The 276,445-nt window shown below is 38.1% G+C and overlaps 1 protein-coding gene across 2 annotated transcripts; it reads right to left on the bottom strand.

Moving 5' to 3' along the window:
* Positions 1–32,991: 32,991 nt before the first annotated feature.
* Positions 32,992–264,601, bottom strand: DOCK4 (dedicator of cytokinesis 4; the record flags this gene model as incomplete). Of its 2 annotated transcripts, XM_080361118.1 has the most annotated exons (53): positions 32,992–33,417; positions 36,704–36,765; positions 37,716–37,829; positions 40,317–40,389; positions 43,881–43,990; positions 44,208–44,289; positions 44,806–44,926; positions 45,186–45,307; positions 45,662–45,781; positions 47,515–47,598; positions 50,948–51,124; positions 52,806–52,892; positions 54,026–54,192; positions 54,806–54,947; positions 56,869–56,973; positions 58,652–58,738; positions 59,774–59,922; positions 63,496–63,589; positions 67,130–67,190; positions 68,491–68,586; positions 68,757–68,783; positions 74,030–74,115; positions 75,621–75,769; positions 77,895–77,953; positions 78,610–78,710; positions 80,269–80,344; positions 87,893–87,987; positions 94,147–94,245; positions 98,842–98,976; positions 100,816–100,943; positions 107,857–108,049; positions 109,506–109,676; positions 110,730–110,811; positions 111,528–111,628; positions 111,726–111,809; positions 111,915–112,012; positions 117,638–117,794; positions 118,447–118,553; positions 120,111–120,273; positions 121,789–121,913; positions 137,212–137,337; positions 150,959–151,047; positions 152,568–152,700; positions 154,622–154,682; positions 155,281–155,362; positions 170,280–170,431; positions 172,061–172,145; positions 174,255–174,403; positions 177,660–177,756; positions 179,678–179,733; positions 182,060–182,100; positions 183,097–183,180; positions 264,565–264,601. In XM_080361118.1, the coding sequence occupies 53 exons, from the start codon at positions 264,599–264,601 to the stop codon at positions 32,992–32,994; spliced, it is 5,907 nt and encodes a 1,968-aa protein (XP_080217244.1). The 2 variants fall into 2 exon arrangements, with proteins under 2 accessions (XP_080217244.1, XP_080217245.1); XM_080361119.1 differs by lacking the exon at positions 68,757–68,783.
* Positions 264,602–276,445: the final 11,844 nt, after the last annotated feature.

Here is a 276,445-nt window from a genome sequence, read left to right as displayed (position 1 = left end):
TAAAATTCTTTATATATATCAATAGCTTTGCAATGGCAAGATCTGTCTTCTAAAAGACAGGACCACCTTTAGTATTAATATTACTTCTGACATTCACTCTCACAAGGTTTTAAAACTCTCTTAGTTTTTTTATTTGTTTGTTTATGTGGAAATACTTCACCATCATCTATAACTCTTGCTCATAACACAAACTTAACTAGTAAAAGTCTAAATATACTTAATGCTTGTAATTTGATTATATTTTCTCTATGCATATTTCATGAAAACATTTTCAACTTGGGTCAACAGCTTCCACAAAGAATTTGAACTGCATTGTGAAACATAACAAATACTTCATCAATTCAATACAAATGTTAAAATGCCTTACTCTCAGTTTATCGTTTAAGAAATCATTATTGGAATCAATCCATCGAAAGAGACTACTGTCTCCCTCAGCACAGATTTACCTTTAGAATTAGTCCACATAAAAACAGAATCTCTGGAAATCAAGTTTTGTCTACTGTTTAACAAGCTATACAATTTCATGCACCTTAATACCTTTCTCTCAAACCTGCTGATTCTGAACTTTGCCTCTCAAGTTTTCTGGCTGGAATTCTACTCCTCTGCTCTGAGGTCTGGCATTTCTCAGCTGTCCTCCACTCTAAGAGCAATGTCAGCTTCAAAACACAATATTGAGTCCTTGCCCACAAACATATCCACCCTGTTTCTGATGGTCACTCTTTGAGCTGAAAGACATTGCCTGACAGATGTATCACAATACGATTTAGATTTAAAAAAAAAACCAAAAAACAAAAAAACAAAAACCCCACACAAACAAAAAAAACAACCTTTGAGAAATCAGACTAATTTACTCCTTAAATTCCTCATAGTCGAACCTATTTTCATTAATAATAGAGTATGAATGTTCACCCCATCCCCTCTACTAAATCCTTTGACAGATCTTATTATAAAGTTATTGCAAAAGCCCCATGCTGGTATCTACAGAAAAACTGAGTATCTGAAGAAAAGTAATTGGTCAGAGAACCCACAGGAGACCAACCATATGCTCCTGGAACTACAAGCTAATTAAAAGTGACACAGAATCTAGCAACCAGGTTAAAACAGTTAAGACAAAATGCTACATTCTCAATACATCACTTGGCCAAGGCAACACCAGGAGTATTAAGCAGCTGTGGACAAAGCTGCGAGTTGAGGTCCTGCTTCTCTGCTTTTAGATGCATGCAGTATTGCAAGGCACAGTACAAATAAAGATGAGGGAAAAACACCAACAGCATCCCTATCAGCAATCAATTTGCAAACCCAACAAAGCCAACAACAGCTGTTGTACTGAAGGATTACTCTACTTGCCCTGAATTTCTTTCCTTCCTTCCATCCTGATCAAACCACTGGTTTATCTTCCATCCACACTGAGTCGAATCCTTCATTGCATTCTGAAAGTTTCCTGGCTCCCCATCTCCCAAAGCCAAGGACAGCTTTTCCCCAGGACACAAACTCAGCAGGCCTGTAGATTACTCTGCTCTACTGCAGAAGCCTTTCTTCCCAAAAAGATAGTAAACATATACATAAACATTTTAAACAGTTTAAGAACAACTTAAAACCTAACCCATCATTAAGTCCTTTGATATAACAAAACATTTTTAGCACAAGGGTAAGAAGGTACTAAATGTCAGTCTCTCACTGAACAGTCTGCACCAGGTCTATTTCATAAGCTTTCTCCTCCAAAAAACACAGAGCAGCATTTACCATAGGATAAGTATATGCACACGCCGAGTTGCCAGGCAACTGTTGACACACTAGTTCATCATCCAAGTGGCAGCAAATGGAAGGCTGTCCATCACCCTTCCAGCACACGGGGCTTCAAGTTCTCTTGCATTGCCACAGGGGAAGGACTTGAAGACAGGCAGTGGAAAGACAGTTTGCAGCATTATCTTCTACCAGTAACTGCATATGTGAATGGATAATCCTCAACTGATAAACAGTGTGTGATTAAAATGTGCAGTGTTTTCTTATACTTAGGTGGTCTTAGGAGAAAAGAAGGAAAAAAAAGGTAATTATAAGCATTTACTGCAGTCTTAAGAAAGAATTTAGGGTAGTAAAGGGTAGATACAACAAAGATCCTTACAATTAAAAAAGAAAAAAAAGTAAATTTCTGGTTGAAGTATTTGCTTAAAAATAAAAAAAAAAACATTAGATAGCTATCACTCCTAGGGATAATATTTCACTCTTCCACATTCCGTTTTATAACCTCAATGTGCTCGAATTAACTATTTTCTTAGAAAACATATTTCAGAAAACTTGTGAAAACTACTAAAGAAAATATTGCCATACCTTATATTTCAACTTAATACATTTTTGTTATATTATAAATAAAATTTATAATATATTTTTCTAGTTTACATTTATTTTATATTAATATTTTAGGGATATATTATACCTGTTATTTTATGTTTTTCTACATCAAATTAATGAACAGGTTCATTGAAAAAAATGCATAAATCTCACCTGTGTCTGTCATTTGTGTCTGAGAAATTTGATGTCCAACGTTCAAATTGAAGTACACATTTTAGCAAGATTGAAATTAAGTATTTCCAAGTTTCCAATCTACTTTATTTTTAGAATCTGAGGTTACAAAGTTACTTCTAATGCTCCTTTAAACTACACTTTACTTATTTTTTTAAAGATGACCTTCCAGAACAGATAGTCAACTTTTTAACAGCTTTAAATCTAAATATATAGAATCTGAAGAAGTGTTGGACAGTAACAGCCAACAAAAATGTTAAGGACAGGAAGCTAATTATTTCATAGATATATAAAGATACTCTAACAAGTTTGAAAGACATGACATGATTTCTTAATATATAAACAATAAAATATTGTAATCATATATACTACTCAAAAATTGTAATATCAAGTAATAAATCAGTAAGTAACAGTTGGTTCAAGTGCTTTCTAAAAATAAGATGTCTGTGAAGTATCAATGTTTAATGACACTGAGTGGAACTCTCCGGTATGTAAAATTTAAAAGATTTCTAAAGTATATGTAGATTTTAAGAGTACAATATTTCCAGAACAAAATTCTGAAATCCAGTGCTATGCCTGTTTTATGCTGACAGCTAAATATATAGCAGGTTTAAATGTATTTCATTGGAGCAAGCAAAGGATTACTTGCTGAAAAAAATCATTTTACCAGCACATATTTCTGGATCTCTGCCCAGTCAGTGATGCCTTGAATAAAATCAACAAATCACAATACTTAAAAGATGGCACAAAACATTGTAAAAATAATTTAGAGATGCATAACAGCCTTTATAATTTACCATTGGTTTGGGGTGGGGGAAACAACAAAAACAAAAAACAAAAAACACAGAATAATTCAGTAGAACTGACAATCTTCAAAGTAACAACCTTGAAAACTTGTTTGAAATGGCAACACGGACAAGAAAAATCCAAGATCAAAATGCCAGCATATAGTAGGTCAAAGCATTAAGAATTTCACATTGCGAAGCTCAGAGATTAAGGCAGATGGAGCACAGCATTATCCGGACTGAAGTACTTGGTGCACAAAAGGTCCAGGGATTATAATGAGTCTCTCGTGGGTACTACAACATATGGAGCAGAGATGCTATTTAGATAGCTCTCTATGTATAAAATGTTTATTTTTTTCTCCCACTTGCCTGCAGATTAGAAGACACTGTTTATCAAACAGCCTGCAGAAACTCATCAAGGAACATTCAGAAAGCCCCAGGTTACAATATATTTGCAAATCTAGGTACTTAAAAATTACTCACAGAAGTATGACAGGAAAAATAGCTGTAACGACAAGGCATTAGGAGTCATCCACAAAGGAAATAAAATGCCCCTCATGAGCTTCTACAAGAAGACGTGAGGGAATAGGAAGGAGGAAATTACAACCTATGTGAAAAACTACCTAGCCAAGACTGTTAGGTTAGTTTAAAATTACCTATTTGATCTTGTTCAGAAATTAGTAACTATACTGTATACAGTTCCATAACCCACTGAATAACCAACTTGTCTATGAATCGCAATATGCATTTTTCCATAAATCAATGGCGCCACACTAGAGATCAGGTATACATGGTTTGAAAACAAGGAAGACTTTCATAACAGAAAATACCAAAATACATGAATGAGCTCAACTCTATTGCATCCTATGAAACTTAAAATCGAGCACAAAAGCTTCTGTTTTAAGTAGGACTGGTACAACTTGAAGACAAGGTTATACCTGGTCTAAAAATTGTGATGAACAGGATGCTGGTCAGTATTGGAATTTGTGTGATCTTATTAACATGTGCCTTTTCTACAATGTCTTGTGATACAAGGCCAGAGTAAACTACTGTCATGCAGATTTCCCACTTCAGTGGTATATTTCAATAACTTTTATATTACAGTAATTTTTGTAAGGCTACAAGTCCACAGACTTTTTAGTAGGCTAATTTAACTCATATAAATTTATGCAAGTACAGGCTGCTGTGCACAGATATGATGGGATGACTGCCACAAAGGAATCAAAATAGATTAGTCCGTGCAAGTTTTCAGTTAAAAGTAATCAAAACAGATAGGTCTATTTAAACTGTTGTTGGAACTCTCATTTATACTCCAATAAAGACAACTCCATCCTGGTATTATTCCAGGTGCTGAAATTTCTATAGCATTAATGCATCTATACTCTACACACAGGTTTTCCTCACAGTATTCCTCTATCATATTAATCTCCCTGTAGCCCTCGGGCACACAGTCATTAAAGACTACTACTCTATTGCAAGTTTGGAAATGTCACAGATGATGGAAATGAGTGTTGTATTACAGAAGCACCACATCCTAACCTAAGCAGTGTTTTCAGTAACTATGCATGTGTGCTCTGTAATGCTCTGCTGTTCAGTTTCTCCTAGGTTAGTAATTTTGTCCTGATACCCAGACATCTTGCTTGTTCCAAATATAGAGCAGCAATTTTGTTAGCTTAACTCCATTATATGCCACTTCTTATGACTTAGTTTGAATTAAAGCAATTACGATTTCCATGTAATAGCTTCCATCACTATGAAATATGTAGGATTTTTTCAATATACCACAATACAGAAAAGCAACAATAAAAATCCAGTTTTGTAATCTCCTCAGAGCTATAACATACATAGCAATTCCCAGAAGCAGACAAAAATAAATCAACACAATGAACCTTCAGTTTACAAACCACATCAAAACAAAAAAGCTTAAACCACAACAGTGACCTAATCTGTCACAGAATTATTGCTACCAAAAAAAAAAATCAGTTTAATGTGGAACTTATTATTTTTTTAATCTAATATTACTACATCGGATCTATGGATTACTACATGGGATCTATCTCATGTACAAAGGCTCAGTCCACGCGTTGGTTGTGACTGGAAAGAAGTTCATATTGCTTATTCTAACGAATTAGTTGTGTTTCTCAAGGTCATGAATTTTACCCCCATGGAAAACCTTGCATTTCCAAACAAAACATTTCACTCTCCAAATATAAAGCAAAAGCAGAAGAAAATGCAAGTGTAGATGAATGTCACCCTCAGCAACTGAAGTTGTACCTAGTTAAGAAAGGAGAGTAGTCAGCCACCCCTCAGTTATGACAAGTTATTCAAGATCTTGTTTCACACACATAAGCAACCAAGAAAAGGAACAGAAATATGATCACTCTTCTATGGGTACTGCAACACCAAAACAGAGCAGCAATTGTTATGAGATCTTGTCAGAGCCATTAAAACCTCAGATGTAATGCAAATTCTTCAAGTACTATCCCACAGGCGACTGCTGGCAGAGTATCAGTTATTCTAACATAAAAGAAAAAAATAATTGTTTTTATTCATGTTTCTGTGTCTTCAAAGAAACTAATAATCATTCACTTATATCGTGCATAAAGGAGAGTACTAAATTACGTCAATTTTGGAACATATTTAAGTGAACAACATAACAAGTATTTAGCTTCTTGCAACTGACAGTTCTTTGTTGCCTTTCAGCTTAAAGATTCAACACATGCAAAGTAAGTTAATTTTATAAATTGATTTGAAGTGCCCTTTGCAAATAACTACCAGCTACTGTTATGTTTTGGTTTCCAGTAGACTGTGTAAATGAGGTGTTGCTTCTAAACTCAAGAAATGTGTTAATTATATTTACAGTAAACAATAGCATAACCTTTAAATTTTAATTCATTTGCACATTTATGTAGTCAACTCTCTGGATTCTTTCAAGTACCATGAAACTGTCATATTAGTTGTGGATATTCAGAATCAGGTTTATGCAAAAGCAACACAGACAAAATAAACAAACAAACAAACAAACAAACAAATAAATAAATAAAATATATATATACTGTTATAAGCATTCATATAACAGTCAATAAGTGGCCTAAGAATAACAGCATTCAACTCAAAACACAAATTTTGTCAGAAAGAAACTCTAACCTAAAGGAAAATCAAATGAGTAAATACAAGAAAAAACCATCTCAGCTACAAATCTTTCCAGTTTGCAAGCATGAGTTGAGTATATAAGGATGGAATAATACCTGACAACAGTATTTATTATTGCATGAATAAATAATTCCAAAGGAAAGAATAGAGAGAATGTATTTAATATTTGAAAGGTATTTTCCATTTTCAGTGTACTTTACAAAAACAACTAGTTCTCCCACGGCTGCTGTGAAGAAGGCTTTGTGCATACCCACTCAAAACAGGGGAATTAGAACTGACTCCCTGAGACAACATTCCCATGAAACCTAGCAGGAAGATCCGATGAACCAACCACTTACTACCTACTGCCTGTGGCATATTAACAAACTAAATGTACAAACTAATAGACAAAATTGTGCCTTCAAAACATAATGTCCTTTATTTTACCATTCGGGTTTTATCCTTCAACATTAGAGGTCACTGTGGGACTTCCTAAGTGTGCACCTCGTGTACTCAGCAATAACCATTCACCACCATGTTGATTTTGAGTCTGGGATTTGTGACAAAGTTCAACTGCCATATAAATTTCTCAGGTCTAAAGAATCAACAAAAGCACTAAACCCAAATACTCGGAGGAATATGTAACTAATAATTTTATTGAAAAATTAATAGAAAAAGCTTCCATAGCTGTATCATCAAAGGAAAAAGTCATTTTCGTATTTGCAGATTAATTAATTTCTGGCATGAACTGGTAACTTTTTCACAAAGCAAGAGACAGATTATCCAAGGCACCACTCCCCCTCGTGTCTAAGACTCTAAATAATAGTTTAGGAACACAGCAGTTAAAAGACTAAATCCCTTTGACAGAAAGAGCAGCACACTATTTATACAACTCAGTATCTGGTTTGTCCAGCAAGTCAGGACTTGCAGAATACATTCCAGGCAATTACAATCTATATTTTTTTTCTTAATACACAGAGAGAATCATATTTCTTCTTTTTAAAGACTAAAGATTTCAGTTGAAAAACAAACAAAAATCACCAGACTTCTGTAAAACTACAAATGTTCATTCTGCACTGACTGATACTAGTTCTAGACTTAGAACTAGAACTTCTGGGCTTCAGCGTGTCCAATTTTTATGTTATATGAACTCTAAAGTATACGTTTTTCAGCTGAAGTGTGTTCTAGAGTTTCAACAACTCATCTTCAAGTGTGAAAATAAATTATTTTTCAACAGAAATTCTCATGCATAGGAATGAGGATTTGTTTATTCTTGCTGATATTTCAATGAGGATAAGAAACCTCGATTTTTTTTATAAATTAATAGGAAAATGTGTGTTTAAGCCACTATTTAGAACTGCAGCTAAATTTAATTGGTCCAGAAGGATCTTAAAATCATGCAGTGCAGATTGTGTGGAATACAGAGTCATTGTTTTAAAATTATAATATACTATTGAACTAAAAGCAAAGCATAAGGATTCAGGTATTCCAGAAGCAGTTGGAATCTGTGGCACATTGGTCAACTTACAAAGATCTCAACAGAAAATTCCAACTGTAACTACCTGAATCTCAAAATTATTGTTCAGCACAATTCAAATATTATTCTCCAGGATCTGGATACTACCGACTGTAACTCAATGTGTGTGGTTATTTCCCGTCAATTCCAAGAGGAAATTTCTTTTGGTAACCAAGTAAAAGTTACACAGAAGAAGCTGCTATTTTAAAAATAAAAGATTCTTAGAAATCTCCCAGTCACAGTCATTTTAAATGTTACATATTTTTACAAAATCCATATGGATTCAGTTACAGAGCTACACTTGGGGGGGAAGTGTATTTCTAGAAGTCTAATTCTAAAGTCTTGTAATTATTTCATTGAACCTGAAAATACTGGAGAGGTCTTATCTTCCAAGCATATTCTCTTAATAGCTTTCTTCCTAAAGGAACAATGAACAAGTATGTGCCCACGTTTTGAGGGGGAGAAAAAATGAAAATGTGCTGGTACAAGAAAGGTATGCAGAGAGCTGTGGGGCAGCTTTCCCGGTCGTGTCACCGTGTTTGGTACCTCATTGTACTCAATTCCAGTTCATTGGAACAGCAATGACACGATACGGAAACAATCACAATGAAATGGTGACTTATTGTAAGATGTTACGAGGTCAGAGTGCGCTTGGTGTTGTTTTTCTACCTAAGCTTTTCACTGACTTCCAAAAAAAATATTTTTCCTTAAAAAAGGTATGAACCCCTGGTCAGAAAGACCAAGCAGCAGGGACCCCGCAGCGCGACAGGGACCCCGCAGCGCGACAGGGACCCCGCAGCGCGACAGGGACCCCGCAGCACGGCAGGGACGCCGGGGGCCGCTGAGGGACACGGGGCTGCCGGTGCTGCCGGGCAGCGCCACGGGACCGGCCTCGCCACGGCGCGTGGGGCCTCCCGCGGGCGACCCCTGCCGGCCTCTCCCGCCACCGCGCCACACTGGCGCGAGCCCCCGCGCGACCTTCGTCAGTCACCGGGCGGCTCCAGACGCCACCTCTGCAGGCAGCGGGGACGGGGCCCCCGACTCTTCTCTCTCTCCCCGCCCAGAAGAGGCTCCCAGCCCGGCCCGCCCTCCGTCCAGCCCGGCGCGGCCGCTCCCGCGAGAGACTCCCCCTCCCCGCGCCGCCCAACGGCCGCCGGCGGCTCGCGCGGGCGGAGGGAGGGAGGGGCGGGGCAAGCGGGGCGGCACCGAGCGCCTGGCGCGAGCGTGGGCGGGGGCGGTCTCGCGGCCGGGCCTGCCGCGCGGCACGTGTCGCTCCTCCCCCCCACCCCAGCTCCCCGCGCTCCTCCGGCCCGGCCCCGCTCCGTCCTCCCGCGCGCGGCGGCGCCCCCGTGTCCCCGCCTGCTGCCTCGCTCCGCCGCGCGCTGCCCGCCCTGCCCCTCCGCGCGCTGAGCCCGCTCGGCTTCCGTCGCTCCACCCGCCGCCCGCCCGCGGCCGCGCCCGCCGCTCACCCTCCGCTCCCGTCAGCGGGGCCGGGCCGGCAGCGCCTCCGCCGCGCGCGAGTCCTCTGCGGTCACGTGGGGTGACGGCCGGGGCGGCGCTGCTCGCGGCGGCTGCGGCTCCCCCGGAACGGCGGCCCGGGAGCGGAGCGGTGGCCCAGGACAGGCGCCGGCGCGGCGGCTGCGCTGGAACCGTGCGGCAGAGCCGCTGGCGCTGCGGGAGGGAGCACTCGACTGCCGGGGATTGCACCGAGCCCGTAGTTCTGGCTCGCTCTGTGCGGTGGTCCCCTGTCGGCGTGGGCTGACCGTGTGCCTGGTGTCCGGCAGACTAGACCCACTGCAAAAAATACTGATGTGCTTGGTCTGATCTTCATTTTCAAGTCTGTATTTGCAGTTTGTTTAAGAGTCCTGAAAAACGTGAGGCCGTTGGGTGGCAGCAGCCGTGATTCCCTTCAGCGACGTTGGAGATCAAACACACATGGGCTCTAGATTTGTGGTCATTTTTTGCAACTGGATAAAAATAGACCCTTTTGTATATTAGTGTGTAACATTGGGAGATTTTTACATAATATTTTAGTATAAACTTGTTGCATATGTTGTAATCCACACATAAAAATGCAGGATTTTTGTTCAGCCGATGAGTTTCCTGGTGCACACGGATAACTGGCCTGATCACAACCACCTCTGTTGTGCATCAGAAATGACTGTGTTATATTTCTAATCTGACCGTTATGAATGGGGGTTTATTTTGCCTGTAGTGCAGATGGATACACTAGGGCTTGTGATTTCACAGAATGTTTGGTTTTTATCAGCTGCTGCAACAAGGGCAGGTGCGAGTGTAGTCGGAAGCAGGAGGTTTTTCCACATAGCTTATGTACCTTCAAAAGTCAATGGGCGAGTTCATGGCAGAAAAGTCTGTTAAGGGTATTTATGCACATAGAAACTGCCTCTGGCTCGGGGAGTCCCAAACTATAATAACATCTTCATTTTCATCACCCATAATGTAAAAATTTTAACTGTGAAATCTTCACAAAATGTTCAAGAATATTGCTGCAAAACGTACTATACTATCAATTGTAGCATCAGAGGAGAAGCATTTTATGGGAATGTGGCCCGATGTTTCCATGCATTCAAAGCTGATGATATGAAATATTTCCCACTGAAGCTCTTGAGCTGAAACTCTTTTCTGATTAAAGGCATTTGCTGTAAAGCTTTCAAGAACATATGATGGCTTATCAGCCATCTTGGTTTTGAAGTTAAGCGTGTGCCGAACAACTGGCAGGAAATACCCATTCTTATTCTTCATTTATTTGTAGATAAAGTGATACTTAGCAAAGCCGATACTAAAGTTAGCAGCTGCAAATGATGCATTACCAATGTTCACACCATTTTATTTTTATCATTTTTTATAAGTATTCCTAGTGCAGCTGCATTACCACCTAGAAATAGAGAATAGTTTCTTTTGCTTTCAACTCTAACAAATTGCTACTGAAAATGTTTTGCTGCTTCCATGCTTTGATGCATCAGTGGCTGAAATAAAGAAAAAGCATACCCTTTTCACCCTCCTCTTCAATTGCTTTTCATCTGAGAGTACCATTAAAGTGTCCTTGGCAATCCATAAAACTTTTGCACCACAGTATCCATTTAAAAGACTCTCAGCAGATTGCAGCAAGCTTTAGGCTAAAACCACTTTTAATTCATTTTTTTCTAACTTAATTTCATTTTGCATTTTAAGAGTGTGGAAAAATCTGTAGTAGATACCTGAGACCTGCTTTGAGTTAACTAGCATACATTTGCAAATACAACTGTCTGTAGGGTGTTAAAGGCCTGTTTATCTTTCTCTGTATAGCAGAGGAATGAATGTTTGAGTGGTGTTGAGTGTACTGTTCTGAAGTGGTATGTGTTGGAGGAGAATATAGGGCTGCATCTGACAGCCTGAGAGCACAGAAATGGTGCTGTGGCAGAAGGCCGTGGGTGCTGGAGGCCCACAGTCGGGAGCCTGGTTGCTTCCATGGGTATTGCAGGGGAATTCTGCCTATGGTCCATCTGTGGCTTGAAAGGCCTATGGCCAAGGGCAGCAGTAAATGGTGTGGCACAAACAAGGGCCATGAAATCTTAAACCTGCTATTGTGTTGAGGAAAAAAGCGGTCATGGCATCTGCAGCATTTTATTATTACACATCTCCATTTTATTACACAACTAGGCACTTAACCGCTACTAGCTTCTGGGCTCCAATAATGGCTTGTGATAAAGTATTACACACCCATTTTTATGATTTCTTTTCAAATGCGACTTCTTTGCTGCAAGTTTATATTCAGTGGGAGTTATCTACCCACATATATAGAACATAGCTATGTACATATGTGTCAAAATTTCCTGTAAGTCAAGGAGGTAACGGGGGACCATACTGAGCTCTTCTGATATCTAATCAGTATGGATTGGTGAGGTAGGAGTTGTTTGTTTCCTTTGTTACCCCTAGAACTGGCTTTCCCCAACTCCCAGGTCTGGGTGTTTTTAACTGACTACCAGTGACTTGGTTTTGCCCTGGAGTTTCCAGTGGTGTGTTGCACTTCCCCCCACTCCCGTCATACCAAGACTAATCCCCTGCATTGCGTTCTTATAATAAGAGCATAAACATTTCATTCCCACAAGTAACTGCTTATTACCACATATCATGATTATTTCCTACAATTATTTCAAATTACACAAAAGTAAAATATAGGATCATAGAATATCTTGAGTTGGAAGGAGCCCATATGGATGATCAAGTCCTGCTCTTCAGAGTACTACCTAAAACTAAATCATATGACTAAGAGCATTGTCCTGTTGTTACAGGTAAACAAGGTAAAACGGAGTTGCAGGCGTCCTACAGCAAGCTCAGCAAAGACTGACAAGTCCTGAGGATTTGCAAACTCAGTGTGAAGCTCATGTTCTGCTACTAGATATAGCAATACTGTACTTAAATGAGCTAGCAGGCTACATGGTCCTAAATATTCGGAAATGTGAAAGTAACTCAGCCTGATATTGCTTATCACTTGATAGTCTTCAATATATTTAATCAACAGTAACTAGCTTAGCATTCAATTCTTACATGTAGTGTGTAAATCCTTATCTTTAATTGAGGAGTAAAGGTTATAAAGGTTAGTAGCAATAAACAAATGTAGAATATCACTGTAGATTACTAGTTATTAAATAGTCAGCATAAAGCAGACAATAGTTGCTTTGCTATTACATATACCACATTATTTCAGCACTGTCAAATTTAAAGGGTTAAATTTACCTGAGTGGAGTCAGTGTTACTGTGCTGTCCTTTTTCATTACAGAAGCTTATTTCTGCATCATTTCTCCTGTACATGCATTTTAAAGGTGTGTAATTAACTGCTTGCAAGTTGTTAGGCAGTTGATGAAGTGTGAACAGGGCACTGATTTGTTTTCTTTATTTACATGTTTCCCATAATACTCTGATGAGAACAGGATGTTGAAGCTTTTTTAGTCATTGTATCTTTCCTTGCTTATTTCATCAGAGTGGAGCCATATTCAATTCTTCGAATTCTATTAAAATTAGTGTCCAGGGAAACCTTAATAAAAATGTAACAAACAAACAAAACACAACAACCAAGTGTTATGCACACAAGCAGCACTCCTGTCACTAACTCAAAGAACCAGGTTAAGCTTCTGCTTCTGTCTGAACTGTAGCAGTACATCTGACCACTCTCAGATTGTTTAAAAATATTCTGGTTTTGAAAACCAAGACAATTTAGGAACTTTCTGTTGTCCATTACTCCTCTGCCACCCATCCGCTTTTAACCAGAGAGAGTAATACTCTTGCAGGGAGTGAGACAGTGGCTTGGTGGGTATCTGACAGCCAGCTGAGGTCGACCCACCATGGTCCTACTGGCAGCCCCAGTCAGGGGCTGTGGGACTGAGTGCCCCATTTGTGCTCCCATGATAGGCTCTTGCTGCACCACCCAGCTGCCCATGACCACACTTTATCACAGATGCTGTGTCCTCAGGCGTGAAACTGAGCCTCCATGCTCTTTAATATCTCACAGCATGGCTTCCCTAGTTCTCTTTTGCCTTCCTGCCCTCTTTATGGTGAGACCCAAGATCCCCCTTGTAGCCCTCCATAGGAAAGTGGCTTAATGGCTGCTGGCCGAAGTTTGCACCTGCATTAGTAATGAAAAGGCATAGGTACAGACCTGCTGTCTGGAATATGGCCATTCCAGATCCGTACAGATGTGCAGCACAGTGGCTTAAAAAAAAAAAAAAGAAAGGCAGCTTCTGCAGTTTCTGTAACATCCATGTAAGACTGCAAACTAGGTATTTTATGCCAGAAAAGATTGCTGTGGTCAAGATGACACAGCATGCCCAGCTAGCTTGGCAGTGCAGGCAGAGCACAGGTTCTATCCCTGTGTTTTCTGAGGGGGCAGTAATGACCATTGAAATCAGCATCTTGCTGATTGCTGTGGATTATTCATCCTTGCTGAGAGGTCACCCTAACTGGGAGTGCCAGCCACCGGTTCAGAGTACCTGTTTACTTGGATGTTTACCTTGTGGGATAAGCAGGCACTCTCTTTAACCCACACAGAACTGACAGGTCAGAGCGAGGACCGTTATGTTGTTACCTCTGTGCTGCAGGAACGTGCCTTCTCAAGGAGAGAAATGGATGTGACAAGACGTGTGTGTACACAGAGAGAGTTGCTTTCTCTTCCCTCCCTCCTGGGTCAGTGATTGCTGCCACATCTTTCCTGGAACATATTTATTTTCTTTCTCTCTTTCACCTGTCTTCAGTCATTCAGACAAGTTTCTTAACCCTTTAACAGCAGACATCTCCCTCTGTTGCCCTAACAACAAGAGCAGCTCAGCTGCGCAAGGCAGCCAGGGCTGCAGTCTTTCCTTTCTCTTCCCACTGAAAACACTCCCTCACATTTTGTGTTTATATTCTTTACCATCAGCCTAAAATGCATCAGTATGAACTATACCACATGGCCCTGTCTTGCTAGAAGTCCCATACTCAGAGAGAAGAGCTGCCTTCTAAGTCCTCACTGACATGTACACTGCCATCTCTGCTTAATCTTTTTTTCACTACTCAGGCCACAGGAATGGTGATGAGAAAAGGACAGAAGAGAGAACTGATACTATGCATAGTACCTAGCATAAAGGGCAACAGTTGTCCATGTATTAAGCCTCTAAAGTTCCTCAGTGGCTTCTAGCTTTTCCCAGCTTTCCTTCCCATGCACCTCTCCCTACTTCAAAGCTAGATTTTACTGCATGCCCTGAATTCTTGCATCTTTTCTATGCATGTGACTTGAAGATAGTTTTTATCTTATGAGAGGTTATCAGCTTGCTACAAGTTAGATGTCACTGGCTCATGTCTTCATATCTAGGGATGTGTCACAAGCAGGCAATACTTGAACCTCTCGAGCTTTGCTAATAGCAAAGGGAATAACTGAACCAGGTAACTCCTGAAGATCATCAAGACTTTTTTTTTGCAGAGAAAATATCTACATTGCAATATGTATCTTGCAAGCCAAAGTCTTCAGCATCACCAGCTAGAAAATATTTACAGATAAGCACCTCCTGTTCATGGCTGCAAACACAGGTTAAGAACAAGCACACATATTACTGACACACAGACTCTTTTGCTTAGCTCGGATTTTTGCAGTCCCACCGAGTCTAATCAGACCACATGTGTATAAAACTCTTCCAAGGAGCAGGGAGAGCTGCAAAATAATTTGGGCCATAATCTGTGCTAGATGTGTAACAACACTGTGTGACTATAAAAATACACATGGTGATGCATTGCTGGGTCTTATTGTCTTTAAATTCTTGGTCTAGAGTTCAGACTTCAGCTGTTGACCTCTGCCCTCAGTAAGATGCATTATCACACACTGAAAAAGACCCTTCTTTAAAATGATAACTCAAAAAAAAAGAAAATTAAACTAAAAAGGCAGCCCTGTGTACCTTTCTTATGCAAAAATCTTGCTTGTTGTCCTCTTCACACACAGGTCTCTCACTTCACCACCCTCACTGACTGCTGCCAGAGCAGCTACCTTTGGCTGGGGAAACAGCTACTGATAAGGGTATTGCAGATGCTTCCCACAGATGAGACCAGCAAAGTTCATCTTCTGAGAAGATTCCCTTCTAAATTAAGGAGTCTGTATAGGGAATCTGTATATTGCAAGACCTGATACTTGTGCTGTACATGCAAGCTTATCCTGGGAGAGAGTTTGGTCCAGTGGTTAGTCAGCCTGAACTGTTGTGAGGAGCAATGTGAATCACTGCTTCTTGCAGTGATGGAATACAAGTCATGAAAATCACAAAGGACAGCAGATCAGACATCAGGAGCAGTCTTGTGTTTTGGGGTATGGAAGTCGGGGATAGGCTTGAACAAGCTGCTGTTATTCTTTAATGTAGATGATCCCGTGAGGAAAGCATGTGACAAGGCTGATGTAAATTGTGTGCTCTGCTTGGATGAAGGGTCATGGCAGGCAGTTGCTGGGAGCATCTGGTGTCTTTGCGAAGTCCAGGGTTGCTAGTGCAGTGCTGAAGGCCACATTATATTGCTGCTGTTCTAGTTAGCCCATTAAGTTTGGTGAAGGTACTAACATAAGGTTGGAAACATAGAGTATGCTTGATTTCCGTTATGAAGTGTATCAAAGCCATCTATATTACCCCGTCTAGAAATACATTGCACAGACCCTCTCAGCCACCACTCTGAGAAGATCCAAAACCAGATGTGCCAGCTTTCTGCACCTGCTCTCTCTGGTAGCTGCAGTGTCAACACCAAGAGCAGATCCTCTAGAAAGTGCAGATTTCCCTCCTCTGTCAGCCAGGGAATTTGGGGATGCAGGTGCTCTGGGGGAAGGGCAACCTAGTGTTTCATGGAGAGCCTGGCCAGCAGTAGTGATATGCTTGGGCTAAGAGGCAGTCCACAAATGGGGAGCCATGACAGAAGTTTGAGAGCCAAATTCACTGGTATCCTCAAAGTCCAATACCTAAATGTCCTCCTTTCGGTCTCTGTTTTCTTCTCCTGGAAAACAAAGTTTTTATCACACCCCATCCCCACTGGCATACATGACAAATTGCTATTAGTTTGCCTCATTATCAACATCTTCTCGGAAAATCTCATTTGCAAAGCAGGAGTGCCTCTGCCATCATCAAGTGAATGGCACAGGCATCCTTAATTTCCTCTATTTTAATGCAGAACAAGTCGCCAATTTATCCATGTATATCCTGGGCTATACAAGCAGTGATTTGCCCGTGAGGTTGGATGCTTCGTACATGACATCTTTATAGAGCAGAAGGAGTAATGTTCCTGATGGGATCAGGTGGAGCCCTGAGTTACATGTGTTACAGCTGAGCTCTCGTAGTAGACTGGGCATAGGACATCGTGTAGTTAAACCTGAGGCACCATGCACATTGCTTGTGCCACAGTTAATTAAGATTGATGCCATGTATGATAATCAAGGATAACAGAAGAACATGGCAGCCCAAGTCAAGTTGCACAGAGATGTGGGAGCTGTGTTAGCAGATTCGAGCAGATCCAGGGGACCCTGTGGCTTGATCCAGCCAACTGCATAGGAAGGAGGTGCACAGCAGAGTGCTTTTGGGTTTCCATCCTTGCCCTTGCAGCTGCCAGCCAGGATGCCATAGGAGGTGCTCCAAGAACTAATGAGGGTCAGGAGGACTGGAAATTGGCCTCAAGATTGCATTAGAAGTGATGGAGCGGCAGCCACTATATTAAAAAAATAAAAAAGTAATTGTTTTGTTATTTACATTGTTTGTATACAAATAGTTACAAAGTTGTTTTTTTAAAGTAATCATACTGAGCAAGCCAAAGCCAGATCTTTCCCTCAGTGCTAGCCTTCTATCTCTTCAGCTTAAAACAAAAAAATTGTAGGTGATGCCAGCCTTCGGGCTGGCTCTCAAGCAAACAAAAAGTGGTCCATGCCAGTCGAAACATCTAAACTCAAAACTCCACAAAAGCCCCAAGTGAATGGACACTCTTTGATTCATCATCAGGATCTTAAAGTCTGTTCACAAGATTTTGTATTATCATGTCAAATTTTCCATTCTGGTCTATGAAAAGTGGCACTTTTTCCCTCTAAAAAACCCTGCCCTTAATTATACTGCATTAAGTAAAATCAGCATGTGCAATTGCCGTGGTTTAACCCCAGCCGGAAACCAGGAACTGCACACCTGCTCACTCTTCCCCATTCTCTCGAACTGGAAGAGCAAAAGTGAGAAAACTTATGGGTTGAGATAAAATCAGTTTATAACAGGTAAAGCAAAATCTGCACACACAAGCAAAGCAAAACAAGAAATTCATTCATTACTTCCCTTGGGCAGGTTCATGTTCAGTCATCTCCAGGACAGCTGAGCTTCATCACATGTAAGGGTTACTTGGGAGTGATGGCTATAAATGCCATCACCTCCAACTGTCCCCCCTTCCTTTTTCTTTCCCCAACTCTGTTATGCTGAGCATGACATCATATGGTCTGGGATATCCCTTTGGTCAGCTGGGGTCAGCTGTCCCAGCTGTGTCCCCTCCCCGTTCCTTGTGCACTCCCAGCCCACTCACTGGTGGGGTGGTGCGAGGAGCAGAAAAGGCCTTGACTCTGTGTGAGCACTGCTCAGCAGTAACTAAAACATCCCTGTGTTATCAACATTGTTTTCAGCACAAATCCAAACCACAGCCCCGTGCCAGCTACTGTGAAGAAAATTAACTCTGTCCCAGACAAAACCAGCACTGTGGTTTTAAATGAGAGAGTGAGAGCTGAAATGAACGTAAGGGAGCAGGCTGAGAGCAAGGAGACAGAAACTCTGAGCAGCAGAGGCATGAGGAAATTGAACGGAGGCACGTGTGGCCAAATGAATTGAGATGGCAAATAGGAATCTGGAGGAGTTGGTAGGGGACAAGCAAACAGAAATATAATAGAGAGTGTGGGTGAATATGAAAGACAAATGGCAGAAACAAAGAGCCATTTAGAGTAGACAGGCACAATTAAGCTGTGTCATTACAAAATCCTGCTGTGACTGAACTCCTGTGCAGTTACTGAATGGACACGTACCCTGAGTGCAGCACTTCGAAGAGGATGGCAACAGTTTTCCTCTCTTTTGTTTCCGATTCATCCCCTGCTGCCAGTCAGCAGCGGTATATGTGATATCATTGCTCTCTGCGTGAGCGGCAGCATTGCTGGCCATGGACGGTCACAACAGCACAACGCTGGTTAATCTAAACCTTCCTGTGAGCAAACACAAGGCTGGAGGGGCAGCTGTAATTAGTTCCCAGTCAGCAGCATGGCACTGGCAGTGGCAGAATCAAATAATTCTTAAAAGCTTTTCTTTACTAACGCTATGTGGAATGTCATTTATTTTTCCATTTATTGTTAGTTTAGACAACAGAATACATTCTTGACTAATATATTTATAACAAGTACACGACACAATGTTACAGGAGAACAGTGGGTGTCACTGTTAAGAGCAATTGGCATCTCTGTTTGCCTCTATTGAGTATGTATTTCAGAGGCTTTATTACAGGTTGTCAGGTCACCATGTTCTGAGCACATCTCGTTTGCCGAATCAATTTTTACTTCTAATTGTATAGCCTGAGCTGAGTTAAAATGCTTTTTTTTAAATTATACCAGCACCTTCTGAATCCAAAAATCCAAAGTACAGCTAGCTGCACTCTTTCAGAGCTGCATTTCTAAACCTCCCATGGGAAAAATCCCTTCCAAACACATGAAGTTAGAGCCAATAAAGGACTGAGGCATCAAATGCAGAATTGAGATACTTAAATCCAGAGTTACAGTGCAAACCCTACTGCTCAGCTGTTGTATAACCTTGTAGATAATTCCTCATTTGACCTCCAAGTTCTTTGTGAAATCCTGCTTTCCTGCAAGCATACAGCTACAGTTGCTTGTATCTAAATCAAGCCACTGAACAGAGCAGGCTTTTAAATCTGATGTGAATTACCAGAGCATGACTTACACATACCCCAAAGGATCAAGATTCTCAAAAGATATAAATACAGCTACTTGTTTTGAAGTAGCAGCATTTAGTCTACAAGCAGAATGTAGTTAGACAAGTCTATTGGGAAGCGGAATTTTCCTGCTCACTTTTTGGTTTCAGTTTCTGGAGCTCAGGAGTTCCCAGAACTGCTCCATACATCCTAGATGGTATGTACCGTCTGACCATATATACAAGAGAGCCACTAACTGCTGTTGCTAAGATGTAAAAGAAAATGGTGACTTACTCCTGCATTTTGTACAGCTCCTGCTTCATTCAGAGTGCTCAATGCATATCCTAAAATTGCCTGCTAGACCTCAAGAACTGCAGACAAAGTGAATAGTTTCCAAAACCTAATCATGTTGGCATAGAGTTCAGGCACTGAACCACCTTCTCCTGTAAAATTCATGCTGTGGAACTTTGTAGGAGGCAATTCTCAACTTTATAGCCTAAACACATACCTCTGAGGTACATTGTATGTTCTTTGGAAAGAAATGTTGAGCCCTTAGGGACCTTTTTTGTAGAACAGTAATTTTAAGGTTAGTGAGTTTAGGTGTGGGTATCTGAGATGACAATGGTTATATGGCTGAGTGGGTTTTGGTCTCTTGCTGTCTGCTCCCTCAGTATCAACGCACACACACAGACACACGCATAAAACTTCTAGATGTAGATAACCTGGCCATTCATCTGTCTGACCACTTTTGTCCACCCAAACAGACCCCGGTCCATCCATTCTGCATGGACCAGGCAAACAAACTCCTTTGTGCCGACCCTACTCATGCTAGAGGGCAGTAACAGGCAAAGGAGACTTGATGGAATTAAGACTTTGGCTCCCTTTTCACTCTCTGGCTGCTGGTCACACCTGCATACTCAACTGCATTCTTGCATAAACTCATCAGTAATACACACTGTATGTAGTTTCCAAGAGCACGTAAACTAGTCAAATCTAATGCAGCCATCTATTGCTGCACCACATTTCAGTTCCCATCACTCAACCCTGAAGCCACTTTAAGACGTGATGCAACATTTTTCTTTCAATACTGAGAAAGGGTCTCTGCTTTTTGTTGCATAATTGATCATTTTTAAACATTTTCTAAACTATTTTTTTGTGGGGGGCTCTAATCCTTACAATCCTGCATGAGTTACTGAAGCTGTATCTTGCAACAGCCTTGTCAGGAGCTAAAAATATGAAATTTAGTGGTAGAAATTAGCAAAATTACTCTCAAGCTTTTCCCAGATTACAGTTACACAAATGCATATATCCTTTTGCTTGTACAAATCATGGCATTACAATGCAGGGTTTGAGTCTCTCATTAAAATGATAGTATTCACTTCAAACCAGCCACATTTTTAATTTGCTCATTTTTGTATGTTCGCTGTTAAGTTTACAGGTCTCATTTTCTCCCTCAAAGCTCCATTCAGACCTCCAGGAAAGTTTGTACATAATGAAACTCTTAAGGCTTAGCAAAAAAAAAAAAGAAAATATTGGAACTTCATCACAAAAAGATGTTACGGTTTAAGGCAAGGCGGTAGTAAACCCTCTTACCTCCCGCCACCCCTTTTCCTTTAGCTTGGAAAGATGAGGGGGAAGATAAAAGAGAAAGAGGAGAGACTTAGACTTCAAGTTGGAAGGTTTTAAAGAGTTTTACTAATGCTACTAATAAATAGAGAATATATACAAAATATACAAAACCAATCTGCAGTGCTGGATGTGGAGCTGGCGTCACTCAGCAGCAGAGCTGGGTGTGCGGAGCTGGCGGCTCCAGCTGCTGCAGCTCAGGCCCCGGGAGTCACGGGCGGGACTGCACAGCAAACAGGGAACTGGCTGCAGGATGCAGGGCCTGAGGGCTGTGGATCACAGGCAGACAGACAGGGGCCTCTCTACATGCCGGCCATGGGCGAAGAGAGAATGACCCTCGTGATCACCCTCTTATATAGGGGGTATGATAACTATGGGATGGAATACTCAGCTGATCCTTGGTCAGTTCTAATCACCTGTTCCATCCACCCCTCTTCAAACACGCCCCTCTCACAACAGAACATGGGAAAACTTATCAGTCTTTCTTGGCTACTATAGTAATAAATCTAAGCACGAGCTTCTTCAGCATTCCATTGGTCTCTTATCAGCACCAAGTACAGCATCGTAGGAAAAATATGCAGGTTAAAACTCAGAAAAGTACAGCCACCTAGAAGAACTTAGCTGAAAGAAAAAATTGCTAAAAAAGAACTGGTCTTGTTTTTAACAAAACCAGGACAAAATATTGTCATCTGAATATAATTTTTGCTGATAAGCACCTTAGAAAATTGTGTGAACATGTGTTCAATTATGGCCAGTTGAATTCTTCAGCAAACTGGTCTATAAGAAAGTATTTATATCTCTTGCAGGCAAACAAATGTTCAGAGTACATAGGATTGATGTTTGGGGGGGTTGTTGTTGTTTTGTTTGAGGTGGGCTTTTTCATTCCTTTCTGTGTAGTTTGGTGTGAAAAAAAGCATAGGAGGAGGAGCAGTTTTCTGGATTTATGACTGGAGAAGTAAGGGGAAAACTATTTTAATTATTTATTTGGCTCTTGCAAATGGAGACTAAGTACCCTAAAATCTGTAGAACAGCATCCGCATGATGCTGTAATCAAACTTTTGCATTTTTTAATTGCATGCTGCATATCAAAAACCATTTTTGAAGTTCTGATGTGTAACATCACTTGATTTCAAAAGACATTACAGGAATAAAACAACTACGTAGTAATTGCAATTTTATTGCTTCAATTCTCCAGCACATGAGGCATTTCAAGATTAGTCTGTCGGATTATTTCCTTTGAACTGTCTGATTGTAAATGCTTGAAAGAGCTTCCACTTTCACCCTGAGTATGTATAAGATCATATGTACATTTTTCTTACTCCTATTAGATACAATGATCTTCGAGGAAGGAACTGAAAGAAAATTATGTATGTTGAAATCTGCCTACAGCAAGAACATTTTAGTGAGCCAGTCTTGAAATTTAAATACTTTTGTTTCAATTGTACCAAGAATTTCAGTTATGCACAGAAATGAGCAGCTAGTCCCAATTTCATGATGCATAATCCTATGTAAAACTCTTATCAATAAGCCACTAAATTTAAAACAGTCTTTAGTCTGAAGAGACAAACCAACACAAATAGTTTGAGAATACAAACACTGGAAAACTCTGTTGCTTAAATAGTTTTATGATGTCATTCAAATAATAGTAAACTGTCTTCAGCACATCCTCTCAACACCTTCATTATCCACCAGTCTCTGCTATTTATTCCAAACACATTTGGAAAAAAAAAATCACAACCTAGAATCCCATCACAACCTGTTTGTGCAAAAACATCTCCCTTTTGAAGAACTGAAATTTTTTTTAGCCTGAATGTTACCTGCAACACTTTTCTTTGTGTGCTGAGAACTCATACAGCAGAACTTACAGAACTTACAGTGCTTAATAACCTGATCACCCAGGACCAGCCTCCCTTGGGGAGTCAGTATTTCAGTCATTCTGAGCTATATATCCACCTCTTTTCTGGCTCTGCTATGCCATGTTTTCCCACTGGAAGGCATGCATAAGGATGGGAGCATGGCCTTTTGCTTGCATTCAGCTATTCTGACTATGCTGTGGAGAAACATCATTTAATAGGCACTTACTCAAGTGCCGGCAAAGCAGGTAAGGCAGACCACTTATTCTTCCCTTGGCTGCTGTATGACCTTGTCAATATGTTGTTCTCCAGGAGGGGTGCACGGAGTGAGTCACCTACAGAAGATATGAGGAGGAGCCACAGCAATTTGTCTGCTCCAGATACAAGTAAATCCAACTGCAGCAATACCCTTTGCAATGTGCTGCCGATGCACCACAGCCAGACTGAGGATTCAACAGTGAGATAAAAAACCTGTCTGACATTATTAATTAATATCTTTATAGTGCTGCTAAGTGTGTTGTGCAAGGACAGCATGGCACGATGCTTTCTTGCCCGTGAGGTCCTGCCTCGCTGCAAACCCTCACAGGTTACAGAGCACCAGTTTTAAACCGGCCCCTCAAAATAATGACAGGGAGCCAGGCAAAGCTAAGTAGCTGTGGGAGCACTGTGTTCCTTCAGGACTGCAGCGTGGATAAGTCCGTATAAAGTTAATTTATTGTTTGAAACTTGTCAGTATTATGTCAACAATAAATTCATTATATAGTTTTAATAAAGTCTCCTTTATTTTAGAATCATAGTATCATTTTGGTTGGAAGAGACCTTTAAGATCATCAAGCCCAACTATAGCCAAAATCTAACACTATACCATGTCCCTAAGAGCCTCATCTATATATCTTTTAAACACCTCCAGGGACGATGACTCCACCACTTCCCTGGGCAGCCTGTTCCAATGCCTGACAGCCCTTTCTGTGAAGAACTTTTTCCTAATATCCAATCTGAACCTTTCCTGGCACAACTTGAGGCCATTTCCTTTTGCCCTATTACTTGCTACTTGGGAGAAGAGACCAACACCATCCATGCTACAACCTCCTTTCAGGTAGTTGCAGAGAGCCATAGGTCTATTTCAGCTTCCCTTTCTCCAGGCTAAACAGCCCCAGTTCACTCAACTGCTCCTCATCAAACTTGTGCTCCAGACCCTTCACCAGCTTCATCGACCTTCTCTGCACTCTCTCTAGTATTTCAATGTCCTTCTTATGATGATGGGCCCAAAACTGAACACAGGATTCAAGATGGGACCTCACCAGAGCTGAGTACAGGGGAATGATCACTTCCCTAATCCTGCTGGCCACACTATTCCTGATACAAGCCAGGATGCTGTTGGCCTTTTTGGCGACCTGGGCACACTGCTGGCTCATGTTCAGCCAGCTGTCGATCAACACCCCCAGATCCCTCTCTGCCAGGCAGGTTTCCAGCCACTCTTTCCAAGCCTGTAGCACTGCCTGGGGTTGTTGTGACTCAAGTGCAGGACCTGGCACTTGGCCTTGTTGAACAATTGGGCTCAGCCCAATGATCTAGCTCGTCCAGATCCCCGTGTATGGCCTTCCTACCCTCCAGCAGATCAACACTCCCACCCAGCTTGGTGTAATTTGCAAACTTATTGAGGGTGCACTCAATCCCCTCATCCAGACCATTGATAAAGAGATTACACATACTAAACTGGCCCCAGTACTGAGCCCTGGGGAACACCACTCCTGACCAGCTGCCAACTGGACTTGACTTTTGGAAGTTGACTCCTGTCTATGGAATTGTCTTTAGAGAACCAGGTAGAATCAGGGATAAACTTGTTTTCAGAACAAATTCAGGTTAGTCTAGCTGCAATATTTATTAATCTATGTATAATCAGTTTTTCTAGGAAAAAAAAGCGTTACAGCCCTATGCTTCACAACACACAAATTATCAGAGGAAGACTGAAGCAGCAAACTAGCCAGATGTTTTGTCAGCCCAGCAAACCTTCACAAAACAGCTTTCCATTCTGCCAACAGCAGCCACGGCTTTGGTTCCTTTTGTCACCCAACCAAAGCAAGTCATCTCAACAGTTGTAGTTTCCTAATTAGTTTGAGTTACATGATCATAGCTGACATTTTAGCAGCCAGTTCTGGAACAGGTTTATTAATGATGATCAATTATGACCAGGTGGAATTTCTGACAGATTATTATTTTTTTTTTTATTTTTACCTGACAATATATGGTGAGTCTTCAATTAGATAAACACAGTTAATGAGCTGACCCTGCCATCTGCTGTCATTTCTGCTGCTGCTTCCACAGTTTAGTGCCTGCTCAGAGTCTCCCAGGTCAGTCCCTTTCCTCTGGCTCAGTGTAGAATACAAATCTCTGTAATGAGCCAATGCAGTATTGAAGACTTGTCATTCAAGCTGTGCCTGATTTAAAGTAGCAAAACTGCTGAAAGCTTCATTTGCAAGGTAGGCTTGTGATGTCTTCGATATAAATAGAATTGAACCAGAGAAGGCTCACTATAAGGATTTGCAAAATCCACTAAGATTCCCAGTTCTCAAGCTAAATAAATGTATGTTGGTGGGTTTTTTGTTTGCTTGCTTGCCTTTCTTTTTTTCCCCCCCAGACCACAGGAACAGTAATACCAAAAGAGAATGATAAATGGTGATTTTGTTTTAGAATTTGACATTTTAACTGTTTCTGTGTTCTTTGCAGCGCTGTAGCTCATCACAGTTTATCATTCCTACAGTGCACCAAAGCCCACCAGCACCAATGAACAAATGTAAAGGTTGAGAGGATACTTTGAAACCTAGGTGTGATTTCATGATGACGAGTGAAGCTGAGACAGGGGAAGAAGTAAAGATGTGGGAAGGTGCAAAGAGGACAGAGCCAGGTTTTTTTCAGTGGTGCCCAGTGACAGAACCAGAGGCAATGGGCACAACCTGAAACACAGGAAGTTCTCTCTGAACATCAGGAAACATTCCTGCATTGTGAGAGTGACGGAGCACAGCACAGGTTGCTCAAGGAGAGGTTGCAAAGCCTCCATCCTTGGAGATATTCATAACCCGTCTGGATGTGGCCCTGGGCACCTAGCTGAAGATGGCCCTGCTTGAGCATGGGGGGTGGACCAGATGACGTCCAGAGGTCCCTTCTAACAACCATTCTGTGATTTCTTGAAATGATTCTTTGTGCCTTCCACCAGGCAGGTATGAACATGGGGAGAAGAGGAACAGAAAGTAAATACATCTCTTAAGGAAATACATGTGACCGTGTAGCTCTTGGTGTCTGTCCTTTGCCATTCAGACACTTTGGGTGTGTTACAGTTAATGGTGGAGGTGCTTGCAGGCTTGATTTCATTCATGAACACAATGCACTCCCTGGAGCACTGTTGACTCTTTTCTAGGCTTGGGAAGCTATTTTTAATCTACATCCAACCAAGCAGTAAATTCACAATTTAGAATTGGTCTTTACCCTGTGAAGGTTTGGAATCAAGGGTCAGTTAAAGAACTTGTCTGAACGTGACCACCTCTGAGCTAAGAGATCACATAGCACTGACAATAATCTTCACTGTCTTCTTTCTTCTGTCCTTTCCTTTCTCTGCATGACTGAGAAAAGCCCCATCTTCTGCAGGTATAAGAATAACAGCTACATTCAAACCTAGGTGGACACCAGAGAAAGCCACCTCCCAGCATTACCTCACACACAGGGGAAAAACCCAGTTAAGTGTGGGGTAAACATCGAACACTTACCAAAAAGTAGCAAGTATTGCAGAGGTCAAAATAGATCTTTATGACCTGAAAAACAATTCTCTCTCTTTTTCTCCCTGATTGCTCCCTTATAGACCATGTCTGCACCTTCAAAGTAGGAGGTTATGATTTGCTTTGATTTTGCTCGCATATCATCATGCAGCTCAGGTTTTACAGCTATAAAAACTCCACCGAATCATAGCTTTAGGGATATTGACAGGATGTGCTTCAGTTCTGAGACAGAACTCGGAGGGAGGAGGACTGGAAATGCAGGAAAACTCTCCTTGGCAATATAAACCACCTCTGTCCAGCGTGCACAATCTTCCTTTGCTGCACTTAATGGCCTGAGAAGAGGGCGGCACAGTAATATTGGCTGCTTCATCTCCTAATGCACTAGCTGAAAAAAAGAGTTTATTGATGTGTTTTGTTCATTGTAAAGTGTATTGTGGTCATTGTTAGATTTTTATTTCCTTAAGGTGAGACTAAATTCATTAGGTATTGGCTGCTTCCATCCAGCTCCTCTCGGACACATGCCAGTTTCTAACAACATCGATTTGAACCTTTGCACTCATTTTACTGGGTGTTGCATCACATCCTCAGATGTGCTACGGTGCTGTATTTACAAATGTCAACTGAACATCTCAGAACCAAGCATGGTGGTCAGGGTGCAGCAAGCTGGCTGCTCCAGACAGCAGCCCTGCAGTGAGCCCTCCTCTGGTGACAGATGGCAAAAATGAGGGTGGCACAGGAGTTCAGAGTGTGCGGGCAGCTGGTTCTGCAGGGCGCTGGGCTTCGGCTCCACCAGAACGTATTCAAGGTGTAAGGACAAATCATTGCACGAGATACATGCCTTGAACGGGAGCTGACCCAAAGACCAGAGCAATGGTGTCTCCAGTCACCTTAGGCTCAAACTGTAGATTCAACATTTCTTCGCTCCCTGTACAGGAGTAATTTTTGTCTCTCCTTATCCCATGCTCAGCAACCCTCTTACAAATACTGTATCTACCAGGCATTATTTTTTCTGTGAAAAAAAGCATCAGGAAACAAGGCAAAGGATTTCTATTCACAGGGTGTGCTGGGACTGAGTTTCACCCTTTGGCAAAACTTAATCCCTGCAGGACGTTACCTGCACCCCACCTCCTGGTCTTAGTACATTAGTTTAGTCCCCGTCCTTGAGCTGTTGCTGTGTCTGTGAACACAAACTCCTACAGATACTCTACAGGTAGATGTGTCCCCCCCAGCTCTTCTTCTGAAGGCCCTTGTGACCCTCCCCCGGGAGCGCATGTGTGCCTGTGCTGTGGCCACTTTGGGCTGCGCTCCTGAAATATTCCCCATGGTAAAAGGCTGAAGTAGCTCCTCACTGACAGCCTTTCTTCTGAAAAGCAGGAGGAAACACTTCAGGGGAAGTCAGGTCAAGGAAAACCAGCAGCAATAGCAGTCTGTCACAAGCAAGCAAGAATGTAATGCAGAGAATCCATCTGCAAAATAATTTCTAAGGTAATGGAACAAATTGAAATACTCTAGTGAATCTAATACCAATAGCAAATGAATGATGTAAAACATTTAAACATATATCTGAAATTTCAGCAGCTATGAGAGCAGCTGTTTCCTATGAAACTGAAACATGGATTTGCTCCCTAAAATATAGAGAAGTTCACTGCAGAACACACTATCGATTATGCACTATGGTATAAGAAAAAACTGTCTAGCAAAATCAAGGAACTATTTTAAAGAACTTTGGGATTTAGAAACTCTTTGCCCTTGCAACTCATGGCATTCAGACTTCTCTGTCCTCTGGCATCTTTCCTTTGGTAAGCTATAGCAAAAGTGAAAAAAAAACCTCCCCAAATCCTTTGTAGAATTAAAAAAAACCCACCACCATATTTTGTCAGCACTTCTGGCTTCCCTTCTGCCCCCTTCAGCACAACCAGCAGTTAAGCTGGTATAAAATCATGCTACAATAGCTTAAACAAATATATTTGATGCTCCCATTTTGGCTAACATTTCAGTTTCTCCCGCTGTTTTTTCTCCTGTCTGGGTGAATACACATTTGGATTAATTATCCAGCCATCAAGGGCTTTGCCTATTTTTATTTGCCCCCCCCCCCCTTTATTTTTTTTCACCTGCTTTTCCCTTCTTCTGACACAATCTTCCTGAAATAAATACAAACTCACCATCACTCAGAGAGGAACTGTGAGCTGTAACCTTAACACGAATTCAAACCTCGGGAAGTTTGCCCAGCCGTGCCTGGGAGGCTCATGTCATAGGATCTGTCCCCACTGAAGTCTGCAAAGCCATTGGCCTCTCATTACGAGCACATCGAGTTCCTTTATTGAACAATCCAATTTTAAAAAAGATTTAATGATGTTCTTTTTTCAGCAGCCTTATTTTACCACCCAGAAAGTGTCACTCCATCCTGATGCTAAGTGCACCTGAGGTATGCAGCTCTAAACCTTTCATATTCCTAAAGCTTGGATATTTTGCCATTTAATGACAAGATTTTTGGTTAATGTTATCCAAAGCAATTAATCATCAAAGTTTTCTATATGAAATAAATGTGAAAAGCTGAATTAAAATGACAGGGAGAGGATAAACACGTTAAATTAATATGGAAAGAGCTTTCTCCTACAGAATCCAGTTCAAGCTGAGAATCTCAAGGGTTCCAGTGGTGAACATCCTTTTGCACTGGGCTTTGCCCTTCAGCATCTGGCAAGGTTCTACCTGGATCATCAGCATGTTGTGGGACAACCTGGCTACCAACAGAGCTCTGGAGCAAAGAGCTGTGTCTGTCAGCACCTGGGGTTACTGATCCAATGCTGCTACATGCCTCACTGAGCACAGTTACACTCAAAACAAGATGCTTTAATCATTTATACCTCAGGCACTGACTCCTGCCTATTGGTATCTTTCTGCTCAGACACTGCACTTTTTGCAGATGCTGTTGGACAATCTGTGAACAAGAGAACGGTCAGGCAGGAGGGCAAGGTGTCACCTTCATAGAGCCAAAACATAGAATCATAGACTGTCCTGAGTTAGAAGGGACTCACAAGGATCAAGTCCAACTCTTGTCCCTGCATATGACAACCCCACAGTTCACACCATGTGTCTGAGGGTGTTGTCCAGTCTCTTCTTGAACACTGTCAGGCTTGGGGCTGTGACACCTCCCTGGGGAGCCTGTTCCAGGGCTCCACCACCCTCTGGGTGAAGAACCTTTTCCTAATGTCCAGCCTAAACCTCCCTGGCACATCTTTCTGCCATTCCCTCGGGTTCTATTGTTCATTGCCAGAGAGCGATGAGAAGATTGACACATGCAAACGGCCATATCTGCACTACCCTGAAACCTTTACTATTAAGGGTTCACTTCAGCTTTGTGCTTCTTTCAGGACACAGACTGTTAGTTATGATCTGACTTGAGACATCATGATAAGATAGAGAGACATTAGCCCATCATGTAAACAGGTCTGAACTGCATCATTTCAAAGCCAGCCAGCCAAGCCTGCAGTTGCTTCCGTGCCATCCCAGAGGTACCAGCATCTCACATACAATATTTGAATACAAGATCATCCTACCCACTAAACATACATTAGGTAACATTCAAGCTATTGAGTGGTAACAGCAACTTGTTCTTATAGGTCCTCTTATATGAGCTTCTGAATTACTCACGGTCATCCAGAAAGTGATAAAACTACATTTATGAGTAATACATAAAATTCAAATAAGACCTTTATTTACATTAGGTTTTCAAGCGCTGGGTGTTGCAACATACATAACAAAATTTCATACTACATTTTTTTATAGGAAATCAGGTTGAAAAGCTGATCTACAGAATCAATTTGTCAAAATTGGCTAAGCAGAAAATGCATCAGCTTGGTCTTAGAGGTCTCTGTCAATTTTACACTGTCTGCTAACATTCAGACTATCCTGATGTCACAGTTATAAAAACAGAGCGCTCATGCAGGTTAATTTACAGGGAACTCTCCTAGTAAATTTTACATTCTTCACTTGTTCAGAAGAGCATGTCAATAGTCTCCACATTGTCTCACAAAGCCGCTTCACATCCAAATAGGGAGAAAACTAGATCCGTTGGGAGATTTTTAACAGAAAGAAAACTGGATTTAGCAAGACAGGGAGTCAGAACTTTATAATTTGTTTTGTTGCAGAATTAATTTCTCATTCTGTAGAAAATAAGTTGTACTGTAAAGATTAATCAAATCACTTTATTCCATATTAACATTATGCAGCAACCAATATGAATGTCTAGGTAAACAGAAACTTTATGAAATGTTTGGCTGCAAAGCTGACTTCAGTAATGCACGCGAATGATTAAATCATCAATTCTGCTCACTGCCAGAAATAAAAAAGGGCTTTGGGAGCAAATAACACTGATTCATACTGTGCTCAAGTATTAGTCAACAAAATCTATTCAACTATACAAGGGTGAAAAAAAAAATTCAAACAAACCAAAGCAGCTTTGTTATCTTACTTGTGACACCTTATTTAAATCTCAGGCATTGCCTTTTTATACACGCATAAATACGTAGCCTTCTACACCTTTTATGATGTGGTTACAGACACAAAAATGTTATAGTAGAAAGCAAGAGCTAGTTCAAGGAATTTCAGACTTTGAATCAGCAAGATACAAACCTAAAATTCATATGTTCCTTTTCAAGTTAAGAATACTTTCACTAAAACATAAATATTTTAACATATATTAATTTTTCTGACATTCAAAATTGTAAAGTCAATATGGCAGAATTATTGTTAAAAGCACATATTTACAAATATTCTTTTTTTCCATACATAAAGTATTTGGCATAATAATAACAATCTTACTGCATACACAACTGTTTGCTTTTTCACATAATGGTACACTCCTTATTAAAATTTACCAATTATGTACAAAAATACTTGAACATTTATTATAGAAAACCTCTATAACTACCATCAACAGCTTGTAACTGCTGAAGATTTAATTGAGAGAATATAAAAAGTGGTCACTTTCTTCCAGTTAAACTATCAACAAACCAAACACAGCTAAAATCAAGATGAGCTTCCCAACAAAAGAGGGAGAATATTTTTAACAGCATGATTAAAATGCAGTTCACACATCTGTTCCCAAGCACATGTTAAACAGTCAGTAAAAGAGGATACAAAAAATACATACAGAAGGTGCCTTTTTCTTTTCCCTCTCCACATTCCTACGGCTTCCAGAGCTCCTCAGATGCCAGTCACTAAAATACAACCTAAGGCCAAACACCATTCTCCTACATAAAGATGATGGTGATGAACTCAAGCTAAAAAGCAAATCCAAAACCTGACTCCACTGGCACATACACATCCAAAGAGCTGTTCAGAATTTTTGCTAGGTTTTTACATCATTATTAATGACCTTTGCAATTAGCTTTTGAAATATATTGATTGACATCTGGTAATTTGCATTTTTTAAAAAGTGTTTATTTAGTGTATTGCTCTTGGTACTAGTCAGTACTGATTCTTGTACGCAAGTTAAATGAACAATTCATTTGTACCTATTTCATACACAGATTGTGTTTTAGGGTGAACTTTCAAAAAGAGCAGAGAACTTACACTAGCAGACTGCTAGCTTTTCAAAAACAAAACCAAAGCAGGAAAACAGAAACAGAAATCAACCAACAAACTGTTAACTGGAAGAATAAAAGTAAATTGCACCTCAAAAAGAAAAGGATGCGTCAGGTACAGTAAGACACTAATGCAACAAAACCTGACCAAGATTCACCAGAATGATGCTGTAACGCTGAATGAAATGAATGAAACACAGGTATTTTCATAAACCAAGTGTGTGTTTCAAAAACTCCAAACCACATTCTTACAACAGTTCTCTGCAGTATAACTTGCATTATATCCGAGTTTTTCCACAGACATTTGAAATGACCAACCTGTTCATTGGATAAGAGAAACAACTTTCAGCCTACTTGCAGAAACATCCTAGTCTACAGACTACTTTGTTAGAAAGCGTGCATTTATCTCTAGTAGTAAAGATTCAGTCAGTATATTCCATATTTTGTAAGAAGCATTCGGCTAACTCAGATGAGAGCTGTAGGGTTTTAGATTAGATTTTTTAAATAAAAATAAAGTACAAATAAAAGCATTTCTCAGTATTTACCATCGTGAAATTAAAAAAAAATAAATCCTCGCATTCATGCTTCCTATAATATCCGGCAACCTAAATTAGTAATTTCATTTCAAATGTGCAATATAATATTAATAAGCATTTCGAAATTACTCAAAAGAAAAGGTGGGTGAAATATTAAAGTGCCTAACTAAACGCGTTTTACCATGTTTAAAAAATAGTATTTCTTAAACGGTAAAGAACTGGGGCAATTAAATATAAAAGTGGCTTCTCAGAGCTGAGAGACTTTGCGGGGCAGAGGCCTGGGCCGGGGCGCCTGCTCAGTCCTCCTGCTGCTGCTGTTCTCCAGGTTGTTGGGCCGGACCAGCTGCGGCTTGGGCGGCAGCGCCGGCGGGTCGGCCGGCGGGATGGAGAGGCTGTGAGGTAGAGGAACGGGGCGCTTCAAAGTCCGCTCGTACACGCTGTAGGGCGGCGGGGTTTTGCTTTCTTTTCTCACAGGCTCCTCGGAAACGCTGTAGCTTGGGACAGTCACTGTTGTTTCGCTGCCTTGGCTTTCAAAGCCCGACGTCTCTGATGTGCTACATCGGCTGAGCGAAGAGATGCCGCTGCTGTAACTCCCTGACAGCACCGGGGAGTTGGATATGAGCCCCGAGGAATGATACTCCACTGGAGACGGGGTGAATGACTGCACGGACCCCTGCTCGAAAGAAAGCGCAGAAAGATTTACCGGGAGTAAACGAGGGGGAGTGTTTCTGTGCTCAGACTGAAAACACAGATTGTATGATTCTGAGGCTCGATAAATGTAAACGGCTGCATCCTCGTTTAATTAAAATCTAGTAAGAAAACAATAAAAAGCTCATTTCCAGAGTGCCTAGGTGCACCTTACACAGTGCTCATGCCAGTCATTCATGTAAGTGGAAGCAAAACTGTATTTAAATGTTATCTTACTATCATAATACTCTGGAAAAATCTGGAAGCCTTTAAGAAGCACCCTCCGTTTTCCTGGCTTTCAGCGAAATGCAGAACCCCGCACAGCGCCTACCCAGGGGTGTCCTGCCACCTAATGCCAAAGCACAGGACTTGCATCCCAGTCACTGCTGCTACTTCAGTCTCTCATGTTCCAAGTTCATTTTCCAAAGCTTTTCCTCATTGTTTTAGCGCACCGTCATGCAATGAAAAGTGCATGTACATTGTGGCATCATTTCTGAGTGTGCCACAATACCACCGTTGGAGGTGAAGCGCAGAGCGGATGCCAAGCTCAGAGCTGCTGCCGGGCTCCAGCCCCTCTCACTATTGGGAGGCGGCAGCCCGAAGGTGTGATGTGAGGCATCGATGCTGCAGACAGCACCCTGAACCCCGCTTGCTCCACCCTTCCTCTCCCCCATCTCCCAGGCGTTCCTTGGGCACACTGCGCCGCTTGGACAAAACACAAGACATCACTGCGGGCCCCACAGATGAGGGTCCAACAGAGGGCAAAGGTTGCAAATGGCTGCACCAGCAGCCTTGCAGGTCCGTGGGGGAAGGTGAGGGACGGGGAGCTGAGGGCTCAAGCGGCAACAACAGTGCTGACGAAGAATAGTGGGCAAGGACAGTAAAGCCCTACCTAAAAACATTGAGCAGTTCTTTTCTAGTGAAGCAATTTCAACTGAAAACTCCAAAATGTTAGACCATACTTTGCAAGTTGAAAAGTTTCTGCAACATATCTTGATTTTGACTGGAGCCATCTGAGATAATCTAGACTTAAAGGCCTCAAGCACAGGCTAAAAAGGGATGGAGAAATCATGTCAAAGGCAAATTTCTCATCCCAATTCTTGTTAGACTGGTTGGCGCTCAGCTGCTCAGCTTGAGGTGAGAGTGTGAGTCATGCAACAAAGGATGGGGAGGGGAAAAAAGGAGAGGGGCAGGGATGTATAGAGCTGGCTGCACTGACTTTATGCTGTTGAGATAATCTTAGTTATCCATCTAGGACTGGATCCACAGTGGACTGAAAGCAATGGAAAAAAAAAATCTTCATGTACATCATTGGGTTTTGTACTAAGACGGCCTTCTCTGGCAGCACACAACAGTTGGAGCAAAGGCATGAGCCCTTACATGAGCCCTGTATATGGCTAGGGAAAAGCACAGCAAGTTTTATTTAAAGCTCAGTACATGTTGAAGTCATTTCAGACATTGCAAGAAGCCTGTTTAACTACTTGTTTCAAGTTCCATTCCTCTGCATGGGAAGAGCTGCAGCTGTGCTCCTATCCCCACTAGCATCCAGGGTCAAGGTTTTCAAATAAATGATGTAATTGGTTCAAGTTCCAAGAACACTTGACATTCAGATTAAGTGAACACAGATAAGACCTTTGTTTTTGTCATTCAGAACAAGAGCAAATATGTGTAAACCCTGCCTGCTTCAATGTAGGAGCTGAGCAGGAGTAAGCACTTGGTTCCTGACAGCAGTGCAGACTGTTTGTACCAGTAGTGAGTAACAGTCTAGACCCCAAAACAGTCTGGAAATTTACAGATGCTCAAAGTGAGATCCAGCAACTCTCAGAAGTATTCTGGGCCAGCATTCCTCTCCAAAGCAGCAATCCAGACTTTGGCTGTAAAAGGCTTAAATTCTGTCCAGGCCTTCAGAAGAAAATGTTAGGATGAGCTTGAAACACCCCTAAGAATCATTCAGGAACAGAGAGGAGTTGCTCCCCTTTTGTACAATATCCTAATGCTCTGAAGAGCTTCCTAGTAAGCAGTCAGTGTGAAACCTGAGACTGGTGCCCACTTCAGCAGAAGGTACACTATGGTAACAGGAGTACAGGCCACTCTGATGGCCAGCACAAGTGTTCTATGTTGAACCTGGACCATGTGCAGCCACAAATGGAAGTGTTATGGGCACAAGTGATGGCAAACAGGAGACTGGCTGAAGACTTGTGATCAGGGACACCTCAAGGGGAAAGAGGCATTTTTGGGTGCCACTTTCTTCCTCAGGAGATGTGAATCCCTGCAGCATTAGTTAGGCATTGGGTAGCGAAGGGACCAGTTTGGTGGGGCTGCCTCCCTCTGCCCTTGCACCCAAGTGCCTGAAGCATGAGTCATGCTCCTTTCTATTTGCTCTCCTTCCAGGTTGTTGACCTTCATGTTTCTAACTGCAGAATTATCTCACCTTCAGTGAGGTGGTGTAGGCTATCCCTGAGACTAATGTGCAGTCTGTCAGTACTGGGGTTTACCTGGACTATGCAGGCTGTGTGTTTGTGTCCTCCGGTGCTGTGAAAGACACAGATTTCCTGGTCAAGTTATTTAACCAATAAGCTGTATGCAACAAGCAGGTACCAACACATTCAAATATCATGAAACAGAAATGAAAGCTGCTTAGTTTAGCCAGGATCCCCAGTTGCTGTGGGTCTTTAACTGCCAGAGAAGATTCAATGCTTATTCACAGCCTGTATTTGATGTTTGCTATTGTCAGGCTTCAAACTACTTCCAACTTCTTACACAATCCTGTTGGATCATTCTGCAGAGGCAATGGATATTAAAATGACTGAAGCAGTGATTACTCTGTAACACACCCTCTAATCCAACAGCTGTGGACACTAGAAGAGTAAGAGGAATGGGTTACACAATAGGTTCTTCTTAGCTGGCATCTCCCCTTTTGCCACTGTCAGAATTCTGGACCAGGCAGATCATCGGGTATCTCTCACATTTCTTTCTTACACTCTCTTCTGTCCACTGACTCAGGTGAGCTTGATTATCCAGCTAGGTGAGAAGCCTAATATTGAAAGGCTAAGGAGTCTAAAGATTAGATTTCTTGCCTGTAGTTTTGAAAATCTTCAGAGCGGCTGTAATTGTCATGACTTCTTACTCGTGTGATTTTTTTTTTCTTTTGTATAGGCATTTGATAATAAAAGGGAAAAAAATGTAATCCCAAATAATGGCTAATAAACATACACTATCTACCCAGTAACACATGTGACCCACCCCACAAAGACAGTGCAGTAAGACAGTACCTTCATTGGTGATCTGCCAGCAGGAGAAGGGGAAACGGAGGCTATGTGTCTTGCTGGTGATGCTGTAAAGTCAGAAAGGTTTCAGTGCACTCTTGGTATTACAATCTTTGCTAAGAAATCTTTTTAAGTGGATAGGAAATCATTCTGTACACAAGCATTATCTCTGGTTCCCTCTAGGTACTTGCTTGATTGCTGCATGTGGTTTTTGAAAATTTGTTTATTTTACTTCATTCTCAGGATTATCTTGCAGTACAACCAATGAGGTATAAGAATCTTTGACATCCATCTTTTCTGACAATTTTTTTATTTCCTTCCAAATATACAGGATACAAATGAATAGGGTTCAAAACAAGTTAGTGTAATAAATTTTCCCCTCCTCTTTTTCTTCTTAAGAAAGATATTATATTATGTATTTGTATGTCAAATAAGAAAAAAGATAATACATACTGCACTTATATAAAACGCTTCCTTCTAAATATATTGTAAATATGCCTGGACATATTTTGAGGCATGAGTCTAAAAAACAAAAAGCGACTTCACTCCCTTGAGAACAATTATATTTATAGTATCACTTAAGCAGTCTTTCCTTTAAATGGAAATTAATCTTTGGAAAGGAAAATTGGTTACAGTAACAGAACTAATGTACTTCCATGATTGTTGTGTATTTTCTGGCCAGTAAGATTCTTTGTGGTTAATGATCATTCCTGATTGCTAGCCTCAATTATCATAAGATCAAAGATTAAATTTGATCATCCTCCCTAGTACCAGCATGAACTGTCTGAAACTACTCAGTTGTTAACTGAAGGAGCAGAGTATTAGAAACAAAATGCTACAGAGAACATTAATGAGATGAAAATACCTGTGGAGGCAGACCTATAGCCTTCCATGTAAGTAATCAAATAATAGACTAACCTGCCCAAGACGCTAAACATTAATCAGAGTGGAAAGAATCTGAGCACTCAAGTAGATCAGTTTTTTACTGGAGCTTAGCCCAAAACGTCTATTAACTCACCAGTCTGTGCAGGTCTTGGTGGTACAGGAGGAGATATAAGCTTTCCACTTTCTGATGTGTTCCTGGCTTCCTTCCCGCTGTCCAGGCTCCAGCTGCTTGGGGTGGTGTTTACAGCTGGAAGAGAATGAAAAACCTGGCGTAAGTGTCGACACTTCCAGCCCTCTGACTTGCCTTTATCCATAAGGGTAAAAATACACAGAGTGAAAATGTTAAACAACTTAACAAGCATGCCTGAAAAGCTCTCATGATTACATCAGCCTTTGAAAAGCTCTTAAATAATGGCTGTCAATCTTCTGTTTGCCTGATGTATGCATCTGGCCCTCAGGTCAGTTTGGGACTGCAGAGCAGCTGGGAGCATCAACAACAGGAGCAGAGATAGCGCTCTGGTGCACCGCAAACTCAGCCAATAAAGGGAGATAAGCTTGAAGCCTGTTAATATAACCAGTTTATCTTTGCATCAGACTCCTCTTTAAAGGTTTCCAGGCAGAGGGGAGCAGACTGTTCATAAACTGTTTCCATTAACACATTTTATATACAGAAGGCACTAAAGAAAGGAACCCTCCAAATTCCAATCCCCCTGCTTCAGAAGGCTTTCAGTGCTAACCCTCTCTTGTCACTCGCATAGGCTACAAATTCAGCATTCAAAGATGGTGGAAAGAAGGGCACAAAATGGGGGGAGTAAAAAGTAAAAGAAATGAAGGTATCTGGGAAAAAAAAAAAAAAATCAAATGAAAAAATTATTGTGGACTAAGAAGCTGTTTGTAGCCATGGTCGAGCATCTCTCCTTGACCGTGTAAACATCACCTTGACATGTATAAAACTGGCTGTTGCATTTGTCTGACTTTTATCAAATTCCACAACTTCATAATTGAATGATCCCATAAGGCCTGGAACAGCTGCCCTAACAGAACTGAACTGGATTATCTCAGGTTGTCAAGGCACCGCCAGATTGGAAAGAAGTCAGATAGACAGAAAGACAGGGTATTTCACACAGACATGACAAAAACTAACTTAAAGCCCAGATTTTTACTTACGTGTCCTGTGAAAAAGTGGAAAAAAAATGGTTCAAACCTCCTTCCTTCCCCACCCCCCCAAAAAAGCACCAAAACCCAATGGTTTTCCTTCTTGTCTGCTAATTTCATAGTTGTGAGTAAAGAACCACATACAAGGACCCTATGCTCATTTACAAAAATGAAGCAAAAAGCAAAGTACTGTCACTAACTGATGGTATCAATTATTGGTATTATAGCAACACCAAGGGCTCCCAGGAGGACTTGAATCCCACTATACCAGTATATACCAGACTTAATAGAAAAAGTACAAGTACAAATAGTATTTGTTTCATATCTATAACAATATTGTTACAGTATAATTGCACATTAGTTGACCCTGATAACAGAGCACAGAATATCTATTTTCTAAAGGAACATTTTGCCTTTTTATTGCCAAAATATGCAATACAGTGTTTGCTTTTTATTGTGGTTGTCACCTAGCAGTATAGTTTTGCCCTCATTCTAAAAACAGCTTGGCACCAGCTCTGGGTACTTCACATGCCTGAATCTCTTGAAAAGCCATTTTTTTCTTTTAAGTCTTCCAAGCAGTCAGTTCTTTGGACTGCTAAAGTCTCCAGGAAAGAATATTTTATTTTAACAATTCTGTAATGTACTTGGCTGCACAGGCCAGTGGAAAAGTTTAGCCATTATCATGTTGAATTATTTCGTAAGTTTTTCAGCCCTGTGAAAAATTTGGCACTTGAGCTTTCATAAAAAATTTGGACGCAAAAATACTTCAAAAAATCAGCTTATTGACAAAAACCTGATTCCTGGTCAGTTCTTGCTACAGTTTATTCTCAAAATAATTATTTTCAGTACACCTGTTTTACTGTATCCTTTATTCAGGGTACAACAAAGGGCAGCACATACTTAAATGATGGAGCATATTATGCATGTGAAGCACATAATGAAATCTTAGCTCAGGCACTGTGCCAACAACACTGAATTTCCCCATGTGCAAAATTATAAAAGGCAATATTTTGTCCATGGAAATTCACAGGTTTCTCATTTACTCTAATGAAGACCAAACAAAACACAAGAGGAAAACCAAACCAAAACACAAAAACCTCCACCAAACCACAAATTGATCTTTTCCATCAAAGCGTAACCAAAAGCATAGTGACTTAGGTTTGGTAAAAAGGACTTGCAGGTACCAAAATTCATTGCTCTCTCCATCTGTTTACCTTCTCTCTGCCCCAGTCTCCAGCAGTTCATCTCCAGGGTTCACCACCCCATACGTCTCTTGAGGAGCAGCAAGGGCAGCTCTCCCAGGCCACCTGCTGCAACCTGCTGCTCCGTCACCCCCTTCCTCCAAACCTTTGGGCCCTTCTGAGTGCAACACTCAGCTCAAACAACCACCACGTTCCCCCTTTTTTGGCAAAGTGTTTTGAAACTTAGAGTTTTAGCATAATTTATTAGTTAGTTAGAATGTTTGTACACTTGGAGATGACAATATACGCTCCAAAGACTTAGCATTCTACAGGAATATGACAGATTAATTATGTTTTCATTGCTTCCAAGTTTGGTACGGTGCAGAATTTCCACTCACCTTTGTCAGGGCCGGGCAGATTGGAATCACTTCGTGGCAAAGCACCGTCTCCAATATGATTAAACAGCATTCTCTGTAAATTGAGAACAGTATGGTTTATGCATAGCTGCTGTTGTATTTCAGTAGCCTTTAAGAAAACAAATATATTTTTGTTATTATCCCCACCACACAGGTCTGCTTTGGAAGTAGAGTGATAAACATCACCTAAGAACATAAATGGTTTAATAAAAATATATGTATACAAATATGGAGTAGACTAGCTTTCTGAAAACTGTACACACTGGAGTCAGAGGGAGGATTATTATGTACTGAGTTCTGACAGTTACCAGCTCCCTAAAAAACAAAATAAGGCTCATTCCTCAAGTGGTATCTTGATAAATTAGTAAACAAAGGCAGAGATGGATTTGCAATGATTTCATTGCAGAATCAGGATCAGAACAAGGTGTAACACTTGACAATATTCAAGTTATGGCTGTTATCTTAGAAGAGCGTTGTGTATTACTTCCAATCCTGACTTTCTTGGTAGCAGTATTCTCACTTCTCTTGTAGATAACAGCCAATCTATACAGTGTGTTGTCTTTCCTTTTCTGAATATTTTTTTTTTAAAATCACAAGTACATTAAAGAAACAATTTTAAAATTTGACTAGTTATTTCTTTTGGAATAATATAATGCAAAATAATCCGTAGGGCACTAGTTTATCTTGGTAACAGATGTAAACTGCATACAGTTAATCCTACAAGTAATTCAGTTGTACTTTCCAAAGCAAATAAGAACAGATAAACTTTACTTTCCTTTTTTCCCCTTCTGCAAGATCAGACAATCAGTGAAATCCAAATCAAATCAAATCAAATCCTTCTATCTCCTTCTGGTGTTCACAGAGGCCCACGCCGATTCAGCGAGGCACTATGCTGTGGTTCCACAAGATGGCAAACCCAGCTGCAAAGCAATTGTCATGGATCCAACGTTGCAGCTTCGTATTACAAAGTGAGGAACAAATACCTGGCCAATTCAACTTGACTCGAAACGTCTCATAAAGAGAATGCTTTGGTAGACTTTGAGCTACCCCAGGTATGCCTATCAGTGCTGTACTAGAGTCATACTGGATCAGATAATACCCATTTTTTCCTGGAGTTACCATTAAGGCAAGGTGCTGTAACTACAAACATACTCCAATGTGACAGAAAATGTGATTGTATGTTCCTGCCTGGTCTAGATTACATGTTCGCTGCCTAGCGAGTCTGCAGTGCATCAGAATCTGATGGGTAAGTCTGTTTTCTGTTGGGCAGGTAAAGAGCAAAGGCTGAAAAAGCAACTGAAACTGGAGGAGATAAAAAGACAAAAGCTGAATGAAACACAGAGAAACGAGGACATACTAAAATAATGAAATATAAAATCATATGGAAGAACAAGAGCAATCACGGGATGTTTAATGAGACGCAAAAATCCCCCAAAATTGGAAACTCAGAAAGTTCCATTAGGAAGAATAACAGTGCAAAAACTAAGGAGGCTTGTTGGCCAGTCAATGACAGTAGGCACTCCTCTTCAGAGTATGGGAACAGCTGGAGAAACACTGAACAATCGCTCAGACAGAGATCGAAAAGCAAGCACAAATGGTTGTTGACTGAAAACAGCTGTACACAGATAACCTTGAGCATCAATTTCAATGAGAGAAGCGGATGCAGTACTGCTGTGGTCTTGTTCTATGAAGTCCATCAAACTTCCTTAAATGAGGTAGATATAGCCTGAAAGGACTTGATTTAGACTTGAAGTGCAGGAATTTGCCTGTGTATCTCATCTTTTCTGGTTGAAATACTACTGTGAAAACTGCATTCATTAAGCTCTAACAAAGACGTTCATAAGTGGGTGGTCCGTTCCTCATTGACTTAGTAGAAAGCTCCAACCAAGACTGTTGAAGTTAACTGGTGTTAGAATAAAAACAGAAAGGATAAGGAACACTTTGAGTATCTGGATTCTAGTAAGAGTTGTAGTCATCTCTAAGATATCTCCTTACAATTATCTTGAGGATTTCTTTTCCCCTTCTTAATCAGAAAGCAGAGAATCAGATTTTTGTCTCTGATCACAGTCCATTTTTACTGCTCAGGCAATAGAGCAAGAGAAAGAAATTGCACCTTTCCCCAGGAACTTATATCCTCATTTATGGCTACCAGAGCAGAAAGAAACTGTCAGACCTTCTCACCTTTGAAACATACAAGCAAGTTAATTTTTTACTTACCCTCTCTTGGGACACTGAGGGTAGAGACAGATTGGGAGATTTTCCTGCCGGGCGGGTCTCAGAAAGAGTGGAGACTGGGCCTACGAGCTCCTCAGCCTCCCTTATCGAATCTCGGGTAGAGTGGGGGAGAGAAGTCGCGTTCCACTTGGCAAAGCAAGAGTTTGTAGTCTGGGAGCAAAAATGGGATAATTTTTTTTTCTTTGCGGCAAACTGTAAAACCGCTTTGTTTAAAGAACATCTCCTGGTCTTTGCTGTATGTTGGTTTGGCTCTGCTACCACTGAGAAGGTGCCCGGTAGACATATCAGTGAGTAGTTCCCAAAAACTGTCCTTAAGTGTGGCTAAGATTAGTATTACTTCTTAAGCCCTCAGGTAACAGCATTAGGACTTAAACAGAAAAGAGGAAAAAAATAAATGAAGAGCCAATTCAATTACTGAAGAAGCAAGGCACAAGAATACAGCTAAAGAGAAACCAACAAATCATTTCTAAAGTAAAAGATCCTGGACTACCAAGCTGGTTTTTATCAGAGGCAAAACTTTTGGTGGAAAAGAACATTGAGAGGAGGGCCTTTCACACTGTACTTATGTTCCCATCCTTCCCAGCTTCAGCAAGCGGTGCATTGTGTGATGGCACGGATTAAAACAGCAACTGTGTTAAAGGAAGGCATTTTAGGAAAGTAGGTCCATGAAGAGGAACAGATGAAATAAGGATTCAAAATTGGGCAGCTCACCAAGCTCGTTTTGCATTTCAGATAACTCAAAAGATATGGATTTCATACAGACCTAGATAAATGTAATTTTAAGGTAAGTACTCATCTGTTTTTTGGTTTTTTTTTTTATCTGAAGTAACAAAATGCCTATCTTTCTTTTCTGAAACTATACTGAAAAATAGGAATTGCCACACAGAGTGGGTTATTATCTCACAGTGGCTAGGATTAGCTATTTCAGAAGAAATAAAGGGGAGGTCAACATGGACAACTACTGTGATAACAGTTTTTCTTTCTTTTTCCCTAGATTGAACAAACACTGCTGTTTCACACAAGCAGGTTGTGTCATCTGGTAAGTCTTCGCATCTCTCTCTCACTGCAGTGAGTAAATATCAAAAACCAGCTGTAAAGCTAGACAAAGCAAGCAGAAATGTGGTCAAGCACCATGTATTCTATTCATATCTATTTCATGTAAAATATTTTAGAGTATTTGTTTATAAAAGGAAGAAAAACCCTTGCAAATTAACAGCAGTGAGCAGACACTGAATCCGCTCGAAGCTCAACAAGCAGCTTTTTCATTTTCTAAGCTACTTGTGTTGACAGAACTCCCAACACGCTTCCTACCTGCGAGGTTTCCAAAGGAGTGGGGTAGATGGCACTGCAGGGCCTGTCTCTTGGGGACAGGCAAGAGTTCTCTCGGGAATGCTTATGTTTGTCAGACAACAGAGGAGAGGCTGGAATATAAATGTGTCAAGTGATTAAATTCACGCAGTGAAACTCAGACATGTCGATTCTATGCTTATGACAAAGAAATCCGCTGTCCGCAATAATTCACATTACTCAAACAACTGGCTAAATTTGATGTCTGACCAGTGATATCATGCAGAAAATCAGCTCTGTAATGTATCAAGAATCCTTTAATATGGTTTACCACAGGAGATGAGCACTGACCTCTGGCACTGGATGGAGCAGAACTGGTCACATTAGGTGAAGCAGAATGAGTAGAACTCAGGCTTGAGGTAGACGGACTAGGCTGTGTATAGAAGAGAGGCTGTTGTTGCCACATCACACTTACTGGCTTGGAAAATAAAACTTTATAGCATACTTTTGACCAAAAGAAATAACTTCTAATTTGTTAGACAGGTTTCTCAGTATTTCGAAATAGCAAACCAGTATATAAGGGCATTAATGTAACTATAGAAAGATATAGTAAAATGACAAATAAATAGAAATCTTCCTAATGTATTAAAATAATTGCATCACAACTGTGACAACTGGACAAAAATGCCTATGTAAGGTCAGACGATTTTGCATCATAGTGTATTGCTGCTTATTACTTCTGTAAAAAATTCATGCTTGAGGTTAAATAAGAAGAAACAGTTTCATCAAAAACTGTTCTAAGTTAAGGAGGTTAACAGCCCAGTAATAGATTTGTTTTTTAAAAGAAGTATCAGCAATAACGTTGACATTTCCAAATAACAGGAGCATTAATTTAGTAAATTGCCTTGTATGAAAGATTCTGTTTAGTTTGAAGAACAATAATTTGTACCTGCATGTTAAAAACTTCATCAGAGCTTTCCGATTGCCCAGTGATATTGCTGACTTCAGCAGAAGCTTGGGATGACAGGGATGAGGATGAATATCGATTGACAGCTGGGTAACTCAAGGGACTATTATAAGAATAACAAAATACAAAATGGTTAACTCTAGTTGCCAATCATAATTTTTCATGTGAAAATAGGACACGTTTATTAATCTCCACAGTTTAATTTGGATTAGGAGTGAGGGAGAGAGAACGGGAGAGAATATATACATCAGCTATTCAAGATACTTCAGGTGGCCCATACAAGGAGGCACGCACACAACGGAAGTATTTTATGGGTCATTTCCCATAAGAAAAACCTATCAGTTTCTAGTAATATAACTTGCCTGCGTCGTGGTATTACCCTGGCACCGTCAGGGCTCATAGAAACAGGTATGGAATTTCGGCATACGCGAGGACTTCCATTTGGGAAATGAACAGGGCTAGCTTGTACACAGGCAGAAAATTCCTGGCGAGTTGTTAAAAGAAGATTAATTAAAATGTGCATAATATCATTAAGCATTTTGTAAGATACAGATAGTAATCTGAATAGTTATATCTGCACTTTGGCTCAGCTTGATCATTAGCAAGGAAAATAATTTTGCTGAGGATACTTTCCCTTTAGTAAAACGTGCCTATTTTTCTCTGCACTGTATGGAAAGTTTATTAACTTTTCTGTTCGCTTTTTGGTACTGCAAGAATGCTACAAGTTGTAATGTGGACAAACTACCAAAAGATGTCACTATCTGTTGCTTAGAAAAATTAAACAACCCTTACTGCAGCTAAAGGCTCTCCTGGTTTACTCATGCACCTGCTCTCATACCTGTATTCCCAAGCTCGACTTCATCACAAAGAACTGATCCACCAGCTTTTTATGCAATGGCCTCATGTCCTGTGGTACCACCTTCTCGTGCACGGCCAAGCCAAATTCTAGAATCTGGGCCTGCAGAAGAGACAGAAAGAGAGGCAAAATACATTTTTGATCCATTTTCTTTAAGCTTTCATCATCATTTAGGATACTAATAAATAAAAAAATATCCAACAAAATGCACATTGTGTTAAAAGCTTCTATCTAAATCCATGTCAGACCTGTAATCAAACAAGGCCTAAGACCAAAACTAGTGACACATAAGAGGATTTTTGCCTCTTCCCATTTTACTATTCAGCATTCCCAAATATTTAGCCTATGCAAATTCAACTCTGATACAAAAACCACTATGGAAAACATGGTAAAAATCTGGCTAAATGGAGCCGTTCTGAAACCTAAATAAATACTTTTTTTTTTTACAAAAACAGTGACAAAATGTATGAAACAATAGCAATGGCAACATCCCATAGGGTCCCTGTAATGCATTATCAATTAGTCCATGGTTCCCTGTCCTACTCCAACCCCCCAGAGACCTCAGTAAGTGGTGGCTTTATGTATATTATTGATGCAAGGCATGACAGGCTTCAGAATAACAATGCTAAAACTCTAATCTTGCTCAAATTTGCTTACAGACATTTAAAATCCTGAACTGGTTACATGAGGATTGAGATCTAAACTCAAATTTAAAAACAAAATAGCTAGGCCATGCTGTCATATCTTTGGATGGGAGCTACTGGCTGATGTTTTCAGGCAGCCTGTGCGTGGGCCGGCAGCTGCAGCACATCCACCCGCACACCCACCCCCAGCCCTCCTCAGTCCTCGGCTTTTCTGTTAAATCATCTGTGGGTGCCAGACAGCATTAAACTTGGAATTCACGTTTTTGTCATACGAAGTTATGAAGAAAAGGAAACTGCAATGTAAATTACTATACATTATCTAAATGAAAGTGAGCTTGGGGAACCTATTCTGATTTTCTATTGTCCTTCGTCTGCTCTGACCAAAAGATACCACAACGCTGATGAACAATGGAATCTTCATCTTGCCAAATTCCAATACTCTGACCTCTTTATCCCAAGCTCGCAATAAAATTTGAAATTTCAACATGCTGCATAGAACAAAGATAGGTAAATGTCAGTTTAAAAAGCTGAAATCCTTGGTAAGATCATTTGATCAAAATATTTATTTTCAGCACTTCCAAATGGAGACACTTCATATTTGAGGCTGGTAGGTCATCATCTTATAAACAAATGAAAGAATAATACAAAAAATGTATGATGCATAGAATATTCACCTGCTTAACTTAATCACTTGATGTTTATTTTACTGCCTCCCTATTTGGCAATTATTATTTGGTATCTTCCACTGTAATAAGATTTTTGGGTTTGGTTTGGTTTTTTTGTTGTGTGGTTTTTTGTTTTTTTTTTGTTTTGTTTTCTGTTATGCTAAACTTTGCAGTGAAAATATTTGTTCTGTAGTACTGGTAAAATACATCATAAAAATATTTGCTGAGTCCATCAAACATGCAAATATTTGCATATGAGCATCACAAGACAAAAAACTTGCCTCTCATTCAACCTTTAATTAATAGTTGGACGTGATTAAGATGATGATGATGAAAAGGTCTAGGGAAAAAATAATAACGTGACCCAGAAACCTGCTTATATAGGAAGTTACTGTCCATTGGGAATCTAATTCAGATTACTGAACACTGGGAAATTATTAACCTCCGAAATTTTATATTTTATTTTGGGACACTTTGAGCTAGAACAGCTGAGCAGGCTACCTAGTCAGTCTTTTCCCCACTTTACCTGCTCAAGCATCAGCTCTCTCAAGCGCGTGATCTTCTCTCCATCCTCTGGGTGGTTCAAGATGTATTCTTTGACAAAGAACGCCTAAGCAGAATAAAATCATGAAGTAACATAAATGAGTAAAAACACATCACTTTTTTTCCAAACAAGTTTCTTGATGATATTTTTGAAACAAAAGCTCCTTTCTACTGCAAGAGATAACAAATGCTAAATAATTAATTATTCACAATTGCATGGGTGGAGACTATAGGCAAATAAAATGTAGCCACTCTTGAGTGGAGTCTATAGGTTGTTCAATCTCCAGGACAGATCCTGAAAAAAAATTTGGAAACCTGCAAATCAGAGTTAAAACCAAACACAGGTCACCTGAACTAAATATCTCTTCCCATTAATTGTGACACAGGACGCTATTATAGGCCTTGGAGCATTATCTTCTAATTCACTCTTAATATAAACAATATTTTGAAGAACTCACAACGCCTTTGGTGTCAAAAAGCCACACTTTTCACTTCAGGAGCATCTGACCCACATCCAGGTGTGCTCATGAGCTTACCATCACTAATGCTCAAATTGTACCATAGTATCCCAACTTCTTTTTTACCTACCAGCAATGGCCCGGACACAGGACTCCCCTGTTTGTTCACAATCGTGTTTTTCTTAACATGGCACCTACCCTACTCTGCAAGGGGATTATATTTAATTTACAATAATTCTTAACACTACTCCATAAAGAAAATGCCCAGCTGCTCAGTTGATTTTTAGACCTTCTCAAAAATGCATTTGTCAAAAAAAGTGTCTATATGCAAACCTATACATACACATGGTTTTCTGTACATAGAGTTGAGAGGATAATAGTGCCTGCTCTGTGTTTTCCTTTGCACCTGTCTTAGCATTTCTATCACACACTTCTTAAAAGGTTCTCTGTCCAACTTTAGATGTTAAAATCTTTCTTAGGCAGAATCATTAGTAAACAAATGGAGCAGTGGAGCTGGAGTTAAATACACTCATTCCTCTGATTCAGTTCCAAAATTTCATGCTGTGACAACGCATAACAAGGAAGTGCTGAGACCTGTCTAGAAAATGCTGATATTGTAATGAAGAACATTTATTTCACATGGGCCTTTCACTGCAGAGAAGCAGACTTGTAAGAATTCATGTACAAACTGTTGAAGGGAGCCCTCCGATACTCGCTAAGATCCCAAATCCCAAACTAATGCCAGCTGATTTTTTCCCCCCTCAGCTACAAGCTTAATGTTCTTTCAATATCAAGCAGGTGGTGCCCCAGTGGTTTTGAGCCGAGATTTATACAGATCTGTAATGAGTCAGATGTAATAATCTAACTTCAAACAAAATCACCAGTACCTTAGGGAAAAAAAATAATCAGAATTTGACTAAATCCAGTATCTTGGAACCAGTGATTTCCAGTAATTAATCACATAAGTGCCTCTACTCTTCTAGCACACATAAAAAAAATGTAAGTTATAATAAAAATTGCCATTTGAGAGGTGTTAGTGGGCACAAAACACACTCTTCAGCAGCATTTGCAAGAAATTAAAAAAAAAAAAAAATCAGTGGTCCAGTGTACATAGGAAGGTGCTGCGTAATAATTATTACTTCTGTAGATTTTCCTGGAATCTATTCCCATATTGCAACCAGGGACACTTGAAGTACCAGCCAAAGTCCGGAATAATTAGTGATAGCTGCTCTTTAGCCCATCAGGAGTTGAGGAAGGAGGGGTGGAAAGGGGAAATAAAAAAGAAAAAAGAAAAAATAAAGGAGGACAGGATCAAGAATGCAGCAGCTGGCCAAAGGACATTATTTGCCGAGTCTTACGCTTCTTAAATCTTGGAAGCTGCCCAAAGGAAAGGAGAATATCTGTAAAGACATGGTCGTGTTTACCTCTAGGTAACACGCTCCAAGACTGACTGAGTTTTGCACTTTGTACAGGGCAGAAGGAAAAAGGAAGGGAAACCGCTGGACAGAGAAATGCGTTTACAGAGGAGAGGAAAAGGAATGCAGAAGTGGCAAAACAGCAGGAAGACACAGAGAGACTGAAAAAAGGATGAACAAAGAGAATGAAGGTAAAACAAAAAAAAAGGCCACCAACCCAATTCTCACAACTACTGCTATCAGTTTTGCCGTTAACAACACAAACTGGTGAAAAGTCCTGTTTTGGGTATACGGCAAGAGAGAGGGAGAAGACAGAAGGGAATCAAAACATGAGGACTGTCTAGGAGATCAAGAACTGCAGCTAAGAACAAAAATAAGAAAGGAGCAAGCCAGAACCTTTGATATGTTTGTGAAGAATGGAAAGCTATGCAGAGACACCGAGGTAGCTCTGACATGGCTAATTCAAACCAGACATAGCTCTAACATGACTGTATGTCTCAAAGGACTCCCTTCATGGCACTTCCCCATGCTAAAAAGTTTTGTTGTTGTTTAACAGGAGCTGGGAAACACCAACCATGGTACTGCTTTGCTTCAGTCTCACAATTTCCATAATGTATGCATAACATACTCTAATGCTATAGCAGACTCAATTTCTTGTAGTTTAATTTAGATACAGTTTTACCAAATCTTGCAGTATTTGAGACAAGTGGACAGAATGTTATTCAATTGACATTTTCAATGGAAAACGAGTAACCAGCAGACTCAAGTGTTTCATGAGCCTATCAGGAAAAAGAGGAAGATCAAGCTGGGATGAAAGAGATATCCTTCCTTTCTCTGCACTTTCACAATTCCACAGAACTTTGTGGAAATACAGCATCTCAAGCATTTAAGGTTCTCCTAAAGTTATGCAGACCTGATACTAATGAGCAACAATTTTTGGGAACAAATCCAGCATTAGACATTTCTTCATTATATGTATTATTTCCTACTAGATTTTTCCAGAAAATTTCTCTCCTTAAAAACTTGGAGAAAAGAAAGAAGGCTCAAGAAAAATATGACTCTTCAAGATAATAAATATATTGTTAATAATTTTATATATATAAATATATATATATATGCATGTGTATATATATCTTAAAATTTTAATGTCAGCACAAAAGAGTATATTTGTTGGTTGGCTAGAAGTAGCTCCTGACCTAGAAGGGGGAGGAGGAGGGAATATATTATAATAATATAGTTACAATTAACTATTTCATTGAAAGTCCCTAAACAAACCACTTGAGAATTCAAGGTAATTGTGAATCATCTCATCACTGGAGTAAGTTGATGGGACTACCTGCAGCAAAACAGTCATTTCAATAAAGCTATACAAATACAACATCACCTCAACCAAAACTGCAATATAGGTATAAGTAAAACTATAAATGATATTGTGTTTTCTGTCCTCAGTTCATACAGAGGAGCTGCATCTGTATAGAGAAAGAAACCAGTAAGAAACTGTTTTATAACAGATTTTTAATAGACAGAAAATAAAATTGCCTACCTCTTGGTATCTAGCAACTCCACCATTAACTGCTGCATCAATAACCCCATTCAGGCACATTGTGAGAGGGTTAATATTTTGCATCTGTCGAGTCTGACACTGACTAATCAGTGTTCTCAGCTGCTGGTTCTTATTTTCTAAGACTTCAATAGCATTCTCAAGGGGACTCATTTCCACCTGAAAGAGGAGTGAGGAACATTGGAAACATGCTTAATCTTCACTTGAAAGATGAAATATTTTAAAGGTAATTTTTGATTTGTTAAAAGAAAACAATGTTATTCTATGTTCTAGAGTACTGAGGCAGAAGAAGTTCTTCTCACTTGGGCTACACTCCAAGTGTATTCTCTGAGCAATGAGAGAACTGAATTTATCATGTAATTAAGGACGAAAATAAACAACCCTCCCTCTCTTTTAGATTCATTACCTAACCTTGAGAGATACTCAGCCCTTGCTGCAAAACACACTTACTCTTCAGCCTATGGTGGAACTCTTGGACTTCAGGGCTAAACTGTCCTTGGTAACTTCACCTAAACTGGGCTTGAGATCAGGGAGAGCTTCACCATGCGTAAGGGCACAGAGCAGAGCTTAAGTATGGGCAAAACTTGTTCCCTCGCCCAAAGTGAAGTCAACAGCTAGGCATTACGGATGAGGAGCTTAAGTGTAAGCTTTGAGCTAAGATGATAATGAAGTTACAGTCAAGAGCAGCCCTTGAGGGGGACGGGCCTGTCCTCCCTAGGGAGTGAGGAAGCTTTGCCCACAAGTAGCATGAACTGCAGGAGAAACAAAAAGCTAAGTGATGAGAAAAGTGCAGGCCTGCAGCTGCCATCATTTACCAAAGCAAACAAGCACAAACCTGAGTTATGATCTAGCCTACACCCAGGAAAAATTATTACAGTTAACTTTTAGAAATGGTGACCAACATGATAGTAACTTGAGGATCTTCATATTAACCTTATAAGGACTCAGTAAGAGTCAACTAACAACATTTCTCATGTCACACACAATTTTTTGATTTTTACTAAATTCTGTTTTTGATTTTCCACAGGAGAATACGAGGATGGTGAACAAATGAAATTTTATTCCTATTATAAAAGAAAACCACAACAGACTTCTAGAGAAAAGCAGTTGTACAATGGTATCCCTATATTTAAAGGGACTACTGTAAGACAGGCTTTCACAGGAAGGAAAAGTTACAGATCTTATACTGCTGGGCTCAACAACTGACCAATTATTTAGAGATCGTTATATGAGGAACACTTCTCTGAATACATTTGAAACGTATTTAAGGATTTTCTAAGAAATATAACAACAGGGAAGGAGAGGAAATTACACTGTGTCAGTAACAGATTGCTACATTAGACCCAGTTCCTATAGGTTCTGTGTAGGCGTCCTTCCCTGCCCATGCTGAGATCTGGGAACTTAACAGAGCTTTAGGCAGACACTGAGATAGACTCACATGGTGTTCATTATAGTACAGGAACTTGGAGAATGTTTACTTTTTGAGAATACTGAAAGATATGTTAAGCTATAGATATTCTAAGTATTAAACGTTACATCATGCTGAGTTTTAAGAATGTAATTTGCTGACATTAAACGTTGCCTTTGGCTGCCCATTATTCCCAGCCTCTTTTTTCCTCAACTGTTCAAATGAATCATGAGGGTGGTAACTTAATAATACTTTTCAAGACAATAGAAATGAAACCACTCAAAATACTTCGTAAATAATTCTGTTGCAGCCAGCTTAAAAACTTGAGCAAAGAGATTAGGTACGGGTAGTACCTCTTAAAGTAGTTCATCAAATATCATACGGATAAGGAAGTAAACCAACCCACAATACATATTGCAGTCTCATACTCACTACTTCACGTTTTTCCACTTCAAACCAACGAGAGATCCCAGGTAAACTCTGCACCAAGATCAGTGTGGTCCTCTCCACCCACAGACTCTACAATATACAAACCCAATTTATTTCTCAAATTTACCTCTATGTTTTCCTTAAATATTCCCAGTTTTCTTTATTAATACCTTCATTTAAATTACAGTATACATTCAAAAAAAAAAAGTATTAACATCCAAATTTCTACTGAAATGTCTATCTCAGAAGCCCATGGCATTCATTTTCTCCTTACTTTCTAGGACCTACTACTAAGCAATAAGTTCTGCTGATGCTTCACTCTTAAACATATTATTCTATATTATATGTTGTCCCCTAATCTCCAAAAGTCACTCACAACTAAATTAGCATTTTAATATTTCCTTTCTGAGATATCATCTGAGGAGAGGGAGAGTTAAGAATGCATGGCTGACGGGACACTCAAATGTACTACTGTTAAACACTCTGAGGTTCGTAAAATGACAAATCAACACACGGGATAGTGCTCTTTCCTCTAACTTTATAACAAAATTATTATTGAATAATTCTCTTTTTGTGCCTGAATGCCAGAATATATTTTGCATCAGGATGTAGGTGTTTCTATTGGGTAAGAATTAAAATTACACCAGAAGAATGTAAAATGAATTTTCTGTGTGATATTCTTATGAGGAGGAACAGAAGTCCTTTACATATCAGGGAAGGGACTATTCCTCTTCCCTGGGACAGTCTCTAAGTTCTGAGGTAGCTTTTGGTCATGATATCACAGGAACAGAACATTATGCTGCAGTTTAGTCAAAACTCTCCCTCCCTCTAGGAAGCGATAACTTTTGGCAATCCTATCTATACCCCATATTGCCTACTTAACAATGTTTTTCCATCTGCCTTATAAACTTCTCTGGAGGATGCTCTGCTGTCTCCAGTTCTGCCTCCTATATATCACCGATGCAAAAACAAAGGGGTACTTTTTTTCTCTCCTATTTCGACATCCAGTAAGACCTTCCATCTCCCATGTATTTTCCATTTTAAATCAATAAAAATGAGAAGTGAAATAGTCAAACTTGAGCTACTCTCTCCTCTAGAGAATTTGTTATACCACACTCAGTTGAATAACACAACCGTAGACAATGTTTCAATAACACAACTATCCTTGATGTTACAAATAAAGCCATAGGTCTAGTAGCTCAGGAGAGAGCATGGTGCTTTACCTTGAATTCATTTTCCTTGTCCTTGGTCCCTTTGTGAAATGGCCTGTCATACCGGAATCGCCAGATGTGATTTACTTTGTAAAAGCTCTTGATGTTATCGGGAATGCCGTCTCTCTGCAGTACTTCTTGGTTTTCTGGAATTGGAGTCACTGCATAAATCTGCAAATCTATACGTAAAGAGTTAAGGCCATCCTACTTCATTCAAATTAGCAAAACATATTGACTCCTGAAGCATGACAGAAGAAAAACTCTTTAAAAAGTGTGTATCTTGAAACACTCCTAGAATTTTAACAGCTTGGGAGAGGAAACAGATTTTTTGATGATTTGGGATTTCTTTGTACTGTTTTGTTGAAAAATTCATATTTCTTTTTGAAATAGAGCTACTTACATGGAATAGCACATGGAGTAAAGGGATTTAATAAAGTATATTCTCACACACAGTATGTCAATGCTATGCTAATATTACGTTGTATTGTAAGAACTTAAATTCCTGTAACTTAAACTGATCCACTGTTATCACAGTGGTGATAGTTCTACAAGTATTTTTGGCTAAAGTAAGAATCTTAATAACCTGCCAAGGAATTTTCAAATAAAACCAACAATTACAGGAAAAAAATTCCAAACATACTAGAACGACAGGGACAAATTGCAGGGTATTTTCACCTACCATTTATTTCAGTGGATGCACACTGAGAATGAAATTTGCTATAGGTGTACCTACGTTTTTTAAAAATATCAAAGACATAACTGCAGTGTATGGGTTTGTGATTATGTGGATACACTGTGCTTCTGCCTGAAAGATGGTCTCATCTGGCTGATTAGCATGTTGCATAGCAATGGCATGTGGGAACTCATTCAACATTCGCTGCTGGAAGGCCTCCAGCCTTTCATAGTCATGTCCTCGGCAAACAAATTCCTTATTCTGAGCAGAATAAGAAAAAAAAAAAAAAAAAGAGCAAGTTATGTGAAAATAATTGGATATCATTAGATAGATCCAAACATACGCTCTTAAATATAGACTTTCTGGGCATTTTTTACATCATTTTGAAAAGGAAAAATAAGAAACAAAAGGCAGAAATTAAGAAATCTAGAAAGAACAGGTTACTTACAAAAATGAAATTTTACCCGATAAAGTATGTTTTATTCCAAAGCCTGGAAAAATCAAATTATCATACTTAAAGTTTTAATAAAAATCTAAAGGGAGAAATCATTACATTGGATTAAAGGCTGTAACTAACATATCAGATTGTATAAAACATATAACAAAAACATAATGCAACAGACAGTTAAAACAATGAAATGGGCTGAAAGACCTTTCCATGAGGAACTAGGAAACTTTGCTTTAAAGTTACACAATTCTGAAGGAAAACAATACATAAGAAAATGGTAGAATGCCTTTAATTTGCTTGTCAATTATCAGCCTGGTTAATTGAAATTATCCAGTTTTTGCAATGTGAAGTAAAGGAATACTCCTGGCTCCAACGTACTTATTTTCCTGAGATAGTGCAACATGAATAGAGGTGTAACAAACACCCCACACTAAAGATGAGCTGCTGCCTTTCGAGTACCCATTGGAATGAGCCACTGACCATAGGGGTGCTGAGGGCTTCCCATGGCTGTGGGCAGCACTTTCTGGTTTGCTTCTCATTGCATACACATTTGAAATAAGGAAATATCTTAACCATTTTTCTAAAAATGCTGTTAAGTGGATTTCCTTTTAAAATCTGCAGTAGAAAATTCTAAAAAGCCATTATTGATGTGTAATTCCTCTTGAAGGAGGTTTACATAGAAACAGTTGTTGTCTTTACAGTATCTTGACAGCGGAGACAGGAAGTATTGAATTGTGAGAGCCTGGGAATTGCTACAAGAAATCAGCTGCAATAGTGTTATTGTGCAACTACAAATTAAAATGTGAAAGCTTTATTCTGAAGATTTATTCTTTATTGCTTCTATAGCAAACACAGCCAGACATACAAACTGCTTTGCCATATAAAAATTAAACCAACTATGGGAAGTTTTGAGGTGTTCCTTGTTGATGCTGCAAGCATAAACCTCCACTATGTACATTTAACTTGGAAAATACATAAATACTTCCTGGGCAGATGCATAACCAGTAAGAGACCTACAGGTCTGAAAGTATTGCACTATTGTGCAACTTTCCCCAGTACTTTTACTTCATCAGTTGACGTTTAGTAATCTAAACATTAAATCTTTCTAATTAACATTTTTGAATTGGTTTTATCCAGATGTGGAAGAGGGGAACAGGGTAAACAGGACTAACGTTTTCAAGGGCACTTCAGTAACTTCAGAATCCAAGATTCATGTTCAAGAGTAACTTACATATTGTGTCAGTTTTAATACTTTGATAATCAATGCAACTCAGCATGTTGAATTTTTAAGTCATTTAAAAAACCTGGAACTTGGGAAAGCAATTAAATGCTAAATTGCTGATTGTGCCACTGCCAGAGGATGCCTCTTCTAACAGCCTTCTTTTGAGCAGACACCAGCAGAAACAGAACAGGAGAAAGGGAACAAACTACCATGAAAAGAAGGTGTTGGTCTGTGGAATAGTATAGGTGCACAGTTTCCAACATAAACATGAATAGTAAGTTTATGTTGGACTCTGGAATCCTAGCATTTGTCTTTCCTGCCTTTAGACAGGACCTTTTCTTAACTCTGAAAACATGTGGATATTTCATTAATTACCACAAAGAATACCCTGTTTCTCATAGGATGAGAACTTGTATATGGTATGATTGAATTCTCACACTGAGAAAGTGATTATGAACAACAGCATGAATTCCACGATAACTTCATTCTGGGGTTTTTTTCAGTTCACTTACTCTCAAGAAGAATGGGAACTTTTTCCCATAAAATCCAACTCTGAAAAATTCTGGCTCCAAACGCTGTTGATCCATAATTTTATCATACAAAGATGCTTCCATCATCTGGATGAGATTGATAAGAAATGAAATCAGTCTTTTTTGAAAACATATTTTTACCTTAAGTTATCACAAAAGGCAGGACCTTTCAGCACACTGCTCTGGAGTACTGGAAATGCAGTACAGCTCTTAGCAACAGTAAGGACATCCAGAAGTCTCTGAATGCATCAGATTCAATAATTATACCTTTTAATGACCCAAAAGTTTCCAATAATTAAAAAAAAAAAGCTTTAAAATATGAAGTACCTATGTTAAAGGGGTAAGATATTAGATTAATGACAACAGGCATAGTTCTTTAACGAAAAATGGAAGTAACAGAAGCGCAGTTTGAAACATATGACCCAATAATCTGCTTATCATCCAAACACATGGCAGTAATGTGGTCAGTTTAGTCAGCAAAGTCCAATTTCCATATTCAAGAGAGCCGTGTCCAAATCACACCAGAATCCAATGATTTAAGTGTCAAATATGAGTTTCTTCAAAATCTCACAATAGCAATTAACATCATTTTTGATCAATACATCCTGCTTTTATTTCACTCATAACAGACACAAAGTGATCTTAATGTAAAAGTCCCCCTTTTCTGATGATACTTCAGCAAAGCATTCTCTGTTTGTGTGGTTTTAATACTGCGAAAAAAACCCCCAGTATTAGCCCTATTTTAGGTAATGCAGACAGCTATTTAATGCATATATGATATAAATAGCTGCCTAGTTATATTGCTATGGTAAATCCCTGCACCTCCATTTTTGGATTAACATAGGTGGCACAGATACAGTAGAAGGATATTTCCCAACTCAAACACAAAACACATTAAGTACAATTAACTAAACATGCATAAACTAATTATTTTATTCACATGATGATAGTCAGTTTGCTTTTGGTTACAGGATTCTGCCATTGGGATATCTAAATAGAAGATATCTGGAATAAGCAGATCACAGGGAGTAATACCACATAGCTCTGTGTTAAGAATTTTGCATAATGCTATTAAGCAGCTGTGGATTAAGTACACTTCAATCAGTCCTAGCAGCAAGCATCCTACACATACAGAAAATTTAAAAAGGAAGCTGTAATATAAAGTAGAATCCGTCAGACACAGAGGAGAAAAGGAAAGACTGAATAATCTTTAAATACAGTATCAGAAAGAAGGAATGAAGAAAGAAACAACGCTTAAAGTTCTAAGAAAAAATTAGATAGAAAGCAGGAAGACTGTGCCAGGGAAGATTCATTTTGGCTATATGATTTTAAACAGACCCTATTTTTAAGCAGTAAAAGAAAAAAACTGCAAAGGTGTACATTGCTTGTTGTAAGCTGTTTGCTTGCAATTACAACTGCAAAGATAGGCTGCTGCTCCTAGTGAAGGGCTGCATAGAGCACAACCCTTGAGAAACCACCAGAAACCAACAAAAATGAATTTGTAATGTAATTTATCTGCATACACATGCACACAACAGGGGTGCCGTACAGGTACAAACATTACAAGATCATTTCTTTTGCTGTTTTTCTTCAAAAAGCTCACTCCCTTTTTATGATCTTTATTGGAGAAAAAACTCACAAGCTAAAAATTAAGTTTGCAAACCAAACCAAAGGAACATTCCATGGCAAATTTAAGTAATATCTTATAAGCCAAACTAAAAAGCTTTTCAATCTCTGATGGATGAAGAGTACTCAAGTACATTACCCTCATCTTGCTGAGGTTTCTGTAGTCATAGTAGCTCTCATACTGTTCTGCAATTTTCCTGCATAAGATAATGCCATTTTCCCAACACTGCAAGCAAGTAAAAGATGTTCAGTAATTTCAAAGCAACTGTTTGACAATTCATGATTTATTAGTGGTCTGTTCTTTCCATACTAAGTCATACTGTCCATAACTGAAAATACTTGAACATGTTGTCCACTAGACGTACAGACAGCTGCTGGGTAATACTGATAAATTATCTGAAGGATCAAAAAAATATTTAGAAATTTATTTAATACATGATTCTTATATCACTGCACAAGACATAAGTCATTGCGGACATCTCTTTTGATACTACATATGAGACTGATTCAACACAGTATGATTTTTACATTTTAAAATTGTATTCTTAACATATCCTCCCTAATTTTTGTAGACTGGAAAACATTTTATTGCACCATGTAAATTAAACTCTGTAAGCAGATTACAGAATTTTGGGGAAAAAAAAAGAAAAAGATGATCAACATCAGTTTGATTACATTTACTAGATTTACGTGGATATTACACAAAATTGCAATGAACTGCTGGTTTATCAGCAAGGCAAATCATGAAAGTGTATATAAAATTTTAGACTACAGGATAATTACTCTTGCCAAATTCAGAATCAGCATTCTCAGTGGTCACAAGGCCCATTGCTTTTTAGAGATTTTGTAATTGTTATTCTATAAGCTACAACATGATTTAGAAGGTGTAAACATAGTCCTTATAATCCAGACCTCTGAATTTTTTTCCTCACTTGGTCACTGAGTGAATTTCACCAGCTTTATATGTCTAATTTTCACCATCTTTAAAATGTGGAGAAGTTACACTATCTTTTATAAAGTACTTTGACAGCTACAAAGCGACTTGCCACACAAGTGCAAATTATTCTCACATGTAAGTGTGGGATTTCTAGGATACAAACACAGGATTAGAAGAAACCCACTGTGTTTCTAAGTAACTGCTTAATCGGGTGATGATAAACACTTCCCTCTACAGGAGGAAAGACCACAACCCTAGAACTAACATCCTAAACCAAGTAAACTATCCTTTCCAGATCCACACTGTAAAACAGGAGTGTTTTACCTTTCCCCTGTCAAAGTTTTGAATGATGGTCAGATGGAGACACTCTTTGCGTTGCCACTCGGTTTGCATGGGGTAGTTGAGGAATTCTCTGAGGGGCCGATCAGACCACTCCAGCAGCTCATCGTACAGCAGGAGCGTGTAGGCAGCCTCTGCAAGACAAATGATAGCACGGGACTTACGAACACCAAATGAAACAGTCAAACAAAGTACACAGAAACCTGACTGCTCTGGATGAGATGCACCTTTTTAATGAGTAACTGATTTATTTCAAGTATAAGACAGATGGTAGTGCTGATTTTGGACAGAGTTACTATCAACAGCTATAATAAATTCAGCTTGCAATTTTCACATGCTATTTAAAGTGGAGTCACGGGTACAGTTTTCCTGGAGTGTGACAATACAAAGAGGACAGAGAAATTAGAAAACAATTTTCTGCTTAGCCCTAGTGTTCCCTACTGCTAACTCTTAATGACTCTGCTGTCTAAGCAAGGGTACAAGGAGTGGAGGATTAGGAACATCAGTAGAGAAAGAGGAAAGAAGATGGACAGGACTGTGGACACAGTCCAAAAGAGATCAGCACTGGGAGGAAAATGGAGAGGGAGATGTATGCTTAATAGACTTCGTTCTTTCCATAATAGAAATAAATTTCTCATAGCTGAGCCTTAACACTTTACCCTAACAAATAATTCAGAAGTGCACACTTTTACTTTTTTTTTTTTTTTAATTAATATGTATTTTGTTTTGATTTTAGGTTTGGAAGGAATTTACCCTATTGTTGCTCTCTGGTCAGAGAACTGTGCAGTAATCTTTAGATCATGGCTAGTAGAAATTATCTGGGAATGTAAAAATTATGATTATTGTTACTTTGATTTAAAGAATTCCTTGGAAACAGTACACTAAAACTAGTATTAAATAAATCTCTCTATTGCAAAGTCAGTCTTTGGCCAATTATAAAACACCAGAATTACTACTGGTTATGACAATTCAATTTGGCTAACTGTACATATGGATTACTGTTTTCCAAGTTAGTGTTTATAGTCTGTTTTTTCACTCACAGGACCACTTTGCATAAGTGAGTCAGTACAAATATGGACCATGTTCTGGAGATGTGCTGCACTGGAGAAAGAAGTTGCTTACTGGCCTTATTTTAGGGCAGGTTTTATAGGTTATATATATGGCAAAAAATACCTATAAAGTACTAAAGTACTTTTTATGGCCCAGGCAACCACATCCCACTTCTGCCTCTGTCATGTGAGTTCCCATAAGACAGGCAACTTAAACCAAACTCCACAGAGTTTTTCTAACAGTAGTGTTCCTTCTAAGCATCCAGTTTAAGAACCTGTGGATGAAAAACCATCACTGCAGCAGATGCTTGTGGGAGAGTGTGCTTTGAATCCCAGTGTTGTAAAATGCTAAGCATGGTGCAACATGATGCTGCACTGCAATACATATGTGCTAAGGAGACGGGCTGAAGTTGCACAGACAATCTTAATTCTGGCATCACACAATTTTCAGGATGCTTGACTGGTAACAAACTTTGTCATAGTTTCCTGCTACAGTTCGGTGCTCAAAATACACAGCACATCCATATACCAGTTTAAAAAAACCCCATGAAGTTGATAACAACAAATCATTCAAAATCCTAGAGAAAGAAAATGCTAGCAGAGCATAAACACATGTCAGGGATAGATCACTATGACCTTTCCTTTCTAACTTGGCATGCAAGTCCTTCCTTTTAACAGATTTTTGTCTGCCATACCTTTTTTCTTTTTTTAGAAGTTATCATAAATGTATAGAGAAGGTTTCTAAAGCAGGAATGGCCATACTGGACAAAAGGTCCATAGTGTCCCTCTACTGAGCATCCCTATGTCTGGCAGTGGGCAGCATAACAAATAACATATTGGTACCTCTGGGCCAGGTCTGTAAGTACTGGCTGTGCACCAAAACAGTAAGGAGAGATAAACATGGTTGACTCACAGTGTGGGAAATTCAATTTATGCCGGAAAGATTCAGAAAACCAAACATTTCTAAGATGGATAGATACAAAGACAATCTCATTACACTTCTCAGGTGACTGAGGGGACGCAAGAGGAATCAGTGCATTTATGTGCTTCAGCCTCAAGAGAGTTATATTTATAGCTGTAACTGAGTGCTGGGTAAAGAAAGATTTGAAGCTACATTTTATATTAAAAAGGACTCTTTTTTTTTTTTTTTTTTTTTTTTGCTAAGGATTAGTATAAAACAGTCCTGTAAATCATACTATGAAAGGATAGAAAAAGTCGAAAGACTGTCTCTATCCCAGTGCCATGAGTGTGAGACAATCCCTCCTTAACGTTCTCATGGTAAACAAAAAGAATATCAGTTGTGGAATATACCATGGCGAAACACACACAAAAGCACACATGTTAATAAGAAATACACAAGAAACACAACAAAGTCCTGGAGATAAATTTTGAGAAAAATACTGTTTCAAGTACGAATGGATAGCAAAACAATTTAAAAAAAATAGCATTAATATCACCGCTGAAGGTAAACTGGACACATATTAGCAGCCAATGTTTAACAGTAACTCAATATCGCTTCAAGAGTTACTAAGATCTGTTACGCAAAATCAGGAAATGAATAGTTTGGCACAAAATGCAGCTGTGTCAGACACCTCTTGATAATCAAAGCTCTCTTGTGACTCACTACTGCCAGGTCACATGAGGAAATGAAACTCTCTCCTTAATATATTCTGCTATCTAGTTTACACTTCAAACTCATGAACTGCAAAGGGACTGTGGAAAGGATCTTCCCTATGTATAGCAGAAAAGCATAAGGAAATTTGCTGTGGCAGGAGGCACCTGCAGCCTGTTTCTTAATGACCCCCAGCCAACTCATCTCCTTTTAAAAAGGAAAAAATTCTGGAGGGATTCTGAACACATCCAGGTACAATTGCAAACACTGCGGAAAAGATGGAGATACGACAATGTTAGTTAAACATTTTAGCAACCAAAGATTGTTTAATTTAAAGAGATACTGATTTTATTAGGTTGGTATTATTAATGTCTTCTCCAGCAATTATTGATGGCATGTAGTTACCCAAATGAAGTGCACTTTATGTTGTATAAACAACAATCATGTAAATTATCTTCTTATTTCTTAATTTAAAAGAGAATGGCCAGCCCTGGTACTAAATTTGCATTGAAAAATCCTGGACAATAGTACTGCAAACGTGGTACGTGAAGATAGAAAAACACAAGCAAAGTGTTGTACTCGTTACAGGTTTTAGGGTGTCTGTCTAATCGTTAGCAAGTGATATGGGTCTTCCTTTCTTTTATTTTTTTAACGTACAAGCTGTGTTGTGAAACACAGCTGTGTAGAAACACCACACCAAATAGCTAACCAGCAGCATTCCAAAAAAAGTACGCAGGCTTAGATACTACCAAACAGACCCATAAAAACTTCCTCTAAACTTTACTCCTCCTGGGTGAACAATGACTGCATCACATATTTATTGCTAGTGCCTATCGACAGTAAACATTTACATTCAACAGAGCACAACAAGTAGTTGAGTTGTGGGGCTGAAAAAAAGCCATATTTTGAGAGAGATTAATTGTGACGGAAACTCAGCAGTTGCCTGGGTTGGTATGTTGTGCACTGAAGATACAGCTTACAGGTTTGCAAAGGCTGCAAATCACAGATTGGTCCCAAATATCTTTTTCTAGTTTGTACTCAATTACCTGTGAAGTTCTGTGCTTTCAGATGTAGGTCATAGAGCTTATGAATATAGCGAATATACATCTCTTCCTTGTTCAGTTCAGTCTTGTAAAAATTCTGCAATAAAATTTAATTTTTTAATGAAATGTAGTAGTTAATAAATATATAACAGCGGTTAAAAACAAAAGACTTCAAACATGATGCTCTAGAAATACATGCGTAGATTTGAAAGTTTCACATGTACAAAGTTATTACACAGACCTGCAGTAATACAGGAAGAAATAGTAAATGGAATAGTGACTTTTCAGTAGACAAGTCAACATGCTGCTGAATATTGTTTGTTTGGGTTTTTTATTTAAATTCTCATAGAACATGAGGAAGAACATGATAGAACTGAAAGCTGATAGTTCTTTCTTTATATATGCCAATCTACCCAAAAAGTACACCCGTATATACTTACAAAGGCCACTTACCATCTTGCTGAAAGCTGCATGTTGATTTTAAAATATTGACAACAATCTGACTTTTGTATTCATATTTTAACAAATTATTACTGCCTGGTATATCTATTCTTACTTCTGTCATAGCAAAATGCCAGAAGGACTATGGTAGGTTTATGAAGAACTATTCAGTAATTCATAATTCATAATCCTGAATCAAAAATGTGATTTCTTCAGCCCTAACTGATGCTGGGAACTGGTAACTGATGAAAAAATATTGCATTGCATGACTGAATTACACAAAGTTGCAGTCTAAAGTGATATCCAGGACAAAATTTCTACAAGTGGCTAAAGATTTCTGGATGCATAACTGCTATTTGTTGTTACATGGATAAAATATGGAATGGAACATTAAAACTCTTAGTTCAAAACATTTCTAAGCAAGCCCTAAAACAAAGTACAAATAAGTTACAGGGAGAGGAGCACAATCCTATACAGCTGTTCACAAGTATTGCTATACTCACTATGGGCATGCAGCTGGAATCCCCCTGCTAGCCCATACTTAATGCTCAGGTTTAACCTGCCTTAGTTAATAAGAATCTATAGGACAGAAGAATCTAGCACTGTTCCTCATCAGCAGTTAACAATTTTTGTTCTATTATTCAAATCACTTACTATTTTGAACCCTATGCAAGTGGCCAAAATTTTCCCCCTATTGTACAGTATTCTTATGCTGCACTACTGTTTCCTAAACTGAGTTATTATCGAAGACAGAGGTGGAAGAAATATTATGGAAGTATCAAAATAAAAACTTTATAGAGAAAGTATTTTTTTAACTGATTTGAGAAAATGACTACATAATAATAGCTCTGTATTGACATGCTCCCTTTAGGCCACCATCCACCTTTATAATCCAAAGACTTCTCCTTTCCTCCTACAAGGTGCAGATCAGAAACATATGCTCCTCTTTGGAAGAGAAAATGAAAATGTATCTTTTTGTATGTTCTATTTACCTGCCTGAAAAAAACCCCATAATCCATGATATAGAATTGTGAGGAATAAAGCATAAAAATTAAGACAAAATATGGTACTGAACTGCAGTACGAGGCTTCTTGGCTCTTAGCCCTGAGCACTAAAGACTCCAGTACTTGTCACAAATCTGAACTACACAAATCAACTAGTTCTCCTCTGAAGCTCAGCTCTGACAATGTCCAGTGGGTCTGTCAGGCAGACCACTGCCAGACAACCCAGTCACAGCTCAGGAAATACATCATGCTAATAAAGCTGACGTGTGTTTTTTCAATGAACTATTTCAAGACTTAAAATATAACAGATGTAGCGTTCAAAAGGGGACATAGACATTTTTCCTAAGAAAAAAACAGCTTGAAAACAACATTCAAACAGGCAATGTGGACATGTTCTGCTTAAAAGGCATGATGTCATATGCCAGTGTAAAGAACCACAGGAAAATCTCCTCTTTCTAAAAAGATATAATTTTAAATTAATAAAACCTGAAATATCAATTAAATGTCAAACCACAATGAGAACCAGATATGCCTGAGAAAAACTCCTCAGTGAGTTACCAAAAGTTATTTGATATACTCTCAATGCTTTCGTACAGCTCTGTGATGAGAGAGTTATTTCATGAGAAATTCAACTTTTAAATTGGAGTAAGGTGATTCTTATGCATAAGGAACTAACTGCATTAGACACCTCTTAAACCAGCTTTTCCAAACAAGCATTACTAATGTGAAACCTTTCTGCATATTTTGTGACGTGGCATAATTCCAGTTAATTTTACAGCTTGGTTAACTTGGACAGTTCTGTTTCCCAGAAGAACAGTATATACCTCTATAGTAAAGCAATGTAAAAATTCTCTTTTCATGCCAACCGGTCTTCTCATGAAGTCAGAATACCTTCAAACTAGTGGTGAAAAATGAACTAATGCTTCTTCCTCTAACTAACTTTAATAGTATACATTCCTGTAATTTCTCATCGCATGAAACATCTTTTGAGTTGTCAACCAGTTTATCCATCACATGGGAAAGCAAATGTCTTAAAATTCGTGGACTACTTTCGTAATTTGAATTTCATTTTCAAAATTTTGCATTTGTTGTTTTTCTGGTGTGCAAATAGTATTAAAATTTGTCTGAAAATTATTATTAGGATATGAAATCTGCCTTAGCCTGTACAAGTAATTGAAAATCCCATTAAAAACTACTATGGTGTTTTGAGGTTTTTAAATATTTGGATTTTCTTTTTGTGCAAATCTTGGATGATTTGCTAATAATAGTTTCAAAACTCCTTAGTGATAGGATGAAAATAATCCAGGTGCTTTACAGAATTCAAATCATGCCAGAGATTTGGACAGAAAGCCAGCTGCTCTGCAGCTATGTAGTAAACATCATCCCTATTTAGAGAGAACTATTTTCCTACTGAAGAAATCCTTTATTCTCTTATGTATAACTGCTACTTAGAAGTGATACCAAATTGTTTCACTGACGTCAAAAATGCAGAATTACAAGTCAGCTTATTCTGGTTTTTTTCCCTAGCTAAAAATACAGATTTCCAAAACATGCACCATGAAAACAAGAAACTTTCCAAGGTTAACGGAAGTCAACCAACTTGTCAGTGGAAACTGGCCTCAAACCAAAATGTATCTTGTAAGCAAAAATGAAATCTTTTTCATATTACAAATTGGTACTGTTGGTTTGTTGAAATGATGATAACAAGGGAAGAAGAGGTCTTGAGCAGCATTTCTGGCTCTTCTAGGAAGAGAAGAGATAGCCTGCAGTCTTCAGGAGATATCATATACCATATGTCATAAGAACCAACCTGCATCAGTTATCAGGGAAGAAGGGAAACAGGAGAAATCATCTATGTTTTGTTTTGTCTGGAGAAGTTGTTTATTTATTTGCTTTATAAACTCAGAGACTAAATAAACTTTGGTGAAGTTTATCCATCAGGAAGAGACTGAAAACTGAATAAAGCAGTATTAGAAATCTCTCAGAGCCCAACTATAAAATGCTGAGGAAGACTAACTCCCCACTGTATCAATTTCAACCTGAAAAAAAAATCAGGGGTCCTAAGTGCAGAATTATTCTGTCTACATCTACTCAAACTGCATGTAGAAGCAAGGTACCCCCTATTCAAATGTGTGGCTGCGTACTAGAAAATTCTCAACTGAAATAAAAAAGGGAAAAAGTATTATACAAACCAAAAGGCTAACAGTGCAGCCAATCTTCTTGCCATCCACTTCTCCCATTTTCATGCAGTCCCTAAAACAGAAAGTAATGAAAGTCAAAAGGGATGGCATTTATCTTCGCATAGGGAAGAGCACCTCAGAAAACAAAGTGCAGCACAAAGACTTGCGTTGCCAAAGGCAAGAGAATGCTGTGAATGAGGGAATTGAGCAGGGATGAGTCTGCTTTCTTCACCTGAATTCGTTAGAGTTACAGCATTAGCTCCTCCTCTGTGAAAAAAACAGAATGATGCTGACCTCCTCTGTAAAATGCTCCAAGATCCACCAAATCATCCTCAGCAATACTTTATAATTGGTATAATTTATTGTGTGGGGAGGTAACAGGTCTGACCCCCAAGTCAAAAGTTAAAATGGAACCACACAGAGTTTGGTTAAAAAAAAGTTAAAAATAGTGTCAGTATAACCATACTAGAGGCTGACCTCACCATGCAGTCATTAAAAGAAATTTAACATAGTTTTAAAACATTCTTGCATATGTAAGCTAAACAATCATCCCAAATACTCTCATAAGCACCAGTATGCACAATTGTTTTGAAAAATGTTGGATGGAGAGCCCTGGAGATTGTAATCAAATGAATCTGTGAAGGGGAATAGCACTGCCAAGGGTTCTAGAAATTAAGAGCTTGGTCTCTTTGTTGACAAAATTGCTTTTCTTTCAAACTATCAGTGAGGATAGCAAGTGGAGCATGAGGTCTTACTAGTGTACTTCGTGGAACTGGGGGAAAAAACTAACACTTAAGCTCTACAAAGTGCTACAACTGATGGTAATAAGGTTAAGCTGAAACCTAAAGTTCTAGACAAAATTCAATAGGGACTGAGAAAAATCTCTTAGTCTCCCACTCCTGAAAGGGAGAATATGTCTCTTATTTCCCTCTCCTTTGTTCATGTGGTACAGTCAGATGCCAGCTCCTCACCCAGAGATCGTATCTTTGTACACATACTTGCTGTGCTGGCTGACACTACAGCTAAGCATGACTGACACAGTAATAAGAATTTTACATATTCTGTAAAACAACTGTCAGGTGATTAGCATTGAGCTCTGTGTCTTCAGACAAACCTGAGCCACTAACCTACAACCAAAAGTTCCAGTATTCCTTGATAGGAAACTTGTGCAAGCCACTGGATTTTCATACCATGGGGAGGCTACTTGGTTGGTTTTCAGCCAAGCTTGTCTTATTGTCCTCTTGACTGCTGTCAGAGATCCTGAACGTTATAGTTGATGTATCCACACGTAGTCACCACTTGCACAAGATCATATCTACCTCCTAATATTTTGAAGATGACAATCCTACTTATAAATTGCGATAATCACTCACCTGTAGTCCAGTAACCTCTCCATGAGGCGAGTCACAGTGGCGATTAATGAAACGCCACTTTCCCTCCATGTTTCCCGCTCAATTTTCTTCAGCAGACTGAAAAAAAAAAAAGCCAGAACAATTTCACCGTTTATTTTTAACTGTCACTATGACAACCACTCCGCTTTTACCATTACCTTAATACCTTGGCAACATCACATCTTCGACAGTTACGTTTCTTTTACAAACACCCTCCCAAGAAGCACAATTTGCAAACAATGTCTTACCTAGGATAAGGACCAAAAAGTGGAATTCTAGTCCAGGAAGCATTGACAAAACAAATGATTTTCATATTAGCTGCATCAGGTTAAAATATATCCAACACCTAATTTTCAGAATATATTAATATCCCAAAGACTTAACAGAACTCTTACATAAAATACATTAATTTAATGCTGATACTTCAGAAAATGTGGAGTTTAAATATGTACCTAGAAAAGAATATTTTTCAACTCAGCATACCTTCTCAATTGGACCTCAACTTTTTTAACAAAGGTTTTTCCTTCTCTCCCCTCTAATATTTCAGTACGCATGGAAGTTAAGAACGGGGAAGGGATTTTAATAAGATTATTCCCCCTCTACACTTAATGTTTCCTTCTGAGAACTTACTATCATGCACATGTAAAATTCCATTAGCTTAAATCATCATAAGTTTCATTATTAAAAATCATTGTGTTGACTTCCTACACCAATGTGAATGCAGATTACAAATTTGAGTGAAAAGATTTCAAAATGGTGTTGTAAGGGGAGATGTCAGTAAAATTATACTTAATATTTCTTTCTGTTACAGGCCTCTGATTTTCACTGCTTAAGTTTATCAAATAGTAATCATTTGGGGATGGGTTTCCAACATTTCCTCTCTGAGACAGCACAACAAATATTTCTCTACAAAGTTGTGTCACTTTTATGCTTTGCTGCAGGACCTCAGATGGACGACATGTCCACAGAGATATTTTGGCAGTCCACCTGAAAAACACACTCAGGTATGGTTTACTTAGAAGTCTCTGAAAATTGCCACATCCATATACTCAGAGCTTTTCAGAGAGATGTTAATAGCATCTCTGAACCTTCTGCCTGCAGTGGGCAAGCTGTCAGCTCCACTGACCTTCATCTATACTGAGCATGTTCAGTCCCATAAAACTCCCACATTTAAATTTCACCAACCATAGAACAGTGCCCAGTAACTCCTACATGCCAACTGCACTAGCGATACGCTCCAGCTCTGTTCAGCTCCGTACATACACGGAGACGCCGCAGATGCAATTCTCCAAACTAATTTGACCTAAATGAAGCTGTGCTCTGATGAAAGCAAGGAGGAAACACTGATCTTCATTGTGCACCCTTGTATCGGTCTTAGACTTACTACTTTGCTTTAGGAGGCAATCAGATGCCATTCCCCCACATTCAGAGACTGGCAGAGATAGACAACAAGGCCATCCTTAACCAGAAGAGGCTGAAGCACTAACCTGGTATCTCTGCTTTCCATACAGAATACACAGGCTGAATTCTCTTTTAAACCCCTTATGTTCCTTTCAATACAAGTTTTTGTGTCTAACAAGAAATAAGAGTAGAGCCTCTTACATTACTAAGCACTGATTACTGCACTGATTTTTTCTTTCTGCTGCCTTTCAACTTTGTGTTTAACAGGAACATTTCACAGCCTAAATTCATAAAAATAATTACCTACAGTTCCCACAGAAAAACAGCAGAATTACTTCTCTTTTTAAATAGATGGCTTTCATAGGTATTTGACTAATGCACGTTCTTTATAAATGTATTGGCATATTCATTATAAATATACAATTTCTACAAATGGGTTGTATAGATACATTCAAAGTACTTATTTAAACTGACATCAATGACGTCAGTTGAACAATTTTATGACTTGTTTTCTGATGCTTGCCTCCCCCTCTCCACCACAATGCACAGAACAAACACTCAGAATGAAAAAGCTACTCATATATATCTCTTGGCTTCCTCATGGTTATGTCTAGATGGAGTTAAATTCCTTTTACTTACAGGTCCCAAAGCATAGCCAAGATGCTAAGTTCTACAAAGCACTAAGGGGGATAAAGAACACAGAGACACAATGAAAATGCTTCTGCCTTATCCATGCTACTATAGGCTAACATCTGGGCTCACCTGAACAGCTGTTAGTTTTGGTGTTGTTTTTTGTTTGCTTTTTAACCTTGGGTTCCCAAGAATAAGAGAGTGGGGACTCAGAGGATGAGAGCTCTCTAGGGATGAACACCAGATTTAGAACTAGCCCTAGATTCAGGCTAGCCCAACAATGCAATAAGTGGATTTTATATGGCTAAGCCCCAGAACTATCCAGACCACTGACTCACTGGAATCTAATCCTAGAGGTGCCTTAAAATATCTGGATGCCTATTTTGGAGTACAAAGTCCTCCAGCTATAGCCAGAGGTTCCCTCATCTAGTCAGATGGGTCAAAGTCAAACTTTGCTGCAAAAGTTCAAAGAACAGTGAAGAGATACTCAAACCCCATGAAAATATTCAGAAGGGCTCTAAAATACTCAGTCCAGGCAGAGTTTAATGGGCTGGGCAGTGCTGAATTCAGCCATGCAACTGAGGGAAGAAATTAAGGCCGAAGACAGCATATGAGCTGTAGCAGTCATCACTTTTATTCTAACAGCTTCAGGGCTAGAAAAATTGCCCACAAACTAGCAGAGCTCAGTATTAAATGCATAATCAGCTTGAACGTCTGCTCCTTTTTCTTCAAAGAGAAGCCTCGTCGTCAGGCCTCCAATGGAGCTCACTAGCCCAGGTTTTGTGCTTTATTTTGTGTGGTCACCTAACTTCCAAACCTGAAATGGCTTGTGTTAGGCCAGACTGGAATATGGCTACAGAAGTAATAAACAGGCAGCATCCATAGGATTTAGAACAAAGGAGCTACTTGAGTACATCCCTTGGCTTCCAAGGATTTTGTTCCAACTACCAACTGTATAATAAAACAAACTCATTTTCCCCATGCTAATTAACTCTGGAATTCAATTGCCATTTCACAGTGTAAATGTAGATCAGGACACCTTTCATACCACGATTACACTGCATAGCAATTACATCTGGTTTCTCATGATAGCAAAATGTTCACTACTCCATGCTTTGCAGCTCTTCCAATGACAACAGGAGCTAATCACTGAGTGGTCACATTCAAGTCCTTGGAAAGACATTGATTGAAAACAATCAGCAGTCATCTGCCCCCCTGCTTTTGCTATGTCTTTTCATTTGATAAAGATAATTCCATTATAAGCAGTGAATTCTAAGCACATAACATTTTAGGTATGTCCAGGGATGCTTATAATTATCCTTCAAAACAGAAGACACTGAAAGGAAAGATACAGTGTTTGTCTCTGGAAATAAAGCTGATAAGGTGGAAGCTGAGAGATTTAAATCCACTTTCTGATTCAGACAAAATAAACAAAAAGCATGACAAACCCTGAAAGTGTAACACCCACTGCAGTTACTAGAACGTATCTAAAGTAGGTGTGTGCATCCTCTTGGCTCCCAACTGTACCTATCAAAACCAAACCTGCTAAGTTCTTCAGAAAGATCAGGTAATATTGTAGCATTTGCTTTCATTAAAGACTACAAAACCACTGCTTGCTGCAAAACTATATTACTGTCTCACAGCCCTTGGGTACACACCACATCTTCAGCCTGAACAAGTCTGCTTTCGTGCACTGTCTGAAGACACTCTAATATTAGTTAGTTTAAACTACCTATGTAAGAAATAAAAAAAAAGAAATCTCAGGCTAACTGACCCTATCCCTTGCATTTGTCTCCCTTAAACTGTCCATCTGATTTTAATAATTTTCCTTCACATACCCTACAACACTATGTCATCCTCCATTTTAGATTAGTATCTTCTGCAAGCTTTCCTCTTGAGAGGTATTAATATATGGAGTTAACTCAGGCAAAAACATAACTATAAATAATGTTTTTCTTAAGCTGGAAATGAACTTGAGCAGTTGCTCTGAAATTTCCCAGTGAGTTTAAACTTGTTATACCAGAACAGAAACAACAAGTATACTGATGCTGCGAGACATTTTAAAATTGAAATTACTGTGACTATGTCTTCAGCATTTAGATTTATAAAAGGCTCTCACCACTTTTCACTGTATCTTGTTTAACATCCCCCAGTTTAAATCCAACTCAAAACTGTAAAAAAAAGAAATCAGTATCTATGTTTCATACCAATATGCTTTCATATAGAACTTTAAGTTATTTCAGTGACAGACATCCTGATGTATTTTGCACATGAGAATACATGTAGACTTCATTTTATAATCAGAGATTTTCCCCTAATGACTTAATTTCAATGTTAGAATACTGTGTAACTAAAATATTGAAATGATTTTACCTTTTATTATCGTTACTGAGATTATGAAAAATTTCTTGAATAATTACAGGAAAGTTCTGCTTTAGCATACTGTACTATTGTTTACCATTATCCACCCATTTCCATAATACTCTGCCTAATTTCTCTACCCACTTTTGCTTCTGTAAATTATAAATATTTAGGAACTCTATTTTTTTCAACTCAATACAATTACAGATTATTATATGTTTGCTATTCACAGACACTGAGATTTGAATGTTGCTATTTAAGCAAAGACAACAGAGCTAGAACTAATACTAAAGAAGGAGAAATAGGTAAGAAGACATATAAACAAAAAGATCGTGTATTTAACAGTACTAAAGAATACACAGCTTGGAATCCTGAAGATGAACAATACATCTCCTATTAAACACACCAGAAACAAGTTAAATCATCCACTCAGGTGGAACTGAGTTCTGAGGAACAACAGAGAGTTCAGTTAAGTTATTTTGTACCTGTACTCTGTGACAATCCTTATTTCAGTCAATAGGATAACTTATGGGCAGCCTTAGGGACTTCAACATTATTATTATTAGCTTTTCCTATTAGATTTCAGTGATATGTCATTTATTAAAATATACTAAAAGCTTAACAACTAATTTATAAAAAAAACCCAAAATAATAAGAAAGAATATTATCAGAATAAATAAAATCATATCTATCAATCAAGAAATCAACAAGTGACATTACACAGACGAGTACAAGTTTCTGGCAATAGAAGATTACTTACTGAACAGCTTTCTGTTGAAATCTCATGCCTCGTTTTCAAAATGCTCCATTTGAACTGTACCTGGCTATACAATTATGAAGCATTTCTTGCTTTTCTGATTTTAAAATCAGTAGGTAAAGAGAATGTTTTGTGATACAGCAGATTTAGCCTTTCTCAATTATTGCTGTATGCAAGAAATACAGCCAGACTTTACCGATGCCCTACAACACCACTAAATGTTTTATGCCTCAGATTTTTGGGAAAAAAAAAAAAGAAAAAGAAAAAATGAGACTCACAACTGTTTCAAGCATTACTTCTCTACAATGACATTAACATCTGATACAATCATCCAAACTGCAGGAATTAGTGTAAGATAAACATATTACTCACATACTGTTGAAGAGCTCTCGGTATGTTTCGTCACCTTTACCTTCCGACATTAGGCTGTCCAGTTTGTCAATCAGTTTTGCTTCCACCTGCAACATATAAGTGTGGTGTAAACAACTTCTTTTTCCTTTAATGAGATCAGACAAAAATTGAGAGAAGATTTGTTTTTATGTAAGGGACTTTCCTAAATGCAAATCTTAGAATGATTGGTCAATCATGTAAATCTCATAATTCACTTCATCTCTTTGAAGCTGTTATCATTCCCAAGCTTTGTGGGGTTTTCTTTTTTTGGTGTATTTTTTTTCCTTTTTCTTTTTTTTTTTTTTTTTGAGGGAGGGAGCTAATTTAAATTGAGCAACGTGACTTTAAAACTACAGGCTGAGTAGCATTTGCTGCTGCTAAGGCAGCTATCTATTTATGGAGTCAGACAAAAAGCACACAGCCCAAATAAATTGCCTGAATTCTCACTGCAGAGAAAACAACAAAAACCTCATATTTACCAAGCTGTACCCCAGTCTTTATAAATTAATTTTTATAAATGTCTGTACTGTTCAGAACACTTGAGGGCTCAGACTTACTCTCCCAGCCTTCCTTACTTGCTTGTGTATTTGGCTAGAAAACCAATGTACTGCATTTACGTATTAGCTATCGAAGAAACTTGCAGAACATATCTAGTGGCTAATGACTCTTTCAATGCATATTTTAAACTGTATTGATTATAAAAAATACAGAGAGGTGAGGCTACACTGTGTGTTAATATTTCAAACCTCTTTTTTAGCAGTAATATACTAGCAACCACAAATCTAGGGCAAAAACCAAGCTGTTGTCAAGATATTTTATTAGATAATAAATCTACTACAATTTACATTTAAAGTCAAGCTGAAAACACAGAGAAGCAGAATAAGCGGATACTTTCCCTCTCACTCCTTGTTAACATTTCTATGGTGATTTTTAACAATAAGCTTATATATTGATAGTGAAAAGCTACCTACTTAAATCACATGCACTCCTCCGTTCTTAATAGTTTGCTTTGTGTTTCAGATACAGCTCCCACCCTAAGCATTATGATTGCCTGGGTGTAATTCAAATACTTCTGTTTTCCTTCATTTGAAGCAGCAGGAAGGAGGGCACTGAGAAATGGTTTGCAGCAGTCTGAAAGAAGTGAGTGGGAGCTGCAGGAGCAGATGGCACACTTCGTCGTTTCTTCCTAGCCCGCTAAGAAGGTGTTTGAGCAGCAAGAATACTTGGATTCTTAGAGAAGAACATTCCTCAGAAGGACCATCTGATCTTTTTTCATATTAACTGGAAGAGAAGCTAATTGAATCTTATCTAACCAGTAGCCTGTACTGCTGTAAAGTAGAGATGAAAAACACCACAACAAAATCAGCAGATTTTACTCGTTGTCTTCCATTACTAACATGACAGCATTAATTGGAGAATCCTACTACCCCTGCAGAGAGTTAAAAAGGGAAAACCTGGTAATCCTTCTCCAACAGGTCTAATGTTGTGGCTGCGTTCTTCACCCTGAGCCACCAGTGGCTCCTGAAGTGCTTGAATTTCAATCCTGTTTTATAAACATCTTCCCATACAGTACCTGCTTAAAGTTGCCACTTCGCCTTTGCTCCCAGTCCATCATGTCATGGAAAATGGGGATCATTACATTCCTCAGGTCGGGCTGAGGGATCAAAGTCACTTCCAGGAAGGGGCCAATCAATGCTGGAATAAAGTGAAGCTTGTGTTCCCCTAAAATGAAAACAAACACAAACTTGAATGTGAATTGGGTGTCCTGTGAACTATCACACAATTCAAATATCATCTGAAGAATTAAAAAATAGATTATTTTATCTCATGTCCACCACAGCACGGGCTATTTCTCTAAGCCTAGAAAGTGCAGAGAAAAGCTGGAGACAATAGAAGAATATAAGTCCAATATAATTAATCAGATTTCATTATGCAATACTGAGTTCAGAAGTGATAGTGGGTTATTCTGTATCCCAAGTTAGTCTTCCAAAAGGAGAACAAAGAGACAAAAGGACTCTCTGGGCATTTCACTTATTTTTCACAGGTTTGGTTTGGTTTCTAAGCTCTATATTCTTTTGTTTACAAAATGGTTAACTGTCTGATAGTATGTGCTCATCAAAAAGAGGTACTTTAATTTTTACCTATCTTTAGTTTTGTGAGTACAGAAATGGAAGTACATGTTTTGACTGCAGGAAAGGGAAGATGTGACTCAGCTGTTCTCAAAAACAACTTGCTTTAAAATCAGCACTGAAACATCTTCCAATAACTCACCGCATTCTACTTTGCAGAAACCACAAAACTAAGTGCTTGTCAGGAAAGCTGGAAATGGCATACAATGAAGACTGATCATTTAGTTTCAGTTTTCCAGGAGAAAGACTTCTTGTATCTTCAGAATAGGGGGATTATGAATCACCATGCACAGACTTTCCAAGCGGGGAATTCATTTCTGTCCCAGTTTACCTCTGAATATTCCAATGGGCAGTCAGCCCTACCTGCTGCTCTGTTTGGTGCCTGTGTTCGTCCAAAGGAAAACCAGAATTCCCTTTGCTGGAAACATCTTGGGATTCATATCCATATGAAAGCCAGGTGACTGTACAAGGATCAAGGCTTATGATGAACCTTACTGCTAAGGGAACTGTAAAATGCTGACTAGCATAACACCAATTATATGAATTATCCTGACCACAGTACTTAATTTGACAAATTACCAGATGAACTCCATATTGTACCCCACACAACACTATTGAAAGGCATCATGATTCCCTCCTTGCCCACACACTGGGTTTCCGTTCAGCCACAAACAGTGTGAGCGAGGAGATGATGCACACCAAGGTCTTAGCATAGCACACAGGAAGGAGATGAGACCCAGGAGTGGATCCTGGATATACCAGTTTAGAAATATCCATCGTTTAGCCAAATAATTTATACAGATGCCTTAAACCAATACTAAATACTGTAAATAAGTAAAATATGCTACACCACAAATGTTAACAAGATATTAATAAGCAATTATTTCTTATTTTGACTATTTCTCTTTCTAGTCCAGGCTGATCAGAAAGACCATTTTTTTTTTACAATTACGTCTCTTGCTGGGGAAAAGATTTATAGAATTATGATGACAGTATCTCAGTAACCACCAATGGTCTTCATATCTTTAATGAGCCCTTTAATGAATGAACCATAGAATAACTGCAATATAAAGATGACAAATGTAGTGTCCAAATCTTCTACTCAGTTTTGATTTTTCTCCCAAACAACATCTAATTGCATTTCTCTGAGGCTCACACTTTCAAATAGCACATTGCTTATAAATACAAAAATGTTTCTAAGTTTATACCCAAGCATATATTTTTCTCATGTTGTCCAGCGTGTCATTTACACATCAGTCACTAATTTGTTTATGCTTTTATATTTTAGTGCAACTAGGACTTAGGGGAAGATTTGATGCAAATCCAGCATCTCAAGAGAGCTTCAGAATTATGATTTATGCCTGTTCCCTAAACTGTCTGGCAACAGAACTGAAGTTGTGAACATAAGTATATTTTCAGGCATAATAATTCTGCCCAAAAAGAGCAATACTTTCTTTTGTAATTTTCTCTGATGATACACTTTCAGTTTTCTTTGAAGAAACAGGGATAACTCAGATACAGATCCAGGTTTAGAAAGCTGAGTTTAGCTATAGAGAACTGAACTACAGATGACCATGGTTTTACTAAACTTGAATCAAGACTTCATGGGAACTTGGTTATCAATAACTCTTCTATTGCTGGCAAGTGTATTTAATAGGTGAAGAAATAATAATTGTTTTTCATTTTATGAACGACTGATGGGGTGTTTAATTACTTACCTAAATTTTGCCACATGCTGAAGATTTCACATCCCATTGTTACCCGCATGTCACCATACCTGAAATGTATTAAAAAAGTAAAGCAACATAATAAAAAAACACTTAAGAAAATCAAGTCCATATGCCATTCTGTTAAATTGTTAAACGAAGTGTCTCATTTATAGTCCATAAAAGACTACTTTAAAAGTGATGTTTTCTTCCGAGGTTTTGCTCTTTCTATTGTACCCAGCTGCAAGTGGATTCCTAAATCCAGGTTTATTTACAGTATTGTCAGTTCTTTCTAAATGTTACACATCAGTAACAGAGCTGTGATGCAAAAGGTATTTTTTGCAGCAATATACTGTAGTTCTCTGAGAGAAAATAATTTTGCTCTAGCCTAAAGAAATACACTTAATTCATACAGACAACAGTGCAGTGCCTGGCAGGAACACCTGAACCAGTCTGAACCAGCTTATGCACAAACTGCAAATCAGTGTTGGCACTCCTGCAACATGGGTATTTTGCTCCCAAGACCTGAACCAATTTGGGCACTTCTGCAAAGGCGCTACCAGCTCTGAAGACCTACACAAAGGGCCAGAACCAACTTTCACTGTAGTCAGAGGAAACGCCGTTACCACTATCTTTTTGGTTAGACCTTCTTCCAACCCCCCATGTCTTCCATTTTGAGAAGTGCTTGATCTCTTACAGTATTCTAGAAGCTGATAGCAGTACTTACTTTTCTAAAACCTTTTTCTTCTTGGAAGGTGTGAACATCTCCAGTTGCAGACATAACTGGTTTATAAAAATGACAGCAAGAAAAAAGTAGGAATCCCAAATCTACAATAAGCATATGGCATTTGGTTATTTCATTTTCTCAGTACCACCATTTTATGACCACCCAAGATGCAAATTTTCAAATCATATCACTTGTTTCTGTCTCAACTAATAAATTATTCACACCATTTTTGACTAAATTTCTTTGCATCCAAATATATTTTTCACCAACCCCATAATGTTCAGCAGAAATACATCTATTTTACATATTCTACATCTCTTAAATGTAAAGGTTTCAGAGTTGCAAATATTTTTCATCCCTCCAAATCAGAAAACTTTACCTTCTAAATTTGAAAACTTCTTTTTTTTTGTATATTTAAATAGAAGACTACAAAAAGTTATGCCTTTAAGTCCAAAACAAAACAAAAAATTCTGACACCTCAAAAGCAATTACATAATAGAATTGCCATTTTCTGGCCTGTCCTCCTTTGTAATATTACTTGCAAGTCTCTCTTGCTGCAGGCTTCACTGTACAAAACTGAAGCCAGTTTTTTTTAACATATTGCAAAGATAAAAATGTTTTGTGCACATCCTCTCAAATCAGATGTTGAGTCTTCTACTTAGAAGATTTGAAGATAAATTTAAATGTAAATTTCAAATACATTAAAATAGCCATTATTGTAACCCATTTTAGATGCTCCATGGCAAGAAGATGAGGAAGTGTAGGGGGAGCCCTATTCCAGACACTGCAGTTCTGCATGATAGTAATAACATCGCTAAGCAACTTTAAGGAGCACAGATGCTTCATCTACAGGTAGTTCATCTATCAGTTTTAGCCCCTCAACTTGCGGAACTTCATAAAGGATAGGCTTCCTCATGGCCAGTTATGTCAATTACATAGATCTGCATTCCTGCCAGCCTTTCTAACAGGCGTCCACAGCATCCACAACTCCGCTGGAAGTCACCAGGAGCTGGCTGTCTTCTCCAGGAAGGAAATTCTGCACTCTTTATGATGAAGCAATTAGACTAAAGTCTTTTTGTTGGGCAGAATATTTGTTCAGGTTTCCATGGGAATGGCTCTTTTCAGACATGTTCTTAGGTCTTCTCATCTGAATCCTAAAAGCATCATTCTGTAATTCACAGTTTATCATCGATGTCACGTCTCACTGTATGAGGCACGCACTAACATCTTCAACTACATTCACCATGCAGTATCATAGTTTTCCAATTTTAATTATGCAGCAAGTTAATCGGTCTTGAGAGGGATGACAGAAATGCAACCCCATATTTTTGATAAATTTGCATCGATTAAAGCATTGAATAATTTTTCTTTTTGAAATAACTCCAAAATTACAAACAATAAAATTCGTCCCTGAATAAGTAGCCTACTGTAAAGGCTGAAGTAACAAAACGAAAAATAAGAAGAAATTTAGAAAAACCACCGCACTCCTTATTTTTAAGACAGTTCTGCATTGAAGAAAAAATGTATTCTCTGAAATTGCTGATTTAGTATGTGTTCTAGCTGTTTAGATGCTGGAGCTAAGTTTAATAACAAACAACCCAGCCACAGGATAATGTAGCAGCTACTGCATCTATTTTATGTTTGACACGTTTACTCTACCTTGTAATCAAAGTTTTCATTTAAGAAGTTTTTACGAAGGGCATCCGAAAGGTACAAGACGGTAGTAATGATCACACTGGGAAGAAAAGAATAAAAAAGACAGTAGTTTTCATCAAATGCAAATTCATTTTTAGTACTAAGAGCCCAACAATTTTCCAATGAAGAAATAGATGTGGCGTGTATGGTGGCATACTACATTTTAAACATATTAAAGTATCTGAATACTAACAGCACTTATTGACAGAAAACATGCACATTATGAAAAAAAATAGGTGTGATGTAAAGAATGTGTGCTGAAAATAGATGTTCTGTAGAGAACATGACTTTTTTTTCTGCAAATAATGCTGATATCAGATTTAATACACACTTTGTCTTATTAGCACTCGTGTATACAGTTGGGCAATTTGTTTTCAGCTTTCTTGGTACTGAAAATATGTGCATATAGATTATAAATATAAAATATCCAGTAATTACCAATATACAATATTGACAGCCCTCTGGACAATGAGCTTTTTAATGACAACAGATAAATTCAAAACAACATGAGCTCTGCGAGAAAGACCTTCTTCTAAAGATGTCTGTTCTGTATGTGGCAAACAGTCATACATTGCCCTACATTGACAACTGCCTGAATTTTATTAATCGACCTTAGGTAAATATATACAAGCAAAATCCTCTCACAGTGGTTGTCACCAGAGTTCAATGAGTCTTCTCCATTGTAGCAACCAAGTTCAGTACGGAAACAGAATGTGCTTAAATATTACTTAAATATAATTCAATGATTCAACACAAAGCTAACCTCTGCAGCACTTAGGTCTATCAACATATTTAGTCAAACCAAAAATCCATATAAACCATTACATTCTCTTTGAAAGTAGTCAGGAGAGGATGGTTACGGGGGAGGAAAAAGAGAAACATAGAATGATCTTTTCGCTGTCACACTTATGTATCTTACAACAATCAACTGTTTGAAGACCTTCTGAGAAAAAGGTTATATTTACACATTTCATTTAATTACCATCTACCTACTATTAACACATCTAGTAGTTCTTTGAACATGATTCTTGACCTGTATGCTGTTACAATGCTAAAATTTATTTCCCCTTCCATACTTTGGACTTCATTTTTTACTATTTTTGTAATGTATTTAAGACAAAATTTGTTTTATTAAATATAATTCTACTAATATATTAGATATAATAACAGCTATATATATTTTTAAGAGTATAATATTTTTCATCTTCCCAACACTGAAGAATTATACTTTAACCAACCCACCTAGGAAATAAACTGTATTTTTCTTCCAGCATTATCGTCAGTTTTCAAGTTTATAAATACAAAATGGCTAGGTATCATTTAGCCTATTACTAGTCCAAATGTTTGCTTCCATTTCTGTACTTTTAAAATTGCTGTCCCTGCCAAACTTTACCTTCTGATTTGCTGTCTCTGAACACCTGTAAGAGCCAAGTCGGAGACTGTTTTTAGAACACTGCTTGAGTCTTAAGTTTCATTCATTCCTAGTTCAATTTCTGAAACATCATTTTAATACACATTATTTTCTCAACAATTATACTACAGCTTTTCTATCCAAGTCTTGTTCCATTTTTAACACTCATTTGTATAGTTTACTCGACTTTTCCACCAATGGGGAGTTACACTGTGTGTACAGCACACCCAGTTGCAGCAGGTAAGACAAAGTGAAATGGTAACGAACTGTAATATAAGCAAAGCTAAGAATCAAGGTGTGGATAAGAAAGTCCTGTCATTCTTGTTATCATGTATCATTTAATTTACAGACCATATGTTTCACAAAAATTGAAAGTGTTTGCATGTTCCAGGAAGATGTTCTGATAGAAAAGGTCAGTTCATCGGAACTACTGCTATGCAGAATTTCAACCTAAGTCCAAAGTAATAAAACCCTGAAAAATTGTACACAAGCGAAAATTCCATAAGATCTCAAGAACTCCAACCATATTGCCAAGTTTACATTACGTAGTTTTGTTTATGTCTGAGACAATTCCTTTCTTGCCACATTCCATCTGTGGCAGGTGAAACTAAAGAGAAAGACCTGCTTCAATTCTTATGAGAAGATGATTAGAGTAGAAATCTTGGATGCAATTTTAAGAATATCTTCCCAGAATTTTCCTGAGATAACAGAATAACTGTGGTTTAGGCATTTCTTGCGATAGGCAACAGAGTTCAGGTTTTGTAAGCCAAAGATATGATATGGATTAGCTGATAAAATGCATGTCTGTAGAGTGAGAGTGTGTATGTTGTAGATAAAAAACCCTCAAAGCATCAGACTGAACACAGAAAGATGAAGCCACTGTTTTTGATCCACAATCTCTTATTCTGAATCCACAACCAACTGAAGTCAGGTAGGACAGAAAATACTGCTAAGGTTGGGGGTTCTCTGTCCTCTTTTCCTATGAAAAATGTAGGTTCTATTAAAAAAAGCAAAAATGCAGAAAGTAGAGACAGCAGCCAGGACAGATGGACAGCTGCCTGATCCAGCATAATGCTCACATTCCAAGTTGCTTTCCAGCCAACAATTTCCAAACAACAACAACATTTATTTAAAATCCACTTGAGTACCAAACTAGAAAACATGGAGTTTGTGACAAGACTTTTCTTCCTCTTACCGCCTGCCACAGGTTTGCTCAGAACCACTCACTCTTTTACAGGAGAAAAACCTCTGCTTTTGGCTACTAAATTATTCTGGGCTCATATACACAACGCTAACCCAAGGTTCAGTCAGGGCATTTTTGACATTTTGGCTTTTCGATCAAATTTTCACAGCAAATCCTTCTGCAATAACCTGTTTGAAAAAATCAAAGCATTGCTGAGAAGTTCAACAACTGGTTTGCTGCCTGGACTGTACTCCGGCAACCTGGCTTTTACCAGGGCAGCCAATGGTAAAAACCTAAAGCTTCCTTTTGCCATTCTGATATGGACAAAAATATAACATTAGATTCTCAGTTCATCCTTCGCTATTTCAGAATGAAATCTTCCCAAGCACAGAGGTGTTTGAACAGAAAAAAAAAGCTTCTTTTGTATTTCATAAATAAATGAAATAAACCTACAGTCACATGTGCGTAGACACCTATTGTTATATGTATATAAAATTATTCATACATGCATACCTATGAGTATATGTAAGCTTTTTGTGACAGACTGTCAGGTTCAGTTGTTAGCAATGTTTCATATTACATAAAAGCAAGAATGTTGTTAGCAACACTGTGTATTACATAAGAGCAAGAATTTTTGCTCATTGTAGGAGTCTCGGACACCCACACCACAGCAGCTAACGGGATTGTTCAAAGCAGCCATAATGATGAAACTAATGCTAATTCAATATCTTTCTTTACTGCGTATTCCATTTACCTTTTTTAAAAAAATAATGCCTTTCAGTCACTACCGAATTAGATAACCAAAATGATTCTCTTTAAATTCCCTATGTCTGTCAGTAGATACATTCGGAATTTTAGTGTAAGAACATATTATGGTAAATCTTACTTTAAAGATCAGTTATTTTACTATAAATAATAATTTTCATACATCCATTTTGTATGCTTATAAAATTCAAATTGAGAATTGGATGATCCGGCATTTCTACCATTCAATGAAATGCTGAAAGGATAGACATACATAGTTAATATACAGAGATCTTTAAAATTAAAGCTTCTTGCATACCGAGAGTAGTGGAAAATTAGTTCATTGTTCAATAAAACAGAGGCATAGCATGTTAAAAATATCAAACCTTTGCTCAGCAAGTAATAGAAACTCACTTTGCTCTCCAAAAACCTCCTCAATTGTTAATGAAATATGACATAACTGGGAGTTCAGCTGAGTCTTTTAAATGCTCTCAAAAGATGCCAGTCAATTAAAGTATTAGATAAGTGATTCTCTTCCTAACCTTAGGGTAAACTTAGGCAAGTGACCATTCCACAGTGCTTTCCAGTGGAGAGAGACATTATGAAGGTGTTATGCAGTAGCTTTAATTTTAGTCTGGAATTTTTATTATAGAATTTCGGATTCCTCTCTGGAGCTAGGCAACTGATTCAGACATCTTCCTATATTATGTGGTATTCATTTGGAGTTACAAATAGAAGCTTTGCCTATAGGGCCAGCAAGCTAGCTTACCACCTAGTTGATATACAAAGTAAGTTTCTCCCTATAATGAAATAAATCAAAACTGTATTTTCCACAACATATTTAAGAAACGTATTTTATCACTCAGTAGTAACATCCATGTTAGAAATATTAGATAACCATGAGTAAATATTTTGCTTTGCTGAATGTATGCTGATTAGTTCACTACAGATATTACATGTTATGAAGCTTTAAACAGAGTTAATTTCTGTCTCATACCACAACTGCTAGAAGCTAATCACAGAATCGACTGGGTTGGAAAAGACCTCAGAGATCATCAAGTCCAGCCCTTGGTCCAACTCCAGTCCATTTACTAGATCATGGCACTAAGTGCCATGTCCAATCTCAGTTTTAAATTATTATTAAGGATTTTTTTTTGCATGTTCTCCTTCCATCACAGAACAAAATTCAAAAAACATCTATTTCTCTGCTCAGGTGCCAAGTCTGCCTTTTCAAATGTTATTTTATTTCTCAAATTTTGGAAGTCATTCGGTAGTTTTAAAACGCTAGCCATCAATACTTTTTCAGGATGGGCATCTGGATATTCAGAATTATAGATCATGCATGCATCACTGGGAAGTATCTTTATTTCTGGATAGTTACAGATTTGTATTCTTGAGGTCACAATATCTTTTGGTTTTTTGTTTTGGTTGGTTTTTTTTTTATCCCAGCCAGCATCCAAGTATCAGATGCCACATAATTGCTGAAAATACTAGCAATAAGTAATAAAAATCTAGAAGCCAGAAGGCAGCAGTATTTCTAAATATAAATATTGTATATGAAAGAATTATGGCATTTTAAGACCTAAAAAGCTTTCAGGTAATTTAAGTTCTGCATATATAAATAAGAGGGGAAAAAAAGATATTTTTTTTTCCCCTCAGGAAAAGCTTATTACCTGATTATATCCTTGCTAGGACTCATTTCTTCCCTAGGCTCAGACAGGCTAAATCTCTCTTCCTGCAAATACCAGACAGTTTGAATTTTTATATCACTCTAGGGACAGAGAGAAGACTGTGCTGCTGGTGATGCAACTGCAGTGATGGGTGAAGCTTTCAAGACACACACAGCCTTCAGATTGGCTATGGTTTCTCAGGCTGAAGCCCAGACAGCTGAGAAGGTGGCCATCTGACACAGGAAACATGACAGTCATGTCATTCCTGGCAAGCAGAAGTCAGAAAAGATCCAGACTGCTAATAGATTATTTGATTATGCTCTTAAAAAGATGGGATAGGCCTTCTAGTTTTTCCTTTTAGACATGAACGGAGCAAGGAGTTCAAGAAGTTTTGCCTTCAATCCCAAAGAGTCTCAGGTCACTGGAAGTGCTCTGGGTCATCAGTGAAGTTCAGAAGGAATGGTTCACAGGCGCTCCTGTCTGGGGTGCAGGCAGCGCCCCCACTTCTCATCCTGCTTCCAGGCTCTTCCCCTTGCCCTTAAAGATTTTGGGTCGGGACAATTCTAGCAAAGCTACTACTCTGTGGCACTGTGTTTTCGGGGCAGCTGAAGGAAAGTGGCCACTGCAATGGTGGTGGTGGACACAACTGAAGGGAAGGAGGTCCTGTTCAGAAACAGCTCCAGAAAAACTACGGCTCTGCAGCTGAGGAGACTAAAGAAGTGTAGTTTCCTTTCTGCTGCCTCAAAAAGGAACAGAAACTAAGCCACAGAGGTATAACACAGCAACAATGTGTCTTCAGTTCATGCCACACTTTTAAGCACACCTGGCCAACTCCCTGTTTCATAGCAAACCAGCAGTTCCTCCACAAAAGAATGAATGCCTAGCATAGCAATTACTGAGTGCTGAATTGGTAAAGATGTGTTTACATCCCATTTACTGGTAGTAACGCTTATGCAATTGTGTGTTATCTGGTTCAGTTGGCTGATCTGAGTGGCTTCTCATGGCCAGTCCCCACCAGCAGTTACTGTCAGCTTCTGCCTGTCTACTTTGTCTGGCAGAACTGGACACAGAGTCACCTCCTAGTTTGTCAAAAGCAACATGACATGGATTAATAACAGGAGACATGCGATGCTAACTAAAATACTGTTAGAAGTAAACATTCCTTTTGTAGAACTTAGTATCATCATTAGCATATCTGAACACCACCAGCCCGAGAAACACGTGCCAAGGTCGTTCCTTCATCTTAGTTTTGTACATGTCAGCTACTGCAAAGCCATCTGCCAAGCCAGCTGTTTCTGAAATACATAACAATTTCTTACATTATATAGTTAGTCTAAAAGTTCTTATGTTTATCCCTCTTTCCTATGTTTCTCAATTTATTTCTTAAGCATGATTACCAGATGCAGGCTAGTGTCAGCCATATCTTCTTTAATATCATACATAGACTTTAATATCATACATGGAAACAAATGATCACATCCATTCTTTGATTATTAAGATTTATTTTTTTTTTTTCTGGAATTCAAACTTGGCAAGATTAGCAACACTGAGGTAATGAAAAGGAGCAAAAAATGTTGGGTTTTTTTGAGTTATGACAAAGTTTGACAAATACTATGATGTTTGCATATCCATACACATATAACAAATACATACCACAAACACAAGTTTTGCCAAATTTAATTGTAAAAATAATATGGTTACTAGAAATCTGTACAGCATCATGAATTTAAATTCTCCTTGGAGCCAGCAGGCACAACGCAGACTAAAAACCAATTTCCATCAGGCACTCCAATATGTACCATGAAAGTTTCAGTCAGTCCTAAATTCTGGATTCCTAGGCCTGCCCAACACAAACCTCCTCCCCTGCCCACCCTGGCATTTTTGTAGTTGTGTTGATTGTTCAGCTGATCTAAAGCTAAGCCTGGTATTACAGGTGAAATAAAATTCAGTAGTTTCAGACTCACTGTAATGAGTTCTCAGAAATGCTGGGAACTGACTTCTTTAAAAATAAGGCCTGAGCAGAGAAAGAATATTGCAAAGGCAGGTTATATCTCCAAGTATCACTAGGCAAGGCTTAGAGCCCTATGTTACTGTTGCCTGTGCTGTACCTCATTTTCTGATTTGTCATTTTTTTGGTGATTATTCTGACAAGCACTAAATTAACAAACCTGCAAAAACATTGTTAATGATACTACAGCAAATAATTTATTCCTGAGAGCAAACAGAAACTCAGCATTTCAACAAACAGATTTGAAATGAAGTTCTGTTGAGACTTGTCATTTGCTACTTGGAAAACAAAGCTGTTGATACTTAGCATCTTAATTCTGTAAAGTGTTTCAGAGTTTCCAGTTAAATGTGCTTATTGAAATTCAGAATAGAAAAAGGTACAGATTATAGTATGAGTTTGTCATGTAAAGTAAGTCCAGAGATTTTAAATCTGAAATTCAAAAATTATAAACTGCAGCCAGCATTAAAAAAATATATTTTGAGTTTTTATTACATGCATCATATAACTTCATTGATTTTTACCATGATCTTCGCATAGTACCCGTATGTTTAGTAACACTAAAAATGCCTTACTTGTTTGCAACCAAACGCATCACTGTCCAGTCTTTTGGAAACATCTCTGGTCGTATTAGTATCCGAAATACAGTGAAAATCTGCAGCAGAAAATCCTTTGGAAGGAAAAGAAGCAGTCATATGTCTTTGCTACTTTAAAAAGAGCAGTGAGCTTTACAAATGTTTTAATTAGAGACACAAATTCATTACAGAAATAGCAGAATTGCATTTATTTTCAACATAGATACACCTCTGAATGCTTTTATAATTTTTTTTTTTCTCCAAGAAAACTTCAAATAGCTATTTAATTCATTTTTCTTAAAAGGAGGGAAATAATTTAATATGCCACTTGATTGACAGCAATGCATAAATGAAGTGTCAAAGATACATTTGGTTTCCACCCATACACTTCCACAAATGCGATCCTGAGAACAATTTGCAAATCAAAAATGCACTTTACAAACACTACAGAGTTCTGAATATCTCCTTAATCATGCCAGGTTTTCATCACCTTCAAAATTTATTCTAAAAAAGGCATTATTTGGTGGGAGAGACAGTGTAAGGACAATTTTATCATTGGGTTTGCAAAGATCAGTGAATACTATAGTGATGCCCAAGCCCCTGAACTGTTATTGCAGCTGTCTGTATGCAGGTCACTTCACCATTCTGCCTCATTTGCTGAAACTACAAAAATAGTGAACATATGTGAGCCACTTTAAATGTAGAAAGCACTGCTTAAGAGCTTTTAGCATTATCATCTCAGCTCACTAATAAACAACTAAATTAAACTATTCCTTTCAGCACTTTTTTTTGCAGATTTTCTTTTTACAAATAAAACTACCACCAAGATTAACATTTCTAATGGCCCATCTTGATCACGTATAGTGCTGCCAGTAATTTTTTAGTAAGCAAAATGGAGCTTTTCACATAATGAAGAGCATGAGGCAAGTGATATAAGGCGCCTAACTGAAACAGTGTGGTACCTGACCTTGACATGGTTTGTGTTGATTCTGCCCACACCACTTGCAGACAGTTAGCCTAAAACACAGATGAGATGAAGATCCAACCAAAGGATATCAAATAATTTTGAACACCAAAATGTATTCAAGTGCATTTGCTGAAGTGTAGATGACGGGCATTGCAGAACAGATGTCTTTCATTAGAGAATCACTGTAAAGGGGGATGAATGCAGGCGCTGGGAAAGGCAGCTGAGATCCCTGCACCCACCCACCAGGGAGGATTACATAAAAGAGACAACCTGTTTTCTGAACAAGATGCCAAGAAATTCTCTGTATTAAAGAGCATAAACGATACTCATTGCAGATAACATAGAGTTTGGATGCAGGTGATCAGCTTTACAGATAAGTAGCTCTATGAGCAACACCTTCATTCCAGAGTGCTTTCCTATGGCTTTGCACCTTGCAGTTAAATTTCAACATTTCTCCCTGCTCCCCTTTTTCTTTAGGGGTTACTTCCCTTCCCTGTGCTGTAATCCCTGCAGCTCTGTGCCATAATCCCAACACAATGGCAATGCCTGCAATGCTGCTGTATGTCACCTCACAATAACGTCCCAAATTCTCCCATATCCCATTTTTATCCCTCTGTTGTACAGACACCATACATGTTACTGGTGTTGGGGAGCTGACTGACTGGCTGCTGAACTGCGGAGACCAAATGGCTGCTGTTGGGAAATCAGGCAATGGTTTAAGGACTTAAACCCAAGGGCTGCATGAGGTATAAACTTAGCACCTTTGAGATCTATGGGCTGCTGCCAAAGCCTGCCCAAACTTCATCAGTTTGTTCCAAAGTCAGTAAGAGAAGGACATACAGAGACGAAGATCATATATATTTCATTTCTTTGGGTAACTAGGCTAAAAACAGAATGAATCTTCTATTCCAAACAAAATTTAAAACAAAGCAATTGTAGATGCTGGCATTAACTTTTGAATCATCAACACTAGGCTAATTTATTTCCAATTTTAACAGAAAAAATAGAAAATTGTGTCATGAATTTAGTGGTGATATTAGACACAAAATGTGGATTTGAGAAGCTCGAGTAAGACTGAAGATCTCTCTGTTACAGTACATGTTAAAAACACAGGTAAAATGCAGTATAGTTCAAAGCTGAAATATAACTGAAAGAAACAGATAACATAAAAAACTTCAGAAAAACTAGTAAGTTGTAAGATTTTCAAGATACAACTATTAAGCTTCTATTAACAGAATGAATCTATAGCTAATTTTCAAGATTCAGTTCTTGTATGTTTGGTAATACATTTGCCTAGGAATCCATTATAAGCATGACAATAACCAAAGGGTAAAATGCCAGTTGACTAATCTCATTAATGAGCTGGTGTCCTTCATGTGTGAGCACTGCTCAGCAATAATCAGGACCAGTGTTCACTCCCAAGAGATCCACTCCGTGTAGCAACTCCATAAAATGTGTTGATCAGCATTACAATGCCTGGCATTTTGTATTCATTTTTGTTTCATGATCCAAACGTCACAAGACGTTACTACGAAGTACCATTCATCAATTTTGTAACTGCGTTTTGAACTGTTTCCTTTGCATTAAGCTATTGTCTTTCATAGTTGTATCTGCTCTGTTGAACGCATCATCGTGACTTAGTAACAGATTTTAACATTTAAAAACCACTTTTGCCGGCAGTATAAGTGAATTAACATTTGGTTGGTTGAGTACAGATCTGTATCATATGCCTTCTATCTTAAGAGGCAGCAAGGAAATAATTTTGTCCTTTTACATACTCTAAATACCATCTTCTAATATTCCTACCTACTGCAAATAAGCTCTAGTACTATCTCATACCATTTAAACAATATCACAATATCACAGTTCAGTTTCCTCTAGCAGCAATATTTGCTTGATCAAGTTATCTAACTTTGATTAAGCAAGAAGCATGGCCTTCTGAAAGACTGAAAACCATCTATTTATTTAATCAAAAACAGTGGAATAAATAGCACTTGATAGTAGGGTTCAGCATCCACCTTACCCTACTCAAGCTCCGTTAGCTGGAAGAGAGGAATCAGAGAACTAGTAGGGTTTACACCCATCCCTATGAAACACTATCTTTTCCTTCATCAGATCTGTCTTATATATCTATTCTGCCACATTATATAGGGTACACTGCCAGTGGATAAAAACCAGGCCTTCTGGCAGGTGCTTATCTGTTTGTTTTGTCTTCTGTAAATCTATTAATTAAAAACCTCACACATATCAGCCAGAACCACCTTGCTGCAGTCTAAGCAGCACTGTGCTAACATATACTGTTTCTCTCATTTACTTTTCCCACTTCTCTGCTCCTATTTATAACTTCCACCATTACCTTTTGCCATAAATTACATCTGAGCTTTTTTGCGGCAGCAAATATCCGCCTACAAGGACGCCTCTGTTCCATAAATTGCTATAAAATATATTTACTAGAAGATGATGGTATTTGGTGGTAAGCAACAGGAACATATCTTTAAAATAATACTGAAAGATAAAAGGAAGCATTTAAAAATTACTCCCTCATTAAATTCAATGTTCCAGAAAACGAGTGAAGTATAGTCTCTGGTGCTACCACTCAGCCATGAATCCCCTTGTCATCTCTTTCTTACTTCATTTGCATGATTTCAAATAGAACATGCATTTTCTGTCTTCTGCTTTGTATGGAAAAATACTGACTTTCTTAAAGAACTGACTGGAATAAAAATAGTCACCATGTCAATTACTTAAACTAAATATATTTACAAAATAGAGGAAATATTTCCATAAACAACCACTTGTCTAAAGCATCACTCAGATGCATGTCATATAAAAATGAGTACATGCCGTTCCTTTGAAGTCTACGTTTTGCTATCCTGTGATTAACAAGCTGGGGAAACAGCCTTTATTAATTTTGGTAGAGACTGTTTAAAGAAAAAATAATAGGAACTGCAAATAAATTCTGATAGAATGAATGATAACCTTAATTCCCTCTTTACAAGTACTTGCATTAATAAATTTTTGTTTGGAGAAGCGGTTTGCTGGGGGCATTTTTTAATAATGTCAGAAATGTCGTTCAAACAGGCATCCATGCAAGGACTTGACAGAGTCAACTTGAGAATTAGTCTGGAAGAAAGAAGAAATACCTCGTAATATCAGTGCCTAATCACTCAGTATAGATGGTTAATCGTAAACAGAGGTAGCCAAAGCAAAAAAAGCCTAGCAGATAGCTAAGTCCCTTGCAAACCCCATGTCAGATGAGTAACTTGTAATGTGGATCAGGGAAGACTCAATCCATTTCAACATCACTGACCAGGAGGCAAAAAGAGGATTTGAAAATACAGCAAGCTGATGGTAGTTACTACTGAAGCTGAAATCCCAAACGATATACTAGGCACAGGATTAACTATGGCTACTTGTTCAGCCTCTAGAAGTATCTCGGACAACTAAAAAAGTAGAATCACAGATATTTAAACCTCCTGAATCTTCATTTACTCATACTGATGTCATTTACTAAGAAGCATATCTTAAAGCAGTATAAAATGCCAGAGAATTTCCACACTTGGCAAACAAAGCAGAAAGATACAGCGGTAAGTGGCAAGATGGTTTAGCCAGCCTAAGTCACATACAATCACCTCGTGATTAACAGCAGTGTCAGCCTCACACAACCACTCATCTTTCCCCCTTGGTCTCAGTTATACACATTTTAGTGACAGTTGATATTTCCAAGTGAGAGAAGAAAAAAAAAAAATAATGTATTTTTTCATATTCAAAAGACAAGGAATGTTGCATTAATTATGATCAACCTACTGCCACTGAATCAGTGGTGGAGCTGCTGGTGATTTTATGAGATCTGAATGGAAATAAACAAACTCTGGACTTGAGTTCTTAAGACCTCTATTTTGATAGCACTGGCTACAGCTGCTTTCCATATGTCTCTGTATAATAGTAGGCTATGTGTGTAGGGGGAATATAAATGTGTCAAATCAAAAACAATTCAATCATTAATTCTAGAGATTTTTCGTGTTCTAGAAGTAAGAACGTCTGAATAAACTCAACACTGTACTTCATAGATACATCAAACAGAAATCAAGCTTGAAACCTCTAGGAAATACTAAAATCTAAACCTAGGAATACAGACCTGCTCAGCAATCAAACAAAAGCGAAAATACTTTCAGTAAAAAAAGCCTAGGTACCACAACATGTACTAAAAATTGCCTAAGAATAGCAACAATTGTAGGTGAAAATATATGCTGTAATATTAGTAAAAAAATGTCCACCCTATATATCTCCTAGGTAGTACTTTTGATTCATGACAGAGACAACCTCTTAGCAGCATTTGCTATCTTTCAAGCTCAATATGACCATCTGATTACAAACAGAAGGCACTTGTGAATGGTATGTTTTCTTCAGAACAGCTCTAAACAGCTTTTAGGAATTTAAGGAAATCTGAAATTTCACCATGACTGGACTCTCCTTTTCAGGGCAATACTTAAGTTTATCAAACAGTAATTTAAGCGTAACATGTAAAAACATACTATCACATTAGAACATGATTACTCTCCTATCTGGGAACACTGGCTGAAAAATGGGCATAACTCAAAGATTTTTTGTGTGGATCCAATTGGGTACTATGTAAGTTTTCAAATTTGGTATTGTGTAAGTTATGTAAGTCTAGCAGAGTGGAGTCTTAGTGTGTATCTTTATGCAGGTAACTCCATCAATGAAATTGGTAGAAGCTGCCCTGCAAGAGCTCCGCAGCTACTCTCTTCTGTGATCAAACTGGGCAGACAGACATCCTAAGTCTGACAGGTCCTCTGCCAATGAACATGCTGCACAGTTAAGAAAAACTGAGAGCTAGTTGAATGTGCACTTCTCTGGCTTTGTTTTGGCCATGGCCATATATAATGCAATGAATGATTAAATAAATATAATAAATCAAACAAAAAACCAAATGCCTGATAGGAAGAATCAAGCAGAATTGTGTAACCTTAGATGGACACCAACTTTAAAACAGACTTGGAGGCTAAGCTTATCGCTTTCAAGCAATTCTATGTATCCCCTCTGTCCCTACTCTATCTGCTGTCATTGTAGAAGCCACAGGATCCCAGTCCCACTGTAAAAGTGGACCCGAGTACACAGGAAAACCTGTGCAAAAGTTAGCTAATCAGAAAAAACAGACTGCATTTAAATACTGAAGTGTTTCATCAAAGCACAGGAATAAGGAAATAAATGAAACAGAGAAATAAAAAAAGACCTGAACAAGTGGAAAGACAATTCTATTACTCACCCTCAGATCCTCCTTTGTGTTGAAGCTATCAAGAAGCTGTTGATAATGTCTATCAGTCATTTGTCGCAAGAGTGACAACAAACAAGAGACAAATTCCCCCTGTTCAGATAAGCCAAGAATAGAAACATTATAGATTATAACATCTTCTGTAGTTGAGCTTAAACTTCCATCTTATAAGCACTTTAAAAAAATTAACAAATGGACACAAAACAAATTGACAATTAGGCTTAGACTCCATACATTAATTTATCTCTGAATGTCCTACCCATGTAAAGAATTACTTTCCACAAAATGCAACTTACTTGCTTAGCAAAATCTATTTGAAATAGTTCCAGAAGGGCTAAAGCAGTAAAGGTTTGATTTGTGATTTGTTTCCCTTGCATCTGTTTTTAAACAAATTATTTAGATTGATAAAATTACAACCTCTTAGTCAACTCAATTTTGCAATAAATATAAATAAAAATATTTTGCAACAGTTCTGGGAAGGATGCTATCATTTTCCTTTAGGGAAAAAAATAATGGAGTTACCCAACAATTTTTCAAAACATTTTTCAAAAAGAAAACTCATTTATAGGATGGAACAAACTTTGAAAATGTTTTGATCAGAAGTTTCCTTGGACCTACAGAGGAATTTCTTATTAATACATATATTTAGAAGTTGAGCTTAACCATAGGGAAGACCACTCTCTCATTCCTGGATCCCTGCTTCACAGTGTCCCACACTCCAGAAAAGGGACACTTCAGGTAGCAGCTCAGGGACTTAGTGCACTGCTGTGCAGATTCCTCCTGGTCTCTGGAGATGCACATTCACCAGGCTGTTCTTCAGGAACACAAGAGCAGAGAACTGCGCTGGGTATCTCCAGTGAGCAATCAAACGGACAAGATGTTATGGGAAAACAGGTTCTCCCTCGTTCCCTTGCCTGCCTGCTTCTTCACTTTTCAACTGGGAAGAAACACTGAATAGTATTAATCTGCCCCGACGGCAGACAGGATGAGGACAGGGAAGGGTGAAAGGCCTGGATTGCATCCCAGTGCTTAAAAGGAACAGTTCTGATATCTTACAAGCTTGTTAAAAAATCCATAATACACCTCTGGCTTGTATCTACCAGGGTTGGTGAATGAGACTGGGAGAACAGAGAGGTATGATAAAAGTAGTTTTAAATGGTGCCTTTCATTGGTTTGTCAAGTCAAATTTTGGGAAGATTTTTCCCTGTCTTTCACTAAAAACAGAATATAAGATGAAAATGGAGTATGTTTTCACAGGAATGGCTGTTCTGGGTTTTACATTGGAAGGTCTAACTCACTTGTAATTATACCTTGTATACTTGTTGGTATGTGAGGTGACAGCTTCCCCTGGCAACATGGTGATAAAATACTATTTGTCTTGCCCATGTTAAGATTCTACACTGAAATAATGATCCCAAATTAATTACATCCCTGTAAAACCATTGCTTTTTACAGTTCACATAGCATTCTCAAAACAATATCCTCAGGCTACAAAGTCTCTTAATCTTCATGCTCTGGGCATAACCATCAAGGTCACAGCTGCTATCTTGTAAATATTTGAAAATGTATTTGCAACACTATCAGGTCTTCAGAAAACAAAGACTTTCGTCCCTTATCATTATTTTTAAATATGCTTAATTTCATTATATCTAGCCTTTATAGTGCCATTTTGTATAACGTAGGCCCACCTAAACAGGAATAATTTTTTGAGACTTTTTATTCCAGTTTATGAAATCTAAGACCACTTAACTTTGGTTAATTAGCCAAAATAAGCAGAGTAAATAAATAAGGGTGTAAGCTTACCTAATTGCTAGCTTGAGTGTGTATGAACATTTTGAATACTTCCCTTCTTGCTTAAGCATTTTAAGCAGTCCTTTATAGGCACCTTCCTTCTATGTTCCCACATTTGCTTCAACTTATAGTAGTAGATGCTCACCAAGAGGGTGGTGAGGCAGTGGAACAGGTTGCCCAGAGAAGCTCTGGATGCTCCATCCCTTGAAATGCTCAAGGCCAGGTGGGATGGGGCTTTGAGCAACCTTGTCTGGTGGAAGATGTTCCTGCCAGTGGCAGATGTGTTGGAACTAGATGATCTTTAAGATCCCTTCTGATCCAAATCATTCTATGATTCTATGATATTAAAAATCAGAGTCTTTTAGAGAAAGCTGTGCTACTGTAGTTGACAGACAGATTAGCTATAAAAGGGTATCAGCTTTAGCTAATCGTTAACTGACTTCTAAATTTGAGCTTTTAATTCAAATGTAGGTAGCTATACAGGCAGCTGCTTTTTAAAATAACAATGAACATTCAGCTGCATTTGTTGAACTCAGCAGAAAAATGTATGTTGTAAGATTTCTGCCAGTGTTAGCCGCAGACTAACTAGTCAGAGTACATGCGAGTTATGCACAAATGCAAACTCCACACACATAATAACCTTGATAAAATCCATTTAGGATCCAATTCTAGTGTCATAAGTCAAGCCAAGCAGTATATCCAATTCACTTATGTAGAATCCTGTAATAATTTTTTGTGTCTTACTTAAGGAGGGCCATTATTAAAACTCATGGAGCTCACCATTAAACTGTAATTCATTTAGGCTCTGAGGAACTGAACTTCCAAGATCTGAAATTAGTAAAGGTTTGCTTTAATTGGATTGTTTTCTGCTAATTCTTTATATGCAAACTCATTTTTCTTAAGGAAATCCAAAGGTATAAATCACTGACATCCAAAAGCAGAAGTTTCACCAGTACATTAAATTCAGCGTTTGTTAGTGTAGCTTCTGTAACACTGACACTCTGAGGTCATTCCTTTGTGCTCTTTCAGCATCACGTGCAGCTTGGAGGTTACCATCTAACAAGATTCCACACTGCAAATGGAAACGGTACCAAGGTACCAAAACTACTTGTGATGAAAGAAACCGTGCAATCCTAGCAGCACACAGCCTGACGCTGCCTGATTTTATGCTGCTGCTTTGTGCAGAAAAACAGTGACACGTGGGCTCAGAAGATCACACCGAGACTATAGCTGCTGCAAAAACATGGAAGAATTTTATCCAGTGTGCTGCCACGGTACATCTCACAAAGAATATTTTATGATAAATGCAGCTTGAGATAATGGTAACATACTGGAACAGACTCTATTGCTGTACTCATATTGAGTACTTTATCATACTTGCTCTACAAATAGTTCCAAGAATCTGGTTCCGTGTGTTGCCATAAGCCCGTACTGCATGGTGTTTCTACATAAATGTATATAATTGCCTTATGTTGTGCTGTGAGTCACTTCCACATTAAGTATTCTTTGAGAGCCTCCGGTGACAATGACATGGCTTTTCAGATGCATAAAAAGAAAATTATGCATATAAAGAAAATTTTGCAACTTGAAAGCACTTTCAGAGTCTAATTTTTTGATGGTGTGAAAAAATTAGGCTGTCATGTTGTTTTAAGAAAACTTAATCTGCAAGCAAGTGTACATCTCAGAAGAAACCAATAAGTTTGGAGTCTTGCTGTGATAAGAGTCTAATACTACTACCCTGACTTCAGCTTAGATTTTTCTTGTGATGCCCTGATGTACATTCATAATTTTGTAATTTAAAGAAAATAAAACCCGGACTCTAAGACGTATAGTCCTGCTGAATCGCAGTGATTAAAGCATGGTGTTATCTTATTACAGAGCTTGGTCAGTTCCATAAAACTCTGCATATAACGTTTGTTCTCTGTGGGATAACGTAAAGCAAACAAACGAAAACCCAACAACACATTTCTTCCACAGCTGTTTAATGCTTTTGAAATGTTTGATCTCAGAGGAAATTCTGGTTTGAAAGGCAGCCATCTATTCATTAACAAAAACAATCAGTGTGAAAATTGGGCAATTAATTAATTAAGTGTATAGTGAGATGGTAAATCACACAGCATAGTATGTTCTCTGCAGTGTTACCCCCTCACCTCATATTGGGGCCACATCCCTTGCTATATTAGAACTGATTTGCCCTTCAAAAGCAAACATGGTATCTAACTGAAAACAAAGTAAAATAGCACTTCATTTTGTTTCCTTGGTGCTCATCATAGGCTTTTCTGTAAACGCCTGCATTTCGACCTTCTAATTTGCACGAGTTTTTATAGCAGGCTCATCAAAATGTCATTTGTTAATCTTCTAAATCCATCCTCTATGCTCTACTTTGTACAATTGAAATGCAGCTCAAATGTTTAGCCCAGAGAACAATAAAATGCCTTTCAATTAATAAATTTGAATTTGAACAAGTTAGCATCACAGATTCTGCAAACATTTTTAGAGCTGTTTCACCATGTAAAAATATATGCTCTTAGGACATAAAATGCTATCGATTGATACTCTTCCATTTTCAAGAATTCAAATTCAAAGAAAGTTTCAGAAAACTATTAAAGTTGTCTATAAAAGAAACAAGAGGAAATAATTATTGACCTGAAACAGTCTCAAAAGAAATGTTACCTTTTGGGGTTTTTTAGCCATATTTATAAATACATTTAATGAAAAAAAAAATACTATTTCCACTGAAAACGAATAAAATGCAAGAAAAGTTTTCTTTGTTCTCCTCATTCTCTGTTTTATACACAAAATCTTCAAACTGTGAATTGCAACATAAAGACAATATTGTCAGAAACCTATTAGTCGAACCAGTGACAATTGTGAGCTATTTCATTATAAGAAACTTACAGTCACATCTTGAAACTGGAGGCGCATAGCAGAGCCTGATGGTTGTGGTCGGCTGGTGATCTCTAGTATGGTCCTCAACAGAATATCTAGCAGACTGTTTACAATCACATCAATTTCTTCCAGGACAGATTTTTCCTTAAACACAACATAATAATAAATAAGTAATTCCTTAAATACAACATTTCCTTAAATACAACATTTAAGATTTTCAAACAGAATGATGATCACGGGCATATTTTCTTTGATGTCGTTTTAGAAGCAATTATAGTTTTACTATGAATGTTACATTTGAGAAACAAAGACTATTCTCTGCTTAAGAGATTGTTTAATTCTATTGTGTTTGGTTTTGGTTTTGTTTGTTTTTTTTCCTAACAGCTTTCAATTAATTACACCATACTGAAATATAGAGGACTGTTATGGGAACAACTTTGAAGATGTTAGCATTCATGAAATCAGCATAGCTCTATTTTCAATTAATATTTAGAGAAAAGCAGTAAATAATACACAAGAACTTTTCAGGCAAGATTTTCATAGGTAACGTCCATATATTTTCTGGGGAAATTGCCAAGTGGCTTAAATTCCAAAAAGTAGAATTCTGTTTTCACACTTTGAAACTATCACCAGAAACAAGCAGATGGTGCTCAACCTTCAAGACCTGCTTCAGCAGTAAAGACCAGCTACATTGCTTCCCATCAACTGCATAGCACAAACAAATTAGTCATTTATGTAAGCCTACAACTGCCTGTATGCAACATCAATACAAAAGAACCGAAGTGTTCACTGCCAAGAGACCACGAATACCTTAATTACATGCATGAAAACACTTGATGAAGTCAAGTTGTAGCTACTTTTCCTTCTTAATTCAGATGGAAATCTGTTTTCCCTGCTTCAACAATGTTTTCTGTCTCCACTGCAGCAGACAACACAATCTTGATCTGAGTGATTTTACCCACAATTTAAGATGACATTTTTTTTTGCAGAAAGAAACACTTCATAATCAAATGCACACAACCGAACTAAAACTCAGCTGACAAACGGATCATTCATATTTGCTGACATCAAGGTGTAGGAGTGATTTTTTTTGTTTCCTTCCTACACACCCAAAGCATGTGATTTGTAACAAAACTCAAAATTCCTCTGTGACACTCAAGTCTAGTGTCACAGCCATGTTCTATGTCACTTAGTCTAGCATCAAACTGATAACTTTGTTACTTATGAAGGTAGACAGTGTACAGTATATTTAGGAACTATATCAGCCATGAGGACTCATGTACGAACTACTGTTAGAATGCCCAATAACCTTAACTTTCAAAGCTGCCTGACTTGTGCCTTCAACCTCTAAATTATCTTGGTTACCCGAGAAGGAATGAAGTTCTGAAATGAACAAAAATAATATCAAAGTCACCAAGTTACTAATACTCTCAGTGACTTGAAGACTACTAAAAATAGTAGCTGCATATCCTGACCATTGGAGAGCGTTTTATGTAGACATCCACTTGTTTTTGTATACATCTCTGGCACGGTGACTCCAAAGAAAAGATCTCCTGAAGTGAAGACCAGACACGTAAGTCTTTCTCCCAATCTAAAACCACATCTATGTTTTATCATCTATTATTTTATTTCATGACAAGGTATTATACTAATCCAGGAGTGGCTGCAATGAAAATGTTGCTACAGTATCAAAGTTGCAAGCTGCATCCAGATCAAATCACTGATGGAGCAACTTTAATTGCTGACAGTGGTATGACACAAAAAATAGTTATCACTAATACATTACAATGTAAAGCATGCTGGCCTTGATATGTATGTATTTCACTAAGCTCATGAGAAATCAAAATGACATGTTTATGCAGAATCATTACACAGAGAACTCTTTAAAATGGTCTTTGTCAAGGTCCAGTTTGTGTCATAAAATGTCTTTGAATCGTATAAAGAAGTTCAGCACCTTGTGGATGTGACATGGTGTTTACTTACTGAGCTGTTCTTCTTGATGAGGCAAAATATGTTGCTAAGGATACGTGCACACATTATAAGGTCCTTCTGCTCTTGTAGATGCATGTGGAGATGATGTAAAACTACCGGAAGTAGAATATACCGAGAATCTGGAAAAAATGAAAAATTTTATGAGCCGAAGCTTCTCATATAATAATTTCATTTTAATATAGACATAAAATGTGTCTTCAGTCCAAACCAGGATTTCTGATAAGCAGAAGCTTCTACTTGCTTTAACCAACTTTTTTGATCAGTGAAAGCTTTTATTTCATAAACATATCCTAAAGCAAATATTTGAAGAATAAAAAAATATGCTGAAAGTCAGTCTGTTATATCATGGATGGAGAAAAACACTGCTGTGGGGAATATAGCATATGTAACAGAAAATTCTAAGTATTTATTGAACTGTCATGGAAAAAAACTTAGCACCATAATACTTGTATTCAAAATAATGTGAAATTATGCTCTGGTGTTCCCTGCCATGTGACTGGATCCCTTTGCAAGCCAAGGTCACAAAAGACTTAATCTTGAACTTCTGTTATTTACAAGCAGTACTTTCAGATTTCTTTGAGGATTTTCACTTTCCAAATTCCTCACTCCTACAGAGTATGAAAAATTTAGGCTGCTGGTGTCTACACAGAATGATTTGCCTTTCCTCTATTTAATTTTCTAAGCACAGCTCTTTGGTGCTATTTTCAGTCCTGAATTCTCTCAAAATGATGCAAGAACTTCAATAACATGCTACATTTTCTTGCTTCTTTTTCTTATAATTAAGGATTACGCTATACAGGAAGAGCCCAAATACACCTGTGATAACATATTGAACACCTATTTATAACTTGACAAATTGAATGGGCGTTATGCATTTTCATTCTATTGTTTTTACATCTTTTCCATAACTGATAAATGAAATGTATTTGAATCACTTCCTCTGTTAAAATTTTAATGATGATTATACACTAAAGTATCTAAATATATTCCTCTATTTAGTTCCTTTGTTCATGAATGTAACTATTTCCTAAAAATTGAGTTTATCTACCTGGAAAATTACCACTTTAAAATAATTTTGCCAACCAGGTACTGTTTGTGGATTAGTCTAGACACTTTTTTGGCCTCACATATTTCCTATTTTTTCCATGAGGAAGGAAAAGATAGATTTATTCTGACATTTTATTTGCTGAATGCTTCTTTCACTCACTGAAATGCGGCACTAATCTTTTCTTTCTCTATTATTCCCTTGGTTTCATTGTCTAGTTACCTGTATAACACAAATCATACGGACAAGTTGATTCGCACATGCTATTTAAGTATACTCTTGTTTTCATAGTAAGCCTGCTTGATCTTTTTAAATGAGTGTTTCATTCTTATTATTTATTCAGGTGTTTTGCTATATCTTCCTACTGAAGAAAAATATAAAGACAGACTGTATAGCAATAGGCAAAAGGACATCAATGAATCTAAAACCAGTGGTATCAAAACCCCAAACTGGGAAACAAACAGCAACTGTTTGTTTCTTCAAGTGCCTCAGTAGATTTTCATCAGACCTGGTGTGAGAGTTCATATCTGCTTGTAGAACTGCAGCTGGGCAAAAGTGTCTGAACAAAACCAACAAGGCATTTGCTTTTTATCTACCTAATACTCAGAAGTTCAGCAAAGTGTCGTCCCATTAAGTGAGATGTCAAATGTGCGCAGCTGCCATGGACCTGCAAGATCTATAGGGCCGAAAGGAAAGCAGGCAAGAAGACGGCTAATGTGCAGACCTGTGTTTAGGGCAATGCCAGCTTCTGATCCCCACCATGAAATCTGCTTATTGATTACTGATAGGTGAAAATACAGAGCTAATGCCTTCATCCGAATTGAAAAAACAAGACTCTGCTTTACTATAAAATAGACCTAACCTCTGGATTACAGGGGACGACTCTTTTTCCCTGCCTTCTGGTAGGTATTGTATATAGTGAATTCTTCACTACCTGATAAACCACCTTGAAGAGCAGAGATGAAGGGTTCACTACGCAAACCAGCCTGTGGTTCTGTGGCTGGGGCACTCTTGGCAGGCTGGTGATGAGAAGCTGAATGCAGGCTGACAGAGCACTGAACCTGGTCTTCCATTCCCAGGCAAATGCTCAAATCACTACTCAGCTCCACGACTGAGAGCAGTTACAGTAGCTCTTTCACACATTGCTAGCAGGAGCCTTTTCCTCTGGGCCAGAGGTCCTCTGAGGACAGCAGGCTCCATCATGTAGCTACAACTCAAATCCCTCAGCCCAGAAGGTGAGGAGAAAACAGGAGCAGCGCTGTGCCGAGGTGTTTCCTCTTGGTTAACTCTAAGCAGCTTCCTGACGAGCACAAACAGGGTTTGGTACCTTTTCTGTGTACTTTGTGTGCTGCTTATGTGTAAGTGCAGCATTATGAACTCCATTTTGAAGATGAGAGAATCTTCACTTGAGACATTTGACTTGTAAAAAGCCAGCTCTTAGATACGATGTGGCCTGAAGCATCTCTGTCAAAACTGAACATCCTCATTTCACTGTTTCAAGTATGCCATTTTTGCAAAAGCTCCATAAAACGATCAGGAACTTTCTTTTACCGAGACCAAACAGAGTAGCAAAAAGCATCTTACAACGACTTGCAACTGTACATGGGAGGGAACAGTGCCAGTTATTGAATTAACCACCACATATAACACAGCTTCAGATAGACTCCTTGTAAGCCCATAATCTAAATACGTCTCTGTCTTGACCTGTTTAAATGGAAAGATGTACTGATATTACAGCAGAGGAGAGCTGGCATATTCACCTCTGAGTCAGACCAAGGGCTACATGATAAAGTTTGCAGAACATGGTGTACAACATTTGTCTCAGGTCACTCTTTTTCTTAAAAATTGTCAGCTGCAATGTCAGCCACTGTATATAGAAAAATTAATGAGTGCAAGGAATGGTGCAATAATCAGAACTCTCAGTCATCAGTTACTGTCCTCATTTTTCTTCTGTGCAGGAAGCCAAATTAGCTGACTGCTTAAAATGCTAATACTTGCCCTTTACAAATATTATACAGAAAGAGAGGAAAAAAATCATGACATAGAGCTTTTCAAGTACATGCCTGGCATAATTAGAAAGAGAGACTACTCTGGACAATCCTTGTGACTTTCCTATGCAAGCTACGTTACATTTAACATTTAACATACTGCACAAGTTTCCCTCCTTGCTTTTCGGTTAGGGGTAAAGCATAAGCACAGACATACAAAACTTCATTTTTTTTTTTCTAGTGTATTTTAACGAATAATTTCAGTAAGATGATATTAATTTCAATTACTATATCTGAACAGATGGTCAAAACTTCAGAGTGTCTTCAGAATTAGTGTAATGGAACATTTTAAACAAATAGACAGCATTCTCCTTGAACAGTGAGAAACAAGGAAGTTGCTCTTGTTTTTGCTAGTTTTACTTGGACCTATTCAATTTACACTGCCCTGTTTGAAAGAACCACTGGACTTGAAGGTGGCAGAAGAAAATACTTGAGCCAAACAGCTATCACTACAATTCCAAAACCAAACATGTAAGCCTGCTCTGTGAAGGCATGGACATGTCACTGTTCTCAGAACAGTCTGAAAACTTTTGTGAGGAATTGTTTAATATGAAAGAAAAAAATTGCCTGTAGTGCAGAAGGAAAACACAGGTACGGCTGAGAAAGTCCTCCCTTGGTCTACAAAAGAGCCATGGATGAGAAGCATCATTCGCAAGGCTTTTGCAAAATATTTTCTGCTCTCCACTATAGAGGTACTAATAAAGGCTGAATTTTTGTACGCAATATATATACATACATCCCCCGACAGGTGTCTGTGAAGCACATAAGAAACAACTCCAAAGACCACAATATTGCTGTGGAAGACAAATTAAGAAATACTAATTAATCTGAAAAAGGTGTTCGAGTACTTGAAAGCAGTACTATGGATCAATCTGTAAAGCCTTTATGTTTCGAAAAAAAGTAACTCTCTTTTCAAATCTATGTTAATATGTAAATTTTAATGGATTTTAACTAAATTTAATACAGGATTTGTATCAACAGCTTCAATATTGATAGACTTTTTGCATTTTTATAGCAATCAATTCATTTGCAATGATTACTGAGATACATTACCTCAAGTTTTCACAGCTACTGAATTTGTAAGCTCACAGTAGTACACTTAGAGAAAAAAAAATATTGATGTTCTGCTAATTCCTCTTGAATCATGTCAAAAAGGACATGGTTCAAGACGTATTTCTCTGTTGTTGGCCCTAACTCTTCCCAGCAAAACAAACAACTCCTCCCCAAGGCAAGCTATAATAATATCTAATGCATAAAAGGCAACAAACAAGAGCGTTAAACTACTGATGTATTGGAAATGACAAAGGTAGAAAATCTTCTGGATAAAAGCATATGTAGGTCATCAATTTGGCCATTGTACAGTATCAACACGGATGCATCCAAAGTTACACCCAAGATACCAGGAGACTGAAAGAAGGGCCAGGCAAAAAAAATAATACTGCTAGTCTTTATCAGCAGGAAAACTGTCATATGTTTCTTTTTAGACACCCAATGCAGTGTGCTACAAAGATACAGAAGTAAATAGGGAAAAATAGAAGTAAAGGCCTTAACACCCACTAACTTTTCACAGGAGTTAGGCAGATAACTGCTGTCGACACCTTGAAACATCTCTGTAGTTGTTACTTATAGGAAGAGCTGAAGTTTAAAATCATTGAAATAGAAAAAGGTTCTAAGTAAACTTTACCAAAGCCTCAATACAGAGCCATTTGAGACATCCCATCCACACACGAACAGTAAATACAATATATAACCTGCATTCTCTAGAGAGGCAGGTAGAGACCAGATGCATCAAATGCATCTGAAATTGTACGTACCATCTGTGCTTGGATACTTTAAATCAATCCCTGTGTGTCTGATGTTTCTATTTTCAGCAATATACCAAATATCTCTCCCAATTTCAGTGAAAGCCTAGCTTTAGTGCCAGTTGATTTCTGTGGCAGTGGGAGCTAACGTGTTAGTTGTCCAGGCCCTTGCAGCACAAAATGCATAAAACTCGCATGCTAAACTACTTTCAGATGTTTCCAAGAAAGCTCCAGATAACAGAAAATATTATCTAAGGTGTGCACGCCTCATTTTCAGATGTTTGAATAAATAGTTATTTCCTGTGTTCCATCTAGTTCCAATGCGTTAGCTGGCACTGCAGCTTGCAGCATCTTCATCTGGGAGACAGAAATCAATTATTTTCACAGCAGCATGCCACAACTTCACATTAGGATGTACAGTTTACTCTGCTCATTTACATAGCCTTGTGCAATATTTATTTTCTCAAGAGGATTTTAAAAGGAATTCCTTCTAGGGATTGACTGAAGGAAAGTTACTTATATTTTGATATTTCAAGGAGGTAAAACATTAAGGGGAAAAAGATCAAGATGCTGATCTCCACATGACTGAAATTATACATTATAAGTGTTTGCCTCAGCTTCCTACCACAGACATCAGGAGTTTATAGTACTGCCTGATGACTTTCACATAAGTTTACCTGTGGTTTAAGAAATTTATATTCTATTTGTGTATAACCCACACTTCATGTAAAATTTAACATGCAATTTTCATTGCTTTTATAGTCAAACCAACTCATATGACTTCTTAATAATGAAACTGGATTTGAATAAAAACCTCACACTTTTACAAAAGGAAGCAAAGAAAAAAAAAATTGTCATATGGCTGAAAACAGATTTACAGTTCCAGGAAAGCCCCCAAGAGTCTCTTACATAGCATTAAATAACTCTCTTTAATTACATTCATTAATTTGGATTTTCTGGTTCAGCTGACCTAACCGAGATAACGGGAGGAAAATTGAAATTGTGCTACCTGGTCCCTAAGTAGTTTGGAAAAAGAAAAATGTAACTTAAGAGCATGCTTAAGATTGTTTCATGAATATGTCACCATCTACCCAGAGTATCAAAGGTCTGATCAATGAGCTGTAGGGAGAGCTCACTGTTCTGGAAGGGACCTCTGTGGAGGCTCACAAGGGACAGGATGAGCTGTTTTCACAGACAGAATGAAGCAAAGTAGCCAAGATCCAATACTTCTTACCCATTTCTTTGAGCTCACACTTTCAAAGTACAATCACTGAAAGCATTATAAAAAACACTTTCTAAGGTGTCTTCCTTTATTCTGCAGCATCTCAAAATATTTTTGCGTAGCCTCGTGGGTTTTGCAGAGCCTTCATCATTGTAATGTGTTTATCTTGCATGCCTTAGATGATAAAACTTCCTGCTTCTACTGAATTCCATTAGCCAATACCCAAACAGCTCTCAAGAGGGCTTTTGGTGAGTAAATTAACACTTACTAGAATTCTTTAAATCTTTTGTATTTGAATTCTTTTATTTCCAAATGACTTCATCTGAAACTTAATATTTGGTCACTTCTATGGGTTTCACTTAGAACAGAAGAAAAGAATGTCAGGCTCACCACCACACAGCAGTTGTTTCTTCCACATAGCAAATAACTATGCTGTCATGTATTTTATGCACGAGCTACCACTTGCATTTGTGTAGTCTTTTTATGCTACATTAAGAAACAGAGGATTGAAAGTGCTGAATTGGCAAGCGTTATACAAATAAGACTTAATGGATAACTGGCAACATATTTGCTGAACTGCCCCCAAAGGAGGAAAAAAAAAAAGAGGGTCAATTTAGTAAAGCTTTTTCCTTTATAATTACTTAAAAAGTATAAGGCAAACTTCCTTCGCAGACATATTGCCAGCAGTAGATAAAAACAAACCTTTATTTTGAAGACTCTTTGTCTCTAAAACGAAAACCACTGAATTCAACTAATTGTATTCTTGTAAATGAGCAGCTTGCACAGAGCTTCAAGAATTGTTCCTTAGGAAGGAACAACACTCTGAACAACACTATTCCCTTCAGCACCTGCTGACCCGTGTACCAAGCACACAATCTGAGTTCCTTGTCTGCAGGCAGCCCAGGGTAACCTCACCTGGGTTAGTGTACAGGTGACTCTCGACAGTTTTCCCAATACTCTGCAGTTTGACAGCTTGAAGGGACTCATCCCCATGCTTGACTGTTGGCAGGCTGCCCAGAGCATCGTGAACCAAATTTGCCACTTCTCTTACATCGAAGAGCTTCAAAAGTTCAGAGTACACCGATGGGAATGAGCTGAGAAACACAGCCTAGAGGAAAAGGGCAAAAATGGACAGTCATATTGCAGTACAGTTTTGACATTTATAGAATTTAAATAACTAGAGAAATTTTGGTAACAGTACAAAAATGCCTGGTTTTACACTCAAGGTTAGTTAGTAGCTTAAAAATGGTCACATTTTCAGACGAAATATTCTCACATTCATTAACGGGCTTACACTTGTGACTATTTTCCTTTAAGCATTATCTAAAAACTGTTGATTTCTCCCAGGACTAAGCAGAAGTAAAAAGCTCAGCTTAGAAAAAAAATATTTACACTTTACAGGTTCTTCACAATCTATGTGTGAGAGGAAATTTTTAAAAGCATAACAAAAGCCAGCTGATATCAGAAGTAAAAGATTTGAGTGGAGTTGTTTTAGTTTGCTTCAAGAATAATAATACGATGGCCTCCATACATTCAATTTTTAAAATAGTTAACATTTTTATCTTGGAGTGAGACAACACTGGTAGTCTTGGTTCACTTCAACAATCCTAAAAGAGGGTTAGAAAGTCATTGGTGAGTATAATGAATATGGAAACAAAACACTGGGAAATAAAGGAGGATAATGCCAGAGAAAGGAAGCCAGAACTGATATTCCCTTCTTCCTCTGCAAATCCTGCTGATTGAGAAAACCTGCTCATACCTCAGAGGTTCTTCACATTGGTGTAAGAACAGGTGGCATACAAGGTTAAAAACACTGAAGAAGAATTCCAAATGTGGTTGTTTATATCATTTCGCAATTATGTTTTCATTCCACCAGCTTACATGATAAGAGATGGAAGAACCACCTCTCTACTCTGTTCTCTCTGATTTGCCATTGTCTTGGAAGAAAATTTTCTAGAGAGCTTAAGAAATTAATAATTCTTAACAGGTCTTGAACATCTTTGGTTACAGAAACAAGGGAAGAGGACAATATATCTATGAGCTCTAGAAGTTGGTAAATCTATGGCACTGAATGTAAAGAGCTGTCTCCTGTGTGTTTTGCCCCAGCGCTTTAGCACTAGCCAGTTTTAGTAGTCTCAACTGAAATAAAGACAGCAGCTGCCAATTAAAACCCACAGTTCATCAAGACTCAGAAGTTTTCTGTAAAGCATGAAAACTCTTGATAGTCCTTTGTATGGCTCAATTTCTTCAGTTCTAATGTGGTTAAACCAAGTTGTAAAATGGCCAAAAAGATAAATTAGTTTATTTGTACCAAATAATATAATTATTATAATTATAATTCAAATTTCATGTTAGACTTAGGATTATCTTTGCTAAGTATATTTAGAAGTTGCTGGTAGGAAAATTTCACAATATAGGACAAAAAGTATAAGGATGAGCTGAAAATGCCATTTTGCTCTAGGAAAACCACACTTTCTTTCCTAGGCATATAGGAAAGGACATGCACACATTTTCTACATTAGATATGGAGAGTGGCAGTAAGCAAGGCACACTTGAAAACTTACTTGTAGTTGGGATAAAGCACTAGCTCCTTTGCTCTCTTGGGAAAGGAAGAAGCGCACTGACATAAGAAGCTCTTGAATACAGCAGCGAAATTCCTCCTCATTCTGTCCACCAGTGGCAATAGAGAATAACCTTCGAGACTGAACTATATATTTAAAGATATATTCCTGTGCCTACAAATGTCAAAATCAGAGAACTCATTAAAGTGAACCAGCTCATCTTTAAATAGAACACACACAATAATCATATCATTCAAATAATGAGAACTGTCTGAAACAGGACACCATGTTTTTTAATGTTGGCAAATCTTTCTATGAAACACTAACAACATTTCAAAAGCACATACTTGGAAATGCTCTTCGCTTGCATTTCATAATCTCTACAAATCAGGGAACATGTGTTTTGTAATTAATGGCAAACTGCAAAATCTCAACACTGCCCCCCGCCTCATCCCTCGCATGTCTTTGGCTACTGAAACAGATATTGCATAAACATACAGGACAATATGATTGATAGGCTCAAAATTTTGTGCTGTTCTTGGAATTTCTCTGCTGTTTAAAAGTTGTTCTCCTGTCAACTGTTAGACAGATAATTAAAAAAACCCCACAAAACTTAAGTTGCAAAACTGTTGGAATGTAAATTAAAAATACAGCCCTTTGTTATTTGCAAGACACCTAAGTTAACAGCATCACAGAAAAGCACATAAGGGTACCATGCTGATATTTTATTTCCAGACTGCAGCACCTATTCCAAATGGAAATATTGTTTTGTATAACTCAGCCTGACTCCACGCTGGGCTCTGTTGATGGTATAAATTTGGACAAGAGCAACCAAACCTACCTTTTTCAGTAAAATTCCCTGGTGTCAGGACTGAACCACTAAGTCAGCAAGCATGTCTGCCATTTAGATTCAGTTATGCAACAGGTGTTGATACCACCAATAAAATCTACATTTCAATTCTTAGTTCTGACTCCTACCCATGAATATCCCCATTCTGTAAGGAACATAGAGCTCCAGAGATCTGCAGTAGTAAGTTCCATTGATACACTATTGACAAAAAAGAACAATGAATAAACTGACTGCAATTAAAAAGTCTGCAGCTCACCAGTGTTAGTACTACCATTCCATCATTTATACATACACTGCTTGATTTCCTAAGTTAAATCTGTTGGTAATATATGAATACATAATTCAAATACATAATTGCCTTCGACGATTTTTATTACCTTTAGTACTTCCTGAATGTGCTCGTGCAGTTCCACTTCAGTGACTCGATCAATGTGCCACTTCAGTACTTTTATAAGATCTCTAGAATAGCACATCAGAAAGTATTATAACACAGAAGTGGGAGGAGGGTTAACTTCGCATTAAAAATGCAAACCAATAGCTGTCATACGAGAAACACTGACAAAATAAAAAATACATTACGAGATTTCACAAATCACTACAGGCAAAATATCGCACTTGGGTTTCAGTCTGCTGAAAGGCACTTTGTAGATCTCTGTCAAACAGGAAAAAATACCAGCAGTGCATGTGCAGTAGAATGACTCTGACAGGGATACACAAGCTCAGTTAAGCCAGAAGAGCCCCTGCCAGCATAGACTGTCCCTGCTGTTCCATGCATCAGTTTGCAGTCTCCTTAAACTGCACTGGTTTCAATGGAAGCCTAGCTGGCAAATAAATCCTGAGTACAGCAGAGTAAGTGATATTTCTGAGTGCACTGATCTACACAGTGAACACAGTTGCAGCTGGTGATGTTAAGGCTCCTGTGTTTTTCAAAGTAATTCAAATAAAGAAATCCACTGAAGAAAGAGATTTAGAAATGAAGCTAATGTTGGAACATAGGGAGTAACCTTTCTGGTAACTTAAAGTTATTTTACACTTTTTTAACGGCCTAACTCTGGGCACTCATGCAAGCATTGCATTTTATTTCTAATGATACCGTTTAATTTAACCTAATGATTGATTCTGCTTAGTTTACCAATCACTGTCAGCATTCAAATCAGATAAAGTATAGACTTCACCTGTATGCAAGTGCTCCTGCAAAATGACTTTCAATGTAAGTGTCCATTACTGGCTTAAAGTGGTGAAACTTGCTGTCCTGCAGCAAATTTATTATGTGAACCTAAATGTGAGGGGAAAAAGAAAGAATATGTTGGGTTTTGGGTTTTTTTCACTTAGTTCTTAAATAGTGTTAAGCATCATCACAAAATGAAACTTACCAAACAATCAAATACTTTTGATCCATATTTTTGAGAATTTTCATCTAGAATTCCAAATAAAGTGTCTAGTGTGTCTTGAAGAAACTGATTGGAGAGAATAAGAGTTTAAATAATTCAATGGTTATTTTTGTGACATACAAATGCATTATTTCCTTCATATGATCTGAAAGTATAGAAAGGTATACACACCTTCACTATTTCTGAACCATCAATTTCTTTTAATTTTGAAAGGCAACCTGCAATTTTGTCTGGGTGGGTTCTCCATTTCAGAAGGTCAAGCATATCTCCTGCAAAAACAAAATGCAAGATTAAAGTTGGAAGCAAAGCAGCATTTCAGGTTTTAAATTCTACTATTACAGTCCACTCAGCAAAACTTGGCATCATTAAAACAAAAGGAAACATCTCAAGATTTGCCATAATATGACCTGCCCAGCAACAAATTTTCATTTCATCCCATAATTTCTCCATGAATAGAAACATAAACATATGGTACTGGGGCACTAAAATCAGTCTCTTGTGACAAGTCTACCATGTCAGATACTTGTTCAGATACTTGTCAACTGCCATCTTACGAAAAGTAATTATATTGCCGTCTCTCATCCCATTGAAGGATGTGCGTTCCTGAGCCACCATTTGGCAGCTATAAGTAGTCTCCCAATTACCAGGTTGAATACATTTAAAATACTCATCTTCTTATGTCTTTTTTGGAGGAGAAATACAATGCTTCTAAGATCCTGCTTTATTAATAGGCAATACAAACTCTTCTGAGCTAAAACATACCTGAGTATCTTCACACTTCCTCCAGTTTTAGTTAATTCTCTTTAATGTAATTACTATTTTGGTCAAGAAAGCTAACAGACAAGACTACATCATTGTTTCCTATATCATTAGCAATCTCATATGTCTGCTGTAATCACCTGACATATACGTTCTAGAATTTGGATTTATTATTTTTTTTTAGATACAACATATTGGTGGCACAAATACGTTTAATACTGTTCAGCTCCCTGTCTACAGCAGAATCCCCAAGAGACTCCATTAGGGTATGATCCTCCCTTTTGTACCACTAGATTTCATCTAATTTGTACTCTTTTTAATTAATTACTTAAATCAAAGTTACCTTGCTTCACCTAAATTATATGTGACTCTCTCAACTAATAAGCCCTTTCAACTACATATTAGCAGAAAATTTCATTAACAGGCTCTAGTGAAGTAACTCCCATCTCCACCCCCTTTCATCCCTTTAAAACAGAAATCAATCCCAGGCCTAATTCTTCAGACCTAGTAGTATTTTCCTTCTACTCAGGAAGGAAATTCCTTCCACTACAGTGCAATCTGCTAGCTCGCTTTTAGCCTGTTTTTACCAGTTTTAAAATTCTTATGCTAATCTGTATCTTTACTAATTTACCATGTGGTGTGTTATTAAAGTCCAGATGGTTTAGATCTTCTATGTTTCCTCTGAATAATAATAAAAAAAACACCAAAACTTTGAAAAGAAAGATTAAGAAGTTTATTCTGGCATGATATGCCTTTGATAAACTCATCTTATAGCACATTTATTTAACTACATGCCCATTTTTTCATCCATGATTTCTTGTAAATACTTGCATAAAATTCATTGGAGGGTGATGGCCCAGTTAATACAACTGTTCTTTCATCTGCCTTGAATGCAGGTACTATATTTATTACTCTTAGGTCATGTATGGTTGCTTTCAGCTTCAGAGAGGTACTAAAAACCACATGACTATGCAATTGGGTATTTCACGTCCCATACCATTCAATATCCTAAAATAGAGTTTTCCAAACTTAGCTTGGCTTTTCAGCAGTATTCACCTGATCTTGACCCTTGCTGAACTCTGACATGTCGCTGTTATTTTTCTCCCTTTGGTCACTCCAAAGTGACTCAGTCACTCAAGCCCGTAGCACTCCTGTCCAGTTGTATTCAGTAAAAGTCCCACATATTTTTGAACTGTTGAATTAAATAAATCTCAACACTCCTTTACATTTAAGTTTACTACTTCTACTTTTCACTCAGCAAGCTTTTCAAAATTTCTCAAAACCTGGCCATTTGAAGCAGAAAACCTTAACACCGTCCAATCCTTTCAACAGTTTAAGCTGAAACACTGTTTAGTTGATTAGTCCAGCATTGTCTTAGAAGGATCCAGTTCTTCTGAAATGTTCTCAGTACTTATCAAACAAAGAAATAGAAAATTTTCCTCAGTTCAGCAACTATTTGCGTGCTTTCTACCACACACTGTTTTCACATTCAAGTAACTTCTGAGCCTCACTCATCTTTATGTCACTTCTTTGCCAGTTTGCTCCAGGAAAGTTGCTCTCTCCTACAACAAGAAATGAACTAATAATATTAAATAAATCACCTATATTCAAATCTTGCTAAGGTGTTAATGGCGAACACCCTCCATGCTATTCCACTAATATTTTGCTACCTTAATTGGTTTTGGTGGTCACAAATCGTTTTTATCTGTTCATATGTTTCTTCTGTGTTTTGCTTCACGCTGTGCTAGTATGGAATGGTTTGGGTCAAAGACATCCTTGAGTTGCATCAAAGACACATCACAAAGATAAAGGAAAAATGATGGGTTTCTTATCCCTTCTGTCAGAAATTTTCAAGAAACAAGCATTACAAATCCAGTGAACTGCACTTGCCTTTTGGATAATTAAATGGACTTCTAAACTTAAGTTGAGGAGTAGCAAGACTAGCTGAAGCTGTCAGTTCATAGCAGAAAAATACTTCTTTACAGGTTTGCTGGAGGAACTTGGTGCAAAATAGTTGACACTCAATATTAGGGATTTGTTGGGGGATTAAAGAAGAACAAGAAAGCAAATCTAAGACACTCACTTCAAAGCACTTATTTCAAGGGAAACACTAAGGAGGAAAGACATTGCTGAGATAACATTAGTGAATAGCCCAAGCATAAATGACACAAATAGAAAATCTGACATGTGAATCACAAGGGGAAGGGATAGCAATGTGCCATGTATTAAGAGAAATGAGAATATAAAATTGTGCCCCAAAATAGGCTCAGTAGGAAAATTTAGTTTTAGAAAGGGCAAAAAGTTGCTGCTAAATTTTGCTGAAGAAGAAAAACATTTCCAATGCCTTCTCTTAATCATGATCAGATTTGTACATCTGAAATAGGCCACACCTGACCTACCATTCCTACCAAACAAAACACTTCTCAAAGTCTGTAAATTAAATCCAAAGCGCTAGATTTAATGAAAGGTTTAGATTCATGTGTACAAGGAAGTGGTTTGAAATTATCTTTCCATCTCTCTCCTATAAAACCTGAGACATCAGAAATTGGTCTGGTTTAGAACTGCTGCACTTCAAAAGGAAAAATCGGAATTCCAGAACTGGACTCCTCTGCAAACAGGCTGCTACTCTGGTTTCCAACACTCCTTCCAAACTGGGGTCACTCCGGAAAGCTGCCCTGTTAGCTTTCTTTTATTAGTCACCAGTTTGGCCTTTTTTTAAATGTGGATAGATGGATTACACCTCTGCCGCGCAATGGACGTTGCTCTGCTGTTGAACAGCTGCTGGATCGGGATGTGCTGCTCAGTGCTGAGAAATGAGTGGATGCCAATGCACTAAAATATTCTGACTTGCTGGATGGATCCTGAGCTTCTGGCAGGCAGAGATCCCTTCTGTATGTTAAAAAACTAGGGAAGATTGCATTGATAACTAATCAGTAGAATAACACTAGGTTCTCTTGCATGTGTGTTGGGTTTTTTTGGGGGTTTGTTTTGGTTTTGTTTGGGTTTTTTTTAGGATAATGAAATATAATTATCCAGCTAAAATGTAATATATAAAAGCTGGTATACTTTTCTGCTAACATTAACTGATTGACTATCCAGGACTAAAATTAAAGCTAAGGAAAAGCTAACTGGCAGACAGATTAGATAAGGATTTGTTCCTATGAGACATGTTGGCAAACACATAGACTCCCCTGGTTAGAAGGTCTCCGAAAACAGTTTGGAACAAATCCTAGAAAATCCTCCAAAGTACCCAGGGTAAGGAAGCTATGGATCCCAACAACTAGGAGTCAGCCTCCTTCCTTTAGTCCCCATAATTTTAATATGCATGAGAGCTGATGGCATGTGGGAACAATCAATGAGAGAATGACAGCTGAGTAGAATTTCCCAGCCAGCTAGTAAAGCTGTGGCCTGATTCAGTCACACCCTTTACAAGTCTGGGTTTGGGGTCCTTCCCCACCCCATGGCCAGGCCAATAGCATAATTTTCAGTTAATTTCCAGGATGGACATCGTTGTTTGTAGACACAGGAAGATTTCTGAGAACTTCAGAAAAATCTCCAAACTTAAAAACATTAAAAATAATCAGCAATTGTCAAAAATACTAACACAGTTGTTTACTAAAACTGTAAATACACAGATCTTTTTCATCCTGTCTTTTTTAACAAATATGTTACATTCTCTCAGGGATAACTGAAGTAATGCTCACATGACCAAATATCCACATGCTTTGTTCTATGTTCATTTTCTGAGCATGCAATAGATTTTGGCAAATTTTTGTTGAAAAGAATGGGGATTTGGAAACTCACCAAGATGAACTTCCCAAAGAAGATCCTTGGAGAAAATATGAGCCTGTCTATTGAAAATATTTCCACCCTCTGAAGTACTGCTGAAATAATTGTTAACTCTTTCAGAGCTGAAAAGGGGATCAATATTATTCAGATATTCTACACCCTCTCAGAATATGGTTAAAAAAAGAAATTTTATGCCCTATGTCACACATCTATTCACATTAAGTACAAAATAACTCCTGTACTGTGAACAAAAACCAGTATTATAACCCCAGACAACAGTGCAACTATTTATCAGTGAGACACTCAGGTTCCAGACAGCACTTTCATGCATGTGTAAGTACTAGTATATTCATGCGATTTCCTAAATCAAGACTTTTAACTGAAGGAAATTCAGTCTCTGATTGCCTATTATGAACCTTTGGGAAAATCTTTTATTGGCTAACTTTTATTACTTTGAAGCTAATTGCTACGAGAATACAGAATGGATGTGCACAGTGAAACAGACCACTTGCTATTTGCACACAGTTCTATTCTGAACACTTGCTACTACAGGGTGAAAATTAAGGCAATTATTTCAATTTTAAAAGCTGCTCTAGTTGTTGTTGAACAAGTATAATCAATTTGCAAGCAATTAGCAATTTTATAGTCATATATATAAGAAGCGTAAAGACACAGTCATTCACGCAGAAGAGAGAGCTAAGCAAGATCTGTGATAAACACCGCAGAAAAAATAATATCTGTGGGGATACCAAGGAATGGTCAGAACCACATTCAGGCAAATACACAATATTTAGAAATTTGTAGAAAACTGTTTCAGTAACAAACTGTAGTAAATATGGCAAACAAACAAGAACCTTAAGAATTTTATACAGTGCAATGGTAAAGAGCACAAACATGTCTTTCTATCTGCTGCTCCTTATATCGAATATATGAGATTGCTTTTAGTGGTAAATGTGTGTTTGCTTGAAGGAAGAGAAGTGGTGCAACAAAGAAGCACCTAATTAAAACCAAACTGCCAGAGCCTAAAGCCTACAATAAGTATTTCATAAAATTCTACAACAAACAGATAAAGAGATTTTGTAAAGCAGCTGGGTTTTGATAGTTGATTCCAAGAGTGCTGCATTTGATTCCAATATCCTGTTAATCTAAAAAACATTTTTGAAATCAGTGGTTTATCATACTGCATTGGTTTCCATCTGGATATAAAAAAATATGCAGAAAACCAGTTTGTAAAATGGATAGAACATAAGCTATTTTTTAATACATCTCTGCTTGCATGCCATGGAAAAGACCAGCTATCGCATCCATTTGAACTCCTCATGTTTTAAGTAATCAACATATCCTACCATTTTGTGTGAGTTTAGTGGAGCAGAGAAAGGACGTAATCCAGAAGGACTCTTTAGTGGTTTTTACTGCTTGGCTGTTGTTTCCTAGGAAAATTCCCTTTGAAAAGGGGAGTTTGAGGTAGCGACCAGAATCCTGAAGGTTTGTGTTTTCTTCACACTGTGAAAACAAACCAGTTAAAATAACTGTACTGCACAAAGGACCCAATCTCCAAATTATATTATTGTATTATTGTTTCTCTGCCAGAAATTGAAGAATTTTTACTATGCCTGTTGCAAGTTTGGTTTTGGATCATAGCTTCAAATCTGACATTGAAGCCCAAGAAATTTGCACAGGTTATTTCAAATGAATAGCTACAAATGTTAGTGTTAAAATATAAAATTTATCTGGGAGAATATAAAATCCTCTGAACAAAGAGATAACTGTTAAATGTGTTCCACAAAAACTGAATTATCTCTAAAAATGATAATATTGAGTAGATCTGCATAAATCAGCTTGCTTCATTTTCCAGCTTCAGTAATTCAGTAAGAGGGTATCATGGGTTTCACTTTTTGTGTTTTAATTGAACTTACCTTTGTGAAATCCATTATAAATACAATGTAATATAACAGTAAGACTCCGTAAAACCAGTGTGCTGATGCAATTGCAGTTTGTAACAGGAATTAATATTAAACAATCAGCAATGGATATTTTAATGGTGACAAGACTATCACTCATTTGGTAATACAGACTTTCTCAATCTAATGGTTCTGGGCATTTAAAGTGTGCTCCAGAGGAATCATTACAGCTAATGATTACTAATTCAAATTACCTTGTGTACAATAAGTTCATGGGTGCCATCTGGCAGAGTCCTCCCATTTTCCTGCATCAGAGGCACGAAAGAAAAGCCAAACAACTTCTTCTCACCCTTTTCTTTCGCTGAAATACATATGTAAATAGCGGCATTTAAAGTTAATATTATACGTTTTAGACAAAATAAATGGATATAATGCAACATAAGAAATTATACTGGAAGCTATTTGCAGCTAATCAGACTAAGATTATCTTAAATTTCTTTTCAGATTTGCGCATTCTCTCCTGTAATGGTTTCTTTTATCTGACTGCAAACCAGAAAGTGGTATTCTGGAGTGATTTGGTATTTATTAAGAACAAATAATAGAAACCACCAAATACGCAGTCTTAGTAATACATAGAACGCCAGGAAACCCAAATGAATGTGACCTAGCCAGCCCAACACAAAGAGAAAAGGATATTTTTCGTGACAATTCTGCCCTATAGTAGCTTCTACCTACTGGTCTCCATTTCAAGTCAGCCTCGGGCTGCACTGCACTTCTGTTTTCAAATAAGGCACCAGTCTCTGTAGATAAGATTGAAGATGTCACTGTTCCTTACATGAATGTCAGGCAGTAGATAACATTTTCAAACTTGGGTGCCTAAGCTCAAATTCCGAAACTTATCCATCACCTAAATATAAAGCAGACTACAAAACACTGAGAAGGCACAGATTGCACTGAAGTCAATGAGTGCAGATGCTGAAGACTTCTGAAAACCAACCAATCTTTCATCAAATGTGTGTATATATATGACTTTTGAGTCTGGGTTTGGCACAGCTGGTGTGGTATAGGCAATCATAACAAAAATGTCCAATTCATACTGCATGGGAATGTATCATCTATTTGAAACATACCACTGATGTTTTTCCTTTATTACTTCATAGTTTATGAATGAAATCTTAAAAAGAAATCAACGCAAATTTCTTCCCGTATTACCTATTCCTTAACATGTTGTAGTTTGTGTATGCAAAATCTAAATATACTATCATTTACTGTGTGTGCCAATTTCCACAAAGACAATCTAAATAATCAAATCTTGCTACCTCTACATCACCAAAAAAGAGCCAAACAACAGCAGCAATTTTACCCACCTTTCTCCACAAGCTTGATGGCAGTCAACACCATATCTATGAAAACTGTCTTGCACACTTTGGTACACAGAACATGGACCCAGATCTCAGTTTTTACCTCAACATCATCTCTAAAATTGTTCAGAATATTTAGAGAATTTGGGAATTTTATTTTATAAGTAAAAAAAGGCAACACAAAAGTGACGTTAATAGACCTGAAGTATCTACATATGTTTCCCATTGGCTGGATGGCTAAACATGCACTAAGCAACAGGTAAACTTTGGAGAATTCACTAGGTAAATTCTAAATTTACATTTTGAGATTACCTGAAGTTCTGTTTACATTAGCAGCTGCAATGTTGTCTATTTCTATTTAATAAAACTAGACTGATTTCTCCTGGTATTTAGGCTTTACCAAAGCACTGAGCTCCACCAAGTAGAGCTGCAAGCCTGAGCAGCTGTGTCATAAAAGCATCACAGAGAAAAATCTTTTTCCTGAGGTATTATGGAAATTCGTGTGCTGATTGCAGCTGTAACAGAGAGGACGAGCAGAAGTTGCAAACAGCGCTTACTGGAACAGTGCCGGAATTCACAGCGGATGTGTGCTCCTCTGAATTTATCCACAGGGATAGGAAGTTTCAGCAGCTCAGACCATCTGGGACCATTGTTATGATAAAGCACAAAGGAATGGTACTCACTGGCTGGTGGCTCTCCAGAGCCAAATGAGATAAAATCCTAATGAAGAAAAAGTATTGATTAGAGATTAAAGGCAGATTGGTCCACTGGTGAGATGTCATCAAGGACTGTTTTTGCAAGACTATTTAATACTTACATTGTATCATAAATGCCACATGTAGTATCACGCTCAATATCTTAAAACCCCACAAAAATAGTAGCACTTTGTTAACAATTGCTAATTAGAAAAAATTGCAAGAATCATCCCCACTGATGAGCATCTAAGTATTCTATAAGGGGAGCTTGGTGATCAGGAAGGTTTAAGCAACAAATGTGACATGGAGACCCATGACACACGATGGTCCATCCAGTGCTATGCCCAGGCAACAAACTTGAACATCCCAGGCTCAAGATCTTTAGTTCTCTGAAATAAGCCCATAACCCTGCTGTTATCAGTGATATGTCCCAGCATGAAAAAATAAATATATCTGGATTCTTTGATTAGGAAGAAACAGACTGTTGGTTGCTTTTGCAACACCCATGATGGTCTCTCCATAGCAAAGCATGTAAAGGGATTTTTTTAAATCCTGCCTTGAGAATACCTATTAATTCTCTGTGAGACAGGTAAGATGTAGCTTTTCTCCTCATTAATTATAAGGGATCACCTTTGCATCACAGTATCCCTTATTTTTTTTATGTGTACATATATAAAGTATATATATATACACACATAGGTAGATATATTTATATACATATAAAACCATACATACATTGCAGGTCATGCACTTCACATATACACATGCACACACAAAATCTGCACCAGACTGTTTGTGTCAACCTGTCTTCATTTTGCTACCCTACAGCCCTTAACATCACGTAGAGCAAGTGAAAAAAGTACTTTCGAAAAAAAAGAAAATAAAAATGATGCTAAATAGATATGGAAAAGGTTGAATGTGAACAGAAATCTTTTGGTAAAAAAAAAACAAAAACAAAAAAAAACCAAAACAACAAAAACCAAAGCAACTGTGAAACAGTCATCTATTAATAATAAAAATATAAACCAGTGCCTGTTTGTAATGTATCACCAGCAGTATGAAATGAAATAAAATCTGAAGAAGGAACATTAATTTTTTCTTTTTTTGATACATGGTGGTGATTTTTCCATAAAGGATCCTGGATTTATTAAAATCAGACAAAAATTGAAATTATGGAAACACATTCTGTGTAACATGAGGAAATGCATATCTACCATGAAGAATTATTGTAAAATCAAAAATTTCTCCAAAACTTGATCTTGTTTAAACATCTTCCAGCATCTTAATGGCATCATTAGTTATTTGGTGGCAATTGTAGGTGTTTATCTGAATCACTCAACTGATCACAGAAATAAAATCAACATTCATTTTATAAAGGCTTTAAGCAAAATGGAAAAACTTTGAATATCTAGAGACAGCACAAGATGCAACCTTTCCAAAGCAATTTTCTACTTTTCAAACAATGTCACAAAATACGATTTACATCTGAAAAAACGTATCCAAATTAACTACAGTAAGGAAAAACATACAACAAAGATACCTTTAAAATTTGACCACTGCTGTCCACGACATGCATTGTTACTTCCACATTTCTGGCCACACTTTTCCCTCCTTTCTCAAATTCTCCTCTTTCTACAGTGATATATAAATCATTCCTCATTTCACCTATATTAAAAAAAAAAACCACAACAAAAACAAACAAACAAAACCACAAACACACACAAACAAACAAACCAACACAAAGTATGCAAAAGTCAATTCAATTTACTTACATTTTGCTTTTAGTGATTTAGTAGACAGTCTTCCAAACAAGGGATAGTATCACACCCACAATTTATCAGTATTTTCAGACTTTTAATAGTAACAGTTGCTTTTGTAAACCAAGAAAACTCCTTGAAGAACTGATTACAACTTTTTTACACTTAATCTCAGAAGAAAGTGTATTACTCCGAAGAAGCAAAGAACAAGAGGTTGTTGTTCTTTCCATTAGAAAGGCAGGCTTCCCAGATGGCTACCACTCAAATCTGTCTTTCTAATCTAAAAGATCTCAATATATTTTACATTGACAGGGTGTTCATAGTTTTCTAGCAAACGGTTAGCTAGGTTAGCTTGTTTTCTGCTTGATGGAAAGGCTTCAGAGAAATTAAAATCTTCATTAACACAAACTACAAATCCAATACATGCACTTTGTCCAAGTTATGAAATGCTGCTAGCATGTTTAAATTGAAACTCTTGGCACGTTCATACATTAACATGCCTAAGCATTCTCTCAGACCGTAACCAGATCTTCTGGATGAGATCAATGGTAATTTTATTTTTGTTTCAGTTGACAAAAACCACAGAGTTTATAGTCGATGAAAGGAAGAAAGACTGTTTGGCAGTTGGTGGAGCAAAGCTGGTGGTGTCTGGAATGGTGTGGTAGGGAAGCCCCCATTGTATTTGAAGATGCTAAAACTATTTCTAAGAAGTGTAATCTATCTCTGGACAAACATTAATTACTAGACCTGCTTGGAAGCAACTGGGCTTTCGTTATGAAAACTAGAAAAATGAAGGATGGAGCCGCATCATAACTATCAGCATTTTCTAAAACTCTAGTTTCTAGATTTGTCAGAAAAAGACATTAAGAATATCTGCTTTCATCTAGTGAAATACAAGTTTAGCATAATGGGAATATCCTCTTCTAATAAAGCAGATTTTCACTGAGCACTGCTGAAAAGAAACCAAGCATGACAGCTTTGTGTATTTATAGGTGTACCACTTAGAAATCAAATCCGAGATGGATACTTGTACTGCAAGTAAAATTAATTACAAAACATGTAACTGATAAATAATTAGTGTATCTTCAATTTCTGGTGCCATTTTAATGTGCAAGCAGAATGTGACCTGCTTGAGCTTTCAAGGATACTCTCATGTTTCACATTTCTAGCATTTATTTTACCATATGCAACTCTCCAGTGATTTTTAAGAACCAGAAGCAAAGATCTTACTACAGTCTTCTAATATTTTTATAATATTATTCCGTCACTAGATACAAAATAAAGAAATGATGCCTCCAAAGCATAATCTAAACAACTGCAAATCTGCTATTTTATTACCTTATTATCAATTATCTTCTGAAATAACTGTAGACAGAGGATAGAATACAGCTAGAGAGAATGAACAGAAACAAATATCAGGACCAGATGGTATTCATTTAAGAGTTTTGTGTGAAGTTAAGGATGAAAGAGCTGAATTACTAATAAGTGTGTGCAACCATTGAATCAATCTCTGGTTCCCAGTGGGAACCAGGTTCAAAATAAGCAAAAGGTGGTGGTTATTTAGGTAATGGACAGCAAGATTTGTAAAAACAAACAAACCATGAACAAAAACAAACAACTCAAAAACCAACCAAAAATCAACATAACCCAAACCAATGAAAGAAAAAAAAAAAAACCACCCAAAAAACCACCCAAACACCAAAACAACAACAAAACCACAAAAGCAACCTCAAAACCAAACCAAAACCTTTCCAAAGAATGTTGGATGTTGTAAATGTGAGAGATGCGTAAGAGTACAAGGGAAGAATGGATAAGTCATTGAAGGAAGAGGCACTAAAGAATATGAAACAGAGGATCACAAGCAGCTCAGGAAATCCCTTGAGCTGAAAATAGCTGGAGGCTGGGAGAGTGTCAGAGGTAATTACATACACACATAGACACACGTGCAGTTCTTACGCCTCCTTAGGTGTATTTACAGCACGGGGATAGATGGGCCTTTGATCTGACTCAGTGAAGCTATTTGTTTGTGTATTCAAGTCACAAAATAACCCTTAAAACTACTAGATTCTGATTATTTCCACATCAGAGTAAGACTTTATTATAGAAGTTTTAGAAGCTATTAATACTGCAGTATATATGTTGAGTCCTTACTTAGCACAAGCTTCTTCTATGATCAGTTCTAGTTAGTGCTGGCAGTTGGTGACCAAAAAGAGAAGACTTGTTAGAGAACTAATTTTAGCACATAACTTGTAGTTGCATCAATTTCTCTTTAAAGATCAAGTTTAATTCTACGTGCATTTGTGCTACATTCAGCCATTATTTTTATTTATCAGCAAGGACTTATTTCAATTTTCCACAGGGTCTTCACAGAAACATAAGCAAATCACTCAGGGTCTTCACAGAAACATAAGCAAATCACTATTCCCACCACAAATTTCATGACCCAGCCCAGATAAAACTCAGTGAAAGCCACATTTTTTTTCCTTTTTAAACAGAGTAAAACGTACCGGATTTAAATGCAAATGACATGGGAACAGGTTGCCCAGAGAAGCTGTGGATGTCCTGTCAGTCAAAGTGTTAAAGGTCAGGTTGGATGGGGCTTTGGGCAACCTGGTCTAGTAGAAGGTGTCCCTGCCCATAGGGGGCAAGGATGATGATCTTTAAAGGTCCCTTCCAACCCAAACCATTCCGTGATTCTACACAAAAATAAGAAAGCTTTTCCAAAAGAAGTAGTCAGAGCTTCACTGTAGTTCAGCAGGCTTTCACAAACAGTGTCTCTATTCAAGGTTTTTTAAAAAATCCAGATCCATTGAGTTTCACCTTTTTAATTGCCAGGAGAAATCAAATCACAAGGAAAGAAATACAGGGGAGTAGGATGTACTTTCACAAATATTGTCCTGTTCTCTTACAGAACCTTGGCAGAGTTTGCAATCAGTGTCATGAGAGGATAGTTCACAAGAAGTTTGTCCTGATCTACATCCATTCAGGAATCTCTACTTTGTTTTCAATATGTCAGAGCAAATCATGACACATGGGCCATGTTATTGAAAGAAAATGCTAGTTTTTCTCCATTATCATGCAAGGCAAATTAAATCCAAGAGGACACAAAGCCTCTCACACTATATGAGGAATAAGATGATTTATATGGAAATGGATGGAGAAGCAGAAGGGTGATACCTGAAACAGACTGGAAAATTAATCAAAGAGCAGGTAGACTATGTCCTATATATCAAGGGTATACTATGCATCAGGCAGATTTAACAGCAGTTTCCAGTTCTGTAAGTATGTTGCACATCTGACACGTTAATAATTACAAAAATGTAGGTTTTGGGTTAAATTTGGCCTTGCCTCTGGATTTGTACACACACATATTTCACTTTTGATTTTAAAAAGATCACTGCTTGCAACCAAAATGTAAAAATAACCAACTATATTTAACTGGCAGAGTTCAGGTAAGCGTACTGAAATGTTACTAACTTAAAGTCATATTCCTGACAAATCTTTAGCACAATGTTTGTATGAACATATTACAAATGAAAGCTCATGAAATCAAAAAGTCAATGGAGTTGTAAAAATCAGGCACAAAACCTTATCAGAAAATAGCTGACAGTAAAAATGGGAATAAATTTGCTAACTAAATTTCACTCTGGAAAGAAAAAAATGAAACAAAATTATAATAACAACTTCGACAAATATATTAGGATAGAAATTTTCAAAATAATTTCTCTTTCAATATATTTATCTGGAGAGATCTTTAGCACTTTTATTCCTCACTGTAGAAATGCCATTGCTTCAGTCTTCTTTAACAGAAATTCTGTCTCCAAAAAATGAGATTGTCTGTGTAAAACTAAGGACATTCTTTTATGGCCCCTCTTCCAGGAAGAACAATTCCAACTTCCTCGATAAAGTATTCAAACATCAGCCAATTGTTGAATTTATCTATATTCCTTTAACTGATCTTTTTAATTTATGGCAACTGTAATTACATATTTGATTACAAGAACATGCACCACTTTTCTATGAGATCTTTGCCTTAACCGGTATATGAGACAGATAATTCTGACAGATTGTCAGACAGATCTGACAGATCATTTTATTTCTACTTAAACGGGTGACTACAGCTGTAAGTAGCACTGAAAGGCAAAGTCCTACTGAATATCTGAGTTCTGAGGCCAACTTGGTAAGTACAAACGGTATCTTCAGCTTAAGTATCTGCATGACTCAAATCTCTCCTAGGTGTATGCATACTGAGATTTTTACACAGTCTTATACCTCATCAAATGTGAGGAATTTACACTGAAACAAGATGTTAGCACAATGCATGAGATTTTAATTACTGGTTGAAAACATGCCTATAGAATTGAATCTTGATCAGACATGATGAGACTTTTAATATCATGAAAATGCAACATACTTATTCTGGCTTATTTCCATGTTGAGAAATACAAAGTCCACTTGTCTAAGTCCTGTTTCAGTGAAAACACCCAATGGTTATTTTCAGCATGAAGTCTGGTACAGGAATTACCAACTGAAAACTATCGAAAACCATGTTCAACTTTAAGGTGACAAACCTACCTCTCTACCTATAATGAAGCTGTGCGGTGTGAAAGATCCAGCTAATTTGAAAGCATTTCTTTCAAAAGAAAGGGCAGCTCATTTCTGCCTGCTCAGCTCATTTCTGCCTGCTCTTACGGAGCATCCCCATCTCCCGACTCCTGTTGTGACAGTTTCTTTAAGCTTTCTGAATTCACCATGGCTTCTGGACTGTGCAATGAGCCTGTGGATGTCAGTACCCAGTCAGTAACACTGTTAACCATTACAGGGTCAAACCACATTATAAGTCAGCTTTGCCTATAAAAGAACCTGACATACAGTTTTCTGGGTAAGAAAAGACTATAGAATGATGAACCACACAAACTACTTTCATTAAACATGTTTTGTGGAGCTAAACCACCTAGGTCTCCTTGGGTGTGCAGGGCACTTCTAGACACGTGAGTTACGGGCTGTGTGAACAGAAGCTGGACAAAGGCTAATTAAAGAAGCCACGTGCTGCATTTCTGTATTGTCTGAATCACTTCACTGCTTAGAAAGCTGCTTATCTTGGCACAGCTACTTTCTAGCCACTATGCCAATAAAAAATTAGGTTAACATGTTACAGCCAACCATAGGAAAGGCAGAAGGCTGTTGCACATTGGACGTGAGACGATAAACAACAAAGCAGAAAACAACAACAAAAAGTTGGTGTTGGTCCCCATGAGAGTAGGAGGTAATAAGCTTGGAACAGATGGAAGAACTATAAGGATCAAAGAGTATCTAGGGATGCTGTTTGTTCTTACTTCAGACAATAACAGAATGCACTGAAAAAGGGTATCAATGTATTCTGTCCTAATTACAGAAGTGACCCATTAACTCAACACGTTTGCACTACTAAGCACCCTATTATTTCACGTATTGGGCTAATCAAAACCAGATTTTTAAATATTAAAAGTCTGTAGACTGAAGCACTATGAATTGAGGGCTAGAGCTAAACGGGAATTGATAGAATTTAACAAAGAAAAAAAGTAAAGATGTAGTGGTGTGGATGATTATACAGCCTTACCTTTCCTGTGCAGCACAAGTGTTGAGTGCACATTCTGCAGGGACATTTACTCTGGTAAGTGAATTTAATTGTGTGTGAAAGGTGTTGAACTGAAATGCCTTGGTTGCTAAATCAAAACGTGCACAGCACAGCATTGGCAGTACCTGCCTCTTCATGTGGTCCTGCCAATACATGTCAGCTTTAACCTGGCAAAAATGTCTTGAAAGTACTATTTATAGGCTGAGAGAGGAAAAACTCCCAACTTCTTGCCACAGATGTAGGTGCTAACCAGGCACATCACAGCTCAAGGTTTCTGACCTAAGAAACAAAAGTTTTGCGACTCCAACCCAACTAGCAATGAAGTGTGCAAGGGCTGAACGGGAGTGGAGGACAGATCAGCATCAATTACATAAAAAAGGCGATAAGGAGCAGGAGGAAAGGCCAAGTAACATGACAAAACAACCACTGCTGGAGGACATGCTTAGCTAATGGAGATGAGCCCTCCTGAGCCTGCCAACTATAAAAGACAAATGTTAAATAATCAGTAAAGAGATCCGAGAGTAATTTGCAGGTTGGAGATGACAATGCATGCTCAGGGGTCCTATAATCTCCACCACACAGTTTCATTATGGAATGGCTCTGCAGGCTCCCTTTCCTTTGTAGGAGGCAGCATCATCACTATCCAGGACCTGTGTACAAGCACAGGTCTGCAGCTGCTCACAGGATGCACTCCCCTCTATGGGACCTACACCGCACCATCCCACTGAACCTCAGGTAACAGGAGCAACACAGGTAAACCACTCGTAAGGGGAAAGATCAGGACGAGTGTCAGGAGAACATTTGTATGAATATATAGTTTGCTTTTTTATTTTTCTAGAAATATTGGTACCTAACCTAAGTGTCAAAGTAACGATCCTTCATCACAACATTGTTTTTATATGTACATTGAGGAAGCTGTATTCACAATTTCAACACAGATATTACAACAAGACTTTTGTCATATTCCAACCACATTTAGAATTGTGGAATTTCTCATAGCATATTAATATGGAACAAAGTTTTCAAGCTAAAGACAGATGTCAAAGATCAAAGGCAGTTATCTTTGTCAGAAAGCAAAGAGAGTTTAGTTTGCCTGCTATCCTTGAAAAGATTCCTAGTGAAATAAATTCCGATTTGATTGTTTAGTACTGTAACAAAACACAGCGTGATTGTATTTGAACAAGATAGAATCTCTGATAGTTACAGCTTTCAGTGTGCAAATCTAAACTGTCCTGACAGCAGCCACTAATTTAAAAATAATTACACAGAACTCAGTAGGAGCTTTTGTTAGGAACCACTTCTTTGAAAGCTTTGCTCAGAATTATAGGTCCATGAATTGAAAAGGAGCAGAAAACACTATTTTTTTCAGAGAAAGTTCTTGTTCATTTACATTTCTGTAAAATACAAGCTAATGAATTGCTTTGTTTTATACCCTAAACATTACTTGAACAGCTCTTAAAGCAATTTCAGTTGTAGGAACTGAAAATCTCTGGATGTGGCACAGACAAAACAGTGTTATCCAGGATGTAGGATGGTAGGATCTCAAAAAAACCACACAGAAGGTGATTTTAACTTGAGGAGAGAGATAGGGACCCTTAGTCTGCCTTGCTTCTTATCCTTGGAGTCAATCCATGCCATCTGCCTTTTAGCAGCTGGAATGGCCTACGATGTTACTATCCATGCTGATACACTGACAACAATAAGCAAAACTGGAAGATAAAATACAAGGGCAGGAAATCTTCCAGTCCTTTCGTAGTCCAGTGAACTTGGAACAGGGACAGCTAAAATTAAGGTAAGTAAAAGTAACAGAAACACAGGGAATAACACAGAAGAGCTCAATTCAGAAGTGGGTGGCCCTATGTCTAGGTGATAACACCACTGACCAGGAGTATATAGCCTAAGTTTCACCAAGTTATACTACAAGCTGATCATATTTGTGGTAGTCACAACCTGCAGGTTGTAAATACTTGAACTATCAAAATACATGTGATTATTAATATATACACTGCGGGGAAGGAAGGGGAGAAGAGATTAAGTTCTCAAGTATTACAGCAATACTGAACTCTTGCTAATGCCTTTTTGGCAGTTAAGCTTTGATGATTTCATAGAATAATTGAATAATTTGGTTTAGAGGGGTCTTTTAAAGGTCATCTAGTCCAACCACCCTGCAATAAGCAGAGGCATCTTCAACTAGATCAGGTTGTTCAGTTTGGCCTGGAAAGTTTCCAGGGATGGGGCATCTACCACCTCTCTGGGCAACATATTCCAATGTTTTACCATCCTCATCGTAAAAAATTTCTTCATTATATCCAGTCTAAATCTCCTCTCGTTTAGTTTAAAACAATTATCCCTTGTCCTTCCACTACAGGCCCTAATGAAAACTGTATCTCCATCTTTCTTATAAGCCCCCTTTAAGGACTGAATGGCTATAATAAGGTCTCCCCAGAGCCTTCTGCCAGCTGAACAACCTCAACTTCCTCAGTCTGCACTCACAGGAGAGGTGTTCCACCCCTCTGTTTATTTTTGTGGCTTTCTGTGCCCCTCTCCAACAGGTCCATGTTGTTCCTGTACTGAGGGCTCCAGAGCTGGATGCAGTACTGCAGGTGGGTTCTCACCAGAGCAGAGGGGCAGAATCACCTCCCTTGACCTCCTGACCATGCTTTTTTTTATGCAGTCCAAGACAGGATTGGCCTTCTGGGCTGCAAGTGCACATGGCCAGCTTATGTCCAATCTTTCATCCACCAGTAAACCCAGCTCCCTTTCCACAGGGCTGCTGGTAATCCCTTCATCTCCCATCCTTCTCTCTAAATTACGGATATATGGTTTTGATGGATAGATTGTTCAGTGGATAAGGAGTTGGTTGAATGGTCACAGCCTCAGGGTAGTGGTCAACAGCTCCATGTCTGTGGTTGGATAGAGTTGAGTGATGATGAGTGGTGTCTCTCAGGAATCTGTACTGGGACAATTACTGTTCAGTATCTTCATCAGTAACATACACAGTGGGATTAAGTGCACTCTCAGCAGATTTGCAGATGATGCCAAGCTGAGTGGTACAATCAACAAGCCTGAGGGATGGGATGCCATTCAGAGGGACCTTGACAGGCTTGAGAGGTGGGCCCCTGTGAACCTCATGCAAGTTCAACTAGACCAAGTGAAAGGTCCTGCACAGGGGTCAGGGCAATCCAAGCACAAATTCAGGCTGGGCAGAGAATGGACTGAGAGCAGCCCTGAGGAGAAGAACCTGAGAGTGTTGGTTGATGAGAAGCTCAACATGATCTGGCAATGTGTGCTTGCAACCCAGAAATCCAACCATATCCTGGGCTGCATCAAAAGAAGCTTGACTGGTAGGCTGAGGGAGGTGATTCTCCCTCTATACTGCACTCTCGTGAGACCCCAAGCTGGAGTACTGCATCCAGCTCTGGTGCCCCCAACATAAGGAGGACGTGGCTATTTCAGATAGAGGCCAGAGGAGAGCCATAAAGATGCTCAGAGGGCTGGAGCACCTCTCCCGTGAAGAAAGGCTGAGAGACCTGGGGTTGTTCAGCCTGAAGAAGAGAAGGTTCTGGGGAAACCTCATAGAATCCTTCCAGTACCTATAAGGGCCCTACAAGAAAGCCGGAGAGGGATTTTTTTACATTTTAGATTTCTCTATGTTCAGGTTCCTCAGGCGATCTCAAACCTGATCTTTTCTTTCAGTGGGAGGGACTCTGCTCCTCCATTCCTTGCCTTGAGTTCCATTCACTCAAGAGATGTGGGAAGAGAGCTTACCAGTGAAGACTCAGGCAAAAATGTTGTTGAGTACCTCAGTCTTCTTGTCCATTATTACCAGTTTGCCAGTCATGTTCATCAGGGGGATACGTTTTCTTTGACCTTCCTTTTCTGGCTGACATACCTGTAGAAGATTTTCTTACTATTCTTTGCATCCCTTGCCAAGTTCAGCTCCAGCTGTACCTTGGCCTTCTTGAACCCATCTGTACACAACTAGGCAGTGTCCCTTTACTCTTCCCAGGATACCTGTCCCTGCTTCCATTGCTCTGTGACTTTTTTTTCCTCTTCCTTTTAACAATGAGATATAAAGTAAGTTGCTTTGAACAAGCGAAGAATAAAAGATGTATGAGCCTTTTTAAAAGAGAACATTGGCCTGTTGATTTTGTATAGCTACAAAATAAAGATAATATTTTCAACAATTTTGAGACACTATTCATTTTTACAGAGTTAAAGCATACACTTGCTAGTTTGCTAGTGCTCCTTACCTGGTTTATTGAAGAAAAACTTCCAAGTCGTAACTATCCTTGTATACACTTCCCATGCATCACTGCTACTTATTCTACGCGCAAAAGAAAGCTCAGTACTATAAATTGCAGAAGACTTTTCCCTGTTCTCCACTTCCAGATGCTTTAAATTGAGGGAAGTCTAATTAAACTCTGGCTTTTCTTCCCTTTCCATAATGCTCTTTTATTTTTTTTTCAGTTCCTAATGAACCAAGAAAATAAGACAGAGGAGGCAGGAAGGAGAAGGAAACAATAGAGAAGTTCCTTGTACTTGTCTAACCAAGTATGTAGTCATATGTTAGTATCTTTGTTTCCTCCAGTGACTTGCAGAAATGATAATTCCTTTGGTACACAGGATCAAAGCTTTAAAAAAGTATTAAAATAGGATTTGGAAAGTAGAGTATATTCCCTATAGATTACTACAGTTTAATGAAAGGTCAAAATTCAGGGTGTCTTTACTCTACAATATTGCTTGAACATATTTTGTGTAACTGATATATCCAAGCAATACTACTTTCAGAAATTAAAAATACATATTTCTGGATTCTTGGAAATCGGAACAGCAAACAAAGGCAGGTGTTAAATTTAGGCTGCTTTTATTCAATGCAGGATACAGAAGACCAGAAAAAAACTGATACCACTATTTGTGGGAGAAAAATTCTTAAGTGTGTCAGACATGTATTTATTTTCCTAGAATCAACGGCTCTTTACTAAGTCTAAGCTCACTGACATATACAGAAACTTAGCACAATGACAAGAACAGATTCCATAGTTTTCTTGACATTCTTGCCCTCCAGACTCTTATTCAAAGTTTTGGAAGCGGGAATATGCTTCTAGTCAAAATCACATCATTGAAAAATGCATGTTATAACAAGGATAGCATTTGGTGAGATCATTTGTATAAAAATACAAACATGCCAGTTCTAGTTAAAAGCTTCTGAAAACAGACAGTAAGAAAGACTGGAAAGGTGTGCTTGCACACTAAAAGAATAAAAGGCCTTGCAATAATGCATATGAAGGAGTAATGAGTATATTCAGTAGCTTTCTGACAGGATTCTGAGATTAACTGGACAGCTAAAGGACATCTAATGAAGTTAAAAGCTGACAAATGCAAAGCAATGCAGATGTGATGGTAAAAAAAAAAGTTATTTTTCCTAAATTAAGCATATGGAAGCTTAATGTATGAAACTTAAAAGCACTGCAACATCCTGGACAGTTCATTCTATCTGCTGAATGAGCAAAAATTATAAAAAAAAGACAGAATATTGAGAAACAAAACATAACTTTAATTGTTTGACAAATAAGTCGGAAAGTATGAAAATTCCACTACAGAAATTAATCCTGCAGCTTCATATAGAGTATTTAGCTATGTTATTAGTGAAATTATAGCACAGGATTAGAAGATGACCAAAAAATTCAAAGTGAAGGATTACAAGCCAAGAACTTTCCAGTCAGGGCTGACTAGCTCAGTTATAGATACCAGCATTATAGACCCTCTAAGTTCACATACAAGGAAAACAATGGCCAATGTAATATCATTGTACTGACTCACCAATCCTTTAATGTCTTCTAATATCATAAGAGTTTCATAATTTTGATGTACAGGAAGAAATATAAACTCTGATATTAACTCACAGCAAGTGGTGGTCATAAATGTCACCAGTTCAGATCATAAGCTGAAAAGGGTTGTCTATATCTAATTGATATCCAGCTATGAAAATCTGGTGAGGTGTCAGCCAACAGGTAGGTTGTTCATATGCTGCAGTACACTTTATGGACTACAACGTTTGGAGGTGAGCTGCTGTCCTCTATAAGATACAGAGACTTCCAAAATCGTATCTGTAGCTGTTTTAAGTAAGAATTATCTTTTATACTCTAGACATGCTGCATAGAGTAAGTTTGTAGGTAAAGTCCCAGGAAGTAACGGCTGAACCTAACTGAACTGCTTAGTAAAAAAAAGATTCTACAGAAAGGCATGAGATTACTTTATGTGCTAATGTCTCACGCTGAATGGATTCTGGCTTTGATGGTACCAAGGAGCCAAGACAACTACTACCAGTAATAGACTTAGTGCTATTAAGAACAACATAGCTTAAATAAAGAGAACCGGATGCAGTTCTGGTCTGATAAGAACAAGAAAGGAAGATGTGCAACTACATGGATGCTTACCATATGATAGGTAAGAGTCTGTTTACAACTGGCAGCCCTAGTGGGGAGCTACAGCTCCTCCAGTAAGTCCTCATTTAGGCAAACAGCTGTGCTAGAGTTTATTCCAATTCTTAAAACACCAGACAAAATACACTAACGATAAGGTTTCTTTGTGGAATTAGATATCTTCCACAAAAATGCAGAGAAATAGGTAGATACATACGTGCTAGAACACATGAGCATACGCAGCACTAAAGTCCTGCACTGATACAGATGCTGTAAGTTAAATTTGGAAAAGGACTCCATAAGAGTGCACTCAAAACCAGCAAAAAACTGGTAAAAGTATGTATAGAAAAATATAGAAGGCTTTTCACATTCTATCACCTATTATGTACATTAATCTAACTTAAAGTACTGCTTAAGTAGTATATTTGTAAATATTACATGCTAAATTTCATACACTACGTAGTGATGTGGTTGTTTGTCCTTTCAGGAAATGGTGAACAGAAAAATGCAGGGTGTAAGCAGAGTTGCCCTTCGATGTTACACAAAGTTTTCTGAGAGTACAGTGGCTTGTATATCCACAGACTGCCACACTGGGATGCTGGAAAGGAGCTTACTAGTGGTTGCATAGAGTCTGCCCTTAAATCCCAGTTAAATCTAGAAAATGCATGTTGATTAGACTCACAAGGTGACACTTTCACTGCCTTTCCTTTTACTGTCAGCTAGAATAAAGTGAGTTACTTATTTCACAGCCTTTTTGAATAATACGTGCTTTTTTTTTTCCTGGCCATCTACTTCATTTCCTAAAACACTTGGAGTTCTTCATTAAAAAATTCCACAGGTCCTGGAAAGAGCATTTTGTGGCTTCACCCTGTCAGGCTTCAGTGACATAAAAAGTATTGCTCTATAAAAACATGCACGATTATTGTCAACAACATTTTGGTTTGGCATGTATGCTGATCTTAGTTACTTTTAACAGCAAAACCTCAGAACAGAAAAGGACTGATATAATGAAAAATGGAGGTAAGCGTGAGTTTAAATACACCAGAATAGGAGAGGGACTTAAAATATGGCATTTATAGAAGAGACACTGTAGTTTAGCAGCATGAAGTATTTCTTATTGAATAATTCAAGAGAATCTGGTTCAGAACCCTAACCTAAGTGCTAATTAGCCACAGCAACACTTTTACATTCAACAAAAATATAAAATGTCTAATTAATGGCCATTTCCAGTGGCAAAAGATGAAGTTCTCTAATTTATCTCTGAAAAAAAAAAGACTCTAGAAGAGAAATAAAATGAAATGGGAGCTTTAAAAGAAAAAAAGTATTTCAAAGGCTAGGTTCCTGCAGGCATTTCAGTGCCTGGGGCATACTGCTCTGCTTAGCCTTTGGAACTCATCATTGGAAGAGTGGGATGGTTATTTCTCTAGAGGAGAAATCTCTGCTATGACAGTAAACACAGAATAAAAGTTGGACGTTTTCTGAGGTATGTATACGTTTGGACTGAGAAAGCAGCACACCAGAACCCATATATTACTTTAAAAAAATAAAAAGAGACAAACTGAGCCTGTGCAATTCTTTGAAACTCAGTTGAAAAGCTCCTCCAGCAGCTGATTGCACAGTACTATTCTATAACATCTTTTTTACCGTTTATCACATCATGTTATTTCACAACTGGAAAGCAAGTGGATACGAGAGCTATTTATAGAACTTAAAAAATTTGATAACACAGAGCAGAAGGTCACTAAGTCACAGATAAATGAAAAAAGCTTTCTTAATATGAGTTAGTGTGCTGAGTAAAACTGCTTCCACTGTTATCAACCGTATTATCTATAATACAATACTCATTTGATCCAAGTTACAAATCCAACAGTAACATAATAAATAAACCCTAGATTTCCATTGAATGCTTCCACTGAACATAGATATATAATCTACCTTTAAATTAAATGGTACCCAACTCATGCATTTTATTTTTCTAAATCTTGCAGTGATAACAGCAGAGTATTTTCACCATAATACTAAAACTGTTCTATTAATTTATGTTCTTTGCATGTTTTAAGTGATTAATAGTACTAATCAAGAACGCAGAAGGGCAGATGTTTAATTGGCAGTAAGAATACAAGAGTGAATTCTCAGTTGTGAAGTTTCAGGCAGAAGTTCAAGAGAAATACATGCCCATAGCTAAAGCTGAGTCTCATTTCTGAGTTTTAAATGCCTATTTAAGACCTCCTTGATCAGTGAAGTATTGAGGCTTATTTATTCTTGCCTCGGAACCTTGGTTTACATCTGATTTAGGTACACAGGAATGCAAAGACAGATCTTTATAAGAAGGTAGTCTCTGTTAAAAATCTGCAAGTCATGAGGATGATTTGCATCTGAGAGAGTCGAGGCATTGTGCGTGGACTCAGCTGAAACCAAGATATGAGCTCAGCCCTGCAACATTTCTCAGCAACAACACACCACCATTATCATGCCAAACTAGTCTGCCTGCAAGTATCCCTTAAAGAGACATTTGCCTTATAATTTCAAGCATCCCATTAGACTTTTTAAAAATTTCCTTTCAGGAACAGAACCATAGCTATTGCTGAGATGACCTTTCTGTATTTGTTTCTCCCCGTGCACACTGACACAAACTTTCTACCTTCATTAGGATCTGTATCTGCATAATTTGTCATACAGTATAAGAAAAATAAAGCCCCTTACATCCCTATTATTACCCATTTCCAGTATTTGAGACACAAGCCTTGTGAAACCAGAAGCTGTACAGAGTCAGTGAATTTCTGTGAATCCTTATTTAGAAAGCTACCAGCTCCTAAATCCATAATTTTCTGCTGGCTATCCCTTTCTCTGCATAGAGCTCAACAGTCTTGTGTTCAGTCATCTTCCCTTCTATAAAATGGGCTTCCATCTCTCAAAAAAAGGCTGCTATGGCTTTATGCCCTTTTGACACTGATATAGTAACTGTACAATGTGTAATGCAATGGGGCCACTGGGACACAGTTTCCTTCTACCTGGAAAAAAAAAAAACCCTAACATAAAAGTCTCTGGAAAAGTTTAAGAAGTTTTAGAATACAGTATTTATTTGGAAAGCAGCTAAAAACTAAGTAATTTCTCATTAGTTCTTTCTTCTGCTGCTTATTGGGGGATTTTTATTTTAAACTTACCAGGCATGATGATATTGGAAAAACCTAGTTTCCTCGTTATGGATACTCCATGGGTAAACATGGATGTATATTCTCTCCTAATTTGTTCTATGTCTCCATGAAGTAACTGAAGAGAAACTGCCAAACCTGAGAACGAAGAGAAAAACAAGAAAAAAATAAGACATTCAAACAGATTATAGTCCTCACTACTTCTTAAAAACTGTATATACTTGCAAGTATATATGCATTCCTGAGAACTCAGAAAATTCAGAGGAAGTTTAATAATATCGAACCAGCTATTGAGGAAGGTACCAACATCCAGAAATCAATAAGGACTTGAAAACAACTACCCATGAAAAAGCATTAGCAAATTATTACTGATGTGCAGCTGAACTACGATGACATGTCGGACCAAAATTATCTCAATAGAGATGGATTCAGGACTTAATTGGGAAAAAAATTAGAAAAATGTTAATTTAGAGAAACATCAATCAATAATATTTTCTACTAGTTCAATTTTTCACTCACTTCAACACTATTCTGCCTTCATTGGTTTGCAAAAAAATAAGCAAAAACAATGGTTCCTATCTATGGTAGAAACATGTACATCTCATTATAATGTAACACTTAACAAAGTTATACAATTTATTAATCCAAAATCTGAAGAAACACACACTAATAAACCAACATAGCATAATCAATATTTTAACTTACGCACAGTAATTTCCTTAATGACTGAAATTTCCATTTTTTTCAATATTCATCAGATTTAATCAATCATGCTCTTTCCTATGTTCGATAGAAGACACGCAAAATGGAAAGGTGGCAATATAATAATTTTCCAATATTTATTTCTCTAGAACCAAGGAAGAATAACTTCATCTACTACATCTGCAGTATAAAAATAAACTGCAAAGAGTATACTTCATTACAACTGACATTAAAAAAAACAGCGGGCATGCCTTCTGGTTATATCATATATAATCACAGAGGCAAGTGTCAAGATGATACGGCTTGTAAAGATTAATCTTCCCTGACCTTCAACATTACTACAGCTTATCACACGTCAAAGTACAGATCAAGGAGAAGATAAGAGCAAACTCTTCATATGTACCGAACAGTTGGAGATAAACAGACAACTCAGAAGAGTCACAATTAACTTCAGATTAAGCTTAAGTAAATAACATGTACACACAGACTGAACAAGGTCATCAGTCCTTTGGGCTTTGGAAGAAATTTCCCCTACAACCATGTTACTATTTAAGTGAATAAATTTACTTGAAGTTTGACAGTTCTTAAATCAGAGCTTGAAAAACCTGTACTAAGTGCTGCCAGTTCAGGCGACTGCACTAAAGAGATCAGAGATCTAATTAGCATGACAACTTCTATCTTTCTTCTCTTACCTACACTTACATTTTATTGTTTTGGCAACTCCAGAGAATGTGATACTCTGACCAGACTTCCATTCTCTTATGAAAAACAGCTCACGTACACATCTCCAACTGATTACATCAACAAATCTGGTAAGGAAAAGCATTCAGTGAAGTCTATTCTGATTTTAAGGATTGTATTTATGCCACGGATATCAATTACTTTGGTAATGGGAATTTGTTCTGTGGTTACACAGTTAACAACCTTTAGGAAGTAGTGATAATTGTTACTGGTGTGGATGAGAAAAAGGGTAAGAAATCATACAGGTAAAATTCAGAGTGTTAGAGCAGGTGAAAACTTTTTCATTCCTGGATGGGAAAAGTTAGGCTGGGCATAGTTCACCTAAAAATATATTTAGCCCACCTCCAACCTTTTTTCTTTAATATTTTAAGAAATTGTTATACAGACATATGTATGGAATCCTAAAAAAACAGATCACATCAACCACAACAGTGTTAATCAGATATTGTAAACTGCCTGGTGTTGAGTAAAGTTATTGTGTTTTCCAGACAATAAGTTGAAGACCTCAGATCAAACCAGTACTACAGTTTCATTTGAGCAAAAATTTCACAGATTTCCTTGAAGAATTTTGTTTAGCTCAAAAATGAGATAAATGTAAAAAAATCTCATTAATAGCAAAATAGTTTTAAAGTGAGAAATGAGTTGCCTGCCAAGGATTTGAAGCACTTGGTCATGCAAGGCAAGAAAGGTATTAGAGCTCTCTTTTTCCCAGCATTCTTTTCTAGAAAAAGAAGCGTTATCATTTTGTATCCAAAAGCATCAAGAAACTCTGTCAGTCAACACACTTGAAACATGGTTTAGTCATTTTACTTATAGTATAAACACATTTTCGGAATATAAATAGTATGCATCACCCATCTCCTCAGAATAATGAAGAACATTAGACTAAAACCAGCACAGTTACTTAAAAATGCTAAAAGGTTAAACAGTCTACTACAAGATAAAAGAGCAACACTAAATCAGAATGGAAACAGAGCAAAGATGTCCAGGGAAGGCCATCTGAAGACTCTCCAAAACCCAAGGTTTCAGGTTAACAATCTTGCCACTGAAGATCCAGCTTCCAAATGACAAGGGAATTGCCAAGAAGGGAAGCAGAAGATCTTATAAATCTGGTAAAAATGCTGAAGTTAGGAATGCAATGACTTTATAAAATCAATGAAAAGAAGGTGATGCCAAATTAAGTTTGACTGCTCTCTCAAAGCTCCACTACTTTTGCAATTACTGTTACTGAGGTGTGATACCTGAGTTACAAGATAGGCTGCTTGAATTCCCACTCGTGTTACATTCAAGACCTTGTGATGGGCAAAAGGAACACACTGTATATGAAAAGCCAGAAACTTATTTTTAGTCCTAATGAAAGTTGTAACAGTGTAATCAAAGACTTAGGCCATTTACAATGCTATTAACATACGCCAAACAAAATACTGTTAAAATGACATATATACACACACAATCTTTCTAGTACCTATCACTTGCTCACTCTTTCACTGACCTCCTGGGGTCTTAAGGTCAATGGTTTCAACCCGGGAAGGTGGTGTGGGGTGAGCAAGTTCTCAGCATCCCAAGTCCTTTGCGATAAGGAGCAATGTTGCCAGTTTCTTCCTCCTCTCTCTCTAAGCTCCCCTTGGAGTAATTTTTATGTTTGTCTATGTGTTGAACACTTTGTTATTTCTTCACTGGTCTGCAAGTCTGCATTACATCTTAATCCATCATATATAATGTGTTTTATATTTGCCACGTGTCTGTTCTTTGTTTCCCCTAAACTGGTTTTATTCTGTTCTCAAGGTCACACTATGTAATGACCAGTAACTGGCCACTGGTGAGCTGTTCATAGGTCTGGTGACTCCAGCATCCAGTACTTTGAACATCTCAGTTATGGTCATATCTTTACTCTTCTATGTTCCATTTTAGTCTAGGGTTATATATACCTAACTCTACACAGAGTTACTACATGTTGTAACTACCTATCAAATACAAAACTTATATACCAAAGCGTGTTACAACTCACAATTGTATGAAGCTAAGCAGGAGCTAAAATGAAGTAGATATAATTTATTGTTTTGTCCTTAGACATATGATTTTATCAGTTAGAACAAATCTCCAGGCAGGATAAGACAAGTCCACCCAGGCAAAGCCAGATAGGTAGAGGACTGTGTTGTCAGCTAAACACAAAGCCTGTGGCCAGTTACAAGCCACAGCAATCCCACATTTATGGGTCTATAAAAATACAATAAACTTGCCAAAGAAACTAGGCATCCATCATGCCTGAGGAATCACACATTTCAAATAAAAGTCATGGGTTACTTGAAGAAGATGGAACATTTTACAAAGGACTAAATTTTGTATCCTTATAAATCAAGTTACATGACTATTGATAAGACTTAACATCACAGAGCAATTCAGATTTTCAGAAGGTTGCATATTCAGTTGAACAGGGACTTCCTCAGACACACTGCAAAACAAAGTGTAATGAAGAAGCAGCGACTAGTTGAGAGACATCACCTTCCTCACCAAAACATAACCAGAATTTTGCATACTATAATGGCCAGAAAGCCACTGAACTCAATTTACAAGTGATTAAAGCTATCTTTATGGAGAAGAAAGTAAGGGGCGGAGACGAAATGTTACTGGTCCAATTGTAGAAAGGAAGGTTTAATCGCCAGACAGTGAAGAGACAGGGTCAAGGTGGAACAGGCGTCCAAAGACTTTGGTCTGCAGCCAGTCTGGGAGCGATGGAGAAGACACTCAAATAAAAGCAACGCAAACAAAAGAATGCAGATGTTCTTTTTGTATAAGTAGATAAAAAGGTAATTCATTCACATTTCTCCTATGGAAACACGAATACCTTTCTCTGTAATAAAACAAATGTCCTTTAATTTAATTCCACTCTGATAATGTATTTCAACATCAGTTCTTTCTCATCTCATTTCATCCACTAGACAATAAAATGATCATCTGTGGGAAAAAAAACAAAGCTTTCCTGCTGGAACAGCTGTGCACAAACAAAGCAAAGATAACTGCAACATGCCACCATACACTGCATCTGACTGTGGCCGATATGATCATTACTCCATCTACGAGATCCAGAGTCTATCCAAAACTTCATAGCTATGAATTTTTCATTTCTAGAACATTAGAACAATGAAAATGATTATCCAGTCTCTGAAGGACTGGCACATTTTCTTTAATTAGGTACATAGTGTGGCTTTGTCCCCTCAGAAAACATTACAATTACCTCCCTAGTGGTAATTAAAACCTCTTGTGTTAGCCATTATTCTTTATTTACTCCAGTTTTTAAAGTATTACTACACAACTCTGCAGTACTGCAGACAGATCTCCTCTTATTTATTTTGCAAGCACATGACATTTCTCACAATTAAATTCTACCATAGGTCACTGCAGATTATTTTTTAACATTCAGATGAAAGAGAATACCGAAAAATGACAAGTTGCTGAGTCAGCATTTCACATTTTTGTTAGATCGGTCATTTTACCTTTAAACAGCTTTTATACTGCATTATTGATTCCTGCATTTAGTTATGACAAAAGACAACTAACTGTTCATTGCACTTACAGACTGCTTATTTGCATTTGAGCTTCTAGGGGGAGGGGAAAGCATTTACATTTAGCTTCTATCTCTTGGCAGCAGAGAATCCTAGATCATATTGAGAAGAAAATGCCTAGCAGCTGCTCAGGAAGATGACAGGAAAAAGAAAACCCAAAAATATAACTTGGACGGAATACTATTCAGCACTGTTTGTATTTTAAGAAAGGTAATAAAATAAGGCATCTGTCCAAATAAAGCTGCCTAAGGATGTTAAAGTGATCTGAAAGCATACAGGTGTTCCCATTTCTGGTAGTATTTTAAGTGGTCAAATTATCACTGCAAAGATAAAACCAGTAGGTTTCCACAATGTTATTGGCAAACAAATGATTTATTGATTTAATGAGATCTAGGGAAAATAATTGTATAAATCTTGTGCAATTTGGCCACAGCAAAATCTATGTTTTAAATCCCACAAACTACAGTCTGGAAACAGAGAGGAAAAAAAAGGAGAGGTAGATTCAATCCTCACTGGCCTTGTTAAAGACTTGATTGCGATTACTTTGAATTATCAAAGGAAACTACAAACTCTTTCTCTTCTCCTCAGCTTTAAGTTATGGTTTTTCAGCTCAGTAAAAATGCAAGAAAAACAGCCTTTGCAAAATTTTGATGATTTTCTTGGAGCTCATGAATTAAATGAGCTCTTGTACTTAAGGCTTTTGTCAGAACTGCCCTCAAGTGTGGAATGCTGGTTGGTTGGTTGGTTGTTTTTCTTCACGTGAAACATAAACATTTAAATGCAAACGACATTATATATCACAAGAAAACTGACTTGGAATTTCTTCACAGAGGAGGTGGTAGAGCTTCAAGTATTTCTTGACACAATCACCACACAATGAAGGTTAAAGGACCAGAAGGCCAAGTGACTATCTAGTCTAAACTCCTTATACAGACAACAGAGATATGAGCAATAATTTCTCCAGTTCTTACTTTAGTATGCCCACTGATGTCCTTTTTCTATTAACGATACTCACACGTCAATACCCATTTCTGTGCTACATTGTCACATTGTAAGGCGAATTATCTTGCTCCAAAACTTCTAAAATTAATTTTCTACAAACTGATTTATTATGTAGAATATTAGGCATTGCACAAAATACACGATTTTACAATTATAAGCATTTTATTTCTCTTCTAGTACAAATTACAGACAAAAGGTTCCAGGGAAACACCTGTTATTTTCTCCTTCATGAAGTGCATCTTTGCCATGTAAATAGCTTTCACATCATTGTTAGCTACTGGCACTCCAATTGTGTCTTATTTCAAATAAAGAAACAGTAAATGTTTAACTGGGACCTAAAGAGAGTGTTAAAAAAACCAAATCCCCACCACCAGAAAAGCCCAGGTAACATTCATAATGAATTTGTAAACATAACACTTAAAGGAGCTAAGATCATGCATATATATTCTATTATTTATCATTTGAAGGAGTTTTAAGAGTTTTTATTCTTTCGGTAGATAAAGTAAATGAAGAAATCTCACTGCTAAAACATAACCCAACTCTCAGATGGAAATATAAGCCAGCTATTCTCATTATGTAGCCTTAGTTCAGAATTTCTGTGTTTAAGTTGGATGCCATTTCAATCATATGCATAATTGAAGTACTGAGACAAACACCAAGTCATTAGTGTCTACTGGATACAAGATACCCTTGACAGTATGATGACAGCACATTTTTCATTCTTCTCTAGAAACAAGTCCTTTCGCAACACCCAAGTGCATAGTATGAATTTACCTTTATTAGAGCCCTTATGTCCAGCACAGTCTACAAATCACAGTCTATGTAGGACACCTACAGATAACTAGATCAAAAGTCTACCTTGAACTTGATTTTTGAAACCCCTATGGTAAAACCATAACTTTCACAGACAACAATACAAGCTTCAACTGCTGTAAAAATGTACAAAAATACATCTGACTGGTCTGTAAGTCTGCGACCTTTAAGGATTTTTTCATATGTCAAAGTGGTCATTAAGGGCCAGATGATCTTGAACAGCAATTTATGTTCAAAATTCTCTCCATATTTAATCTTTCAGCTTTAGTATTTGTTGATAACAAAAAGGAATGCCTTAATTCATTGTGTACTTAGTGAAGCACATATGAGCACTATTGTTATTTTGAAAGTATTTCAAATAGCAGCCTTCAGTGACATCTAATTCTTAAACACATCAAAATGGAATACACAATCTCCTTGTCACAAAACGTAACAAAGATTAAAACTGACAGGTTAATGAACTGTCACAGAACTAGAGTAATTAAACAAATGTACTTGCTGTTTAAATGTTAGTGATACGTAGACACAAAATGCATTTGAGATATCACTGACACATCTGTGAACCCTGCTCACAAGAAACACAGAATGGTTGGGGCTGGAAGAGACCTCTGGAGATCATCTAGTCCAACCCACCTGCTGAAGCAGGTTCACCCAGAACAGATCACACAGGAATGTGTCCAGGTGGGTTTTGAATGTCTCCAGAGAAGGAGACTCCACAACCTCTCTGGGCAGCCTGTTCCAGTGCTCTGGCACCCTCAAAGAAGTTTCTCCATTGCATTGCTTCTATAAAATAGGAGATACAAAAGCCAAAACAGGTTTTCCACCTGTTTTTTGTTTGTTTGTTTGTTTCTTGCTGTTTGATGGTAACCATAGAGAAAATATATTATTAGAGGGCCAAGAGGCTGTTGAATGCAGGTAAATAGGTCTAAGAAGTCACACCCAAAAACACACCCCAAAGCACACACCAGTGTTTCTATCCAAATGCCACCATTGCCATACTTGTCTCAGAACTTGCATCTTGTCAGATGAGCTCGTGCATTGGGTTGGTTTAACTCATCTTTCCCATCAGACTCTCATACAGCCACTGAGCCAGACTGAGATTTAGTACCAACTGACATGTACGCTGGGGAAAAAACCCCACATATAAGGTAACAATAGCTCCCTAAAACCACAGATGCTTGCTTTATGAAACTTGCTTTTGTCTGGTAAAATGAAAATGATAGCAGTGTCATGAAATCTGCCTTTGAATGAGCAACCTCACTGAACTTCAAAAAAAATTAGATTCCACTTTGAAGTGGATCCCTCTTTGAACTGGTGTTAGACCACATAACCTTCTGAGGATCCTTCTAACCTAACTTACTATATGATTTGATGAATAAGTTTCCCCCATAAGATGACAGTTTTTCCCTCCTTATGACGGGATTCTTGCCAAACATCTGTCAACAACATGGGCTTTGAATCCTCCATGCTTCAATCAGTGCATCATGCAGTTGCCCATTTATTGACCAGTCTACTTCTGTTTGGATGATCCTCTGTTTGCAGGTTTTTGCACAGGTACATGGAAACAAGTCTGAATTTATTACAGGCAGTAAACCATTCATTTGAAAAACCTATTAGTGCATTTTCATCTTTTAAAGAAACAAATTAACAGTTTGTGGCTGACGGACTTAAGACGATCTTTTAAAAATCAAACCACAGCCTGCATTTGTCTTAAAACCAGCCTCTCAATTCAGGTTTTGCCTCTACTATATTTAAAAAAACATGTTCCTGCCAACTACTAGATATAATATAGTAATTTCTTTTTTTTTTCTCTAAATGAGCTAAGCTGTATGCAAGAAGATGTTATTTACCCAGATTTTTCAAGAGCTGTATTTTGACCCCCTATGCAATAGCTAAAAAATTAACCCTGCCACCAAAAGGAAGAGATCATGGCCAAGCCAAGAGCAGCAAGAGAAATCCCACCATTTTGAATGTGTTTCCTCTAAAGCTTAAGGCCCACTCATCAATTAAAATTAATGTATAATTAACAGTGTTTCCAGTGGAGCTGCAAGGTAGGTTTGGCACTGCTACCACAGAATACACCACGTTGCATTCAGTAAACATGCAATTAGGTTACATCACTCTTGTCTAGTTCATCAGAGCATTCCAAAATAATGGCACAGTAAAGACCCTCCCACTACAGTCACTACTTTTGTGCAATCCACACAGGAGTCCAAAACTTGGATTTGGATCCAGGCTAAAACTAAGCTATCCAGTCTTTCTTCTGAAAGGAGGGCGAAGAAAGACAAAGTTGTAGTGCATTTTTCATTTTTTTAAATATGCTTTTAATGATATAACTCATTGGGGAGACTATTCACATGTAACATGAGATCAAGGTTTAAATCTCTCCTCTGTAGGATTTGCTAAGATGACATGAATACAGATCACACTTAGGAAAATCATGTGCTACTTGGCAGGCTTCAGAGGCACTTTCACTTTCCCTATGGTATAATGAATATTTTCTGATTGTATACGAAGTTGAATAGTTGCTGCAGGGAAGTCTGAGAAGCCAAGCGATTAGCATGCTCATCTGGGACACGTGAGACAGACTGAAAATCCTTTTGCAAATCAGAGTCTGAACCAAGACATTTTGTGTCTTTGAAGAATGTCTCAAACACTGTGGTATGTAATGTCTATGCTGAACCCAGTGAATATTTATATATTCCCTGAAATAGCAGGGCTATAAGAGTCACAGCAACCATCTCTAGCATTTTTTTCAGCCTAGCGCTCAGGAAGCAAAATCTAGCGCATCTGTATCCTGACAGTGCAAGTGTCCTGGGTGCACCCAACCACCCACCTCCTTCTCACCTTCAAGCAGTGGTGGAGATGAAAACTACCTGAGCTTTAGGTGCCCACAGAAAAATCTTGTGCCTAAGGAGGTACTCTGAAGATGCTGATGGCTTTGAAGTAGGGACTGCAGTAAGAACCATCACTGCTTAACTTGCTCACAGTCATAAGTGGGCAATTTTTGTGGACAAGAACCCTCTATCTTCAGTGCCCAAAGGACTGCTCCAAATACTAGACATAAAAGACTGTTGCAATTACTAGACATGCTTTACCTCTTTAAGTGCTGTATTAAAAATAACTACGTTTCAACTTTTAAATGCCTAAAGAACTGAAGGAAAAAAAAAAGGTCGTGTCATAGGCAGGGATATGAAGTTGCACATTATAAACCCATATTGAAAATTGGAAAAAAAAAAAAATCCATAACATTGCATAAGTATATACAATTGGAGTTGCATTCTCCATTTCTTATTTATTTTTGTATATAACCATGTTTAATGACAATCAGATTTGGCCTTACCCTCTTGCCCCTTGTCCTAAAATGCACGTCAAACCATTTTAAAAATCAACAAGTTCACTCATGGCACAGTAATTCTGTAGTCAAATGAAGCAGCTATTATATGATCGATAACAGTTTACAAGGCACTTTGTGCATTAGTGCCTGCTTTATTAAAGAGAAAAGCAGCCCACATCCAATACTATTTGTTTATTGTAAACCGAGAAAGGTCCAGAGTATAGTTTCACAGGCAGATCCAAAGAATAAGGTCTTCAACTATGACCCACACTGCAAACCCTACAAGGAGATTTTGGCATTTAGCAGAAGCCCAAGCTTTGACATGAAAGTGATGACTTTGGCTAGGTTTCACTATCTAAAATATACTATATGGGGATAAAGTATGATTTTACATGGTTTGAGATAAGCCAGTAACAGTTTCCTATATCAGTAGTATACATTTCACTAATCTTTGCTCCTGCAGATACAGAAGTAGAAATGTGTTATTTTCCTTGTAAGACTGATATAATGAGGTGTGATCTCTATGCAAGAATATTCATTTTTCCACAGGTTTTTGCATTTTAAAACAAAGTAACTAGCTTCTAATTCTAAGAAAAAACATAGGAAAAATAAAGCCAGCACCTCTCCAGATATTACTGCAATGTAGTTTGCTTAATAATTAGCTTGGGGGTATCAAACTCATTTTTACCGGGGGCCACATCAGCCTCACGGTTGCCTTCAAAGGGACAAATGTAATTTTAGGACTGTATAAATGTAACTGCTCCTACAGTCCTAAAATTACATTTGGCCCTTTGAAGGCAACCGTGAGGCTGATGTGGCCCCCAGTGAAAAAGAATTTAACAACTCTGATGTAGATCTAATAGTAGTCACTCTACAAATACTACAAATTCAACATAAGGAATAACAATGCTACTAAATGCAGCCAAGGCCTTTTTGGCCTTTGCATTAGCGGTTTGATTTCCTACACTGGGCTACCAGGTATCCAGTGAGCTGATACCTGACACCAGCTGCAAAGACTAAAGGTGAATGGGAATTTGATCCACTGCCTGCTACTCTAGTCTTTGTTTTGCTGGAAATTCATGCAGAATATACCTTTCAGTTCCCACTCTAGAAAACAATGGTAGATTATCTGTGAGACTGAGTCCTTCCATTCCTACATCCACTGAGAATAGGAAAGAGGATGAACACCCATCCCCTGCTCCTGTATGGGCTGTATTAACAAGTAAAAGTCATTTGCCTTTATTTGATCTCTTTTAGATATATACTGAGAATAAGATGCAAGAGGATTCTGTACTTAAAAAGTGTCATGAGTTGAAGCACTTTTTTGGGAGGGGGGGTTTGAATGCTATATACAAATGCTATAGTCTGGAAACATATGTTTTACATGTAAGATACTGAAAGTGCATTTTGAGTTCCTTTTTAGTTTTCTCCAGAAAACTTGAAGAGGTTTGGTTGGTTGGTTTGTTTAGTTTATTTTTGTTGTTGCTGTTGTTTGGTTGGTTTTGGTTTGGTTTTGTTTTCCTGAAGAATATTAGAGATTATCTGATAGACTATTTCATAAGTGGGAGATAATTTGTGGAAACTGAAGACTTTGTGTGAAAATCCTCTGAGCTGAAAGAAACTGTATAGGACAGAAAGTGAAGAGGGAACAAGCCTAAAGGATAGACAACAGTTGGAAGAATATTTGCTGTTACTTGTTTACTGTGTTTCCTTTTTTAACTCTTTCTAACATTATGTGAAAAGGGCAAGTACTATGTAAACCAAAAATTCAAGTTTTCCTACATTTGGCTCATACTTACAACAGATCTTAAGAGAGAAAAAAGACCCTTGTCCCTGTAATGCAAGATTTTCTCATTTTTTGACAACTATAAGGCGGCAGACAAGGCTAATAAGGCTTCAGAACCAGACATTCAATACTATTACAGAAAAAGACAGCAAAGGAAAAATAAAAACTAGTGTAACAACAATATTTTCCATGAGGTGTCAGCAGAAGTATCTAAACATATTTCTAAAGCCTTGCAAGTGGCTTTTCAAGCTGTTAAGCAATCAGGGAAGACCAAATTTCACATGTGCAATGTAAACAGCCTTTCATAGTTTATTTTTCAGCTGGTCAGTACTCAAAGTGGCATTACAGCTTGCTTTCTCCTTCCCTCTCCAGCCTCCACATGTGCTACCAGAATTCTGTGCTGCCCTTTTTTCTTCGCTTCCCTCCCCTGACAACAGTTCTCAAAATCTAACTGATCTTCAATTTCTGAGCTTTAGTTTCCAGCCCCTGTAACCTCAAAAAGAAAAGGTCACACATGTCTTTCATGTTGAATATTTGCATAATTAAGAGTATTCAAATTTATCACGTGTCTCCTAGGACAACTGGATATTTAACTGTGAACTCTTATTTCATGAGAATGAAATAGGGTAAGTGATGTATCACAGTGTAAGCAGGCATTGTGTGGACAGTCAGAATGATCAAAGGAATGTTGTTCTTCATTAATGTCTAACATATTTAAGAAGCCAAACATTATACTGACTCAGTAATGTGCTCTTGTATTTTCACAACATGATTTCTGTATCTATTGCCCAATAAGATGTATGACATTCTAAACCTTAAATATATGTATATATGTGGTCAACATTCTATATGTGAAAATAATAGGATTAGAACTGGCTATATTTATAACTTCATTCTTGATAAATAACAAGAGCTTTTATTTGCTTCCTGGTGATCCACTGAAGATTGTTTAACCTACATTTTCAACATAATCATCATGCTTGAAATCAAGTTAAAGAAGCATGAAGTCTACTACATGAAAGGGATTACAATTATAGTACAATCTGGAAAATGAGTTCATATGACATTTTTCTATAGATCTATTTCAACTAAACATTTCACAGGGACAAAACAATATCTGAATACAAGGACAATAGACTCAGAAGTTTCTATTTCAGATTTCATTTCAAGTTTGACTGTGTCCCTGGATGAGAGCATTCAGAAAAAGTTAACAAGTAGGTATTAAAAGACAAACAAAAAAGCAAATTCCACATCTCCTATGGGTCAAACCACGATCTCACAATAACAAAGGTCAGTTGTCTCCCATTTCTTAAGACTCACCCCTGAATTTGTTTTTACGGCAGTTACAGTGACATAAGGCTGACAATGGAGGACTATTGATAAGTTCTTAAATATCAACTCTGCCTCCTGCTCAGCTGGAACACAGAGCTACCAACAGGGATGCACAGCACCCTGGCAGCTCCCAGTTCATTTATTAACTGAAGTGTAATATACGATGTCAACGGCAAATTCTATATCCCTAATGAAAATGTGAAGCAGAAATGTCAGGCAACAGAGATCAATAATTTGATCAGCTCCAACATGAAAGCAGAAATCCACAGCAAATGGTAGCTCCTCAGCACAGACTAAAAGTTTGCATTACATAGTTCCTTGAAGAAAAGTCTGTGACTTTTTTTTTTCTTAAAAGTGCACATGAAAGCAAAATCTATGTGAAAAAATATTTTCATAGACATTAGTCCTTCTGAAATAGAACCACTTCATTTTCAAATTAAGAAAACACTAAGAACACAAAGAGAAATGTGACAACTTACTCACCTGCATTAGAGCCTGTCAAGTTGTAACGTGCATTCAGCTTTTTAATGATATTTTCATGGATCTGATACCAATCACTCTCTGTGTTGCACCTAGAAAAATGATAACTATCTTAACACTGAAACAAGAATGCAAGCTTTTCAGAGCAGCTTCATCGCATATCTCTAAACGAATCATCTTGTTCATGAAACTTATAACACACTAGAAGCTGGTAAAGCCCCATGAAACTGCCTGTCTCAATGGAAAGGCTGAGAGTGCTCTTACCACTTGAGAAAGGCATCATGGAAACACCTGCTTCACGTGCCAAGGGTGGGAGAAAGATATGAGCAATTATGCCCAGGAACTCAGCCGTGACCAAGTTTGTCATTTGTATAGATCGACCCTTCAGCACTAAGCCACACAGAAATCTATCTTGTGACACCCAACAGGAGACACAGGACTCAGAAACAGTCTTAGCAGACAGAAAAATCTGTGCTGTACACTTCAAAGTTATTTAAAACACGATGTGGTCTTCAGGAGGTAGTCAGTGAAAGAGCAAACTACATTTAAAGAGCTGCTTTTCCATAAGGAAAAACTGACCATTGTTCTAAGGTTTGTTTTTCATGGTTTAGACTGGAGTTAGTCTTAGCATCAAATCTGGTTTTGAGTGATATTTCTTCTTCTTCCATTGTTTTTGTTATTAAAAAAAAAGTAGGCAAGAGTGAAAAAAGCATAACAGGCAGACAAATCTAACAATTTGTTAAGCAACAGCAAACACGTACTTTGGTGACCTGGGAGTCTAAATAAGAGCCAGCTCACATGTCCACTGTCACACTAAATAGCTTTTCTGCAGCACTGATTCCAGCAGCTCTAATTCAGCACAGAAGGGTAAGAGGAGAGGAAAAATGCTGTCTGAAAGATTTCTGTGTCTTTAAGATTTGAGAGCTAACCCTGGGAGGGGCAGAATTTCCTCATGTGCACAACAATGTGTCCCAGGTTTACGTAGTTAGAACAGACCACTCCACAAAAATATTCTTACTATAAAGTCAAAGATCAGCAGGAAATTACATGCACTGTGTTGCTACAACTAGAAAATTGAACTTTCTTCCAATTACCATCAGCTAAAATCCACTATATTATCAATCAGTCATTTTAAAATCTATTTTCCATTTTTCATTCTCCAGCACTAACTGCCTTTTACATTTTTGCTATTCCCATTATAGAATTGCTTTATTTCACAAAAAGATAGTCTGCCTGCTTTTTTCTGTAGTTATGAAGTACTTCCACTGTCTGCCTAGACAGTACGGAGCATTTAAACAAGTCTTAAAAGCACTTCATGCAGGCATAAAAAGAGAGCAAGCTCTTATAAGGATGTGGAAAATACACAGAGATCTAAAATGATGCAACCTTTATCTTTAACATTATCCCACTTTATAAACATGCCTGTAGAATTAGCCAAAATTTCCAAACTGTGACAAAAAAAAAAAATTACAACTGAAATTACAAGAGCTACTACACCTTTTTGAACATAACAAGCTACAGCTGTTTACTCACACTGCATTTAACACCACTGCTTCTGTTGCAAACTGACTATAAGATGCTTATAAAAATTAAGAAAAAAAGCATTCCCTACATGTATACTTTTAAAACGAGGTCATCTTTAGAATCTCCTGCCAGCAAATCTGCAATACTGAGGACTGCACAGCCAAAGGGCCGTCTATATTGTACATTGCAGGCATTTTTCTTTTCTCCAGCTCCCATCCGTCCTGCCAAAAAGAAAAAAAACCACACATATTTGATACATAATTCAGGGAACTGTCTCTCATAAAACCACAGAAGAGAGGCAGAGAGGAATCCAGCTTAGTATGGTGACAGGTTTGAGCAGATGATGTCAAGTATATTCATGGCAAATCTGGTCCATCTTGATTCTATGTTAGGATAACAAGTCCACTACATATGTGGTGATCTTGAAAGGTCTCAGAGCAGAGGTTCTGCTCCTCTTCTTATGAATTCCGCTCAAACATCATTTTCTGATAGAAGCAATAGTACACTCATGACATCACCAGATTAAGTTTAGAGGTCAGGCACAGTGCAGTGTTCAACATTTGCTGTCCAATAAGAATTACTACACTGTGGTTGTTGCCACTCAAGATTTATACAAGAGATGTTGTGACTGAGCCTTTCCAATTTAGTAATCAACTGATGCTTCCAAACAGGCAACTAGCTAGCAAGGGGATAATCAACCAGCTGCAGAAAAATCAGGTAGAGATGAAACACAGGAAGGAAAGATGACAAAGGGCAGAAGAACAATTTATGATAAGGGAAGAAAGACGGCAGCCGAGGAAAACAGATTTGAAACAGAATATTTTTCCTAGTCCTTTCTTTTTTATACAAATACAATTGATCCATCTTATAGCTGTGCTCCTGGCATTCGAAACTGCCCTCTTTCTCCCCATTTCATTCAATTGTGCATTGGCAGCTATGTATCTTTCCCACCATGTCTTAATGTCTGACAAGAGAAGTCTATGGTTACAGTCACTGCGGGGCAATGCCTCCTCCAAATATTCCTATGCATCACAGCAGCTAGAAAAGTAATTGTTCATTTTCATACCACGCAGCATATAAATCTTATTTTAACTTTTTAATATTGCAGTGGTTCATTTATAAACTTGACTAAAAATATATTTGAAAACCACACAGTCAGAAAAATTCTACTCCTTATTCTTCTTTAAAGCATTCATTCTTATCAAATACACTTGCATTACAGAGTTTACCACACTTTTCCCCAATCCTTGCCAATGAAACCAAACCACAATATTTTAATGTTCTGTTAAAACACTGAAACAGCATGAAAACGCAAGGAAAAATTATTCCTCAAAGCTGTAAAATAGTGTTTACTTTTTAACAGGTTGTTTCTGAACTTAGCACAAGTTAGAGCCACTACATTTCAAACCAAAATACCTTTCAAAAATAGGAAGAAAACTTATTTAGTACTGCACTGATACAACTATAGAGGCACTTTACAGAGAAAACAATATCTATAAGACAACAGAAACAGACCTGAAGATTGTTGTTTCACATCAGTACAATTCAGAGGATAACTTCTTAAAATAAACACCTAACACAAACGTACACTTTTCTTCTCTTCCACTTTGTTCTAAACGATTTGGTATCTGCTTATAGCATTGTGGATCAAAATTATTATAAGACTTGCTCAACTTGCTTCCATCTCCTCCTTTTAAAGGGTTCAAGGAGAACACAATTAATCTGAACAATTTCAGATATACCAATTAGGTACAATAAATTTCCAGGCAAGTTTTTCTATGAACAAATGTGCTTGAAATTATTCTCTTTGGAACAAGAGTGGACTTTCCAATGACAACTCCATCATCTTAAGACAGTTCATATTTTACACTTCTGTTTTGCTTTATTATAGTAACAAAATGTCCTGCATCTAAACTCAGCAGTACGCTTCAAAAATAAAACAAAACAATGCTGAGAAATCCAAAGCAATTTTTCCATCAAAACCCAGGCATTTCCTTTTCAAAAAAATTATTCAGAGGCCTAGTTAATCTAACAAATCCCAAAGCTAACTCCAAGCAGCTTTCTTTTGTTTACTGTCATATAACAACAATGTTAACAAGTGTAACAAATGCAAGTTATCTACTCACAGATGATTACACCTACCTATTCGGATAATGTGCACAGTGATATAGATGTCCTTCCTGAGTTCACTGCTACCCAAATCCTGCGTGAGATCAGAACCTCATTATTTCTGACTCCTGCTTAAAATGTGACATTCAAAGAGATCTTTACACACTGCTTTCAATGTCCAGTGACAGTGATAAAGGAACAGTGAGTTCATTAATAGAATAGTGACAAATTATGCCTTTAACACTTTAAATTGGTGGTGATGCACTCAAATCAACTGTTCTAAAATATCATGGGTTAGAATATGCTGTAACGCAGTAAAATCAGTGGGAGGACACTCGCTGCATGCCTTAAACAACAGCAAAGCATTTGTGCAATTCCTAATATTCTGAAAGTACAGAGCGTGCTACATAAACAATCTTTTGGGTGTAAAATGCACAAGGAGGAAAATTAACTGGTCCTTGTTGCAGGGGGAAACACTGGCACATACACCCACGTGAAAGTTGAGGAGAGTGTCCACTTATCACCAGAAAACATTCAGCTTGAGTGTTCTAGCAACACACTTTAACCAGCCTTTTAAATTGATGTTCATAACAATGTAAAAACTTAAGAGAGCAGTTGCAAGTGAACCACAGAATAATAATGTAATTCAACTTCTAGTTTTTCAACAAAGATTAAGAATAGGATGAACTCACCACAAAGAGAGAACAGTGTCTTTCAGGCTTTTCTGGACATTTTGGCAAACCATTTCTATTCAGTCTTAAAAAAAATCTTTCACTGTAAGAAAACAAATACGACAGATATGTTGAACAACACTGCAGCAAAATATATTGCATTTTGATCTTATTTCTAGATGTAACCTTCCCCAAGATATAAAAGAATTAAACAATTTATTTCTAAAAGTCTCAACTGTATCAATAAAAAAGAAAAAAGGAGACTAGTGAAGGGTGTTGATTTACTTAATCATCTAAAAAATCACTGAAAGCTCAATACAAAATAGAAGAGTGGTTGTCATTTAGAAGAATGAATTTGAATATCCTGCTACAAAGAGAGGTTCAAGCAATAAAATCCATTTATCCCAGAACTGAAATTAGATGTGTCGCATTTTGGTATTTATTCTTGCTAAACAAATGTCAACATTGCCATGCTTGTATTCAATCAACATTATTTTTCATGGATAGGTAGATGATCTTAAGGGACTTCTTTCCTACTTAACTTTATCAAAATCTCTCACTAGAGTACACCAATTTCAGCATTCTTATAAGAGTCCTGGAAGTTCCAGCACGGCAAACTTCATTTTTGGAATTCTGTTTTGCCACCTACTGTGGGGTGTTAAGTGCTTCAGCTGATATAAGTACTAATAGAGCTAGTAAGCAGATGCAGAGAGTTCTTGTTTGAGAATAGAAGAGGTTATAAGACCACATTGAAAGCAAAACTGCTTTTTGAAACAGTCCTATTTGACAGTAGGTCCATTATGGGTCTCATCTAATCTCTGAGCAAACTAAGCCATTCAGGCACGTTAAGTCTATGAAAAAAGAAACTGCCAATGCTTTGGATAATTTTCTCCAAGATACAGCCTCACAGGAAATGTAATGATAGGACAAGGAAGGCGTAATAATCATATTTCTGCAGGGAGATATGTGGAAGATGGGAAAAGAATTTGCAACTGTTATATATGTTTCTTTTCACTCTTTCACCCCCAGCCAGCTGGCCATTTGAGTCTGGATGCCCTTTTATGCCCAAATCGGAAACAAAATTGCCAAAGTGCAACTAGGTTTTTCTCAGCTGCACCCGCCTCTTCTGCTTATCCCTGAGGCTAAACATGGTTTAGCTCTGCTCTACACCATCCAAAGCTTTTCAAAATACCACTGGAAAATCACTAGGAGTATGCTGGATAAGATTCAACTCAATAGAGACTAATTCAATCTTTATTACAGCAGCATTTGCCTTGTAGAAAATCTGGATTGATCACAGAACGATTCACAGAATCATTCTCATTGAAAGGGACCTGAAAAGGCCTCTAAATCCAACCTACTGCCCAAAGCAGGGTCAGCTGCAGGGCAGATTAGCTTGCTCAGAGCTTTAGCCATTCAGATCTTGAAAACCTTCATGTTATGGAGACCATGCAGCCACTCTGGAAAATCCTTTTCACTAACTGTCCTCATTTTTTTTCCGTATGTCCAGATGGACCTTCTCTTGTTCCAATTTATATCCCTTGTCTCTCGTTATCCCACCATACACCATTGATCCTTTTGTAGGTACAGGCAGGTGACTTAGCTCTCCTCAAAACCACTTCTCCCCCCAAAGCCTCAGCCAGACCTCCCAGGGCAAGAGCTCCAGTCCACAAACAATGTGAGGCCTTCTGCTGAACTCACTTCAGTTCAGTAATACTGATCTTGTACTGGAGGACCCAAAGCTGGCGTGGTCTAACCAACACTGAGCAGAAGGGGATAATCGCTTCCCTTAAGCAACTGGCTATGTTCTTGTTGATGGTGCCCAGAACACTGTTACACTCAAGAGCACATTTCTTAAGAGCTTCATCTGGCGAATACTTTATTCTTTTTGATGTGCCAGCTATCCAGGCTGAACGTACAAACACTAGGACTTTTTCATTGTTATTCTTTGAAAACATTAGTCCAATCCTTAGTATGTAGCTTCTTTATCAGACGGCATAAAAGGCAGAACCTAAGAATAGTAGAGTTGAACTCAAATACCTCAAAGTGCATGAAAAAGCTATTTTCTGAGGAACATTCATGTTTTACGATACAGTCAACTTCTGCAGCTTAGGTCTCCATGGAAACTTTAAAATGGAGTTTTAAAGACTGTTTATGTGAGAATATTTTTACAGAGAAACAAGCTGGTATTTTGCTGTTGATTTAAAAATGGTTTTCAAAATAATTCTGCCCTTTCATTTAGATTTAGCTCATTTGCAATACTGGAAAATACAGTAAAAAAAAAAAGTGCAGAGCTTTGTCTCACACCAAGTTATTGTACATTGAGCAAGAATGATTATATTACCAAAGCAGTTAAAGCTTTAGGACCCCACTATGTTGGGCACCATGCAAAACTGAATAAAGAGAAAAAAGACTCTGTTCCAGCAGTAACAATACAGCTCCTGTGCACTGAAGCCTGCAGTGCCTTGGGGTGCATCAATACAAATTTGGCCAATAAAAGGTGATTCTGAATTTCATCACCTTATCCTCAGTCTGTAGAACTATTTAAAAATAATACATCATCATTTCACTGCATCTTTTGTCTTTGAAGCAACCACTAGACATGTCAAATGGTATCTTTCTTTGAACCAACAAGAAACTGGCTTGCTGTGGATAACCTATCTTCATAGTTTACTTATGAACTGCAAATACTGAATTTAACTGCGAGTGTATTCTGTATTTATAGAAGCTTACATTCTGCAGAAACAAAGGCATATCTTTTGAAAGCTTCCTACTCACTATCCACTATGATATGAAAATTTCAAGCTCTGCTTACACTCACAGACCATGAGATTATGATTCACAACACAAAAGCCAAGGACTCCTGTCATGCCACAAAGAAATGCACCGATCGCAGCAGACATGTAATGGTTATGCAGATCTGATTTCCTCATTTGAATTTGAAATTTTGTTTGACTGAAGCATAGGATGCAGTAGCAATGAAAAAGGCAAACTGAAAACAATAAATAATAAAAAAAATATTAATCCTTGTGCAGTGCTTTGATACTTTTTTTTTTTTTGCTTGAAACATATCACAGCACCAGTTACGGCTCAGATTAAAACAGTTATCTTCCAACATTACCAACAGACTTGCAAGATTATGAGAAAAAATGGCAATGTTATTTCTAAGTACAGAGAGCATGTGCAATTATATAGCATTTCAAAGATTTCTATAGAGACAAACAGGTTAGAAAACGGTTGAGGAAAGCAAACAGCCTTCCTAAAACAAAACAGAGACAGAATCCCCAAGATCTGAAAGCTTGGCTTCAAAGAGCAGCAAAAACTCCAGAGGGTTAAACCCAGGGCTAGTATCTTACTGCACAGCAATCTTCTCAGCAGTCAGTTACATATACGTACATATGGCAAATACACACAGCGGTACCCCAAAGCAGAAATACCTTTCCTTTGTATTAAGATTATTTGATTCTAGTTCAGACTGCGATGAATTTTTTATGAGCACAAATCTCACCACTTAAACATGCTCTACACATTTAAACTCTGCTGTCTTCCCACTGAAAATAAGGAAATAACTAATGCTGGAGAGATTAATTTAAGAAGGTCAACAAGGGATTTTTGTACTGTAACTTCCTATGTATTAGCGAAGCAACAATGTGTTCCAAATCTGCAGGCTTAACGCACACATTTAAAAGAAACATGGCCACAAACTGTTCTATTTTCATAAGTGACCCCCATTTCCTTAGTATTAGCAGGAAAATGTTACCAGTCGCATGTTACCAGTCTAGACAGATTGCTTGTTCTATGATTTATAAACACACTATCAAAAAAGAACCAGACAGATTTATACCACATGGCATATTCTTGTGCTAAAGCTATATCATCAAATAGTTCTCGGTATAGCTTCACTTTCAGACATCTTTATAAATTCTCTCTACCTAAATATAAGTTACAGTGATTTCTAAAGCAAATAATGAGAAACAATAAGAGAACACTGCCACATAATTCACCAGCTCAAGTGTATCACATTCCAGAACACTATTAATGGACGTTCATTAAGAACTTGAATCTGAATTGACTTCATTTACAGCTAAGGGCTCACTGACTTCATAAAACCAAGATCAGATGCAAAATATTACCCTCATACCTAGTGGTGAAATGTAGAGAAACGTAGTACAACATGTCATATGTTAATTAAGATAATAAAGCCTTAAAAATACATTCTTAATCAGAGAAAAACATGACTTAGCAGTACAAGCTGTTCCACAGTAAGTCAGCCCCTGTATTTTAACTCTGTTAGGCACTTATGAATACCATACCTAAATTTCTAACTGTAAAATAAGTAGCAATGAGCAAAGGGGGAGAAAAAAAGGAAGATAGTACTATAAAAATAGATTGCAGTCAATTTTAGATAAAGATCAAAGCATTAACACCGACAAAAATAAATCAAACAGAACGATATTATGACGTTATACTGAAGCTTATCCTCCTGTCTCCTCACCATGCTGACAACATGGAGGATGGAGAAGAAAAACATTTTCTGATGCAGGCTTTATACTTTGAAGCCCAATTTTTATGAACATATCTCATATTGTTTTGGATATTTGCATCTTCATTTTAACTGAGAAGCAGTGTTACACATTTCTTGGAAAGAATAACAAGTTACTTAGGAAACATTAATTTTAACTTCTTTTTCATGAGGTACCACAGGAGCCAAAATATACGGTTTTAAAAGACAGACAGCAGGCTGGATTGTATCAGCAGGTATTTACAACTAAAGAAACAACAAGCACCAGAAGCTGGAGCTCTCAGTAATAGTGAGCTTACTCTGCCACCACAGATCAACATTTTGCAGCACAGCGTTATCAGTGCACAGACCTACAGATACTTTAAGCTGAATTACAGTCTTGATTATTATCCTAGTCACTGACTGAAGTAAGAGCACGGATACAAGCAGATTTGTTGTATCTCTCCCCAAAGATAGAAATTGAACTTGAAGAGAGCAAGAGGAATTGTGTAAAAAATGAAGGGAAACAAAAGCATTTAAGAAAATCCCCTCCCTCCGACACCACCTGGGCTCCTATTTATTCAACACCACTTAGGGGTTTACAAAGAGCAAGTCTGTCTCCTTTTGTGCCCAAACCTTGTGGCAGCAGTAAGTGTGACTGCACCATTTTCTCCATAAGATGATCTGTAAAGCCACCAGAAAATCACTAGTGTTGAATATATGTCATTCATTACCTAAATCTGTCAGAAATATGCCATTTCTGGTGCACATATCCGTATTCTAATACCACATTCCTTTCTGAACATAACCATCTAAGCTCCACCAGCTACAAGACAGGTGACACCCCTTGCAGCGCTTTCATCATGGCAATCAAAAACAATTATTTCTGCTGTTACTTTCCAGTTTTTACAATATGAACAAAGAGGGTTATTTGTTAAAGCACACGAGAGACTTAATGGATACCACAGGTTCCTCTTGCTTGGGTTGGTTAGTTTGCTTTAAAAAAAGCATCTGTGTACACAAGATCAGAGCAAGGATCTACACAAGTTAGCATAACCCTTACTCCAACAACGGCAAGTACATCATGTTTGAGAAAGAATCTTTTAAACAGCAGATAGGTAGGTACGTTTGTTTCACTGAATGTGGGTTTTTGTGAGAGAAACTGAGCTACATTATGAAATACAACTGATTTCTAACATACTCTCAACAACTGGGAATACCATACCTGTACTTGTTGATTTGAGGGCATTTGAAAGACATGATTAAAACCAGGCTCTGTCTTCCCATAAAATATAAAATCAAAACACATCGAAAGCATTTTCTTGCTAAACTACACTTGTGCCTTTTTTTAGAAACTCATTCCTACCATATCTACTTCATTTTACTTATCCACAAATGTGGTTATTTTGCTGCAAATTCACATGCAGCAGCTCCTGTACAAATGCTGAACAGGCCAGTCTGGGCAGTCAGGCCAATGCAAATGAGCTTGTTGAAATGCCAACTCTGCAAAAAATACTTGGAACGCTACCCTGAAGCAAAATGTTATTCTCTTGCTATTCAAGAACGGCCAGTATTTAAAGAGCAATTAATCAAAAATGTCTCATTAATGACAGCAAATTACACGGCACTGCACAAAGTCAGATTAAATGAATGATTAGTAAAAAGTATTATTAAAACATCTAGAGCCTCTTAAAGCCAGGACAAACCCTTTTGATCACCTGGCAACGAAGGGCAATATAAATCTGCAGAAAATACATTTATTACTACTATAAGGCCAAAACGTTCGAGGACGCAGCTGTGCCAAACATTCTTTAATACACATTCTTCCCACTACATAAATCATATCTGCTTATACTATTGAAGAGGATTTAAAACTAAGCAACAAAAAAAAAAATAATTATTTGTGATGACTACATAAAATACAATTTTGCTATTGATATCTGAAAGCTGAAAAAAATTCAAATATTTATAGGTACCAGGGAGAATGAGGACAGAGCTACAGAAATATTTGTAAGATACTAGCTTACTGATTTTGAAGTTTCTCATTGGTCATGGTATGTTCCTGTGAAGAGTTTCTAAATCAAGAACATGAGTTTTCAGGCCAAAACCATAGTCAGATATAAATAAATAAATAAATAAATAAAAATCTTCCTCCTGTAAAGTAACTAGCCAGAATATTCATGGAGTACCTATGAGGCTCAAGTTCTAATGTTCGATTAGTGTATGTTGAATACTTTACGGATTCAGCTAGTAGTTACAGTAAGCATGTAATTTACTTTATTTTCAAAACTCTCTTGTTTTGTAAAATAACAAATGGAAATGCAATTAATAGGGCACACCGAGTGGGCCAGCACTTTAGTGTTCTTACCTCTGATGTGGAGGAACTCCAGAGCAGGCAGTTCAAGTCAGAATTCTCAAGGAAAAAGTATTATTCACTTGAGGCACGTCCTTCACATTTCCAGACTTACTGGGACCAAGAAATAACTTTTTTGTTAATCTCCTCTGATGACTCCTACTCCAGAATTTCTCCTCATCTAGGATCCAAGCAGAGAAGCCCTATGACTTTTACTGCTTCACTACTCATGCCAAGAAAAGGCTGACTGACTATATTCCTGCACGTAGGAATCTTTCTGCTCACATGAATAACTGGAAAAAATGAGGCATGTTTTCTGAAGGGAACCTTTCAAAGTTTCTGGAATTTCAGGCTTCTCTTTTAAGCTACTCTTTATAATCCTGTATTTATTTCCAATTACAATCACATCAAATACATTCTTGTCCATAAGGGCAAATTATCATGTGCTTTGTCTAAAACAAAGCTAATAATGAAACAATTAAGCCTGCTTATTTATTGTGTACATATATATACATATATCAATATAAAGGATGACATAAATTAAAAAAAAATTAGCAACCACATTCACAAATGTACATACCATGCTACTCATCTAAAGAGGTATTTTTGTTCCAAATGTGTAAAGGATTGTTAATAGAGCAGTAACTGCTCTCTTGCCAAAGTGGTCTTTATATTTCATTTGAGGTGTTTCAACCCCCCTGCTAAAGTAAGGGCTACCTACCGAATAAATAGGAAGTAAATAAAACCAGGCTGGTTTTGGTTTACCTTTTCCTAAGGAGGGACAAAAGAGAGTAAAAAGTATCTGATCCAGAACAGATGACTCTTAAAATAAGAGTCTGCTAGGCAGAAAAGCCAAGATGTTTCATCTCTCCTGCACCTATGAGGTATAGTTATATATGCATTGATTTTGTGTAATTTGCTGTGGTACAGTTTTAATACTGTGCAACATGAGATATTTTTGTGCACACTGCACAGGAAATTGAAAGTAACACTGAGCCACCCTGTGCGGTGATCCAGTGGAAATGCAGATTATGCTTTTGTGGAAATATTATAAAGGAAAGGTAACCCTGAGCTAGTTCATTGCTTCTGGTTCCCATGGATTGCTCGTTCTTAACAGAAATCCGGCAAGCTCCTTTAACTCAAATCCCTGCCCTGCGTAGCAGGCACATCTGCATGCAGAAAGTCAAGATTCAAGACTACTTCCAGACAAAAATCATCCACAGAATCATCCATGGATAATGTGAAGTATCCGAGTACTAAATTCCAAGAAACAGTATTAATAAAGGTTACACAAATTTAAAAAACTAGTATTTCAGGGGAAAAGTCAGAGTAGCCTGTCACCTAATGATAGATTAAAAATTATATGGAGCACTTAGATTGAGTATAGTATCTAATATAGCATTGTACTGAGCACACTTTCAGATACATACATTTTTTCTTCACAAAAATTCTATGTTGCTGAAAAACTAAAATAAAGTCTAGTCTGAACTCTGCCTCTCTAGTCAGCATTCACTCCTCCCAGCAATCCTATGCTATTGAAATCAGGTAACTTAGTCTGAGACGCAGTTAAAATATATCCTTAGACAACTGGAAAACACACACTTTTTTCCTGAGAATGATATTCATTCTCATAGATAATGGTAGCAACAAACCCCTCTCTTTATGCAGAGTTATTTATTAATAAAGTCTCTTAATTTCCATGGCATTCAGAAACACAAATATTAAATATTGAACAATCATATATTCTACATACAGGAGCAAAAAATCTGAACATCAACTTATGTGTGTGCATGTATGCATGTAGATAAAAACTCATTCTATCTCTCAGTCCAGCTTTTGTATCTGAAATACATTATTGCACCATCTAAAATTATTTCCAAATCTAGTTTTAAAGTGCCCTACCAACCATTACCAAACTTAATTCATTCTCTGCTTTAACATCAGAATGAAATAAAGAATCAAGAGCCTGGAAAGGACGTGGAAAGGAAGAACAGACACACATACTGTACACAACAAAATCAGCCCAAAATAACATTTCTAGCATGAAACACATGCTTGATAATCCTGATATGAAAAGAATCTTAAAGAAGCTGAAATTAGTTAGCAAGTGTTTCTCAACCAAAATTTCTTGACCAAGTTGATAAACTTCTACAATGAAATGACTGGCCTGGTAGATGAGAGAAGTGGACAGTGTCAATCTGGACCTCAGTAAGGCCTTTGACATTGCCTCCCATAAATCCGTCCAGAGAAGCTGTTGATGTATGGGCTGAATGCACAGATAGCAAGGTGGCTTGAAAACTGCCTGAATGTCTGGACCCAGATGGTAATGATCAGTGGCACAAAATCCAGTTGGAGGCCAGTACCTAGCAGTGTACCTCAGGGGTCAATAGTGGCTCCAGTCCTGTTTAATGCCTTCATTAATGATCTGGATGATGGGGCCCAGTGGACTCTCCGCAAGTTTGCTGATGACACAAAGCTGAGAGAAGTTCCTGATACACCAGAGATTTGGGCTGCCATCCAGAGGGATCTCAACAGGCTGGAGAAATGGGTTGACAAAAATCTGAGGTTCAACCAGGAGAAATGCAAAGTTCTACACCTGGCCAGGGGGAACAGTCCCATGCACCTGGAAAGCAGCTTGGCAGAAAAGGACCTGGGGATCCTGGTGGACACCAAGTGGAACATGAGCCAGCAATGTGCCCTTGTGGCAAAGCAGGCCAATGGTATCCCAAGCTGCATTAGACAAATTTTTGCCAAAAGGCTGAGAATGGTGATCCTTCTCCCCTGTACTCACATTGGTTACACTACACCTGGAGTACTGGCCTCCCCAGTACAGACAGACATGAACATAGCAGAGAGAGTCCAAAAAGGGCTGTGAAGATGATTAAGGGACTGAAGGTAAAGGCTGAGAGAGCTGGAACTGTTTACCCTGGAGAGGAAAAGGCTCAGAGAAGATCTTATTGATGATTTATATAAATACCTGAAGGGAGGATGCAAAAAGGATGGAACCAGGCTCTTTTCAGTGGTGCCCAGTGACAGAGCCAGAGGCAATGGGCACAAACTGAAGCACAGGAGGTTCCTTCCAAGTATCAGGAAGCTATTTCTTCACTGTGAGGGCATCTGAGCACTGGCAGGGCTTGTCCAAGGAGGTTGTGGAGTCTCTATCCTTGGAGACATTTTAAAGCTGTTTGGACATGGTCCTGGCCAACCACATTAGGGGGGTGAGATCAGATGACTTCTAGAGTTCCTCTTCCAACCTCAACCATTCTGTGATTTTGTGATTACATGTAAGTAGCACATAAAGGCAGGACAGAAAGAGAGCTGGGTCATTTGGGTCGACATAGAAATACAGTTCTTTACACACTGTTCTCCATTCTCCACCTCTGTGAGTTAGTAACTGCCATTCTACAACACTTTACCACTTGTCTTTACTTATCCTGAAGTTCCAAGTTACTACAATTAATGAACTGTTCCTCACAACAGCATGCAACATATTCTTCATTAGCCAGAGAGTCAACTATAAAGGATTCCTCTCCTGTACTTTTGTAATAACTTCTGTAGTCTTGCACTGAATACACACCCTATGGCTTTGCAAATATATTCTCCATCTGCTTTGTGGTCTAGTGCTCGACATTGTTTAAAAGCAACAAAAAAATTAACTATCCAAGTCTCCTGCATTTAGAGTGCTGTTGTCTGGAGCACTGATCCTAAATAAACTAGATATTAAAACTCAAGTGTAAGCTACTTATACACTTAAATTAATACCGAGTCTTTGAAATCTCTCTCAAGAGAGGCCACAGGGATATCATCAAAGAAAGACATCCTGGGTTCTCAGTTGTGAGCCTTCTGGGTAATGGAAAGGTATTATCAGCTTGATCCAAGAGCCATCCAAGCTCACCCTTGCTCTTGTTCTGACTGTTAAGAAGAGTCAGTTGTGTAAACTTTTGTTAGAAGAACAATTAAAAGTCAGCTTCTTCGAGCTCTGCTAGAGCAGAGCAGATCTCGGGTTTAAAGATGCTGATGAACGTTGCAAAAAAGTCTTTAAACATTCTCTTACTATACAAAAGTCCTTCAAGATTTGCATAGAATAAGGGGAGGAAAGAAGAAATATTTGTTTCTTAAAGGGAGAAAAACTGCCATTGTGGCTTTAAAAAAAAAAAAATAGAACCCAAAGTAGTAAATATTTTTACGAACAAAACATGGATTTCAGCTTTTTGGCAAGTAATTTAACGGATTAAAGTAATAGGAAAACTGAAAGATGAATGGCATAAAAAGATTAATGATATGTCTGAATGTCACTAAAAAGGTGAGGTTGAGAATACAACGAAGCAAAGGTAATCTTCTTTGATATGGTCTGGAGTTTACACAATCATTAAACACATAAACAAAAGCTCACAAAATAGAAAATGAAGTTTGCTTTCATCCACCTTGGATAAACAGCCTATTCCTCTGTGCTGTTTAAGAATCTATGCTCATTTGAGGGCAATATGATAGTTACAAACAAGGTTGTTCAAGGTGATAGGAAAAGGAGGATTAGCATGCCAGCTTATCTCTGCTCCTCGCACAGATGGGGCCAGAGGCATCAATCATTTGTGATAAGATGTTCATATCATATTGACACAGACACAAAGTGTGCATCAATTAAAGAAAATCTTACTGCAGTCTTTCTGAAGTATTGCCTCGAAATTGTTGTATTAACAGCATTGCTATTTGGAAAAAGTATAACATTAAGAAAATGGTTTAGAAAAGAGACTGCTACACAAAATCTGTGTGTCACATTGCAGATTTAAGAAAAACAATTTCTACAGCAGTAGAAACACAGAGGCACAAACACTACATAAATGTAAAGGTCAGCAAAGCAACTGGGACTTCGGGCAGGAGATGATGCAGCATTCTTATGCACACTCATCAGTGCCAAGAACAAGGTCTGCAATCTGAACTGAACAAGTGCAGGCAGCAGGTTTAAAACCCTCATTCCCCTTCTCATGATACACTGCCCAGTGCTATTGGTATTCTCAAAATTCTCTTAAAAAAAAAAACAGGGAATATCTCTGGACAACAATGTGCTACAAAAATAAGGTATACAAATATGGTCTTACAGTACTTACATTGGAAAGGCAGATATTTCAGAAGACATTGGGATATTTGAATTTTTGACTACAGTCACCTGCCAAATATTTTCTTTGAGGTTTTGTTTTTTTGTAAAAGCAGAATATTCTTGGGGCAACAAATAAATTTAACAGAGTCTCAGTGAATAATGCACATTGTCTGGGAAACAGCTAAGTTGTTACTTTGTCCCTTGCAACTTGTTAGGCTGAGTCTATTAAAAGCCAATAAGTGAAATCTTTCCAGGATCTGATTTAAAAAAAAAAAAAAAAATTTAAAAAATCAATATATGTTTGATGAAAGGATTGATGTTCTTAGAGTTCCAGTGTAAATGGGCCTTCTGGCTACACTAAGGTCATCATTGTTGCAGACTGCTGTATTCAGTAAGTGATATGACCTCGTTGGGGGGAAAAGCATATACTATGCTCGGCTGTCTTTTATTTCTCTGAAAATCTGCCACTACAAAACCAGTAACTGTGTCATCTATTGAAGTACAAACTACTGACTTTGTAAGTGTGATCTAACATCAGGAAAAGGTTCATCTCACTAACTTTTGTGCTAGTAAGAGAAGATATCCCCAATGCAAGTTACCACAGTACTCTAAATGCTGGGAATCTAAGCACCTTCATATTCCAGCTTTATAGAACAGAAGCTACTGATTATTTCTTAGGAACAGAAAAATCTCAAAACTTCACAAATCTCATAAATGACCACACATTACAATAGATTCATAAAGCAGATAAAGTAGAGCATCAGAACACAAGGTCATTGCACTCTGCATTTTTCTACTAGACCACAAGTAGTAGTTGCCTAAAGACTTAGGCAACCAATAGACAAACAACACAGCAAGTTTGTGACAGACCTTAAGGTGTTGTCACACACAGCTTTTAACCTGCACTTTCCCCAGAAATGAGTAGAAGAATCAGTGTATCCAGGTTTCACATCAGCATTATTGCCAGTGGGCTTCAGCATCATTGCAGGGTGAGAACTGCAGTAGCAGGGGAGTGTGGACATTGTCTCTTCTCATATATCCTGTTTCTGAGGTAGGCTGATCATTTCATGTATGCATCTGCCAGGGCCCTAAAGACCTCTGAAATATCCCACCCATTTGTAATGAATAAAAAACTATACATCATACCATACTGTTGTGCACCAAGACCAGCTACCTTTGGTTTGACTCTGTGATAACATTGTTACACCACTTCCAGGTCTAGTTCAGAAAGACCATGTAAATCTCCAGCTGGCACACCTCTGTTTCCAGAGTTCATTTTGTGATATAGATATACCTTATATTCGTTATTATGAAAACTCTCTTGGTTTCAGCTTTTTCAATACGTTGAGAGGTCTCTGCTTTTTGTGAGGGTTTTTTCTTGTGTTTTTTGTTCTTTGGGAGTGTGCATGTGTTTGTTTTGCAGACGGTTGTAAACTACCTTCACAAAGTTCATCTTCTCATTCCCCCCATGCCCTAGAAGGCACTTTGGATTCACGACAACACATTCTTCAAGGTTTGCCAGTAACAGGATGAGGAAGTTCACACATAATAAAGCAGCTGCAAACAGACACTAGAGTCAGCAATCAATAACTGAAGGTCAGATCACAGCAAGCATGTGACAAACAGCTCTAGAATTTGTGCTTTCATGTGAACATGAAATCCAATCCATTTGCTTTCATGCCACCACTACTGCCATAACCTCGTTTTCAGCAATCCATAACACCCAAATTGTTTTCCGTCAAGGTCTGAAGCTCTCTCCTAAATCTATCACCTGCTGTGGCATTCACCGGAGTAAACACAAAAGATGTGCCCTGATGCACACTGAAGTCCCAGAAATGACAGTAAACTGTGTTTTGGTGACTAACATCCAAAGTCCAGGCCAGAATGAAGTGTCAGTATTTAGCAGCTAATAATCTAACAACAGTTGCTCATATATGATTTCATTACCAATAAAAACCAATTTACTCAGTATAATCTTCCTTCAAAGGACTGGTTACTTATCTTGCCCAGCTATGAAACGCAGACATAATTTTGTCAAATTCAGCCCAAATTCCACATGGTGCCCCAAGTTCCTGTTGCCATATTTAAGACAATAACTAGCACACAGCCATGACTTTGGACATGTTTTGAGTAACATTTTTTACCCCATTAGCAGGCTCTTTCTATGGTGAGGAGAGCAAAGAAGAATATAGTGGCCAAAAACCAGCAATAAATTATGAACGGGAACCTTCTGACCAAAAACTGGTCTCCCATCACCACTGCATAAGCATTTAGTGGTTCAGTCTTCCTGGCGTATTTCTAGAACAGTGTGTATAAGGGTCTTGTACTAACTCTGTTCTCCTGTGCTTGTGTTTATTAAGTGCATCATGGTTCTACTATAGTTCACTCATGTTCTCTGTCTCAGCCAGAAATATGCTGGGAGTAGAAAAAAACTACTGAGTATTTAAAAATTACAAGGTTACCAGAATTTAAGGTCTAGGACAAACAGAAAAAAAACAGTTCCAGAATCAGCTCCCAGCTGAAAAAAGAGGCCAAACAAACCCTACATGGATGTGAAATAGAGTTTGACTGTTACACTGAAGAACAGGCCCTTCCTCATTGAAGTACAGGCTCCTTTCACAAAAATACTCAATTCACTGAGGGCAGCCCTCCAGTCTCATGTACCTAGGAGAACTCATCTCATAAATATTACAAAGGAAGCAACAGTTCCAAGTTTTGAATGTGTGATGATTAGGAGAGAGGAAAGCAGAGGCATTGAAAAATTACCCTTAGGTCACAGAGCTAATATTCACCTTTATGCATACATGTATGTATGTTCCTACACAAGCAAAACCAACTGAAAACTGGAATAGGTAAACAAGACAGAAAAATATAGATTACTGAAACTTAAAACGATACTACAAGCTATTATGTTTAGAAACGGAATTTCAAAAGAAAGGAGAAAATTATCCTGAATCAAGCCTATCTTTGTTTGTTTCTAAATGTGAAATTTGTTACCTGGATCAAAACATACAATTCATATTGACAAAACTTATATAAAATCAGTAGTCCAGTGAAAAATCGTGTGGTACCTGATGGGCCGATTTTCTTTGCTATCAAAGAGTGAGAAGATGACTTCCAGTTCCTCTCCCAGATTGGAGCACATTAAACTCTTCATCTGAACAAAAAGATGGTGGCTGCTAGCTGGTACTGGTGTGTCTTTTTTTCTGTGACGATGCTCCATCTGAAAATAAGCCAAACAACACAGCAGGCAGTTCAAATTAATAGTAAAAATCTCAAAACAAGAGGCAAAATAAATGTAATACAGAACTACTTTCTTAATGTCAATTTTTAAATTTTTAATTTAGTATTAACTTGTAATAGGTTTTTTCTTTTGCCTTTTTTTTTTGTATCTCAGAAGGAGAACACAAGGTGGAAATTATCTCTCTGAGAAAAATAGTAATCTCTAGAGGTTTCCCTTTTTTCTACTCGGAAAATTCTAAGCCACTTTAAAGCTTTGTGCTGTAACAATATAGTATTTCATAGCTGGTTTAAATAGTTAAGGATCTGATATTCTAATATGCAAACACACAAAAAATGTTTTTGTAGACGACTAAATACCAGTATTTTAAAGTGCAAAAACATCACACCCATATTTTATAATCTTTGAATTATAAAAGTCTTCAGATACAAAAGTGACTAAATTCTCTTGATTTGACTTCACAGTTTATACCTTCACCATTTTAGTCACACAATAAAGGTAGGACAATATTAAGTTGTACTATTTCTGTCTTACGTTGTACCAAAGATAATTTCAAACACCAATCTTTCTTAAGCTATTTTTAGCTTTTTTTCCCCTCCTCTTTATTTTTGAAAGTGCACTCCACGAGTTCCATCATTAGTCTTCTGGGTTATTCTTCCTCTGGATGTTTCTTCTTATGATTAATGGTTCCTCACTGTATTTCATCTAGTGCTTCAACAGGATTCCATAAGATAACATTTGGCTTTGAAGAAACTGCTCAAAGGTATACCGATTCTAGCATTAAAAAATTACTATTAGGCTTGACAGCACAAGTTATCAACATAAGTAGTTAAAAATTATCAGAAATATATTATAATTTAAGGTCCACAGCAAATTGTAGCAATTCTATTTTTTGCTCTATTTTACATTTAAATACGAAGTAAACACAAATAAAATTTAGCTTAAATGAAAGCTTAGTCTTAAACAAGTAAGGCTCAGAATTGTGTATCTGTAACAGCTGCAGTACTTAAATATAATCCAAAGCCCATATAAATGAATTAGCAAGCTTTCTTAAAACTCACTTCAGATTAAATCAGAATTAAATGAAATCAGAAGTATCAGTGCTGGTTTTAGCAAGTCAAGATGGGTTTTCACACAGCCCAAAAGGACAGCTTTCCTATGCAATTTAACTGCTATTTACATTAATATATTAGAAAATATCAATAGCACAGTATGATTAATTGTGACAATACTTGTACCGTAAGCATATTATTGTATTTCCACAAATCTTATCTAACAGGACTCATGGGCCAATCACAGCTGTAATGAAAAGGAGTCTTATAAGCTTTTATTGACTATTGAATTCCTGTTAAGTCACAATTCTAATATATCAGAAAAAAAAACTTGTGCATGTTTACATATACAAATTTGATATCAAAGCATCCCATATGAATGTAGAGATAACATAACTGTTCAACAGAAAATAACTTTCCTCATAGTAAAACTCATTACATTATCAAACGCCAGTTTATTTGATCAAATAAAGTACTTCTGGTTAAGGAGAAGAAAGCTGCCATCAAAACAGCAGTATGTAATTTGGTAGCAAATGTACAGAGTATCATATTCGCATACCAGCCTGTAGAGCTCTGTAATGCTGATGTCTTCAGGATCCACCATAGCATATTCTTTTCTTGGAACCAAGTCAAGTCCCAGTTGTCTGTATGAGAAATTGAATAACAGTAAGTAGTTTCTGCATACAAAGGAAATAAATTAACTTGTTTCTTTTCACATACAGTATAAACATTCCAACAAACACTGTGTTAACTGGCATTCTACAGTTGGCTTCAGTTTAATGTATTTTGGATGTATTCTACATTCACGGGTGTTTCTTCCCTTTTCTTCACTTTGTAACATTAATAGAATATGTTTTTCCACAATTTTTAAATCTGTTTTACACTGCAGACAACGTATAATGGATATTGTCCTTTGTAGTATTGTGGACATTGTACAATGTGAATTGCACTAGTATTGTCAATTAGAATGACAGACATAGAAAAGAAGATAAAAAGAAAATCCACCAAATGTCAAAACATCAGCTTTTTTTTAATTTGGACTGGATGACACCAAAGCTGTTTGGCTGTATCCCCTCAACAAAATAATGAAATGAACATGAATCAATGGGAAAAAAAGTTATTTTGAGCATAGCAGCAAGCAATGAAGATTAAGAACACATATAGGGCAGTCACGCTGAATTTAGAAAAACTTGAAAGATGATAGCACTTTTTTTAAAAAAATGTTTTAAAGAGTAGGAACTGACCACTTAAAAAACAGTCACAATTCCATTTGGCTAGCACAAAATTCTAAGCAGACAGTTAAGCGTACACAGTTAATCACAGTTCTTTCAATATGCTACATATTTAGGCTTTCAGATAGCAGAAGTCGCAGAAACTCTTGAAATTCAGTTAATTCTACTATTGAATATTGCTGCACATAGTGTTTAACTGAATATAGGCTAAAGAAAAGACGTTGGAAACAGCACCCAAATGCCAAAAGGTATTTTACCCTTTTTCTCACTTCTATTTTTTTTTTTAAGATAATACAATTTGTATTAGCTTTTATTATTTATTCAGATAAAAGAAAGATGCAGAGCATAGTAGCAAGATGTGTGTTAGAGATGCCCAAGGAGGAACTGAATTGTGTGACCCAACTCATAAAAGAAGCAATGTCAGTCAATATAGTTTTGGTTAAGACAACAGAGCTGTGCTGACTGGGCCACATAGGAATCTGGCCAGGTGTGTTTTAAAGAAGATATAAAAGGGTGCTGCATATGTTCTTGTAGACAGTACCACTTGTATGTAAAATAAACTGAGAGAAAAAGGCAAAATAAACCAGCAAGTAACACTTCACTGTTAGAGCAGAGGACAGAAAAACAATAAAGGAGAAAGTCCATTACAAAATAAAAGTTGACACCCATCAAAAGTTTGCTCCTTACTTCAACATTCTACAATGAGCCTAAAGCTGTGGCCTTACGTCCTGGTTTTGTTAAAAACAAGACCAGTTCTCCTTTAGTGATTTTTCTTTCAGCTAAGTTCTTCTAGGTGGCTGTACTTTTCTGAGTTTTAACCTGCATATTTTTCCTCAGATGCTGTACTTGGTGCTGATAAGGAACCAACAGAATGCTGAAGAAGCTCATGCTTAGATTTATTACTATGGTAGCTAAGAAAGACTGATAAGTTTTCCCACGTTCCGTTGTGAGAGGGGCGTGTTTGACGAGGGGTGGATGGAACAGGTTGACTAGAGCTGACCAACGGAAGTATTCCATCCCATAGTCATCACACCCCCTATATAAAAAGGTGATCACGAGGGTCATTCTCTCTTCGCCCATGGCCGGCATGTAGAGAGGCCCCTGTCTGTCTGCCTGTGATCCACAGCCCTCAGGCCCTGCATCCTGCAGCCAGTTCCCTGTTTGCTGTGCATGTGCCCATGACTCCCGGGGCCTGAGCTACAGCAGCTGGAGCCGCCAGCTCCGCACACCCAGCTCTGCTGCTGAGTGACGCCAACTCCACATCCAGCACCGGAGATTGGTTTGGTATGTTTTGTATATATTCCCTATTTATTAGTAGCATTAGTAAAACCCCTTAAAACTCTACAACTTGAAGTCTAAGTCTCTCTTCCTTTCCTCTTATCTTTCCAATCTAAAGGAAGGGGTGACGGGAAATGAAGGGATAACAGGGAGCGTCTGCCACGGTTTATTGCCGCCTTGCCTTAAACCTTGACACCTTACAATCAGATTGCATTATTTTAATTTATTATTGTATTTACTCACTCGTTGCCCCAATCCAGGCGAGCAGTGATGTGCCGCTTGACATCCTTCATTCGATCGTGGGTGAGGTGGCCGACAAGGACCTGCCTTCTCAGGTCCAGGATTTCATTCATTATGTGCCACAGTCGGTGAAAGAGATCCCCCTCATTTCTCTGCGAGATAAAAATTAATTGCCTCTGCATCAACTGCATAAGCTGATAATCCTAATATATACAGATATGGTGGAGAAATCAAGAAAACTTCCTCATTGCCTTATTTAGTCATGACCCTTTTTCTCCCCATCGTGCTGTGATGATTTTACCTGCATGTATGTGTGTGCATATAAAATAATTTCAGAGCATACCACAGACCCTGTCTTTGCACCACACTCACTCTAAAATTTCATTCCAATTGGTTATGTCTCATGTTAATGCAGTCTAATTTATGTGATATATGACAAAAATTCAACAGAAAAATTGTTTCATGCCATAGCACTGTTTTATTCCGAGAGCTGCTGTCCCATCCAAAATGAACACACGATCAGGCAATTCAAGAGTATTTGAACTCACACATAAGGGATCAACAGGGAATAACTCCTAGTATTCAAACGCTGAATCAGAGTGTTAATGTTCTTTTAACTTTTTCTTGTATGGATATAACTGTACACTCTACAGTCTAACCATAAATAAACAGTGTCTTGTAGACAACCTCTTGTCCAGACAGCTGTTCTTCATCTAACTGTTAAATAGGAGAAATTATGCGAAGGCTTTTTAAACCACATCCTCCTAGTCTAATTATACACTAGTTAAGGGCATAAACAATTTCCCATAACAGTTTCCTCCCAAACAGAAGGTCTTTTAACTCGTCCCTTCACCACTTCTAAGTGGTTTTACTTGAGACAGTTTTTCTGAGAAACTTTAGCTCAAGGAAACTACTGGAACCTCCATTTAAGTGACGCATCAGACAAAGTTGAAAAAAAACACTTCTAGTCAGATTTATTCTCCTAATTCTTGCCCAAAACCCTAAGCCCATTTCCCTTTTCCTTCCTCCTAGGAACAAATGGCATAAAAATGAAGTTCAGCTACTTCTGCTGGTAATTACTCTGAAAAGCTAAAATTCACTTACAAGCACCATTACTCTCTGTTAATAGCTTCTATATTTCAAGGTCCCTGACAAACTAGCATTTGATAAAACTACTCTTTATTTTACATCCATTCACTTCATAAGCCTAAGTGTGCCCATAAAATAGGCATTAATTTATTGCTTGTCTTGGCTTTCTGTCGGAAAAAAAGAAAGCCAGTGTATTTGGAACACACAGTAAGAACAGCAGTGAGGAAAAAGTTGCCAAAAAAGAAACAGCTTCAGTAAGAACAATAGGAAGATATGAACTTTGTAAGAAAAACAAACAAACACACACAACAAAAAGGTCATACAAAAGGTCCTTGAATAAGGAGTAAGAGACAAAAAAGACTTTATAGGAACATTATAGTGAAGTAGGTTGACAGTATGTTTTCACAAGTTTTCCATCAGACACTTGTGTATAAATATCTCATTTCTACAGTTAAAAAACAAACAAAATCAAACCAACACTAACTCAGGTGCATCTTTGTTTTCCGTATCTGATGATAAGCTCTACTGAAGTGAATACAAAAGACATGCTAATGTTTAACAAGACTATTAAGATCAAAATGACATTTTCAGGTATCCTTTAGAAAGCTTTAGAATTTTTCTATGAGTTGCTCATTTCTCAAAATGCTGAGTGGATCTGCAAGCAACTGTACTTGCTTTATAGATTTAGGTCTCTACACCAAGTAATCATATTTTTGCTCCTTCTGTATCAGGAGTAACCAATGTACCAATATACTTGCTAATATGCAAAAAGCAATCACACTTAGCTGTGCTTCAGACATTTGAGAAAACTATTCCCCTTTATAATCTAGAGAAATTTCAAACAAGCTTTGAATAAATGCTCTTGTTTCTCAAGGAACAGGTTCATATTGCTTAATTATAATTTCACTGTCAGGTTTAAAATATTACTTAGAATCCAACCAAAAAATACTTGATTTTGTAGGTTCCTGTATGAAAACTTTAAGCAAATTAGCAACTGTGCCACTTGCAGAGGCACTTCCAGAACCGTCACCTGGTTTGGAACAGCCTCTCTGAACATAATCCATACAAATATCTCAAAAAGTAGCAGACTAGCTACTTCTGTACCATCTTGGCTTGTAGGAGGTCCACTGGCACAATCATCGCTGTTTCTTACATAGCAGAAGCAGCCCCTGTATCAGCAGGGCATCTGACAATTTAAGTCATAATTATCAAGTCAGCAATTATTTAGGATGAGGAATTGGAGACTCTGCAGATGCAAGTGAACAGGTTTTGATTACATTTGATGCGTGCACATGCTGTCACGTCCAAACCACGGTTTGGTTTCAATGTAGTAGATTAGAAGGTCAAATGTTAAAAATGGAAGGATATCATGATGTAAATCACAATTTAAAACTGAAATATTTTAGTTAAGCCTTTGAAGACATGACTCTACAGTCAAGAGAAAATTTAAAAAAATGAGTTAATGAAATAGCAGTAGGCATGGAAAAATGAAATTGCAGTAATTCTTATGGCTTAGATTATGATGTGCAAAAACAATGTTAAAACATGCAAAACAGTCAGGAAACACTAAATTTCAGTCAGAATAAAGAGAGATACTGAACAAGTTTCATTCTGTGTGTTCTAAGATGTCAAGGAGAGGGAAAAAACAGTCCAGAGCCATAAAATAACCAGGTAAGGAAAACAAGAGAAATGTGAAACATGGGACTTAAGAAGTGTGAAATAAGAAGTTCAAACCAGAATTCACTTCTGTAACGTGTGGTAAGTAAATCCAAAAATCAGCTCACTATTGCTGGTCAAGAATCATCCCCCAAACCTCCCTCTCAGCAATGAGGACTCAACAGTTGGCATCCCTTGATCTCTGTGCCATATACAAGAGGTCCTGGTCAAATAACATGTACACATCTCAGTGCTTGTGAGTGTGTGGATGTAAGAGGAAATAAAGATCCATGAGAAGATGACTACGAATAAAATCAACTGGCTAGGATTTTTTTAATAATATACTATATTTCTGTATTGCAATAAAATAGCAATATTATTTGTTACACTTATTTCCAACACTTCAGTTTAGCAAAGGAAACCTTAGATCCAACAGCTACACGATAAAGCTGGAGAAGATTCAGAAAGTTGCTAAAGTTTAGCAGCAGTAGCAGCCAATGATTTGAACAAATTAACAGACATATTTATTTCATAATTAGAACAGTTAAAAAACAAATTGAATGCTTTTTTTCTGAAATATATACTTAAACTAAACCAGAGCATCTATACAGTGTATCTTTTGAGCTGGTATTAAATCAAAGCAGCATTACTCAGGATACTTGCCACATAGAGTTGTTTCCACATCGTTCCCCAGTCTCTTAAAGTTGATGTCATTTCTGTAATAACAGAATCTTCTGTTGGAATAACCATTTCAAATTGTCTGTAACATGCAGAAGAACACATGATATTACACAAGCATTACAAAAACCATTATAGTTACTAATAGAAAGACTTCATCCTGCCAAGAGTGTTGTCTATCAACCTACATGGGTGCTCCTTCAGCCCAGGATACTTTTTTTATTTGTGTATTTCATTTAATCTCCTTGGAAAAAAGTCTTGGGCAAAAATAATTTAATATCCATGGAAACTCTTGGTCCTAGAGAAGTCAAGGTGAGTTTTTTTTACTATGAGAAAAGCATGTCAAAAAACACTTTCATAGCAGAGTAATGTCCACAGTTTCCAAAGGTATCTTGCCGCTTTAGCTTAGACTCCAAAACAGGGATTGTTGCCACTATTTTTTACATCTCTGCTTACAGAAGACAGAAAATGCCAGTCTTTCAACTGAAAGAGGATATAAAAAATCAAAAGGAGAGTAGTACAGTGTGAGTGAGTCCTTAGTGACTTGATGCTGGCCAAGAAAGAGCTGGGTTGATTTGGTCAAGACTAAACTCTCCACCACGCCATCACTTTATGCACACCATCACCGCTACCACTTGGTTCTCGCACACAGAACCTTTCAAAGGTTTGCATTCATGACTGGATTATTTTTCTCATGTTACCATTTCTCTCTTATCACATTAACTTACCAAAGTGACAGCCCCTGCCCATGATGCACTGTAGGGCACATGGCCTGAACAGAAACACAGACTAACAAAGAAAATACAGGCAGAGATTGAATATTCTGCAAATCCTGTCATGGCGTCCTCTAACAAAAATTATTCCATCTTTAAGCTTTGTTTTATTGTGATGAATAACAAAAATTTTACTTCCCTGAACATTCAAGTTTAACTACAACCACTTTTAAAGGAGAAGGGATCCGAGGGCATGACAAATCACATGGCTTGCACTCCACAGCAAAAAAACAGACTGTTTATGTGAAGCCATTTTTACCTGTGGGAGTGAGACTTTTTTTTTAAAATATGATTACAGTCTTCGTGATTATTTTTGTCCATCATGAAATATGGACCTTCTACTCACTCATTCATGCTCCCAAAATAAAGGTCACCTGCACCTGATGTTTAGGCCTCCATCTATTATGACAAGAAATGTCTTAAACAGGTTTCAAACTTTTACATCTCAGGTCTATCAATACACTTAAATAAATGACCCAATGTGAATTGCCCCAGGTTAAGTAAAACTTGGGAAAAAACTACGCTGAACTAAGATCTCATTTTTTTTTAAGTGATACTGTCAAGAAAAGTATTACATCTAAAAAAAAAAAATCTGTCTCTTTTAGTCAGAAGATTTGAGTTCCAAACCAAAATTTTAAAACTAGTTTTAACTGATTGTTCTGGTTTGCATTAACTCTTCTGAAAATGAAAAGAGATCAGTTGTAAAAAAATAAATTTTGGCTCTTTATCACCTGAAGAAGTAAAGGAAAAAACAATCTGTTCATTTACAGTTTTGGTTAATTTTTTTCCCATTGAACTGATACACTATTTTACCTTTTTTTCTGTGAAGTGTCATCTGTCTGCCATTGTACAGCTGCTGTCCTCATAGAAAACAACTAATCCTAAACAGCAGATTAATAGCCAGCTTTTGTACAGTATAACTTCTTCTAATTAGGGCAATACCTTTCTTCAGCCAAACTTAACAATAGGAAGTGAAAACATTCAGTCATTTTCTCTTTCCTCTAGACAATACAAACTGATATTCCCAATTGTCCTGTCTTTTCAGAATGTCACTCCAATATTATGACAATGTAGAAGTATCAGGTTAGCAAAGGACAACAATTTCAAGTCCCTGTAGCAGTAAGCTGTAAAATACTGTAACAAAAGCACCACTTTACCTTATAAAGAAAAGATCTTTAGTACAAGTAACTGACCATGTTTAAACATTTGAATCTGTAACATTTCACCTACCCTTTGTTCTTAACACACGCATTTTTCAAGTGAATGTAGTTGGAGGGAAATATGCCCTGAAAAAAAAAAAGAGTAGTTTAAGTAAAAATAATAAAACAATCCCTTTATACGAGGTTTAATGTGCAAATGTGTGCTGAATTAAAAGCTGTCTCAATAATTACCAACACAGACGCACAAAAACAGAATGCAATATATATTCAGTATAGAGAAACTAAAATTATATATTCAGTAGAGTTTTAATCCTTCAATACTTCAGAAAATAAGATAAACACGTGTAGAACATGTAAGAGATTGCTTGAGAACTCATTTATCCTAGAGGTGTTTATTAATTACTCCCATCTTGACAAGAAACAGATCAGCTGGGAGGGGTAACATCTTACCAACAGCATCTTAAAAATAGTGTCTTCAGACAGGGATTTTCAAAATAAAGCAAAATAAATAAAGTTAATGAAGTTCAATTAAAGTAAATGAAAGTTCAATGAAAGTTCAAGAAAGTAAAAATAAAGTCTTTGGTGGCTACTATGCCCTGCTGTGGTAGATGCCTACCAAAGAGCCTCAGTGTCCTGACGAGGGTGGTCCTTTTCTAGTTATTTAATGGCTTTCCCCTCTTTCTTTGAATGGACAGCAGTGCTGCAACAGTCATATTGCTCTTATGGAGCACTAACCTTCATAAATAAGAACAATAAGCAAAATTAAGTAACTCAACTTCAAGTTTCTGGCTGGGAATGCAAATGCTACAGCTCGTCACATAATGCAGTGAGGTAAAATACATATATGTTCTTCTTTATAAGACCAGCTGTATAAAGCCTTCCTTTGGGATGACAGTGCCCCATTTTCTTTTAACCCAAACAGACGTTAGACCTTTGACAAAACAACATCTATGCAGAGGCAATTGCCCTTATGAATGCTCTTACTCCTCAGTAATGTAAAGCAGTTCAGAAGAACATCTCCCAAGGACAGTCAGATGCACAGCCCTGCAGTTGTAACGATGGGCCAGAAAGGAGATGGCTGCACATGTGCATGGTCTGCAGACCAGCTGCCACACACTAGTTCTTTGAGTGACAAAATTGACAGAATAACAAGGGAAGAATCTTGCTCGAGAAATACCAAGAACAAGCGGAGTTACAAGGTGCTCTTATTGTTTTACTTTGGGAGAGACTCCCTTCAAAAATATAATTCAGAAAACTGTTTGCATTCACACTAGGAAAGCAGAAAACAGATATCTCATTTCTTCACACATCAAGCCATGTTTAGAAAACCTATTCATAACTTCTCTCTACACATTTGACAGACCACCAAGCAAGACTGACAGCAAGCATGTGGTGAGAATTGCAACAAAAGACACAGAAGATGCAATAACAAATCCCAACTGCTCATGTCTTTGAAATCAAATTGCAATATATATCACTGAGGTCAAAGTAGTAAACATCAGATTAGACTCTGTGGCTAAATTTATTGTTCACATTGACCTCCCATACAAAGCAAAGGAAATTTATGTGATCAGCAACTGCAAGCCAAGGCACAAGAGGCCAACAACTTAAAATGTGAGCCCCTAGAAACTTTTGGAATTAATGTATATGTGCCACATTCTGCAGCTGAAGAGACTTGGAAATGAAGAGAGGAAAAAAAAAAAGAGTGGAGCTTACAATGTGATTTAAAGGAGCAACAAATGATTTAAGATATTTCTTCAATGGCTTTAATAAGACTAAAAACCCTAGTACAGTATTGAGAAAAGAAAGGGAATCTTGAAATGGTTTCCCATATGAAAATCAAAATCTTTACAGTCACAACAGGAGAGATTAAGAAGATAGAAAGACAAATAATAAAGCTAAACATATTCAACATGAACAAATGCTGAAATATGAATTTCATATGTCATGTCTGAATGCAGAAAAAAATAAATCAGTCAAGTCTGGTTTAGAGTACTATCAGCTATACTACCACGGAGATCAAAGACCACACAAAAATAAAATGAAGCATATATTTCACATAACAATACAAATCTTTTATTCAACTGATGCAATGCATGTGGCTCCTATAAACTAGCTATCTCCACTTGCTGCTCTAAATTAATTCATAACAAAGAAATATAGGCACAGTCTAAACAACTTTTCAAGTAGTACTTAAAATTTGTGTTCTCCTTAGTCTTTTCCTTTCAATTTAGCTTTCTCTGAGATCACAATCTAAAATCAGAAATAAAAGAAAATTCACCATAGCCTCGGTGTAATCCATGTCCAAATCTAATTAAAGCAATATCAGTAATATACTAAGCTCTAGTTTTCTTTTAAGCGTAAAAATTATATGCTTACATGAAGATTATAAACCTTTAAAAAGTAAATACACGTTTTTGCCATAGAATTCAAAACTGCAATTGACTTTTACCTTAACATTGGGGTTTTTTAAGGCAAATCCTCTGTACCAGCCTGTAAAGAAAGAACATTTTGCTTTTTAAACTATGCAAATGATTTCCATATGTAAAACAGATTTCATTTTTCCATTTTGGAAAGATATGACAATTACGCAGTGCTGTCAGACTGCGCTCATTTCAAATACTTTCCATATAATAAAAGGTATTTTGTTTAAACCAGCTCACAATCAGATGTCTTAATTCACACATTTTTGGGAATTACTCTTTAACCCTGTATCCCCAGGTGTTACTTACAATGTAACCCAGGTATATTTTGCAATAGGCACCACTATAGATAAAAGGGAATGTTTTCATATTCACTGTAAACATTTACAAGTAATTTTTGGACTTCGTGTTCTAAATTTATCGATGGCGTTACTCTACAAAATTCATAATATGCCTGATTCAATAGTCCTATCCCTTTCATAAGAAAATTTCTTATAAGACTAAAAGTAAATAACCCTGATAAGAAACCAAAAAATACCTATATAATCCTAAATGATAAAAAAAATTATGTTGACAGATAAGCCTTAGGTAATGTAATAAGGAGGGAAATCATGAAAACCATGTTACACTAGTAGCAGACATCTGCTAAAATCCTATTAGCATTCTTTACCTCAGAACAGAGGCAGAAAAGAATGTTTACACTGTTTTAAGATTTAAACTGATGACTTTGAATTAATTTGAAACAGTCTTGATGGCAGCCAGGCTTCTCATGGAAATACTAAGAAAGCAGAAAAATTAAACTGAAAACTCCTTGCTGTTTTAACTGTTAATCCTCTGTGAATGTTTATTAAACTGAGAGATTAAATAAAAAGAATGAACTGCAAATTAATTATTATAGGGATTAGAACTCATTGGAATTGTGAAAAAATTAAAAAAGAGGCTGGAATGTGTTATATCACTGACTTCAAAAATGTGCTAATTTAAGAAAATAAATGAATAGTAATGAGGTTCAAATCAATAGTATACAGTAGCTCATTATCACTGGAATTCCAGCTTGTGAACTCACCATCACATTTCTCTAATATCTGAACAGTGTCTCCAATCTCCAGTGATAGGCCATGTGGGACTGTCCCTCGAAAACCAGCTATTACTGAAAAAGACAGTAAATTTCAATTATTTGCACAATTAAAATTTAGTTTATTATTCCTCCTGTTAACAAAACCAGTATATTAACACAGGAAGTTAAATGTTAGAATGAACAGACTTACTGAAATTTAACAAGTTGTAGAAACAATCAGAGGTTAAGCAACTTCTATGAGCAGAAAACTTACAATATAGGACTTGGAAAAAACCCAAAACACTTACAGAATTACTAATCATGAATGGAAAGCTTGTACTTGATAACACTGTTAGCTAGACCATAACTACCTCATGGGAAAGAAACTGTTTTATTCCAAATGCTCACACTAACACATATCCAACCTCAGAAGTCTGCAAGCATCAACACTTTTCGTTGCCATCTATACCATCCACAAACCACAACAGGAAAACCTTATTTCACATTCACTTAACGGATGCCATAGACCCAACACTCCATGTAATCCCAAATGTAAGGAAATGGTAAGGGGGTGGAGACCAGCAAAGTGTATTTTTCACTGAAATTTGTTAAGTGCACAGAAGGTCTCCCCTGCAGCCTCAGGCCGGGCCAGGAGCTACAGACATGGGCTTCCCCCACTGGAGACAAAATGTGCCTCAGAAACAAAACATCCACCAGAGCGGCGATGTTCCCAAATACTTACAGTGGTCAACTTCTAAGGCTTATGTTATTATTTTTTTCCACTCAGAATCAAAATATAATACCCCAAAGCCCCTCAAAATGCTTATTCCTACCAATGCTAAAAATCCACTAACATACTAGATAGCAATTCAGCTATTCAACCCTGCGCTTACTGTATTTGAAATTCTGAAATAAAAAAAATGCCCAATTCAGGTCATGAGAGCAAGCAATAGTGATTTTGATTCTCTGTATTGCATCATTGTTTTGGAGCTTAATTTTGAAGTTGATGAGCAAAAGAGTCTACCAATACCAGTAGGGTATGATGCACAAAGTTACTTGGTGGCCTAACAGCAGTCTTGCTGCTATCAAATATCTATCCATCTAGATAGGAAATCCCAAATCTCACAGCAAAGTGAAGAAACACACCAACTTCAAGGCATGAGAAAAAAAATCTTCACACATAAAAGCCAAAAGGAAACCACATGGGTGCAGATATATAGGTAAAGTAACTATTCTTCCACCAAATGACCTTCAAGATTTTGAATCACAAAAATCCATTTTAGTGGCTCTTGCCTGCTGTTGGAGGTGTCCCCCTCCACAGGCAGAAAATATGCTCAAACACAATATAACCTGTCATCCACCACTTGTGCTTGTGACATTGTCTGTCAAAGGTAGCAGGAGAGATTAGCTGTCAGCAGCCATGAAAACTGAAAATTCATTTGTGAATCTTTGCCAGAAAGTTCCAGATTTCAAGAGTGAACCAACAGGATATGGTTTATACTACAGGATGGCGTATTAAAAAAAAGTACTTTTTTGCCAAATCTTTCTTCAGAGGCTGAAGGCTTCAAAACTCACTAAATTAAATCATCACTTCAATCATCTCTAAATCATCACTGTGTGTAACCCACAGTCTTTATCTGTCCCTTTGATAAGAGCCTGTGAGATTACATGTCTGGTCAGTCTGTAAGAGTTCGATATAACATCTGAGCAGTACCTGTAGCATTGAGGGTTTTTTTTCCCCAACGCATGTGTATTGCATCAATCTCTATTCAGTCTGGTGCTCATCCTGTTCTCCAAGGTATTTATTTACATAGAAATAAAATACCCTGAGATAAGCACACTGAAATAAAAAGAGTTACTTCTGCTTCACCACCATAATCAAGTATACCATTTTTGAAGAGGGTTGGTTGCAAGACAGAATTTTTACATTGAAAAAGTTTGTCTAGAAGTTGAAAAATGAGAATTTTTCAATTAATTCTTATACAAGGATCTAAAAAGTAAAACAGTTTATTAAGTATGAAGAGATTAAAGTAAAAACACACCTTCCTCACCCCACCCACTGAATATCAACACAATGTGCATCTACTCTGTAGCTTTGGAATGACCAATGTAATTCTGGTCACCTTTCTAGCTTCAAGAAACAGAAGTGAATTTTGAAGCCTGCCGAACTAGCACATACATACAGCCACTGGAAAAAAAACCTCAAGAATTACCAGAACTAGCATGCAAAGCCAAACCAAACCCTTGTGTGTTATCACAGTTGTGAGATGTCTTATTTTTAAACTCCATGCAATAAAAAGAATGACAGTAATTTTCTTCTTAAGAGTCAATATATCCTGTCACATTGTTATGATCCAATTTTGCTGTGACATTCAATTTTTATTACTTAGTTACTAGATCTGTTAAAGATCTTTTTTTCTTTTGTCTTTTTTTTTTTTTTAAGTGAAGTTTCAAAAATAACTTTTAGGACAAAAAAGACTGAAATCTGACACAGTGTAAAAAATAACTAGAATTCATTTCAGAGCCCATATAGAAGAAAAAACGAATTATACCTTGAAATAACTTCTAGAAGGATGGCCTGCAGGGTACCAGAAAAAGAAACAAAGAAACAAGGGCATCCCATCACCTGTACAACCCAGCCAGCACATTCACCTGATCGACTTGCAAAACCCTGGCTGGATTCTTACAGATGTCTTGCAGTGAGGTCAGGCTCAAAACAGGCAGCCTGTGGCCTTCAGCAATGCCACTCAAAACAAAAGAAAGTGCACTGCAGAGCAGCACAGAATTTAATGCAAAGCCACAGATGAACTTATCACGGAAATGTTTACTCAGCTAGTTTTCTACTGATCAAGTCATGTTACAGAATTAGGACCGAGTCAGAAGGTGGCTATTCATGTCTTCTTGATATATCTGTGGGGTATATACATAAGTAGACTGAAGAGAGGACAACAATGAAGTTGTGGAAGGAGGTAGATAAAGTTCCACCAGAGAAGTTCCCATGATTTAGCAAGCCAAGACACAGGGTTCTTAACCAAGTCATGATACAGATTTGATGTACTGAACCTCCTGCCCCTTCCTCCAATGATCACATTGTTCTGAAACATTTTGCAGATGCTCTTTCTTTCCTTCTCCTCATAGTAGTAAGTATAAAATTACTCACTCTCTGGTGACTGTGGCTGAGGTGTTCTCAACCTAACTGGAGTAACTGGACTATTTATACAGACAGCATTCACTGAGCCACATGGGTCAAATATGCACCTCTTTCATTCTTACAATGCCAGTAGCTAGTGTGATTATCACCTTTTCTCACTTCCATTGCAACTGGATAGCAGAGACCTTAGAAAAGGAGGTCAGAAAAGAATAGAGAAATCCATTCTGAATATAGCTCACCTACCAATATCTGCACTCTTCGCAGACGTGTTTTCACAGCCACAGCAAGATACATATCAAAAGCACTTACATCTAGACACTTTTTTTTTTGTCATTTTAGTAACTGTAGGTCATATAAATGACCTGTTTGTTTTTCAAGCACAGGGTATAGTGATTGATGCCCTCTTCAATCACCTCCTGCCCATGGGAGGAATGAGGAACTCCACAATAAAAGTTTGTAGGAGGATATATTCTCAGAAGTGGTTTAGAAACTGAGTTCAAATACAGCAGCTTGCTGGCATTATTAGATACTTTCTTGCTGCCAAAGGGTACTCACAAGATAAGAAAGCAAGACAACAGAGGATACAAAAACCTAATCTATACAGAAGATGAAATCATATGGTGAGAACTACAGTGACATGCAATATTAAAGCAGGTTTGAATTTAACACCAAGTTTAAAATTTCTCGGGTATCTCAGGTGCAGTGAATCCCAAGGTATGAAACAACCCATTTCCATGAGAACTATGGAGAGATAAGCAGAAAGAGAAGAACCTGTATGGGATAGCGAGTTGTTGCCTATCTGTGATTAACTGCTGAAATTAATCAAAAATGTTAATATTTTCTTGATATTCTTCTTCTATATTTCAGTAGAACAGAGTCAGTTCAATCGAGAATGTGACATAAGACCTCATGAGACATCCTTTCTATGTGCTTCACAAAGTTTTTCACTACAAGGACCTGTGAGAATAATTGGAAAGAGCTTTCTAATCATTAACTTCCTATTAGACTACCATTGCCATTAAGAGGAAAGAGAATAATCTGAGGGAGCTCTTATATTCAGCTTCTCAAGAGAAACTTCATCTTTCTGCTCTCATCCTTTTCTACTTGCAAAAAGATGCATTTGAGACTCACCGGGAGCACTCTGGGTTTCATGGCTGGCTTGACTTCTTGTTTATAAGATGAAAATGGCTCCCCACAAAGAGTGCAATGTGACATGGTGCTCAAAATGCCCCCCATCACAAGTTAAAATTGGGCTCAACACTATGAGAGGAGACAAACTGTACACTGCAGCTCCTGGCTGAGTAGCTGGACATACACTCCCGCATATAAAGCAATCAACAGCAGCAGAAGCAACATCTACAGCAACTACTAATACCTCAAAACTGAGCATTTGTACTACAATAGTAGACTCAGGTTTCACATAATAAAAAACTGAAGAAAGAGCAAGGAGAAAGGACATGGGGTAGAAAAATTTAAATTATTTTAGTAATTACTTTAAGAATTACTTGGTCATACTGTACATGCTAAATGCTGGAGTGAAAAATAGACTCCAGCTCAGTGCTCTAAGTCATGATGCCCCAACTATCAGAGGCAGCATTTGAACGACACAGAAATCTTGTAAACACACACAGGAAAATAACAGATTTGGAGGGTAGGAATGCTGTGTCAGAGGGACTGGTTTCAACAGAGAGCAAGATGCTCTGACAGAAAAGGAATTGATTAGGTGGTAATAGGGGTAGGTTGCCCACTTCAAAGTTTTGCTCAGGGTTATATTCTTAAAATTTTAATGTCTGAATTAACTGGATATCTGCACATAAGAACTAATGAGGCAGACAATGTTGTTCCTTTCCTCCTAACAGACGACCAGAAACTATTATTGATTCTAGATATTATCTGCTATAATTGAAAACAGGTCCTCTCAGTGGCAAAAGAAATTTTAAAAGTTTTTACTCTAGACTTAAACTGCAATTTTTTCACTAAATTGAGAGTTTCAGGTACAACCATCTCAAGGGGTTTCTTTTCTATTCAACAGTTTAAAAATAAAAATCAGAAAAGCTATAGTAAATGATATTGTTAATGATGATGTTAAAAAGATATAATTGAGTTTAGTTAAAATAATAATTTACTGTTGCATGTTTTCTTTATAGTAGAAAACTGTACTTGTTTTCATGCAGTTTTTTAGCTGCTGCATAATGATTACATATTACCTTTGACAAAGGTTCTGATTCAGTGGTCTTTACTGCAGAAATGTAAAAAACTATCCTTTGATATGTATTTATAGATATTAAATACAACAGACATCTGGCACTTTAAGCAGCTGCAGAAAATGCAACATTACAGAGAGCACATCGTTAGGACAGACATTAAAAAAAAAAAATCAGAGCAATGACTCTAGCCAGGATACTGTTTGCAAACTCATTTCTGAAGCTACTGACCACTGGCAAGCAATGCAAGCACTCAGTGCTACAGCTCCCAGTATTTTGTGGCTTAGGGATCTCCTGAGGCAGACGTGGTATTTCTGAGTTCAACAACCATTAATAGATTTTTCTTCTATGAATTTGCCTAACCAGGCTTTATGTGAACCATAAAGTCAGTGTCCGCAAACTCACAGCAAGTTTTCCAGCACTTCATGGAAAAAAAGTCTTTGTTTTGTTTTACAGTGCCACTTAAAATTTTTTCACCTTTTACATTTCTAAATAGGCAGAATTTTTAGAAACATAAAACACACACAGTCATACAACTTTGCTAATGCAGAATGGCCAAAGCTGACTGTACAACGCTACCACGTGCACTGAGCTTTGCCTACATACGAATTGATCTGGATGGAGTCGCACAAAAGCACAGCTACATACTCATGCTTCTAATACGCAAATTAATTTGGGCATCTGTTCAGTAATGCATTGTGCTGCCTACAGACACGCCAGGAGGTTTGCTGCAAACCAAAAACACACTAATGAAGACAGCGACAAAAAAGTGGGGGGAGGGATCAATCTAATTTTCTTTCAATAAACACACATACATGAATATTAGTTTCAATAACAGGAGAGATTCTTAAATTTCATGCTAATTACTGATGATGAACACACTCAAATTTACATTGAAATGAAATGAAATGAAAGAATGTGAGTTCTCTCACCTGTATATGTTTGTATATGTATGTATATGTACACCACAATCAAAAGTATCAAACACATAGCTCAGATGACAACAGTCCAGGTTCCCTGAGCCACATGTGGCTTTTGAACATCTCAAGTGCTGCTCATATACAGCAGTCAATTGTTCTTAAGAGAAAAGGGTTTGTGTGGAATTCTTCCAATAAGAACATTTATTTAACAGCGATTTATGAAAACACCTGAAGGTGCTTCAAAAAATCATCAAAAAAAGTCTGTATCAATGTCCAAGCTTTGAAAATACTACAAAAAGTAGAATACTTACATACTACTGTTCTTCACTTTTCTGAAAAACAAAACAAAACAAAATCATCTGGAATTCCTACTGCTAATAGAACGAGCTACCTATGTAGATAAGGCAGATGCCAAATCTTAAATACACAAAACTGCAGCAGGATGTATTCCCTCCCATGCTGGTCTCAACATTTTAATTCAGCAAGGTAATCGCTTTCAAATCCCCGATTACAATGCTGCCAAATGCCACAGGACTATTCTGACATGGATAATCAGTTTAGTGTGACTGTCTGAACATTTGTCAAGCTCTCCTCATCCAGCATCTCTGCTAGATGCACCTCTTAGCATCTCTTTGATAACTGCTTGATTGGTTCCTTCAACATCTGCAAACACTTTTGCTAACTCTTTCCTTGGGGCACCGTAGTTATTAAGCACTATATCTTAGGGAAGAGCACTAAATTAACAAGTGATGGCTTCCTGGGGCACCTATTTGCTGTTGAGAATGACCACCAATGTAGAACACCAAAACTGGAATAATTCACCATGTACCACTAGGGTATATGTCCTTGTAGGCATGAGATTTCATTAGTTGTTTTTCTTCTTCTACCTAATAGCTAGCTAAGCCCTTTCTATTTCTTGAACTCCTGCTACATCTTTTAATGTCTATATCTTGTCCCTGCTAAGAGCAATTCCTTGATTTGCATTAGTTATGGAACCAGAAATCTAAAAGTAAAAAGAAAACAAATATCTTTACAAGCCTAGAAAATCTAATACACCTTAGAGTCTATGAATTAATGATACAGATTCTCCCTATGAATTCGATCAGGAGTAGAGAAGGAATGTCAATGTAAAACCTGTCAGAGGCATCACAGTAGAAAGAGAGATGGAATCAGTACAGTCAAGTATAGATTTCATGCTTTCAACCAAATTATAATAAAGGAACTAGTCTACATGCGGTTCAAGCAGCTGGTCTCAGTTACAGTTCCCTAATGTAGAGCTACAGATGCAGTATCGATGCACCAAGACTGCCATCCTGAACAGTATATGTGGATTCCCATTTTCCCTCATTATGTGGAAACAGCAACAGCTTAAAAATCCAGCCAGTAGAAAGAAGCGGAAAAAAGATTATGTTAAGATGACATTATCTATGAGAACAACCTTCTTCATTTAAAAATAGCTACATTATTCATAGTTACTTTCTTAAGTATTTCCAAAGTTCTAAGCATTTTCAAACTCTGTTAAGTAATTGCCTTTAGTTTTTAATAGCATGATCAAGGAGAAGAGTTATTGCTACTTTAACTTGAAAAAGTCTTCAGGTTTCATTCTGTGCTGGTTTCGGCAGCGATGTAATTAATTTTCTTCACAGTAGCTAGTATGGGTCTATGTTTTGGATTTGTGCTGGAAATGGTGCTGAGAACACAGGAATGGTTTAGTTACTGCTGAGCTGTGCTTACACACAGACAATGCCTTTCCTGCTCCTCACACCACCCCAGCAGAGAGCAGGCTGGGGGGTGCACAAGAAGCTGGAAGGGACACAGCTGGGACAGCTGACCCCAATGGATCAAAGGGATATCCCACACCATATGACATCATGCTCAGTAATAAAAGCTGGGAAACATACAGGAAGGAGGGACATTCGGAGTGATGGAGTTTGTCTTCCAAAGTAACCGTAACACGTGATGTAGCCTTGTTGTCCTGGAGGGGACTGAACACCTGCCTGCCCATGGGAAGTAGTGAATTAATTCTTGGTTTGCTCACCTTGTGTGAGCAGCTTTTGCTTTATTTATTAAACTGTCTTTATCTCAATGCATGAGTTTTCTCACTTTTAGTCTCACGATTCTCCCACATCTCACCAGGGAGGAGTGAGCGAGTGGCTACGTGGTGCTTAGTTGCCAGTTGGGATTAAACCACGACAACATTTGTCGCCTTTGGGGAACAAAAGTTTCTGATTAAAATCAAATCAACTATCAGGGCTTTTGTAACTTCCTGCAAGTGCCCAGTATGGTAAAGAGGTAATGTATTCACAGCACAAGTACATCACATGAGGTCCATCAGAGCCAACAAAGCCCCATGATTGCAGATACCAGCTTTCATGACAGCTCTTCAGTGCATTTTGGACCTCGTTAAAGCATGAGGTGGTGCTCACCAAAACCTCCAAAAAGTTAAATTTAAGAGGCACAAAGTTCTACATTATTTCAAATCTGGATCCACAGTGACACTTCAGTATACGCTGGAAGATTCGTTGGCTACCTGTCGTATGCCTACAAAACCTGAAACTGAACAGGAAAAATAGATGCTGCACGCAATTATAGACACAGGAGATATCGCTCAGAAAACACTTAACTTTTTCCAGAATAATACGAAGGCAATTATTTTGAAGTAGGCCTTGAATAGATGAGTACATCCTTACAATTTCATGCCGACTTATTGCAAGGACATTGGGTACAGTCCAAAGAATTATGACCACACATTTCCCCATTCTCCTCTTTCCTCCCCAAAAGCATTCTAGCACAACATGCTGCTCCAAACTTGCGGGGCATCATTTCACAGCCTTTAACAAACTGCAAGCAGCAACGTGCAAAACAAAGCTCAGAAGAGATTGCAAACTGTAAAGAAAGTAAGACTGCTGTGCAAGTTGCAGCATTACTCCTCGCCAACTATCAGAGCCACCTAAAGGGAACACAGACAGAGAAATTCCATGTGTTTGGTATCAAAGGGTTTGGCAAATGATGCCAGTTTTCCCCTTATTATTTCACTCTTTACTTCCATTCAAGTAATAAACAGCATTTAAAGAAACCAAGAAAAGCAGAGCATAAGTTTTCTTCACCATACACAGTAAATTTTTTCTAATAGACAAGTCCATCAAATGACATCAGATGACCTTACAGATGAAACACTGTCCAGTTTTCTTCTATTTCCTTTGGAAGAGCAGGGTTTAACTCTGTACTTGACCTGCCATCAGTGGAAGATGATTAAAAAACATCACTGGAAAAATCAGTGGAAGCAAACCAACCAACCAACCACCACAAAAACCTAAACACTGCCAAAAAAAAAAAAAAAACTCAAAAAAATCAACACATCTTGCAGTTTTGAATGTCATTAGTTTTCAGCTTGTCTGGCATAATTATGTTTAAGATGAGTTTCAGTCTCCTGATTATCTATATATCTCTGACATTCAACCATTTCATTATAAATTTTTAAATCTATTAATAATTAGATATTAAATTCTAAAGTATTTTCTTTGTAACACTGTTCTGGTTTTTTACTTTAACCTACCTGCAATGTTCTCTCTAGCATTTTGTAACTCAAGAAATTATTCTGCTTTTGAAAGCTAGGAGCCTTAACCACATTGCTACTTATGATGCATATTTATTAAATGTCTTTTTTTTCTGCATTTAAAAATCACTTGGATATGGTTTTAATCCTAAGTAGTAATTCCTTCAGTAGAGAAACCAAAACCGTACCAACTTACGCAATGAGCACATTGTGCAATTTAGCTAACATTAAAAATAAACTGTAATTGTGACCTTCTGTGGCCTGTTCTACAGATCAGTCAATCCTCTGTAGACAGAAGCTCAGTATCAGAAAACCTCTTAAAAGACAGGACAGCTTAGCAAGGTGTGGAATTAAGTGTAACTAAGGAAGACAATGATTACAAATCACTTACAAGTAGCCTGGCAAATGTTTTTTATCTTAAATGAAGCAGAACATTCTTGATCTAGTGTAATAAAGAGGTGTTTCAAATATACTGGAGTACAGTTATCAGGACTAGTAAAGCAAAACTACTTTCTCCTGTGAAAATCCTCAGAGACTGCTCAACACAAGTTTAAACATCCCACTCCGGCTTTAAGCCGGGGTTTTAAGTTTAATGGTTGGAAATAACCACCGCACTTTTCCGGATAATTTCAAGAGTTGAGCCAGCACAATTAGTGTATTTAGCCCTGCAGAGTTTCATCACTAATCCATAATCTCCGTAAAGTTAAAACTTCAGGGATATTTAACGTAATCCCACAAGTATCTTAAAACATATGACCAAACAGAAGTTTGAGGAGTGCATATACTTTTTTTACCTAATTAAAGCTCTGAAAAATAAAAAAAACCTACCTCGACCTATACTTTTAACAGTTATCTCTGTGGTGCTATGGTGCACTTTCTGAAGTGCAGCTGTAGGAACCTTCACATTCTGCTTGTGCTTGCTTAGGAACTGTGCCTGTTACTGCAACATCAAGGGTGAAGAGAGCTTGGGTTCAGTCGGTGGCTGTTTATAAAAGTGCACAAGAGCATGAGCAAAATGCATCTGAAAAGTATAATATGTAACCAATTAGGATAATGAAGATTGCTGACAAGGTGGCAATTGTTCTGCTTGATGTGATGGGGAGAAGGAAGAGTATGAGCAAACAGTCCTCTTTGAATGTTTATGATTCATTGCTGCATCTGAACATCTACCTTTTTCTGTATGAGACCTTCAAAAGATAAGATGATTCTTTAGTTTTATAACACATTGGAAGAGTCTCTAAAAACAACTGCCATTGTACCAGTTCTCTCCTTATCCTTTCCTCTAGATTTGGCACAGAAGCCCAGGAATACATTTGAGATACCACAGGTCCAGGAAAGTGTGGAAAACAGTGATGTATTTGTAAGGAATTAGTACTGGGAGACACATTATCATCCTGCACCATGAAATGCTTCCTGAGTCAGGGTCTTGACAAGCAGCTGAGCAGTCCCAGGAAAACCAGACACATGTGCTTCTTTCCTTTTAGTATTAAGGAGTTTTCCCATCCTTCTCCAGATGAAAGAAATTACAGGACTTTTTCCCAAAACTCCTTAAAAAACACCACAAGAATTAAAAACTCTATTTTGTAAATAAGAAAAATAAGCAGAGACTGACATCAAGACTTGGGTCAGCCCAGTGTCTGCCAGCAGGTTAGGAAGAGAGCTGAAATAAGCTAACTCAAACCAAAGACATTTGCAATCTATCCATTTGGCCACTGTCCACACCACTGAGCCACATTATACACCTGTTTTGCATTGAACAGAGGTAAAAAACCCAGACTTAATGGAAAAAAAGCTGCCACACTCTACTTGAAATGGCCATGGATGAGGCAGGAATGAGGAGAAGCAAAAGTCAAGGCAAACCCTGCAGCACAGCAGAGGCTGCTGCCCTGGAAGGGATCGCTCCCCAACAAAACAACTCCCAGGGCCAGACTTGGCCACAGCATCACAATGTGTCAAGAGGGCCATCATGTCGCACACAGCCGATATAATTATCACACTAATTTAAAATAAAGCCAAAACAATAATTACATATGTGGCTGTACCATAAAATATCTCATCAGTGTCCTTCTGCTAATGTACAAAATTGCTTTGTCCACAAAGTAAAGACAGATTAAATTACCCTGAAAATTCCTTATATGAGGTTCTCCTCTCTGCTAAAAACACTAACAACTCAGAAAGCAATTTTTTCCTTAAAAAAATGTTGACTAAAATTCTTTACTACAATTAAGTATCCAGTTTTCCTTTTTCAAAGACCAAGTTGTAGCTGTACGGTGCTGCAGGAAGAAATTAGTATTGCCCAACAGCAATAACAGTGCCCAGGAATCCTCTAGGCAAAAAAAATAAGTGAAGAAACCACAGTTCCCACCAATTTAGCCTAAGAAAAAAAATTATTTCAGAGTCTGGCAGTGACATTACCCACTGAAGTAAGTGCAAGACACACCAAGCAGATAAGTCAGAGTTTCTATCTGCATCAAGAGGATCACTTCTATCCTACCCCACACTCTATCTCAAAGGTCAGTGTTTCAGATAACGGCTGTAGCTGCCCACATGACAATAAATAAGCTAAACTCCTACAGTTAAGGTATAAGCAAAACTCTGCTTAATCAGAGTCACCTGTGGCAAGTGGCACTTGAAAACCAATGGACAGTATGTTCAAAGCTCCAAAGAGTATATAAACGCAATTGCTGCAGTACTCAAAAGTTCTGCTACTACCAAAAGGATATATCCTGTATATCCTGAAAGGATATACAGAGGTATACAAATTACAAGCGATATGGGAAAATGAACATGGAATTATTATCCTCTTCTCCTCAAAGTATAATAACTTAGAGAAATTTATGGCCTGGCAGCAGGTTTGAACTGAAACAAACAGTATTTTCACAAAAGGCACAATCAAGTTAAGGAAAATCATTGTCACAGAACACTGTGAAGGTCAAATATAGGAGTTTTAAGAAGGGCCTTAAGTACAACAGTCCTAGTGCACCTCTAAAAGCTATGGTTAAATCTATATTTTCCTTATTTCTTACACACTTTCCCAGTAGAGGATTAATGGACAGGTAAGAGACATCTGTGGCTTGACCAAGCTTGACAGCTGTTCCAGCTCCTATTCTCTACCAAGCAGTTTCTGGTTATTAACATCAGCTTAAGTAGCAACACACAGGTGTTGAAAATGAGTAAATTAGATGCTCAGTAGGCTGCAAGGATATTTTTAAAATTGAGCAAAATTACCCCTTAAGACTGATAAGAGGAACATCACGTGGCATGTCTTCTTTATGGACATTTCTTCTTTTTAAACAGAAGACTTCCAAAACCATTGAAAATAATCAGCTGCTGAAAGCCAAGCCAAATGCTGCATCTGGCTTGCACACATATACTTTATAAACAACAATGACTTTCCTTAGACTTACCTGGTTTTAAAACAACTCTATGATTTAGTACTTCTGCATTACTCCTTTCCTTTCTCTCAAAAAATAATTTTCCTGAGATCTCTGAATTTAAGTACTTGACATATCAACTCAAATATAGAATCACTGGGAGTATCACACATGAATAAAAGCTTTTTTGAATTCAATTCAGAAGTAGGTGACAATTATGACCCTACTCACTAATTAGAACTATTACAGGTGCATAACTGATAACACACCTAGCCTGTAATGGGTTTGTTATTCCTAACAACTAACTGAAGAGACCAAAACAAGGGAAACTGGCATTTTCTGTAGTAGGAAAGTATCTGCAGCATGATAACAGTTAAACTTTGGGAGGAAGAGGAAAGTAAGAGGTACACCACGGCTTGCAACATTGCTTCAAACTGTCTTAAGCAACTTATGTATAGTATCTTCAACTCACTTAAAATATGCAGTTTACTAACTCTAAAATTGCCATCTCAATTAACAGGAATCCCTTTTCCCCTTAGCTAGGATTATCTGAAAGGTCAGCCAACAATCACTGCTGGGGTCACACTGAAATTCATTAGCTCTCACCAGCAGCAATGTTAATGGCTATGATAATCACACTCATTGGTGGTTTGGTTACTTGTTGTGCCAGAAAGAGATACCATTATGTGACCAACATAATCCTACCTAATCCTTGAAGTCTTGCATGTAAACCACTGAAGTGTCACAGAAAGGAAATTATACATGAGCAAAATCAGTGAAGTGTTATGACTTTCAGACTTGTTTTCTAAAACGTATGGAAATTAGACAATTTTATGCTTTTGGTCTCTGAAAGAATTAGAGATGTCAAGCGAGCCAAACCAGAACATTCTTGTTCAAGTACATCTTGTGGAGTTTGCAGCCTTTATACTTCAGCTGGATTAGACATGACAAGAGACAAAACTATGAATTTTATTTGGAAATACCCCTACCAACTCTTTCTGAAAAAAGAGTTGGTATACTGATTATGAAATGAGATGTGTTTATTTTCATCTGCCCTATCATTTCTATTCTACTGTTTTAATTCTTTTCACTACTTTCTACTTTTTAAGCACTGAAACAACCACCAACATTAGCACATAGTAAGCAACAATCAGTAAAAAGCGCAATCAAAGAGTGATGGATAACTTAGAATTAAAAGTTAAACTGAAGAGATCTTTAATTTGTGCCTTTGTAAAAGCAGCACAGTAGTACCCAGGACACAGAAAGGGCCTGACAATAAGTGTAGAGATTCATCTCCATTACAAATACTAAACTGATTAATGGAATTATTGTAATGTAGGGCAAACACATGCCGAATCCAGACTAAAATATCATCTTAATGATTCAACCTTGCAACTTGCTTTGCCCAGGTGGGCTTTTGAACTATGAACATACTCCATCAGGACTACAGATTTACATAAAATATTCAGGGTTGACCTGGTTTCATCACTGTTAGCCCTATTTAAAACTTGTATGGCTAGGACTGGGAAGTGGAATTAGGTGACAGGACAACAGTGTTGTGGCTCTGATATTTTAAAGTAGTTTTTTTTCCCTTTAATAATACCTAAAATATATTTAATTTATTCCAAAATGAATGGAAAAAGGAAATGTCTCTGGTTTTAGCAACAAAAGGCTAACCAAAGTATAGAAGAACAAAAAGTGAGGCAATTCAGATACACGTATTTTATCTCATGCCTCTTGAACTTACGGTAATACTGAATGAAAAAGATGTTTTCCCGTTTTGACTCCTCCCTTATTAAAAAAAAACCTCTTTCCACCTTTGGAAGCATATCTTCTGCCATTTGCAACTTCATACTTAATTCCATTTTTTTCAACTATAAAATTATTAATGCACAGGAACTGATAATTCATGCTTTTCAAAGCTATGGATTATTCATAAATTACAACACAGGACCCTTGCAGAATTATATATGCTGATTTCTAGTGAAGCAGCTTGAAGTATCAGCATGAGTGGCAGAAAAGCCACTACTAGAATCATAAAATGATTTAGACTGGAAAGGACCCTTAAGATCATTGAGTTCAAACATAAATTTTACTCCATTATACCCATATACAATACCCATTTCTCAGCAGACTAATTAACTCCTGCCTACACACCACACAAAGGTATCTAGTCTTAATTTTGGTATCTGAGAGTGGTCACTTTGATGTCTCTACAAGACACTACATTCTGTCATACAGCCATAAATTTCCAAATGTCAGAGCAGCTATAGTTCATCTATGTGTGGTTTGCATTTCTCATGTTTCTAATATAACTAAGATGGGAAAAGCAAAGACACTACCAGATATTGTCATAGCTGTGGTGTCAAAAAGAACACTCTGGCAATGTCTCACAAAATACTGGTGAAGGACAAGTATTTCCAGTTGGGTTTGCCCTGAAATTCATAATGTACAGCTGACAGCTGGAACGGCCACTGTGAACCAGCAGCTGCAATATTTTGCCTGATATAACTTAAAAACTTGAAGCCACATTTACAAGACAGTATTTTCTTAAAAAATAATAATTTGAAAAAATAAAACAACCCACACACAAAACAACAAAAAAGCACCCATCACAGAAAAAGACCCAACAACAAAGAAAGCAACCCAAAAACCAACAACTAAACAAAAAAACAACTGAGAAACAAAGGAAAAACAAGAATCAGAGGAAAATTATTCACTGACTTAATCAAAGGCTTAAGATGTGAAACCATGTATTCTTCCCAGTAAAACAAAAGTGTCAATGTAAACATAAGTGCTAAAACTACTGTAGCCTGCAACACAGAATTCACTGGAATTCTTAATCTCATCACAAGACTCTAAAGTAGGTCACAGCAAGCTTAACAAAACTTGACAGAAAGCAAAGACTAAGGGGTAATAGTATGCAAATCACCTTCCTTGCTAAAGTGATACTCCTTCCCCTCGCCCTTGATTTTGACCCAACTTCAACTACAAAAGGTTCCATTGTCTCCACAAACAGAGGAATATTTATATACACACCTTTAAAAATAGATATTAATGACAAACTATGTGCCTTTAAACCACTTCTAATTGATCTAGAATTCTTGCAGTATTTTTTTTTCTTAAGTAGTGATTTACAGCTGCTCGGTATTTCCTTAAATGCTATGATTAGAAGGTATTAAAGAGACTGAATACATTATATAGAAATCCTAGTTGAAAATATACATATAAACCTTTTTTTTCCCCAATTATACTCTAAGAACTCAGGCTTAATGAAGAATTTAATCTAACTTGTGCACAGAAATATTTTAGAACAAATTTCAATGAAATTATGTATTTGTGCAAGGTAAAGAGGAAAATGCCACAGTTACTTCTTTGTAAGCAACATTTGAAAGCAAAATTTATGTAACCATGTTCATCTTAACATTCAGATCAGCCTACAAATTATGTTTATTGGTAAAACAAAGAAAAAAATGACCCAAGAAAGAAATTAGTCTGCAAACCGTTTGGCTTTCTTATATTACAAACTACAATCGTGACTTCCCGTACTTAATATTCTCAACACTTAGTAAGTTAATTATTTAAGTGAAATTTGTCTTTTTCCTACATTCAATGAGTTAGCTTGGACATGTAGGGTATTAGAACTTAAAAACAGTTTTGTTTTGTCCAAGGGAAGGACAACACTTAAGGACAAAATTCTTCACTGTCAGTAAAACTCTAAGTGGCTCCCTACATTCCTAAATCTGAAAAGTATATTCTAGTAGACAGTTATTGTATCTAGAGATTTTGTTTCCAGCTCAATGTTTCAGATTTCACCCTGGGAACACAGCAGTGCAGTCATGGTATCATCTGCACCAACACTGCACTCAAATAGCACGTTAATCTTATTCTAGATAATTATACCCAGCTGCCAAGCAGCTTTTTTTATCTAAGTAAAATGGATAGTTTACCTTATTTCTTCACATCCTTTTTAAAACTACATTTTCAAGCTTAAGTACTGTATACTTGTGGGGCTTTGACAAAAAGGAAAAACAAAAATTGTAGTGGTAGGGAAAATGATACCAGGTATAATAACTTAATGACTTTTATCTGTGGAAACCTGACCAAGCCTGTTGTAAATGGAAAAAACTCCAAGACAGAATCATTTTTGTCAATTATTAATGCAGATTCTTGCAAATCCTGGTCTCAGGTGGGTGATGGTGCAGAGATTTGGAAGCAGCAGCAAAAGGAAGTGGAAGAATTGAGGAAACTGAGGAAGACACAAAAAGGTTCTCAGGAAAGAGAAAGATGGGAGCTTATTCCCAAGCTCCAAAGAGGAGGACAAAGGGAGTGTGTCAATAATGCAAAGCTGACGTAATGTGAGGGAGGGGGAAATATAAGAATGAGCCTTTCAGACTCCAATGTAAGCAAAAGAAAGCAAGCACCAGAGAACTTAGGAAACTGAGGCAGTGAGCAAATGTAGAAACCTTTCATCTGTGAGGCATGGAGGAATTAGGTGGAGAACTCTTTCGGAAACATACATATTCTTAAATATTTTAATATCCTTTTAACAAAACATTTATCTAAACAGGTAACTGTAAGCAGTGCCAACAAACTCAGAACAGCATCTTTTCCACACAGAGTTATTCTAAGATCACAAGCGGTCCTGCCAAATCAGAGGTGACTCCAGGACGCCGCTTTCATGAAGCGACGGCATCCAGAGAAACCTCACTAGGTAAGTGCAGCTGAAACTCCATGCTACCACAGGCCCAGCAGCTCTCACACAACTGGATTTTGGTATTGAACCAGAGAAAAGGTTAACTGATGGCATAAAGGAAAACACCAAGCAATTTAAAACCTAAAAGAAATGAGAGATGCTGAAAAAAAAAACATTCAGTTGTTGGCTTCTCAGAATTCTTTATTCACAGGTCATCAGCAAGTATTAATGTTGGGGTTTTTTTTAATGATGTAGTCATCTGTCCTCAGAGAACGGGACTAAGACCAGAAGAGGCATTCCATGTAAACCGTTAAAAAAGTAACAGATTGCTGATTTCTGGATTACATGGACCACTTGAAAGGTGAATGCCCTCTCTGACTGGTCATCAGCATCCTTTCCTATTTTAGAGCATTATTTATGTCTCTTACTTAGCCAAAGGCCAAAAAAAGTCAGCATTTAATATCTGGCAGTTAAGGACTTCAGTAGGAAATGACTTAATACTAATTAATGTGCATGAAAGCCTTAGTGTTGCGATTTATCACAACAAAAGCACTGCAATAAGCAAAACATTGATGATGGAGGGACACCACAAATGTTTGCAAGTGCTGATAGTCAATGAACTGGCTAGTTTACAGTTGTGCAAAGCCAGAATCTAATAGAAAACACCATAGTGGCTTACAGGTTCTGTATTTACACAAATGGATGAATTAAGAAGATTAATTAACATTCTGATGTGTCAGAGAAAGTAAAGTGTCAAGACAAGTGCAGGGTAGAAAAAACAGTTTAAAAGGTAAGAACTAATGCTTCTATAAAAAACTAATTAGCAGCCAATTTATCATATTGCAACTAACAACCAATTTAACATCCTGAGGGGGTTTCTGACAAGCTAGAAGAAGAAAATTAAAGAAATCCTCTGAAACAGATGTAGGGCAGTATTCTAGGTCAGTATGCCGAGAGAAGCGGCACTGCAGAGGGCTGGGCAGCAGCAGCACCGCAATCTCACAGCCACCCATGGGTGTTGCTATGGGCACAAATCCCACCAAGGAAGCGAGATGAAACCAGCTCTATCAGGACACTGACCTCAGCAGCAGAACAACCCATCTGGTCCTCTGGCATTCGCTCAAGCTGACCATGGGGCACTGGATTCCCTCATAGACTCATTTTCCCAACCACAGCTGTAATACAAGTGTTATTTTTGAAGGAAAATTTACACAATCATAGAAATACTGTGATAAACATTCATGGCCAGGCTGGATGGGGCTCTGAACAATCTGATCTAGCTGAAGATGTCCCTGCTCATTGCAAGGGGGTGGGACTAAATGATCTTTAAAGGTCCCTTCCAACCCAAACTATTCTATGATTCTGTGACTTTTATTCTTCAACTTGAAGAAAAGTTGTGGCTGAGATTCTCTTCCCCATGAGCAGGGAAGTGCTTGTTAACTTCTGTGAAGTACTGGTTTTTAGCACATACAGGTGCCAAAGCCCGGAGGTGGGGCCAAGCTCCACTGGGATTACATGAGCCCACCACATCAAACCTCCTCCTTTCATGCTCAGAAGTTATCAGCTTCCTCTGAACTGCTCTAACAACAGGGTGGTGGGACTTGGTCATCTTCCTTCAGAACAGGTGATTACAAAAAGTATTCCAGAAAGACAGCCAAAGCAACTGGCTGTTACATAGTTTTAGCACACACAGAGGAGTGGTGCAAAAAAAAAAAAAAAGAGATAAACATAATAATAACACCCCACACAGAACAAAAAACAAAAAATAACCTAAACCAACCAGAAAAAAAATGCACAATCAACACAGCCCACCCCCCACAAGATTTGCATTAGTATCTCAGTCCCAAAGGATGACAATATGTTTCTTCAATTACCTCCCCCATACTCTTTTCTAAGCATGTGTTAAATGAGTTTGTCACATTACGCTATATTTTAAACTCAAGATGACTGAGCCAATTATGCTGCCATAAATATAGCTGCCAAAGTTAGCTAGGCAATCCCAAACTGGGGTTTTTTTCCAAACTAAAAAATTGCAATTTACCCTAGAGAGCAGGCTAGACATGCCAGAGTAAATTACAAATATCAGCAGCCCAGAATAAACATTCCAGCAACATCCAAACTAGCAATTACAAAATAATTACCTACTTCATTTTACAGGACAACCATCAACCAGTGTCTACAAAGGTATTTATTACTGCAACAAGCCTTCAGTTAAGACAAGCCCAAAGAAATGGTTCTAATATCTAGAAGACACTAGTCAACAGCACAATATGCATAGCACAGCAGTCAAAAGAGTGTCTGGTTTTATATTTATAAATATATATCTGAACAGCTTTAAAAGTTCAGGAAGGAAAAAGAGGAATCTCAATCAACCTCAGGAGTGGCTGCTCATTCACTTATATGGATCTCAAAGTGCTTGCTTATCCAGAAATCCAGTGTTTGAACAGCTGGTCAACATCATGAGTCTCTAAAATCACTGGGGTTTTTTTTCCACTTATCTGATGGACTTGCAGCAAAGCATCATTTTTAGTTACTGTATCTGGAACAAACAAAAGGCATGGTCACTACTGGTGGAATTCACGTCCACAGTCAAAGCAGCCTACGTGAGATCAAGCTGCTATGCTAAGAGTAGCAAATGAATAAAGCATTTAATATTTTTAAATTAGCTTACCAGTATTTTTTGCTAAAACAACTATAGTTTACATATATATCATGCCTGTGGCTACAGTTTTTTACCCAGCTATATTACTTTGGAACAAACCTCAACCATTCTGGGAGTTTGCCAATTTAAAGTAAGAGACATAAACACGAGGATATCACAGGCAAAACAAGTGAGTTTGCTTCCTAGTTTCCAGCTCTGGCATATTTGCCAGTCTCCCCATTTAATTTTGATACCACACCCAGAACCAATCTTCCAAGTCTGGAGAGCTAAGTGAAAGATGGAAAGTGAGCCTAAGCATAAATGCAGAGAAGTTTGAAAGTTACTTACTTATATATCTTTCAACAGAAACATGAGTGATTACATATTTTGTATTTCACAGAGCATAAACAATAAGCATTAAATATAAGAATCCAGATGTACATCAATTCGCCTTTGTGCTTGAAGATGGGAGCACGAATACAGTACATGGCCATTCTCTCTACAAAGGCCCAACCGCATCACCCAGCAGCAAAGCTCCCATGAAATGCTACTTAAAAGGCTGCTTTTAATTTGTCCTTGATAAACTGATCAAGGCATTCGCAGCAAGTTCCTGCTTCAAATACCATACATAGCTTGTAGTTACTAGTAAACTAAGATTTAGTTACTGAGGTAACAATTCCTCATTTAACAACTACCTTGTTCATGAAACACAAAAGTTCCTCCACTGCATAAAAAAGGACCAAGAAATCAAACATGGATAGAAAACTATTTCACTGTATCATGCTTCTCAGGTCTCAAAATCCCCCTGCTTCCCTGAGAAAACAGACAGAAACTTGAAGTCTTGCAAGAGAACACCATTAAGAACCACTAAGCAGCATCATAGCTGCTTAAAAATAGGAAGCTACAATGTATCATCTAAGCCACACTCCTCATTATACATGCTACAGATTTCCATTATAGCAAGACCTACACAAACACCCAGCACAAACACCCATCAAATATACCTATCAAACACAGCTTCAGCAACAGTCAAGAGATAACAACTGGGAGGTACAGAGTGCAACAAGGGCAAGACCACTCTGTGCAATTAATATTAACAATTAACAAAGGAACAAAAGCAGACATTGCCTATTCAAAACTCCAAAGTACAAGTAATTACAAAGGGATTTTCTTCACTTCTTAAAATTTTTAAAGGCTTCTGCAAAACAGCAATGAGGAAAAGCATATTAACTGGAGCCTCAGAAAACACTGCACACATACAACAATCTGTTACAGAACTAGAAATACAGAGCAGCAAATGTTTATCTACAGATTAAACATATAAGTAGTGGCCTAGAACAACAGATTTCTTTGTTAAGCAGCTTGACAACACCTCTGTGATCTTTTATTTTATTAAGTATGTCTTGTGTTGATAACAATAGTATTGCATCGATGTTTCCCACTTACCACTCTGCCTCTCTGATGACAAATTTTCTCTATTCTAGAGGTCAGTACTTTTTACTTCTTAAGTTTGTTGAACCTTGTTTGCTTCTGTATGCACTTCTAACCCCTCAACATTATCCCCGAGATGTTTAGAGCATAAATTTTGGTGTGAAAACTGTGAGAAAAGGAACAACATACATATTTCATTTGCTGGACATCATAAAGCTGAAGAAATCTGCTTCATACTCCAATGTAAAGCTGCCCAGCTCAGGTAACTGGTGAAATTCAAAATCTTGCAAGTTACTTCCAAAATTGTCTTCATAACAAGGAAGAATGTAGGGGTTTTTTTCCAATTCTAACTACTAAGCAAAACATCCAAATGCACCCAAACTAGACACCATTATGAAATGGTAGCACTTACACAGTTTCCAGTTGGGGCTAACAAGCATTTTCACAAACATTTGGGCAGTCATGTGGTATGTTCCCTTAAATGAGATTAAGTACCCTTCTTTCCACACAGAAAATCAGCAACATTTAACTTTCCACTCTGTTCTTCAGAAGAAAGTCTTCCTCAAACATCCATTGGTTTCCAGCAACCCATTATTGGAGGGCTTTTTTGTATTTTTGAAAAAGGTACATGCACAGCATCCTACATGCATAACTTTCTTGTTCTTTTTTCCTCAGCTAGGAAATCTAAGTTTCAATTCCAAGTTTCATGACTTACATAACTAAATTTCAACTGCCACACTGCATTTAATTTGCATATTCCAGATGACAAGAAAAATGTATGGTTACTCCAATTTTAATAAAGTTATACATCCCCGGAAAGATTTTCATCTGTATTAAATATTACCCCCAAACAAAGCCTGGAGCTCTCATCTGCTTTCTGTAGGTCACATCTCAGCAAGAAAAGCACATTCATTCCTGGAAATGACCTTTGCTCAGGATAAAAAGCTTGCAAGCAGCTATTCTTTATGCTGACAGGTTTGTAGGAAAGAAAAAAGTAGAGAAGAAAAATTTATATTCATATAGCAAGTTTATTAATAATTTAACACACCATGAGGAAGACCACAGGTTACTACATTTGCCTTTTACTCAACTAGATACAATATTTCCTCGGTGTATTAAACTGTATTAAATCATCTTTGTGCTGATTTGTTATAAAAGTTTTCTAAAATCACTTCAATATATCAAACCATTTGTTAAAAGAAGTTCAAGTCATTTCTGGAGGTCAATGAGATTGCATGAACTAGTTTCCAATCATTTCTTTTTTTAAATTTCTGCATAATTTCTGTAGATTTTGAAGTTAGATGTTTGCTGATCATGTTGTCTAAAGCACCATCTACACTTTTGGGAAATAAAACTGCCATTCAGTTTCAAATTAACTCCTGACTTCTCTGCCATTTCATATTGTAAATCTGCAAATAACCACTTCAACTTGATTTCTCACCCAGAACAGATTAGATTCGCTAATCTAGCCTGCTTCTGGTTTAGCTGTGACTTCAGAATTGAACGCTGCTCTGTCTGCAGGCAAATCACCATTTCAATTGATATATTTTCCAGATTCTTCCTCTCTCTTTTCAAAACAGATGAAGAATCCTGTCGTGAGTGGGATATGCTGTCACCAAACATTCTCCCAATCTGCAAATGAAGAATCTATAAATCAGAAAAGTATACAAATAAGTTTTTTTTACTAATATAACTCACTAGTGCAAGTAAATATATGTGTTTTCTGCCTGGCTCTACTGGTCTGAGACTCTGGTAGTTCTTGACCATGTTTTTATTAATGTGAACAGCAGTGAGCCACCACCATGTGTGGCCATGTCACCTTACTTGTACAGCAGCCCACTACACCATGAAGGAATGCAGGTACTAAAGCTCATTGCAGCACTGTTCCCTTGAGATATCAACTTATTGACTTTACATCCAGAGGAACTCTGTCTTTATACCAAACAATCAGTTTTTCAATTAATTAGACTTTAGACATAAAATCCATAGTCACTTTTTTCAAGTCTTTTAAGGCAGATCTTAACCCTTCAATATTCGAATAACCCACTAAATTCCATGTAATCACCTTCTGAAATCGCTTTCTGCATGCTTCGATATTTTTTGTGTTAGACTGATTCCTGATTTTACAACTACTGTTCTAACAAATAACAATATATTTTCTATTAATTTCATAAAATATCCTCTAGGTGCAAATCTGAGGTATAGCTCTGGGATATTCAAAGAAAATAAAAGTTTTAACCAAAACTTAAACCTGACAAAAATGCCAAAATGCATGTTGTTACAGTTTTCCTACTGAAGCAGTTTGTATAATATCTTATGTTAACATTTCTGAAAAACAAACCACTAATTACACATTGTAGCCTGTGGTAGCATGATCTTTCAAATACACTTTTAATACATACTGTGCTATGCTTAAACAGTAAAGGAAAACTGCAAAATAACTATAGCATATTCCTTTACTACCATCTGTGCCAGCCTCTGAGTGTCAAGGATGCAATAAGTTTTTAAATACTATCAGTAAAGCATTCTTTGCCTTAATTTCCTTTTGTGGTTACTTTTGTCATCATCTTTATAAACTTTTAAAGAGAAGTGCTTTGTGGGACATTCAAAGGAGATGGATATATCACATCAGTCACCTTAGGAGAAGGAGTAGAGCTGAGGTTAAAACAGCGGCTAAAGAGAAAAAATAAGAGGGAAAACATTACAAATGAGAAGAATGGAGATAGGAAATGTGGAACAGATCCCTTCTTCCTCTTCCTTTTGAAGTGCTACACATTTTATATCTGCCTTTGACTGGATAGAAGGAAAGACTTTGTCACCATGAGGCAATCCAGCAGTGCCAAAGATTGCTCAGGAAGGTTGTGCAGTCTCTAATTTTTCAGGGCTACCAACTGGATAAAGTGCTGAACAACCTGGTTTCATCTCATAACTGACCCTGATTCAGGCAGAAAGGTGAAGTAGAGATTTTCTGAGGTCCCTTCCACACTGAATATTCTGTGATTTATTCTGAGCTCAAGCTGAGTTTGTGACTGCAGTTCTGAACGATGCATGAAAAAACAATTTTAAAAAAAGACAAGAAAACCCGCAAAACTATCAAGTAAAATCTGAAGAGCCCTTTTACTATGTTTACAGTCTTCCTGCCTGTTGTCATGTTCAAAAGCAACGTTAAGGGAAATCTGTTTGATCTTCAAAAGGAGGATGAAAAATTATTACTCAGCATTCCCGCAAAATTCTGTTTCCTTCAAAAGCAATGTAATTGTACATTTTGTACTCAGCTCAGATGACACTACAGTGAATACAACTTCCATTTTAATGAAGACAGACTTGTCTAAATAAAGCCTGAAGCGCTTGTGTTCTTCAGAACAGAGTCCTTTGCCTGAGCCCTGTTCTCAGAGAAAGAAAGGGGGGGATTGCTGATGAACCCACCAGGACTAAGAGCACTCCCACAAATTGCTGAGGGTTGTAGACCCTACTATTGGTTGCAGTATTGGAATCCAAAATGACAAGGACATAACAGCAGTCTAACTACTGAGTGCTACCTGGGAAATCACAAAGATATGCCCACAACAACCCCCAACAAAGTAGAACCAAAAATACACATGGTAGCAAGGTATTCTGGAGAGAAAAAAAGTTCAAGATAAAATACAAGCTATTTGGATCTCCACATTCCTGCGCATACTGCAACAAAAAAATTAGACACTACACATATCAAAGTAGGAAGACATAATTTTTAATTATGTCATTACAATGAAAGAATAAATGATGACTACTACATTTGTCATCTGAAACACAGTAGGATAGACTGCAGCTAAAAAGCAAATAATGAGTGTCTCCAGAAAATTATTTATGTTGTATTTAAAGATAAATAGAAGTTTCTAGACAGTGTAGTTATGTTCTGCATTAGCTCGAAACAAGCATAAGCACAGACTTAATGCAGAAAAAGTAGCTCTTAAAAAGAAGGGAGGTGGATAAAATCATTGTTGTATTAAAAGAACAAATGACAAACTCCAACAAGCAGCATGAAACAGAGCTAAAACCAGACATCTGGACTCCAGATTCCAGCTTCACATGATAACCAGACAGAAGCATCTTTCACCTCATTGTATTACAGATAAAAGTGCACTCTCCTGCAAGACTAAAAGTTAAAAGTAACAAAAGAAGAGACTGCACCTATTACCTTAAGAAGGGTATGGGAGAAAACCCAGGAATGGAACACCTACCCCTTAAAAACCATCAACAGAACTAAAATATCAAACACATACAGTGAGGGGAACATCCTTCACTTTTGCTTTTATTAGATGTATATACATATTTGCATCACTTTTGCAATGGGCTGTGTCTGGACAATTGAGAGATTAAGGCAACAAGGCCATTCATTATGAGCCTGACAAAAACCAGGCCTGTTAAGTAATAAGATTCATTCAAGTTTTACTTCCTATCCAAAAAAACCCCACAGACAAACAAACAAACAAGGAAAACAACCCTAAACCCCAACAACCCCCGAAACTAACAAGTTGCATCTATGAAAAGGAAGGCACAAGAAAATCACAGGGCGGTAGCAAGATGTTTCCTGTCAAGCTGACCACTGCTAACCTTGTTAGCACACAAGGAACTGAACGCTTTGAAATCCCTACTGATACAGTTCTATGAAGACTGAGCCATTACAGAGCCCAGAAGTCATAACCAAGTCAGAGAGAAAAGAAAAAAAGTCTTGCTTTCTCTTCTACCTAAATTACTCCTCCATGAAAAATTAATATCCTAGGTCTGCATTTTAAGTGAGCAGTAGTTAGAAACAAAAGCCATATTGGGTCACTAGTGAATTCCCCTACTGATGCAAAATTACCTCTTGCAGTACACAGCAGCGTTTTATTCAGTCTAGTTAAGATACCAGTCGATAGCACTTTCCAGGCATGATTGATCACATATATCCCACTGGAAAAGAGCTGTGCTGTTTAGTCCAAATATTCTGTATTTAATTTCTAGTCATCAGTGACAGGAAAAAAACTCTCCGAGAGTTTTGGTCTTTGTAGCATCTTAGATGTTTCTTATTGCTTCATGCTGCCAGTCGCCTTCCAGTGACATCCACAATCCCCCTGGTTAAATTTTCTCTCCTCGATTTTTCTTCTCGCTTGGGAGAGGGCTGATAAAAGCTGCACAGCACTTTCCACTACAACAGCTCTGTCCAACAGTGATTCAATACAGACCATTCAAAGCAAGAGGTGATTCTAGTGGCCGTCATTTCATGAGGCTTGGGACTCTTGGATAGCTGGTAATACTAGACATAAGCAATTACAGGGACACAAATAGCATGGGAAAATGAAATAACAAATAGCTCAGGAGCTCTCAGAAACAAGAAAGAAAAGACTAGGTGACCAAATAAAATTAGGTTTACTGACAGAGTTCATAACAAACCATGAAAAAGCTTGTGTAGAGTAAATACAGCTCAGCTAAATGCTACTTAAACCTCTCCATACCTTCTACTCCAAGGCTTTCATTATCTGTACATCAAGACTTAGGTGGCTGTGCTGGGTTTTCACTAGACTGTTCTTCACCACTAATCAAAGATACCTGTACATCCACAAGCTGCAAACCTGCAGCAGACTCTGCCTTCAACGCACCTGATGGGAAAGGTGAGCCTCAATTTTAACTTCCATTTTTATTATTATGTCACTTCTTTCAACTGAACATTTATTGCAGGCCCACACAAATCAGTGTGTTGTGAGCAATAGCGTTTGCTTCACTTGGGTGCTTGGTGGTATCTAATGAGCAAATGGATTTCAGAAATGACTGATACAGCACAATCTCCCCACAGTGTCTAAACCTTAGCAAAACCATAAAAAAAATAAACCAGACAATGAAAATCCAGATTGTTGACTTGCTCACAAAGAAGGCATGCCCTTGGGATCAAGGTGAGGCATAAGCAGGGTAGTAGAGACTTGTCCCATCCCTATCTTACACTGAAATAATAAAGGTAGTGTATGAAGTTGAACCTTCAGAACAAAATCATGCAGTTTAATCAAGACGTGCAAACTACCTGGGAATATGCAAATCGATCCATTATGGAATTTGCATAAAAACTGAAGTAGAAAAAGCTATGAAACATTTGGCACTTATGCTTTAATCCTCATGCTGTCTCCCCCAGCAAGCAGAGAGAAGGCCCTCTCCCAATCATCACATTGCTCAGCATTATTAATGGCCACTCGCCTTAGAGACACTTCTGTGGAGAGGGTTTCCATAGCTAACATTAATATCTGTGCAGCAAATCATTTTTATTTCATTTTTCTAGTGCAGTAAACCCCAATGCCTCAATTACAATTGCTTCACAATATTGCAAGTCTTACGTTCCCAGACATTATCTCATAGAAAAGAAATAAAAAAGGAAAGACAAGAGAGTGTAGGACAGGAAAGAGATTGCTTACTGCAGTTACATATTTCTGTGTACTGTTACAGCATTTAGCTAAGTGTATCTTTAACTGCTAATATAACACCAGTACTGGAAGTCATAAAAACATTTCTGTTCTACTTGATCCTGTCTGAACAACCACCACAGGCAAAATAAGTTTCTAGTATTAGAGATTACTTGGCCCAGAATAAAACCCAAAAGCATTCTTACTTCTAACTTTACTTCCTCAAGTGGACACACCTGATAGAAGCAGTTTTCCTTGAGAAGCAATATCAAGTCTACAAAAAAAATTCCTTAACATGATGTCAAAGAAAAATAAATCAGTGTTTCTCTGAACAGAGAGTCCCTTTCTATGCCCATGACATTAAAACTCTGGTAACACAGCTTTCTTCAATGCTTAGTGGAATGTGTGTGTCACTAAGAAATTCTGTGTTTTCAGCCATTAAATATTTTCACATCAAGTAAGCTCTTTGCATTACCAGCCTAGCATGAAGAGTTCTATTACAGAGAGAGTATTTTCTTGTCCTATACATAATGAAATAAATTTTTCAGTTATTTACATCTCCAGCAAATAGAAATGGATAGAGACTCACACAATACCTAGGAGAACAATATAGATAAACTGGTGTAGCATTTAAAAATGCATTGATTAATAAGATCTAAATATGAAAATCTTTAGTTCATGTTAAAAAATAAAGTAGAAGCATTCACAACTGAAGGATCAGAGGACATGATTTTAAAACTATGACCCATATTGCTGAATGCCAATGCTTCTAATTTCAAAAATAATGAAATGCAAATAGCATTATTTCTACTAAACATGAGATCATTTCCTGCAGTTGAAGAATGCAAATCTAGTACTGAAACATAAGGCTCCCACTTTGTTTCTCAAAATATTGAATAAATCTTTGAGACTTAAGGAGCTTTTCTGATTTGATAAATGGGCCCTGGACACTGCACATACATTAGATTTTGCTGAGTGTTAAATTCTTCGAGGAAGAGATGGCAAATGTGGTCAATAACTCAGTGAGAGGAATGATCTGCACAACTGAACTCTGTCCCACTTTCCAGCTGAATTAGGTTGGCTCAGCTGTCGGCCAAACAACCAGGCCCTTTCAGGGAGACTGCCTGGCACACAAAATGGTCCTCACCTGTCTTCAGCTCATAGCAGCAAAGCCAAAATTCCATAGTTTAAAGAAAGTACTAAAATAAAAATAATATTTCTAACACTATGGCTACCATTATACAAGAATACTTTAAAATCATCATCCTAGCCAACACTGGTAACACATAATGCCAGTGAAATAGGGTTACACAAAATGCATTTATTATTTAATATCTCATTTAAATAAACAGCTTTCACACACACATAGAGCATTTATTTATTTAGAAACATGGTTGCATTAGCAGAAAGCTTTTGCTGTAGTAGAAAGTTGTAGAGTCTTGGAGTGCTGATGCAGCGCTACCCACCACAGGGCCCTGGTGAGGCAGCGAGCAGGTACAGCACTGCCGGCAGGCTGTGTCAGCCACACCGCGCCATCGTCAATCCACCTTCGGATCTCACCACGACTGAAATGCCATTTACAATTCTGCTCACAAACAAACCAATCTGCATCTGTTTATATTAATCTCTAAAGGCAAGAATAAGACATTAAGTACTTGATGTTGCACAACATTTGAGTCTTTCTAATAAGAGAAATCAGTTTACTAATCCTGTGAAAATGGAAACAGCTGCAGTATAGGCAGCACGTCTCTGCCATTTCCTACTACATAGCAGAGCCCTACAGAAGATTTTAGTCAATACAGTGCTGCTTCAGCCCCTGAATAACTGGATAAAAAGTCACCTGGGTTAAGAATAAGCATTCGTTTCTGTCCTTCAATGTAGAAACATATACGATCAAAAATAACTAATTAGTGCTACAGTAGGCTTGACAGGCTTTAGGCAATCACCCCTCTATTTCATAATCTAAACAACTGCATATACCAGGGGTGTCAAACTCATTTTCACCCAGGGCAACATCAGCCTCGCAGTTGCCTTCAAAGGGACAAATGTAATTTCGGATTGTATAAATGTAACTACTTTGGACCAAAAAGACAGAAAGCTAAGCCAGAAATATCATGGAATATTTCTGCTGACTGAGAACAGGATACCATGAAGACTTTCCCAAACCTACTACACTTTAAGCATCCAACCTATTGTTTTGAGAAGCTTTTCAAAGAAAGCAGTATTTTCTCTCTTTTACCCTATTAAGGCAGAAAGGCAAAGGAGAACAAAAGCAAGCAATCTGAATAAGTAACTTAAAAGTTCCTGGAAGATTAATCATTTTTTCTTCAAGTTAACTTCAAACTCATTTGTTAAATGCATCCATTACTGTAATGTGATGCACCTGCATTTCAAAATGATCTTTCTAGCACCAGCCTCCACTGCCTAGTAATGTGAGTGATAGCAAGTCTTATTCAATTTAAGACATTAGATGCCTCCTATCCAGGTAATGACATTTATGTAGTTTCCAGAATTCTGTAAGATCCTCCTAACAGTAAAAAGGTTGCTTGTCTTACATCAACCTCTTAATGATAAAAGCATCTAATTTAAAGCAATCAGATTTGACAGTCAGTGAATTCTGAGAACAAAGCATATATGCTTTCAGACAGTGTTAAAGACTATTACCATACTGGAAACATACTGTAAGACTCTCGTACTACCTTTACTAGACTGTATTAGACATTTGACAAATCTTAAACCAGCATCAGGCCTCCTACAAACATTTCTATGCATTCATTATAAGCTTTTATAGAACACAAGAGGAAAACATTTCAGTCATAGCTTAAATATTATACATGACTTCTGCTTCCACAAACTGGTACCCATTTGAATTCCTTCAACGTTTAGCTCATCTGCAAAAAGAAACACAACATTCTTCCATTGCAACACTGGTTAAAACAATGCTGTGTTCTTCTGCCTTCTTTTATCCAAATTTCAGCTGAAGATGGCAACGTTTACATATGAAGATGCCACAGCTTAAGAGAGATATTTTTTTAATCTCTTGAAGTGCCTACACCTTACTGCTTCATCATCAATATCAAAAGGACAGAAAGCTAAGCCAGAAATATCATGGAATATTTCTGCTGACTGAGAACAGGATACCACGAAGACTTTCCCAAACCTACTACACTTTAAGCATCCAACCTATTGTTTTGAGAAGCTTTTCAAAGAAAGCAGTAAACACCCTACTGCTTCATCATCAATACCAAAAGGCAGCTGGCACTCTTGTTTGCTGTCTCTGGCCAGTCAGGTACAGAGGCAGCGCTCCCCTCACAGCTGGTGCTAGTATTACAGTCACCTTTCGCAACAGCTCCCAGAGACTTCATGCAAGACACTCCCTGCTCTCCTTAATCATCAATTCCTGTTCATCAGCTCTCCACCAGAAATCTCAGGAAATTCCCCTAACTTCCTGCCTCAGAGTGCAAATGGGGAAGGTTGTATCTTATCAGAATCAAATAAAAATTATTGTATGCAAGAGCTGGATGGAAGATATGCTCAAAACTAGCTGATACTACACATTATAAAGTAATTGGACTTTTCAAATGCAGAACAACATTAACTTTTGATCCAAGGAGGAAGTGGAAGTATCAGCTACAGCTCTCTTGATAGCAGTCATTAAATCCCATACCTAAATATCTTAGACTGTTTGCATTCTTTATTGCTGAGAGTTTATAATTTTTTTTAAAAAAGCACAAAAAAAAAAATTAAGATATGTGGGGGCCTGAAACTAAATCTGTCAACACAACGCACAAACTACTGAGATATAGTTCAATTGCATGGATTTTTCAGCTCATTTCTTGTCATTTGGGATTTTGGGTCATAAGATAGTTATGACAGACTTTTTTCCACATAGGACAAGGGACGAGCTGATCAGAAGAGTAGAGGAGACAGCATACTTTTAAAAACCAGCAAACAATTTAATTTTTGCTAACCCCTAGATTGTCAGGGATGATTTCACAGGAATCTACATTAATGCGATAGACATCATGACTGTAACTTGAATGAAGTATCAGAAGGGGGCAGAAAGGGTAAAAGGACCTGCATGTGGTTTGCAGTGCTGTTCTTCCATTCATTACCTCCACATCAATCAATTGCTGTCCTTTTGAACAGAACACTAAACTAGTTCAAACATCCCATTCACTTACTACTCAATGGAAATAAGATACTTCATAGTTCACTAGCATTGATCTGTTGTAGATTAAATTACAGTCATCATACAATTAATGGAAAAACTGATACATTCACACTGGAGCAGAGAGCAATGATGGCTTCCAATTAGACCTTTGATATAATTTAACAGTTCTAAGAAGTATATTATTGTAGGATTAGTGTGCCTTCACTGGCCTTGAGAGCCACCAGTGCAGTTTATATGTGAGATGCTTTACAAGCAGCAGAGAACTTTGTATACATTAATAATTTACTTCTACAATACTACAGTACATGATGCTTTCAAGCCATGCTTGAAACAAAAAAGCATCTAAGTTTGCCACTCCAAGAACTAAGCAAAGAGCAGCAAGTTGCTTTTGCGCAATTCTGCTGAGTTCTCATTTTGATTTATCTGTTCTGCATGGAGATATGTAAAGCAGGGTATGCACTTCACATCTTTGATCTTCTCTCATCAGTGTTAATTACTCCCATGTGCTGGCAGTGAGAGTGGCTTCAGCAATTAAATGATCATGACAGTGGTAGTAGCAGCTGTGGTAGTGGCAGCAATCTCCTTATTTTCCTCTGCTTCTTCCAGAAAGGAGCCAGGTAATGGGCAGGAAAAGCCCTTCACTCTCATTTCAAACAGGAGGTTGATAATCCTGCTCTTATTGCTTTTTGTCCCCAGAGGATTTCACAGCAAGGACAGCTCCAGACCCTACCCTATAAAATTAAGAGCTCTGCTGGGAAGGCAAAATGAGATACAATCTGCAGAAACAGAGTAAATGAGTGTAAAATTGAGAGGGTAGCAAATACATGCAGTCAAACAGAAGGGAAGGGGCAGTGGAGTCAAAGAATTTTTAGTAGGTGGGGGTTCTTGTGTTGTTTATATTAAAAAGAACACACAAATACCATAAAAAGGGACACTGAGTACTCCTGACAGCACCCACTGTTTCTGAAGAAATGTTGTGAGTTATTGCAGACATCCAAAGCATCTCCCACCCAGGGGCCTGACTAATACTAGAGACCAGTCACAGGCCATGTGGTTACTGTGAGCTTCCTTTTCAAGTTTCTTTATCTGTAGAAGCCTGGCTCAGTCAACAAAACATTTGACACTCCAAAACACTACGGATATTAGGCAAATGCAAAAGTGTCACCGAGTCCTGGCAGAGAGAGGGGGCTCACCTGAGGAGGTTGTGTACTTCACAGGATAAGGCCCCTACAACACCTGATTTTGTAGCCTCAGGTACGAACCGAGGTGCCCCAGGGACAACACAACATCCCCTCTTTTCCCACTGACCATGATCAGGCTGGCTGGGGAGCACAGGCATCCTGATTACATCCTGCCTCGACCCCACACCTCCAACATCCTTTTAATCCATAATCTTTTTCCCACAAATGATGCTATTAAATTTAATAACTCAAATGAGAAATACCAAATTATTAAACATTTACACCTCAGGCAAAGAAGAGATGTAGATCACTTTCCTTAAAGTAATCTAAAAATAGGAGACAAGAAGGCCACTGGAAAGTATGTCTATTATGCTCAATTACAATCAATGGATGATTTCCACAAAATAAATTTATGATGAGCATCTAAGCATTACTTGGATGATTACTGTATTGCAGATGTTACTTCCGTTTCTTTAAAGCAATAAATGACTTCAGGTTTTAGAGGGTTTATTGAGGTTTGGTTTTGGTTGGTTTTTGTTGTTTTTGTTCCTTAATTTAGCTACAGAAGTGTATCCAATCTTTACAACTGCTATATGTTAGTGGAAGTGTACTCTATCATTCAATAATATGACGTCTTCCACCACAGCAGGAAGTACCCAAGGGGAAGAAAGAAGACCATCCTCACATCTGACTGGAGAGCACAAAGAAGAACTCAGCTGACTTCAGCTGAAGTGAATTACTTGTTAAAATGATTCACAGATTGTGTAACACAGCAGTATCAGTTCTCTGCAGCTGATCTAATTTCTCATCTCTATCTCAGTTGCTTAGTGTCCAAAGATTGAAAAATGAATGGAAATAGATTTATTTTCTTCGAGGACTGCTGTGTTTTCAGCCTGATGTTGAAGGAATCCCCTATCTACACTGCTCTGCAACCCCATATTGGCTGAAAAGCCTTCTGAGGCCCAGGGCTCTCTGCCATACTAAGGACAGGAATTCTCAGCATTACTTTAATAACACAGTAGAAAGGGCAGCAAGCACACCTTCTACCATATTTCGATTTTCCCTAATTGCTTATGTTACAGGCATATTTTAAAATACCTTGCAGAGTACAGTGATTAGATGATCTTTAAGGATATTTTGCACATGGAACTTGCAGCGCTGTACCAGGTTTTTTTCTCTTTAAATACTGAGTGAGGAGCAAAAGCATTAAGAAAGTTTTGCTTCCAAATATTTAACTGCAATCAGAACAAGTGAAACAGTCACATCCAGTATAAGATTTTTATATGTGTACATATAGAAAGAACATGTTACAATATATGGAAATGTGTGTATACCCAGTTTCCAAGTGCTGAAGTACCATTATCGGACTATTACTTCAGAAGTGATTATTCCCTAAACGCTCTAGTTAGAAGGTGAAAAAAATTTCAGGAATTTTATTCTACACCTCTAGGCCCATGACCAATAAAAAGTGGCAAAGCGGTTCATGTTAATAGATTCTTAATTAGGCTGGGATGCACAAAAGAAATTTAACATAAGAGCAACTTCTAATTCTAAACCCTAAACACCAGAGAGCTTCTCAAACACAGCAGGAGCAATGTCTGCTCCTGTGTCACAGTAAATATGAAAGCTGAAGATTGAAAGCTGTAGCTGTGGAGCTCTTTCTTATGCAGAAAAGGAAAACTAACTTCGGAAATGAGAACACAGGCCCCATTTTATAAATCAAATATAAAAAAACCCAAAACACTGATTTTGCAACTATTTGCAACAAATTAAATTATATGAAATCAGATTTATACATACATTTATTGATGTTAAAAAAAAAAAAAACACAGAAAGATTAACAAAAAAACAAACTAACGTTTGTCCAGAAAAAGGATCTCCCCATAATAAAGTGGGAACAGTAGGTTCATTATTGACACCCATAAACCAGCCAATACAAGCACCAAGTGTCTGAATATGACTGCAGCCACATGCTGCAGCATAAACCAGAACTGAATTGCTTCTCATTGCAGCAGACCAGAGGCCCAAGTACTGTCACATGCCACATTTCGCCCTGGGAGAGATGTTCTGATACCTATTCATTCGATGACTTGCAGTCACCTGAGTATGCTCTAACAAAATAATTTGAAATAAAATATATAATATTATACAAGCATACCCATGACAAATTTTGGTACACCAAATCAGAGAGAAAGAAGCCTCCTCCACAACCTGTACCATAGTATTGAGAAGGCTACATGCTCTGCTACAAATCTAAACTGTAGCAGTCTTTAGCACTCTCTTGTGCTAAGAGAAGATCTTTTATGGTAGCCAGCATGATCTTTTACATACTGCAACCTCAGCTTTAGCCTACATCATCACCAGAACAGAGCATTACCATACTTAGCTACACTGTCTTTGAAATCAGTGACTACTAATCACTAAGGGAGGGAGGTCTTGTTGGTTGGACACAGGGATCCGAGCTCATCAGTTTTTCTACATCCAGTCTGACTCAGAGACACAGAATGAAGCAACGCTTCTTCTCTAGGAACAAGACAGAAGTCAGCAAGATGCAAAACACTTTCTTAGTAAGCCCCACTGAGAGGACCTAGCAAAGACTGAAAAGCCCTGTGCTGCTCCAAGGGCCAAGAAGAGAAGCGCGGCAGCCGTGTGCAAACCAACCTGCTGCACCTGCATCACGCAGGGTTGCGTCTCCCTCTGCAACAGCATGTAAAACAAAATCAGAGTAATACTGGGCTTCAAATTAGCCTGGTAGCCTACAGAATGAAAAAAAAAAAATCATATGACAGCCTTTAAAGACGTCAGGGGGTACTAGTTAATTAAGGGTGGGGTTTTTTTAAGACAAATTCAAACAACATAATTTAATTATTTTTACTACTGTAGTTTGCTTAGCAGGAAATACCCTTTTCCCATACGCGCGTATTTTCCTTCCTTAATATCCACACACCAAAAACATAAGATTTACCATGTTGAATCAGTTAGAATGGTCTTCAAAGCAGGAGCAGAAGCTAAAGTACAGACAAATGTAATTAAGTCTTAACAATTTTGATGATGTTCAAACGTGAATAAATTCAGCTCCCTCCCATGAGCTGTTGAATTCCACGTATGCGTGTTAGAGGCAGCCCAATCAAAGATATTAAACGCAGTTCCAAAAGTGTTGTCTAGTATATGAGAACGTTTTGGTAGATCCACAGAACAGTTCAATCCTTATAATCCCAGCTAAACACAAGTTTACTTACTGCTGACAACCAAGAAAACTAAAGTTAAACAAGCCTTTACTTAAGCTGCTCACTGTATGCAATGAAGCTGACTTAAAGCTATCCACACAAAATCCCCACAACAGCAATGCAGTCACTAGGAAGTTAAAAGCCAAGATTCCACCTTTCAACTGTAATTTTACCCAGTTCATTTTGTAGTAAAACTGGTAGCACCTTATTCAGTTTACAAATCTGGAAGTGTTATATCAAGCATTAACGGAATTCATAGAGGCAGGGTAGGCAGGGAGATGGAGAAGAAAAAGTAAGTTCTGCATGCTTCATGAGAAATGAATTTGAAGGGTTTCTGAGCGTACAACAGAGAGGGACAACTCCAAAGATAAACGGTAAAAGCCCAGGGCAAAGCAAAACTCTGGACAAAAAGAGCACAGAAATGAGTAGAGACTAGTAGACATTAACAACTTTTTAAAAAGTGCTTTGAACTAAACATCATCACTAAATGTGGAGTCTGATGTTATTTAAGGAGAACTGATCATTTTTCCTCAGACTGATATAACTGAAGTTGAAATTACTAGAGAGGAAACAATAGTCTCAATTCTCATTAACGCCAACAGGCTTTGAACAGCTGAAGAGCTACAGAGAGCAATGTTGAAAATTGCTAATGCAAATCTACAGATAATTTCATGCAAAGGTGTGGGCAGGTATTAAAAGCATCTCATGATAAAATTCAAAATGCTAAAATGGAAAAGGGGACTTAATTCCTGTGAAATTTTTCTTTTAATAACTTAGAAACCTGTCCTCTACTGCCAGCTCAACATCCTTTATCCAATAATCATTGTTTTCATATCAACATATGACCATCAACATTTAATACATAATAAATATTAGTCTAAATCACACAATTTAATCACCATTCACCCGATGAAAACACGTGATATCAAGACATTTACAACAGCAGTAACGGGAACAAGAGAAGACCACCACCCCAACACAATCCTTTTTCCTATGAACTCTCACAAGAGTTCAGATTTGTAAAATTAATCTATCCTATGCTTTCAAAGAGACAGCTAACAACAGACTTGTCATATTTAAAACTATCTTGGCCAGATCTCAAAATAAGTGACTGCAATGGTGTCTCAAAAGTCTTCAGTACAAAAGAAACATAACCAGAAAGAACACCACAGCAGTAGCTTTTGAACTGCATTTATTCCAAGTATATTCGTTATTGTTATTAAAGCTCCCCAAGACTGAATTAAAGCAGTAAATCTACTTAATAAAACCCCCACAATTCCAGGAAAGGGTAAGATATGAAATCAGATGTCCATATTGATTAACGCTAATTATATAAGTCATCTAGATCTGAATGGAAAAAAACCCGATACATTTCTTCCTTCTACAACCAACTGATCCTAGATCAAAATTTGGTTTGTAATGTCAGACTTGCTAGAACTTCCCATAGGCTAAAAAATATAACCTGAATGTGCTGAATGCACAAGTAAAGTATTTAGAGTTTTTACTGAAACCTTTTAACCTTCAAAAATTTCCAAGCTGCATCAAGCACAAATTCAGATATAAAAAACTGTCATTAAAAAAATAAATAAATCAAATCTTAAGTTTCTATTTACCTAGCAAAACACTGAAATAACTTAACATGAGTTTCATTAACATGAAGCACACACTAAGCACACCAGAAAATACAGATAATATTGTGTTTCCTCTTCACGGAAATACAAGAAATAGCTACAGCAAGTCTCTAACTGTAACTAATACCTAATTCAACATGATTTTTTGCATCAGTGGCATGTGAAAGATAGTTAAAGTACACAATTTTATGTTTTTAGGACTTCTGGATGACATACACTTTACTCTTTTGCTTCTTATTCATTTTCACAGTAGTGAACTTCACAGTAGGGACCACAGACTAGAACAACAATTCCACAAGCAAATGAGATCCAGATGACTTTCTGAAAATGCTTCATAGTGGTTTATAATACGCTGCAAGATATTTTTTTATCTGTATCATCATACACAGGGAAAAGACACAAGCTACAGCTGTGATAGTGAAAAACAAGGCCAATTCTTGAAAGAATTAACATACTTTGCATGGTATTTTTGTACTCCTTTCCCCAATATATAAATAATGGCAATACAGTCACATATTTTACTGTCAACAAGACAGTAGCATAAGTGTTATCATAAAAATGTTGGAATTAGACTCAAGATACTAGATCAACTGCTTATTCATTTTTAACAAAGAACTGACGATGGCAGAGGCTAGTCCTCCAGCTCTCACATAATTGCCCAAGGGAAAACACGCAAATACATATTGATGAGACTGTAATTTGTCTTAGAAGACAATGAAAAGCCTGTTTACTTAGACTTAGAGGACTAGATAGTTCTCAAAAAGATTACGATAATGAAAATGGCTTTACAGTAGCTGATTGCGCTCAAGAAGCTTCTTACATGCCTAAACAGAGATTTTTTTTTTAACGTCAGAAGTGCACCTTCGAAACAAGCAGAAGTAGCTGGTAAGTGGCAAAAGCTGACCCCATCTAGTACAGCCCTGTCACATATACTTGAATCCATGCAACAGCCACCTCTCACAAAAAAAGGCTTTCTACAAGGACCGTGAAACAGAACCCCAGACCAGTAGTTTCCCATGTCATCTATGTTTCAAAATCTAGAATTACTGCTTTTCTCTCCCATTCGCTTGCATTTGTGGTTTGTGTTCCATTTCAAAATTCAGCAAAGCCCTTAATGTACAAGTACTATTTAAGTATGGTGCTGAATCATGTCTTTAAAAGCTGCAGTTAGGGATGAAAGGACAGGGGTATAACCCACAACTTGCATAACTAACCATAAATCCCAGACATCCTTGGATGTTGAGGTGCAATGCAATACAATCAAGCCTCTAGGGCAGTAGAATTTAGTCTCAAAACATGAGTGCTTTTGATACATCTTAAAAAAAAAAAAACAAAACACCTTTGTGAACCAAACAAGGAGGGGGATGGGACAATGTAGAGAGAGGGGGCATTAAAAAAAAAAGCAAGCAGTGAACAATGAGTTGCTGGAGCAGGGAGAAAATCCTGAAGAAAACTCACAATAATAGAGATTGGGAAGCAGTAGAGATGAAAGAAAAGATGTAGAACCAGTGACAATTTCTTACGGGTCTTCTTTTGCTCTTGGTTGGGTTGTTTTATTTTAAATACAAACCATCGATGTTTTGTTTTTTAACAGGACCTGATTTAAACTTATGGCTGTAGCTGTTTATTATGATTGGCTATTTGATCCATGACATTTCAGCTGCATACTTCTGTAGTATTTCTAGTGTATTTCCCCTCTTAACATTTGTGTTATACTAATATTCTAAGGCACCAAACAGAGGGATAGTCTAACATGTTGGGTACCATAGAAATAAGTAATGAGGCAAAGTTGTTACCCACAATACTTTACAGTGCAAACAAAGGGTAAAGAAGAGAGAACACATCATTCAGTAAGTTTCACATCAACACCAGCTGAACCAGAAAGATGCAGGTCTTCTGCTTCTTCATCATGTGTCATATTTGAACAACTCCACTTCTCTCCATCAACACTGAAATTCCTCCTGCAAACCAAACACTTAACATTTGTCTGTTCTAGACATACATACAAAGCTAATATCCTCATGATCTTTATACTGAGCTGGTTTTACATTTCGCTTGAAATGACAGCATCTTAATTGTAATTGAATATTTACATGTATTTCACTATGCAAATAGTCCTACTAGATGTATGTGCTGGATTGACTGAAATAGAATTTCATACAGAGTTGGAAACTTTTCTTTTTCATATATAGCACGGTCATCATTTGGGTTTAGTTTGAGAATAATAGGGTAGCACATTGGTGTAGAGTTAATGCTTTCTTCAAGTAACTTTCCAGTGGTTTTGAGCTGAAATGAAAAGAATGTAAGAACTTACTGGCATCTTAAGCGTTGTCAGGGAGACCAAGGTCTGTCTTAGGATTTTTATCTGCAGGTGCTAGGCTGCTAGGAAGGGAGGCATAGATGGGGCAGACCCTGACTGACATCCAGGCTCTCGAATGAGTCTATTCCATACAATTATCATCATGCTCCATACGTAACTCGAGTCTGCTTTTCTGGCAGTTCACCCTTCTGCCATTTCACAGTTGCTGTTTGGATCTTTCTACCTTTTCCTTCTCTCTCCCCAGGACTGGCTGTTCAGGACCAGGATGCCCTCTTTCTGTTCCCAGGACTGGCTCATCATCACAGATGAAGTTAGCTTGGAATTGCACCAAGTATATTTTATATATTATTAGTAGTAGCATATTAATATTATTCTGTTATTTTATCAAACTTTTTATCTCAGCCCATGAGGTTCTCCCTTCCCTTTCAATTCTCTCCTCTGCTTGGGGGGTGGAAGTGAGTGAGCGAGCAGCTGTCATGGTTTTGATTGTTAGTTGGGGTTAAACCACAACAATGTGCCTGAAATACTGCATGTAATGATGTTTTATAAGAGATAGCCTGTATAACTACCAGAAGACACCTACTGGTAGCAGTTAAACTAACGACAAAACAAATCATAGAGAATGGCATGACACGTGTTAAAGTTCTAATTTTTATTTTGCTCTGAATTCAGCACAGAAGAAGTTTCCTGCCATAAATTCCAGCTCAAATTCCATGGGCCTAGTGGGAAGCTCTAACAGGTTCTTATAGCAGAGGAGCCATATACAGAAATTACAGAGAGCAATTCTAATTATCTCAAATATTAAGACAAGCATGAACAGTTCTTTTAAAGGAAAAACATTAGTAAGCAAGTCAGAAAAAATACAGCTGTGATTTGGGATCCATCAAGCAGAACTAAATAGCAAGCTGAGACATTTATGATTGTGACTTTTTCTTATATTGTGGAAGAAAACTGAAGAAAAGGCTACGGAACTTCTTCAAAAACACAGACAGCTTTCATGATAAGTTTTCTTCTTACAAAGCAATAATGGCAAGGGAGGCAGAGACAAGAACTATCACAGGCAGGAACAGCTGTATCACTTCCAGTATCAGCAGGATTCTTAAAAAGTTACTACCCACTTTGCCTATAAAGCTGAGCTAGTTTTATGCAGAACCAGCCCACACCATAATCCTTGAATTGTGACCACTGTGCTGCAGAATCCCCCAGTTCCCATGTTCTATCAGAGCGTAGCCAAGGCTTGTAAACTCCAAGGCACACAAGTTTCAATACAGCTTTGTGCTGCTTTCCCCAGCTTTGTGGATTCTGGGAAGGCTTATTCATCCAGGCACTGTGGCAAGTCCCTGCTGGCCCTGTACACTTGCTGCACCCATGCAGAAGCTGAGCACTGCAACAATGCTTGCTTGGGTTTAGAGTCATTTCAGGTCCTGCATGACTAATGCTCAGCTGAGGTCAACAAATCCTGTTAAAAACAAGGCAACTATTGCCGAGTCATTGAAGTGTTCCTGTACTACATTCCTAGAATTCCCTAGGTTCTTCCCTTCTTTGGGGGATACACATTTTACTCACTCCACTTAAACAGCTACAGAAATATTTTCCATTCTGGAGTCTTAAGGGGAAACAAAACTATTTCAATGCAAGATACAGAGTTGTTCTCCTGAAGGTGTCATCTTTCAGCTGATGTCACAACTGATTAGCCCAAGCCATTTCACAGCCTGCCCTCCATGTCTAATAACCACTGCTGTTCAGCAATTTCCTTGTTCTTATGAGCTGCACAGCAGAAATCTTCACATGGCCACAGGCTACAACACACCGCCCGCCTGGAAAATCAAGCGAAGGAAGAAGTTTAAAGAGCAGGTTTTAACATATTAGCCAATTGCATTTGGATTTTCTTTATTATTTACAAATGCTACCAATAACTTCATCTGACATGGAGAAAATGTGTCTTAAGACATGCCACAGATTCATATTATAAGTTTTAGCTAGAAAGAAAAACTTAATATGGTTTAATTTTTCATCTCAAATATATTAGAAGTGTAAGAAAGTGTAAGAAGTCTCCTTTTCAATCTTTTCCTATCAGTTGTAGACATGAATACATAAAGGAATTAATGTCCAAAGGGCCGAGGCAGAATTAGCTTCCATTAGTCTGTATCTGTATAACCATACCATAACATCTGCTCCAGATTTACACATCAGCAAAGCAAGGAGATTATGCAAATAATGAGAAGTAAAACACGCATTCTGGCAACTGAAGGAAAATATTTCTCCAATAAGTTTTGTTCTTTCATTAAAACAGTTTACTTCAGGAATGTACTACCACCTAACAATAAAGCCACAATCTTAAGTAGCATTGATTGTAACACAGTACATATATAGGCAGCTCAACAGTTAACTACAACGAGGCAACAGTCTGGATTCCTGAAAGCAGAAAGACAATCAGCTTTTAGAAAAAAGGTGTTTTTTCCACTATAAGTTTCTGTTTCTTCCATAATTCCAAATAGTTTTTTGAGGAACAATAAATAGTAACCATTTTTGAGATTTTTCCAAAGCATACAAAGCATTTTAGAATATTTTACATCCCCATATCCACCAGGTACCACATTAACGTTTAAAGAAGGGGAAGGAACATCATGTACCCAGATTGCTAGACAGCTAATTCAGATAGAAATTTAAATAGGTGCAGTTACATGATCTTCTTTGGAGGACCCTGCATTTTGAAGTACCTACCATGAATCTATATTTTACTTGAAAAAGAAAAAAATTATCTGCCTTTTTTCCGTGTTAGTTCAATTTCTTCAACCTCAAATCAGAAATAGTTTGGCATAAGAATTCAGGCTCTGAATGCATGTGATGAACGTGGGGTGCACAATTCCACACCTGCATCAAGGCATCTAACTCAGGATCAAAACAAATTGTTCCTCACAGTCCAGCAAGTAAACTGGCTCACACACTCACTATCTTACACCAAAGCTTCTGCTCAAGCCCTCAAGTTTTAAATAGAAGCTCATCAGGCTTATATACAGGCTGTTTCAAAAATAGAAATTATTTTTGATCAGCCATTTAGTATTATAGTATATTTTTTAAGGTGTCTCAGCTGTAACTCTACATTACACATTTAAGCAGGTTTTTAAATACTCATTAAATCTACAAAAGCCCTTAATTTTTACAAAAAATATTTCTCCAGGTTCCTACAGTCCTAGCCGCATGTTGCCCAGACAGCTGAAACCTCCTCACATTTCTAGACCCAAACCTGACAGGCATGCAGGTATTGGGGAGAAGACAAGGTCTCCCAAGGGCTCAGTCCAGCAAGCACACTCTAACAATGGATAATTTCACTAATGAGACTGAAAGTATATGTGAAACATGTACAACTTTCTAGCTCCACTCAAGAAAAGATATTCCGGTTTTATTCTCAAATATGATTAACACAAAAAGCATAAAATCTTGGCATTCAGATCAAAACCTGGGTCTTTCCTCAGCTGCCACTGCAAAAGACACGCTCAGCAGAGCTGCTTGAGCTGAAGCACCCGCTCACAAGTTGGGGCTTACAGGCCTCTTTCCGCAGAAAAAGTGACCCCGAATTAATGTCATTTTTGATCAGCAAGAAGCCAAATTTAATGACTTCCCAAACAGACTACAAAGTCCAAATCCCATCTGGGGTGAAGATAAGGATACAGAATTTAACAGGTTTTTAAATTGAGGGCAGAAGGTGAGTTAATGCCTTCTCTTGGTGTTTGAAGTATTATACACATTTCACTAGAAAGATGCACATAATGGCAGTCTATTTGGGAAGGGCTGGGTAAGAGTTTGGAGATGTAAACATCTACATGAGATCAAGTACACAGTCATAAATATTTCACACCTGTGCAAAGGAGGTTAGACTAGATGACCTTTAAAGTTCCCTTCCAACCCAAACTATCCTGTGATTCTAGAAGGTCTCTCTGAAATTACTTACTAAATCACATTAGGCAAGGTTTTTTTTCATAAAAGTTAAAAAAGCCTGATGAGCAACACTAAGCACACAGAGTTTAAAATCCATATATTCACTGACAGGCTCACTACTCAGATCTCTCTATCCCTTAATTCAGAGTTGCCCAGTCTGCCCCATAAGGTGCCCTGAAAAGCCCCAGCAGGAAATCTACCATGTAGAATTCCAACAGTGTTTTAACATTCCAAAGAGTTGCTTATTTGGGTTTTTTTTCCCCAAGTAAAAATAATTTGACAGTACCTTTTGAGAGAGCCAACATTCAGCTGCAGAGAATAACAAAGAATAGCAATTTTTAATTGTAATGGACACCTAACTTTTAAATAATGCAATAGGAATCATTATTTAGGGTTATAGGCTATATTTTTACTTCACATAAATGCCTCAAAGCACCCATCATTTAACTTTTTATAGAGCTTATATATATGTCTAATATACTTGGAAGAGCCACTTACTTTAGATCTATCTTTTCTTTAATTCCTTCTCCATTATGTTAATTACATTGAACAGTCAATTTAGAGAAGTTAGCCATGGCTATATATTCCTTTAACTCCCTTTAGCTCAATCTGGTACAGAACTTGATGATAAGCACCAAATCTTGTACTACTCACACACACAAGTCTAGTTAGAGACCCATTTCATTTCTGTAATTACAATTTTTACTGTCTCAGTAATCTTCTACAACAAGTGCTTTCTGGCTTTTACCCTGCTGTGATCTGGTTGGCATTTGCCTCTGAGCATCCCTTGTGCTTGTGGGTGCACAAAACAACCATATTCCCACCTAAGGAGAAGAGATGGGGAGGACATCCGATACAGCTTGCAGGTCCATGTGCATGCACACATGCCAAGCCACAGAAAATGCTTGTGCAGAATGCTGCTATAGTTAGAAAAGCCAAACTTCAAAAGCAAAATGAACTTATGTCTAAATGTGTGGAACTTGCAGGAGGAAAGGTGATGGAAACAGTATGGGCACTCATTTGCTAAATCTCTGCTTTGAAGCCAAGTTTCCTTCCACTGCATTAATATTTTATTCCTTAATTGAGCAGGACGGCAGGAATAGGAAGATCTTTTTAAGCTTCAATTCGACAAATACTTTTACTTGGAAACATGTTTCTAACAGATGCCACTTTTGGACAGAGCGTATCCAGGTTGTAACAACATTTATTTCAGATTTATAGAGTAGGAGTTTTCTACCAATGGCTGTTTGCGTTTCCAAACCAACTATTTTAGGTGTAATAAGATTCCAGTGAGGATCAAAATCATTGCTCAGTGAAGAAATGGATTCAAAACAATGTTTTGCAGCAATTCCTTAATAAACTTTTGGAAGTAGCTGTGCATATGCATGTTCCTGATAAACACACACTCCCCCCCAAGCAAGCAAAGAACAAAGTGAGTACAAAATCCTGTGGTCTATTCCAAATCAAGATTCTAGCAGAAGTGACACCACTGAAAAACAGTCAATCGCAATAAACGTTCAGCATTAGGAATTGTTGTTGCATGGCAGCTTCTTTTTGTTCCTCCTTTTCTATCACAACAGTTTCTGTTTAGAATATCTTGCATTTTAAAACTATAATTACATCATCAGGTGTGCAGTAGTACAGTACCTATATCTTAATTATTTTTAAATGGAACTGTAAGCCAAGCAAAGCCTTTCTGCTGTTTGTTAACTTTAAGTAGTCCTCTTAATTTCTAGAGCATACCTGATAACTACTGACATCTCTCTGGGAAAAAAAATTACTCATAGTTCTCATTCATCACTTTTGTGGTTGTAAATAACTAAGAACACCAGTAGTCTGTGATTTTTTTTTTCTTTCCAAAACATTTACTCAATTATCTTCCCACATCAGGTAAGCGCCCTTCCTTTGCATTTTGATTTAACTGAAGTGTTGTAAGAAACACTTGACTTCAAGCTGAAGTCCTGTCTATACCTCATCAATTCCTTGAATCAAGCTTCTTAATTGTCAAGAGTGATTTTTATTAGTATGTTAATCTCCAACTCTCATGTCTCCAGTTCACCACATTAGAGATTTCAACTCAATTCACATTTGCTAATAATTACTTTGGCCTTTTCTCCATTGCAAAAAATGCAGAAACTGCTTGGTCCAAAGGGACTGTAATTTCTGAAATATTTGAGATGCAATTACTACCCAATGAAAAATTCAGAAACTGAAACCAAATATGTCAGAGAACATCAAGCAGATTTCTCAGATTGTGTCAATATGTTTCCCCTTGCACAATGTCCAGACCTGCTTTGAACTGCACATATTTTTGACTGCTCAGCAATTGGCACATCACCCAAGGCCACTGACACTCAAATACACAGCTCATCACCAATGGATCTCAGAAAACAGAAAAAACTGTTTCATGAATGAGATGGGTGCATTGTATTAATACACGCACAACCAGTGAATGCACAGACATTCTGTATTTAAAGTCTCACTATCATTTATTTGGTGAGTACTAGGAATATTTTGATAACAGTAACTCCACACGAAGTGAGAAAATTAACATTTAAGAGGGACAGAGGGGAAGTATCATAGGCACAATGAGCATGAACAACCTTGTTATTTCCTGTGCTTCTAGGTTGACTCTGCAGACATGCTTAAGTCTAGCAGGGTAAACAGGACTGACCTTCTATGTAATTTCAAGAACAGCCTATTGTGCTTCTGAGGATATACAGAAGGAATAAGTAACTACATTTTTCAGAGATTTCCTTCACACTCTAATGACCGACTCAAGCTGCAGACTGACTCGAAGCAAGTCGGGCTGCTCTGTGCCCATGTACACACTCTTCACATCTTGCTTTGTTTCCTTCTCATATGCACAATTATCCTGAATTTCTATAATCATGGAAACCTTATTGTAAAAGGCAACCCTGAAAGTGGTCCAGTGAGTTGTGTCCCAACAGCTTTAGCGTTTTCATATTTCAGAGGCCAACTTCTGCAGGAAACAAAATAAAGACAGTAATAAAATAAAGTTAGGACAAGCCACTTGCTTTCTACTTCTCTCCCTTTTACAGCTACTTTCCACAGCTCTTTAAAAAAAAAAAACAAAGGACTCCAGTGCATATATAGTTACAGGTTCCAAAAGGGATAGGCCACAGTCACATAGAATGCAAGAGAAAAGTGGTTTCTAAAAATATTTGTCTGGTTTCAAAATATGGCATGATAGAAAAAGAGGAACCAGCACTGTCAGCATCATTCCCCATTAGGGGGGAGTTTTTAGGGGGAGTAGGAAGACAGAAGAAATATTTCACAACCATTAGAGAAGCTCATTACTGCTGAGGGTTGAGCTGTATCCCTGACTTCTCCTCTGCTCTCTTTTGTGGAACTTTATTGAAATGACAGCCCTATAGCTGCATTCTCTACAGCATGAAATTCATGTTTCACCTGATTTCACCAGATCTCGGCACTATGACATCCTATTTCTTAGCATCCCATCACGATTACAGGGCAAATGATAACTTATATTGCCTTACAATCTCAGTAACCCTGGTATGTTTCCATTATGCCTCTCTCCTCCCAGGGTGAGCTTCCCGCCTTTATCATTCACCATAGATCTACAATAACAAAATCACTTACTAAACATTAACATACAGGCCACTGCATGAACTGGTGCAAGGAACATGACTGCTACTCAGAGGTTGCTAACAAGTTGTTTGACAGATACTTCCAGGGCTTACAAGCATATGTTGCTAAAGTGACCCCCAATCAGCTGCTTCCCCATGAACAGCTTACCCATGGTTTCCTGAAAGGCACTATAGACAGACAGTATTTTTGAAATATTCCTTTGTTGGTTTTCTTGACCATCTCTCTTGATTTCATTTCACACATACAGCCAGCCAGCACATACTTAAGGAGTTAAACTAAGGTACACTGATTATCTCCTTCAGTTTCTTCTCTAAATATCTTCTGAATATGGCAGTAATATCCATTTCTTCCCTGTTTATAGATTGCCTTTTGGAAAGTAAAGAAGCTTGCTTTTGTATGTAAGTTCCTTTTTTAAACTTAACCAAATTTAAGATCTATATTCTCTCATACATACTTTCTCTAATAGCAAGTCTAATAGATGAGGCAAAGTTCACCCACATGATTAGCTTAAAGGTTTCCCAGTACACACAGCAACATGAAGGGAAGTCCCTTTCCCTAATTCTATCCATACCTAATCCTACAGACATGAATAAATTTTGTCCTGCACAATGAATTCATACAAAAGCCAAAAGAAATTCCACACTTCTCAAAGCTTTTCTCCTCCAGTATCATTCCCCCCACTAAGTTATGTGTGGCAAAGAGTAACTACTGTCCACCACAAAGTAGTAACAGTAACTAAGTCATGACAATTTGAAATATCTAACAAACACTGACTGAAACAGTGCCTTAAATTAGAGCAAGTCAGTGACTGAATAGAATTCATATCTGCAGTAAAAAAAAGGCAATTTTTCAACCAATCCTCTAGTCACACAGCTCAGACAACCACTATAAAAATATTTGCCTAGAGAACTGAAGTAGTAGTCGAAATAGCATAGTAAATAGTTGCTGTGGCTGGACCACCAAATTCAACATTAGCCATTGCTTATGACTGATCCAAGTACACTGTTTCTTAGTTGTGAACAGCTGTTTGAAGAAGCAGAATAAAAGTTTATGCTTCTTTAACCTTCTTACTGCAGTACCCTCATGAAATACAAAACACAGTTATAAAGTCACAGCATGCTGTGGTTTTTAGGTATGATTGATCTTACCTTGAGGGCAGAAGGACAATTGCACACATGTAATTTGATATCTAAATACAGGGAAGCTCATTCTTCTGTCCTGGAAAAATCTTTGTCTTGCCAGAGGGTGAGAGAAACAGTGGTAAAGTAACCGGAAGTAAGAGAATCCACCTACAGCAAGGTACTCCATCTCATAACAGCAGCATGTTTTGTCGGTGAATTATAAAAAAAAGGCAGAAGAGATAATTTCCCTGGAGAAAATAACTCCTTGCAAGAGATTTCTTAGAGATTTCAGAAAAAGGGAAAAAAATCTCTTTGAAGATTGACAATATGGAGGGCACAGGTTCTTAGTTTTGCTAAAGTAAATTTTAGATTAGAATGGTAGAAATGCATCCTAATTAAGGGATATTAGAAGGAATTGTTCCCCTTGAAAAGTCTCCAAAGGTGCAACATGGTAGAGATATAAAGTATAATGAACAGCACAGAGAAAGTAGGTCAGGAACAACTATTCAACATTTCCCATGAAATTACAAGTAGACAACGCAACTGAAAGGTTTCTAAATTAAGACAAATAATAGAAAAACTTTTCATATAGAAATTCTTGTTTATACAGTAATCACTGTGCCTAATTACAGCAATAAACTGAAGGCAAGTGCTTAGTAAAACTGGCAGAAAGAACTGGATATTCGCAAGGGTACCCAACACCATTAGAAGCAATATTTAAAATATGAACTATTTAGGCACAAAGGCACAAACCCACAAGCTCTAGGTGAAATCCATCACCCTGTAATCGAGAGGGGCCTTTCCTCACTGGCAGGTTCTGTAGCTCCCAAGAAGCCTTTTTCACACCTCCCACTGAAACACAGGCCCTGGCCTCTTGGAAATTAATCACTCCAATTAAAAATGTGGGTTCCACATTCTTACAAGAAAGACTACATGATCCATCTGTAGGAAATATTTTTCCATTTTACAGCTTTGTATGCAGAAGAAGAAAAAGCTCTTTAGTTTTTAAGCATGGCTGAAATACTGGTACATCTGTTCCAGCCCAATTTATTTACAGTTATTAATACTATTATCAGTAATGCTGAACTTTGTCACATGTATTTTACCTCAGCTTCTCAAATCCCATTCCTTGTCAGCACACATAGGTAGAGAATTTGATTTTATTTTTCTTTGTGGCTATTTTGGAAAAAATAAGTTTCCTAATAATTGTCTAACTATTGATTATTAAATTAGAATGGTGGGGTGTGGTGTTAGGTGTTACAACCAAAACCAGTAACTGGCCATTACATTTATCTTCCTAAACATTCAGCATTATACTTTGATATTTTGGACACAAATGCAAGGATTTAGTGTTTTCTACATGTTTGCATTTGGAAGTGAAGCAGTCTGTTCATTAAACACTAATGGATGAATTATTTCCTGAACTTCTCCTAAATCCAGCTTGATCTTTCCCCATTTTGGCTGATTTAAAGCAATTTACTGCTGTTCCAATAGACAAACCCTTAGCTCAGGAAAAGCAGACAAAAGAGTTATAACCAACAGTTTAAAACTGATCAGAGACAACACTTCGCTGACCTGCAGGAAGTTAATAGGAAGGGATTGTTGCAAATGAATAGTCAAGTTAAGCTCCTTATATTAAACAGAATAAACTGAACAACAGTTGAAAGATATTCAGCTGAGCAGAAGAAATGTTGCAAAAAAAGAAGATAAATTACTTTGGGAGAGTTATGTGCTGAGATTCATTTATTATACATTACACTAAATTTTAAAGTTATCATTTTCATAAACCCCAGAATTACATATTTCAAGTGACAATTCAAAGCATTCACTGGCAAAATTTGAAATAAACCCCCAGAAACTATCGCCTCAATACATTTTACCACACAGTATATGCTGCAGTCCAGTTTGTATTAGCCACTGTTGTCATGGTTATCAGTCCCATCAGAATTCATAAGTGAGTTTCTCATTTCCTATCTCCCCACACACCATGAATAATACCAACTATCTATTCCACAGAGTTCATACCTTACATTTTTATTGCCTGGCTGGGTCTTTGTCACCTTGCAAAGTGGTTTTTTATGTTTGTTTTTAAAACATTAAACATGCCCAATGTCATGAGAAATAATGCATACTACAAGCGCTGCATTTGAAAACACACACAGGAAAAACTGTCAAGGAAGTAAAAAAAATTCTGCTCTCACTCAAAAGTTTCACCCTCGTAGAAACTATAGAGCCACTGTTTACAGCCCAAGTAGTATAAATAGCCCCATAGTTCCCAGGTCACCTAATCAGAGAATTTGCTATCTTGGAAAATGTCATCAAGAATGTCTGTCACTATTGCAGAACACACAGTTTTAATCTGCTCAGTTTGCCAAGCAGACTCCACGCAGTTGGTAGAGAATTAGAACAATAAGGCCTCTGAAACAACTGACACTGTTTGGGGAAATAAAATTCTTCAGCTTCTTTGCAGAACAGAGGAATTTCTTCACTTTTTTTTTTTTTTGAGAGCATTTTAATTCAAGATCCCTATGTGGAGTTATCAAGACTCACTCAAGAGGATAGTAGGGGCCCTAAACCCAAACTACATGAAAAGCGCAACTGAAAGCAGTTCTTCAAAACACACACTACTACTCACCATATCCATATTCAGCTGTTTCCACCTTCTGCACATCTGTGCAGAACACAGGAGCAGGGCTCTGCTACTGCTAGAACTGCACGCAAAGAAAGGTACAGCAGGATGTTGCTTGTACAGCTGTGGACTGGATTTTGGCATTTTATACTTGCCCTAAAATGTACAGAATGGAGTGTTTACCACCCATAAGCCAGATTTCCTTTTTAATCAATGAAAACAGACTCTTCTATAAAGTGGTCCGCTTCATCTTCAACTGAATATCCTCGTGTCTTAAGTGCACTTGTCCTTTGCAATGCATTTCTCACAGTAATTTGTTCATGCTTCAAGGTCTTTAGATTATTATTTCCTTAAGCTATACATTAAATCAGACCTGAGTGACCACACACTTCCTACCAAGCTTGGTCAGACCTCAGACAAGACAGAAACAAGCTCAGGCCCTCCAGGGAACTGAAAGCAGCAGGCACAGTAATTGGGCAGAGTTAGGGCATTCAGCTGCCCAACCTCTGAACTGTAATCAGCAGTTAAAGGCATTTAGCAATTCCCTTCCTGAAATATTATTTCTAACTTGCAAGTGCAGTTATTTTGTTGCGTGTTTGGGTTTATTTTGTTTGCTTGTTTTCACCCCTGACCTGGAAAAAGTGAAATACTTCTGCATTTGAGGACAAGTATTCCAAAATGGCAACAAGCTTTAACTAATCCACCTGAACCTTCTGATATTGTTTATAGTCTTTTCATTTTTAATTTTTCTTTGTAGTGTGTGAATGCAAAAGTAAGTATACAACTACTTTAATTTAGGTTAAGTGTTTGCTTAATCATGGATACACATGAAATTTCGAGCTTCCACATAAGCTTGATGGGAAGGAAATAAAGCATAACCCAGGAAAGTTTTACAGAAACAAAGTCAAAATAAGCAGTGGAAAAGATTGTGTCACTTTCCAAGAGCTCTAGTCTAAGTCACTTTCATTTTTTAATTAAGTTTCACAGCTTTCGAAAAAGCATATGCCAGTTCATATCCTTGGAATGAAATCAGGCATTTAAGTCTTTCCTTTCAGCATTTCCTTCCATTCTTTATGTTGGGTTATTTTGGATTATGACATGGCAAAAGATTCAATTATTTTCTTCAACTCTTACTGGATATCCCAGAAACTGCTCAGTGATTAAACCTGAAAATATCTTCCTTCCAAGAACATCTGTCACGGCAATTCTTTGAAAAATCACCAAGGGGTAATATTTCCCTTCATCTACATGTTCAACTTGTTATTACCACTGGACATTGTTTGGTGTTACAAAGAAGGCAAGACATTTCCAAGACCACACCACAAAAACCCCACAATTTCAAAAAGAAGTCTTCATAGTCTACAGCAATTCAGTTTGTTATAAACTGAATTAACTGTTTATCTAAAAGGTGAGTTCAGCATTTGAAATCAAATCCTTCCTTGAAAATGTGATTTTTTTCTAAGGACAAAACAAAAGCTAAATGGCTAGCTTTTGTACCCTTTGTTTAGAAATAACAAATTTTTTTCACCTACAAAGCACAGGAAAACAATGCAATGTGGTTTTTTCTTGATCTATTCAAAAATTGAAGCATGGAAGCTATGTTAGGAATTCCACTGATATCAACCTAATGACATTCTGACCTATGTGACTCATTGAAAAACTAAAATTCTGAAGAATATCAAATTTCTTATGGAAATAAGGAAATATCTCCCAACACAGCTAACTAAATGTAAATTTAATTCTGAGATTTCCTTTACTGTTCTGATCACTTGACAAGTTTATTTCAGACATGAAGAGCCCAAGTATGAGTCTAAACTTGGTCAAAACATTTGATTTTTTGAAATATTATGAAAACTTCATTCAAGAATTCCTTTATTTGAAGAATAAAACCAGGCACAATAAAAAACACTGGAAGTTTGTTAAACAGTTTAAGTATTATCACCTGAAATTACATAGTCTTTAAAGTAATCCCTCATTTCATCCTTTATTTCATTATGCTTTTCCTAACAAAAGCAAGTTTAGAGTGGAGATACACCTTTGAACTGTACATTTATCACTTCTACATGCTGCCTCTTATCGTATCTAGTGAAATTTTAAGATTTAGTAGCACATCATACAACTGTTCTACTCTCCCTCCTTTTTTCAAAACACAAGTGCGTGTTTCATTATCTGCATAAAATGTCTTTAACATGGATCAACTGTCACTGTTCAGTCAGACTTAGTGAACAACCCTCAACCCTTTTGCTGAAGTAGCCATAGTGGAGCCAAGGAAAGTGAGTACTGCCCAACCTTCCTCCACCACATGAGGAGGTACAGATCTGGCACTCAGCCAAATAATAGATACTGTTAATTAGATCAAACTCAAGAGTCTCATATTCCCCTCAACTCCACCTCTTGTTGAGGACTCTGGAAAAAGACAAAAAACTACTGAGCAATGAGAAAATGGTCTGCTGATTTCTCATATTTACAGGTACCACAGAAAAACAGTGGAAATGGAGTGAAGACTTTGTGATGAGGTCAGGTAGAATACATTCTGCTAATAAATTTAAATGGGTTTTTGCCTGTGATGTAAGTAGCCACGGGAAGGATTTCCCCCCATGCCCTATTTATCAAACATTGATCGGTTTCAAATAAGAAAGAAAATCCCCGGTTTTATGCAAAGAAGCATCAGTGTCCATGCTCAATCCTTTTAGAAGATAAAAATGTATGGCCCTAATGCTTTCTATCATAAAAGGCTAAGTTTATTACAGGAGAAGCTCAGCTTAATGGAACTGTGCCCCTATATTGCAGCCAGAGGTTACTCCAATTAACCCTGCTATTTCAAAATGTCTTAAAATAAAACCAAATACCACGTAAATGCAATGACTTCTTGTTACCAACATACAGCTGCAGTCTACTCATGGCAATCATTTCAATATTATAGACTCCCTAGGTAAACATTAACATGCTGTACTTTATGCAGTGAACTGCACTATGTAAATACTTTTGACAGATGACAGCTCCTCCCTGTGAGCCAGACTACATGGCATCTCAATCTCCTCCCATTATTCTGACCAAATAATTTGATTTCTTCTGAGCAAAAGTGAAATTAAAGCCTTACACTGGAGTGACTGAAGTACACTTAAAGCAGGTCTGTACTGACAGCTATTTGCTCTTTTTTACTCCTTCGTTATGCTCAAGTATCTTAGCTTACCCTCTAAAATTAATAAAAACTCAGATAAAGCCTTTGACTTAGTAGTTGTTCTCCGAAGAATTATAATTGATCTTGGGAATACAAGATACTTTACCAAATCTAATTTGCTTTTTAATTACTTATAATGCTAACAACTTATCACATTTCATTTTTTTCTTGGAGATATGTTTTTCCAATGTATGTCAAAAAAACAACCAGAGTACACCATGGATGTGAGTGTATACAGTTAAACTTAATATCAGAATAAACTATTTTTTTAATTTTATATTGTAAAAATGGAAGAACAGAACTAACAGATACAAAACACTGCTTACTATTTTGGTTGTTTAGCAAAGCTACTTTCACACACAATTACATTTCAAAACTTTATTCCACAAATTATTTACACTTTATTTCAACCATGACATCCTGTAACTTAGAAACTCCAGTTTACACAAAAATATACAAATTAAGTCTGCAATTTATTATTCCTATCTCAGAAGAAAGATATTAAAGGAGTAAAAATACCCAATACACTACATGTCAATTACTTCTCTGAAGTATCTTCAAATACTTTACAAGCTTAAGAATATAATGTTTCCTCATAGGCTTAAAATTGACCATACAAAGAGGTTCAGTGATTTGCTGCATGTCATAAAACAAAAATGAGGAAGAGACAGAAATAAAACAGTTTCCTTATTCCCAGCCCAGGCCTTGTATATTATTGCATAATTACTATGGCTAAAACTATACTGCAAGAGATTTTTGCCTGACAGTAGCCAGGAGGTAATTAAAGGACATAAATGAACAACGCAAATCCCACAGCTGAAGTCCTTAAAATACATTTTTTAAATCTCTAAAGAAACTTATTTGGGTTTTGTTAAATTAAGAAGGCAACTAGAGTTTTTGCTTCCATTAAATATTGAAACAAGATGCCTGTGACAAGGACTTTAAGGTTTAAATATTAGTCATACATTATCTGATTCTGTACTTGGTCACCAGTTATCAGGAGCGGAGCCCCACAGCAACTCTAGTATGTCCCCCAAATCAGTTCTGCACAAACATTTTCTAGTTGTAAAGCGGCAAGATTTCAAACCATTCCAAAACCCGTATGTTAAATATTGTACGGATACTTAAACACAGTCACGCCAACTCCCGCCCTGGACATTTGTTTTAACTACAATGATGGCCAACAGGATCCTGCCCAAGTCTTTTCTTCAGACCTGTCCTTTAGGAGCTCCAGGAACAGATGCTTAAAGAAATCAGGCTCTAAGGACTCTAGAAGGAACAAGTTGGTCAGGGCACTCCTGCAAGCCAACATCAGCTAAAGCGGAAGTGAAGAAAGCATCTGTCCCTTTGCATCTTCTGCACCAGGATTCCTGGGCTGCAGCATCTGCTGAAGACATTATGGTAAGAATAAACAGAAACACTCCCTCCCCCCCAACAAGACTTTTAAAACTGTTGTTTATAGTTATAAAAAAATGCTTGTTCACTTCTACATCTGATGCTACAAAGAACTTTACTGCACTAAACCTACATTATTTATCAAGTGTGCCATTAGAAAAAAAGTGCATTGAAATTTGTCTGTGGCTGAGATAAAGTTGCTCTTCATTTCCTTGTATGTAATCAAGGATACTAGATGCTCAGTGATGCATGTGTCACCTCCCAAGGACATGCTCAACGCCCGAGGACAAGACTGTGTGGTGTCACAGACAAATATTTACAGTTTGCCAAACTCATCTCCATTTGTAAAAGGCATTCATTTCTGAATAATAATGTGAATATTCCACAATTACCCGAATCTGTCAGTTGTGCCTCACATGTCCATTCACTCAGTTATAAATTCAGTAGCTCATTACTGTGACAAAATTAAACACACATGACCTGGAACATTTTAAACGCAAAGTTCCTAGTTTAGCAAGTTCAGTCTTATTCCTACAAATTTGGTTGAGACAAAAACCCCCTCAAATAAACAAAGCCCATAACATGAAGTGACCCAAGGAAATTCATTGAATGCTCTACTGAACATTGTACAAACTCATCCAAAAGGACAAGAGCTTTTCTTCTGTGATTCATCTCTAACTTCAGGAAAAGCAGGTAGCCAAAGTCACCAGAGCAGAAACCCTTGTTCTATTTGACAAGCTGTGCTGCTTTGACTGAAATTGAGTTAATTTTCTTTATGCAGTTAGAAACTTTTCTTTTTCATAGCTAGCACCGTCATTGTTTGGCTTTAGTTTTAGAACAAAATGATAACACCTCAGGACAGCATTAATGTTTTTCTTCCAGTAACTTTCCAGTGTTCTTGAGTTGAAATGAAAAGAATATAAGAACTTACTGTTATCTTACTTGTTGTCTAGGAGACCAAGGTCTTTCCAGACTCTCAACCTGCAGGTATGAAGCAACTGGGAAGGGGGAAACAGATGGGACAAACCTTGACTGACATCCAGACTGATCAATGAGAATATTCCATGCCTTTTATGTCATGCTTTGTATTTAGTGGGAGTCAGACTTGCCAGCTGGGGAGACTTGTTCCAGTTCTGCTCTGTTCCAGTTGAGCTCCATTCAGGAGCTCCTTCAGTTCAGCCTCTTGCCATTCTGCTGTTTTACAGCTGGCCTCAGGACCTTTTCAGTCTTTTTCTCCCTGGAATTGGCTGTTCAGGACCAGGGTGTTCTTTTCCTGGGACAGGCTTCTTAGTGCAGATGGAGTTCTTGAGAAACTGCATTGAGTGTCTTTGATTTTACATTCTATTTTCATTTTATATGTATTATTATATCAGTTTTATTAAACTGTTTCTCAATCCATGAGTTTCTCCCTTCTCTTCTGATTCTCTCCCCTATTAGGGGTAGGGGAAGAGTGAGCAAGTGTTTATGATTTTGATTGCTAGCTGGGGTTAAACCACAACAAGTGCAACAGAAATTCAGTGTAAAGACATCACTACACAAACTCTCTCATTGTAAAGACTTACACAAAAAGTGTTTAAGCAAAAGGTTTAAGGTTACTTTCACATAGCTTATTTACCATTTATTTTGCTGCAGTTGAACCAGTTCAAGTGTGTAAACTCATCCATTTCTACAATACAGTGAAAAGTTAGTTTCCATGGCAACCTAACAATTGTGGGACTTCTTTGGGGGGGTATTTCTTTTTAGCAGATGGGAAAAATACTGTAATGCTGTCCTCAAGGTTAAGTTTCTTTTCAGAGTTGCTATATTAAGCCTTTACGCAGAAATGTGGTAGAAATTCTTATATTATCTTTGAATCCAACAGTGTACAGCTTGTTACCATCTCATAAGCTTAGTCACAGAAGATCACACTAAGCGGAGGACTAATGGTATAGCTACAGCAGATCGCTCCGTTTTTTTTAATAAAATGTCTTTTAAAAATCTGGAAATAAAGGCATTCCAAAGCTTGAAAGTACACTTGAAATATCATTAATGCTATGCTAATTGAAAATAAACATATTTCATTAACTGTGGAATGCCTTAGTCATTTATCTGAGAGGAATTCACATCTTCAAGTGTGAAAAACTCAGGAAGAGATTTATGGTCTACATAGTCCAGCTTCTGAAGCAGATCCAGTCAGAGCAACACAGAGTTACACAGAGTTACAGGTTTTACACCTGTCATAACAAATACCCATGTCACCCTGCTACAATGAAACAACCTCTCTGGTAGACAAGTGGAGAGCAGTGGGTAGTGTCTACCTGGACGTCAGTAGGCCTTGGACACTTTCCTGCAAGACTGTCCCAAAGAAGCTGATGAAGCACAGGCAGGATAAACACAGCGAGGTGCTTCAAAACTGGCTGAATGGCTGGGCCCAGAGGGTGATCAGTGATCCAAAGTCCAGTTGGAGGCCAGTAACTAGCAGTGTACCCCAGAGGTCAATACTATATACAATCCTGTTCTATGTGGGCAGAGTGGACTCCCAGCAAGTTTGCTGATGACACAAAACCAGGAGAAGTGCCTGATACACCAGAGGGTCATGCTGCCATCCACAGAGACCTCAACAGGCTGGAGAAATGCATTGACAGGAAGCTCCTGAAGTTCAACCAGCAGAAATGCAAAGTCCTGCATCTGAAGAAGAACAAACCCACGCACTAGGACATGTGGAGGGCCACCCTGCTAGAAAGCAGCTTGGCAGAAAAGGACCTGAGGGTCCTGGTGGACACCAAGTGGAACATGAGCCAGCAATGTGCCCTTGTGGTAAAGGAGGCCACTGGTATCCTCGGCTGCATTAGACAAGTCATTGCCAGCAGGCTGAGGGTAGTGATCCTTCTCCCCTCTACTCAGAGCCACGGGGGTCTCACCTGGAACCCAGAACTGCATCCAGTTCTGGGCTCCCCAGTACAAGAGACATGGGCATTCTGAGAGTCAAAGGGTCACAAAGATGAAGGACTGCAATGAAGAGCTAAAGAAAACTTGCAGCAAAAAATGTTGGCAAGCAAGATGTAGTAACCACACGTTTTTACAGCTTTGCATAATGAATTGCTTGTCAATATTCACTGAGTATAAATAAAGCTTTATACAACATGTAAAGGAAGGAAAAGAAAAAGTCCATTGAAGTCTAACCTATTCTTGCTTGTACTTCTTGGCAGAAAGTGGCAGGGGAAAAAAGACAATAGCAGTAGTAATATTTCTTAAAGGATATGCTGTATGTTTGTTGGGGTAAGCGATTAACTTTAGACATGTAAATTCTGCTGTGGTTCTAGAAAAGAAAGCACACATTGCTTTCCTTCTAGAGTAGCTCAAAAATTTAGGACAGCTTCGGACAGCTTCCATGTTTCATGATGAAAAGTTAGATCATTAAACTGAGAACTGTCACTGTAAGAGAACAATTGTTCTTTGCAAATAATTTGTAAAAAACAGACTGGCATTTATTCCTCCATAAGAAAAAGGCATTCTCATCTCCACATAAATATTGGCACAGATTAATAAAGCCAGACAGGGAAGATCTCTAACAGGGCTCATCTCTATCAGAGTTCCTGTTTCTAAAAATACAAAGACTACTTCATTTTGTCAATCGTTTGAATCATAGGCACAAACAAGTCCAATGACAGTACTATATGTACACTGACACAGTAAGAAATGCTATAGACCCACTGTGAAAAGATTTTGAAAACTAGCATACAGCAGTTTATTCTGTGCATGGACAGAAATGCAGGCAGAGTTTAATTTTAAGAACAAATCTCAGAGCTCTTTTTCCAGGAGTTTTAGAAGCAGTCATTAAAATCAACTGAGAACCCACAGCATTTTCCCTGAGTGTTTGCAGCTCTCAGTAATTGTTTCTTCTCGGTAGCCTGTTTTTATGAGTTAAAGTGGTTTTGACTAACATTACATTAGTATCACAAAAGCAATTCATAGAGGAAAGAATTTGTCTGCCAATCATAAGTTATAATATCTTACCAAAATGACTCATTAAAACAATGTATCTACTTGAAGTAACTGTAGTAAAATTTTCCCAGATATCCAGTTTTTAAGCACACATTTCTATGAGTTGAAAATCAACTTTTTAAAATAAAGTTATATACGTTTGTTCTTATGGTAAAAAGCTAAGTTCTCCCCTCTTTTTCTCACTTAAGTAAGCTCAAGTATCTTCAGTATTATTACTTCAGATTCCAAAGTCATTGAAAAAAACCAAAATTCACTCACTTCCAAATTCATTTATATTAACTGAAAACTGTAACAGCATGTTGTGTGTTATGTGAAATGTGGAAAGGTGAGCACATCTTCTCAAAGTGACATGGCCCATGGTAGGTCTTTGACCAGGGCACTCTAACCTTTCAATTCCCATCTACCCCCATATAGCAATGTTCCAACATTTACACTGCACACCACACACAGCCCTCAGCCTACATACACTTTAGATTGCACAGTTAAGGACGCAGTGGAAGTTTATTTAGAATTAATTACATGTAGCTTATGCAAGTGCTTTGACAGGATATTCAAAGCTTTCTCAAGTTTGAGTCTTAAGTGCTGTCATACCATGACTCCAATTGATCATTTTTCTAAACTTCCTCAGCAATTACCCAGTGTAGCCTCAGGCCAGACTATCCATGCTGACATTACAATGATGGATAGAATTGAGGCAGCTCTCAAAGTATACTTTACACCAATCTGCTCACATTTTGTTAATGCAGGTACAAAAAAACATGCATGTAAGATGCCAGTTGAGGGTATGTATGTTGGATATGGATGAGGGTAGAGGCCTCTGACCACAGCAGACACCATTATTTCTATTACAATAGAACCTAAGGCCTCAGGATCCCAGCAAGCTAGACACTAAATATATTTAATGATAGCTTTTCAGCCACTGCTATTGATGTGCTCTGGGAGCTCTAAAAACTATTGTATGAAAATAACATGCTATATTTGAGTTAATAATTTGAAGAATTTGACGTCTTCCCCATACTTTTAAAATTAAAAGATACTTCAAATGCTTTTCTTGGTACAAGCACACACTAGGAAGAACTGCCTTTGCAGCTACTTTACATCATCTTCCAAGCTGGTACTGAGAGGGGCCTGAGGGAAGGCAGGCACACATGTAACTCAGTGCTTGCCAGGCAAGACAGAACACAAGCAACAGGAGTACATCCATATCAGACCCAGGCTCTCATATATGCACCAGAGTGCTGAGAGCATGTGAACAAGACAAAAAACCCAAATGAGCTAGCACAAGGAGTCCTGGACAGGCACCTGCCTGTTAATCATCAGTCTGTTTTCACTTCCCCTCCTGCAGCTCCTGCCTGAGATGCTTCCACTTTCACAGCTCCAAGCTTCAACTTCCCCAAATCAGTCCAGTTGACTTCTTGTCGCTATCTCTCTCCACAGTGACCTTCTGCAAGGCGTGCAAGAACTTGAAGAGTAGGGCTGGAAGCAACGTCAGTTCCTTGAGATTAACTGAGGAAGAGATTATAAGAGGGCTGACCCAAGACCACTCTCTCCAGAGTACACAAAAATGATCAATTGGTCATGTGTGGCACCTTCATGTCATGTTTAATATGGCATGACAAAGTCAACAAGGCCAGGCTGGATGAGGCTTTGAGCAACCTGGTCTAGTGGAAGGTGTCCCTGCCCATGGCAGGAACATTGGAACTAGCTGATCTTCAAAGTCCCTTCCAAGCCAAAGCATTCTAGGATATGAACTGTCAAACCTTTAAATCAGAATAAGACTAAATCTTTCTCCAGGAGCAACGTTTGGAGAATAATGATCCCATTTCTTCTTTTGATAACCTAATAAGGTATGGCAAACAAATGGTCTGTTCTCAATCCAACGGTTACTACACCTAACTGCTTTGGATATTGATAGCATCTCTTGTCCAAATGCCTAAGACTGAAAAGGTAAAAAGAAAATAAGACAAAACTATGCATTCCATCACAGAACTTCCAATTTTCTGCATTTATTGTGAGAAATAAGGCCCTAAATCAAGTGGGCTTTATGCTGATTATTTACAAGTTGGAAACAAAACACTAATTTTTCCTCATCACATTTTAAAATTCTTCCTAGCAGACATTTCTCAAAATCTACCCAGGCTGAAACCCAAATATCCTGAGCACACAGCCAGTTTAAAAAGTAAGTAAATAAATCTCTGGAGAGTTTAGATGCTCTAACTCTTTCTTTAAAGTATACCAAGAAAAGCTGCTATTTGTTATCTTAATCCAGATACCACCACTTCAAATTTGCAGGAGCACATTGCTGGCATGCAGCAATCCACCACTACTTGGTGACAGTCTGTACACCATTGAACAAAAAAATAATCTCCATCTGACACTGAAGACCAGCTGACAGCATATGATTCACACAAGACACTAATAGTAAACAGGTCAAAGCAGCAATGTTTTGCTCAACTGATCTTTGTAATATACATTTATTATACAATATTTGCCACTTGGGAAGTAGAAACTTTATAAACAGGACACAACACCAGAAATCTTCCTCTGTATCAGATGGCATTAAATCAGACTTTTTCCCCACACATAACTTTTAATGCTCACAAGTAACTCGCTTTAGAAAGAAAATTGTTACTGCATGCATTAATTTCATTGGCTAGTATCCTGAAAGTAGAATACTACACACTAATTGGTAGAATTCGACTGGTTTGTATGATGCTTCAGGAATTTTGTGGTGCATTTTGTTTTAAACAGATTTATCATCTTGTGTTGTAGGCTTGTTCTGTGGTAGATTTTTTATAAAGCAGGAGAGAGAAGAAAGAAATGAGTGAAGGAACACTGGCTCAAATACATCTTTGGTACCAAACAAATCAAAAGAGAACATAAATATTTACTGTAGAAAGCTTAAGAGTGGTAGCTCAAGTATTCCACTTCTGTTAAATAAATTATCAAAACCAGTAAGCTGTTCTTAAAGAATTCTTAATGTTTCTGTTGAAGACTCCATAATAAGACAGCATAGAGGAACTTATGTTTCTTGAAAATTTACACTGTCTCACCTCTGTCTGGGAGCCTCACAACAATCCTCCACGATGGCAGAGGGAAACCTTGGGACCTCCAGATACACCTGGGACAACACAGCGAGCTTCTAAAACCCATATGTACACAGACCCCATCCAGGGCCCCCTGCACATCTTACACTAGAATCTGCACAACCATGTCCTGTGCCTGATCTCATCATCCTAATAAAACACATACCTTTTCACATGGTGGAAACATGTAGGCATTCAACCCTCTTCATAGACCCTGTGCCTCACAGGCCAAAGTTCCCACTTCAGCATTGCCAAGTCACTTTAATCTGTCTAACAAGCAATAGGGCCAGCTAACAACATCACACTTGCCCAGCTGATATTGCAAATATGAGCATAGATTACTATATTTAGATCAAAACCATATCCAGTGCCTGCTCAGCCGACTCTCCCTACTCTCTTCCCCTGCCCAAACAAGCAGCAGAAACAGTCCATTCTGAGCATCATGGTACGACCAGGCATTTGCAGAGACATCACATGGCTTCACAGAACTGATCCTATGAACACGCACTGCAACATCGGTACTGTTGGGATGGGCTGGAAGTGTCACAGCCTTGTGTACTCAGCGTTTGTTTCAGCTAGGTTTGGCTTATCCAGGGCAGTCTTCAGATGCAATGGAAAAAAGCAGGAGACAACTTTGTTTACATGATTAACACATTTTTAAACATATAAGATAAAAACAGTTCATTGTCATTTGTAGTTATGCCAGAAGTAATTTAAGATTTTTCTGTTTTAAAATTCAGTGCCTTAATAACCATGTGCACCCAAACCACTGCATCAGGGTTGTACCCACTGCCAAAAATGAGGCTGAAACTCTAGGAACTGATAGCAGTATTTAGCACAGTGACCAGTCAGAGCAGCCAACCCTTTTTCTTTAGTTTTCATCATCCAGCCAGACGTAACTCCTGAACTATCTCAGCTATGTCAGAGGATACAAGCACACAAGCTTTCAGTCAGCAGCAACAGCCTGCTTTTCAGTGTGCTGCTTTACAAACCAGTCACTGAGGTCATGTAATTTGGACATAGTCAATGAGCAGATCAGTAGTAGATGTGGGAATGTAGCTCATTACGGGAGACTCCCCATTCAGCACTCCAACCATATCAGGCCATTAAGGGATTCATACTCAAAATGATTTACCATTAGGTCTCTGATTTAGATTTACAATCCATGTTTCCTTTTTTCCTCAGTCACATCTTTTGACAGTTTAAGTAATACTGTCACACCCCAGTAGCTACCTGGACATTTCCCAGTGGGGATAACCACCAGGCTCCTGCAGCGCAGGAAAGCTGCAGTGTGACTGAGTGGAACTGCGCAGCTGCCATTGTGTCTTACAGTCTGACATGTATGAGCCAGGTTGAGGAACACAAGCATGGAGGTGCAGAAGCTGTCATCCTCTGCTGTTTTCCAACATACCCCTGCTTGAATGGCTAATGAAAATTCAAATAGCTGCAAGAACCACAAAGACCCCCAAGCGATCTACAATGTAGACCATACCCACAAGATTTAATTTCACTTTTTTTTTTTTTTACAAAATGCAATGCCAAAATGCCACAAAAATGAACAAAACCTACATTTGCAAAGAGAATGGAAAAACAGAAGCAGGTGGTCAAGTTGTTAAGCTGGCAGAGCATTTGGACAGTAGCCAAATGGCCTGAATTCAGTCTTTAGTAAGGTCACCAGTGTCTCCCACAACACACACAGCTGCATTACTCAATATTTGTGATAAGAAAACAGAAAGCACTTTCAAATACACATTTAAGATTACAGAAGTGAACTATATACAGAAAAGAACATTTAAACATTTTAAGATTATGTATTGCGATTTGTCAATAAAAAGGCCACTTCATAAATGTTACAGGTATTCATAATACTTCTGCTGCATACACTTCATTATAAAACAGGTTTGACTCCTACCACTCTGCAGCAGCCCTTTGTGATGCAGTACTGGTGCACACATACCCTCACACACACCATTTTCTAACTAGAAGTGCCTGCCAGCAGTGCCAGAACACTCACTCTAAGCAGCAGCCTCAAAAAAAAAAAACCACAACTCTGCAGTGTGCAATCAACCTTAGTTCAACTAAATCACACTCATTCATCACTTTCTACACTTCTGAACAAATATGTACTCCCTATTTTTATTTAATAAATTATATTTTTGGTACACAAATTCTGCTAGTCTCTACATTTCACTGAGGTGAAATGAGGTGGCACAGACAATACAGGGAATGCTAAAGTTTCATACAGCAAACAAAGCATTTCTTCTAAGGCCAAATGAACATGTCATTTAATCAGGATTGTTTTGCCACTTGAAAGTCCACTTACAAATGAAATTCAAACTTGATTCCCATAAGCAACACTGACAGAATCCACTACTTTGGTGAAGCAGCATTAACATCTTACAGACAACATCAGTATTGTCTACATCTTTCAGAATCAACCACTGTCTCTGTCACCTGTAGGTCACATAAGCAACCAAGTCTTCAAGTCGCAGCTAAATATTGCTTATTCCTAGTTAATGCATTGGCACCTCAATGGCTAAAGCCCGTAACACAGGAAACACCATTACCTTGTGAGCTCTCAATTCAAGCACTTATTTGCTCATAATTAAACAGTGAGCTGAAAGTTTCGAAACAGCCTTCTAGAAGTGACAATTTTATATGTTGAGGAACGGCTCATTCCGAGAGCAGCAAGACCTTACTTAGCACCACAGGACAAAGTCTTTTGATTAGCCCAAAGCTCATTAGCAACATTCAAGAATCTCTCAGAGTCGTTATCTAGCAAACTAAAACCTGCATGACCTACAAACTAAGATAAATACCACTGATTACAGAAAGCTCAAATCTGAAGTCCTTACCTAAAACCACAGAACTATACAAGCTGAATCAAGCACTTCAAAATCTTGACATGGTCTTGTTTCTGAAGTGTGCTTTAATAAGATCCAATTATCAACACAAGTAATGTTATATATCCTTTCCAAAATGCAATCCCTGACAGCACATTGCCCAGAATGGCTGCCCAGAAGACCCACTCCTCCACCGCCTTTCTTCTGCAAGTTTTGCAGCAAACCTTAATTACAACTTCCCGACTGGACAGGCAGGCAGCAGATACCACAAAGAGGCCATCAGGGGAGCATAAAGAAAGCTTCTCACAAAGCTTCCCACACTTTCATATACATCTGTGCCTTTCAGTACAGTCATAACTGCTCCTCGCTCTGTGGCTGATTACCAGCTTTCCCCTCTGTCAGTTCACTTGTAAACCCTTTTCTAAATCCCTCTTCATGACCTGATAAAAGCACATGGCAATTCTGACCTCTCTGCCCCTGCCTGTCAACTTCAGCTCCATGACTCTTCATTGAGTCTCTTCTTCCTAAGCCTAGTACTGACCACCCTCTACTAAGTTTGCCAAATTTAACTGCCCAGGCATATCTCTGCCCAAGTTTCCATTTCCCACTGAACCTGCTACAACAACCTGCAAGCTTCCATATTAAAAAACCTCTAGACATTACAAATAAACATACTTGAGTGTTTTCAGTTCACTTCATGATTTATAGCAATTCACTCTCACAAGATTAACAAAAATAGTTTTTATGTAAAAACACTTTGTACGTAACCACAAAACTACTCGCATAAGATCTTCGTATGTATCTTCATGCAACTGTATGGATAGATTTTTTTCATATTATCAGAAAACCAGCTAATTTAGCCCAAAACTTTTGTTGTACAGAAAGAGTCATATTTGGGAGAAGCACATGGGTAATTTAAGGAGGGGGAAGGGTACAAGTTCTAGTTCTAAATGATTATTGGAGTAGCTGTCAGAGGAGCCAAGTGCCAGAAGACTCTGCCAAGTTGCTATTCACCCACACACAAGTGCATAAAGCTGACTTGAAGACAGCTCGATATGAGATTACAAAACAAGTTCTATTAAATCCTGCTCCATCTCTAAGCTTGGAGAATTCAAGATATTTCAATCAAGTATGCTGTACCATTTATGTGCTGCCACATTTCACACTGGCAGTGTCAGAGCTTCAGTGCAATATGTGAAGCAGCAGCATTCCTCTGCCTCCCTGGGGCCTGCACCACATACCACAGGCTGCAGGAATGCCCTCACAGTCATTAAGTCAACATCCATACAGAAATCTCTTTTTAGCTAGTTCTTAATAACTAATACTAGAAAAAGTCAAAGCATTTTATGGCTGAACTATACACTGGTGAATTTCTGAAACTTGAGTCCTTCACAGAGGAAGAAAAATGACCACACGATGAAATTCAGTATCCAACCTTTGGAACTAAAAAGCAGCAAAGCCAGATCTGCTCAAATAGATTTCCTATTAAATACAGAACTGAAGAGACCAAGCTATTCTCTTCCAAATCACTTCCATATTTTATCATTAAACTTTGTATTTCTACAAGACATCACCCATAAAGCACTTTTTTCCAAACTGATATTGTAGATTTGTAAAAAATAACAAAACATCAAGTAGTATGTATAGAGCCATGAAGGCTAAGTGCTAGCTATCTTTGCAAAAAGCAGCAGTAGCACTGATGCCTGATAACAACCACCTGCCCCTTAAATTTTAAAGGTAGTTCAAGGATTCAAGATTTCAGGGGAAAAAGTAAATACTGACATTTCCAGACAAGCTACATAATTTAAGATCACCTGTGGAAATTTCATAAACAGCATTCTGGATCTGAGCCATCACAATGATTATCAGACATTTAATGGCTGGTTTTTCTGCCTTTCATCTCCCAGTTCATTGTGGTAGGGTTGAACAGCAGGGACACATAAATTCAAAATACTGTGCAAAAACTGGCTGAAAACACAGTCAGCAATTTTAAGTGTCATAAGCAAGGTGACTTGGAAAAACATATATACATTTTAAGTGTCACATTCTAGCCCCTATTCTTTTATATTTCTGTACAACAAGCACATCCACCACACTTCCAGGTGTGTTTTACATTAAAGAATGCTTTGAACACAGTAAAATTCAGTTCACAACTACTCTAACAAGAGGGGGAAAACACTCAAGAAAATGCTTACAATGTGATTAAAATTATGTGATCTTTATAGCTGCTGTACCAGCAAAGTTGTAAAGATGCTGGATCATACTTAAGACACTGAAAAGTCTAGTATCCCCATATATCACAGGCAAATCAAACAATTCCTGTGCTTGAAAGGTGCTTGTTATGTGTTTGAAACTCATTTTGGCACAAAACAAACATTGCATAATTAGTAAAGTATTTTCTCTACGTGAGAGTTTTTGGACCTGAAGAAAGAATGGACAGAAATCAGAGAAGGGAACTCAGTGACATGGGACAAGAGGCAGAATAACAGGACACCACTGTGGTACTGCAGGATGCCCCAGGCATTCCCCTGAGTATTTCCAGGAGGGCTGTCAGAGAGTTATTTGCAGCGAAGAAGAAAACAGGACAAGACTAGTAGAGATAGTTAGAAGGAACAACTGCCAAGGCTTTTTCATCAGAATTATCCCCAGAACTATCAAGAATGAAGAGGCAATGGCAATGCTTAAGAACCATCCTCTTAGGAAGAAGAGTAGTTCTCATTAATCTTAGGGTATTCACATTCTCATATCAACCACATTATATGTTATCATTATAAAGTATGTGTTTTGATTATATGTTTCTTTTTCTTTCCCATATTACTATATTGAAAGGATGCAAAGTTCACCCATTTAAGTTCCAGATGCAAAAATGAGACATAGACCTCTCAAAAGGATGTTATACTTCTAACATCTGGGTTCATTTTACTTTATTACTTGCACCTCAGTGCTGTATGTTTACCAGTTCTTGGTTCTGTCATTGTTCTACCAGAAGTTTTGCTCTATGGTGAAATTAGACACATTTTAATCCACAAAATTGAAGTTGCACCTTTAGAGTTTTTAGTTTCTAATCTTGTGACACTCAAACTGTTTATTTTAGCAATCTTCTCAGAGCTGGCAATCCCAACTTAATGTCCAAAATATGTGCTTGGCCAGTTCTGCTTGATGCATATGGAGACAGAGTTTGAGTTAGCAAGGACAGGCAATTGCTTACTAAGCAGCCTCTACAATAAGGAAGCACTTAATGCCATGCTAGTCAAAGCGCTCAAATTAAGACTGTATCTGAACAGCAGTAGCCAATAGGAGTAACAAATTCGTAAAAGTTTTAGAACCCACAATAGGTTCAGTAAACAGTACACTCATGAATCCAGGGCCAACAGCTGGATGAGAAGACATGCAATTAATCTACTTCAGCTCATTATTTGTTCCCATTCTTTGAAAACAGTCAGATGCTCTTGACAAGCCAACTAAATTCCTCAAAGTGTAGCTTTCTATTACACCTCATCTGAAGTACCTGTGGGTCTGATCGAGCAAGGCAGCTCCCCTTGCAGCAGAGCCAGCAGCACAAGAACCAGCCAGCCACCTCTCACCAGCCAAGGAGGCCACTGCATGCAGAGGCCCAACACCCCACAGCCTCACCCTGCACACAGGCTCCACCACGAGCTAAAAGCCATGGCACTTGGCAGCGCCAGGATGCCACAAGGAAGCACCAGGACAGACATGAGCACCGGGGTCCTGCCATCTCTTGCACTCCTGGCTGCACCCTCCTTGCCTCCCCCACACTGGCACACATGCTTTGGCAGACAGTCCCAGCCCAGCTAGAGGTGCTGATCCAGGAGAGATCCCTTCCTGCCAAATAAGTGATTCCAGCCACATTAGCCCTTCTCAACCTTTCATCACAGAAGCTGTTACAAGGGAGCAGAGGGAAGCACATGGGCCAGAGCTGGGTGGGCACAAGGGCTGGCCTGGGCACATCACGCTGGTCCCCACACAATTACATTCTGCTCACTAAAGCTTCCCCACACACACAAGACAATATGCTTTTCTGAGTTTCCTGAATTGCTTTAACATATGGCACTATAGCTGTGCATATTCCCACCCTACACAAATGCCATATTTTTACATAAAACCCACTATTTGTAGTCTGCAGAGTGCTTCTGAGGTTTCACATTAGGTATGTAAAAACATAAATGGCATTTTACAGAGGTCATTAAAAAAGCCAAACCTGTGACAGTTCTACAAACAGTATCTACTTCATAGATTAACCAAAAGATTGTAGCTTGCTAGTTTAAAATAGTCTATTTAACACTTACCAGATAAGTAAGTTTATTCCGGACTTCTGCTTCTCCAAAAGCGAATGCCTCCCCATCAGTCTAGTCTTTCTACTCTCTCATTATTTTGCTGAGGAACCCACAAAAAGGCAGAATACACAGACAGTGACCACAGCTCTCTATCTGCAACCACATTTACACCCCAATTATGATGCTGCTAACTGGCTGCTCAAAAAGAGAACTAGAGGCAGTATTTATCAATATATAAATTCAAACAGATCTTTGTAAGAACCATCATGAAAACCTATGTGATTTCTCTAATGCTCTAGCTGCACTTTATGTTTACTAGATTATATTTTTCTGATTAAATTGGGAAAGGAGGGACCCACATAATTTGTGCTTGTTTAATATGACAACTAACCTCTGTAGTTTCCTCAGCCATCTTTAAAATTAGTGCTATTTAGTATAACTATTAAATATACATTTTCAGAGACATCGCTACTTAAGCCAAAGCCTATTCAGGAGAACAGGCGCTTTGCAGAACTAAATCAAAAACTTTCTTGTGCATGCATATACACTAAAACCCAACAATTTTCAATCTTAAATGCTTCCTAGCACATTTCTTGAATGTAAACAAGCACTTGAGCTTGAAGATGCAAAAAGCAGTGGATGTGGTCTAATGCTGAACAACAGACAGCAGCAGCAAGACTTGACACCACTCATCCTCCACGCTGCCAGGAAGCCAAGGCGTTTCATCAAGATAACAAGTTTTAAGGTACTTCTTAAAGCACATAATTGCTCAGGTTGAGACAAAGCTACTATTTATATCTAAAAATAACTTAAAAAAACCAACCAAACCAATAGTATTTTCCAGAAGCAAACACTGACAGCAGCTTAAAAAAGAAAAACTCTAGGTGACTGTGGAGTGATTTCCTTATTACCCTGCCTCCAAAAAGGAAAGCCCATTACTTCAGACTCCTCTGAATATTGCTTACTATGTTACACCCCCAAATACCATCTTGAAGATTAAATTCCAAAACTAACAGTTGCCTCACATACAAGAACATATACTTCCCCCACCCCCCAAAAAAAAACATTGTTCTGACATTTCACCTATTTTCAGCATTTTTACTATGCTTTTTGAATTAATTGGTAGAAAGAAATTGTTCAAAGTCTTTGAGTAATTAAATAATTACAAAAAGCCTAACTTGTATGCAGAAAACACAAATAAGTCTTTTGTCTTGCAATCTGATTTGCAAAAAAACAGTCCAAGTTACTGAATTTAGCTTTCCAGTTATGCAAGCAACTGGAGAATCTGTAACCTGAGATGCTTACTATTGTCACTGATGTATTTTCCCAGGACAAATACAATCACAAAATATATGCAGGCAGATATCTCCACCCTTACATTACCTATTTAATGTGGCAAGTGATAGCAATAAGCCCATTGGTTCAACACAGCTGAGCACTCAGAACTACATCTGCCCCACAAGGAGACTTTTAGCTTTCAGGTCTTGTTACTCCAAGTGGAAGAAAGGATATCATGAAGTAATATCACTTTGGCTTGAGTTATAATTAGCTATTAAATTTTTTCTGATATGGGTGTGTGGAGGAAGAAAAGTAAGTATAGCTACAGTAATGAACTCTGTACAGAACTGACACGTGCTCTCTGACACTGAAATAGAAGAACAGAGATCTTCTGTTTTCCACCTTAGGATTTCCTTTTTTTGTCTGAAGTTTTACAGATTAAAAAAAAGGAAGGAAGCTGGGAGTAGTGGGGGAAGGTAGAGGAATAGGGAAGAGACAGATAAGTGAAGAATGTTTTAAGACATTTCCACTATTAACCATGAATAACACAGCAGCTCTGCCAGCTGTTGTCCACTAAATTGTTTCAAAAAAATACATGCTCAGACTTCTTTTTTCTTTATCACAGTAACAGGGGAGACAATGTTTACACCAGAAGGATCAATTCTGAGTCCCATGCAAAGGCAGAAACTCCAAGTCAAGCTCTGTATCCTCACTGTACTAACAGGCATAGTACAGAAAAAAAAAACACCACACAGACAAGGAAAGAGGCACATTCCTTCAAGGTACTAAATATTAGCCAACTTATTCCTTGTAAAAACCACTACTATCACTCTCCCACAGAAAAAAAAAATACAACAGTATTTACAACCTGTGACCCATCTCTGTAATGCTTAGTTCCAGGGAGTGTACCTCACAGTTACACCTAGGGAATCTTATAAACTACTGATGACATTCAAATTCCCCAATGCTTTTTTTTAAAGTACACTTAGAATCAAATAGCCATCTTTATACAGGTCTTTTCCTCAGAAAAATAATATTCTGTATTGTATTGGTCACATTATCTACAAAAAGTATGACTGCTGCTTCATATAAGCACAACTATTTCATACTTATATATTCTATGACATACCTGCAGATTGACTAAGGATTAAGCTGTTACCCATTGCTATTTGTATAATACAATAACAAAATGATACTATTTCTGCAGCTAACTTTTATTTAACTCTTTAACAAGACAAAGCATCAGAAATAGTAATTCCCCCCCAGGCAGCATCTTATACATGCATAGCTCACTACACTACTTTGGAGAGAAGTTAAAATAAGGCTTCATGAAGTCATTATTTGCTTTCTGCACTGCAACCTGTAATTTCAAAGAGTTCCAAAAATGAAACATTATCTTATTATATGTGGTCAATGATTTATGATTGTAAGAGAAAATGCTTTGTTTTAAAAATAACTAAACAGAATTCAGTAACTTCTATTATAGTAGAAGCCCTACTGTGCAGTTGGTGCTCACCCCTTAAACACAGTATATATAAATTCCCATACACTCAATGCAAATTATTCATGAACACGTGTCAGTACACATCTTTAAAGACTCATTTGCATCTCTAAATAAAACTCAGAAATCATAAGTTCAGTGCAAACAACAACAAAAATCAAGAAATCCCAAGCAATGGATTTGAAAGGTCATTCCATTTCTTCTCCATTTCAGAAAGAACTCGACAGGTTCATTTACCTACTGATTGCCTAAGACCAGCCACCACCTGCTGCCAGGGCCCTGAAAGGGCGGGCACACACACTTGAAATCCAGTAACACAGAAAGCAAAACTGAAATAAATTTAAGTTATTCCTCAAACACTTTATTGAGAGTTCTGCAAACTAACAATCCCATTTGGGGATTTATTAACTCATCTACTACTTGCATTTTTCTACATGGAAACTATCAAGAAAACAAAACTTGATGTCCTAGAGAGCTGAGTAAACAGACTTTACTCACTTTCAGCTGTAATAATTTCAGCTGTTACTGTTAAAGTAGATAAATAATTGCATGTGAATCTGAAAAAAATGTCTGAGAAAGATGAAAGGTGCAATCAGCATCAGCAGGGTTTTTTCCACTTGTATTAGCTCTCCTTCAAGAGCACTTTTTTTTGCCTCATCCCATAAGACTGTGGGGTTTTTTTAATCCTGCAAAACTGATGTGATTACATCCTATTTTCATACTCAAAGACAGCAAGCACAATGCATTACAAATTGCAAAATCCAAGCTTCTTTCTTTGTCCCTGTAGAACAGTGACTTTCAGAGCTGCAGTGTTTGCAGCTCTCCTATCCACCCTTGAGCATTGGGAAGTTAGATCAGCATTATTTTCAAACTAAACTTTCCAGGTGTGCTCAAGAATGCAAAGTTGACAAGTTATCTTTAAACTGTATAACTGGGAATATGCACTTCAAATAACAAGAAACATGCACTATGAAGAGAAACAGAACACAGCTATCACTTCAGCCTCTCATCATTGTAAAGATCTGAAAAATACATTCCTTTAAACATAAGGAGGCAAACTAATAGCAAATCACCGTGTCATTCAAGGGTCTTCAGTTGTTCATCATGCATTGCTTTGCTTAACAAGCTCCACTTCTGTTAGCAATTACATCTCTCACAAAAAAAGATGTCAGACAAGGTGCTTCCAACAGGTTTATGCAAGAAAGGAAATTCAGGAGCCAGTGCAGCTGACAAACGGAAGAAATAGTATGGAAAAGAGGTGCACTTCACTAAGGACACATAAGCAGAAATAATCAGCTGACGAATACAGGATGGGAGAATAACTGTCTAGACAACAGTATTCCGGAGAAGGATCTGAAGGATTGATTAGCGGTTCCCGACAACATGAGTCAACCCGATGCTATTACAAAAGGAACAAACGTCACACCAGAAATGACAGACACTGAAAAATCCTCCTGCTTTACCTGATAAAGCTTTCCTATCCCATTTTGAACACAGATCAATTGGTTAAAGATACAACCAACACGACCTACAAGGAAAAGATTAAATAACTGGAGCCATTTCATACAAGGAGACAGTCTTGTCAAGTCTTCATATACACATAGCACATGCAAAAGGAAAACTACTCCAGTGCTAAACACTTTCCATAGTAGTAAGACTACTAAGCACTGACTATGGAAGTTACAGATACTCTATTATCAGCATTTCAAAGAACCTGCTGGCAAACATCCTTCACAAGTGATGAGTTAACATGGCTTGAGATTTAATCTGGACCACCTTGTCAGCTCTTTCTACACACATTTTTATGTTTCTGTTGATTATCTCCAAAACAAAATTAATCCTTTGTATTACATACTGTTAGAAACACTTACAAATTAAATGCATGCAACTAAATAAAAAGGAACATCTCCCTCTGGTCTTCTGGCTCCCAAATCACCAGGAAGGGGACAATGACCGCTTCAAAGGCACTCTGCCCAGCTCCTCACAAAAGGAAAAATAGTAAGAAAATTAGGAAAAGCAAAACAGAAGGTTACTCAATGATTTACACAGTTGCATGCAAAAAAAAACCCAACCACACAGTATAAGAAATTCCATTCCAGACAAAGTGAATCAAAACCTTCAGCCCTTCTGTGCCAAACAAAGAGAGGCTTGAAAGGACTTTGATTTACCTAGTTTGTTCCCCTGTACCTTTGCAAATCAAATACAAATCCAGTAGGGGGGAAAACAAAACAAAAAAACCCCACACACACAAAGTGTCTCAGAACTAAAGAAATGAAGTAACATCTCCCAGGGGTGCCAACTCAGAGCACCTTGTCTCAGTTGCTGAATACAGTCAAGTGTCACAAATGATCCAAGCAGTCAAAATGCTCTCCTCGGGATTTTCCCTCATCCCAAGGCCCAAATTATGGAAAACTTTATAGACCAAAACCTACATGGTGAATTACACTCAGAAATTAAAAGGAAACTGTAGAATGTGGTAGATAACATGTTCAAATTGAACCAGGCTGTAAATGTGAAACACTTTTATTCTGAAGCTCCATTGCTTCCCTAACCTGCAGCCCAGAAAATAGATGTGTTAAAGGCAGACACTCCTACATCAGTGCAAAAAACTGCCAATATCTGCATGGTTGGAATAAAATAACCAGTCGTAGCTTCCTTGACAGAGAAGTTAGTGACTCCATCATGTGCTGCCTGAGCTCCCAGAAGCAATCACAGATTACATTATCCTATGCTAGATTTAAAGAAAAAAAAAAAAAGCACATCTTCCCTTTCAGCAGTAAGACCACATTCTCACCTTGACTCCTTATGTTCTTTAATTCACTGTTGTTCCATCATCTTTTGGCTAAATTTGACCCAGCTAGTAGGCACACAACTCCAACACTGAGAATGGTGGCAAAAAAACCTCAACACAGCAAAAGAGGAAGAAAAACCGTGTCATCAGCATACAGCTAACCATGAAATAACATCAGCCTTCAGAAATCTTCCCCAGTAGGCCCAGATATGTAGTGAATAGGAAAGATGAGAACTTTCTGGAGGCAGCTGCTAAAAAATGCATTTAAAAAAACACTTGATTTAGTCTTATTTTAAGGCAACTTCACCACTTTATCCCACTTGTTTAAGCTAAGGCTAGTCTTATGACCAAAATGACTTCAAAAAATCCCAACCTTCATATTCTGCTCTCCAACAGAATATAGTCAGTGATTTTTTTTTTCTGTCCAAAAGCTGTGAGTTGAAATCATGCTCGTTTTCAAAGATACTGGAAGTTACTGCTTATATAGAAGACCAGGAAAATACCTGACATCCTAAACTGATGTAAAAGCCTCCATGACAATGTATCATGTGTCAAGAATCTTCCTGTAGCAACAACCACACATTTTCCAGCTCAGATAGCTAGAACTTGGGGAGTATCTGATAAAATGAGAACAGGCTCCTATTGCCCAAGTGAAGTGAAGGGAGTATTGGTACCCTGCCAACCTCACTCAGTGTCCCATGGTACCTCACCTTCACCTGCTTGCAGGTGACCAGCCCCACAAACAGTCACAACCTGTAACAAGAAAATGAAGATCATCCTCCAACTGTCCATCAGCCAAATAGAGCTCATGAGACCTAAAATGTGCTATGTTTTGCCCCGCCTAATCCCTAGACAGTTTTAAGGCAGCTTGACAGGACTTTTGGATATAGAACATTGTTAGCGGTCACATTAGTGCAAAGCAAAAATACAAACTGAACTCCAAATAAACTGTGAGGCAGGTTCAACATAGAAGAATGGAAGACGTAAGACTGAAGGCTTCATTTGTACTAATTGGAGATGGATTAAGATAAGCTGATGAAGTGTTTGTGTTAAACAAAACACATTCTATTAGAAGACTAGCACAGTTATTGACAGAGATACAATGTGACATTAACCACATAATAGTCTTTGTCTTTTTGTTGTTGAGCTAAACAAACCAAGCTCATTTACAGTAAACTCAGCTTGCAGTCAAAAAAGCAATTACAGCATGAAGAGAAAGATGTCTTGCTATCTTTCAAGAGGATTTGCTAGCAAGACTAGTCTGGCTGCAACCCAGAAGAACAAGACACAAGCCAATTGATTTGGCTTTTGTCTATGTGCTAGTCAATACTGATCCTGTGATCAACTAATACACCTCCTGTCTTTTTCCTCTTATAAGCCCCAGCTTACAGCAGAAAGTAATTTCATCCTTCCATTTCTCCATCTATAAAACAGGAGATGGCCACACTTCATACACCTATAGGAAGGCAGATTTACAGCTTAACCACACTAAAAATACCAAGCATTATTTAAACTTGTCCAAGTTAAACTGGTATATATTTTGCTGTATGGAATCACTTCAGGATCTGGAATAGCATTCTGCTTATAAATTAGATGATGCATTTGCCAACTGCTTTAAATTATTCTCCTTAATTAATATGTCCATCCTAATCCAAGAAACGCCTTCCTCAGAAATGCTAAGAAACTTTGTGCTCAGTAGAAAAAGATGAATCACCTATGTTCAAGAAAGTGTAACTGCATCCTTACAGATACAGGTATATCTGCAGATCTGGCAAGACAAAAAGAAAACTTGATCCTCTATATTCAGGCTAACAGAACTTGTATTTTACTCCAAACAGCAGCTACGAGATAATTACATAGTCCTGTGATTTACTTACTACAGCTAAAAGTTTCCAGTTTGTACAGATCAGTAAGTCACCTTTGAAAGCTACACTTGCTAGCTGCTGCTTGCAGCTCCACAGCCATGCAGTCTTAAGTGATTCACTTTATCAAAGGGTTTGGTTATTGTTCTAAAAAACATTGTTCCTTTAGGTTCTAAATTCACATAGAACAGCAACGTGGCATTTGTGTAAGTCAACTCAATTTGACATATACCAGATTTAGATACTAATAACAGCAAAAATCTTACCTCTCCTACCCTTACATCCATATACTTTGTGCTAAATACTCCACGTAAGTGACCACTGGATTCTTTGTGCAATGCCATTGCTAGTTTGACACACAGCTGAAGGTGTGATTCAAAACATGTAGAATTTCAAAGTGAAATACAGAAGTTTAACCTCCTCTTCTGAAAATAAAGATATCAAAACCCAGACAAAGCAAACCTTCTCAGAACCAGAAATATTCCAGTGCTTGATTCACCTTTAGCATCCTGAAGGATAATAGGTAACTGACAAAACCTATAGCTTTAGAAATAAAAACCCCACATTATTGCTGTACAAAGGATGTCACAATGTAATAATGCCCTTCGTTATGACAGCTTGGCTGTCTACTAGGAAATGAACTGGCAGCATGTCTGCCTACTAGTAAATGAACTCAAAGTCAAGCAACCTGCTTAGAAGAAAAGCAATTAGATATTATCAGTGCCTAACGGGCAGAAGCTTGAAAATGTGAAGAAGATTGTTAATTGTATTAACTACCCCTCAAAGTAGGAATCAGTCAGGCTATGCAGGTGAGCCACAGCCACCTGGTTACCAGCAACCCTTCAGTGTAACCAGGTGGCTGTTGCCTGGTTATTCATCCATTTTGGCATGTCACAGTACAAATGTGCAGCACACAGCATGTGCTGCAAAATTCAGATTGAAAATGCAGATGAGGTCTGATGTTGATGCAAGCCCTGAGCTCTTTATACAAAGGATACATATGCTTTGTACAACTAATCAGGATTCTCAAAGGGGTTTTATAACACACCCATTTTACCAGGGCAGATAAATACATCAGTGTTTAAAAACAATAAAAAAAACCCCACACAAACAAAATAAGACAAAAAAACCACCACACCACACTGTTTGGAAATAATGTCATCACTAAAAAGAAAATATATAAGCAGGTCTGCAGTGCAAAATGCAAGTTTGATCTACAAAATTCACTTTGTGAAGTTTAAAGAATTATACAGCAATATACAACTCTTTCTCCTGCCTCCCCTACCACTGCTGCAGAGCACAATAGCTTATACAATAATTGGGTGTGAAGACTTCGCAGACAGCACTCATCATGCAGGTGAGTGAGCACATCACAAAAAACACAGTTCAAGAGAAAAATTACTTTAGATTGCTATTTCAACATTTTGCAATGGTCATACTAACTGTGATATCACCCCCATCATAGGGGTATAGAGAACCCAAATTGAACAGTGGCCTTTTGTTACTGTCTTGAATAGCCTTTGGAAGGCAAATCACAGAAAACCATGGAACAAATTTAAATAAGAATAAGCATCTTTTTGTGACTATATTATATATACACAAATAAAGAGGATCTTTGTAGCAAACCACATTTGCCTACTATTGAGAAATTGGAACTGTATCTCTTTAGCAGGCATAAGATTTCAGTGACACCAGCCCTGGAAGTGGGGGAGAGCTGGACAGTGATCCATGTGCAAGTACCTGCAAAGGTTTACTAAACATAAAAAATCTTCTTTAATGGATATCACTTGTTTAGCAGCCGGGGGATAGTTATTCAAATAAGTAGAACAGTGTTTAGCTGCTTGTTTTCAGTATTGGAAAAGATGCTCCAAAGTGATTTTTAGCTCATAAATCAGGAGGGAAAAAAAAAAAGAGACGAAGAGGAGGGCTGCAGCTTGAAATACTTGACTGCTAATATCCAGCATGCCATTCCAGCGAGCCCCGGAGTGGTTTTTAAGCCTCTGCCCATCCTCGTAAAGAAAGGCGGGTGGTAGGGCTAATCAATATTTCGCAAGCCAGCTGTGACCTGGCAAATAAAGAAGTCAAGAACATAAATCCCATCAATGATCTCTGTAATTTAATGTTCGGAGGACGGCAACATCTGGGACCAACTCCAAGTGGGACGGAGCGGCCCCGCACGGCGCTGGCTCCCGCGCTCGCCGGAGCGCTGCTACAAACACACACAAAAACAAAGGAGGGCTCCCCGCTCCTCCTGCTTTTTCCGTAATATACACAATTCCGCGTCGAAACACGACGTAAACAAACGGAAAGCTGCTTACTACGCTAGTAGGTCTGTGTAACAGTTCAGCTGTGTCAGAGGGGGCTATTGTCCGAGACGAGCCACTAGAGCTCACCGAATGCTGGCGGTTTTAATAGGTGGTGTCAAAAAAAACCCCACAGTGAACCTCCTTGATCATTTCGTAAGTGACATCAGGGGCTCCAGAGCCCTGCACCGGACAGAGTTCAACACAGAGGCAGGGAAGCGCGGCTCCCACAAGAGACACTTTGTCTGGTTTCCACTGAAGCAGCGACAAAACCCCCGACGCGCGAACAATGCCCGCGGCTCCGCTCCTGCTCCTCCCCGGGGCGCCGCCGCCACAGACCGTCTCCCCACCGGGTCACCGCTCCCGGCGATATTTTAAGGCTGCTTTGTTCCCCGTGAAAAACCAACCTTTCCACCCAGCGCCCGCCTCGGAGCCGGCTGACCGGCCCCATCTCCGGGCAGCGACCAGAGGCGCTGCAGCCGCGGCTCGGGCATCGGCCGCCTTTTGTTGCGCCTCTGGGGAAGGGACCGCTCTCCCCTGCCCCGGCGGGACCTCCGCGCAGAGAGGGCGACACGAGCACTCACAGAGGCAGGGCGCTGCCCCCACTCCCGCCAGCAGCCCACGCCAGCCCCGCGGGACGAGCCCGCTCCGCCGCGGGATGCGCTCCCCGCCGGCAGTGCCGCTCCTCGCCCCCGCGCTGCCCCGCTCCCCTCTCTCACTCACCCACGCCGTACTTCTCGTGCTCCGTGGGTATCCACATGCTCGCGACGTGCGGGCCCCCGCCCCGCGCGGGCCGGCAGCCCCTCCGCCAGCAGAGCGTCCGTTGCCCGGCTGCTCCCGCCGCCGCCGCTCAACCGCGGCTGCCCGGTCCCGGCAGCAAACTCATTGTTCTGCCGGGCGGACCAACTGACTCAGGCGCGCCCGCCGCCAGCCACTTATATGCCCCGTCCCGCTGCACGCCGGGGAACGTAGTGCCTCAGCGCGGCCGCGCCCCTCGTCGCCCGCGGCCGTGGGAGAGACTACGAGCCCCGGCTGGCCCCGCGCTCCCCGCCGGGGCGGAGCGGGGCGGAGCTCGGCTCCCGGAGGCCGCCCCACGCCGGGGCGGGAGGAGCGGCTCCGCGGCGGCATGGCAGCGTCCGGCGGGACGCCGGCACGGGAAGGTGAGTGCGCTGCGGGGCGGCCCAGCTCCCCCCGCCCGGCGGCTCCGCGGTTCCTGGCCCTGGGCCGTTCTCCGGGCGGTGGGACGGGGCCGGCCCCGCGGGGCGCCGGGGGTGTGGAGCAGGGAACACGTGTGGCACAGCGGGGAGCTGTCAGGGCCCGGCGCGGTGGGGGCCCCGCCGGCCGCTGCAGGCTTCCGGGGCGATGAGCTCCGAGCAGCCCCGTCCCCGCCTCGGGTCGGTAAAAGGGGCGTAAGTCCTCCTGGCGCTGCTGGTGCCATTCCTCTTAGCAAAGCTCTGAGTTTGGCACATGAAGCTGAGAGGACTGGGAGAGGTTTCAACAGCGGGTCATGCTGGAGCGGGACTGGGTGCCGGCAGTGTGCCAGGGAGGTCGGACATGGAGCTGATAGTCTGGGTGGCTTTTTGACTTCTCATATAAATCCGTCTCTCAGCACAGACCTACGCAGAGATAAAGAAAAGCAGATGGTGTACAGCAAGGAGCACAAATGGACTATCAAGAGTGACAGCCAGGGATAAGCTAGGCACCTTAAGCAGCAACAGCAGCGAGGTCTCCATCCTCACTGAGAGGCCTGTATGTCTGTGCCTTTCTAGAAGCAGCTTAGCTAGAGCTCACCTTAGGTAAACCTCAATAAATCCTCAGGCTGAACTGATCCTTGTTAGAGAGACCCGGGCGTTGTGAGGCAGGAGCAAGAGCTTGAGTTACATTTTCTGACCCTGGGGGGAGGAACAGATGGAAAAAAGGGGAGAAACGCCAGTGATAGGATGCTGCTCTGTGAGCCTCGCCAGGTACAGACTGTCTCTAAGATGAGTATGTCTGTTTTAAAAAAATGATCTCCAAACAAATCATTACTTTGAACTCGTAACTAGAAATTTGAGGGGATGTTTCAGTTTGAGCTGAACAAAAAAATTGTGTTTAATGTTTTCACAGGTAAGAGAAGGACGTGGCACTTTTTTTGTTTTTTTTTCAATTCAGACTGTCTTTTAGCTTCTACTGTCAAGTAATGTTGAATTTTTAAGCCACTGATAGTGTGAAGGACACAACATAAGGAAAAGTCATGAGCAAGCAGGCAGTTTCAAACCTAGAATTAGAACGTGCTTATTCAGTGCTTATCCTTCTAGTTGTCAAACTTTGGTAGCGAGTGATCTTTGTGTTCTTTAGTGTGTACTCTGCTTCTGTTCATAAAAGCAATATCACTTTATTTATGCTAGTAGTTAAAGCAGTACTCTTTTTTTATGTGTTGCAGTGTGTTGGCATGATCCTCTCATACATGGAAAGCCAGACCCTTCTAGAGCACTTCCACACTAGTGTCATTGCACTCAGAGGCAAAGTTGTGCCATTTTAACTGTTGAAAAAACAACTACTTTTGTCTGCACAAGTCTTTTACGTGAAACTGTGTATAGGTTTGTGGAGTAATACAGACAATGAGGCCACTCTGAGGTTTTTCTAGGTAATTCTCATAAAGACATTGGCACCAGTGTAAAAAAAAGTTTGTTCCATTGGAATTCAGAGACTTTTGCAGTTTTCCTATTAGTGAGTTCATTGAAAGGATTCATAAACTTTCAGTGTCTCTGCTCCCAAACTCGCTTGTCATCCCCTGGCAGATCCTTTGGAGTCTTTAAATGATTAAATGTATAAAAGTCACTATTGAAAATCAAAATAATGGGTGCCAGCCTAAATTAACTTCTACTCCAGCCTATAGACTTCCATGTACATCCAAGCTATTCCTTTCTCCATAAGAGAGGGCTGCCAACATGCTGGCTGGGAGTCATGAAATTCTGCCACAGCCTTTTAACTGCTGTCTGTCATGTTAACCATGACTGACTTCAGCATGTTTGTATTGGGCTCAGAGCCCATCTTTCTTCTTCTCTTCAACAAAGACAAGACTACCAAACAGCTAAAACAGCCTTTTCAAAATTATTCAGAGCCCAGTCATTTAGGGTAAATAGCTCTTACACTATAAATCACGTTGTCTTTGGGCAAAGAAAATACTTCACCCTAAAATTTATCATTTCCCTGTCTGTGAGCAAAATTCTTTAGGTTTCATTTCTACGAGGCTATTCGCTCTCGCAACATCTTGTAGTTGCATGTGCACTTGAGAATGTGTGTCACTTCTTTGGAGACAGTATATAGGAAAACTAAATAAAATACTTATCCTTGTCTTGCTGTTTCCTATTTACAAGGAAGCCTGTGCTTGTGTATTCTAATCCAGGACTGTGCTGCTTTTTAGTTAGTTCCCTTCAGCAGTCTTCACTGAGTGGCTTGTAATAAACATTTCATTGTCCACAGTACAGTTTGTTCAGTCTACATTAATTATGCTATATATCAACATTTCTTACAGCATCTCTCAATGGATTTTAAAATGAGTTTTTTTCTGGAAGTGTGTCTTTTGTAGCTTCATTGGCAGTCTGACAGTTACGGTTTACTACTTGGGGTCGTAACGTGATCAAATGCTTTTTAATACCATGCTGCTGGAGTGTACCATGCCAGAGCACAGCATGTTATTCTTTGCATGTCTCTCTCTTGTGTCTCATTCTTAGCCCATTGTTTTACTGTGGAAAACTAACATTTAAGTGGTCTTGCACAAGTCTACCTTTTTTCATTGCTACCAAGAGGATGCGTCAGAGAAAGTTGTTTTGTTCCTGATACTGCAAGCATCACTTCTTTAGCTCAACTCTGAGCTCCCTCTGTTAAGGATGCTGTGAGAGCCACTCAACTCAGTGGGCTCTGGGATCCATGGGTTCCTCTTTCCTGGTCTCTGAAAGCCAGCCCTGTGTCCTCTCAGACCTGAGAGCTTTCTCCATTGCAGCTGGTGGACGGAGCTGCTGCTGTTCCTGCCTGCAGGTCTGGCCAGCAGCAACGCTGAGCATGCATTCAAGAGAGACATGCACAAACACGAAACTGAAATGGTTCGTCACACAGGCACCCACAGAGCAATGCCTTTATCATGCCCTCGTAAACACTGACAATACTCACATAAACAAGCATAGGGTAGCCAAGTCTTGTTCCTGTGTTCTGGTTGACCAGGATTGACATTCACTAGGGAAAATACAATTCCTCTTTAGATTTGCAGGCACTCCTGTATTCGCAGACCACTTGAATATCAATGTGGGCTCTCAGTCTGTTTAATATTCCTGGACCTTGGGCCTCTTGCCCAGCCACTGGCTCAGACACCAGCTCTTTCCAAGTGAGGGTCTCTTCCTGCTCACCGGCTGCTCCAGCTTGATAATCACTACCTGATGCATAACAAAATCTGGTGTTTCTGATGCTCTTACCTGGGCCAGCTCAGCCTCACATGGTATCACTGATTCAGTTACCTCAGCCCTGTGTGCCTTGCAAGATTTCGCTCCCCAAAAGGTCCCAACACCTAACACCCAACCCTTTGTGAAGCCCAGCAGCCTCTCAGTAACCTCCCTACTTACGTACCTGAAAGCAAGCCCTTCTTCACCATATGCTCTTGGCAACTTTTTCCAGCATCTCACTCTGTTATTTACGTTCAGCTGTTTCTCATGTCCTGCCCAGTAGTTTTTCATATAGCTAAACCTCAGGCCAGGGCCCAGTCATTGTCCTGCATATCTTAGCACCATTTCTGCCTTGATTTTGGTTTTGGCTGCCAGAAGTTGAGCTTGCTATTTCATCACCGCACTCTCAGGGTATCCCTTCTGCTGCTCTGGCCTCTACCAGCCCAAGGTTTTGGTGGGCATTTTAGTTTCCAGTTAATTTTCTTCATAAACTTCATGATTTTCCCCGAGTAGCATGCAACAGAGCAAGAGGAAATGGCCTCAAGTTACATGGGGGAGGTTTAGATTGGATATTAGGAAAAAAGGGTTGTCAGGCATTGGAACAGGCTGTCCAGGGCAGTGATTGAGTCACCATCCCTGGAGGTACTTAGAAGATGTGTAGTTGTGGCGCTTAGGGACATGGTTTATTGGTGGACTTGGCAGTGCTAGGTTTATGGTTGGATCCGGTGATCTTAAAGGCCTTTTCCAACCTAGATGATTTGGATGGTCCTGCTGAAGCGACAGTTAAAGGGATTCCCAGGTGGTGGGACCTGGCCACTTAGGGCTCTTCCAGAAAGGAAAGTTCTCCCATTCTAATCCCCTTTCCCTGGGAGAGCCAAGCAGGGAGGGAAACGGCAACAGCAGAAATACTTGTGCTCTGCCCTAAAGCCAGTCTTAGAGATTTGGAAGGCTAAGAGGGTGGTATGTTTAAGTCCCATTTGGGATGTCAAAGACTGATCAGGATTGAAGCACGTTAGTGAAAACAGACACCCTCACTGTCAGATTCCGAAGCACATCCACATTTGTGAATCCCTTGTATATTACCGTGACCTCTAAACCCGTCTCTTACCCAAGATGCAACTTTCCTCCTCTTTGCTAGCAAATCCCACTTGGTGTTGGCTATCAAAATGGATGCACACGCTCACACTTGTCTCACATGTACCCCACAGTCATGGTTCCCTTGAATATTAGCAGTCTCTAGGTGCTGTGGCTGGACTTGCCAGTCCTCAAGTCTGCACATGGCTGGACCTCAGGACCCTTGCCCAGCCATTGACTCAGACCTTGAGTGTTTGCAGATACAGGTTTTCTGCTCACTGTCTGCTCCGGTTTGAACCTTGCTAGCAAATTACACATACATGGACAATGCATACAGGGTTAAATTCACTAGGAAAACATAGACACACCATGGTCCCTCTACTTGCTGATCCCCGACCTGCAGACCTTGTGACCTGCAGCTGCTGGCTCTTAGGCCTTGCAACAGCATCACACATAGGATAGAGGGTGAATTACGTAAAGTATTAAGGGGAAAGAATTTAGTAAGAAAAAAAGGATAGACCTTAGTGATCAGGTACGGGGTTTGACCAGTTAGGTGTACCCACCAGCAGCCTGTTTAAATGCAACTGACTCTTTTTTATTCTTCATCCCAGCTTTGCAATGTTTGTTACTCCCTCATCCTTCCATTTCTTCCTTTGCCCCCTCCTCTGAATTTCCCATAATAAGATAAACATAATCCCAAGAACCTTTTCTGATAGCCCATAACAAGTTTCATGCAATTCCACAAACACCCTCAAAAATACTGTAATACATGTGATAATCACGTTTCCCCTCCCTTATCAGTGACAAAGTTCAGGTTGAACCTGCTCGAGGTTGTTTCTGAGTAGTTCCTTTAATGGCATTAGTTCCTGTAGTGACCAGAGATGGCTTATTGTCTCTGTAATCACCTGCTCATTAATGTTTGTGTGTGTTTGTGTATAATCTGCCACTTTCTTGTTATTTGTTAATTATTTTCTAGTGGATAGTCTTCATAGAAATAAAGGAATGACCCAGATGCTCTCCCATCCCACACATCCTTAGACTACCCCTCCTAGGTAGGTCAGCCCCAAGTGAGTTATCTCCTTCCTCTTTGAACATCCACACCATGCCTGGTTGGGAACAGGGAGCTGCAGGCTGCTGTGGATGGAAACCCCAGCGAGGTGGTAGAGCAGCCATTGCCCCAAGCACACAGCTGGCCTTGTCCATTCATCAGAGTTTCTTCAGACGTTGGCCTGATGGGATTACCCAGCCCACTCGTACCTCCCCATTTCTGTTTCATGGCTTAGAGGTTGGTATCCTGCTTGGTACCCTTCCTTAAAGCCCCAGTCAGTCCCAAATGTTCACAGACGTGGTTGCATCCTGAGTTGTTCCCCCACTGTGGGCTTCCACGCATCTAGAGTTCCACCAGTGATCCATTTATTGGGCTAAATCTATGCATTCAATGAAGGATTTCAAGACCTGGGGCTGCCACCCTACCATAAATTTTGGAGAGCAAAGAAGAGATTCCTTCTAGCAATAGGCATTATGAGATTCATAAAGAATCTTGGTTTGATAGAGGCAAATCATTGTGAAATGAACATTCCGATGTGCACTAATTAATTCTGTAAGTGCAACACAGTTTATTTTAACATGATCACAAAAATTAATCTCCTAAAACAGTGTTATTTAAAATGTTTTAAGGACATTTGTTATGATTTTTAATTTAAAATGCAATATCATAGTAATTTTGAATGGTTACCTGATAAGCACATGGATGTTATGGAAGACTGGAAATTACCAAGTTACAGCTTGTAAAATAACCTTTTATGTGCTTCTGTGTTTGAAGAGTAAAAAGGCAAAACCCTTTCATGTAATGTTACAAGAAGATTTTAGTGGTTTTTCACCTTCCACAGTACATTTCTAAAAAAAAACCCTGATGATGGGAGAATATACAAGTGAAACTAATTATTTCATTAAATTATAGTAATGGATTAATAAAATAAGTAATGGATTGTATTGCTTGGTAGTACAAATCTGAGCTGCCTGTGATCCTGCCATATTTTACAACTAATTATGTTACAAATGTGCATTGTATTTTATCTGAAGACAAATGGGTGTCCCCCACACCTCAGCATGAATATGTAGCTGCTGTTCACACAAGACACAGGACATGTTGTATTCTCCAAAAATACCCAATAAAGGCTTGCTGTTTGCTTTTCTCTGAATTCAGAAAACTTTTGTAGCTTAAAAAGAGAAGATGGATGGCCTTTATTAAATATAGTTTAACTGGCTACTAGTGGACATAGAGCTGCATTTAGTTCCAGTAATCTATTGCAATTTTTGCCTGCTCAGTAGCAGGTAGAGGTTTTGATGCACAAATGAGCTACCAAGTCTCAGCTGCTCTGTATGCTACTATATAGTAACTGGAGCTCTTTGAGAAGTAAGCTCTGTCAGGACACCTGGTGAACTTGTGCCTGTGGACCACAGAACAGGTTAGAACATGGCAACTTGTTTGCATATTAAAGCCTTCAAGTTATGGGAAATTTCTTCTCAGGCCTCTGGTTACCTGCAGTGGAGCAACAGTGAGTGGTGGTTCATGAACCTATGGATTGATGAAATCCATTAAACTGTCTTAGTATTAGCAAATACCTGATTCTGACCTGAAAGGCTTTCTCATTGCCTGAACACACAATAGATGTAGACATGCTTTATTTAGATGTAGCGATGTAGAGCAGGGAGGTATTACAAGTTTTTTTAATGTCTTAAGTGTGGCACAGATGCCAACATAGTTTGTTGTGCCTCTTGAAACACCCTGTTCAATGTTTTGGTTTGGTTTGTTTTCTTTTTACTGGGGAACACGGGTTTTCCAGAAGAGCAACAAAACTGTCAGTCCTTGTAGCCAGTGATGTCTGCCATAAGGTGTGCCTGTCATGTAAAGAGGTGACAGAGTTCTCCCTTTGAGATTTGAGCCAGCTTTGATAAAGGGATACAGGGCTTAAACTGGGATGTGCTTCTGGGAAGAGCAGACAGTAAGAAACAAAGCAAAGGACTTAAATATTATGAAATTACAAGCGTTCAGTATTTTGACTTCAGTTTAAGTGGAATTCTTCTCTGTCCAAACAGCCTTCATAAGTTTTCCCAGCCTCATGTGCTTCCTTCCACCATGGTCTATCTTTCAGCCCCTGCTAGAACTCTGTATCTTCATCTGAAAGTCTGCATCCTAAAACTACAATTGCTCCCAGACCCTCTCTGAGGCTTCTGCTTCATGTTCTCATCCACAAACTCCAGCTGACTGAAGCCAGGGGAAAAGCCTGAAAGCATTTGACTGCTTTTCTATGGACCTTTTAAAATCGCTTTAAATATTGCTTCAATAAAAGCCCTGCAGAGTGTGAGAAAGATCATGGCATTGAAGAACTGGAAGGGAAAAATGGGGTCAGTTTTGTACAACTTCAAAGCAACCCTGTGCTTGTGAAGAATTGGGCACATCATCCTGCCCAGGGTGTCACTGAAGTCAGGGGTGTGCATATGTGAAAGCACGGGTTCTTTGCAGAATTGTTGTCTCAAGTCATCAGTAATTAATTACAGTCACTCGAAAGGAAAAATCTAGTGTCCAATGACCTGATAATTGTTGAATTAAATAATGTATTTAAAACATTAAAGCAGAGTAACCAGGCTGAAACTGCACTGCTTAGCTTGCAATGTAATGTGCAAATTTTTGAAAGAGGCCAAGCTGCTAAACAGTAGGGTTAGGTAATTTGGAGGTGTGCAAGTAGTTTTCCTCAGTAAGAATATGCCAGATACTACATAAGAGTACAAATGTAATGCATGTGGCTATTTATACAATACAGTTTCATGTCAGGGAGCTTCTCTGCCTCACTTAGTAGGGCAGTAGACTTATACCCTGTGGTATAAGCAACAACACTTTTTTGCTATACAGATGTGGAGTGCTCAAACTGTTCAGAAACAGTTCCCACAGATGATACTTTGGTTGTGGTGCAGAGCCAAGTGTGCTGAACTGGAGTCTTTACTGATTTTTCAAAACATGCTACATGTTACGGCAGCCAAATTGTAATTATGAAGTTAATGAAAAGGGCATTGTGTTTGGCCTGTGTTTGTTCTCCGATTATAAAGGATTTTGGATCATCAGTGTACAGCAGTAGCTGTCAAGTTGTAATGTTTTGGCACTATAGGGAATGGTATAGTTGCAAGTCTGATGTCTGATCATTGGTATCAAGGCCTGGTTTCCCAGCAGGTAATTCCATGTTCACTGCTTGTTTGCCACTCTATTGTAATATTTTGCTATAGCAGACCTGTAAATGAGAAATTGTAGTAGATATAGTACATGTGGCTTCAGTGATCCAAAACTCTCAGATACCTGTCAGTTCTTAGTAATATATTTAAATTTGGTTTCTTGAGCTTGCCTTTTGATTTTTTTGCCTCATGTTTTCACTGGGTCATCTCTTCCAAATGATCTTTCTTCCACTTTATTGTATTTTTGTCTGATTTTTATGACTGACAGATTTATGACTCCCATTTGTCCTCAGTGGCTCCAGCCCCAAGGAGTAGCTGCTCCTATTCCATGCCCTGTGTAGTAGTAGCAGGTTAAAACCTTTCTCTTTATCCCTCTGGTATAGAAGGTTTATAACTGGATATGCCATCTGTTTCAAACTTACAAGCTGGTTCACATTAACATATAATAACGCACAGACACTTGGTGCTGCTGTCCCTGCAACTATATTGCATGGTTTGGCATTTTTGCCCTGGATTATGTGTAGTCAGCCTTCCCGCACCAAACGGCTTCAACGTGCAGATGTTTCACAGCTGTCTGAAGCAGTACCCCTTGATTTAGACCCACATGTCTCTTCTAGGGGTTGGGATGCATTTCGTACACATCTGGGCTTTGGGTGAATCTGGTTCATGTGCACCAAAACTGCTCTCTGAACCCAGCCAGTGTGTAAAGCAGCTGGAGGACGATGAGGGGCTGCAGGACTTGGGAGGGCCAGAGCTGTGTGGAGAGGTGCAAGAAGAGGGACAGGGCTGGTGGGCAGCACAGGGACACATGGCAGAGCATCCCGAGATTCAGGACTGCTGCCAGAGTGGGTGGCATGTGTCCCAGGTCAGCCCTGGCAGCACCGCGGTAGGAGTGCACAAGACTCACAGCATGAAAACAGGAATGGTTATGGAAGAAATGCATGCAAGAATAAGTGATACTGCTGTCACCAGTGCATTCTGCTAGCATTTGTCTTGACCAGTGTGTCAGCACTGAATTTTATTATGACTCAGTAATGCATGAATAAATGAGACAGAGCTTTTTCTCTGAAGGCTGGTATGTAACAGAAAACATCCTGCTTGAGGCTTTAATTTGATTTTGTCTTATATGGGATGAAAACATGCAGCCTGTGTTATTAGTGTACTGATTTAATGTTCAGGAGTCTGCATATATTTATGCAGTTAGCAAAATGTTTCCTGAAAAACATAAACAGCTTTTATCACTAATTCTAACATTCTAATTCTGTTTCTTGAGGAAATTAACTTCTATTATTTTATCATTCATGTCCCTGAGCTACATTAGCAATATCAGTTAGTAAGTGTATATCATACTTAAGAAGTCAAGACCTGTGTTATATGCTTAATGAATGTGTGAAGGACAAGAGAAATAAGCCCAGTATCACAAAAATACTTACTTCAAACTGTGGGACAAAGTCAGACTATGCTCATAGAAATTTGATATAGCCTGCTGTGAGATGTCCCTTTGATCTGTAAGGCGTTAGTATTTAAGCTCTGACTCGAAAATACTTGCTTCTGAAATTTGTTTTCAAAAACTTATTTATAAAGAGTATAAATAGTGGTTTATTTGAAATATAGTCCAAGCTTTGTTTTCCTGAGCTAAGATATCAGGCTGAACTACGTTGATCCACATCACTGCACACTCTAATGAACTGTCCTTTTCAGCCATTATTTTTTCCAGTTTGAATACAAATTTATGGAGGTTTGATTCTAAAAGTAGAAACAACTCCTTTTGCTGCTCTCCATCTGGAAAAGCTCCCCTTCACTGAGAAAGCAGCAACAGGCCACAGGGCTTCTAATACCACGGGGCCTCTTCTTCATGCTAATTCTTCATTAAGTACAAAATTTGGTTGAACAATTCAGCCTTGAAGGCTTTCTGAGTGTCAGGAAACTCTGTCAGAATACCTGAGAGTGATTTCAACCTGTTCTGTCAGTATGAAACCCACATACATCAGCTTCCCAGAAATGGGACTTCTCAGGTTGCACCTTGAGGTTAGTTCTAACTTACATGAGTCTGAAAAAAATTAAAGTGACATTTAAAATGAAAATTTCACACTATTTTTAGTTGTTTTTCTGAAATAGTTGCCTTTTTCAAGGAACGTCTACCAGTGGAAAAGAGTTAGAAACCCCCTTGATACGAACATTTAAGTCAGAAGCATGGTAAAAATTCCTGCCATAATGACATGGAGATGTCTCTTAGGAATGGACAGCAGGCTTTAGGTTTTTTATGGAAAATCACACAGCCTTTCTTTTAGCTACAGAATGTAAAGCAATCTTTTAAAAAGACCGCTAGGCAGTCCTTTTAACATCAAGAGCATCAACATGCTTGGTAGTTGAATTCCGTTAAACAAAAAGGAGAGGTGACAAGAGAAAACATAAGGAAAATCCTTGTGGTAAAGAATTACTTATCTCTACTAAATAATGGCAACGACAAATAGAGAGTAAGCTAACACGTTTTACGTAGTACTGCTGGATATTAGGCGTAGTACCATAGTTGCTAAAGGCACTACAAAGATAAACTGTAGCAATGAAGAAGTATTACTGTCCTCATTAAACATCTAAGACCTTCCTTGTGGAAGGTCAGGCCCACAGTAAGTGGAACCTAAGACAGGCCTATCCCAGCCTCCTAATGTTTGCAGAGGAGTCCACAGGACAGTGGCAGTGCTAACATACACAAGAATGATACGCCTTTGTAGTTAATAGCAAGTTAAACAGAAAAAAATACTAATTTTTATTAATTAGATTTGGGTGATAAGTACAAAAGAAGAGCCTAAATGATCGCTTTTATTCTTCCATGTCGAATTCTTGTGTTGGATATTTTCTTCCTCTTCTTTGTAACTAAGCATTCT

This window comes from Nesoenas mayeri (assembly GCF_963082525.1).
Source record: "Nesoenas mayeri genome assembly, chromosome: 1".
Taxonomy (NCBI): Eukaryota; Metazoa; Chordata; class Aves; order Columbiformes; family Columbidae; genus Nesoenas; species Nesoenas mayeri.
Note: the sequence above shows the minus strand (reverse complement) of the source record. Positions and strands in the feature narration are given on the sequence as shown.